Here is a 288,358-nt window from a genome sequence, read left to right as displayed (position 1 = left end):
CTGTTGCCAAGGGGGAGCGGGACACAGTACTACTACTCCTATCCTGTATATATGGGAACACAGTACTTGATTGCTGTAAATAATTTACAATAAAGATTGTTGTTATTTGATTCCCAACAAATAGTCTTTTGTCTGTGTTGGGATAGATTGTTGTCCTATATGCCTCTTTTGGTATTTCCATTGCGGTTTTGGTGTTAGGATCTATACAGGAATAGGGTCATCTGATTTTTGGTTGACAGAGCCAGTTTAAGGCTTATTCTTTATGTGTTGAGTTGTCGTTTTCAGTGGTACCATTTTGGTGCACTTTTTATAGAATTTTTAATTTTTTTTTAAATGGCAAAAAAGTGCCAATTTCGACTTTGGGCTCGATTTTCCGTTACGGGGTTAAACGCAGGGAAAAACCATTATCATATTTTGATTTTGATAGATGGGGAATTTTCGGACGCGGCGATACCTAATGTGTTTATTATTTTTACTGTTTATTTGAATTGTTAGGTTTTTTTATTATAATTTTTTTTTTTTTTTTTTTACTATTTTTCAGACTCCCTAGGGCAGTGATGGCTAACCTATGGCACTGGCACCTATGGCCCTTTCTGTGGGCACTCAGGCCATCACCAGAGATGACTCCAGGTATACTCCTGCAGTCCCAGACAGCCCAGGACTTGCTGTGCACAGAGCTATTTTAAAGTGACAGCTCAACCTGGGACTATTTTCTGCTTTATTGGTGTCCTCGGAGTACAACAAACACCAGAAAAGATAGATGCATATACTGGACCAATGTACAAATATGAATTTTATTAATCATATCAAGACAAGACAAAAAGTACAATAAAAACACTAAAAGGGTACAACAATAATATGTACCCAGCTCTCACGGGTCCAAGAATGACCCAAACCCCCCTGATTCAAAACTGTCCACCAATACAATATATTGGAGTATCAAAACTAGCACAGTAGAGTAAACAGATTCATGAAAACCTGTGGTGAACAAATATGTGTGAAGGTGTAAAACACCTGCCCTACTGATACAATACCCAGCTAAATCAACCGCATGAGAACGAGTGTTGAGGGTAATGAAGGTGGACAGAGAGCCAGGAGGGTGGAGAACCCCACGGGTATCGTCACTGCAGGGTGACTTCCTCAGGGGTCAGAGAAGGGAGTATAAATCACAAATTAAATTTCTGTGTTGGCACTTTGCGATAAATAAGCGGGTCTTTGTTGTAGTTTGGGCACTCGGTCTCTAAAAGGTTTGCCATCACTGCCCTAGGGTACTTTAACCCTAGGGTGTCTGTACGATCCTATCATATACTGCCATACTACATTATGGCAGTATATGGGGATTTTACTACTCATACATTACAATCTGCTGATAGTACATTGTAATGCATGGGTTAACCCGAAGTCTTTTTGAAGCCGCCACCACCTTTGCCGGCACCGATAGCGGGTGTTACCGGTAAGCCTTTGCTGCAAAATTACCGGTTATGGAGAGGGCTCGGCCCGCGTACTATTACGTCACGTCGGGAAGGGGTTAAAGAGTAACAGCAGTCATGTGAAACACAGGGCCTCGGCCCCCAGAGCTGCCATCACATGGCCCCCCTCCCCCGGAGCTGCCATCACAGAGCCCAAGCCCCCCCTCCCCCAGAGCTGCCATTAAAGGAAACCTACCACTTGAAGTGGCAGGTTTCCGATGGCAATACCGAGCACCAGCTCAGGGTGAGCTGGTGCCGGAGCTTATTTTAGTTAGTGTTTTAAACCGCGGTATCGCGGTTTAAAACACTTTTTAAACTTTATAGCCGGCGCAGGGAGGTACGCGCTCGGCGCTTACCATGCGCGTGGCTCTCATTCACTTCCTATGTAGCCGTACCTCCCTGCGGCGGCTATAAAGTTTAAAAAGTGTTTTAAACCGCGATACCGCGGTTTAAAACACTAACTAAAATAAGCTCCGGCACCAGCTCACCCTGAGCTGGTGCTCGGTATTGCCATCGGAAACCTGCCACTACAAGTGGTAGGTTTCCTTTAAAGGGCCCAGGCCCTAACTCCCCCAGAGGTGCCATCAAAGGGCCCCGGCCCCCTCTCCATCAGAGCAGCAATCAAAGCCCCCACCCCCAGAGCAGCCATCAAAGGATACACAGGGTGTTTGGAGTGACGGTGCAGAGGAACCAGAAAGTGTGCATGTTAGCATATGTGGGTAAACCTGATGCTACAAAAAAAGGAACAGTTAGCAGTTGCTAAAGTGCTATAACAGGTGCGTAAATCTATGCACTGGTTGGATGCTACCCCACTGAGACTGAGGAAAGTGAGGAGGTCACTGAATAACACTATATACAGTTAAGGGTTGAACAAAAATATCTGATAGAAAATGTAGGAACTGTACACATTTCTTTACAAATGCTCCGCATTTTAGGAGCTCAAAAGTAATTGGACAAATAAACATAACCCAAACAAAATATTTTTATTTTCAATATTTTGTTGCGAATCCTTTGAAGGCAATCACTGCCTTAAGTCTGGAACCCATGGACATCACCAAACGCTGGGTTTCCTCCTTCTTAATGCTTTGCCAGGCCTTTACAGTCGCAGCCTTCAGGTCTTGCTTGTTTGTGGGTCTTTCCGTCTTAAGTCTGGATTTGAGCAAGTGAAATGCATGCTTAATTGGGTTAACATCTGGTGACTGACTTGGCCATTGCAGAATGTTCCACTTTTTTGCACTCATGAACTCCTGGGTAGCTTTGGCTGTCTGCTTGGGGTCATTGTCCATCTGTACTATGAAGCGCCGTCCGATCAACTTTGCAGCATTTGGCTGAATCTGGGCTGAAAGTATATCCCGGTACACTTCAGAATTCATCCGGCTACTCTTGTCTGCTGTCATCAATAAACACAAGTGACCCAGTGCCATTGAAAGCCATGCATGCCCATGCCATCACGTTGCCCCCACCATGTTTTACAGAGGATGTGGTGTGCCTTGGATCATGTGCCGTTCCCTTTCTTCTCCAAACTTTTTTCTTCCCATCATTCTGGTACAGGTTGATCTTTGTCTCATCTGTCCATAGAATACTTTTCCAGAACTGAGCTGGCTTCTTGAGGTCTATTTTTGGAATTGGACTTCAGTTGATGTTGTGAACGGGTTCTTCTTCACCAAAGAAAGTATGCGGCGATCATCCACCACTGTTGTCATCCGTGGATGCCCAGGCCTTTTTGAGTTCCCAAGCTCACCAGTCAATTTCTTTTTTCTCAGAATGTACCCGACTGTTGATTTTGCTACTCCAAGCATGTCTGCTATCTCTCTGATGGATTTTATCTTTTTTTCAGCTTCAGGATGTTCTGCTTCACCTCAATTGAGAGTTCTTTTGACCGCATGTTGTCTGGTCACAGCAACAGCTTCCAAATGCAAAACCACACAACTGGAATAAACCCCAGACCTTTTAACTACTTCATTGATTGCAGGTTAACGAGGGAGACGCCTTCAGAGTTAATTGCAGCCCTTAGAGTCCATTGTCCAATTACTTTTGGTCCCTTGAAAAAGAGGAGGCTATGCATTACAGAGCTATGATTCCTAAACCCTTTCTCCGATTTGGATGTGGAAACTCTCATATTGCAGCTGGGAGTGTGCACTTTCAGCCCATATTATATATATAATTGTATTTCTGAACATGTTTTTGTAAACAGCTAAAATAACAAAACTTGTGTCATTGTCTAAATATTTCTGGCCCTAACTGTAGATGGAGCTGAAGGTGTATGTGAAATGGGGAGCTGTAGGTAATTTTGAGAAACAGTGGGGTAAATGGCTTGACTGTTCGGGGGTGGCCTCAGAGGAATTGCTTTGGAGCTGGATACGGTCCGACCAAGGGAATAACAGGGGCGTGAGTTGCGGTGTGTCTCCTAAAAATGAGCAGGTGAGGGTTGGAAGGAGATGGAAGCGTGCTGGAAGAGCTATAAGGATAGGTGCAATTGAGCAGATCGCAAGGGGAGGTAATGGGGGGGGGAGGGGTTTGAATGTGTTGCTTTGTTTCTAGTAAAATACTTGATTGTGATATGCGCATCAATAAAAAAAGCATTCAACAACATTTAAAGGAAACCTACCATAAGGCAAATAAATCCGCAGTTTCTCCAAAAAATCGATTTTTACACTAATCAAATTACCCCATTCGGCACACCAAGAAGCTCGGCGCTTGATCACGATGATAAGAATGCATGCGCCTTGCATATGTGAAACTGTTCCTCGCTCCCGAGAGGACGTCACCAAGCTCTCAGAAAGCACTGGTGCAGGTGCACTGTATCTTAATTTTGCACGGCCACAATACAAAGCGTATGGCCGTGTGTAATGAAGATACAGTGCGCATGCGCTAGTGCGCCAGAGGGAGGGTGGGGGGAACACTTTTACGAACGCATGGCACGCGCATTCTTATGGTCGTGACCAAGCGCCGAGCATCCTGGTGTGCCGAATGGGGTCATGTAAAAATAGATTTTCATTCATGCCATCAAAATCCATCATGATGAACCAGAAACACTTGCTTATAAGTCTAGTCACCATGACTGTGGTAATCTTCTTATATTTGTTATCCATGTCCTCCTTCCTTCTATAATCATCTTTTATGATTATGCTAATGAGCCTGAAGGGCTCTAGGGGAATTACCCCCTCTATTCTGTAGCTTCACAGCAATGGGGAGGGTCAAACAGTCTGTGAAGCTGCAACACAGAGGGGCTGAGGTAACCCCCCTATGGTGAGTGAGCTCAACACAAGATGTTTGAACAAGAGGTAAATATTTTTCTTTACATGAATTCACTAGATATACTTAATGGCCCACATATATCATTGTGTCCAGTTTTTTGTCAACGTTTGCATATAAAAAAGGGTGTCTTTTGAGCTTTCACATGCATTTCTTAACCACTGACCAGCACGTGACATAGTACTGTGTCATGCGTCGGCTGTGGGTGAATGGAGAGGGCTACCGGGCTGAGCCCTCTCCATAGCTGGTAAGTCTTTGCTGCATATTGCAGCAAACACTTATCGGTAACACCGGCGCCCGATTGCGAGTGTTAAACCATCCATCGCCAACGGCAAAGCTGTCAGCGGCTTCAAAAGGATTGTCGCTCCTGAGGGGGAGGGGGGTGCGATTGGTTGCCATGACAGAGGGAATACACGAGGCTGTCTCATTTTAAAAAGGACCTGTCACTTATAAAAAGGCTAACTAAAGTAAGTAGCTCCTAGATCTAGCCTATTTTTACCAGTGACAAACTGCTAGCTTTATTGGAACCCTCCGATAAAGCTAGTGGACAATGCCGTGTAGTGTAATGAATAAGGAGGAAAATCCGCCTACAGTCATGGCCATAAGTTTTGAGAATGATACTAATGTTAATTTTTACAAAGTCTACTGCATCAGGTTTTATAATGGCAATTTGCATATACTCCAGAATTTTATAAGAAGTGTTCAGCTTAACAGCAATTATTTGCGAAGTCAATATTTGCCTAGAAAATGTTTTCCCCAAAACACATTTCAACTTCATTGCAGGACTGCCTTTAAAGGAGCAGCTAACATCCTTTCAGTGATTGCTCCAGTAACACAGGTGTGGGTGTTGATGAGGACAGGGCTGGAGACCTAGCCTTTTCTTGGGGCCTGGAGGCAGCCGGGGCCCAGAATACCAGAGTGGCTGGCGGTTGCGGCCTGGGCACGCTAGTATCACGGTGCTTGGTATGGGGACCGGAGGGCTGTCCCACAGCCTGGCAGGTCTCCAGCGGGTGGTGTGTGCAAGAAATTGGATAACGGAGAGGCTGATGTACTGGTTCTCCCTGGGGCAACCCCTTAGTGACTGCAGTCCCTGGATGATAGGAGGCAACGCTGTACAAAAATAACTTACAGTTCTTTATTCTAACCAACAGCAGGCAACGTGCCAACTGATTTTGTACAGAGGCCAGATTGTTAGATAGTCTGGATTACTGGAGAGTGGTCATGGAGAGTGAACCTCAGGAGTTTGGTCACCAGCCTGCTTGCAGATGCAGACTGGGATGTAGCTAAGTGAGAGCTGAGGCCTGTAGTAAGAGCATGTGCTCTGAGAGCTGCTCCTCTTGTCAGAAGCTGGATCCTGAGAGAGAGCTTGTCATTTCCTGTCCAGGCAGGGCCGGCTCCGGGTTTCGGTAGGCCCCTGGGCGACAGTGCCTCAGTGGGCCCCTTTGCAGTGAACTCACGTGCCAGCATTAAAAATTCAAATACTAAAAAACTGTCTCCTGTTCCCCGAAATATTCCCCAGTTTATCATCCCAAACAGCCGTGTCATGGTCAGGTCAGTTTTGAGGTCATTTAACCAACAGGGCGAACATAAAAATGTGTGCCCCTCCACTCTGCCAAGTAATAAAACTGAAACTTCAACTTAGCTAGCAATACCAATGAGAGTATATAGGATGCCACAGTAACTGAACATGAATATTTCAAAATTCCAATATAACTTTATTAAATCGGCCATCAAAGAAACACACAGTTAAAAACACACACATAAAAACCACACAAGATGTGGCGGTGGTCACGAATAATGCAGTACATGTAAATACATCCAAAATTACAAACACCAATTTATACACAATGAGGCTATGACCAATAATATTACCCACCAGGGTGTAATGAGCAGCCAATAATTGTGAAATAGTAGGTCTGACCACCGCCACAACACCCCGACGCGCGTTTCGCCGTCGCTTCCTCTAGGGCATAACCTCATAATACACACCTGAGCTTCTGCGGAACCTCATAATACACACCTGAGCTGCTGCGGAACCTCATAATACACACCTGAGCTGCTGCGGAACCTCATAATACACACCTGAGCTGCTGCGGAACCTCATAATACACACCTGAGCTGCTGCGGAACCTCATAATACACACCTGAGCTTCTTCGGAACCTCCTAATACACACATGAGCTGCTGCGGAACCTCCGAATACACATCTGAGCTACTGTGTAACCTCATAATACACATCACTGCTTACACAGAACCCTCTCTGTTTCTCATGTACATTTGAGATGATTAATATCATTCATACATCCACACATGCAGCAAGACATATACAGTATACAGGCAGACAGAGACATGCATAAAGATAGACAAGCATGGATTCAAACACACACACACTGACAGACAGATACATGCAAACAGATACAGATACACATGCAGACAAACACATCATCACACATACCATACACTCACTATGTACACATCCATACATGTCTACATGTCACATACCATCACACAACCTGTGGTGTCTGCAGCAGCCCTCGCATCACACAGAGGAGTCTTCAGGCTTCTTCTCCTCCTCCTCCTCCTCTTCGTCCCGATCTCTGAGCTGCTGGATTTCAGCTTTACTGCAGCTCCGTGTGAAGAGGTGATAGGGGGGAGGTTAACCCATAATGTGCTGCACCACACAGGCAGCTCTGTAGTCTCTACCTGTGCTGTGTGTGCTTGTCCGAGTGGGGGAGGAATGGTGGAGGACACAGCTCAATCACAGAGTAAGGATTGTAAGTAAGGATTGAAGATGTTCACAGCGTGTGTGGGCCCCCGGCAGCTCTCTGGGCCCCGGCACTTGCCCAGGTATGCCGGGTGCTGGAGCCGGGCCTGTGTCCAGGGGTTTTGTTAATTCCTCTGGTCAGATGATGGCTCATTCTCCAATCACACTCCAGTTTACAAGCATGTAATTGGACAATAACAGTATGCAATAATATTAACCCTTTCTTATCTAGGCAGAATCTACCACTGCATAATTACCTCTAGATGTATTGAATGGTACAAGGGGCTTATTCGCAACCACTCCTCTGCCCATGCATTGGCAGGGGTGTTGCACATTAGTTAATGTAGCATTGATGGTAGTAATATTAAATTGCTCACAACACATTAATAGCAGAATCCTATTAACAGCTTCTATACCATTCCATGTAGGTTTACTACACCACTTTAAGCCTCAATTTGTTTAGATGTTAATGTGCAGATGAAACAGTTCTTGCATGCACATGTTAGGAATACAGACAGACAGATTGAGTGTCAGGACTTCACTTAGAAGAGTTAGTAAAGCTGTAAGTGCAGCTAAAACACACTTCTTGTTCCTGCATAAATTGTGCTGGAAAACTCAGCTTATACTCGAGTATATACGGTAAGTAATTTATTTGACAACCTAACTTTTGTATCTATAGTTTACCTTTTTATAATTCAATGTATTGTATTTTATAGGCTTACAACTATTCTTCAAGTTCATCCGAAGAACATAATGAATTTGGTAGTGAAAAAGTAGCTTCAATGCTTATAACTAGCCAGGTAAGATGCTTTGTCCTTTTGGTTCCTGACATAACCACACACGTCTTTCAGACAACATATACTTTCAAACATAGCTTGATGACACCTCCTTTGAAGGACTTTCGTTGGAGCTGTTGCACCCAGGGAAGCGGTCACTCACATCTGTAGCAGCACTACGATGACAGCATTGCAGCATAGAAATGGTATGGACTACATTTTATTAGACAAAGGCCCATGTGTTGAAAACCTGACACAAGAAGTATTAGTGGCTTAGAATAAATACATTTAATTTTTATCGTTCTGTAGGATTCTATCCCTTCCGATCTTGAGTTTGCTGCAACTATTGTAGTGTACATACTTTTTTAGAAGCTGATTTAGTTACTGGGGGATTTGTGGCTTGGTGTAGATTTTTGTATTGTAGGATGGTTGGCTACATAATAGAGATGGCTGGAAAAGTCATGGGGAGGTGTTGACCAATGCAATTCTAAGACTTTACTTTTACTTTACTTTTCTTTATAGAAAAAATTTGGCTGGGGTTAAAATTCTTAAACATGCAGTTCCGACTTGCATACAAATTCAACTTAAGAACAATCCTACAGAACCTATATTGTACGTAGCCTGGGGACTGTCTGTATATGTGTGTGTGTGTGTATATATATATATATATATATATATATATATATATATATATAATTAATAGATTTTGCAATTTTATGTAATAATATTTGTTAAATTTTGTAGGTTCTTTATGAAAAGGGCGTTCCGCCAGGCATTGAAGAAGTTGGGATTAGATCATTACAAGAATTAATTGACAGACTTTATTTTCTATAATGTTTTACAGCTTCTATCCATATTATCCTTTGTTGTTATTATTATAGATGAATAATATAATAGAAGAACTAGACATGAAATTATCTGGAAAACCATCAACATTGAGCTGCTTTCCAGTCAACCCCCAGATCAGTAAAAAATCCACAATATGTGATATTACATTATACAGAAGAGAACGATAGAACAAGCAGCACATCTTGGTGGTACTTGTAAAAATTGTGTTCAAATGCCAACTAATATAGAGTCGATTTGTTGCCAAGAGATAAACGATGTACATCCCTATTTAGAATACTTGACTTGCATCATTCAACATGATCTGCTGGAAAAGACCAGACACTACAACCATAAATGTCTGTTTAGCCGGTCAGTTTCTGTGTCCACCAACCCAAAAAATATTACAAAGGTAATGTAAAATAATAGTTTACAATGTACAATGCCATGACAAATGGTATAATAAAGAGTCCAGAAATTGCATTGCTTCTATGGACTCTTTATTATACCAACAAATGTGTCTATGTTCACATGCTGTCACACAAGTGCAAGAGACAATAATCAGAGCTTTATGATAATAACAACTCTTTCACCTGCATGTCTAGCACATCACCATGGACTGCTGTCAATCAATTGCATGTCAACAATGAATCTTTCCATAGCAAGACATCAAAAAGATCATGAAAAACTATATATAAATTGATTTAGAAAGTTTCTAGTAAAAATTGTATTACTTTTTCGTAATATTGATCCCTTTTTGGCAGATGTATTCGCAAAACAGCCTATAGAGCGTTTACTACTTGGATGCATGGTTATCTGGGTGTTGGTAACAGAAGACCAATCCCATCTTGTGTCGTCAAAAATGTGATAGATGCCTACCCTGATAATCAGTATGTAGAAAACCATTTAAAACCAAATGTTCATTGGTTCTACGTTTTTTGTTTGAAGAATGTTGAATATTACTCATAATTTAAAATTTTTTGGATTATTTATCTTATATGTTATTTAATATGTTTAATAAAAATTTATATTTTGAATAGTTTTACTTCTTATATTAACCTGCCCCTTTTTTTTTTAATTTCCATTTTTCACTCCCCACCTGCAAAAATCTATAACTTTTAAATTTTACATGTAAAGAGCTCTGTAGCGGCTTGTTTTCTGTGTAACAAATTACACTTCATAGTGATGGTATTGAATATTCCATGCCATGTACTAGGAAGCAGGAAAAAAATTCCAAATGTAGTGAAAATGCTGAAAAAACACATTTCAGTCGTTTTCTTGTGGGCTTGGATTTTACAGCTTTCATTGTGAACCCCAAATGACATTCTTTGGGTCGGTACGATCACAGGAATACCAAATTTGTGTAGGTTTTATAATGTTTTCATACATTTACAAAAATTAAAACCTCCTATACAAAAAAAATTGGTGGGGATTTTGCCATCTTCTGGCACTAATAACTTTTTCATACTTCGGTGTACAGAGCTGTGGTTGGTGTAATTTTTTGTGACTTTTTATAGAGTTTTCAATGCTATAATATTTAGGACTGTATGACCTTTTGATCACTTTTTATTGAATTTTTTATATTTTTCGAAATGGGAAACAAGTGCCATTTATGACTTTGGGCGCTATTTTCCGTTAAGGGATTTGACATAGTGAAAAACCATTATTATACAGGCAGTCCCCGGGTTACATACAAGATAGGGTCTGTAGGTTTGTTCTTAAGTTGAATTTGTATGTAAGTCGGAATTGTATATCCAGCCAGAACTCTTTTGGTCTATGACACCTGTGATAACTGTTACAGCTGATCATTGTAGCCTACGACTAAAGCACAATAAATTACCAATATCCAGTGGTCCATTTGTAACTAGGGGTCGTATGTAAGTCGAGTGTTCTTAAGTAGGGGACCGCCTGTATTTTGATCAGGCATTTTCGGATGTGGTGCTACCTAATGTGTTTATCATTTTTACTGCTTATTTATTTTTACATCCGTTCTAGTGAAAGTTGGGTGATTTGAATTTTTATGTTATGTTTTTTATGTTTTTTTTTACTTTTTTACATTTTTATTTTTAATATTTTTCAGACTCCTTAGGGTACTTTAACCCTAGGTTGTCTGATCGATGCTACCATACTACATTGTAATGAATGGGTTAAAATGAGTCCCGAGGATGTCAAGACAACGGATCGCCGCTCCCTGATGACATCACGGGGAGCGTTGATCCTCTGCAAGAGGGCGGCGCAGATGTTACCAGTAAGTCTTTGCTTCAATATGCCGCAGAGACGTACCGGCTATGCGAGGGCTCCGCCCGTGAGCCCTCTCCATGTACCTAAACCCGACACAGTAAGGGGTTAAAATGATTGCATAGTATGTAGTCTAAATTTCAGAGATTTGTGCTAGTGTTGTGCAGTTTCAATTGGAAGTTTATGCTATTTGTGTGCTACTTCATAGGTCACTATAATGGTACAGTCACATAGATTTCAAGAAAAATTAATTTTTTGACGTCTTGAATAGCCAAATTTGGAGGCAAAGTCGGAGTTCTTGAGGTCCATTCAGCAGATAATTTACCTTTCACAAGTCGTAACACATTTATGAATAATTCTTCCAAGACTTTTATATAAACATCCCTTACGAACCAATGTGATTTACCCATTGGTATAACCATGGTGGTTCTTTTTGTACCTTGTGGTTCTGATTTTTTTTTTTTTCAAATGGCACTACTGCCTGTGGCTGACCCACATTGTGGTTGTGTGTCAGAGCTGCCAGTTTGGTTTGCGCCTCCATCGAATCAATATCAAAGTAAATTTGTTTTGATCGGTATTTTAGCACAAGACTATGAAAGTTTTCCAGTGTGGCAATTATGAACAAGATGTGGGATTTCTTTTATCAACTTTTCTTGTTTCACAAGATTTTTTCAAGATTTTTGTGTGGTGTTAGTCCTTTTTTTAACCACAATAAATCACGATCATCCTCTTCCATAGAGTTATGACTGTATTTTTTTATGCAAATCACCTTCCCATTCGTGTGTGTTGGCAACATGGTGAAGCACAGAAAACCATTTCTCTTGTAACATTGTTGTATTTTGTTCACAATTCTGTACACACCACCAGAAATGTAGTATTATTTTATCAATCCAAGGCACTTATTCCTTCCACATTCTCAATTTGCTAGCTGCAGTGAGGTTTTTTTTTTTAGAGACTTGGCCTAGTGCCATATGTCAAATTGATGATTTATCCCTGGGTAATCGTCTTTCACTTTTTTGCGAATTCCAACATGGCAATCAGAAGCAAACATACGGATTAGGAACCCAGTATCAATGAGTCTATTGAGGCAAATCTCAAAGCCATTTTTCTCCATAGCCACAGACGATTTACATTGGGAACGTTGGACAACTTTGAAATCCAATATCTGACCAGTTGATGTATCAAGAATAGTGTAAATTGACCGTCTCCAGCAACCTTTCTTACCAATGGTGTCCTTATTAGTTTTTTTTCCCATGCAATATCGATGGCAGGAAATAAAAATTGGATTGATTCTTTATAGTAAGATGTACTAGATATTCCCACCAATCCAAATATGGGTCATTAGGAAGTCTGTGTAAAATAATAAGATCACTGGTAGCCTTTTTTCCAGATTTGCTAAGGCAATGGTTCACTACACAAGTTGGCATATTTCAGTAAGACATAAATAACCTAAAAAAAAAAAACAATGGAGAAAATATATGATGCAAATTCTATTGGGTTGTTCAGATTGGCGCGATACTGTCTAGCATATGAGTAGTAGTTGGATATGTCGCTGGTATCGAGGGGTGGGAACCTACGGCCGCCCTGCTTATTGGGTCCCTTACAAAAAGGGATCCAATTGTAGAAGTAATATAGATGTGATGCCTGCGCCAATATTGGGGAATATGTGTAGTTCACGGATAGTGATTGTGCCCAACATAAAGATGTATCAGTATGTCCAGATACTATTGTAATTTGCTATATACAGACTGGTAGTACTTTGTGCTTATCTAGCTAAAAAGGAAAAAACTATACCTGTATTTGGAGCATTCTGATTCAAGGCACGGTATCGGACTTTCAAAGTCGTGGAGTGCTGGTTGGTATCCTCGTGGGGTGTTGTTTCAGCCCAATGTTAAATCCACATACAGGTGTATGGTCCGACTTGAAGCTACTGTTAGCACAAAAAAGGTAGAGCCCCGGCCGGTGGCTGCTACCTGCGTGCACAGTTCTGTTTAGTTCCGGGTGGTGACGTCACCAAACTACGGTAGGCCTGATGGGACAAACTTCCAACGCGTTTCAGAGACGTATGCTGTCTCCTTCGTCAGGGAATCCGATTACTGTGCAAGTGATGTGCTTTATAGTTTTGGATCAAGTACGTATGTGGATCGTGAGTTGTTATATTAGTTGATTCTTAGGTTAATACACGGGTTATATATTAGTATGCCTCAAGCATTCATCTACTGCTTTATTGGTTAAAAAAGGAAGAAGGGGTTTATGGAATTCATTCTACTCAAAGATTTAGTTTTTAATTTTTAATATAGATACATCCAGATACTAGGCTACCTATAAGAATGTATGTGCATTAAATGTATGTAAAATAAAATAAAATCTATTTAAAAACGTTATTTTTAGCACAAAGTTTTTTGTTTTTTATTTATTTTATTCTTTTGTTTTTTTATTGTTTTTTATTATTATAATAAATAATCTTTATTTCCAAACAATAACGGGCAGAGATATTTTTAATGTTTCTGGTGCGATCTAAAAAACAATAAAAAAAAAAATAATAATAATAATAAAAAAATGAGGAATATATGTAGTGGTTGGGATATTTCCCTACATAAATCCAAAGAGTTCAATCTCTTTATTCAGTCCTGACGGGGCTAAAGTATCAAGCAGAAAAATCCACTTGCTTTCTGCCCGTGACATCTGTGCAATGTAGTTGCCGCCTCTCCAGTTGGGTTGGATCTTCTCTAATGCAAAGAAGTGTGATCCTTCGAATCTTCCTTGATGGAATAGTTTATAATGTTTTGATAAAGGGTGTTCTTCAACTCCTTTCCTGATGTTTCTTTTATGTTCATTAATCCGACATTTCAGGGGTCTTTTCGTCCGGCCTATATATAATTTTCCACATGGGCATTTAATGCAGTATATGACCCCCTTTGTGCCGCAGTTCATATAATTTTTAATTTTATAGACTTCCATCAAAAGGGAACCTTCAATGCATATACACTCAACGGCCACTTTATTAGGTACACCATGCTAGTAACGGGTTGGACTCCCTTTTGCCTTCAGAACTGCCTCAATTCTTTGTGGCATAGATTCAACAAGGTGCTGGAAGCATTCCTCAGAGATTTTGGTCCATATTGACATGATGGCATCACACAGTTGCCGCAGATTTGTCGGCTGCATATCCATGATGCGAATCTCCCGTTCCACCACATCCCAAAGATGTTCTATTGGATTGAGATCTGGTGACTGTGGAGGCCATTTGAGTACAGTGAACTCATTGTCATGTTCAAGAAACCAGTCTGAGATGATTCCAGCTTTATGACATGGCGCATTATCCTGCTGAAAGTAGCCATCAGATGTTGGGTACATTGTGGTCATAAAGGGATGGACATGGTCAGCAACAATACTCAGGTAGGCTGTGGCGTTGCAACGATGCTCAATTAGTGCCAAGAAAATATTCCCCACAACATGACACCACCACCACCACCAGCCTGAACCGTTGATACAAGGCAGGATGTATCCATGCTTTCATGTTGTTGACGCCAAATTCTGACCCTACCATCCAAATGTCGCAGCAGAAATCGAGACTCGTCAGACCAGGCAACGTTTTTCCAATCTTCTACTGTCCAATTTCGATGAGCTTGTGCAAATTTTAACCTCAGTTTCCTGTTCTTAGCTGAAAGGAGTGGCACCCGGTGTGGTCTTCTGCTGCTGTAGCCCATCTGCCTCAAAGTTCGACGTACTGTGCGTTCAGAGATGCTCTTCTGCCTACCTTGGTTGTAACGGGTGGCGATTTGAGTCACTGTTGCCTTTCTATCAGCTTGAACCAGTCTGCCCATTCTCCTCTGACCTCTGGCATCAACAAGGCATTTCCGCCCACAGAACTGCTGCTCACTGGATGTTTTTTCTTTTTCTGACCATTCTCTGTAAACCCTAGAGATGGTTGTGCGTGAAAATCCCAGTAGATCAGCAGTTTCTGAAATTCTCAGACCAGCCCTTCTGGCACCAACAACCATGCCACGTTCAAAGACCCTCAAATCACCTTTCTTCCCCATACTGTTGCTCGGTTTGAACTGCAGGAGATTGACTTGACCATGTCTACATGCCTAAATGCACTGAGTTGCCGCCATGTGATTGGCTGATTAGAAATTAAGTGTTAACGACAGGTGTACCTAATAAAGTGGCCGGTCAGTGTATATCATGTGATAACTTCACCCTCAAGCAGATCCTGGTGAAATGTTCACATGATATATATTATCCCTTGATTAATGACTGAATAAAGGTGACAATCAGGGTAAACCTAGCCTCCCTGCTGCTTGAGGCGAACTATAGAAAGCCTTAAAACCTTTTGGACTTCTTAATTCTTAATTTTGCCCTAATCTGACACCAATCACTTTTTCATAATTTGGTGTATAAACCTGTGTAAGGTGGTGTTTTTGCGGGACATGATGACCTTTTCACCAATTCCATTTTTTTGGATTGTACGGCCTTTTGGTCATGTTTTATACAAAATGGGGAAAAAAAGTGGCGTTTCAGACATTTGGCCACTATTTTCCCTAATGAGGTTCTATTTTGATATATCGGGACCTATGGGAAAGGATACCTAAGGATACCTAATTTTTATGATTTTATTTGTTTATTTTTATATCAGTTATAGGGAAAAGGAGTGAATTTGATTTTTTATTTTTTTTTTTACTTTGCTTTGGTTTTTGAAGCGTTTTTTGCGCAATTTTAAACACATTAAAAATGCATGCGTTTTTGAAACGCAACTGTTTTCGGTCAAACCCATCCGTTTTCGAAAATTGACAAGAATGATCAACAGCTGATGCACTTGGTTAAGTATAAAACATAGTCACCACAGAACTCTTCCTTGGTTGAATGTTTATCTTTGCATCCACTTGGTCCTCAGCAAGAAAGATTTGTTCGTTGTTTGCTTCAGGATTGTTTTTTGTTTCCAGAAGACTGACCATTACTTCTTTATATTATGGCAACCGACGGATCTGTACCCCGTGTTCCCAATCGATATTTGGGTGCAACTGTTGCAATCTTATTTGGAATGAGAAGAGGGCGTCAGCTAAAGGTATTTTCTATTTGTAACTTTCTTTTGTAAAAGTCATACATTTGTTACATAATTATTTGTTGGCACATAATAAAGTGTAAAACTATGTTTCATTCAAAAAGGGTGTACAAACAAATGTTTGTTTGTTTTTTTCAAGGTGATTGCTACTTTTACCTTGGAGTTTAACAATTGTTTTTGTGACTTCAAAGAAATGTTTAGGTAACCAGTACCTTTTGGAACACACTATTGGACTATTATATTTAGCTTAATTTTTATCAAAATTTTACCATCCAGGTTTTTTTTTTTTTAATGACACTAGCAGTTTGAAACTGGATTAATAAACATTTTGTGGTAAAACAAACAATGTACTTGTAAAATGTTTGTCTTTTTAACTTTGTTTTATTAACTTACAAAATTTGCTATGTAGTCTGATGCATGCTGTCCAGCATGCTGTAGTCTGATCAATGCTCACCAATGCATTATATTTTTTTTATTTTAAGCCAACATGAAAGCGTCATAGAACGTGCAGAACTTTATTATAACGTCTATTTTAGAAATGTGTTTTTACATTTGTTACACATCCCATTTTGCAATGTTTATATTCCCTGATTTATGTAGCAATGCTGGGGTTTTTTGTATATTTTTTTTTCAGGAAATTTCAGGAAAAAAAAGGGGTTGTTACATTTGGTTAGCAAAAAAATGAGTGACACTTATTTTCATTCTACTTTTCAAATTTGATAATTAATTAGAAATTTTCAAACTTTTGGAAACGTAAAAAAATGGATGTAAGTGTGTATTTAGAAAATCTTCACAAACAAAGCATATTTCACTGTAATTGATGGAAACACATCCCAATTTCTTTTTGTTTTTTAATTTAATAATAAAGTCTTATCTTTAATTATCATTAGCAAGGGGCAAATCTGTTTTGAGTTGGTCACACAGTCTATTAGTGTTGGTGCCATTATTTATTACGTTTATGGCAGAATCACATTTATTTTCTAAATGTTTTATTTTTTTTTAAAAAGTTAGCACACTGTAATGAATGGGTTAAAACGAAGAAGCCTGAGGCTGTCATGGCGACGGATTGACGCTCCCTGATGATGTCACGGGGAGTGATGATCCGTGGCAAGATGCCGGCTCCCATGCGCCGTCATCTTTTTGAAGCTGCCGGCAACAATTGCTGGGAAAACACCCACAAACAGTGCTTGCACCGATTGCGGGTGTTACCAGTAAGCCTTTGCTGCAATATGCAGCACGACTTACCGGCTATGGAGAGGGCTCAGCCCACGAGCCCTCTCCATGCAGCGGGACCCGGCTTAAAGAGGCCAGTTTCTAAAGGTATCCCGAAAAATTTATGCGAGAAGTGCGAGTCGGCGTTGAGCAATTTGATTACATTCTACAAATTTGTTGTTTGCACCTAACAAGGCAGGACACAGAAATGCGCAATGCAATATCCACTGAGGAGCGTTTATTTATAAACTTGAGTTAAATTGCACGTGACTTCATTTTTGAAAAATAACACAATATTATTAAATAAGTAGACAATTATACAGTTGTTTTTTTTTTTAAAGTTTTTGAAATTTTATTATAATATTTAATGTATATTGAAGATAAATATCAACATTTTAACCAGATCGAAATATTTGTTGTAAACTTTATAATTTACCCTTAAAAGTCTAGCAGATATATTTATATGCAAAATTTTTTAAAAGACTACTTTAGACTAATTTTCAAAAGAAGAAAAATAAGATTTTTTTAAAATTAAATATTTAATCTAATATAAGAAGCTGAATTTAATATTAACATCAAAAGTTTGTAAAATTAACGCATTGAAATCGGATTTAAAAAAATATTTTAAAAAAAAACACGACCAGGATGTAGCTATATGAGTGCTTGAAAAATCATAATAATACATCTAGCATGTTAATATTTCATTGTGGATAAATAAAAATCAATTTTTGAAAAAAAAATGCAACATACTTTACACCATCAGCACAAAATTCCTAAAAATGTAGTGTTCATCACTGTGTGGCGGTAGTTTCCCTCACAGTATGGCGGTAGTGTTCCACACTGTGTGGAGGTAGTGTTCCTCACTGTATGGCGGTAGTGTTCCTCACTGTATGGAGGTAGTGTTCCTCACTGTATGGAGGTAGTGTTCCTCACTGTATGGAGGTAGTGTTCCTCACTGTATGGAGGTAGTGTCCCTCACTGTGTGGGGGTAGTGTCCCTCACTGTATGGAGATAGTGTTCCTCACTGTATGGTGGTAGTGTTCCTCCCTGTATGGCGGGAGTGTCCCTCACTGTATGGAGGTAGTGTTCCTCACTGTATGGCGGTAGTGTTCCTCGCTGTATGGGGGTAGTGTTCCTCGCTGTATGGAGGTGGTGTTCCTCACTGTATGTTGGTAGTGTTCCTCACTGTATGTTGGTAGTGTTCCTCACTGTATGGAGGTAGTGTTCCTCACTGTATGGCGGTAGTGTTCCTCACTGTATGGGGGTAGTGTTCCTCACTGTATGTTGGTAGTGTTCCTCACTGTATGGGGGTAGTGTTCCTCACTGTATGGAGGTAGTGTTCCTCACTGTATGGGGGTAGTGTTCCTCACTGTGTGGAGGTAGTGTTCCTCGCTGTGTGGAGGTGGTGTTCCTCACTGTATGGGAATAGTGTTCCTCACTGTATGGGGGTAGTGTTCCTCACTGTATGGGGGTAGTGTTCCTCACTGTATGGGGGTAGTGTTCCTCACTGTATGGAGGTAGTGTTCCTCACTGTATGGGGGTAGTGTTCCTCACTGTATGGAGGTAGTGTTCCTCACTGTATGGAGGTAGTGTTCCTCGCTGTACGGGGGTAGTGTTCCTCACTGTATGGCGGTAGTGTTCCTCACTGTATTAGTGTTCCTCACTGTACGGGGGTAGTGTTCCTCACTGTATGTTGGTAGTGTTCCTCACTGTATGTTGGTAGTGTTCCTCACTGTATGGGGGTAGTGTCTCTCACTGTATGGTGGTAGTGTTCCTCACTGTATGGCGGTAGTGTTCCTCACTGTATGGCGGTAGTGTTCCTCACTGTATGGCGGTAGTGTCCCTCACTGTACGGGGGTAGTGTCCCTCACTGTATGGGGGTAGTATTGCTCACTGTATAGGGGTAGTGTTCCTCACTGGATGGCGGTAGTGTTCCTCACTTTATGGCGGTAGAGTTCAGCACTGTGTGACAGGTGTGTTATTAAGAGTGTGGAATTTTCCCTCTCTGTGGGATTTTGTCCATCACTTTATGGTGACACTGTTCCTCACTGTATTGTGTAACTGTTACTCACAATATGGAGTTAATGTTCTTTGCTGTATGGAGGTAGTAATTGTCACTGTCTTCTGTTTCAGTCTTAAACTTTATGTAAGAGTAGTTTTACCATTTATGGCGGTAGTCTCATCTTTTTTTTTGTTTTTTTTGGTGTTCATCGATGTATGGCGGTATTGTTATACACTATATGGTAGAAGTGGTCAACATTATATGTTGGTCAATATATGGTGTACTTGTGTTTTTTGTAAGGTTTATTGTAATGATGTTTGTAAAATTGTTTTACAGAATCAGTTAATTTTCGAGCAGGATTAGAAAACTCTGGAAGTGGAGATTTGACTGTCATGTATGGCCAAGTAGACACACTGTCACTTTGCAACAAATGTTTGCACTATTCATTGTAGTTTGCACACTCTGTATGTTAAAAGTTCACCATCTTTGCAGATGTTTAATTACATTTTTTTTTATTGCAATTAGGATGTGTGTGCATAATGTTCCAATACATAGCACTTATCTGTCTCATTATTTTGATTGATACACATTTGTAAGAGTTAGGCATATGTTGTTTGCTACAATTTGGATATACAATATATTGAATGCATATTCATCTACCATTAAAGTTAATATTTGTACATTGTTTGAAAATTAAAGCAAATATTTTAAGTGAATTTTCTTTTTTACTTTGTGCATTAGGTTTTTGGCTACCAGTGAATCGTTTGCATCACTACATCTGTATTTTCTTCGTGGCCGGACAACTATAGGCTTAATTGCTGCATGTACATTTGAAGTAATTTGGACTTGTTTGCAACCGATTTTTATGCCAACACCACCTGAGGCTCAATGGCTGCAGATTGCAAATGATTTTTTACACAATACCAATTTCCCTTACTGCTTGGGTGCCATAGATGGGAAACATGTACGTGTCATTCAGCTACCACATAGTGGCTCTCAATTTTTTAATTACAAAAAATTATTTTCTATTGCCCTAATGGCAAATGCAGATAGCAATTATAATTTTATTTGCATGGAAATTGGATCTTTTGGAAGTACTAATGACTCTAGAATTCTTGAAAGTAGTGCAATGTGGCAGCATATTATGGCCTAACACTCAAATCTTCCGCCACCTTCAGGTCTGTCATCTAATGCCGTGTTTATGCCACACGTGTTTGTAGCAGATGAGGCTTTTGGGTTATCACCCCATGTTCTACGACCTTATTGTCAGAGTGGGTTAACTAATCACAAACGCACATTCAACAATCGCTTGTCTAGAGCTAGTAGGGCTGTTGAATGTGCATTTGAAATTCTAAGTCCTTCGGACCAGTAGATAGTGTAGTCAAAGCCTGCTGTGTGTTACACAACTTGTCGGTAGGACCAACAATAGCGATCAAGAATTTTACAAGCTCAATCTGTTACTGTCACAAATACTCGCGAACAATTGTAATTTTTTAACGGGATGGCGAGTTCGTGATGAATATTGCAAATTCCTAAATACAGAAGAGGCTGCTCTTCCATGGATTCAAAATAATTTAACAATGAAGTCTTGCCTTTTTAAAAAAAAATTAAAATTAGTTTTTATTTTTTGTCAGAAATAATCTGGAAAAAAATCTGTGCTATATAGTTTTTTATAGATTTTTAAAATGTATTTTTGATATTTTATGTTTTTTGATCGGTTATTGTTGATATTGATATTGTTTCTGAGTGGTAAAATATTGTTTTCAAATAAACTTTTAACAGAAAAGTTTGTTTTATCGGTTAAATATTAAAAGTTCGTTGATTAAAAAAGTAAGGGAAAATTACTAAACAAAAACCCAACTTACAAGCAACTGGGGCATGGGAGGAAAATTTATATGGGGACGTAGTTTGGTTGCCTATACGCACACAAAAAGGGTAATAATGGTCTTGTGGACTCGTTTGCATATGGCGTCATCCTCTATATGATGAGTGTAGGAGATCAGCCATTATATGGCCAAGGCTCATTGGAGGGTTACTATTGGTCACTTCAGAAAGATGTCCCTGATTTTCACCCGGTAACATGCCCTCATGCCACTGATTTCATCCAAGGGGTGAGTAGTAAGATAACATGAAGAAGGATAACAGTGGGTGGATTATATAGAAATAATACATTATATAACATCTAATTATTTATTTCATTTTCCAGCCATTGTGCAAATCTCCATGTGATTGTATAGCAATGACATCGCCCTCCAGATCTCACCCGTTCTTTAACAATTTACTGGGATGACGTTGAGTCCGGCAAAGGCTGCCCACCACTCCAATGGGACTTTGTAAGTATCAGACACATCCAAAATGTGATGATTGTGGTTACATAAAGATACATTTTTTTCATTATTCAAAACTAAGAGATGATACTTAGATATTATTTGTTTGTCTTTTCTACAGGAATAAATGGCTGATAAAATCCAGCCCACTCGAGTAACTTCCAGGAAGAATCTAATTTATGGCTTCTCTACCGATTGTGACAAGTCTTCCACCACATAACATTTACATAGATTCAAGCATCAATAATCCAGGGATATATTCCATGTCCTCTCATACAAGGACATGCCAACCAAATGTCCTCAGAGGTTTTTTGCCTTCCTCTGGATCAACATAGCAAGCCATTATTAAATTAAAAGTGAAGAACTTCTTTTAACCATACTTGCTGTTTAACCATCAAGACAGCTCATCTATAAACATGGTGGCAATGACTTTACCTACCGATTGTGACAGAAGGAAGCTGAGGCTACTTCACTTATCGGATATGGACTTAAATGAGAAAGTGGATGCTACTTCATCTACCAAATATGGACTCAAAAAAGGACAAAAATCGAAGGGATGTAGGATCGTATAGACCTATATGTTTACTAAATTCAGATGTGAAGATATACGCCAAAGTGATTGCGAATGGACTCAAAACAGTGATTGCCTCATTGACTCACCCGGATGAGAACGGGTAGGAGGAGCACAAGCTACAATCTGCATTGGGTTTTCTTTGATATCCACCTGGGGTGTGGAGAAGGCCGCTCCATCCTGTAACTTGACGAGGTGAAGGCTTTTGACAGGGTGGAGTGACACTTCTTATAGCCCATTATGCAGATATTTGGATTCGGGACAGAATTTATAGGAGGGATTAGAGCAATGTACCAGTTAGGGTTAGGGTGAGCGGGAGTAACTCGCCCCCTTTTGTATTGATTAGGGGTACGCGGCAGGGATATCCCCTCTCCCCGCTTCTCTTCGCACTATATATTGAACCTTTGGCTATAAGGGTGAAAGACATGGAGGGTATCCGTGGGTGCAGGAGTGGCGGGGAGAGGGATAAGATATCCCTGTACGCAGATGACATTTTGTTTACTTTACAAGATTCAGAGAAAGTAATTCCTAGAGTGGTAAAAGAAGTGGAAGAATTTGAAAGACTCTCTGGGTTGTTACTAAATTGGGAGTGCGGTCCGTTCCCTTCTAGGACCTATGGATTATATTGATTAGAAGGTTTTTTGGGTTTTTTTGCCACAAGGGGAGGGAGGGTGGTAGGGGGGATAAAGGACAGGGGAAATAAGGGTTTGAGCATTTGACAGATTTTGTATGTTGTTGATTCTTGGGGATGAGGGGGTGGGGGAGTTGGGGGGTTCAATATGCTTTGGTGGTAAATTATGATGGTAAAGAGGTTTCTTAGATATTCATATCGGTGTAGAAATTCTGTACTGTCTTTTGTATATATTATGTCATAGATTGTAAATTTGTAAAAAAAAAGAAATATGGACTCATAGAAAGAAGCATCTACTACTTCAATCACCGGTCATGGACCAACTGGAGGAATCTGCTGTAGCAGCCATGACAGACACAAGTAAGGGTTCTTTCCTCTTCTTCATTTACCGGTCATGGACTGACAGAAGGTTGCATCAGCACCTTCACCCAACAGCTATGACAGACACAAGGAAAGTTTTAATACCCTCCACCTACCGGCCATTGACCGAAAGAAGGCAGCATTTGCTCCTTCTGCCAGCCATGTGCATACACTGTGATGGGGTTACTCCTATCCTTACCTGGGCCAAGAGTAGGATGCAGATGCTCCTTCGACTACTGGCCATAAGAGACTTAAAGGAAACCTACCACCACAGATCTATCTATTATGTTAGGTGCCTCTATTGTATGTGAGGATAGCCCTTTTAAGGGTAAATCCGCACCTCCCCTGTATCTTTTTCAAACTTCACACAGCACCCTTGTTATTTACCAAGGTGGCTACGTTAATTACGTCTCCTGATGAGCCTGAAGCAAGGCGAAACATGACATGTTGGGACTTCCACCTGATAACTCTATGAGATAACCAAACATGCCTAGCTACATAGTAAATCACTGTCTCAGCAAAACCGGGAAAAAAAGTCAATGGGAGGTCATTCTTCTACACTGTTTTCCAATTGACTTTTAACAAAAAGGCCAGACTTTTTGCAATATTGAGGCTGTAGTTGAAAAACTTTCCACTCTTGGAAACAAAACAAGTGCGCATTATGCTCCCTCCACTTTACTATGGAATTTTATTTAACAACTCCAAATGGCATAGAATTAAAACCAGGTGCAATTTTTCCACAAGTTCCACCAGGAGAGTAAGTTATTGAAGAAAGCCTTAAAAAAGATAAACGTTATAAGAGACCATCAGAGAAGACTACAGTGTTTTCTCCAGATCCAGTATCAACATCAAACTAAGACACGATATGACAACATTGGCGAATAATAATCCTATTGCTTCAGATTCTGTTGAAGAAATTGGGGTCGATATTACAAATCAAAACAAACGTAGTGTCGGGACTCAGACTGACTTCACGTTTTCAAATTCTGAAGCTAGACATAAAGCCGGTGAATTCTATGATGTATTACCTTGAAGCTGGCAGTGAGCGCAGCCCTTGACATTTAAGCGCAGCGGCTGTGCCAAGGGCGCTGCGCTCCTCACCCCCCCTCACAGCCCTCCAAGTCAGGCTGGCACCCGCTGCGCTCTGCCAGCTAAAGCTGGCAGTAAGCGCAGCCCTTTGTACCTTAGCGCAGCGGCTGTGCCGAGTGCCGCTGCGCTCCTCTCCTCCTCTCAGCCCTCTACTGCTGCAGTGAATGGAGGTCGGCATCAGGCGATTTATAGCTTAGCACAGCTAAGGACTCCTTTGCCCTACTTATGGTACCCTCCATAACAGAAGGAAAGTGAAGTTGGGCTGCGCTCTGTCAGTGAAAACTACTGGCAGTAAGTGCAGCCCATGACAACTGAAGGCAGCAGTATGCAGTGCCTGCTGACTGGACTATTCTGCCCCCAACAGGTATTGAGGACTTCACTGGATTACCATCATGGTGCCACAGATTTATGAAGAGATGTGGTCTTGCTATGCGCGCCAAAACTAGAATTGCTCAAAAAATGCCTAAAGAATACGAGTCTAAGATTGTGTCTTTTCACAAATTTGTACTTGATCAAAGGAAGAAAATGGGCTTTGAAGTAGGCCAGATTGGGAATATGGATGAAGTCCCTTTGACATTTGATGTTCCATCAAATAGAACTGTTGATGTGAAAGGTGCTAAAACTATCACCGTGAAAACTTCAGGACATGAGAAAACACGTTATACAGTTGTCTGGTACCAAACTGCCACCAATGCTGATATTCAAAAGAAAAAACATGCCAAAAGAGTTGATTCCACGAGGAGTCATTGTCCATGTTCACTAGAAAGGATGGATGGACGAAAATGGCATGAAAATATGGATAGAAAAAGTGTGGTGCAAACGTCCTGGAGGACTTTTGAAAAAACCTGCACTATTAGTGCTTGACCAATTTAGGGCACATATTATTGAAAACTCAAAAAAGAAATTTAAAGAAGAGAAGACTCATCTTGCCGTGATTCCTGGGGGGCTTACCAGCCAGCTGCAACCGCTGGACGTTTCTATCAACAAACCATTTAAAATTTTCATGCGAAAACAATGGAACAAATGGATGGCTGCTGGCAATCACCTGACACCTATAGGAAGAATGAAAAGGCCCACTATCACAGAAGTCTGTGAGTGCGTGAAATCAGCATGGCAATCAGTAAAGGATGAAACACTTGTGAAAAAAAATTGTCAAAATTGTCAAAAATTGTGGCATGAGCAATGCCTTGGATGGATCTGAAGATGGTATTCTATATGAAGAGAGTGAAAACAGTGAGATCAGTGATAGCAAGCAATTCAGCTTTCTACATTCAGAAAGCAGTGATGAAGATTTCTTTGGGTTCGCTGAAGACTAAAAGACTTCCCTAATTTATAGTTGTTCATGCTGGTCTTCATGTTTACATTGTTGAAATGTTGTTTCTTTATTCTGTTACTTTATTAAATATTTTAGCACACTATTTGGGGAAAAAACATTTTTTCTTATTTTTCCTCATCTAAAACCTAGGTGCGTCTTATAGTCGGAAAAATACGGACTATATAAAACCTCACCCATCGTGGCAGTCTCATAAGGTTGCTTTGCCAGCAAATATTGCCACCGTTCCAAAACCAATGCGAGAACAAGTGATTCGTGAACATGAAAGCCGTTTCTTAGGAGACCATAATAACTAAGTTGTGAACATTGCCCTGGTTTTTCCAAATGTTTTATCTGATCTTGTTCAGTATTTGTATTTAACTATAAAAAAAAAAAACATTAACTTCATGTATACATCACCACTTAAATATAAAGAACTTTATTATCCCAAAGGGAACTTAAAGGGGCGGATTTATCAAGCTGTCTGAAAGTCAGAATATTTCTAGTTGCCCATGGCAACCAATCGCAGCTCCCCTTTCCAACAGGACATTGACAGAAATAAAAACCCACAATTACACCCACATTACATTTCTAAAATCCTTAACCCCTTATCACCGACACTAGTTTTCAGCTCAATGACCAGACTCGATTTTTCAAATCTGACATGTCTCACGATAATTGGTTATAACTTCGGAACGCTTTAACATATCCTGATGATTTTGAGAATGTTTTCTCGTGACACATTGTACTTCATGTTAGTTATAAAATTTAAGTGATAAGTTTTGCGTTTCGTTCTGAAAAAAAGTGAAAATTTGGCAAAAGTTTGTAAAAATTCTTCATTTTCCAAGTTTGAAATGTTCTGGTTTCCAGACAGGAAGTAAAACTACCCAAAAAGTTTGATAATTAACATTTACAGAATATCTGCTTTATGTTGGGATGATATTTTATGCTTCCGGTCATTTTTCTAGGATGTTATGAGGTGCAGAACTTTAGGTGGGATTTTTCTTATTTTCATGAAAATTGCCAAAACTCACATTTTGAGGGACAACTCAGCTTTCAAGTGACTTTGAGAGGCCTAAATAATAGTAAAACCCCATAAATTACCCCACTATAGAAAGTTCACCCCTCAACATATGTAAAACAACTTCTATTAAGTCCATTAACCCTTTAAGTGTTTCACATGGGTTAAAAAATATGGACCTGCGATTTAGAAACTAGAATTTTTTTGGAAATACATTCATTTAGGCCAAAACTGACATTTTCAGAATAAATTAAGGCCCCTTCCACACTAGCGTTGCATTTCACGTCAGGGTGCAATGCGTGAAAAACTGACGTTTTTGGCTGCGTTTTTGTTCCATTTTTCCTTGGAGTAATTAGCGTTTTTGCATTTTTCACGCGCGTGTTGTTAGCGTTTTTTTTGCGTTTTCGGCGCATTTTTTCACGCGCGAGTCAATGGGAGACTCGAGCATTTTTCAAAGGGACCATGGTTTGGGATTAAAATGTGTTATTTAATTGAAAAATAATGTCTTCTGATAAGTTGCAAACATCTGCGATCTATTCTTCACTGTTCCCCGTGTATATTATCTCCCGACAAGTTAGCAGATGTGAAGAACAGTGAAGAATAGAATAAAAACAGTGAACACAGGATCATTTAAGAGAAAAACAAGAAGTGCAGAACACAGTGCAGAATAGATTACAGATGTTCGGCACATCTGCTTACTTGTCGGGAGATACGCGGGGAACGGTGCGCCCAAAATAGCATGTGAAGAACAATATGCAAATGTTTAAATACATCTGCAATGTGTTCTTCACACATATATATTGTTCTTCACATGCTATTTTGGGCGCACCGTTCCGCGCGTATCTCCCGACAAGTAAGCAGATGTGCCGAACATCTGTAATCTATTCTGCACTGTGTTCTGCACTGTGTTTTTCTCTTAAATGATCCTGTGTTCACTGTGTTCACTGTTTTTATTCTATTCTTCACTGTTCTTCATTGTGTTTTTTTAATTAAATGATCGTTCGCGAGCAGGGGAAATACTGTTATTCTGGTCACCTAGCAACCCTTACGTTTAAAACGCATTGCACTCGCATTGCACTTGTAATGATTGCGAGTGCAATGCGTTCTTGATGCATCTCCATAGACTTGAATGGGGCGTGAAAAACGCACGTGACTCGCAAAAGTAGAGCATGCTGCGATTTTGACGCGCGTGAAAACGAACGCAAGCACGCGCGTGAAAAACAACGCTAATGAAGAAAGACCCATTGAATACAATGGGACAGAGTGCAATGCAAGTTCTGCGCGTCAAATGCACGTGCAGAACTCGCGCGTGAAAAACGCCAGTGTGGAAGGGGCTTAAATGATGAAACGCACTGCAACGCTTGATGCCCAATTCCTCCCGAGTTTACTGATACCACATATGTGGTGGTAAACTGCTGTACGGGCGCACGGCCGAGTATAGAATGAATGGAGGCGCCCTTCACTGCGGATTTGTATTGTCACATTGTACGACCTATACATTTTTATTTTTTTTGGTAATGCGAACATATGAGGGCTTATTTTTTATGGGATGAGATACAATGTATAAATAATTTATTTTGGGAGTCTAAAGCTTATTCAGATTTTATTAACTATTTCAAGGGGGACACAAACAAAATCATCAATTTTTATTTTGGATTTTTAGCATTTTTTTCCCCCCGCTCACCGTAACGTAAAAATAATATTTTATCTTTATTCTCTGGTTCACTACGATTGCGGTGATACCTCATTTATATAGTTTTTCTTATTTTTGCTAAATTTTCCTGAGCAAAACCAATATTGGAGAAAATCGCATTGTTTTTACTATTGACAACTTTTCAGGGCCATAACTTCTGTATTTTTCTGTTGTCAGATCTGGTTGAGGGCTTATTTTTTGCGAAAACAGTTGTTCTTTTCAGTCGTATCATATTAGGTAACGTAACTTTTTTTGATCACTTTTTAGAACATTTTTTGTGATGGTGTTTGATGAAAAATTGTTTTTTTTTTTACGTAGTTCACCGAGCGGGTTCAATATTGATTTAGATTTATTGTACAGATTAATACGGACGCGGTGATACCAAATATGTACGTGTTTTTGTGTTTTATTTACTTTATTTGCATTTTATGTGGGGAGATTATGGGACTTTTATTTTATTTATTTATTTAATTATATTATAAAAAGATTTAATTTTTTTTTTTTACTTTATAACATTTTCTACTTCTTGGCTTGAATAAGCGATCATCCGATCGCTTATTCAAGCCTTTACACTGCAATACACTTGGCAGGAAGGCAGGACCCGGTGAGAAGAGGAGACGACAGCCCCGGGTCACTCGTCGGAACCCGGGGCAGCGGCAGGAGGGATCGGATCCCCCGGTAAGCACACCGGGGGGGTCCGATCCACGGGGGACACACTTACACGCCGCGGTCATGGTTGACCGCGGCGTGCAAGGGGTTAAACACCCGGGATCAGAGTTTTTCCGATCCCGGGTGTTAGTGCCGGGTCTGGGCTGTGATATCACAGCCCGGCACCAGTGAGACCCGGTGTCCCGAAAACTTCTTCTGATGCGCCGCCGTAGAAAGGCGTCGCATCAGAAGAAGTACCCTTAATGACCGCCGTAAAAACCCGATAGGGCGGTCATTAAGGGGTTAAAGCACAATCCTGACTTGGTCTATACTTCCTCACAGTATTTGACAGCTCGAGTGCAGCTGGTATGAGTGTTTTCTTAAACCACTGAAGTAAGCCATACATTGGGTGGTTAATATTATCTCAGTTTTTGTGTTTCTAAATATATGAAAAAAGAAATAAGATTTTGTTTCTTTGCAAAATAACTTAGGTTCAAATAGTAGCAATAGTGGTAATGTAGGTCATCCAGGGTATAACATTTGCTCAGGTCTGTAAAATGGTATATAGGACAACATGAGAGGAAACTGATTGCGGGTAAATGACCAGTGCAGCACATTCCTACGTAAACTACGCTCTATGGCTGCTCGCTTTGTCTAGGGTGCCTCGAGACCCTGTGTGGCCTATTGCACTCTCTCCAGAGGGGAGGGGAGGGGAGCGTGGGCCTCTCAGATTTTTGTCTTGAAGCCATAGTGTTTTTCTGGTGCAAGCTGGGCGGTCAATAGAGCAGCACTGTAGCCCCTGCCCCTTAGTGGGATAACTGCAGGCCCTTGGTCGGGCAGGTCACACCTCTCCCCTCTATAGAAGACTATTCTTAAGGTGTGGGATGGGGCCTTACGAAGGGGGCTGGTGTGCACATCTTCCTGATAGATCCTGTGACTACAGTGATTCCAATCAGACATTTAGTATCCACGTCAGGTCTTAAACCTGTGGGGAATATGATCCCGCAGGGACACAGGTGGCTCTTTATACAGCAAGTCAATAGTTTCAGTAGGTCTCTGGCTCCGCTGGCAGATCTATCAAGAGATTTGACCACCTTTGAATCATGGTATTTGAATAGCGCAGCCCATGCTCATTTGATATCTGTGGTGTATGGGTTGCTGCTTAGGAAGAGTTGTGGTAGTGGTCAGATTGTTTTCCAGGGCTCCTGGGATGTGGCCTGTCAGAAGGAATTCTTCGATGGGGAGTGGTCAAGAGCTATGGCCTTTACCCATAAAGCATCTATCTAATGTGAACTATAGGACCCCTGTAGTTCTCCACTGTTATTTCTCCTCTGTACCCAATAGTTTCTGGAGGTGTGGGACTGCTGAGGGGTCGATGCTTCACATCTGGTTGGAGTAACCAGGGATGCATACGCTCTGGAATGCCGTTTTTTCCCTCCACAACTGCCTAATGTTCTCCTCGAACCCCCTGTCAGCCCGACATTGCTCTCCTGTCCATGTTCCCTGGAGCATACAAAAAGGTGAAAAAAGGGCTTCTAAGGCACTTTGTCGTGTCAGTTAGGCAACTGGATGACTTCAGATTGGATGTGGCTTACAGGTTCTATCTCTGCTGGCTCATGTGGACATCTTTTAGGGACTTCCAGGAGTTTGCCACATGGGTCTCTGACGCATTAATACATGCGTCATGGGGGAGACATTGCCCCCATACCCCTCCCCCTCCTCCTTTTTTTTGTATGCGTGGGAGTCTGTATATTTTGTCTTGTGCATGTCGTTTTGGTTCTCTGTCTGGTCCTCCTTTTTTATTTTGAGCTAAATGTATTTTTATCAATGGATGATCTCCAGTAGCCGGGCCTGTGGCCTAGGCCTCATCCAGGTCTGGCAAATTATGAAGAGTGGCAAGACCTTCATGCTATAAAGTGTGAGCAATACTCCGGAGATGCATAGGTACTTGTTTTTACTGTTTTATCTGGTAGTCACATTCATTGTCTTGATTGTAAATGCTGTTATTATATTGCAATAAAAAAATTTTTTTTAACCAAAAGTGACCAGTGAAAGTATTATGGGAGTCTGGAGAGAGAATATAGGGGGGGAAGGGTGGTGGGAGGAAAGAGGAGGGGAGGGAGACACAAAAGCGGTTTAGAAGACAGACCTGTATTAAGTGGGCAAACAAATCCTGAACAAAATAACTTTATAACTTAGATTATAATAGAAATACTATAAATAACAACACCTGTGCAAATAGTACAACTTGAACTGATAAAGGGTTTGTCCGACAGTTATTAGATTCTTCGGGCAGGCTGGAGAGGTATTTAAAAAAAAAAAACAGCTATTTTCACCTCCTCCTCCACTGTTGTCATTTTCTTGTAGCTTTTGCATTTGCACCATTGAGTATTTTGCCTCACTCAAGTGTCCCCCATTAGTTGCGGACGTTCCTGTTCAGGACCCCACTGAGGGTCGTCCTGAAAACACCATGGATTGAGACGATTCTAACACCTTTGTTACCTACCACAGTGTTGGTAGTTATGGGCACACCTGCAGCAGCACCATCTGCCGAATCATCTTGTGAGCTTTCAGATTTACAAAAAATTGTGAATAAATCTGTTTAAATTAACATTTTTTTTTTTAGAAAAGTGCAAAAAGTGTAAACTTTTTAAGATAGTAACCTCTTGATTTTGTTCAAATTCTACATTAGATGTAGAACCACAGTAAGTCATCTAGTTTGTTGGCCTAAGACGATGAATAAAGAGAAGGGGTCAGGAACCTTTTTGGCTGAGAGAGCCATAAGCACCACATATGTTAAAATATCATTCTGCGAGAGACGTACAATATGTTTAAAAGGCCACTGACAGAACAATGGCTCCAGCAGTCATTAGTACAGCAAGGAGTGTTCCTCCCTGCTGTACTAAGCCACCACTGGACCAATACAATAGTAATTTGCTGTAAAAAAAAAATAATAATAATTTATATTCGAGGTTGCGATGCATGACATCTCGTCCACCACTCTGGCTTCTTCTTTTTAATGTGCATGACTGGAAGCTGGCACTCTTCCCACCTGATGAAGTCTCTATATTCTTTTTTTATAATATAATAACTTTTTAATGCTGTTGTTAACCAACAATTAAGTACTTTCTACCATTAATGTGACTTCTGGTGCTGCATGGATTTGCTGATGGCTTTGTAGTCTGATTCATACATGGTGAGGTTAAGCTTCATGCAAACATTGAGACTTCCATCAGTTAAACGTGGCCGTTAGTTTTAACGTGCTTTAGATGTAAGAAAGACTGCCCACATGCATAAGTAGAGACAAACATAGTCAGTACAGCAATACCCACAGCATACTGCAGTGTGTAGTATGTGACAGGAAGCGCGTTTCAAGTTTTGACAATCAGCTGGTCAGCATGTTGTTTCATTTCTGTCCACTTGTGTTTGCTCGCCAACTCTACTTGTTGTTGTGCAATTTTTTCCAAATCTTCATTAAGTGAATTAAATTTATTCACCCGCATGTCTGAGTCCTTCAGGTTTGCGGCTTGTAGCTCAAAATCTCTGACACAGACACCAAGGATGTAACTCAGGTCAGCGCTGTCCAGTGCACAGTCGTATGGTTGGGTGATGAATTAAAAAGACGAGTGTGCTCACAAAAATCTCCAAATCGCGCTTTGAATGATTGCAGAAAATTAGATGTGAAGCCAAAGATGTTGAGCAGGGTCATTTGCTGTGCATTCATCCTTAAACTCTCCCAGTTTTTCAAAGTGTAATAAACAACCTGTTTTAATGTCGGTGATGAACAGTTCTAGCTTATTTTCAAATGCAAACACAGCTTGTTGAAGCGATAAAACTGTATTTCCAATTCCTTGAGCTGCATCAGTTCAGTCATGTTCAGTCATGTCCACAAGATAATAGAACTTCAGGAGTCATTCAGTGTTGGATAACTCGGGATGCTTAACGTTTTTCATTTCAAGAAAAGTCTGTATTTCACTCAGACAAGCCGCGAAACCACTGAGCACCTTCCCTCTTGACAACCAACGCACATTGCTGTGTAGAAGCAGATCAGGATAATTATTCCTAACTTCATCCAGCAGTGTTTTAAACTGGCGATCAATTAAAGCCCATGAAACAATCAAGTTGACCACCGGAATGACAAGCTGCTCGCCAAACATTTGAGCACAAAGCGCCTCCTGATGTAGGATGCATTGAAAAACTTGGGCTGGCTCTCTTTTCATGTTCATGAGGAAGGGCTACAAATCCTTTATTTTTTAACCACCATGCATGGAGCACCATCAGTACACACTGAAATAAGTTTATCCATCGGTAGATTTTTAGCAAACTCTGTGAAAGACTGGAACATATCATCCCCTCTTGTTGTCCCTTTGAGTGGCAAATGGCAAGACTTTCCCCATGCAGTGAGTCACCGACGGCATAACTTACAATTACACTGAACTGAGATATATGGCTAGGACGATCAATACATCCTGTTGCCTGAGAAAAGCCACCACCTCTACCATCACCTTGGTGAAGGTTCTTGTGGCTGAGGATATGCCAATAGGGAGTGGACAAAACTGGAAGTGTAGTGTGGAACCCTTTGGAGACAGGACAGAAAACCTAGGAAAATGGGTGGATAGGGACATGATAGTATGTATCCTTCAAATCTATAGGGCACATTAATGCATTTTTTGTGAATTTTGTGAATTTGTGAATGTGTGTGGCTGATCTTATCGACTCCATCCAGAATTTGCTGTAGACAATAAAAAAAAATCGTTGAGGTGTTTCAGGTTGATGATCAGCCGGTTTGCTCCATTTGGTTTCTTCACCAAAAAAAGAGAAGAATAGAATCCTGATTTCTCTTGATCTCGTGGAAGAGGAGTAATTACACCAGATGACAATAAAGACGATATTTCTTGCCAAATTAGACTGAGACATAAGGGACATAGAAGAAGGGGGTGACATGTATTTTGTAGGAGGAAGTCTGATAAATTCGATTTTGTATCCCTGGAGTAACATATCTAGAACCCAGGGATTTGAAGTAATCTCTGTCCACTTTTCCCTGAATTTTAACAATCTTCCTCCAACCATGGCGTCATAGTTTTTTGCTTCTATTTGGATCTGTTGAAGTGGAGAAAAGAAACCCTCTCCCTTTACCTCCTTTCGGGTAGCTCCAGCGACCCCTTTTTACTTTGTCTTTATACATGTCCTTTTGATTCTTGAAGTCCCAGAATGGCAGTTTCTTAGGTGTTGGCTTTTCCGGAAAAACCCTTTCTTCTTATCCGATGCTCTCTCGATTCGGGCCCAAAAACGAATTCTCCTGAGAAAGGAAGCTTACACAATTTGGCTTTTGAGCGAATATCCCCACTCCACTGTTTCAACCACAGTGCTCTCCTTGTTGAGTTAGTGAGTGCCCCTTCTTTTGAAGAAAAACTAATTCCTTCTGCCACAGCATCTGCCAAGAAGGCTGTCGCTGATTTAAGTAATGGAACATTTTCCAGAATAGTTCTTGGTGTTCCTTCTTTAATATGAGATTTTAATTCATTCAGAAAATATAGCAAATTTCTTGTTACAGATTTTAGACTCAACATGGATGTCTCCCAAGCATTCCTCAATAGAGAATCAGATTTTCTGTCCATTGGATCCTTTAATTGTGCCGTGTCCTCAAAAGGAATATCAGGTTTTTTTTTACCATTTTTGTTACCTGTACATCCACGTTTTGGCAAGCGTCCCATAGTATCTTTTCCTGAAATTTTTGGATATAACTATCCTTTTTTCTGGTTCTCTCCACTCTTCTGAAACTAGCTCCTTTAAGTGTTGTTTAAAGGGAATACCCTCTGACGCTTCGCCTTCAGACCTCCAAATAATTACTCTTCCCTAGATTTGGGAGGAAGAGCGTCCTCTATCTCCAGGGTCTTTTTGATAGCTTTCAGAAGGTTGTCTAATTCTTCTAACTGAAACAGGTGTCTCGTATCAGAGGTTTTAACAGACTCCTGAGAGTCCGCTGGATCATCACCCTCTAATATCAAATATGACGGAGTCTGAGTCGTTCCCTTCATCTGATAATGAAGAATCTAGGTCTATTCTAGGCTTTTTACTTGGGGGAGCCCTAGATGTAACTGCGGCCACCTATGAAATCACTTTTTCCTCAATAAAGTTATCAATACAGGATTTGCACAACGGTTTTTTATAAGACTCGGGCATAGAGTTAAAACACATATTGAATTTTTTAGCTCTACTTTTTTTTGGGTCTTTAAGGCCTGCTTGCCTTATCCCCCTTATCCTCCTTGCCTTTTCCCCTAGACCCCTGGTCTTTTTTCTAAAAGGCAAGTATAGGATAATAAATGACCCCATACCTTTACACATAGTTAAACAATTCCTGCATAATAACCCCACTTACATAGACTGGAGGTTGCAGGAAGATCGGGTCTGCTTCATCAGCCATGTCAAGACCACGGAAGCACAGAGAAGGAACAGAGCATAAATCAACAGAGACCTTAGACCTAAGATCCACGTGACCTGCCCGCTTAAATTCCTTAACAAGGAGCCCATTCCCCATTGAAGTGGCTACCGCTCGTGTTCTGGCTCCTAGTGATGCATTGGGCCCTTTTCGGCGCCACTTGCGGTTGCGGCTGGAAGTAGTCATTCGACCTCGAGGACACGGGGAAATGCAGTTTCTTCGGCGGCTAGCAGAACGGACCAGATGACAGCGAACCCCAGCACGCGGTGATTTTGCTGTGGACAGCATGACCCGTAAGTTAACTTAGTCTCCCTCTCCCTGGAGGTGAGAGGGCACCTCTCTTGACCTGACCTCAGAAGGGACAGGAAGAACACTGGCGGGAGGATGCGGGGAGGGAACCTGTAACCTCTCTTCTTCCTGTCCCTGCAGAGGTCAAGGGGCATCCTCCAGGTGGCCCGTAATGGGGGACAAAGTGGAAAAAAAATCCAGTATCCCCTTGAACAGGGACTGCAGGAGGAGGCCTTGAGTCCAGTCTGGCTATTTCTGGGGTAACAGTCTTGGTGCCAACAGAGAGGACTCTGAGTGCCACCTGTGACATAGGACCATGACCTCTGCCATATGGGGTAGTTGTCACCTGCAGACACCTATAAATTAGGTAGTAGATATGGATGCCATCAATTTTTACATTGTGCTCATTCAGCACTAAGAAGTGGCACCTGGAAAAGATAGCCTACATGGCAAAACAGTAACTAATCAGAATGAGCTTAACCCCTTAAGGACGCAGGGTTTTTCGGCTCATTTTTCGCTCTCCAACTTCAAAAATCCATAAAACTTTTTCATTTTTACGTGTACAGACCTGTGTGAGGGCTTATTTTGTGCGTAACAAATTTTACTTTCCCGTAATGTTATTTATTTTAACATGCCGTGTACTGCGAATAAATAACATGCCTACTTTATTCTTTGGTTCGGTGCGATCGCGGTGATACCAAATTTATACAGGTTTTATTGTGTTTTAATACATTTTCAAAAATTAAACGAATGTGTACAAAAAAGAAAAAAATTTTTTTGCCATTTTCTGACGCTAATAACTTTTTCATACTTTGGTGCATGGAGATGTGTGAGGGGTAATTTTTTGCGAAATGAGGCAACGTTTTCAATGCTACCATTTTGAGGTCTGTGCGACATTTTGATCATTTTTTATTTCATTTTTTATGTTATGTAAAAAGGTGTAAAAGTCGCATTTCGGACATTTGGGCGCCATTTCCCGCCTCGGAGGTCACCGCCGCCCATAACCGTTTTTATATTTTGATAGATCGGGCATTTTGGGACGCGGCGATACCTAATATGTTTGTGATTTTTACTGTTTATTATGTTTTATATCAGTTCTAGGGAAAAGGGGGTGATTTGAATTTTTAATATTTTATTAATTTTTTTTATTTTTTAAACTTTTTTTTTCTTTTTTTTTCCACTATTTTTTAGACCATCTAGGGTACATTAACCCTAGATGGTCAGATCGCTCCTACCATATACTGCAATACTACAGTATTGCAATATATGGCATTTTTGCAGGTCATACATTACAATGAGCCACTGGCTCATTGTAACGAACCTGCAAAAGCCATGTAGCCTCGTGTCAAAAGAAGACCCGAGGCTACCATGGTAACCGATCGCGCAAAGTCACCGGCGGCGTTGAGAGGGTTAATAGCCGCGATCGGTGCAAGCACCGACCGCGGTTATTAGCGGTGGGGGTTTTGTGCAAAATGCAAAAACCCCCACCTTTGTATGAAGAGGACTCAGCCCGTGAGCCCTCTTCATACATCCCTTATACCTCTGCGCCGTAGAGCTACGGCGCAGAGCGTTAAGGGGTTAAAGGGATCTCTCATCTGACATTCTATGTCTGACAGAAACTTTGACAGACTTAAAACCCCAAGGGCCTATGAAAGTGGTGCACAGAAAAGGAAAAAGGCTGCAGCAAAAACAAAAAAGGGGAAGACTATTCTTGAAAAGCTGAGTAGTTATTTCAAAAGATTCAACTTCAGAAGTTTCTCAAAATAGTTTGACTGAGCTAGAGGGACAGACAAATGAAGGCAGGTTCAAACATGGTTAAATATATTTAAATTTTATGTGCTAATTTTAGTTTACAATTTAGTAAATATAAATTATTGTGTATGTATTGATTTTATCTTGCAACTGGGGCAGACACGGCACATGACCTTACAACTGATGAAGGGCAAATGCTGAATGTGACAGCTGAAGGAGGGGCAGAGCAGGGTCAAAAGTTGATGCAATAGCAAAAGCCAAGGAGGTACATGATGTTGGAGGGTCAAAAGGGAAAGATTACAAAATGTCCTCATTTCAGCCATGCAAGATGTAGGCCTTTGGCCCAAATAATGTTGCTCGGAATTCATAGACTTTTGGGCCACTGAAGGCTCCCAACGGCATCAACATTGCACATTTAAACTGTTGCAGAAGTCTGTTACACAAAGATGTAAAAAACAAAACAGATCTATGAATAGAAAATGCAGTAAACAACTTTTTATCCGAAAAAACAGAAATGGAGAAGCAGTTAACCGCTCCTGGCTCTGCTTCTCCACAAGCCAAGGAAAAGTTTATTGCTACTGTATGTGTGCAAACTAATAACACCACAAAAAGAAAACCTTTCTGGAGAAGGTTTTTGTGATTGGAAGCATGTCCGAATGACTGAGCATGAGATCTCCAAGTCTCATCTCAACTCGGAGACTGTTTAGCGCTCATTTGCTTCGGCATTCTCAAGATGCACTTGCATACTGGAGGCACGTTCTTATGCGTATTGTTAGTACTATTAAATTCCTGGCTGAAAGAGGTATTGCCCTTCGATGTGAAAATTAGCTATTGAACTCACCAAGAAATGGCAACTTTGTGGGCATTATGGAGCTTATAGCAGAGTTTTACCCATTTTTGTGATCTCACCTCAAAGAACATGCTCAAAAAGGAACAGGCATAACAAACTATTTATCCTCAACAATTGTATAGGAGATAGGTGAAACTAATGGGCCAGTGTGTTCAGCACACAATAATTTTACTCTGTTTCAGTTGACTCTACCCCAGACGATGCAAACATTGATTAGCTAACTATTGTTATACGTTACGATTGAAGAATCATCCCCCAAGCAAAGATTCCTAACCTTTCTTCCAAAGTGTGGCCATACAGGATCTGCTATAGGCAATGGATTGCTTACATTCTTAGAGCAGTATAAAGTAGAAATACAAGACTGCTGAAGACAGGCATATGACAATGCAGCGAACATATGTGGTAAATATAAAGGCATGCAAGCCTTTATTAAAGAGAAAAACAAGTCGGCAGAGTTGATACCATGCTGTGAGCACTCATTAAATCTTGTTGGTAAAGCAGCAGCTAATGCCTGCCCTAAAGCTGTTCATTATTTTCAGTTTGTGCAACAACTGTATGTTTTTTCACTGCATCTACACACCGCTACCAGATTTTGAAGACACATTTGAGTCAATCCAAAGCAAAATATAGTGTTCCTAAGTGAAACCAGGTGGGCTACAAAAGCTCTTGTTCATAGTTATCACAAAATAAAAGAAGCTCTTGATAAGAATGAAAAAGGGGCCCCTCAGGATTGACTAATCTGGGGGACACATGGCCGCACAGTCCCCCTTCTCGAAGTAAATTAGTAGCTAGTTGTTAGAGTAGTTTCAGTGTTATTTTGGTGTTGAATAAAGTTAGTTGTTAGAGGAATGGTTCAGTCTGACTCACCTTTTTAGGATTTAAACAGCTGTTTCTAGGTGGTGAGTTGCCAGAAGATGCCGAGCGTCAAGACAAGAAGAGCCATGGAAGAACTTGTCCAGAAGCTGTTGAAGAAAGCTGGATGAGCGACGGAGAAGAAATCCTGAGGAGCTGCTTGGAGTCCTTGGAGCGGAAGCGGCGGGAGGAAGAAGCGCAGTCTGGAAGCCAACCAACACCACGGGAGAAAGCGCTGGAAGATGATCGGCTCTGCTGCTGCGTCATCGATGAGGTATGCCTGTCAGCTGATGAAGATTGGGGTGCGCCGGAAGAAGAACCGCCGCTGCCCGCCGGGAAGGGTGTCGCGCTGCCATGCAAAAGAGCTTATGCTCCCCACTCTGCAGGGAAGGCAGCAGCTGCACTTGTACCTGGCGGCGAGTGGCGCGGGAAAACCTGTCCGCAAGAAGCCGAACATGAGGCGACGAGAGGATCCCGGGCGGCCGTGAATGCTAAGGAGGCGGAGCTCCCGGCGAAGAGGTGTAAGAAGCCACGGGTCCCGTATTCCCTCATCAGCACTGCAGCGGGTGAGTACAAATAAAAAGAATTCTACCCACGGTGAGCGTTATTGTTTCAGTATATATATTGTACGCGGTTTGTTCGGATTTTCTCCGGCAGTCAAAAACGGATCAAGCCAGGCGTGGCTGCGTTATTAAATTGGCAAGCATAGTTGACTCACCGTCAGGGCAGCCATCAGGAAATTCGGGGCCCCATACAGCAAAAGTGTCTGGGCCCCAACACACCCCAAAACCGAACAAGCCTCCTGCCCCCCGCAGTGACCTTTCACAAACAGGGTTTGAGGCCTGTTGCTACGACAAGGCACACTCTTCTGGTAGATTGCCAATAGGAGTCATACTTTTGGTCAAGTATATTTATTATAGTGCAAATATGGCATCAAAAACTAAAGCATGGTGAACAGTAAACATATAAAAGTGTTTAACAGACAACATATAACAAATATAACATTATAAAGTGCAATTGCTAGGGCCACCACTATCTTTTAATGTTTTAATAAAGAATTGTGTTAATTACCAGTGGGGGTGCTCCAGTGCACCTAAGGGCTCTTTACGTCACCCTGCCACCAGTCCTGAGGTAATCTGAAGTCCTGGTACCTGTGCCTGCTCAGCAACCTCTGTGAATCACTGCATAAGGGTCAGGACTTCATATTTCCTCAGAACCAATGGGAAGGAAAAGAAGGAGCGTTCATTGCATGCCCCAAGGAAACCTAAAGTCCCTGCACCTGCACACTGATTCACAGAGGCTGCTGAGCAGGCACAGGTATCGGGATTTCGGATCACTGCAGTCCGCAGGACTGGCCGCTGGGTGACATAAGGAGCCCTTAGGTGCACTGGAGCACTCCCACTGCTCCTAAGCTGGTAATTAACATAATTCTTTATAAAAGCATTAAAGGATAACCATAGAGGCCATTTTGATGGAACTTACAGTGCTGAAGTCAGGGTCATCAGGTGCATAGCATGATACCTTCAGGTACTATGCTGTGCACCTGGTGCTCGATTCCCTTTAAACAAGGGATATATATAAAGACAAAATACTCATGTACCACACTATAAAAATAACTTTATTAGATGCATGCATCTATAAGTGTGTAGTCACAAGAATGCCAATAAATAAGCATCAGCATTCATGGTCCTGACTGCATCACAAGGACTGCACTTCTCACATCATAACCCATATATGATGCAGGGAGCTCTGAGCACTTGGAGCTGCAGTGAACTGTAATGACATCGTTTGTCTTTACAGTGCACTGCCACTCCAAGCACTGTGGAATTCCTTGCATTATAACTGGCTTAGGGTGCAGTCCTTGTGACGCGGTCAGCAAGGACCATGTTCTACAAACTATACTCTGGCCTGAAGCCACATCAGCTAGATCTTGGCAAAGTAACCGCAAATTCAGATTCACGGAGCAATCAGTCTTCTTACTTTCAGATTTGCAAAATCTTTTATCAAATTCCGCTACCTGTTCAGAAAATGCTGAAAACTTTACTAACAATTAACATCCCTACAGACAGCTCACTGACACTGTGTGACTGACTACAGGATCTGGGAGTCATTAGTGGCATCTAGTACCTTATAGATGACAATCTCTTCCATCAGGAGGACTTTATTCCGGGTTCTCCAATCCATGACGTATCACTGCTGAATTCACGGCCGGATATCTTCAGCTCCGTGCAGCATCTCCACCCGGCGTCCCTAAAAATACCACAGTCACTTACAGTATAAAGTCTCCTGGATAACAACACTGCGCTCCTAAATAACCCTCACAACACAAGTGACCGCACGCTACCCCACATAGAACACATCCCCTCATTATTGATATGCTGCCCCCCCCCCCACAATGATTTATTTGATATGCTGCCCCCCACAAGGAATGAAATGATATGCTGCCCCCCCACAATGAATAAAATGATATGCCGCCCCCTCCCCCACAAGGAATGAAATGATATGCCGCCCCCCACAATAAATTAAATGATATGCCGCCCCCCACAATGAATTAATTGATATGCCGTCCCCCCCCACAATGGATTAAATGATATGCTGCCCCCCCACAATGGAATAAATGATATGCTGCCCCCCCACAATGGAATAAATATGCTGCCCCCCACAATGAATTAAATGATATGCCGCCCCCCCCACAATGGATTAAATAATATGCTGCCCCCCCCCACAATGGATTAAATAATATGCTGCCCCCCACAATGGATTAAATGATGTGCTGCCCCCCCACAATGGAATAAATGATATGCCGCCCCCCCCCCCCACAATGGATTAAATAATATGCTGCCCCCCCCCACAATGGATTAAATGATATGCTGCCCCCCACAATGAATTAAATGATATGCTGCCCCCCACAATGAATTAAATGATATGCTGCCCCCCCCACAATGAATTAAATGATATGCTGCCCCCCCCCCACAATGAATTAAATGATATGCTGCCCCCCCACAATGGAATAAATGATATGCTGCCCCCCCACAATGGAATAAATGATATGCTGCCCCCCCACAATGGAATAAATGATATGCTGCCCCCCCCCACAATAGAATAAATGATATGCTGCCCACCCCCTCAATGGAATAAAATGATGTGCTGCCCCCCCACAATGGAATAAATGATGTGCTGCCCCCCCACAAGGAATTAAATGATGTGCTGCCCCTCCACACTGAATTATTTAATATGCTGCCTCCTCCCCCACCATGAATTATATAATGTTCTGCCCCCATATTTTAATAAGCCCCCACCATGTTTTTACTGCTATTTGATTTAAAAAAAAAAAAAAACTCGTACTCACCTCAGGCTCCCACATCTTCTTTCTTCAGCCCGCGGCCAGGCAGGAAAGGGTGCGCGGCCGCGTGATGACGTCATTGCGCGGCCGCGCATCCTAATTCATGGAGCGATGTGGCCGGAAGACAACCCCGGCGCACATCGCTCCAGTAATAGTGCTCGAGCGGCCGTTTCCGGCCGCATCGAGCACTATACAGTGACGGGCAGGAGCTTCCGGTCCGGACGGACGGAGGTCCCTGCCCGTCTACCGTGGAGAGTGTCGGGGCCTGCCGGGGCCCCAGCAGGAGCATGAATATCGGCGCTATTGGAGCGCCAGGCCGGGGGCCCCCAACCAATAAATCCGGATCCGGGGGCCCGGCGCTAGCGCTCCAATAGCGCCAATGATGATCCGGCTCTGCTCATGGCAGATGCGGCCCTGCGGGCCCCCCCCTAGTGTCTTAGAGTCCGGGCCCCATAGGGCAGTACCAGTTGTACTGCCCTGTCGGCGGCCCTGCTCACCGTTATTTCCAGTTTCTAATATAAAGAGTTTGTTGGATATTAGGCCTAGGTTAGATAATAATTTATTTATTCATGCTGATGGGTCTTTGTTAACTTGTTTTCGGTTCAATACTGTTTTAAAAAAATGTTTGGATCAGCTAGGAATTAGAGAAAATAATTTTTCGGTGCATTCTTTCAGGATTGGAGCAGCAACTGAGGCAGCTTGTTTGAGTTTGGACGAGGGTATTATAAAAAATATTGGAAAATGGTCTTCTAACAGATTTATGACAGTGAATTATTGATTTCATTATTTATTAAATTATTTAATGGCAGCACAGTCCTCCCCCTTCTCAAAGTAAATTAGTAGCTAGTTGTTATAGAGTAGTTTTAGTGTTATTTTGGTGTTGAATAAAGTTAGCTGTTAGAGGAATGGTTCAGTCTGGCTCACCTATTTTAGCGATAACTTGGTACCTTCATTTTAGAAGTTTCTTAGTTTCTGGGCAGAAGAATGTAGGCATATTTGTGATTGGGGGAAGTCTCTAAGGCAAATAGGATTTAACCCCTTAACGCTCTACGGCGCAGAGGTATAAGGGATGTATGAAGAGGGCTCACGGGCTGAGTCCTCTTCATACAAAGGTGGGGGTTTTTGCATATTGCATAAAACCCCCACCGCTAATAACCGCGGTCTTATGTCTTCTCTAATTCCGTGCTGGGCGCCGCCATGTTTTTCTCCCAGGCGGCGCTTCGTATGACATCAGCAGCGGCACGTCATACTTGGCGCCGTCCGGGGGAGAACAATGGCAGCGCCCAACATGAAGTTAGAGAAGAAAGAAGACGGGCGCGGAAGCCAGAAGAGGACCCGTGCGGACATCGGGGGAGCAGCGCTGCACGTCAGGGCCACCGGAGGGTGAGTATATAAGTTTATTATCTTTTTTTAATGCTGTGCAAGCTGCATACTACTGGGGGCAGGCTGGGCTATGCTGTATACTACTGGGGGCAGTGCCGTATACTACTGGGGGCAGGGCTGTATACTACTGGGGGCAGGCTGGCTACATACTGGGGGGGGTCTGTGACCAATGCATTTCCCACCCTCGGCTTATACTTGAGTCAATAGGTTTTCCCAGTTTTTGATGGTAAAATTAGGGGTCTCGGCTTATACACGGGTCAGCTTATACTTGACTATATACGGTATATGTAAATAGACTTGATGTATGTGTATATGTAAATACAGTTATATATCACCTAATTTGGATGTTAACTGTATTTACAGTGTCTAATGAAGGTCATTTGTCTGACCCAAACGTCACGTTTGAAAGTTTGTATAGTAAAAAACTAAATTTGCAACACAAACAGTATAACTAGAGTTTAAAAATTTCCTATACTTGGGATTGGGACCCTCTCCAGAGCACCTGTACATTCTACTTGGTGTGTAGCAGAAGTTCTTCTTTTAATTGATGATACCCGTATTTCCGCTTGCACCTACAATATCATGCCACTAGGAACTTTCTCCAACAACTACGAAGAAACAGCTGATATTCTATAACAACCTACGATTTCAACAGAATTTCTCCATATTCCCACAAATGAATTTAAGACGAGGGATCTGAAACGAACATCGAAACAGGTACTGTATTCACAATTACACTGTGCTACTTTATCAGAATACCTCAAGGTGCAAAAAATACTGAGGGGACTAAGAGTCCCCCTGAGACCAATTTTTTTCAAGGACAACAAAGATTTCTGTTACAAATATGAGCAGATCTTGAATAAATGTTCATTGGATTTGATGACCCTAACTGTGGAATTTTACAAAATTACAACCCTTTAAGAAAAAGTCACAAGCATAGAATTCCAACTACAAACAACAATCTCCACAGAAGAATTTACCTTAGTACAAACAAAACTGAAATCCTCTCTTGATATGTTCAAAAAAAGAACAAGATACGAAGAAACGCCAAAAATTCTTTAGAGACGCCGAAGATTACTTGAACGATAGTGTCTACAAATGGCAGGACAACTTTCAACTGTACAATTCACGTCGAAGATTCAGATTACCTGCCACCTCTTCAGCCTCAAGTATGGAAGGGGATTACCAGGAACAACCCACCTCTCATTTTTTAGGTACAAACCAGGGATGCCCACCAAGAGGAAGACAAGGAGGGGCAAGAGGAACTACCCAAGACCAACCACCGACCAATGGCAACTTGATCCCAGGTAGGGACCCATCATCTATTTCTCACCAAATCCCAGATAGAGACTCGTCCCTTGTAGTTAACATTTCCTCTGTATCTCAAAGTCCTGCAGAACTTCTCCTCCTACAGATGGGTCTATTTGTCCATCCTACAAATATGACACATTTTCTCTTGATATGGATCTACAAAGATTCTATATGGATCTACAAAGATTCTATAGGAATCTAAGACTTAAAGCTCATTTCTCAGACTACAACCCTACTCACCTAATCAAACATATCCCATCAACCTACAGAATTTAGGCCTCAGAAATAAAAGCACATACATGCCTCCAAGGGTCGAAACTTTTATCTCACTCGTCCAAAGAGAAGTTACCCAATTTAGACATACCAATTTAGACAAGTTAGACATACCAATCAAATGCATACACTACACAACCTCTCCAGCACTGATAAAATAGCCCTATTCGACCTCATGAACAGAAAGGAAATTATCAAACCCACTGACAAAGGGGGCGCTATAGTTGTCCAGGATAGAAGTAACTACATTAAAGAAATGTTTTCCCAACTCAGTGACACGACTGTCTACAGTAGACTAGAAAGAAACCCCACCTAAAGGATTGCTAACACCATTCAGAAGGTATTGGATAAATCCAAAACTCTGGGCATCGTTGATGGGAATGTGCGTACCTTCTTAACTAAAACCATTCCCATAATTCCCGTTATCTACACATTACCTAAAATCCATAAAAACCTGACCAATCCCCCCGTTCGCCCTATTGTGGCTTCTTCAGACTCAATTCTTTCACCACTCTCCATCCTGTTAGAAAAGATTCTCACTCCGTTAGTTAAGACCACAAAATAATTTCTCTTAGACACATCTGAATTCCTGAAATTAATCCAAGATACCCACAGAGTACATCCAGACACCATTCCCGTTACCTTTGATGTCAACAGCTTATATACATCCATCAGACACGACTTAGGCATGGCAGCTGTTCACAAACTACTAACACTACACAAATACCCTCAACCTGAAATAGATTTTATCATAGACCTACTATGACTTGTACTTACGGAGAATTTCTTTATGTTTCAGGACAATTTCTATGTACAAAGGCAGGGGACTGCCATTGGCTCGAACATAGCATCCCCCCATATGTGAATACGTACATGTCTGATTTTGAAGAGTCTTCTATTCATTCAACATTCAAATTTGGAAAAGGTACATCGATGATGTATTCTGTATATTGGGGGGGGGGGGGGGGGCAGAAAGCTCTTTTTTAAATTTCCTACAATCTCCTAATTCTATCCGACCAGAACTCCAATTCACTATGACCTCAAGAAAATAAAATTTTTAGATACTGTAATCAACAAAAATGCCACTCTGTGGTCTGATCTATACACAAAATCTACAGACTAACTATTTATTACACTTTTCCAGCTACCATCCCGTATCAACGAAACTTTCATTACCTCTTTCAGTCGAGCGTATTGTTAGCAAAGCAGAACTCATCAATACCAGGTTAGAAATGGAAACTAAGTTCATCAATACTAGATTGGTACAAATCACGTCAATCACAGAACAAACAACCACACATTCCGTTCGTACATTCTTACCACCCGTTTGCATACAAAATTCAATCCATCAGGAAACATTGGCCCATCCTACACAAAGGACATCCATCTGTAGTTGAATTCCAGCAACCATTCCTTCCATGCTTCAAAAGACCCCCGAACCTAAAAGAAACAAGTGAGAGCAGACTTGGGTATCACCTCTAAATTATCGAGACAGTCCTTTCTACGAACCCCTAAAAAGGCTACTTTCCCGTGCTTACACTGTGCCCAAGTGACTCATTCACTCACCCATTGTCAGGGAAACGCTATCCGATACCTGCTATACAGAATATTGCGTCTACTTGATAAAATGCCCATGCGGCCTTGGCTATGTAGGTGAGACCACACAACAAATTTGGGATCGAATATCCAAACATAAATCTACTATCCGCCTTAGTAACGCATTGTCTTTCCAAATAAGACAAGGACGGCTTCTATAATCAACACAGCCCGTATTCCATTCTGCGCATGCTCCAATATGTGTTCCATTGGTGGAACACAAACATGAAGTCTCCAACCGGAAGTCACTGTCCGATACCGGAAGTTGGCTCCCTCCATTACGGCGATGGCCTTTTTAAACTCGCCAGATACACAGGGACAGCAGCTCTACTCCTTAGAGCGACTGAGACCGCTATTCACGCACCATTGCGCCACTCTTTACTACAAGCAAAACGCATCTTGATTTTCCCCACACAAACTGGTAAGCTGCCTCCTGACCTTTTTTCCTTTTCAGGTTATGCTAAATGGCCAGACCTAGCTGTTTATGTCTGCAGACTGCTATATCGACACAGCTGATATTCAGCACCAGATATACCGTTATGTGGAAAATGTGACTGAGATACCATGAATGTGATACAGTGTTGGAACTAAATCCACTTCATTTTCCAGAAGTTTATGAATTGTATATGCAACATTGATATAATCCGTATACCTTTGTTACGCCATACTGTTATTATAATGAACCACCTTCACCATGACCTTATTCTTTAACCCCCTCTACTCGAGATGATCTTTTTATATTAGCTTTGCAATACTGCATTGAGCTACTGTTTTTTGTATATATGTAAATAGACTTTTGATGTATGTGTATATATATACATATATATATCACCTAATTTGGATGTTAACTGTATTTACAGAGTCTGATGAAGGTCAATTGTCTAACTGAAGCATCATGTTTGAAAGTTTGTATAATAAAAATCAAAATTTGCAGCACAAACAGTGTGACTGGAGTTTACAAATTTCCTATACTTTAAGGGATTAGGTCCCTCTCCAGAGCACCTGTACATTCTACTCAACTTGGTGTGCAGCAGAAATCCTTCTTTCACAGTCACTGTAGCTCTGTCCGTTTAAATCCACTGGACTATGGAAAAACACCAGCCAGCCAATTGTCTCCTGGTGAAAAATTCTGAATTGACAGGTTTTGTACCTGTGATCGATAGAATTTATTCATCTCTTTCGGACAGGATATCAGCATATCAAGTGATAGTTAAAAGATTTGGTATAGTAAGTGAGCTTCTAATAGTTTCACAACTACAAATATCTTGTGCTGCACATCACTTGGGAATGAATTACAGAAATTTTGTAAAGCACACAAAATTGGATGAAAACCTCCCAATAGAACAGTGTATGTACGAGCTGCTACAAAAGGATCCTTTCAAAAGTACATTCCCAAATGTGGAAATTCTTTTGAGAATGTACACTCACCGGCCACTTTATTAGGTACACCTGTCCAACTGCTCGTTAACTCTTAATTTCTAATCAGCCAATCACATGGCGGCAACTCAGTGCATTTAGGCATGTAGACATGGTCAAGTCAATCTCCTGCAGTTCAAACCGAGCATCAGTAGAGGCAGGGGCGTCGCTAGGTCAAAAGATCCGGGGCTCGTGCCCCGGATCTTTTGACCGGAGCCCCGGATCTCCCCAGATCAGCTGGTCCCCGGTCCCGCTGTCTGGGGAGATTTTTTTCACTCTCATCTCTATCTGTGTCATCAGGACACAGATAGAGATGGATAGTGTAATGGTGCACGCAGGCTCGGACTGGCTTGCCGGGGTACCGGGAAATCCCTGGTGGGTCCTGGCACCTGTCACTGTGCTCCCGTTCTACCCCTGCTGTGGACTGTTTGGTGCTGTGCATCTTTATCCTGAGGATGTCACAGACTCCTGCACTGGCACTTGTATACTGCAGCTGCCGCCCGCCTGCTCCTCCCCCTCCCAGGCTCCCGCAGACCAGGAAGTGATAGAGATGCCGGGACGGAGCTTGTGGAGGAGGAGGTGAGCAGTGAATATGTAATGACCTGGTAATGACTGTGCTTGCAGCAGCTGCTGCTGCTTTGATTCTCCTCCTCTTCTGCTGCTGCCCTGTATACAGTGTGATGTACTGTATGTATTCATGTCTGCTCTGTGTATACTATAGGTGTATTGAGTGCTGTATTATGTATACTATGCGTGTTAATGTATATATAGGGTATGCATATTGTGTTTCCAGCATGTATTAAAGTGTATATAGTGTGTATATAGTGTGTCCGTGTGTATATAGTGTGTCCATGTGTGTATATAGTATGTCTATGTGTGTGTCCATGTGTGTATTTAGTATGTCCATGTGTGTGTCTATGTGTGTATATAGTGTGTTCAGCGTGTGTAGGGTATGCATATTGTGTTTCCAGCATGTATTAAAGTGTATATAGTGTGTCCAGTGTGTGTCCATGTGTGTATATAGTGTGTCCATGTGTGTATATAGTATGTCTATCAGTGTGTCCATGTGTGTATATAGTATGTCCATGTGTGTGTCCATGTGTGTATATAGTGTGTTCAGCGTGTGTCCATGTGTGTATATAGTGTGTCCATGTGTATATAGTGTGTCCAGTGTGTGTCCAGTATGTCCATGTATGTGTGTATATAGTATGTCCATGTATGTGTGTATATAGTATGTCCATGTATGTGTGTATATAGTGTGTCCAGCGTGTGTCCATGTGTATATAGTGTGTCCATGTGTATATATTGTGTCCAGCATGTGTCCATGTGTATATAGTGTCTTCATGTGTGTATATAGTATGTTCATGTGTGTTCATGTGTGTATATAGTGTGTCCATGTGTATATATTGTGTCCAGCATGTGTCCATGTGTATATAGTGTGTCCAATGTGTGTCCATGTGTGTATATAGTGTGTCCATGTGTATATAGTGTGTCCAATGTGTGTTCATGTGTGTATATAGTATGTCTATGTGTGTTCATGTGTGTATATAGTGTGTCCTGTAAACATTTATAGTAAATAGACTATGATATGTATATACATATGCTATATGTAGTTAGAGTGTTAGTGGCGTAACAATCAGGCCTCATGATAGAAGGGGCCTGCTACCTGCGGGTCCATTACGGGAAGATAACACAAATACAATTGATTATTAGAGTTCACGGGCAGATGCATGTCTGTGCGCTCTGGCCATGCACACTGTGTGACATTATACAGTATGCACTGGGAAAGCGCACACACATGTCTATACCCCTGCTACAGCATGGGACGCCACAAGGAGACTGTCAATGGACATTTTATTAGTGAGGGGAGGCCGCTGCTGGACATGTTATTAGTGAGGGGAGGCCGCTGCTGGAACATGTTATTAGTGAGGGGAGGCCGCTGCTGGGACATATTATTATTGAGGAGAGGCCGCTAGCTGGGACATGTTATTAGTGAGGGGAGGCCGCTTCTGGGACATGTTATTAGTGAGGGGAGGCCGCTGCTGGGACATGTTATTAGTGAGGGGAGGCCGCTGCTGGGACATGTTATTAGTGAGGGGATGCCGCTGCTGGGACATGTTATTAGTGAGGGGAGGCCGCTGCTGGGACATGTTATTAGTGAGGGGAGGCCGCTGCTGGGACATGTTATTAGTGAGGGGAGGCCGCTGCTGGGACATGTTATTAGTGAGGGGAGGCCACTGCTGGGACATGTTATTAGTGAGGGGGTGGCAGCGCAATTTTAGATATATGGGAGCCCCAATCCAAAGGTCACATTAGGGCTCACTGATGTCTTGTTATGCACTGTATAGTGTATAATTAACCCCTTCCCACTCAGGCCCTTTTTAGTTTTTGTGTTTTAATTTCTTTACTCCCCACCTTCAAAAACCAAAACCTTTTTTATTTTTCCATGTACAGAGCTGTGTGAGGGCTTGTTTTCTGTGTAACAAATTGCACGTCATAGTGACGGTATTTAATATGAAAAAAATTTGTAGTAAGTTAGATGGTATTTAATGAAAAAATGCATTTGTACCATTTTCTTGTGGGCTTGGATTTTACTGATTTCACTGAGCGCCCCAAATGATATGTCTACTTTATACTTTTTGAAAAAATTGTCGCATGCATGAGGCCTTGGTCTGCGTTCACATCATGGGGGAGATGTATCAAAAGTGTCTGAGAGCAGAAAATAGCTCTTTACAAAAGGAATCACAATATATGATTGGTTGACATACTAGTCGTTAAGGGAATTTTCGCAGCCTTATATTGTACATGCAATATTTCCTCTTAGCAGTAGGTGGGCCCCCAGAATCAACTTTACTGGTGGGCCCTAGGCCCCCAGTCCGACCCTGGGTGCACGGAGCCGTCAGGTCCCTGCAGCACTACACAGAGCAGGAGACGCGATAATTGTGACTACATCGCGTCTCCTGCTTCATGCAGCTCAATACAGCAGCCGGGAGCAGGAGACGCGATGTGATGACGTCACCGGCGATCGTCCTGCACAGAAGACAGGATAAGCAGGGAAGACAGAGGTGAGTATTAGGGATTTTTTTTGTTAATTAGTAAACCGTGTGGGCATTTCTTTATAAAGGGTATAACTGTGAACAGGGGGCATTATGTGGACTGAGGATATTACTTTATATGGTGACATTACTGTGAATAGGGGGCATTATTTGGACTGGGGGTATTACTTTATAAGCGGGCATTATTATGGACTGGGGACATTATGATGGACTGGGGGAATTACTATGGACTAGGAACATTACTTTATAAAGGGAGCATTTCTATATAAAGGGGGAATTACTGTGGACTGGGGGCTTTACTTTATTAGGGGGACATTTCTTTGTAGAGGGCATAATTGGACTGGGGAGGGCATTAATGTAGAGCGTGGGTAATACAGGGAATTACTGTGGGCATTATATGTTGACTGTGGGCAATAATCCGGGCATTACTGGGGAGTTTGGGGGCATCACTAAGGAATGTGGACTTATTTAGAGGGAAGGCACTTTTATGTAGGGGTTCCTTTCAGTGGGCAATGTTAGGACAGGAGCCACAGTCGGAGAAGAGGAATTATTAGGAAGGAGAATTGGGCAGGGGGACACAATTATGGGGCGTAAAGTATAGGGTCTTTGAGGGGGCATTCTTTAGTGTTAGGAGTCACAGTAAGAGGGAATTAGTTGGGTATACAGAGATTTAGTGAGTGGCATTATAGCACATAGTCAGGCCACGTTTATGTAACATTTATAGGGTGGGTGGCTCAACGGGTGTCATTATTAAGTACAAGTGATATGTATGGGAACATATACCAGGATATTAGACGGTTCATTATAAAATGTGGCTAATGTACAGTGTCTAAACGTGAATGTGGAGTTTAATGCTTGTTGGTCATTACTAAGTTTGGGAGCCAATATCAGGACAGTATACTGCCACAATGTCCCGCATTATAAATTGTGGGGGCCATACAGCTCAAGAATCGTAAAGAGGGCTTTTTATGGTGTAGGGCAGTGATGGCGAACCTTTTAGAGACCGAGTGCCCAAACTACAACAAAGACCCACTTATTTTTCGCAAAGTGCCAACACAAAAATTTAATTTGTGATTTATACTCGCTTCTCTGTCACAGTTTTCATTGATATCAGCCCCTGAGGACGCCAATATGGCAGAAAATAGTCCCAGGTAGAGCTGTCACATTAAAATACCTCTGTGCACAGCAAGTCCTGGGCTGTCTGGGACTGCAGGAAGATACCTGAAGTCATCTCTGGTGATGGCCTGAGTGCCCACAGAAAGGGCTCTGAGTGCCACCCCTGGCACCAGTGCCATAGGTTAGCCATCACTGGTGTAGGGCCTGGAATGGGGGTAATTTTACAGCGTGTCATACTAGGAAGCATTATTTGTATACTGGTGCTTATAAATACTGTTACAGAGTTTTAGGGGCAGCAGCAGGATGACACTGTGGGGGACCGACATGTAGGGACAAGAGGAAACTGAATAACATAAGATGGATATGCCAGGCCTGATGGAGAAGATAAAGAACAGGTACAATGTGAGGACATGTCACCCGCATTCAGTGAATGGAATAGGTAGGGATTTCGCCTGTGTTTCCTGTAACTGTATAGGTACAGTTATTGTTGGTGCAGGAACATGTAAGGGGGTTATGTACGGCAGTGGACACTTCAGTAAATTTTTACATATGCATTGGGGCCCGTGCCCGGATCTTTTGCTACCCTAGCAACGCCCCTGAGTAGAGGGAAGAAAGGTGATTTGAGTGCCTTTGAACCTGGCATGGTTGTTGGTGCCAGAAGGGCTGGTCTGAGTATTTCAGAAACTGCTGATCTACTGGGATTTTCACGCACAACCATCTCTAGGGTTTACAGAGAATGGTCCGAAAAAAAAAAAAAAAAACATCCAGTGAGCGGCAGTTCTGTGGGCGGAAATGCCTTGTTGATGCCAGAGGTCAGAGGAGAATGGGAAGACTGGTTCGAGCTGATAGAAAGGCAACAGTGACTCAAATCGCCACCCGTTACAACCAAGGTAGGCAGAAGAGCATCTCTGAATGCACAGTACGTCGAACTTTGAGGCAGATGGGCTACAGCAGCAGAAGACCACACCGGGTGCCACTCCTTTCAGCTAAGAACAGGAAACTGAGGCTACAATTAGCACAAGCTCATCGAAATTGGACAGTAGAAGATTGGAAAAACGTTGCCTGGTCTGAAGTCTCGATTTCTGCTGCAACATCCGGATGGTAGGGTCAGAATTTGGCGTCAACAACATGAAAGCATGGATCCATCCTGCCTTGTATCAACGGTTCAGGCTGGTGGTGGTGGTGTCATGGTGTGGGGAATATTTTCTTGGCACTCTTTGGGCCCCTTGGTACCAATTGAGCATCGTTGCAACCCCACAGCCTACCTGAGTATTGTTGCTGACCATGTCCATCCCTTTATGACCACAATGTACCCAACATCTGATGGCTACTTTCAGCCGGATAATGCGCCATGTCATAAAGCTGGAATCATCTCAGACTGGTTTCTTGAACATGACAATGAGTTCACTGTACTCAAATGGCCTCCACAGTCACCAGATCTCAATCCAATAGAGCATCTTTGGGATGTGGTGGAACGGGAGATTCACATCATGGATGTGCAGACGACAAATCTGCGCTGCGGCAACTGTGTGATGCCATCATGTCAATATGGACCAAAATCTCTGAGGAGCTTCCAGCACCTTGTTGAATCTATGCCATGAAGAATTGAGGCAGTTCTGAAGGCAAAAGGGGGTCCAACCCATTACTAGCATGGTGTACCTAATAAAGTGGCCGGTGAGTGTATATGGTCCTGATAGTAACTAATTGCAGTGGGGAGAGATCCTTTTCAAAAATGAAACTCATAAAAAAATGACTTTACAGCACAATGGGCCAGGAATGTTTATCCAACCTTTGTTTGCTGAGTATCGAACATGACATTCTTCGAGAATTGGACTTTACAGATATCATTGAAACATTTGCTGTCACAAAAGCAAGAAAAGTCCACCTCTAAGTTTGAGATACCGTTTTAAATGGTCAAAAAGGTTAGTAACTGTAATTATTTTCAGTTGTACAGTATGTCATGGCAAATTATGTGAGGTTTACCCTTTTATTTTATGTTACTTTTTTATAGTTTGGTTCAATAACATTATTGACTAATTGGTTTCTTTTGGAGTTATAAGAAAATTATTCTGTTCCTGACTAAATACATTTCTGTTTCAACTGGAAAAATTACACACTTGGTACTATGAGAAGAATCGTTTTTTTAAAAGTAAGTACAGCTGCAACATTGTTATCTTGTTCAAATTGGATTTTAATGGTTATTTAAAGTTATATTTTTCAAAATTTAACGCAGGCCTGAAAATCACAAATGTTATAAGGCGCACCATAAATAAATGCCTGCTAAAATGTCTAGGTTCATATATAAGGTGCACCTGATTATAAGGATGCATGACTAGCAGGTGGCAGACCTGTGCACAGTTCAAGGAAGCTGTTGTCTGTAAGTACGATTCATATATAAGGTGCACTGGACTATAAGAAAGTCCAGAAAATACGGCAACTATGCTGAGAATCATTTAGCTATATGTAAGTACAAATGCAAGCTACTATGTTTTATTTCTATTTATATCAATAATAATTCTTTTGTTTTTCTTTCTCTACTAATTTGTCTTATCTTTTTCAGTGAACATGTTTGAATTCACCCTAAAAGGCAATTGCATGGATATTGGATAGCATATAAAAAATCCTTCCATAAATCATCAATTTCTTTGTCTGTTGGGGGTAAGAAGAACATCAAAGATACATCTAAACATAATGCTGTGTATTATGTAAGAGAAGGTAGGGTTGCTCTCCTGACAGGTCAGTTTAATAGGAAATCCATATCACATGAAAGCATTGCTTCTAAACTAAACATGCTTTCATGTGCCTTCTGATATGGGATGAGGTTTTTTTTATTCTAATAGCTTAGTCTTTAAAGGACATCTACCACCAGGATGAAGGATTGTAAACCAAGTACACTGACATACTGGTGTGTTCCCCCTCTGGCAGGATCTGCTCTTCTTTAAGCTTCATATGCCCTTATTTTCAAGAAAAAAAGGCTTTAAAATTATACTAGGCTCCATTAACACCTATGGGACCCGGGGGCCCCTTGGTCTCATTTGCATAATTTTAAGCCTTTTTTTGTAAAAGCATAAGAAGCTAAGAGAAGAGCAGTTCCTGCCAGAGGGAGCGCACACCAGTATGTCAGTGTACATGGTGTGCAATCCTTCATCCTGGTGGTAGATGTACTTTAAGAAAACCATCTTTTAAAATTATGAACCTCAGGAGCTACTGGCTACATCACAGAAGCCCCTTGTGGGCTAATCATTTGCACCTCAATTCGGGCAGAAGATTGGCAGAAACGAGGTGTGAATAATTATTAGACAACAGAGTCAGCATAGACTCTTATTATATACCCAGGCACCCCTAAAGGTCATTTGCATAATATTAAAAGACATTGCTATTAGAAGCAAAAAGAAAAATGGATTCTGTTTCAGGAGGCACAGCTTTGTCAACTGCTCCTTTTTTTCTTCTTAGGTATAAAACAATACTTGAGATAAAGAATAATAAAATGCAATCAATCCCTGCTGCAGTGCTACCACTACTTCCTACTTAAATTTTCTCTTGTAAAGAGCTAATTACAATGCTAATTAAAAATGTCTAATGAACCTTAGAATGATTGTCTCAGTTGGGGGGCCTCCACCAGACTTTGCGCCCGGTGGCCCGCCAACCTTAGTCCGGCCCTGGATGCTCCTACATGCACAGGTGAGCTGAACATTGATTTTAATTGATTATGGTGTGCAGGTGTCATTGTGTTCCAGCAATGTTAGTGATTAGCACTCCTTGATGTCCAGAAGCAGCAATAGGTCGTTTTCAATTGAGTTAATTGATTCAATTAATGTGTAATTGACAGTGTCAATCTGTGAGAACTGACAGTTCTTCTGGGTACCCTCTGTGTTAGTCGGGCAGTTGCCATGTTGTTTTGGGCCTAATGGGGTACTTTCAGTGTATTTCTTTTGGGTGTGCACGCTTTTCTGGTGAAGGGTCTGTCCACTACTGTACTACGATAAAATATGCAAATTTTGACAGCATGTGATAACAATCGTGAAGAGTGCTAAAAGAAAAAGTTATTCCATTGAGTTCTCGAAAGGAATTGTGGAGGACTCTAACTGCTTTCTGTAAAGAGAAGATGTTGGATATCTGTTTGGTCTGAAAATGGCTACCAGATTACGATAATCTCTGTCAACAAGTAGACAACAGAAGTTCTAAGAAGCTCAAGTGTGGCAGGTCACCCACCATTATTTTCTGAGCTGGAAGATTTCATCTGTGAATTGGTTGCTGACAGAAGAGCAAGGGTTTTGGTTGTGGGTATGGCCCAGATTTAAGAGTTTGCCCTTGCTATGGTACGACAGTTTGAAATTAATAGCTTCCTTCAGCGGAGTGAACTGTCTTTAAGAAGATCGACAACACTGTCTAAGCTGGAAGATGCTGAAATTATTAAATGTACATTTGCATTCAAGTCCTTTATTAATGACATTGCCTTTTCTAAATACCATTTTTTAACATGATTGCTATGGATGAAATTGCAATGTTTATGGGCCAAGTATCTCAAATAACAATTGATCACTGGTTATGAAAGTGCACGGGTTACCTGTATTTAGCATTTCGTCTGGACGGTACTGGGGCACTAAGGAAGTGGGTCGATTTAATTTGAATTTTTCTCTTAGCCCCGGTTTCTGGCTATTCAATCTTCGGTATCGTCAGAGAGGAGGAGCTGCAGCACGAGTGGGGGTTTGTCAATATGCTAATCTTCTCTTTCCCCATCCAATCGGCGGCGGACATTGTCAGAGAACACTCTGCCTGCTGCTCGGCACATGGAACACAGCAAATCCACTTCCTATATATATATATAAATTATAATCTTTGTCAGTGCTTCAGTCATTACTGTTCTCAAATTATGATCATCACATTTTTTGAAAAATAAAGGTGTTATGTTGATATACATTGTACTCTAATTTGTATCTCCATTGCATGGCCGGCGCCAAAGTCCGGCATAACTGGACCAGAATGATGGGCCGCTCCGTGCTTGCTGCAGGATGCAGAGTGGCCAGCGTGCATCTTTGCACTGAAAACGCTATGCGACTGTGGGCAGAAGATCCGAATGAAGAGAAGAATAGGAGCATTGAACCTGAGGTGAGTATTTTTCTTCTTTCTTACTGGCCACTTTCATTATATAAATTTACAAGTGCAATATCCCTGCCAATGCAAGGCAGAGGAGTTGATGCGAATAAGCCCCTTATATGTGTGTCCCCCTGGTAGTGAATCTGATCAGCTCCCCTGCAGGACACTACACATATACTCAGGTAATTGTGCAGTGGTGGATTCTGCCTGGATAGGCAAGGGTTAAAGCAAGTTATGTTATCATCCAATGATGTTCCACTATTGTAAATGGAGTGTGATTGGAAAAGGAGACCACCTGAATAGGGAGGAACTAAACCTTTAGTCACGGGAGGAGTTAAGTCAGTTCAGACTCAGCTCTCCACAGGGAGAGAGTTCAAGAAACTTGAGCAGATCTCTCAGGCCCAGCTCTCACCACAGGAGAAGCTACTAGGCCTTAGCTCAGCAACTTCACCTAAAGTGACACTAAACCACAAACAGGACAAAGCTGCAGCTTCCAGGATTGGACACAGCTACATCCCAGCCTGCCCCTGCATCCAGGCTGGTGAGACCACTCCTGAGGTTCCTTCTCCAAGATCACTCCAGTACTGCATTTGTACAGAATGTTGCACAAGGAAAGCTGAATGTGGGGAATCTGCATATGGAGACACTTTGCATAATGAATCCATGTAATGAATCCATAAAGAGGCTGTGCATAATGAATACGTCTACAGGGCTCGTTCCCATGTGCAGAATGTTCTGTCTGTCCATTCATATTGCGAACCACGGAGTTTGAAGTTCCAACTCAATGTAAGAAATTTCAAATCAGGAACTATATCAATTGCAAGACGAAGGGAGTTATTTACATTTTGATATGCCCCTGTCGCAAGCTTTATGTAGGTCAAACGACCCAGGAACTCCGTAAAAGATGTCAACAACATTTGTCCACAATTCGTACGGCCCGATCTGATTTACAAAAGGGTAAGAAACTAACCTCAGTTGCTCTCCATTTTTTACAACAACATGGTGGTTGTTCACGGGGTCTACGATTTGTGGGCTTAGAGAAGGTTGTACTTAACAACAGAGGTGGAAACATCATCCCCCTTCTGTTACACAGTGAATCCAGATGGATCTATACATTGGACACGATTGCCCCTAGAGGGCTAAATGAAGAATTATTTTTTACTGGTCACTACAAAAGGTGAATATTAATTTCACAGTACAGAGTTTTTTTCATAGTTTTCTGACTTTTCCTTTTTCCTCCTTCCACTCCTATTAGACCACTCGGTGATAGTTATTAATCTACCTGTCACATTTATTCATCCATTATCACATTTTCTATGCTTAATTACCAAGCCAAAATTGGCCCATATCCGGAAAGATGAAAAGTAAAACATCACTTTTATTAGAGATATTAAAATAATTCAACAATAGTTCAAACTGAAGTGGCATAGACCACTAGGTGCAAGGGACTCAGGTGAATTAAGAACACAGTGTGATCAGAGTCACAGGCAGTGTCAAGCAGTCTATATTAAATACATAGGATATGGGACAGAAAAGAAGGTTCAAAGCCTATATGATTGGACTGCTACAAATACACTGTTGGTCAGATCTAGTAGACAGTCCTAGACAGCGCTGTCAGCTTTAGGGTAGCGCAGCTTGTAGTATGTACTGAAGCCCTAGGCCAGTGGTGGCAAACCTGTGGCACGGGTGCCAGAGGTGGCACTCGGAGACGTTTCTGTGGGCACTCAGGCCATCGCCCCAGGTGTTGACATAACTGCATTATCTTTGGAAGTCATCCTGCTGGACCCAGCATTCTTCCTGCACAGAGAGACCCTGGAAAGAAGCTACAATGAGAGTCTGAATTTGTCCTCCTTCCTTCAACTGTATTGGTGGCCTCAGGGGCCGATAGGATTGAAAGATGTGGAAGAACTGGTAGCAATAGGTTGCAGCTTAAAATGCCATGTTGGCACTTCACGGTAATTAAGTGGAATTTGGTTTGCAGCTTGGGCACTCTGTCTCTAAAAGGTTCGCCATCACTGCCCTAGGCTGAGTGGGCTCAAGTGTTGCCTCAGCTGCCCCAGCAGGGGCCGCTATAACAGTAAGCCTGTATTATTGTAGATACTGCATCTAACATCTGACCCTACAGACAGTAGGTTATAGGCGTGGATTATCTAATATAAATCTAAATGTCCCTATCTCGAGTAATCCAAATGAATGGTTGTTAGTGCTGACTGCACATGACTTTGCCACACTGCTAGTTAAAATTTGCAAACATTAGCCCCACGACATGTTTCACCAGTAGAACTGGCTTCATCAGGGGTTTAGCCCAACATCTCCAAATTTTTAAACTAATTTGAAGTACAATGTGTCACGAGAAAACAATATCAAAATCCCCTGGATATCTTATATCGTTCCAAAGCTATAAGCACTTATAGAGACACAGGGCAGATTTGAAAAATGGAGCCGCGTCCTAAAGGCCAAAAGAGGCTGAGTCCCATACGGGTTAAAGTGTCAAAAATGATATGCAAAACAATGAAAGCTGGAATACAAATGAGCAACAATTAGGCTCCTAGTAAGGGATGGTAATCAGATACCCATTGACATTGTTACAATATCTTAATGCATGAGAGCTAAAGAGAAAGTATTGCACGTACCCATGGTCAACGTTCCACCCCCGTCTGGTGTGAGGTCCCCGACGTGCGTTTCGGCGCAAGCCTTCGTCTGGGGGTGTTGTGTGGATAGCTACACTGGGGTTTTATAGCAGCCGTGGCCCATGGCCAACGCCCGCACACCTGTCCAGAATTCATGACCAAATCTGAAAGGCACTATCGGGCGCAAGCTGTCCAGGAGGGACACACCTCCAGCCTGTGTCCCGCCCAATGCATGTGACCCGACATGTGACGGTACGGTGGGACGCGTCATGTGGGCTGCGGATCAGGTGATCGGGGGGGTGTCTACTATATTTCAGGATCTGAGTGACAATTTCACTCCACCACCACATATATTTACTCTTGGCGTGACAATGGAATATTGTAGTACATGGGGTATTATTTCCAACCCTATAGGTAATTATTTCCTTTAATGTTTGAGAACACACATCAAGAGGACTTTTTCCTGCAGGTCTTCTAATGTCTTCTGTGTCCTACCACAGGCCTTTATGTTGGGGAAACTTGCCAGAGACTCCATCAGCGCATAAACTTTACCCCGATTAAAAATGAAAGGAAAGATCTCCCTGTAGCTGCACATTTCTCCAGAGAGGACCACACTATTGAAGATTTGCAGAGAGAAAGGAAAGGATGGGAGTATAAATTCATGCAGAGATTCAACACCTTACAAAGTGGTCTTAACATTGATGCAGCTTCATGACCTCTTATGTCTGACCTGGAGGCCACTAGCTCTCTTTTCTCGCCTCACAGGTTTTTAGTCTGTTTATTGCAGTCCTGTCGTAAATAAGATGTCCCTGTATTTATCAATCTGTTGTTTTAAAGTTTGTTTTAAAGAATATCCTTTGATGATCACTGCCTAATGTGTATAAAATGCTGTGAATTTTCAGGCATAACATTGTGTCTGACAAAGAGAACTGGTATTCTCAAAAGCTCACCATTAAATATACTCATTTAGCCTCAAAAAGGTATCGCCTGATTTCTTCATTCTTCTTCTGCTCTCAATGGCTAACACGGTACAAATTCTCCCCCCACCTTTTTGGTTCTAGTATTTTGGGTATTCACCTTAATTTGTTGTCAAAAGCAGAAAGGGGGCATACGACTGTGGAAATGCCACTGCAATAGCAGATCTGACCAAAATCCACTTTATTCAAAGTGAAAAGCGATCACACTTGGTGAAATGTTTTTCAGATGGGTTTATGAGTGGAAAAACAAAAAAATTACATGCTAAAAAAGATCTTGCTGACATTGTTTTGAATTTGCCACCTATATGAGCCCCAGGGCAGCATGGTTGAGTGCCCTCAATGTAAACACTGGTATCATTTCAAATGTGTTGGCAAGAGGATGGACATGAAATTTCAAAAATGAAATATTATTGTCCCGTTTGTCAAAAAGCATAAAATAATACGTAGATCAACATTTTTGGCTCAGTTCCTCCTGCCCTAATGCATTTTTATTGAAGTACTTATTCAAAGGGAACCTGTCATCAAAAAATGTCCTAATAAACTATTAACAGTATGTTAATAGCACCTGAGCAGCTTCTAGATCATGTTGGCCCAGTGTGGCGACGATACCCAGAAAACTACTTTGAAGTGAGATGTAAATTGGTTTTATACAGTCAAGGTGGCACAAATTTTTATCATGTTCCGAACCCCAGGAGGTCTGGTTATTGATGTCTCTGGATGCAAAGGCATCAGTTACAAGGCAGGGGATTTTCTGAGGAAGAAAGTGTTTGACTTCAGTTTTAAAATCTCCTTGACTTTTTACAACCAATTGACATCTCACTTCAAAGTACATTTTCTGGATGATTCCGCCACACTGGGCCATGAAAGAAACCTGATCTAAAAGGTGTTCAGCTGCTTTACAACATACTGGTAGTGGTTTATTAGGCCAATTTCTGATGACAGGATCCCTGTAAGTGCAGGCAGTCTCCAGATAAGTTCTTTAAGTTGGAACTGGTATACTTTATAATTGTAACTCCATGGAAAAAATTTTTGGTCCCTATGACAATTGGGACCCCCTTAGTGACCAAGCTTATTTACGCCTTGATGACCAAGGCCTATTTTTCAAAATCCACATATATCACTTTCTCCGGTTATAACTTTAAATTGCTCCAACTTATCCAAGTGTTTTTGAGTTTGTTTTTCCGTGACATTTTGTACTTCAACTTAGTGGAAATTTTGGTTGATATATTGTGAATTTATTTCTGAAGAAAAGGTGAATATGGTAAACATTTTGAAAAAATTTGCTATTTTTAAACTACAAAATGTTCTGTTTTTCAAACTGACAGTCTCACTACCCAAATTAGTTACTAACTAATATTTACCATATCTCAGGTTTGTGTTAGCATCATTTTAAAAGTGTCCTTTTGTTTTATTACAATGCTAGAAAGATCCCAAATCATACATAATAAATTATTTTAGGGACCATTTAATTTCTATAGCGGTTTTGGAAACCCCCACATATCACCCAGCTCTATTTACTTCACACCTCAAACTATTCAAAACAGCAGGTAGGAAGCTTGTTAACCCTTTATGTATTTTACCGAAATTCGTACAAAATGAAGGTTTGATTTGGAATTCCCTAATATTTATCATTAATATGTCCACCTAGCTGCAAAATGTACCCACATAAACTAAATAAAAGTAGAAAATGCATCTAGGAATATATTGGGCAGTTTTTTCTGATTAAGAGGACACCCCACATGTGGATGTAACCCAGTGTCAGGGAGCCATTGAGCTTTTGTAGGGCAGAATAGTTTTCAGAGCCCCTGAGGCCACGTTTACACATGGCATTTTGGTTGCATTTTGAAACACAATCCAAAGGCTCCACCTGCGATCACACATTGAGGTAAGATTGCTTTTCATTTGTGGTCAGTTAATGTGTTGGAAACACTATGTTACAAAAATATGTGATCATGAGTGCCTCAAAATGCCTCAGGTACCACAATTCTTTATCCCAGAGAATTTGTAAACTTTTTATCATGTGGTATAGGGGGCATATTAACCCCTTGCCACTGATGGGCTTTTTCCATTTTACTTTCTGTTTATCGCTCCCCACTTCAAAAATCAATAACTTTTTTATTTTTCATTGTACAGGGCTTGTTTTGTGCAAAACAAATTGTACTTCCTAGTGATGGTATTTTATATTCCATGCCATGTACTGGGAAGTGGAAATACAATTCAAAATCCTTTCAAATTGACAAGAAACCGCATCTGCGCCATTTTCTTGTGAGCTGTTTTTACCTCTTTCACTGTACATTCTAAATGGCATCTCTAATATATTCTTTGGTTCGGTACGATCACAGGGATACCAAATTCTTATAGGTTTGTAGATCCCGCGGTCACTGTTTTTAACAGGTTAACAGCCAGGTCTGAACGGAGTCCCGATCCGGACTGTTAGAGCAGGGTCATATGACAGCCGGGGCACTGCTTCTCCCTGAACGGGGGGGCCCGTGCAGAACTTAGGTTAGGCCGACAGAGAAACCCATTGGCCTAGCTTAAAGGGAACCGGTCACCAGGAGACCCATTTTTAGCACTCCCCCAGTCCCCACAGAGCATGTAAAACCTATTAAAAATAGGTTTTACAGAAAAAAAATGTTATATTGTACCTTTCATTAGCATGTGCTGTGTGACTAGGCACTAGGCAACATTTATTGGTCCAAGGGCCACGTTGTCATAATGCTCAACTTTAAGGGGTCGCATCAGTAATCAGCACCCAAGATGTACCAACTACAATATAGCACAAATACCACCCCAGTAATTATAAATGCCACCGCAGCAACCAAACACAATGTTCAGAGCAGACAACAACAGTACTGGAGACCCCAGAGCATAAAAATACTTTCTAGGCAATTCAGACCAATTTATACTAAAATGTTTGTGATGATCTAAGGCCGTTTTCACGCATGTTTTCTACGCGTGCTTTTGACGTGCAGAACTTGCATTGCACTCTGACCCATTGTAATCAATGGGTCTTTTCAGACTTTCATTTTTTTTAACGCGTGTTGAAATCTCGGCATGCTCTACTTTTGCAAGTCACGTACGTGAAAAACGCACCATACAAGTCTATGGAGATGCATAAAAAACGCATTGCACTCTGAGACACACGTAAGTCCAATGCGTTTTTTCACGCAGCAATTGCCATAGAAAAGATAGAGCTCAGTCCTGAGTCCTTTGAAATTGCATTGAAAACGTGTGTACAAAACTGAGACACTGAGCAAACTTAAGACCAAATTGTAAAACTTTGTCCAGGCTCCTCATTACACTACAAGCTACACTGTATGGGATACTTGGTGCGCTTAATGCAATGTGGTTCTGCAAAAAACCCATTCATTTCAGGAATTACTACAATGTGCAAGTTTTGTTGAGACCATAACGGAGCTCGCACATTCTCGTCTCAACCCTAGCAGCACGCACGTGTGTCTGTGTGTAAGATTGATTTGCGTAAACGACGTGTTACTATTCCCAAATCAAAGATGGCGGTCCTCGCTCTTCCGCCCAAACAGGAAGTGACGCAGCCCAATTCCACTGCTGTACTTGTGACAGCTGAAGTTTCCACACACAGGGAGAGCACATTATGGCTGAGCCCAACCCAGCAGAACAGATCCGGCAAGACTTTGCTCCCCCTCAAGTAGCGGTGGAAGATGCCGCGCGGGCCATGGAGGCGTTTGCCCGGGGCCACTATTCGGAGGGGCGCAGGGTGGTGCTGATCACCTCTGGGGGCACCAAGGTCCCGCTGGAATCCCGCACTGTGCGCTTCCTGGATAATTTCAGCAGTGGCCGCAGGGGGGCAGCATCGGCAGAGTACTTCCTGCAGGCCGGCTACGCGGTGATCTTCCTGCACAGACACCGCTCCATGTACCCGTACAGCCGGCGCTATGCTGCCACCAACTGGCTGGATGTCCTGCGGCTGCACTTACCCAGCGCACCCGGAGATGATGCGCCCAGAGTGGAGGCTGAGCAGAGCCAGCTGCCGGGGATTGTCCAGATCCTCCAGGACTATAAGAGCATGAAGGAGTCGGGCAGACTGCTGCCCATAGAGTTCAGTACACTGTCTGACTACCTGCACCTGCTGCTAGCCGCTGCCCAGGCACTCAGCCCTCTAGGTGTGTTATCATTATTACTGTTTTATTAGAAGGATTTAAAAACCGATGGTCCATTATCAGGGGGGTGCCATAAAAGAAGCTCTCCACTACTTCATTCCAGCGCTGTGGCTCCTGGTCCTCCTCCGATCACTGGTGCTAGGCAGAGGCCAGCAGCCAGGTATAGGGAATGTCACTAGTAGTGAGAGAAATAGAGAATCTTAAGGTCTATGGCACCTCTTATTATTCATATAAGTTGGTGAATTCTGGAAAATGCTCTTTCATTCGTATGGCAGCAATATATTATCGGTATGACTTTGGAGTGTGAATAAAACCAAAGCAAACACAGGAAAATCATCCAGATGTGGCCCTTATAAGATTGTCATACCCAGGATCCATCCTCGCTAAGCCCATCGCCCCACTTAGGTGAGATGCCATTCAGAAGAACTTGCCCCATGTTTAATGTCCATTATGGCCATGCAGAATACGAGGCTTTGAACTGGGTTTGAACTGCTAAACCTCTGAGGGCTTATTATGATGTGACACTGATGCACAAATAACTGAGCTGAGAATCTGACTAGTTTTATCCTAGTCCATAAAGAGAAACAGTTTCTCTAAGCAATTTTGAGTGTTCCTGGTGGGGTGCGAGTGGTCCCAGGGGTGACATTTTGGTACTGTCTGTACACTCTAATACCATAGAGATGAACCATCAAGATAATGAGCCATCAAGAACATCAATATAATGTTAGCTGTCACATGTATGTATCAGAACTAATATTATTTGTCTTCCTTCTCCCAGGATCCAGTGCTATGTTCTATCTGGCTGCCGCAGTATCGGACTTCTACATCCCAGCATCCGAGATTCCAGAACACAAGATTCAATCATCCAGTGGACCATTACAGGTGGTTAAAGGGGTTGACTGAAATCTTTTTTTTAAGCCACTTGTGTCTAATAATTAAAAAATTATAGAATACTTGAGTAACTACAGCATAACCAAGGCGGCAGCGGATGTGTACCACCAATGTGACCTCACTGCTGAGCCTCTGTATGCAGAGTTTTATGTAGGAAATTGGCCAGGAAAGATGGAATAAATGGAACTGTTGCATCTCCTTTTTTAGGTGTAAAGACGTGAATATACACTCACCTTTTCGGTTTGTGTTAAAGCCCCAACCACTTGTTATGCTTCTGATATAGTCTTTATCCAAGGGACAGCCTCCGGTTACCGGATCCCACAAAAGGAGTGTGTAATGTGGTATCCAAGAGAGGTTTGGAGCTGACACACTGCTCTGAAAAAATCCAGACTTCGCACTCCAATACGTGGAAAAAACTATAGACTTAAATTAAAAGTCTAAAATTTAAAATTAAATTAAATTTTAAATTAAAATTATGAAGTGCATATTAAGGATTTGAGACTCCTTTTGAGACCCGGACCGGGCTCATCATCGGTCAATGCCGTATGGGGTCTCAGAATAACAGGATACACTAGTATATGGCATTGACTGAAGAGCTCAAAACGAGTCTCATATCATATGTATGCACATATTTTTAACTTAGACTTTACAGATATTAAAAATATACACTTAAAATATAATTTTTTCCACGTACAGTTGTACCAAGTCTAAATTCAAAATGGAAAGGAAAAGGCGTGTGTGAACAAACAGCCAATCAAATCAAAATAGCAAATCTTAAAGGAAACCTACCACTGGGAAATGGTCATTCTGACCCACACTGACCTGCACATAAGGGGAGCTGAGCTGGTGCAGGCACATATTTTGGTTAAACATATAACAATACGGATGGATTATAACTATAGATTCTTATCTTTGCTAATAACCCACTCGGCACTTCTCTCTACGTCACAGCGCTTGGGCATAAGCATAATAGGGGAGGCATGCAGGGTGCCGTCCCCGCCTCCCTCCACCCTCCTTTCCTCGCTCCTGAGAGCCGGTGACGTCACCAAGCCCTCAGGAGCATTAGGGCATGCGCATCGCCGGCTCACATGGTGGTTGCGCGTGCTATCGCGAGAAGACCGCCGAAGTCTCATGGACAGCCCGCAGGGCGGCTGTGTGTAGTATTGCCTGATTCTCGTGCTATCGCGAGACTTCGGCAGTCTTCTTGCCAAAGTCTTGCGATAGAGCGAGACTTTGGCGATAGTAGGCACAGACACCATGTGAGCCGGCGATCCGCATGCCCTAATGCTCCTGAGGGCTCGGTGATGTCACCGGCTCTCAGGAGCGAAGAAGGGAGGGTGGAGGGAGGCGGGGACGGCACTCTGCATGCCTCTTCTATTATGCTCATGCCCAAGCGCTGTGACTTGGAGAGAAACGCTGAGGGGGTTATTAGCAAAGATAAGAATCTTTAGTTATAATCCATCCGTTTCTTTATATGTTTAACCAAAATATGTGCCTGCACCAGCTCAGCTCCACTTATGTGCAGGTCACTGTGGGTCAGAATGACCATTTCCAAGTGGAAGGTTTCCTTTAATTAATACTGAGTATTATAATGACAAACCATACAAACATTTAAAAGCAATTGAAAATAGCACATTCGGGTACTAAAAACCTCTTTACTGGGGTGTACTCAGTATGGTCACCCCAATGTTTTATATTTACTGTTTTGATTATATTGGCTGCTTGTTCACACACAGTAATCTATCTAATCTAATTGTTATCTGAGCTAAATGGCCAAATATCTCAGTATGTGCATAGATACACTGATACTTTAATAACTAAAGTTCTTTTTGCATTTCAGATCACAATGAAGATGGTTCCCAAAATGTTGTCTCCCTTAGTGAAGGACTGGGCTCCAAAAGCCTTTGTTGTTTCCTTTAAACTAGAAACTGATACAGAAATCCTGATTGACAAAGCGCGGAAAGCATTGTCGACCTACCGCCATCATGTTGTGGTGGCAAACATCCTGGATACGCGGAGGGCATTTGTGGTGGTTGTGACCGATACAGAAGAGTCAAAACTCTCTGTATCTGATGAAGAAGACCGCTCTGGGCTGGAGATAGAAGATAAGATTGTCAAGGATCTGACCTCACGCCACACACAGTTTATAACAAGGACTTAAGTCAATTAGCCATTCATCTTAGTGCAGTCACTCAATACTTTGCATAAATTGGGGTCCCTATATGGCGATTCCCAATTATGAGGGATATTGTTTGACGTGGATTATTTCCATCCTTGTAAAAGCGATAAGAGGGCATTACACAATAGCAGTGTTGCTAATTTGGGGTTGTCCTTTTTCCCCATGCATAAGTATTCAAAAAGATGACTCGGCAACAGCATCCTTAAAGGAGTTTTCTCACCATATTCATGTGATAAGTATCTAACTAATAGGGATCTGATCACAGGACCCTCAGCAGTTACTAGAATGGGGTCTACAAGTAGCTCCTAGTGCTTGCCAGTACTTTATTACTAGGGGGCTGGCAGAGAAGCTGGAATGCCCATAGGAATGAGAGTAGCACTGAGAGTGGGCTTTTATATGGTGCACTGAGGGGGGTACTTGTAGGCCTTTGTTCTCATTAGGGGGGGCTGTGATAAGGTAATTACTGTACCTTTTAATGTTGCCCAGCTTTATTGTATCATAGCCGTATACAAAGAAACAGCTACCTCATCATATTAGGGTAAAGTCACACGTTCAAGCTGTAGGATGTAGTTTTTGGATTCAAGACGAGAATCTGGCATTTATAGGTTGATGGGCATATTTGGTTTAAGCCTCCAAAACTGCATAGAAGAATGTGAACCGGGTCCTTATTCTCAGTGTATTGCAAAGGTTGATTTGTGCGTTGGGATGCGGAGCAATATGTGACAGCTCACTGCGGATCAAAAGTCTACAGTAGGAAGGCGTTTTTGCTACAATTGTACTGTATTTGGCGGAAAAATCTCTGCGTAATATGCAATATTATATGTAGATTACCTTTAGAGTTTTCATGCTCAGAGGTTTTTGCTGCAGCGAAACAGATTTTCTGGTAGGTTTTTTGAGCCAAAGGAAGAAGCAAAAAAGAATGGGAAATATAAGTATCTGCAGTTCTGTGGAATTAGAGTGGAGTTACTATGATGTACCCTTCTATGATATGGTGGAAGGGATTCTCCAGCTTCCTTTGAATATTTTATCCGTTAGTATGGGGCATTTGTGTAGTTTGATTATAAATAGAAAATGTGAATAGTTTCTGAACAATAACCAGCGGTTACATTGTCATAAGACACTTATTTATTAGTAGACTGTACTCATTTGAATACACTAATTGATTTATCTATATTTATCACTACATTGTAGTTACATTGATGAACGGTTACACATGATGTTAAAGGGGTTTTCCCACAAGTTGGGCACTATCCTGTGGATATGGCATAACTTGCCGATCAGTGGGGGTCTCAGTGGGGTTTCTCAGTGAGACCCCCCCCCCCCACCCACCAATCAGCAATTTAGAAACTATCCTGTGGATAGGGTCTAACTTGTTTTTTGGGAAAACCCCTTTAACACAGGGTTGATTAGGAAGGTATTAACCGCTTCACGACTTCCATACAAGTCCCAATTTGCACATACGCTGTGCAGATAGCTCCTGCTTTGATGTCTATACATGTGCTAACTCGAAATGGCAATGTCTTTTAAACCATGGCAACTAGAAACACAGTTCTGGTGTCATTTGTAGTAGCCACAGTGGTAGAAATAAAAGTTGTTACAAATGTGTTTATAAAAATAATTAAAAAACAGATCCGCCTCTAACTGTAATGGTGGATAAATCCTGTTCTGTGGAATCTAAAATGACAGCATTACAGTGTTTCCTGGTGCCACAGGTCAGAGAATATAACTGTTTATTTGTCCTGGATCAGCCTGTCAACTGAAGGCAGAATGTAGAAGGAGCGGCAGGGGAAACAGGTGACAGTTTGCCTCAGTACATGCACCAGTCTGTCTGGGGAAGGGTAACTGATTGATGCTGTTCATATTTTCTTACATATATTTTGGGAAAGATTTATTCATTTTTAACACTTATTTTTTAATTCCCAATATGATCAGAAAAATAACAAAACATTTTATTTGGCTGCTAAATTTATAAACAAAAATATACAGTATTTTTTGGAGTATAAGGCGCACCATCAAATGCCTGCTAAATGTCTAGGTTCATATATAAGGCGCACCGGATTATAAGGCGCACCTGATTACAATGTATGACTAGCAGGTGGCAGACCTGTGCACAGTTCAAGGCAGCTGTTTTCTGTCAGTACGGTTCATATATAAGGCGCACCTTTGATTTCTGAGAAAATCAAATAATTTTTTGTGGGCCTTATAGTCTGAAAAATGCGGTAATAAAACAAGGTTTGTATCATGGAACAAAAAAAGTTATATGTGAAGCTGTTCCAAATATGTCATCTTTTAAAGAGCAGAACAGAACTGCAAAATATGACCTGGACATTCAGGCACCAATGACCTTCGGTGATGAAAGGTTAGAAGAGGTTAGAAGATGCATGTCGTAGTCTGTGCTAGAAACAACTCAACGGGACACATTTACTAAGGACCATGCGCCAGTTTTCTGTTGGACTTTGCACGTTCTTTTAGGTGCAAACTGCTTGCACAGGTATTTAGGAAGTGCCTGCACCACAATTGTGTCGCACATGTGTAAACTACATGTGACCCAAATAAGGGGGTGTTCTGGTGCTCAGTTGGACCATGCGCCAGATTTAACATGCAAAGTCCTACAGAATTGTGTTGCACGCCCCAAGTTAAAGGTACAGGAAAAAAAAAAAAAAAGTTTGTGCTCTCTGTGGGGGCAGTACAGGGAGTGCCAGATTCATGAAGAGCGTGTGCCAGAAATCCTGAATCTGGTGCCCTCTGCGCACCATACAGGCAAACTGCATATAGTAAAGTTTACACTGTTAGTAAATGTGCCCCAACAAATGTAAACATATTCTATGTATATTGATTTTGATGAAATATAGCTGGAAGATTTTAAATGTTTTTTAATATGAGTGAATGCATATTAACGGCTTATCCATTGGTAAGTAGATTAATGTAAGATCAGTGAGATGTAACAGATAGTACAGAGAGGACCAGCCTATAAACCTGGAAGAAGGATCTGTCCACTCTGGTTGCAGGCTCGGCAGCCATTGGATGTAGTTGGTGGATCCGTTACTCGGCGGTGGTGTCAGGCCTATGTACCCCAAATTAATGACCTAAACCATAGATGGGCAATATATATATATATATATATATAATAAAAAGCCCTATAAATGATGCTGTTGTCTAGATTGAATCTCCCTGTTGTTGTACACATCTAGAAGCCAGTTCACGTCTTGGTTAGCTCTTCAGTTATTTTAAGACAAAACAAGGAGTGATCGAAAGCACAGAGAAGTAAAAAATATATCACAACTGTGCCACTCGCCTATTAATGGTCCAGCATTCTGAGGGCTACATGGTGCAGGGTTTCCTAGCTTATCGGTATGTGCCAATAAAGCTAGCTATTTAACACTGCTATTACTGGGGTAGTGCTAGGGGGCTGCTTACTTTAGTAAGTGCTCCTGGGGGGTTTAGGGTGACAGATCCTCTTTAAATTTCATGCAAATAATATTATTGCTGACATTTCAAACTAGAAATTGTAGGCTTGTAGCTTGGTCATATCCAGTACATCAGTTGTTAACTTGCACAAGACTTTGCTACAAACCAGCACAGACATGTAATATGGGCCCTAAACTTACCACTGTCCTACAGATATAGGGAGGAGGGCTTTCAGTCTTATGCTACTTATACAATGTGTTGACCTTTGAAAGGTCCTTTAAATTACCTTATAACGCAGCATTGAAACGAGCAATCATCATCTGTTTTTAGCCCAGGGTTTATGGCAGCCTTAATCCTCCCCTGCTACAGAGTGATGCCTAATGGAGAGCACTGTTTTATTAGAAGCTGCTATAGAGGTCCATTGGGTTTCGGGTGTATCACTGCTTCATTACAAGAACACATTGATGTATCCTCTCCCAGATGCTAGTTATACAGAGGTATTCTCCATCATCATTCTCTACAGTGGTCTATGTCCATTTCACCCCAATGACCGGCATCTGGACGGATTGTATGATGCTGCTTTTATGAATGGAGAATGTTCTATGAATATTTTCATGACCCCAGTCTTACTGCCCATAGGGAATAAAAATGCTCTGGCTTTCCTGCAGCTGCAATGTTATAATGCATCTGTGTAGACACGATAGCTTCCCAGTTTGGATGAATGATGCTACTTTTATACTATTTGCATGGTTCAGCTTTTATTATTGTGGATTTGTTTCTCTGTATCTGACATTGCACTGTATAACCAGAACTGTACATTGAATTCTATATTTCAATATATATTTCAGTGCTTGTGTCATGTTTTTATTTGTCCACATCTATTTGCGACACAAATAACATTACAGATCATATTGAATGGAGAACCCATGTCTCACCACCCACTTTAGGCTGGTATTGTGTTGAGGCTACGTTTCCAAACCGGCCAGCAACTTCCTGGTTTGATTGGCTTTCCCCAGACCGAGATTGAACAGAACAAGCAGGCCGACAAGAGCATAGGTGAATTAAAGGCCAACACGCCTAGATTTGCTTCCTGTGTGCTCGGACTAGCTTTTCATGACTAAACCTGACCAAAGGAAAATCTATCAATCCAGGCCTGGTCGCTGTAATGCTGCATTCACACATTGCGTCTAATGCATGCATTTAAAAACACATTGCAACAGCTGAAGAGAGATTTGCCTAACGCAAGTTTTGTAAGAGCAAATGTTAACCTCTGTTTAATTAGACAAATTTAACTCCAGCTGATGGAATGCGCTTGCGTTACCGTGACTTAACAGCACCCCAAAAGTAGCTCCACCTCTTTGCATGAAGTGTGTTATATTTACACTTTATTTATTATACAAATCTGAGGGGCTCCAGGCTCCAAAGGTGTTAATGGAGCATGGAGCCCATCAGGCTCATTTGCATACAGACTTTCATCCTGCTGGTAGACGTCGTTTAAATAATGCAAGACCTTGTTCACATGGTGCAGAATTGTGCCGAGTGCCCACCTAGGCAATGACACTAACACACTCAGCACTAAGTGACAAAATTAATTTTTTTTTTTTTTTTTTTTTTTTTATACTGAATTTTATTTGGATATCTTTATTGCACGGTAACATTTGTTTTACCTGGATGTGTAATACTATCTTTGTATGTAGAGGGAAATCTATACAGTTACAAATATAAATGTTTATTATACAAACTAACAATTCAGAAAAGTTATATTTTAAGCTTGATGCTCTTCTTAACTCCAGCGCGAATACCAGAGAGTTCCCCGGAGTAGCGGACCACTTCCGTGCGCACTTCACGTACCTGTTAAGAGCAAAATCAAAGTCAGAATAGAAAGAAAACCCAATATGAGGGCGAAGGCCCTTCATGAAAGATAGAAAGAAGGATCATAAATGTGATACTGGAAATCGGCACAATAGGGGAGATTTATAATGGCTTGGAAATAATCACAATTATTTCCCCCTTTACGTTAAACGTTAAAGGAACATGAAGGAAGGCGTGGCAATTGGAGTGGGCCAGGCTACAACAAGCAACTTTCAAAAGTTTAATATTTCTGGGCACAAGCTGCAGCAAGTGAAATTCCTGAGGCTGTGGAATATTTCTATGCAGGATCCTCTTTATGAATTATATGCAGGTTCTGCGTGTGTGGGATAAATCTCCCTCAATTTCTGTATATTATTAAAATGTGCTAACAAGATTACATGATATTGGTGAGGGTCTGACTGCTGGGACCCCAATTATCAGTAGAATGGGCCCCAAGCACCCTAGAGAATTGGAGTTCACCCCTAGGTGGAGTGGCAGATCATGCATGTGTCCTGCCACTCCATTCAATAGTCGAAAATGGTACAGCACTCCACTATCGCCAGCACTCACACAGTGAATGGAAATGTGCTACACTCTGCAATTTTTGCTCAACCTGTTGCTCTATCAATAAGTGACAACGAGATCCGACTTCTCTTGATCACTGGGGATCCCTTCAGTCGGAGCCTCACCACAGAATAGGGGAGAACATGCAAACTTGGTATAACCTCATCATGTATGATAAGAGGTCACACACAGTTCTGTGAAAAACCACCGTAGGATAGGAAAGAAGCCGAATATACAAATACACACCTGTCCCTTTCTGCGGATCTTGGCACGTCTGTATTTCTCTCTGTGCTTAACTCTTGGATTACGGTCAATCTTCTTTCTTTTTGGAGTAAGCCCTTTATTCTTAGCAATCTGCAATGTAAACAAGGTATAAGCGATTTATAGGATGTGTAATTTATTTTATTTATGTGCATTTCTATTATATGTGAAATCCAGTCAGAGTGATTATCTTATGTGTCATTCATACACGTGAGAAGATGACATTGGTTAAGTATTTTTGTGGGCAAAAAGGAAAGAGTATGATAGAGCAAAAACCCTTAGGCCAGATGCACACAACCGAGGTCAGTCTGTGAGAAACAGACCATGTGCTGATCGGATGTCACAGACTGACCACAGGACGGGACGCGAAGCATCAAAGTAATGCATGATGCAAGGAGTCTCCTCTTCAAAAGAGCAGCACTGAAATGTAATGATAACCACAGCATGTGAAAGAAGATCCCTTCCATCATATATAATTATATGTCCTTTAAACTGTGGGCAGTCTGCCAATGCACAATCCATTTTTCATAGACCCCCCACGGTTGTGTGTAGTCAACCCTTAGGACACTAATTACATTCCTGTTACCAGAAAAGGCAGATTTTTTTTATGATGATAATTTAGGATAGCCTTTTCTATTTATATTACCTGGTAAGTGATGCCTCTCTTTTCATTGGGATCCAATTCCTCAGAAGCCTCTTCACTACAAAAAAACAAATCCAAACCATTAGGGAGGAATTGAGTAAACCCACATTATATTATGTTCAGTAAGATTACATACGTTTTCTTCTCTGCTCCAAGTTTCTTCTTTTCTAACAAATTATTCTCCATCATTCTGTAGTAATTGAGAGCTGCTTCTTCATCCAGATCGCTGTCTTCATCAGCATCAACCGCAGGTCGCTGTGCAACACACAAAATAGTATTAATACACCTTTACTTTGCTTGACCAAACAAAGTTAACATAATTAATCCTTATAACACAAAGTGGCTAGAAATGGGATTGTCCCACTTGTCTGAGCCTATTATTCCTGACTAAAACCTCGGAGAAGGTCCTATTCTTGGCCATGTTTGAATTTATGGGGCTTGTGTTCCTATAGAAATTAATGGGCCCTTAACAAATTAGTGAGATGCCGATTAATGCTTACAAAGCACACAGGACCTCCCTTCCGTTGATTGCTTGAAGTCAAAGCAATTTGACGCACACTGATCCCTCAACAGCACTGGGGATAAGAGTCTATAATGTGACAAACCTCTTGCTATAGGGCAGTGATGGCAAACCTATAGCACAGGTTCCAGAGGCAGCACTCAGAGCCCTCTGTTTAGACAACCAGGTCATCTCGACCCAGCACAGAGATTGCTCAGCTGGAAGGGAGAATGAGACCATGGGGAGAGGGTCAAATTATTATTGAAGCTCCCACTTTATGCCAGGGATTGAAGTCGCTTGGAGGCCACGGAGGGAAGTTCTAATCAGAATCCAGATTTCTCCTCCTCCTTTGAACGGTATTGGTACCGGGGCAGTGAAGAAAGCAGTCATTTACCAGTAACTAGCTGCTTAAAGGGCACTTTGTGATAAATAAAAGGTGTGCCATCACTGCTAAAGGGGAACACTGCATTAAGGGCTTCATCATGTGTGTAATGTAGTACATGTCCACCTACAGGAAACTATACCTACTGTAATATACAGCACTATACAATTCCATAGTGTACACTGCTATTATACAATTTCAGGACTAATGACTTTTCACAAGACATAAGCCACATAAAGTATATTTACAGCTATGCCTATTTACCTTGACAGCAGCTTTTTTAGAGGGTTTAGGCTGATTGAATTGAACTTTTCCTTCAGAAAGTTTCTTCTGAGCATCTTCAGATAGCAGGAGACTAATTTCTGGAGCTAATCTGGCATCCACATCCGCCAACTTGTTTATCAGCTAAAAGTAACAAAGCAGACACATCAGCAAAGGTGGAACAGCTAAGACAGTGGTAATACAGAGGTTAAAGCAACTCACACTCCTATACACGAATAGTCTCTGAATGACGGGGTGGCCGGTGATGGGGATTCTCTTTGCCTTCAGCTGCAGGTAGTAACTAATATTTGTGCAATAACTAGAAGTAGATAAAAGTATAAAGAATTATCTTGATGAAAACTTCAACAACAATATAAAATATGCAATAGGAGTAAAAAGAAGAGAGTTCCTCATGATACTTACTTTAAATATAGCTGGTATTTACACTGCAGGTAGGCACTGCCCTATAAAATACAATTTAGCAAGATTGTCAAGGCAGTGATACTACAAAGCTGTTATAGATGTAAATCCAGCAGAACCCCTCCACCCAACTCAAGCAATGTCCGTGCAAACCATCAATGGAAAAAAAGGGCAACCATATTGGTATTCCAGAAATGAATAGTGCGGACATTAGTAAGCTTAGTTATATGAAAATTCTTTATTTTTACCATATAAGTTTACCATTATTACCTACACAATTGATTAGAAAAATTATAAACAGTGGGGAACATTTATCATTTCTCTAGAGTACAAGCCCCGAAATAATTGCAATACCTAGCGAACCACCAAGAATCGAGATTATTTTTCCCTTAAGCCACCACCACGTAAATGGGTTTGAAGGGTGGCACAGTCGCCGGAGTGCTCACTATAGCCTGCGACTGTTCAAGCCTGTATTGTACACCAGCACAGCCAGCCACCGGATACATCAGGAGACCGGCTCCAAGTTTTACCCCATTAAACATCTACAACCTCAGAAAATGAAATGTCCTTTCTAAAATTCCATCTTTTATGTATATTTGGACCCATTTACCTTAACGCAAATCAACCATTTAAAAAAACATGAAACCATCTAAGGATACTTACCTCTGCTCCTTTTCATTCTGATCCCAGCGCTGTCCTCCGTAATGCCCGACACACTGGGATTGTCTATAATAGAAAGTTATAAAAAGTAGCCCGGAGAGCGGGGACAAGATGTCCAGCGCTCTGAGCTGCTAATTATGCACATCCAGCGCAAGGGAGGTGTGCTGGAGTTTGCGCTGGACATCTTGTCCCCAATCCATGCTACTTTTTAGAACTTTATTTTCTAGGCAATACCGGTATGTCAAACTTAGCAGAAAACAATGCAGGGATAGGAATGAAGATAAGCTTATCCTTAGATTGTTTCTTTTTTTTTTTTTTTAAATGGTTCATTTCCTTTAAGAAAAAAAATCTCCTCTAAAGTCATGTGAAAATTAGCAGAAAAGAGTCAAATTTGCATGATACGAATCAAACTTAGAGACTGCAGACAAAGTGTCAACACAGATACCCATACATCAACTCATCTTTCACATCGTAATTAGGTCTGTGGCTCTGTCAGCTACAGAATAGGAGGTACAAGCAGATGAAAATACAGATGGGATCTAATCTTTATCTGCAGGTCACATTCCCAACTATGTCTAACTGCCCAGATATCTGCTTCAGAGAAACACAAGCCTAAAAGTATCCTAGGATTCTATCTTTAGTATGAGGTTTCTAGGTATTATAGAGACCACTCCCCTAGAGTCTTGAAAACACTCATCTTAGGCAATAAATGACTCTTCTTGCCTCATATGCACAGGACTTTAGAGGTGATATTTTTTCAGGTAAACAAGCAAAAAGAGGGAATTCTAGAAAGAAGATTTTATACCCTACCTGCTAGTAGTTTAGTGGGACCCAATGAGTGGATAAAGGATTCAAAGAATATTGGAAAAACAGATTTCATAGGAAGCTGCTAGGTAGCAACCGATGACTGAATTCCAAGCAAGATCTTATGGTCAGAGAACAGTCACCTGAACTTCCACTTTCAGTCTAGTTCTAGAAATCTGCCTCTTTTGACAGTAGAGACATGAAGGCACCGAAACCAACCAAATAAGATAAACATTTAAAACCTGTTTCTTAACAAATGTTATTATCACGTTAAAAGGCATCTACCACCAGGATGAAGGACTGTATATGAATGAGGCTGAGGGGCTCCAGGCTCCATAGATGTTAATGGACCCTGGAGCCCCTCAGGCCCATTTGCATAGTCCTTCATCCTGGTGGTAGATGCCCTTTAACCCCTTAAGGACGCAGGGTTTTTCGGCTGATTTCTCGCTCTCAAACTTCAAAAATCCATAACTTTTTAATTTTTACGTGTACAGACCTGTGTGAGGGCTTATTTTGTGCGTAATTTTACTTTCCCGTGATGTTATTTATTTTAACATGCCGTGTACTGCGAAGCTGAAAAAAAATTCCAAATGTGGAAATTTTTTTTTAAAAACCGCACGTTCTTGTGGGCTGTTTTTATGACTTTCACTCTTCGCTCCAAATAACATGCCTACTTTATTCTTTGGTTCGGTGCGATCGCGGTGATACCAAATTTATATAGGTTTTATTGCGTTTTAATACATTTTCAAAAATTAAACGAATGTGTACAAAAAAGAAAAAAAATTTTTGCCATCTTCTGACGCTAATAACTTTTTCATACTTTGGCGCACGGAGATGTGTGAGGGGTCATTTTTTGCAAAATGAGGCGACGTTTTCATTGCTACCATTTTGAGGTCTGTGCGACATTTTGATAATTTTTTATTTCATTTTTTATGTTATGTAAAAAGGTGTAAAAGTCGCATTTCGGACATTTGGCCGCCATTTCCCGCCTCGGAGGTCACCGCCGGCCGTAACCGTTTTTATATTTTGATAGATTGGGCATTTTGGGACGCGGCGATACCTAATGTGTCTGTGATTTTTACTGTTTATTATGTTTTATATCCGTTCTAGGGAAAGGAGGGGCGATTTGAACTTTTAATATTTTATTAATTTTTTTTATTTTTTAAACTTTTTTTTTTCACTATTTTTTAGACCATCTAGGGTACATTAACCCTAGATGGTCAGATCGCTCCTTCCATATACTGCAATACTACAGTATTGCAATATTTGGCATTTTTGCAGGTCATACATTACAATGAGCCACTGGCTCATTGTAACGAACCTGCATAAACCACAGAGCCGGATCATAGGGGGGGCTCGCGGTGCGAGCATGTGACGTCACCGCGGCGCGACTCACGGCGCGGGCTGTAGCAGGGCGCCGCCATCTTTGTTTACATCCGATCTCCACCCTAACAACGCGAGGGAGGATGAAGACAGCGCGCATCGTGGGAACGATGGAGGGTGAGTACAATTTTAGTATTATATCTAGAACTGTATATAGTTGTTATGGGGGGGGGGGGGTATTATATCTAGAACTGTATATGGTTATTATTGGGGGGGTTGTATATATTTATTATGTGGGGGGGGGTGTATAGCAATAATAGGAATCTGTATAAAGTTGTTATAGGGGGATTGTATATATTTATTATGGGGGTGTATATAGTTATTATAGGGGCACTGTATATAGCTGTTATAGGGGGTGTATATAGTTATTATAGGGGGGTGTATATAGTTATTATAGGGTGTACATAGTTATCATAGGGGTCTGTATATAGTTATTACAGGGAACTGTATATAGTTATTATAGGGGAACTGTATATAGTTATTATAGGGGGGGTGTATATAGTTATTACAGGGAACTGTATATAGTTATTATAGGGGGTGTATATAGTTATTATAGGGGGGTGTATATAGTTATTATAGGGGGGTGTATATAGCTGTTATAGGGGGTGTATATAGTTATTATAGGGGGGTGTATATAGTTATTATAGGGTGTACATAGTTATCATAGGGGTCTGTATATAGTTATTACAGGGAACTGTATATAGTTATTATAGGGGAACTGTATATAGTTATTATAGGGGGGGTGTATATAGTTATTACAGGGAACTGTATATAGTTATTATAGGGGGTGTATATAGTTATTATAGGGGGTGTATATAGTTATTATAGGGGGGTGTATATAGTTATTATAGGGGGGTGTATATAGTTGTTATAGGGGGGTGTATATAGTTATTATAGGGTGTACATAGTTATCATAGGGGTCTGTATATAGTTATTACAGGGAACTGTATATAGTTATTATAGGGGAACTGTATATAGTTATTATAGGGGGGTGTATATAGTTATAGGGGACTGTATATAGTTATAGGGGACTGTATATAGTTATTATAGCAGGACTGTATATTGTAATTGTTATACAGTTATTATAGGGGTGTATATAGTTATCATAGGGGCACTGTATATAGTTGTTATAGGGGGTGTATATAGTTATTATAGGGGGAATGTATATAGTGATTACTGGGAACTGTATATAGTGATTGCTGGGGGAGCTGTATATAGTGATTGCTGGGGGAGGTGTATATAGTGATTACTGGGGGAGCTGTATATAGTGATTGCTGGGGGAGCTGTATACAGTGATTGCTGGGGGAGCTGTATACAGTGATTGCTGGGGGAGCTGTATACAGTGATTGCTGGGGGAGCTGTATATAGTGATTGCTGGGGGAGCTGTATACAGTGATTGCTGGGGGAGCTGTATATAGTGATTGCTGGGGGAGCTGTATATAGTGATTACTGGGGGAGCTGTATATAGTGATTGCTGGGAGCTGTATATAGTGATTGCTGGGGGAGCTGTATACAGTGATTGCTGGGGGAGCTGTATACAGTGGTTGCTGGGGGAGCTGTATACAGTGGTTGCTGGGGGAGCTGTATACAGTGGTTGCTGGGGGAGCTGTATACAGTGGTTGCTGGGGGAGCTGTATACAGTGGTTGCTGGGGGAGCTGTATACAGTGGTTGCTGGGGGAGCTGTATACAGTGGTTGCTGGGGGAGCTGTATACAGTGGTTGCTGGGGGAGCTGTATACAGTGGTTGCTGGGGGAGCTGTATACAGTGATTGCTGGGGAGCTGTATACAGTGATTGCTGGGGGAGCTGTATATAGTGATTGCTGGGGGAGCTGTATATAGTGATTGCTGGGGGGAGCTGTATATAGTGATTGCTGGAGGAGCTGTATATAGTGATTGCTGGGGGAGCTGTATACAGTGATTGCTGGAGGAGCTGTATATAGTGATTGCTGGGGGAGCTGTATATAGTGATTGCTGGGGGAGCTGTATATAGTGATTGCTGGAGGAGCTGTATATAGTGATTGCTGGGGGAGCTGTATATAGTGATTGCTGGGGGAGCTGTATATAGTGATTGCTGGGGGCTGTATATAGTGATTGCTGGGGGAGCTGTATGTAGTGATTGCTGGGGGAGCTGTATTTAGTGATTGCTGGGGTAGCTGTGTATGGTGATTGCTGGGGAGCTGTATATAGTGATTGCTGGGGAGCTGTATATAGTGATTGCTGGGGGAGCTGTATACAGTGATTGCTGGGGGAGCTGTATATAGTGATTGCTGGGGAGCTGTATATAGTGATTGCTGGGGGAGCTGTATACAGTGATTGCTGGGGGAGCTGTATACAGTGATTGCTGGGGGAGCTGTATATAGTGATTGCTGGGGAACTGTATACAGTGGTTGCTGGGGGGAAGCTGTATATAGTGATTGCTGGGGGAGCTGTATATAGTGATTGCTGGGGGAGCTGTATATAGTGATTGCTGGGGAACTGTATACAGTGGTTGCTGGGGGGAAGCTGTATATAGTGATTGCTGGGGGAGCTGTATACAGTGATTACTGGGGAGGCTGTATATAGTTATTGCTGGGGGTCGGTATATAGCGATTGCTGTTCCCTGTCTGGACTACATTCAATGGGGGCCTCCACCATGTTTTGCGCCCAGGGGCCCCCACCAACCTTAATCCGGCCCTGATAAACCATGTAGCCTCGTGTCAAAAGAAGACCCGAGGCTACCATGGTAACCGATCGCCACCCCCCGGCGACTTTGCCGGCGGTGTTTAGAGGGTTAATAGCCGTGATCGGTGCAAGCACCGACCGCGGTTATTAGAGGTGGGGGTTTTGTGCAAAATGCAAAAACCCCCACCTCTGTATGAAGAGGACTCAGCCCGTGAGCCCTCTTCATACATCCCTTATACCTCTGCGCCGTAGAGCTACGGTGCAGAGCGTTAAGGGGTTAATTACTGATCTCATAGAATTACCTTTCCTTTAGGTATAATTCCATCTTTTACCATTTTCATTAAAGGTTCCAGTTCATTTTTCACTTCAGCCAACTATTGAAGAAAAAAAAAGATAAAGATAAGAGTAATGGACAACGAAGCCAGGATTATGATAATCTGATCAAGGTATTTGGTAGTCTAAAGGGCAGTGCTGTCCAACCTGATGCTCTCCGACTGAAACAAAGCTGACAGCCTACAATGCCAGTCTATTGTTCCTGGGAGTTGCAGTTGGGAAACAACTGGAGAGCTTCAGGTTGGAGGCAATTGTTTTAGGGCAACGCTACCTGGAAATAGAAGACCAAACTTATAGGTGACTCTAGAGACAGCAACAGGTAGTCCCAGTACCTTTTGCTTAAGATCTTGTATCAGCTCCATTAGTTCCGGAGATTCCTTCTTTAACAATTTCCTCTTTTCCTTATCAGACATCTTATTTAAGTCTTGGACAATCTTCTGATCAGATGCAGAGGGTGTTTCTTCACTAGGCTTTACTGCAAATTCCTACAAAGGGAGAAAAAAAGAAATAGGTGAAGTATACAATAATGTCAGAAAATATACAAAAATAATCGACAAGCAAACACCTGCACTTTACCAAGATGTCCCTAGCTGCTTACATATCATTTTCTGGATGCTAAAGTCCCTCGGGTATATAACAGTAATATAGTGAAACCCCAATGCAGTTTTGGGTAATGGAATCCATCAGGATCAACTTCAGGGTCCGATCATCCTGCATGCTGTACCATTCTTCCCATCAAATATTAACCACTTCTCGACTGTCATAGGGCTAGATACGTCAGATTTGCACATGCCCGTGCAGAAAGGACCCGTGATGTAATAGCACATCACGGGTCGGCTGCAGTTGCTTGGAGACTGTTCATGGGCTGAGCCCTCTCCATTGCCAGTATGTCTTTGCTGCAAATCGCAACAATGACTTACCGGTAACACCCACAATCGGTGCTAGTATCTTGTTGGAGACAACATCTGGGAGCGGCGATCGGTTGCCGTGACAGCCTTGGGTCTTCTGAAGACCAGAGGCTGTCTGGATTTAACCCATTCATTACTATGTGCTAATTGCACATTGTAATGTATGAGGATAAAAATCCCCATACTGTAGTATGGCAGTATATGATAGGATCAATCAGAGAACCTAGGGTTAATGTACCCTAGGGAGTCTGAAAAATAGTAAAAGTAAAAAGAAAAAAAAAGAATTATAATTAAAAAAAACCCTAAAAATTAAAATCACCCCACTTTCCCTAGAACGGATATAAATATAAATAAATACATCAGGTGTATCTCTCTGTGTCTGAAAATGCCCGATCTATAAAACTATAACAACGTTTATTCACTGCGTTTAACACTGTAATGGAAAATAGCGCCCGAAATTGAAAATGCCACTTTTTTGCCATTTTGAAAAATATAAAAAATTCTCTAAAAAGTGATTCGAAAGTCGTACAGCCCTAAAAATGGTAGCATTGAAAACTTAAAGGAAACCTACCACTTGAATTGGCAGGTTTAAGAAGAAAACACTTATTTTTGTTAGTGTTTTAAACCGCTGTATCGCGGTTTAAAACACTTTTTAAACTTTATAGCCGGCGCAGGGAGTTACGCGGTCAGCGTTTACCGTGCGCGCGGCTACATAGGAAGTGAAGGAGAGCCGCGCGCATGGTAAGCGCCGAGCGTGCACCTCCCTGCGCCGGCTATAAAGTTTAAAAAGTGTTTTAAACCGCAATACAGCTGTTTAAAACACTAACAAAAATAACCTCCGGCACCAGCTCACCTTGAGCTGGTGCTCGGTGTTTTCTTCTTAAACCTGCCACTTCAAGTGGTAGGTTTCCTTTAATCAGAAGTCGCAAAAACTGACACCACCCACAGCTCCTTATGAACACACACCTTATTTTAAAAAAAACTTTAAATTGGAAAAATAACAATAAAAGTTTATTTTTCACATTTGTAGTAAATTATTGGCAATTTAAAGTCTCACGTGTCATGGAAAAAATCTAAGTAAAAGTTGCAATGATTTGTAAAGCTTATCCAGAGATATGGTCATTTAAAGCAGTGCATAGCAGAACGCCAAAACTTTACCTGGACATTCAGGCACCATCAGTCATGAGGGGGTTAATGGATTTGCAACACTGGTGTGAACACAGGCTTCATTGGGAATAAATATAAAATTAAAACCACCATCTTACCTGAATAAAATCTAACCCATAATCTTCTTCGTTTAGGGCCTTTGCTAATCGCCTCTGAACATTCTGTGCCTCCTCCTCTTCGTCTTCAGCCGCGGCCTCCAGCTCTTCCTTAGTTTTTTTCACTTCTATTACAAAACATTGACACACATTATAGCTGCTCAAAAGAAAACTCCTCTCTAAACAACCTAGGCATTACATAATACTGATGTTCTTAAGCTACATAAAAAACTGTTCATTGTGTTTTTGATGCTAGAACACAAAAGTCCTAGTAGGCATACTAATAAAGGCTGTACTTACTTTTAGTTGATTCTCTGTAGTCTGTGTTATAAAAAATCTTTTTCCAATTTCCCCATGCCATGTCACTTGGAAGACCTGAATACAAGTAAATTATTAGGTTAGTGCATTATATGGACACTTAGACCCTGTTCACATCTTGTTATGAGTTTTTCATTGGAGGTATATGTTTGGAGGACTCCCACAGTATATCACTTGGAGAAGGCTGCAAATCCTCTTTATAGGCATAGTGTGGTATAGGTCACCTACTCTGCTCTGTAGCAAAATGTACAAAGAGCGTCTTCAATGTTCCTACTAAACGTATCCCCTTAAAAAGGGTATTCCCAAGAAGACAAGATTCTTAAATATACTAAGGATAATACAATAACACATTTTCTAATGCACTGTCATTAACAAAAATACAGCATTTCACAGATACAATTCCAACTTGTCTCTATCAGTTCTGGTGTCTTCTGACTATGTTTGGATTCTTCTCATGAATAGCTTCTCTTGTCTGCACAATGCAGTGCTCTCTGCCTCCTGCCCTCTCCCCCATACATTGCAAGATTAGCTCATAAAGAGGCACTTGTAGACTTCCTCTACTAGCTACAGAAAAGATAAGATCTTTATACAGGAGGAAGGCATAATTGTGTGTGTTATAGGCGAGTTATCAGAACTGAGAGTACTGCTGTGTTTTATATCCATCTCATGGATCTTATCATCTCTGATTCGTCTCATCTATCTTTTTCTGTGTGTCAGATGCTAGTTAAGTGTTCAGAAGCTAAGTAAAGTGCAGATAAACCCTGTACTATGATAATCTAAACACATTGTCAGCACACTATATCTCACAGAACAGAGGAATCATTGATTGTCTGCTTAGAGTCTCCACTCACACTCTGGAATTTTACACTGAACATCACTAAGTGATAAAACAGCAATAAAACTAAGTAAAATTGTTAAGTAACAGGTTAAAATGATCTTTATTGTGTAAACATCACTAGGGGGTTAAAATTTGAGTACTTTCTATCATGGGCAAACTCCTTTAACGTTTGGCTTTACCAAGGAAAGATGCTCTCCCATTATTAGGCTACATTCACACAACGATGTGCCCACCGTACTGTAGCACGGTGGGCACACGTCGGTGCCCGGAAGAGCGCTGCTCAGCCCCGCTCCTCTCCATAGCGCTATATCGCGCACGGCGCCGTATTACAGGGAAGGATAGGACATGTCCTTTCTTTCTCCCGGCTACGGAACGGTGCCCATTTCCGTCTATAGGGGACGTTTATATGTCCCACATACAGCCGTGTGAACATAGCCTTAATCTGTTATGGTTCCAAGACAAAAGCTCAAGTAATGTAACTGTCCACACACATAGCTATTATTAAGTGCTAGTCCAATTGTCTACAATTAGTACTACTTCTCAGAATGCAGCCCAAATTTAACCTTATCTCCTCTCCTGTTCGGGAAGAGATAACACAGAATAGTGATACAAAATCATGTATTGTGATGGATAAACCCAGTTCAGTTTCAGATTTGGTCCTGCATGTTTACCATCTTCCACACGGTCTTCTAAGTCACTGCCCATGGAAAGTTGATCATCCTCCTCCCCAATTTCCTCCATATTATGATCCTCCTCCCCTTCATCTTCTTCATCATCATCATCTTCATCGTCATCACCATCATCTTCATCCTCAATATCAAGAGGCATAACCTCATCCTGCAGATATGAGATAAGAGAACCCGTCAGGCAAAATAGCCCCCCTAAACTAAATATATAAACTGCCATTAGAGAGCATTCCCTCTATCCCTTCATTGTCCCTCTACATGCCTCTAAACCTAAGCAATGGGCGCTATATGCTGATGACATGTTATTATTTTTTAACAATGTGCAGGACTCCCTACCTCCATTTATGGCTCTCATGATAGAGTACGGAAAGTTCTCAGGTATTCAAATAAATTGGAACAAATCCGTGCTTTTACCCTTAGACCCTCTCCCTGGAAACTTCAGCACGGGTCAGCTACAGGTAGTATCCACATTCAAGTATCTGGGTATATGGATATCACCTAATCCCAAAGAGTATATAACCTTAAATATTCAACCAATGATGGCCAGGGCCCTGGAAAAGGTGGATGCGTGGTGTAAATTGCCATTGTCTGTAGTAGGGAGAGCAAACCTAACAAAAATGGTTTTGATGCCACAGTTTCTCTATTTATTACATAACTCACCAATATGGATCCCAATGACATACTTTTATCGCATACAAAGTATATATAGGTCTCTGATTTGGCGTAAGAAGGTGGCACGCATTAGGCTAGAAACGCTACAAAGGGCAAAAGATGAAGGAGGATTAGCAGTGCCTAATCCGTATTTGTACTTTTTGGCTGCCCAGCTACAACAGCTGAAGGGCTGGGGACAGCCGGATAGTATTATAGCAGTGGAGCGCCTTGTGTCCTACTGTAATGATGGAAGACCCCCTCTCTATCTGTTGGAAATAGGTGCCCAGACCCGACCCCCGGACATGCCCCCTACGGTAGCCTTAGTGGTAGAGGTATGGAGGAGAGCAAAGCTGATGCTTGGACTAGAGGGCTGCACAAAGATCACTCCTCTGTGGAGGAACCCACAACTCACTGAAATAAATAAACTAGAAGAGATCGGGATATGGGAAAATAAGGGGATTCATAGGGTGGAGCAAGTAGTATCCGAGGGAGTGGTGAGAAGCTTTGAGCAGCTACGGGAGGAACATCAACTGCCACATAACATGTTCTACAGATATCTCCAGTTAAGGCATGCCCTGGACACTCAAATGAAAAGTACCCCACTGACCATTAAAAACCATTTAGTTATTAACACTTTGATCTCCCCAGGAAATGGCAGGGGAATAATATCGCTTATATATAGACAACTGCTAGATGAATATCATAAGAAATTCCCGTTAACAATCCGGTCTAAATGGGAAGCCGATATTGGGCCCATAACAGACGAGCAATGGACCTCCATTCTGGCTTGGACACCAGATCTGTCTCCAAGCGAGAAACATAGACTCTCGCAGTTATTCCTATGCCACAGAACATATAAGACGCCAGCGTGGTTATGCAGAATTGGCATTAGGGGGGATGATTGTTGCCCAAGATGTGGTAGAGAGGGGGCACATCTGCTCCACATGATGTGGGAGTGTCCTGAACTGGGCACGTTCTGGAAGGCGGTACTGAGTCTTGTGAAAAAGGTATACGATGTGCAGATCCCTGCCACTCCTATGGTTTGCATTCTGGGCTGGGTAGATGAGGTAACAGATGAAAGGGGACCTAAACTGGGCATTGCCCGCATGTTATATCAAGCGAGAAAACTAATTGCGTACCACTGGATACAGGCTGCTCCTCCTACTAAACAGGAATTTATCACTAAAATGAATAAGATAATTAGGCTAGAGAAAGGGGTATACATTAAGAGAAAGGCTGAAAAGCGATTTGAGAAAATATGGTGGCCTTGGCTTGATTCACCGGGACTTCCATCAGTGCACCTGCGCAGAAACCCATTTCACACTTTGTAAGATATGGTTTCATTGCAAGAAGAAACTGGCTGTCATGAGCTTTATTGATGTGATTGTCATTGAGGGTCACGGATTTGATCTGCTTTTGTATATAAGGAGAACCCCAATACGCATTGTTTGATGTATAATGCAAATTATATGTGAATATGACCTTTTTTATGCTGTACGGTCTCTGGAGGGTGGGGGGGGGGGGGGTATCTGTTTTATGTTGACTGTTGTAAAATGAAAAAATGTTTAATAAAAAAGAGTGGATTAAAAAAAAAAACCTAAGCAATGAGGTCCTAAAGCTGTATGCAAATGACCTGTGAGAAGTCCAATGAGTCATTAGCATATTCAGGCTGTCCAGCTTATTCATGAGTGGGAGGTACAGCCACACCCCTATTGCTTGACTGACAGCCTGTATAATGATGTAATGTCTCTTCCATGTGCTTCCTGGTGGTGGCACCCCCTGCAGCCTGTGTGTGTACAGGAGAGATACAACAGCTCCAGGCAGCCATGTTATAGCAGCACAGGTCAGGTACTTGTGTAGCTGATGTCTGTGTCTCTCACATGTGTATAGCAGAACATGTCAGGTACTTGTGTAGCTGATGTCTGTGTCTCTGTGTATTAGGAGGATGCAGCATGTCAGCAGATGCAGCACACACACTACCAATGCTTTACTATACATTATACACACAGACATGAGCAGGGGGAGGAGAGGGGAGGGGCAACAGGGGTGACATAACTGCCTCTGACCATGTGACCAGACTCATTTACAGAATAAAGACAAGATGATTTTGTAATGATTAATGTATAAAATAACTAGATAAAGGCTGGGATGGATCCTTGTGAGCTGTTCCAACAGGTAGTGGTGACAGAAATAGTGACACAGACCTGATGACAGGTGTCCTTTAAGGAGAGGGGACAAATCCTCATAACTGTGCTTTGCGATAGCGGGTCATATCGTTGGGTATTTCTCTGTTCTTTGTTACCTCAAATTGCATATTACACGGTTTTTAAAATAAAAACAGGCACTGGAGCATCAGATGCCACAGTCATTGCACTTACCGCGCTGTCATACGGTTCTTCATCGCTGTCAAGCTCCACTCCTTTTGCCATCAAACTCTGAAGAAGAAATGTTTTTACATGAGAAAGTTAAGATGGCAAAGGAACCAACTACAACAATCCAGCAGAAAAAAAGTGGGGGAACTTTATAAAGATATCTAGGTGATATTGTGGTGCAAAAATCTAGAATGAAATTAGAGAAACTTACCTCAAACTTCTCCTCATGGTATTTATCGATTTCATCATTATAGTATTCTGAGGATAGCTGTAAGAAGAGGACAGACAGGTCATCCCTCTAATAACATGAAAATAAATTGTAGACCAAATATTACTTTGCAAATAAGAGGTCATGACCATTATTGAACAACAGCCCAATATACCTGAAAATGTCTGACTAATATTACTATGAACAATAGCTCTCCACAGCAACAATAGTCTTGTTTTTGGAGGTTGGGTGAACAACAAAAAGGTATTTTGGCATAGTTTTGTATTTGATTATGATGTACAGATAAAATAATCCAAACATTTCAAAGTGTGGGTTGTCAGCGAGTCTGTAATATGAAATATGTTTTTTTTTTAACCTAGGGTCCTCTGGTCCATGGAAACCCATTGGCACCCCAATAGCCCTGAAAGTGTAATCAATCCCTTTAATTGGCATCATTATTAGAGAGCGAGAACTCCCCATGATAAATCGGGAAGAGGGCATTCACCAACATTTTAAGTCTCTCATATTAATTGTTAATCTTGAAGAAAAGCCATTAATATCCTATCATCGTGGGGACGCCACCCCATCCTCCACACACACTGATCAGATATGGATTGTATATCCTGAGAACAGGCCATCAACAAACAATACTGGACAATGCTTTTTACATTTAGAGATTGCTTTGCATTTAAATATTTTAGTATTTATCTCAATATCATACACATATCATATACAGTATGCATCACCTCTTTAGACGACGGGACATCTGCTTTGGACAGCGATGGATCGTATACAAGTTTATCTTGTTTTATTTGTGGCTTAGGCTTCGCAATCCTGTAAGAATAAGATATTCTTGGTTATAACATATTATATATATTATATGTTTCCAGAGAAGCTAAGAGAAAAAGATAAAAGTCATCAGTTGCTGGGCTGTCAGGATTGTATAAGATTGTGCATGGACATGCTCCCAACTAGAAACACCCACTTGGCTAACTACTCATACATTTTCATATGGACAGAGCAAAGTCTTGCAACCCCAACTGACCCCAGCAGTTAATGCACCATATGACAAGCCTTAATATAATGGCCATCATTTAACTGTATAACAAATTTTAGTAATAAATAATAATCTTTATTCATATAACGCCATCAAATTCCATAGCATATGATAAAGCTTTTGTGTGCATGCAAATCTACGTTCTAAGCAGTCACATGGGCAGGGAACCCATAAATCTAGTCATGCTTTATCAAACCTCTGTTCTTGCTCTTAGAAAGGTATTTATAAATTGACAAATGGGTGCTACCAGTGGGGGATCCGTCCCAGTATAGATCGACATTGTCTGCTTGCTGTTGACTGTATATGGACATGCCTTTTTATAAAGGAAATGCTGACACCATGTTGTTATATATATATAGGAGAGTTTTTTTTACATGCTGGTGGCACATTGTAACAGATCTTTAAAAATGACAATGCATACAGACTCCAGGCTATAATGGATAGACTGTTGTTCCCCGATTACGTCATGGAAAGGAACAATCACAGCCAAAATGGCGGCGCCCATGTACTGCCGGCAACATGTAAAGAGTCTACACTCACGTTCAGGTGATACTGCAGTATGCAGCAAATACCCAGTCGGTATGGAGAGGGCTCAGCATGTGAGCCCTGTCCATAAACCCTTCACCACACACCAACATACTTTTACTGTTAAACAACACATTTAAACAATGTGTTGGTATTCAATGGTAGAACTAACCTAAACAGATTTACCCACAATGGAGAGATGTGAGTCTAGAGCATTTTAGTGTCCATGGGACGGTTCATAGTAGGTTATATTGTTCATACGGTTCAAAAAATGACACAGGTCCATCAAGTTCAACCATGGAAGGGATGGGATTGGATGAGGAACAGATTTAAGGGAAACAATTCTATATAAGGATCAATGTTATGTAGATGTAAAAAGGCTTCTAGACCCTTCTTGAAGCTCTCTGCTCTCTGTACTGTGACCAGTTTTCTCTAGGCAGAGACAGTGCCCCCTTGACTTTTGATATTATCTAACCTGGAACAACTTTTCACCATATTTTATGTATGGACCATTCATATATTTATATGAATTAATCATGTCTCCCCTTCGTCGTCTCTTTTCAAGACTAAATCTATCTAGCTGTTATTGGCTCTTCGCTGTAGCCTCTCCAGTTCCAGGGCATCCTTTTTATGCACTGGTGCCCAAAACTGAATAGTATGTTCCAGGTGAGGCAGAACCAATGCCTTGTACATCCCTATCCTGTGAGGCCATACTACTTTTGATACACAACAAAATCTTGCTGACTTTAGAGGCAGCTGATTGACATTGCATGCTGTTATTTTCTCTATGATCTACTGGTACACTCAGGTTTTTCTCAACAATAGACTCTCCCAGATATACTCCTCCTAAGGACATGTGTTGCATAGGGATTATTAGCCCCCAGGTGCATAACTTTACATTTATCCACATTAACTAGTCTGCACCAATTACACTTTGGATGGTGGATACGTCATTCGTGTCTTCCCTTATGTGTGGTTCATCAAAATCTATGATGGATAACCAACAATGTGGCAAATTGCATCACATAATGGACCATGGAGGCTCAATCCCCTAGTATTGTTTCTAGAGAAGAACAAAGAACGTCTCTGAGGTCACTGTGTTTGTGTAATGAAGATTTATACAATTTTCCAATATACTTTATGTATCTATTCCTCAGCATTTTATAGATCTCTGCGTGCTGTAATTCTATGGTAAGCTTCTTCCTTTACTCAAAGAGGACATTAATCTATCCCTGGGCACGAGAGGTCACCCAGGTGCGCCATGCAGTACTATCACAGACAGTTATCAGAGCTGTGTGTTATAAGGAGCTGTGCTCCTGTGTGACATCACATGACCAGGGACAGACTTCAGACCAACAACAGATCCTAAAAGAGATGGCTCTGCTGACAATTACACGTCCGATATGGATACATATCGCAGCACACTGTGTAACTGTATGAAACCACACGCAAAGCAAAACCCCGATTACCTCCGACGCTTCCCCATGCTTTCGTCTGTTTCAGCTTATGCTCCCATGTGCTTACAACATCCGGTCCGTTTAAAAATACATTCCCCCTAACAACAAAGGTGACGACTTTGGTTCCTATGAAGAAAACTAAGCTTGTGAAATATATGTCACGAATATAAACATGAAATTGATAATACACATCACACCCCTCTATCTCCTTCTCCCATCGGTGGGAATACAGTCCCCACACCATGAAATGACTTGTGTGTGTCTATAGCTGGGAGATATCTATGCTAAATTATTCTCATAGATTTATATTTATGTCTGTGTGTGTGGTATTCTGTATAGAGCTGTCACTTAAAGGTTGTTAAGTATTTTTATTATTACTATTTTGGTCTGGCGGAAGGTTTTAGTGGTGCACACAGTCGCGGGGAAGCTGTAACCATGACGACCAGCGCCCCCTCCTTTCTGGAGAGGAGGAGGAGGAGGAGGGAGAATCCCCTTACACTGGGCTGGACTCTGCGAGGATTTGTCCAGGACCCTGAGCGTTACCTGTTGATCTGTGTCTGGAGAAGAGACGGATCTGGCTGTCAGAGGGGTCGTCATCATGTGATCAGACGTGGAGGTGGGCACCAGGTAGGTAGCACTGGGGTCTCCGGATCACTGGGCTGTGGGGGGAATCAGGGCACCAGAGGATTTGTATGCAGAACTGTGGTGCTGAATGATGAAGCCTCTCCTTCTATTTATAGTTAATTTTCCCAGGGGCACCGGTGAGCCTTCAGCTTTGGGTTGTAGATGACTGTTGATTGTGGGGCAATTATCATCAACCCTTCACATCAGGACACAGGCTATCCTGTTCCTATGGACACAGGCACCCCTCTCCCACCGGGACGCAGGGGCCCCTCTCCCACCGGGACGCAGGCGCCCCTCTCCCACCGGGACGCAGGCGCCCCTCTCCCACCGGGACGCAGGCGCCCCTCTCCCACCGGGACGCAGGCGCCCCTCTCCCACCGGGACGCAGGCGCCCCTCTCCCACCGGGACGCAGGCGACCCTCTCCCACCGGGACGCAGGCGCCCCTCTCCCACCGGGACGCAGGCGACCCTCTCCCACCGGGACGCAGGCGCCCCTCTCCCACCAGGACGCAGGCGCCCCTCTCCCACCATCGCAGGCTACCCTTCCACATTACCAGTGCAGTTGACCCTTTTATTATTATTTATTTATAGAAACTAGAAATTAGTTTATTTCCATGGTTCTGCATTTAAAAAGGGGACACATACATAGTATAAACAGCACAGAGACACAAAACTAGATTGAAGTTGAACACGTGAAAGGAGGACTCTTTCTATGGAGGAATCACAATTGGAGATGAGCGCACCCGATGGTTAGCTTCAGGGTTGGCCGCTTGACTGGTTTGCCGGATTGGCGACCAAGCAGCCTGTCTGGCTAATTGACTCCCCTAGCAACTAGCCATGTCTATGATTGCCCAGAGGGAAAACACTGATGCACTGATCCAGGATTATATTTATTGCCTTAATAGAATTAGGAAAGTAACTTTTCCTCTAATTTGAATAATTGGTGTCCGTCCTTTCTTTGATATAACACTATAGAATTGTAGGTTGATGATCTTTTTCTTTTACCTTTTATAACTATGTAACTATGCCAATGTTTCCATTTGGGTCCATGGCCATCTGTACTTGACCCCATCAAGACAATGGGGGTCATTTTAATAATTTCTACTATAGGACCGTCCACCTGCGCATGACAGTCCACAGTAGGACACAAACGCTTCATGCCAGAGAACAATATTGCCCTACACTGAGGCACAACCTAGAGGGCAGGTGTCCTGGACATAATAGACATAGACTTTTTGTACATCGGATGACTTGACCCAGTGAGGTTATTTTGTGGTGTTGTCTAATTGAGTTTCTTGTGTATTCAGGATGCATCTTTGCAGCAGTATGGTGTGAATTGGATGTACAGAACAGGTGGTCCAGTGACTTCCAGACAAGACCTCCAGATGCCCACCCCCTTCTCATACGGCATGTTGTGGTGCTGCGCTCATACTGCATTTCCATCTTCTCAGTCCCAGTCATGGACTACAATGAGATGTGTTCCCTGTCTCCATACATTTCTCATGGACAGACCATGTGGTGAGGACATGACAACCGGGAGCTAACACTACAATGGATAAGGTAACACCGGCCATCTGTCGTATGTCTGCATTAAACATTCATTCTCGTTAGGTTGTGGTCTCCAGCCAGTCCCTCAGGTCATATTGTTCCAGTCACAAAATGAGTGTGTTGTAAAACCTCTTAATTTGCTAACAACAAAAAAGTGAAACTTTTAAAATATAGTCAAAGACTCACAGCATAGAAAAAAATGCAAAAGTCACACCGTATTATAGCTGGTGCAGGCGCAGCCTACCTCCACCTGTGTATAGCACAGTACATATCGCCTATGGTACGGTAATTCTAAACATTGTAGAGCCTTTACATTGCTGTAGTATGACATCACCAGACAGTGACATCACTCCTTCCTGTTCAAAGATATGATATCATTCTCCCACAGCCAGACATGAGGTCATGCTTTCCATTTCGGATGCCTTTGTAGTGAATATTTCCATGATATATTGTTTTGGTGAAAGCAAATCTCGGGGCGGAAGGTAGGACCCTTGAGTTGGTGTTAATGAAGAAATAGTTTATTTATAGTTTTTTTTTTTTTTTTTTCAAGGCACTGTGCCACCCTTGTCCTCTGGCTGCGTCTCATAACCGTAGTGAGGTGAAGGAGACCAGACACAAGCCATTGACAATAGTGGCCACATTGTAGAGGGGGAGTGGATCACTTTTACTAGTGTAGAATGATCCCATTATTTTACACTAGGGACCTGATTGTATTTGTCTAGTTCACACCCACATTCAGCAGGTTCCATTGCACATTCCGTTATTAATAGAGGAAAAAGTAGCGCAGTAGCCCCATTCTTTGGAGAAACACGTGCGCGATTGGAATGAGCACTTCCCTTTAGGAGTTTCCCTTGTGTTTAAAAATTTAAGTCAAACACCATGCGTGAACACAGTCATAGGCAGCATTCACACGTGTAAACGATGCAACGCGCATCAGCCAAGATTTATCAAAATAGTGCAATCTGTTCCCTCTGTACTAATGTGCAGAGTGTGCCAGATTATTGAATACTGGGGTTAGGGTTAGGGAATACATGGTCTCCATGAATCTGGTGACCCTTACACTGCTGTGGAAGGGTGCACCTTAAACATACTGGGGGTCATTTACTGGCCATTTAAGGGCCCGAATCGCGTTTTTACGTCGGGTTACCCAAATTTTACCGTTTTGCGCCGATTTTCCCTAAATTGCCCCGGGACTTTGGCGCACAGATTGTGGCGCATCGGCGCCGGCATGCACGGAAATTGGGGGTCGTGGCCGTCGTAAAACCCGTCGGATTAGGAGAAACCGCCGTATTTATTTTTTTTAAAAAGTGTCACTTGACACGCGCTTACCTGCAAGGCCAACGGCCTGGCTTGGTGAACTTCAGTGAACTCCGATGGAATTCAGCGCAGCAGCGACACCTGGTGGACATCGGGGGAACTACCTTAGTGAATCGGCGGAAGACCCAAATCCTCCACACAGAACACGCTGCTGGATCGCAAATGGACCGGGTAAGTAAATCTGCCCCACTGTGTGCGACACAAATCTGTCGAGTCGCTGTAATAAATGTGGAGTAAGGTGCAGAATTTTGTGTCACGGCGGACACAGTGCAACTGCGACACACAATAGGCGCAGGCACTTTTAAAAATACTTGTGCAATCAGTTTGCATGTTCTTTTCAGTGCAAGTCAGACAGAAAACTGGTGCAAACACTCCAATAAATGTAGGACAATGTTTGATGTTGAAATGCAAATGCAATAGGGTCAAGCCCCTGCCGATTCTCGTTGGATTGCATTTCTAAATACAATCAAGCTGGAATGCATGAACTACGCTTTCCATAGGATGCTGTCACACACGGCGCCCGCATTGTTTGAGAAGCACGTAGAGGTAGGCCTCGGCCCAATCGCATATGCATACAAATGTATTGTAAACATACTTGCGCATTTGCAATGTGTAAACATCATGTTAACACTGTGTTTACAGTATGCTTGTGTAAACACAAAGTTAACCCAATGGAAACTCGCTGTTAATACAATGTAAACACAATGCACCCTTCTATTGTAAAGTTTTCCACATATATCGGAGTGCATTTCTAGGCTGTCTAGTCTAAATGTATACAATCTGTTAACGTATTATATGCCAAGACAGTGTTGTTGAGTCTTTATAAATGTGGGCTACCGTCTTGGCCAGTTGACCACAAGCAAGTTCAGTCCAAGGAAAATACTCTGTGCACTGTAAGTATTTCCGGGACCAAACCTTGTCTGACTGGCCTGAATTCAGTATATCATGTGATGTGAGGTTCGGTCTGGGAGATTCCTCCAGTGCGGGAGCGCTTTTTTCTGATCGAACTCACTTGTGGGCATCTAGATTAATACAAAACTCGTTCTGTGTCCCCTGCATTTATCAGCCCAAACGTAGAACCGCTGAACTGAAAAAGCAAGTCCATTCAGTGGTTCTACGTTCGGTTGCTAAATCCTATTGGGGTAAACTCGCCCATGTACCACTGGCCTAACTCAGTAGAATACATCTTATATCAATTTAATAAAATATAGAAGTCAGCGTCTTACATTTTGATGAAATTTTGCGGCTGCACAGTAAAAAAAAGTGCCAATTTTTTTTGGATTATTTCAGTGATGGTAAATCTTCTAGTGGCTGAGTGCCTAGACCACAGCAGAAACCTCATTTATTTATCATAAAGTGCTGACACAGCAATTTAATCAGCAACATATTGCTCTCTACTCAAAGCTTTCAATCATATTAGCATCTTGAAGGCACCAATATACGTTAAAAGATGGAGGGAAAGTTCAGATTATCATTGAAGCTTCCCTCCAGTGTCCCCTTGAAAAGGGGCAGGAGCTTCAATGATAATTCAGCCCTGTCCACACGTCCTTGTTCCTCGTCTGCTCTGAAGCACATCATAGGACTGCAGGAGGGGGACCTTGAGTCACTCAACCTGTCTGACAAACTCTGTGCTGGGGTGACAGACTGGGTGCCCACATAGACGGCTCTGAGTGCCACCTCTTGCTTACAGTGTTAAAATGTAAAGAAAGATACCATCACGTATCTATACAAAAAGGTAGATGAGCTGGTAGGTTGATCCTGACATTCTCTCCCCAATAGTTAATTTTGCTAACCAATCAGTTCAATATAATTACATAAAAACCTTATTTTAGTAAGGTTACTCAGAGGCTACTGGGCACATCCCAGTAGCCTCTGATGATCATTTGGATAATACAAAAATAAGATTTCTATTTAATTATATTGAATTGATTGCAAAATATATTATTGGGGAGAGCATAAACATATACAACAGGAGAACAAGAGGAGGTAAGTATGAGGTTTTTTTTCTACAGCCCCCCTCCACCTATAATTTTTTCTCTTTAGTGACGCAGCCTGAAAAGGCTCTACTGACTGGGCATTTTTAGCAAATTTAAAGAGAACCCGTCATGCAAAATAACCCCCTAAACTAAATATATTTTCATAAACTGCCATTAGAGAGCATTGCCTCTATCCCTTCATTGTCCCTCTACATGCCTGTAAACCTAAGCAATGAGGTCCTAAAGCTGTATGCAAATGACCTGTGAAATGTCCAATGAAGCATTAGCATATTCAAGCTGTCCACTCTATTCATGAGTGGGAGGCACAGACACCCCCCCAGTGCATGACTGACAGGCTGTATAATGATGTGAGGCTGTATAATGATGTGCTTCCTGGTGCTGGTGGCCACGCCCCCTGCAGCCTGTGTGTGCATGTGTGTGTATAGAGAGATACAGCAGTTCCAGGCAGCCATGTTACAGCAGAACATGTTAGATTCATGTGTAGCTGATGTCTGTGTCTCTCACCTGTGTATTAGGAGGATGCAGCATGTCAGCAGATGCAGCACACACACTAGCAATACTTTACTATACATTACATACAGACATGAGCAGGGGGAGGAGAGGGGAGGGGTAACAGGGGTGACATTACTGCCTCTGACCATGTGACCAGCCTCACTTATATGATAAAGAATAGATGATTTTACTATGATTAATGTATGAAATAACTAGATAAAGGCTGTGATGGGATCTTTGTGAGCTGCTCCAACAGGTAGAGGTGACAGGACAAGTGACATAGACCTGATGACAGGTGTCCTTTAAGTACTCCAGTTACAGGGGTTAATGACCCCTGTGACTGCTGATGTTGATCAGAGCTGTAATGGGGACAGTGTTATAGTATATTCTTATACATAGGGGCAGTAATATGGTAGTTAATATTTTACACATAGGATGCTGTATTATAACCCTAAAAAAACCTAGCTCCTCTATCAGCAGTGGCAGCATTCCTTCCAGTGTCGTGTAAATTGACCTTTGGTCCCCTCTGTCAATACAGCCGAAATAGCTCAGTTGGGAGAGCGTTAGACTGAAGATCTAAAGGTCCCTGGTTCGATCCCGGGTTTCGGCAGTTACTTTTGCACTTGCAGTGATTTTGGTTTTAAATGTATAAAAAAAATTTGAAATAACATTTGTGCCAGTTCTGACATGGACCTGATACAAGGGCTACCCTTTGACTTGTATTAGTGCTAGTTAGTGATATTAACTATTGAGCTACTGCTGCAGTCCAGATCACTGCATTGTTATTAACTATTGAGCTATAGCTAAAGTCTGCCTATAAACACCAGCCTATAAATGATCAGAAACTGGTTAAATGGATCAGTGTGGGTAAGTTGTATCAGCCTTGTCTACACTGGACATAACGGCATAATATTTTTATCTGTGTTAAGTTTTAGGACTGTCCAACTTCAGCCAGTGGATATATAACTAACAATGTTTTCAGTCACTGACAGCAAGCCGTGGTCTTGAAAATGCAGAGAAAGAGAAACAATAAAGGTATAAAGGGGTATAAAGATTTAAAGGGAACCTGTCATCAGACCATACCCCTTTAAACTTTACCCCTCCCTCAGGTAGACTATGATATATCATTTGTAGAATAACTTATTTTATGTGAAATCTTATGTGTTTACCTATAGACAAAAGCTTCTCCATAGTCAGGCAAATATAACTCTTCTTATCCCATTTTCACATGAGATTAGTCAAGTTTAGAGGTTGCAGGGTTAGTGTTGCTTCAGAAGCCCCTATATTATGTTATATAGCACCTAGAAACCTGCTGCTGTCATATTAAATATAAGATCCTCATCTTTCAGATCCCATCATTCTTTTGGTTCTGTGAGCTACAAAACTGCATACAGACAGTTAAATAAAAGGTGGGAATTGGATCTTTACCTGCAGCTCACTTTTCTAACTCTATATTAAGATGCCTGTATCTCTGGTTCGGTAGCTCACAAAGCTATAAGCCTGATGTGATCTGAAAGATGAGATCCTTATTGTTAATATGATGTAAGAAGCATGTTTCTAGGTGCTATAGAACATAAGCTACTGAAGTGACACTACCCCAGCAACCACTAAAGTTGACTCATTTCATGTGAAAATGGGAAGAGAAGAGTCATATTTGCCGACTTTGGTTGATGTTTCACATAAAAGAGGGAATACAAGAAATGACATTTCATACCCTACCAGAGGGTACTAGTAGTTTAATGGGGTAAATATTAAGGGCAGGTTCCCTTTAAATGTCTCACTTGTTCACAGGAAAGGTGTTAGTGTCTGATCGGTAGGGGTCCTACTACAGGGATCATAACAATGGCTATGTTCTTTTCAAAGTCTGCTGAGTATCATAGAGAGTGAGTGTAGAGTATGAATGCATGCTCAAGCGCTCCAGTGCATCTGGTTACACAGGATCCCCACTGTCATCATTAGTTAGAATGAGAATGAGTAACAAGTTTTTGTATAAAAACTGTAAAAATATTTATAAAAAGCATCCAGAAAAACATCATGGGACTTGTAGTTCCAGAACAATAAGAAATCGCTGATGTTCTTGATATCTGTACAGACACCTCTTTTGTTTTGGGTGTTGTATTCCTTGTACATCACAGTTATTTCCTAAATTGGGAATGAAGTCTGTTCTTCCTAGGTAACTGCGTAATGGAAATCCAGCAGGAGCTTTATAGCGGACTATTCTGAGAGCGGTGAGCAGTGAGTGTTATACAGGACATCACGCAGGGTGACTAAGAGCAATATTGCAGAATTATCTGGACTTTTATAGTCGCTGTATAAGAAGAGTTCTGCAGGTCTGAATATAGGAATATATAACGATCATCAAGATCTCTACATGCAGTCAGTGAATAGAGACCTCTATATCCAGATTGTAAATATGTTACATATCCTTCCAGGTTGTGCCTCTGTGCATTTATATTTATATTCATCCAATCAGAATACACATGTATATATTGTGGTCAGGTAAAAAAAAATTGGCAGACCACTATTTCATGTATGTCCCTATTACAGAAAGCTTTCATTACTGACTTTCTATGGTTAGGCAAAAGACTATGGGGCTTATTTACTAAAACTACATTCAGACGATGTATGCCCGCCGCACCGTAGTACAGCGGGCATACATCGGCGCTTTGGAGAGGTGCAGGGGATGAGCGCTCTCTCATAGGCATATACAGCGCACAAAGTGTATGGGGGACGTATAACGTCCGTATATACGTTGGCCGTATATACATCCCCCATACATGTGTGTGAATGTAGCCTTCGGGTCGCGGTTCGCACTTTCGTCGGTTTGTTCACGGTTTTCGGGATTGGCGCAGCTTTGACAGGTATTTAAACAGGGGTTTGCTCTGGGATTGTGTTGCACGCGATCGGAGTGTGGCGCGGCAGCACTGGCTTTCATGCAACAGAAATCGGGGGTGGGCTGTCGGATGATCCGACTGATTCGGACTGAGTGCTGGATTTAATTTTCAAATTGTGTTGCAAGACATGCACTTACATGCACCGGGAAGAAGAAGGTGAACTCCGGCGGACCAGAGCGAGGAAGCGACACGTGCAGGATATTGGGTGCACGATCTTGGTGAATCGTGGCACAGTGCATTATACACGGACAATGCACTTTCTGTGAACTCCTCGGACTGGGTAAGTAAATGTGCCCCATTGTGTTGTTCCCATTGAATCGAAGTGCGACAGGACAAGCATTGACCATGTGAATACATCGTACAACCCCCACACTGTAGGTGATGGAAGTGCAGCAGACTTGCTGCAGGGGATGGCATGCTGTAGTTATAGTATACAGGCAGTATACATACAAAATAAGTTCCCAAGGGTTTGTTCTTAAGTTGAATTTGTATGTAAATAGAAACTGTATATTTTATTATAAGGATTATTGCCATAAGGATTATCAATAAAGCTTTATTACAGACACCTTATCATTGATCATTGCCGTCTGGGACTATAGTAAAGCATCCAGAGAGCTTCACCAGAGGTCACAGTGGGCAGAGGGGTCCGTCTTTAACTAGGGGTCGTCTGTAAGTCGGGTGTCCTTAAAGAGGACCTATCACCTATAAAAACGGCACTAGGAGCTGCTTACTAAAGTAAGCAGCTCCTAGTGCTAAAACAGACGCAGCAGTGTTACAATGCTAGCTTTTTCGGAAACCTTCCATAACCTGCTCTCAAAGCAGTCCGGTGTATTCATGAGACGGGGCGGTCCAAGGTGCTGCCTCTTCCCTGGACCACCCCGCCCACTCCATAGGCCAGTGGTGACTGCCCCTAACCCTGCCCCATCATAAATACGCAGGACCGCTTCCAGTACGGTCCAGCTTTTCTATTGTACGTTGCAGCAGTGTTAGTTAGCGTTATCTGAGGTTTCCGATAACACTAGCAGTGTAACACTGCTGCGTCTGTTGTGGCACTAGGAGCTGCTTACTTTAGTAATCAGCTCCTAGTGCCATTTTTATAGGTGACAGGTCCTCTTTAAGTAGAGGACCGCCAGTATATGTATATAGTGAGATAACAGAACAGTGAGAACTTTTTCCTGTCAATTGATGTAAATTTTGAAGAGTATTCTCTGCTAATGGCAATGAATATGTTATATGATTTACTAAAATTTAGATGCGTATCGGGGGTCCGCTCTCCATACAAAGGTACATCTACCCTCACTCCCCCGTGGACCATGATCACAGACCCCCCTGTAGATTTGCTGGAGCTCCTTCCAGTTATTTGCTTATCTCCTGCTTCCATGCTAACCTGAAAGGAAATTAGCAAAATAATGAACCCATTGACATTGATGGTAGCTTAACTGATTTAAATGGGAAAGAAATCTGGATGTCACTCCCATCATGCTTGGGGTGGAGCACAAATTGCAGATCCTTATAGAATGACAAATGGGATCCAGAGGAGAAACTCTTCCGTCTTGGTATTGGAGTAAACCTATTTCTACAAGGTGATTTCTAATGCTGAACACATCCATTGGGTGGAGGTAAAATGTACCTTAATTCTTTTAAGGTGTTGCTATTACTGTTGGATTTTTGTTGGGTCTTGTTAAGGGGGACTGTTGTGGGCTCTTTAAATCAGACTCTCTGTGGATGGCAGTGTAAAGGGGCACTCTATGAAGGGGGCACTATGTTATGGCTGGTATTCTGGCTGACCCTGTTAGGCTAACCCTAAGCCTGACTCTATAAATGGCCCACTCTTTGGCTGGAGATGTAAATGAGCTTAACCTCAAAGTGGGACACTGTAAGGCTTACTCTGCAGAAGATAGACTTACATGACACACTGCCATGGACTTATTGTGGTGGCTCTATATGGCTAGTTCTGTAGAGTAGCCACTGCAGGAAGAGACGCTCTTTACGGGGTTGTACTTGTAATTGTTGTAGAACATGGCCGGATGCCACAGTTTATATCGCTATAAGTATGTATCGCTCACTGGCTATGTTCTATATTACAGGTGCATGTTCAGTCGGAGGACATAGTTGATAAATTGAAGGAGAAGGGATTTAATCCAGGGACTTGTACAGAAGAGTACTTATGTTTCCTGTGGGATCTGTATCAGATAGCGGAGAGCAAGTTACAGGCCTCTACTAACAGTCTGGAGGAGCTAAAACTACAACAGGCCGAGGAGATGAAGGAGGTGAGAGCCGTGTAATCCATGCACAGACACTTAATGGATATCCCTGTAATGACTATGGCAGATAACAAGAGGGGTGAATCTCATAGCTACCAGTAGGAAAATGGCACATAAATGTTCCGGAATTATCCGTTTGAATGACTACAATGTGTGTTAACCCCTTATGTCCAGGTAGAGAACTATGTGGCTCACATCAGGAGCCTCACCGAGGAGAGGGAAGCGCTCACTACAGATTTTGAGAAGGAGAATATACAACTCAGGATTGAACTAGAAAAACTGCAGATTCAGCAAGGTAAGGACTGGACTGAATTATCATCCCAATGTGCAGAGATGTAATATGTCATCCTTGTTATTGGGGGACACAGAAGATCAGGAGTATAGTACTGCCGCTAGGAGGTAGGTGCTCGGCACCTGCTGTGTCCCTCCTGCAATCACTGAGCTAACCCAGTAACTTCAGACCCAGTTCTGCTCTGCTAATGTTTATGTTCTTTATTATTTTTCATTTTTATTGTTATATTTGCTCTCTTTTGCATTCAAAATTCAGTTAATAATCCATATGTTTTCTCACAAGGAAAAGAAGAGTTTACCAAGTTTTAGCAATATTAACCTAGCGTATCCTCTGATATTTCTTAGTATTTGTTTGGTCCGGCAGAACGTCTCTCTTCTGGGGCCTGGTGCTTTTGATTGGACTTTGACACAATGGATAGCACATATGAGTATATAGCGCCTCTAAGCATGAATCTGATACCATCACAGCCGAGCACTATGCTCACTCCACACGGGCTACTGAACTGTAGTGAGCACTTTCTGTCCCTAATTGTGTCAGACTTTACCAAGGCATGCGGAAAATACTCACAACATGATCTGTCAGATCCTTCTGACTATGGGGACTCTAAAGACCACATCATTCCTATTTTATTAACCTTGACTTTTTCCAGCCTCATTTTTCCCTGGAGCTCCACTTTGACATATCTTAATAAGTAGGATGATTCTGATTCTGTGATCTCAGTAACTCGTGCTCACTCCTGAACAAAGAACAAACCTCAGGACTGTCCTCTCTGGTTACCAGCCTAAGCAGTTAAGGTCACGGGACAAGAACCCCCTCCTACCCAGAAGTGTTAACCATTAGGCTTCCCAAAGCATTTCTCTATACCAAAGCACCTAGATGTCACATACCCAATCCTGGATAACTAAAAATCAAAAAATACTTCTCTTCCCCAGGTAGACCCATCAGTGTCCCTCCAAGCATACTAAGTTATCTGTGGGGGACACCACCTCCTTCCATGAAACCAGACAGGCTGTAAAAAAACATTTGCCAAAACTTTTTTTTTTCTGTTAGCTAAGCCCTGTCTCCATTTTTTGTTTATGTCCAGGTTGGTACTTTGTTCTCCCCCACAACCTGACTCTCTTACTCCTGGGACCCTTAAGCCTTCATGTACATCTTCCTGCCTCTTCCAGTCCCTCAAGTCAGAAGGCCTTCCAGTGGTCCCTATTACCCCATATTGTCATGCTCCCATGATCTCTTCATTTTTTACCATCAGATTTCGGCACATAGCTATTGAAACTTGCATATTCCAGTACATTTTCCATTTCCTTTATTTTTTGAAGAGGGCTTAGCCATGGACCTTAACCTTCAAACTTCTAGAGTCTAGTTTTGGCCATCCTATCATTTTTAGTTCAGTTTAAGGTATGTCTAATGCTGTCCTTACTTATTGCCATAAAGTTCCTGCCTGAGATCTTAACCTAATTTTTAATACCCCTTTGGAGCCCTTTTATTCTGGCTGATTTTTCTAATTGAAAAGTAAAACATCACTAGGGGGATTGAAATTTGAGAATTTTCTTTCATGTTCTTTCTTGTGAAAAATCTTCACGCTCTTTATGTCTTTTCAGACTCCCAGTTGAAAGAAGTGGAAGAGATGCTGGACCAAGAAGGCTTAATTGAGATTGCCCACAGCAGTCCCAGTGAACAGATCGCCTACCTACTGGTGGAAAGGGCCACCCTTCTGGAGAAACTGGAGCTTCTGGAACAAAAGATAGTCTCTCACTCAGAGAGCTCGAGTGATCAAAAACGACAGGTGCTCCCAGACTTCATAATGGAGAGAAAAATATAGTTGGTCAAACACCTTCTGTTACTGCAAAGGATCAAGCATGTTGGAATTCAGTATGCCCCATCCCTCTTTCTCCAGATAATATCTGTTTAGGGAGAATTAGGACACAAAGTTAGATATGGCTGAGTTTGCTCTTATATGTATAGGCCACCTTAATGCTACACATACAGATTTACATGAGTTTACTGTTTTCAGGATGAATTGGAACAAATTCATCGGACGTTAGAAGAGGAACTTTATCAGCAACGTGAAACTATGAGACGCACCAAGGAATCTCTAAACAAGGTATTGAGTCACATTACATACTGTATATGGGATTATGATCTGGTTGATTGTCTGTTATACGTGGAGCAAAAAGGACTTTTTTCAATAAAATACTCCATGATGTAATGTAGACCTATATATTTCATCAGTCAACCTCTCACATCCAGCCACAGCTGCCATTGGATAGGACAGCATAATAAATCTCATAGATGCCCATTGGTAGACTTTACAATCTATATGGTATCATTTACCAAGTGTATTTGCATTTGCCATTTGCATAGAAATGACCCAAATTCTGTATAAACCTCTTTTTCATCTAAAATTAATATTTTGACATATTTTTTCTAAAGGAGCCACTGTCCTCCATTCAGACGCCTTGGAAGAAGTTGTTTGGGACTCGTAAAAATGCTGAGAGTGTAGTATGTGCCCGTTCTGCTTCTTTTTTTATATTTTTAACATTTACTAATCAACCATTGCATCTTCTAACACAGCAATTCACTAACCCTGTTGTCAGTTTTTGGATTTTTTTTTGAATCTGAGAGATTCAGCCCTTATTCACATTTACATCATAAGATTTCGTTCTTCTGTTATCTCGCAGTGATAACTTATGCCATAAATGTTTTATTCCTGTTTCACTTTCAGGAGTCCGTGTCACTTGGGATTCACAGACAAACTGATAACGTGACACTGAGTGTGGGAGACTTTGCTTTTACACTATACCAGTAATCTGTATGGATCTGCAAAGTCATGACTGTACTTGTGGAGTCCTAACAATACAGAGAAAGGTGGCTGCAAAACAAATAGAAGATCTAGGGACATATAAGACTGTGGTGCCCCACTAAATCATCTATTACAATTTTTACTAAACAGACACCCTTTTACTTTTCCAGTCACTGGGGCACAGCCCGCTTGATAGTTAGTAGTACACATTTTTTGCCTATAAAAGAAAATCTACCACCAAAATCAAGCGTGATAAAGGAGAGATACTTACTACTAGTGCCAGGCACTGTGACTGTGGGAATCTTCTTATATTTGTTATCCATGGCCTCCTTCCTGCTAAAATCAACTTTTATAATTATGCTGATGAGTCTGGAAGGCTCTGGGGGTCTGCTTCAGAGACTGTTACACTGTATCCCTCTGGCTGCTGTAATTTTACACTAGTGAATTATAACACACAAGGGGGCGGGGAAGTGCTCTTGCACAGTGTACCTGCTTGTGAATCTGCAACACAGAGGGGCTCTGGTAAAGCCCCTTGAGCCGTTCTGTCTCATAAGCATCATTTTAAAATTTTATTTTAGAGGGAAGGAGGCCATGGATAACAAAATCGATAGTAATTTTTGCCTATGTCAGCTGTGCTACCCGGGGTCTCTTGTAGGCTACCTCCTTATCATTCTTTCATTGGATTGCACCAGTTTATCAAAACTGAGCCACTGCCTTTTACAGAATTGTTCTCATAACCAGCTATGACCACTCCAATGCTGCACAATACCTAATGCTTCTAGGAGAGATCAGCAAGCAATGCTTACATGGCTTTCACAATTTAAAGAGTTTGTCCACATTCAGCAAAAATGTATATTCTCTATTAGTATCCACTATACTTTCTCTTTCAATTCCTCATAGTTTTAAGGATCTCTACTTGCTGTCATTCTATGCTTACTTCTGGTGGATAGAAATCTCGTAGAAATCTGTCCATGGTCTTGTGATGGACAGGCAGGTACATGAGTCTTCAGTATCACAGCCGTTGCATATCCATCACATGACCATGGACCGGTTTCTACCCACTGTAAGTAAACTATGAAGCTTTCTATAGCATGACAGCAAGCCGAGATCTAGATTCCTTGAGGACAGGATACAGATATTGGATATCTATATCAATTATTTGCTGAAAGTGGACAACCCCTTTAAGTCTCTGCAAGGGTTAGCGTCTTTTAGGGCAAATTGGATTATTTGCAGATAATGGGATTTTTCTTTCTGCTACCAGCTTGGGTGTTCTGACCACTGGTATGTGTCACAGCTTTTAGAATAAGGATTTTTCTACAGATTAGGCCACTACAAACTGCTTTTACACGGTGTGTTCTAGGAACAGGGTTTTTTAGGCACTAAAAACGCATGTGTGCATTTGGTTGATTTTAATCCGTTTTACAGCTGCTTACACTTCCAGAGGTGAAGAAAAACAGATTCAAACCAACCAAACGCATTGTAAACGTACAAAAAACGCATGCGTTTTCAGTGCGTTTAAAAACGGTCCAAGAACGCACCGTGTGACAGCACCCTCACTCCTCCAACCCCCCATTCCTTACCAATGGCTGCTACTATTCTCCATCCACTATATGAAGCCCGTCCAACAAAATAATTTGGCACTGCATATATGAAGTGTTGCAGGCACTTTAAAAAAAAAAAAAAGCTTAACTTTTTAAACTTTTTCAAAAAAAGGTGGGTAAAGTAGGTGTGGCCTAAGATACATTGACATGCACAAAAAGGGCGCCAAGTTTTAAAGGCAATTGCAAAGCCAACTCATTGGCTTGGTTCTTACTGCTTACTCTTTCTCACAGATGGTCTCTCTACTTCAATTCTGGGAAAACACAAGGAGACAAGTCAGCCCCCCTTATCTTCTCTTACAATTAATAGGGATGTATGTTTACATTGGCAGAACCCAATGGCCCATTAACAGCTGAGCAATCTCACCTGGTATTTTGTGTGTTTCCCATGGACTAAAGTGATGAGCGATGTATATTTGTGGTCACTTCTCTGCATCTGTGTGGGTTGTAGAGGGAGAAAAACACATTAGCACATGAAAGAGATGCTGGAAAGATACGGTCTTTATGTGGGTATAAAGTGCTCTATTCTGATGAATTATTCATGCACTAAGCCTTTGATCTGATGGGGGACTCAGGTAAAAGTGCTGCATAGCTGGAGATCTGTATAATGTCATATGAAGTGTTTGAGGTCCTTCTATCTGTGGGATGAGAGGCAGCACTTACACGCAGGAGTTACATGACACATGTCTTTATATTGTGGGGTAGGTCTGCTGACATCTTAAGCTTTGCACTCAATTGTTCTATTCATTTACATCTTCAAAGTAGATCTTTTCAGGAGACGTTGTCAATGCGGTGTTGAAGGTCTCATCAAATATTTACTTTATCACTTAGAAAATACTATTCCAATCCGTTAAAGAAGTGATACTCGTCCCACTGATCTGCTGCCGCTAACACCTACACAATCCCTCACAATACATCATGTGACCAGCACAGCCAATCGCTGCCTGCCGTGGTGCCAACACGTTACTGCCAGAAGTGATTGGGTGCAGTCGGACATCAAGTATTGTGGGATTTTGTTTTGTTTTTTTTTGTTTTTGGTTGCATTTTTTTTTATCAATTCTGTTATTATTAAAATTTTTAACACAGTTTTAACACAATAAAGCATCCATTGTAGCGATACAATACAAAGTTCGTTGCACAGTATACACTGTTTATACATTACAATAGTAGCAAACAATACTTGGTTACATTTTTTTTAATCACATGGCTGGACAATCCCTCAAACACTTAGCGGTTGTCCGAGTTTTTTTTTTTTTTTTACTCTGACTCCCAAACACTGGATAGTGACATAATAAAGTCAACTTTCCATATTTTTTTTCTCCCCAGCACTGCAGTGTTGAACATCACACACTGGTCAGGGTCTCTGTTGTGCTGCAGCCATATGCAGGCGGAGAGGGGAGACGCCACATGCAGGCTGAGAGGGAGAAGGGAGACGCCGCATGCAGGGGGAGAGGGGATGCGCCGCATGCAGGGGGAGAGGGGACACGCCGCATGCAGGGGAGAGGGGACGCACCGTATGCAGGGGGAGAGGGGACGCGCCGCATGCAGGGGGAGAGGGGACGCGCCGCATGCAGGGGGAGAGGGGACGCGCCGCATGCAGGGGGAGAGGGGACGCACCGCATGCAGGGGAGAGGGGACGCACCGCATGCAGGGGAGAGGGGACGCACCGCATGCAGGGGGAGAGGGGACGCGCCGCATGCAGGGGAGAGGGGACACACCGCATGCAGACGGAGAAGGGCCGCATGCAGGCAGAGAGGGGGCGCGCCGCATACCAGCTGAGTGTATAGTACGTGATCAACTAGCTGCTGATGGGCTCCAGTGGGCACTTGCTATCCCCAGTAAATCTTAGGGTGGGAGCCATGTGGGATGTGCAGTGCTGGATGCCAGGAGAAAAGGAGGTAAGTATTGCATCAAGAATTTCGGCCTCAGATTAGAAATCTATTTTAAAACAACTAGACCTTTGAAACTATTTTTTTTTCTTTCAAAAATGAATAGAGCAGATACTGATAATAGTAAACTTTGTAATATACTCCATATCTCTGTGCTTTCTTCAGCTTCTTGCTCCTGAAGTGATCAGTGTATCTGAAAGCCTTTTTCCACTTCCACTTCAGACATATAAGGACAGGATCTTTACCTCATTCCATACCTAGAGAATATTTCCATTGAAGATTTATATCACGCGGGGAAAAGAAGGACACGGGGACATATTTCTTTGTTAAAGTATATTAAAAAGTTTACTATTCTCATCAGTGTTTATTTATACAATTGTTTTCGAATGTTTAGTTACACATTTACTCAGACAACCCCTTTAATTAGATGATGATGATAACAGCAGACATGACAGCCCCTGTAAGGTTGTTATACAACTGGTCAGTAGAGATGTGAGATAAATAGACGTGATAATAGTATTTTCTAATGTCTTTAGACTTTTGATGAAGAGCTTGATAAAGAAAGGAAAATGAGGACGAGTATGGAGAGAGATTTGACTGAAGCTGCCCAAAGGTTAAAAATGGCTCATGATGAGATCCGTAAGCTGACGGATGATTTACTTATCAAGAAAAAGGAACTGAATGAGCTAGGTAAGTCGTCATGCTAACATTTCTTATGGCTAACAAAGATTTTACCTCAATGGAGGTTTCTGATGTCAGCACACAAAGATTACCTTTTATATAATGTAAATATAAAACATTTTCTCAGTCTTCAGAATGAGTTCATTACAGTTTTCAAGATCTCTGCTTGCTGTTAATAATAAATTGGAACCTTTATTGTTTAATTGAGAATATCCATCCTGATCATTCGACTGAATTTGTTCAAACTTTTCAAAGGGATTCTGCTTACTCCTAAGTTACCCAAGACGTGAAACCAGCACTAGAGGTGTGGCTATACCAGCTGGTGCACTCATTTTCTATTGGATTTATTGTGGCAAGTGTTGGTGGTGGCCAGCTTCAGCGGGTGTACCAACATGGTTGGTCAGACTTCTTGTCAAAAATGTACAGACTCTTTTTTTTTTTTCTTAATTTAGCAGATGACTTGGAAATAGGAAAAAATGCCCCAGGAAAGCCCATGAAGTACTTTGGGAGCTGGTACACTATATAATATATAATCTCTTTACTACTAGTTACAGTAGTAGTGAGATTTTCATCAAGTGTCGTTTTTCTTATTGGGTTTCATGTGACAGTCCAGTAATCTGGTACTAGAATACAGGCGGTCCCCTACTTAAGAACACCCGACTTACAGACGACCCCTAGTTACAAACGGACCTCTGGATATTAGTAATTTACTGTACGTTATCCTTAGGCTACAATAAACAGCTGTAACAGTTATCACTGGTGTCTGTAATAAATCTTTAGTGTTAATCCTGCTTCTTATGACAACTCAACATTTTTAAAATCCAATTGTCACAGAGACCAAAAAAATTCTGGCTGGGGCTACAATGATAAAATATACAGTTCCGACTTACATACAAATTCAACTTAAGAACAAACCTACAGACCCTATCTTGTACGTAACCCTGTATAGGATGTACTGCCTGTATAGGACTATTGCTAATGCTCAGGTAATGTGCTGAGTTATATTGTCCTATGTATATTAAAGGTGTTATCAGTCTTCTGCACATCATTTAACTTTTTTCACACAGAACAAATTATGCAGAAGAAACAAGAAGACATTGATGCACTACAAGAAGAGCTTAAAGACCTCAGAGACAATGGTGAGATGAAAGGTTCTGCTAGAAACATTCAGTGGTGATATAACAGATCATGAGCTGCACATGGTTTAGCTCAGCCAAGTGTGTCCTCAACATACGTTCAGGCATCAGATTTTCTTCCCGGAGAACAGAAATTACACGAAATTCCATGTGCCTGACCTTCCCTCTCCTGACATATGACATGTGATTATGTCAGGGGGCAGCCTTTTCAAAATGGCAAGTTTGACCCATATCATCTACAGGTCTTATGTATAATAATAATATGTATGGCCTCTCTTACATCATGATAATGGGCTGTATAACATGATGTATAGAGTTTGACACTTTCTATTTGCTCTATACTGGTGACTTAAACAGGTTACTGTGATTGGGACTTCTGTCTAAAAGCTTACCTAAAAATCACTCTCAGGCCTCATACACACGAACATAAGAAAACGGCAGAATTTACATGTAGCAAACGGCCCCATTCATTACAATGAACAATACGGCCATCCATTATATTACATATATTTCATAGACGTGAAAAAATATAGAGCCTGTCCTATTTTCTCCAGTATTTCTATTCTGTACGCCCCATAGAAGTCTATGGGAACATATAACATACATGATGCATACATGCTGCATACGTTTGTGCACTGTAGTTGAGGTATTGAGGTATGAATGCAGCTTTACTCACCTTTATCAAATGTTGGTCAGAAATAGTCACTGATTATTATTAGCTGCTGTTCGCCATAAAAGAAAGAGTTTAAAAGAAGTGAGTTTAATTATAAACATTTGTGACCATCAGTATTGATGTATTTGATGGACAGTCTGAAAGGGAAGTAAAAGAACACCAGAGGGCGCCATAGTGTGCAATAGCTAAACAAAGGAGCGTTTCTTTTTCAATTATTCCAGTTTTAAACTTGTTGTACCGTTGTATAATGTAAAAGGAAAAGCATGTTTTTTAAAATATTTGTATATTTTACATTCACTGTTTTCTTTAGATTCCCTTGAACTGCAAAAAGCCAAAGAACATAATAGTCGCTTAGATAACGAGATTCTTGCCTTACGCCAACGAGTCAGATCACTGGATTCTGAAAGGAAAAAGCACATGGAGCAGGTGTGAAGATATAGTTATTTTTATCTTTTTGAGTTTCTGACATTAAATAATAATATAACTGGTCATAGTAAAGATAAACTGTAAAAAAAAGTAGCATAAAACTTACCTAATACGAAAAAAATGTCTAAAATAAAAAAATACTACAAAGGGAAATGTCATGACAACTTCAAATGGTTTTATCTCCTGAACCCTGGCACCTAAAAACACAATTCTGGTGTCATATTAGAACCTCCCCTTAAATATGATATATGGATTGTGTATGGATGCTTCACAGAACCAGAGATATCCACCCTTTGAATTCTACTAAAAAATTTAGATTTAGACCAGAGATTTTTTAATGATGTCGCTGTGATTTGGATTTTGAATATACATTTCTATTATTTTTACATTTGGCATCGTGCCCCATTCTTTCTATAACGTACCACAAGATCTTATTCTAACTGAACACTTTGTACAGTGATTTCTGTTTTCTATGTTTTCTCATGTTTCTTTTATGTTCACAGTGCGAAAAAAGTAACAGTGACTCAACAAACTCCAACCCCGCACCTTTAACCCTGCAGGACAATCTGGAGCTACATAAAAGGTAATGATATATATATAATGTATACTATATGTGCCTGTGCCTAAGGGCGCTAAGGTTAGACACCATCACTGGTTTATGGTATTAGAGCTGGGACATCTTTTCTGCACAAACACCTAAACTTCAGCAACCAAGGATAACGAGAACAAACAGATTTACATCAATGTGGATTCATATGTTTAAGGAAATAGATTTAGACAGGGTCTAGTGCAGTAACATAAGAAGATCTAATGATGTGCAGGTGAACATCTGTCCTTGCATTGGTATGTGACTCTTTCCTGTAGATCACGTATCCACAGAAATTGCATGTCTGTACTTGTAAGGATTCAGCAGGAGGGAAGGTGATGTTCCTGTACAGCTGCAAAGGGTGTATCTGGCATAGGGATAATAACTGATCATAAGCCTGTGTTCTCTGAGAAGGTCTGTTCTCTCATCCAGGTAAAAATGACATATTTTTTGAAGGAATAATTATATTCCCGGTTGTGCGGAGGAGCAACTAACTAGGGTTTTGTGCTCAAAAACCAAAACAGAAAAACAACTATTAAAGGAAACCTACCATTTAGAATGGCAGGGGTAAGCTGTAAGTACCGAGCACCAGCTCAGGGTGAGCTGGTGCCGGTACTTACTTTCGTTAGTGTTATAAACCGTGGTATCGCGGTTTTAACACTTTTTAAACTTTAGAGCAGAAGGGGCTTCGGTGCTGCGCGTGACCGTGCGCGGGCAACATCTCCGCTATTTCCTATGTAGGCGCGCGCACGATCGTGCGCACGCAGCGCCGAAGCCTCTGCTGCTCTAAAGTTTAAAAAGTGTTAAAACCGCGATACCGCGGTTTATAACACTAACGAAAGTAAGTACCGGCACCAGCTCACCCTGAGCTGGTGCTCGGTACTTACAGCTTACCCCTGCCATTCTAAATGGTAGGTTTCCTTTAAAATGTTAGCGCTCACTCCTAGCAATTTACAAGGAAAACAGTCTTCAGGTGCCGTCACACGTACCGCTAGCGCTGTGTTGTAGCATACGGGTACGATTGGCCCAATTGCAAATGCCTTTCTATGGAAACGTGAGCGATCACTAACCAGGACATGTGACTTCACCCCTTAAGCAGTCGTTCTCACCGCTTCAATTTCCACTCGAAAAACAATAATCCGGTACTTAACATCTGATATTACGGTACCACCGATGAGCCCAATTCACTCTCATTTCAGCCAAAAAACTTTTTGCAAATGTTTCAAGTACAGGTTAAAAAAAAAACATGATTTAACTACTCACAAAGAGGAATATACAAGTGTGCCCTATAAAACCACAAATCTTCCAGACGTGTCCGATTATTATTAAGATCCAGTGTGGGAGTATGAACACGAGAGTGAATTGACCTCAGCGGGGGTACCGGAATATTGGATTCTGAATACTGGATTATCAATATTTGAGTGCAAATACGATCTTTAGGAGAAAAATTCTTTTTTTTCTGATAAAAAACATGAGTGAGTGAGATTGACTGCTTTAAGACTGCATTCCTTGTAAATTGGTAGGAGTTAGCATTGACATTTTAGAATTCAACGTATTATTAAATATGATGCAATGTAGTCATAAACCTTGGAGTAGCATAACGGAGCAACAAGGAAGAACTAATATTTTAATTGTCTTTTAACTGCAGCGTGTGAACGCACACAACACTACAAGAGTAGTGCAGTGTATTATTCAAATGATCAGATGATTTGACGTGTTCAAGTCCCCATGTGGTACTAATTCACATTGTCTCGAAAACATTAAAAAGTAGAGAATTCAATTTAAAAAATATATTTTTAAAGCTGTAAAATAATTAATGTAAACATTTTTTATTTCCATGTCCATTAAAACCTAGCCTATATTTGCAGCATTTATATTTTGTTATCAGGAGCTCCTTTTCAGGAGAATAGTGTACACATTGTCAAATAGTTTCCATTAGTAAAACTGGCGTTTACCAAAAAAAGGATAAGTTAGATGAAAGTTTACCTTTCTGTATGCAAAGCCGTGTCCCATGGGAGTGGCCAGTGAGGAGTGGTCCCCGCCCCCACCATCGGGAAACCGCTGCGTCATGCATCAATTTCAAATTTTAAAAAACCTCCCATGTCCTCCATATCTCCCACCCATCTCCCCCGTTGCTTCCCCCCTCAGGGCATAATACATGTCTTCCCCACTCCTCCCATGTGACTTTGGACACAACTCTGCATACAGAAAGGTAAACTTTCATCTAAGTTTTTTTGGAAAAAGATAGTTTTACTGTGTGTGTACATTATTCCCTATGGGGAAGCCAAAAAAAGGCTCCTGATGACAGGTTCCCTCATATTTGTCACCTATGGGTGCTGTCACATGCAGTGCTTGCAGTGTAAGCGCCCGAGGGTGAGGCTCGGCTTTATTGCATCTGCATTAGTAGTAAACAATACAAAACACCAGACGCTTGTCACAGGAAACACGTATGTGATCAGCCCCGCCACCAGACGTTTCCATTGCTTTTCTAAACACATGTGACCGCACCATAACTTAACTGACCTCTGATATGGTGGAGAGGCTTTTAGTATTGGGATTGTACAACAGTGACAGAAGACAATGCTGAGTCATGTGACATATACATAAATTTTAAATGCAGCTGTTCTCCTGTGACCTATCATGCGCAGAGAGTAACTGTGTACATGTCAGGCTGCCATTGTACCATAACACTGGGTATGGCGTCAGGGTTACATGTAAGCGTAGATCTCAACACTCTTATGTTTCATATGCATTTACTGCCCACTCCTGGAGGAAGAGCAAGATGTCTGCACCTAAACAAATGCCGTTTCCATTGGGGTTAGGGTTTGGTGTATTTACTCCATGTTTCTCCTGCAAGGTGTAAACTTGACCTTGAGGAGCGAGAATGTCAGATTAAACAGCTGCAGCACAAGCTTCAGAAATTACAGAGCACTTACAATGACATCGAAGAGAGGAACGAGGAGCTGGAATCCATTTTGGGGGAGACTCAAAATCGTACCAAAGAACAAGTGGATTTGTTGCAGTGTGAAATAGCTGGCCTCCAGAGAACGGTGAGTATGTATCCTAGTGATGTATTCATGTGCGTTCACACATGGCGTTTACATTGCACTTTGAAATGCAGTAGATGAGATATGCCTGCTGTTGACAACCATAAATGTAATGTTAATATGTGTGTTAACATTATGTTGACGCATTGTGTTACCATCATGTTAACATAGCGTTTTGCAAACACAAATGTTAACGAGAGCTTTCACCAGCTGTTGGAAACGTCACATATGAACACAGCCGTATACTTTCACAGCTAATCCCAAAATGGCCCTTGGGTTTTCCCATCTTTGTGTTCTGTACATGGATGAGCCCTTTACGATGGAACCTTTCTGCATGCAGCCGACCGTCAGGACAATATAGTGTATCCCTGTAAAAATAGCGACTCAACCCCCCAATGGAAATGAATGGGAGATTTTATTTGAGAGTTTATTGGGAGGTAGTATGTACAGACCCTGAGACCTTATTCACACGTTGCATTCACAGATTCCTCTTGTAATCACCAATTGAAGTAACTTCGAGTTTGCATTGTGTTTCAAAACTCAACGCACAGACTCCTCCTGCGATCACCCATTGAAGTAAGATTGTGTTAGTAAACACGATACAATAGGTGATCGCGGGAGGAGTCTCTGCATTGCCTTTGTGATAGAAATGCCAAGTGTGAACACGACCTAAGGATAACTACTCGCATAGTGGTTCAGCATGGGGGACAAAAATGCTTAAAAATCCAATATGTGCTTTTTCATGTGGATGTATGTTCTGTGTACCACGTTTTTGATGTGGATTTGCATGCATTTTTTACTAAAACTGTTTTTCACCACTTTTTTTTTTCTGATATCATTTACAGGAAAATCTGCATGTAATCTGAATCAGTACAAAGTTTACTTGCAGATTTCTTGTAGACTTTCACAAGCCCATATACCGCCATGTTACAAAAAATGTACCTAAAAAACACTAAGCCAAAGCAGTAAAGTGACATTATGAATTTTTTTTTTTATGCATCACCCAACAATTTACGGGTTGAAAAAAAAAAAAAGCATCATCTTCATTATTTTTCTGCATGGAAAAAAAATGCACCTATTACGCTACGTGTGGAGTTCCCTATGTTCCTTAACTACTTGTCTTATGCTACATTCACACGACCATAGGGGGGCGATTGTATGGCCGAAAGCTACGTCCCCAGTAGGGTGGCAATGGGCAAAAGGAGCGATATGGTGCTGCACACGTGTGGCTCTGTACGCAGGGATAAGATAGGACATGTCCTATCTTTCCCCATGTTATGGTGCCAGACTTATCCATACGTTCGTGTGAGTGCAGCCTCAGACTGAGTCAGAAAGAAAGTCCTGCAGCTACATTGCTGTATTACAATGTATACTATATGGCCCATTGTTCACTGTCTCTTATATATTGCATGAATTCTGTACATGCCATTAGATGTGCACACTATCCTTGGATGAGCACAGCAGTAGTGTACTTCCTGAGCACGTCCACTAGATGGCACAGTATGCGGCCAGTGTTTCCAGCCTGATGGAGAATAGGTCCTCATTGTTGTCTGATTGTGGGGGACCTGTGACTGGAATGCAGTTGCCTGGAGACCACAAACACTAAAGTGCCATGAAACTTGTGACATTCTGTTTACTCCAGCAACAGGAAACACTTCCTCCCACGGGAAAGCTTCACTTCTTCAGGCCTGTCACCTGTCTACCATGAACGCTTTTTTTTCTGTTAGGAAATTGACATTCAACATGTGATCCGATTAAACATTTCATGGTGAGTCTTAAAAAGTTTTGGTCTAAATTTTCTTTCTTTTCCTACTCTTTTCTTTGGTCTGCTAGATTATGAATTTGGAAGCTGAGCTGACAGAGATGGCGGAGCAGCGGGAAATGAAGGAGGAGATGCTCGCTTTGGCGCAAAATGAAAGCGTGGACAGAAGAAAGATGTCAGAGTTACAGCAGGTCAGAGCTCGTGTAGGACACAGTCACATGTACAGGGGCTATGATGGTTATTCAATCAGTGGTCTGAGATGTGTATAGCCCCAGTAACATGGCAGGTGTCCATCTCAATTTATAGGAAGCCCCATAGATGGTGCAGGGTCTGTTCCCACTTCATACAAATAGAGTAATAAGTTATTATCAGCATAAAACAAATCCAAGTAAAGAAAATCTTTTTGCAGTAAATGCCGCGGATCGGTGGCACAGTACCGCCGCTGGGCCGCCATTGCCGTCTATGGGGACGTATATGCATGTACGTCCCCATGAACGGCCGTGTGAATGAGCCCCTGTGTGGAATTTCCTATACCAAAAGCAGATGACTTTGCAGAGAGCAGATGGATATTGGAGAGGTGGATCAGGTAGATACTGTGTTTCCCCCGAAAATAAGACAGTGGTGTTCTTGCCTTGCGTCCTCACATGCCTGAGCCTTCTGATATATCCGGGACGTGAGGGGTTCACTCGCGCACTATCCCCCCCCCTCCATTATCACATAGATAGATAGCAGTAAGATAGATATACCATATATTAAATAGATAATACAGACAGACAGATATCGGACAGGTAGATAGATGATAGATATTGGATCTAAAGATTCTTTATGGATAAATATGAAACTTATAGATATGAACTAGAGAGATAATTCTTACCAATAAGTATTAGCACATGGATAGTGTGACTGATCATCCTGACATATCTTATGGTGCAGTGTGTAGCCTGTAGGGTGGAGAAAGCACACCTGGGAATGACAAGGTTATAACATATACGTCGGATCCCAGGAGTTTTCTTGGCTTATAAACCTTCGGTGCAGGTGCCAGGCTCTACCACACACGTCGTTCTGACTTTCCCTGTGGGATAATGTGATATCTTTCACCACCGCACCTTCTTGTTAGTAACATGCAATGAAAGTGACGGTTTCACTGGAGGGCATGATAGGGCAGGATCAGGCGTAATCACAGCTCTATCATTATGCACATCCACCTGCGTTTCCCATTCCCCGGCACAACAGGGATTGCTTGGACAAATTGTGAATTGTGAGAGCCCCTCATGGCCGGCTAAGTGCATGTATTGTCCAGGGTCTGTGTATGTCATCAGCGGGCACTGTGATGGTGATCAATGAATTGTTCCTGGTAAGTCCTGATACTCACCTGGGTAGAAAAGAAAGCATTTCTTGTATGCAATGCACGAGTCTGCCACCAGGGGGATCATCATTGACTGTCATTTTCATATAACACTGTGTAAAATTGGTAAAATCAATGAGTGATCAGTTTATCTGCAGGAAAGAAGTGCTAGTATGTAGTTGTGAGCTTAATATTAACCCATTCAGGTCTGTCGATCCAGAAGGACCAGAAACGTGTCAGATGTGATTGTGAACTGCTCCTGATTCATGCTGGTTTTATGGCTTTCACTTTTATGCCTTCAATTTCACTGAAGGATGGAAGTGCGGACCATTTTACTGTTTCTAAAAGAGTATTTAAAGCCTTCAGGGTCAATTAGATACTTTACTATAAGTGCTGCATTTACAGTGCATTCATATAACGGCTATAAGTTATTGGGCTATTGATATGCTCATTGCAGCATTTTTTTTGTAAACAATGCAGGTTAATTTTTTTAATACGTAATTTGTGTTACACACATACTTTGTTGTTTTAGAATTTGTGAGCTCATGGTTTTAGAACACAAACAAAATCATATATTTTTTTCAATCTAAATCATCCATTGTTTGTGTTGTGCTAGGCCTAGTTAGCTGGGCAGCACCGTGGACATGGAGACAAACTATGGACACCTTTGTAGGACACCATTGACTAGGTAGCTTATTGCCCAGGCACCTTCCCCCAGGGTAGTTTCCTTAAGTAACTAGGAAAGTATGAATTTAACACGTGTCACTCTTCAGGAAGCTGTCAGGGTGCATGTGTACACTGGGACACAGCTAACGCTAGGACACCCATTATGTCAGGTCCAGGGTCGGCTCTAGGCTTCAGTAGGCCCCTGGGCGACAGAGCCTCAGTTGGTCCCTTTGCAGTGAACTCACATTAAAAATTCAGAAACTTAAACAGTCCCCTGTTCCCTAAAGTATTCACTATTTTATCATCCCAAACAGCCCCCCCATGGTTATTCTATAAACAGCCCCTTCATGGTTATTCTATATACAGCCCCCTCATGGTTATTCTATATACAGCCCCCTCATGGTTATTCTATATACAGCCCCCTCATGGTTATTCTATATACAGCCCCCTCATGGTTATTCTATATACAGCCCCCTCATGGTTATTCTATATACAGCCCACTCATAGTTATTCTATATACAGTGCCCCTGTGGTTATTTTATATGCAGCCCTCTAATGGTTATTTTATATAAAGACCCCTCATCCCCTATGGTTTCATTAGATACAGCCCCCCTCACCGCCATGGATTCCTTATGTATGCTTATGCTCTCTCTGTATGCTAACCCCCCCCCCCCCCCCCCATTCAGCTTAAAGGGGTTGACCAGGATTGAAAAATTTGGGGGATGTTAGTTATTGTGAAATAACTAATTGACCTATACTTACCTCTCTAGCTCAGGTTGTGGCTCCCGTTCCTGCCTCTTTTGTGTGTATACAGAGCCTGACATCCCCTTTAAATCCACCCCCTAATTATTCTTTTGCAGAGGTTTTAAGGACTGTCTCCACAATTCCGTGTACTTCAGTATAAGATACTATACGCTAGGATACCATAGCACAGTATATCCTTAATTACAGGAGCTGATGGTCTCCTCTTGATCTTTCCTTCGCTCCTACAGATTAGCATCTCTCTAGAGTCTATGGGATATTATGTAGATGGAAATATTGCTTTAAGGACCATTACTTTGTGATTATTAGGGCCATATCCAGCACATTCTTTATGGTTATCATAAATATAATTTAATTATGTAATTTTTTCTAAAATAGATTTGTTGTAATACATGAAAAACCTAATAAATGGGTTAAATGGAACCATATTAAATTAGAAACATAAGTCAGGACCCTTAGTCCATCCGCTTATGCCATCATTTTTTAATTATCCTTTATTAGGAGCTGGAGGCTTTAAAAACAAAGCTGAAGGAAGTGAACAAGGACTTCAGGAGCAAAGAACAAGAAAATCACAATTTACATGTAAAAAATGAGCAGCTGGGGAGAGAAAAACATCTGCAGGACAACAAGGTGATTCTACATTTAATGGTGAAGCCACAGGAAGGGGGGCCAAGAGCTTCTGCACATTCACAAGCGGCATGGCCCTGCAAGGAGGCGGATCTGCAGGGCTACTCGGGTTGTGGAGTAGCCTTAGCCCCAGGAGCTCACATAAAGAACTTAAATAGATTTTTTGGCACAAATTTCTGATTTGAAATTAATCATTTACGTCTATAATGCAATAAAGACAGCCAGTATCCATATTCCTTATTAGGACAAATGAATGTCATATAGAGAGGCTCATTGCCCAGGACCCCTTCCCCTATATGAGCCAGAACAAAGTCCTCCCATTCAGGAAGTCTCCAGCTGTCTCAGGACCAGGACTGGGCCAGGATGATGGCGAACAAGAAACCCAGCATTTCTAGACTCCTGAACAGTGTACCTACCTTATAGTAAAATGTGTTTGTCAGCTGCGCTGTTTAGGAAGTTTTATTATTGCTCCAACATATATGTTGACACCATCAGCTGAGATTATAGAATCCACCGGCCAGTATATAGGCATGAGAAGTAAATGCAGATTGTACCTTGTACTGATGTCCTGAATGGTTAGGGCTGGATATTCCTCTGAAGTTCGGTGGATTTGGGAGAGAGATTTGCTTGACTAGGCCATGGTGCGTCACATCCTCGTGTTCCCCAGCCAGAAGCAGCCCTGACCGGCGGCTAGCTCTGCCATAGTCTGCGGGCACCTTGTAGTGTTTGGCTCGATGGATGAGGGTACTTACATCATCATTATCTGTAATAATAATGTCTCTTTAGGTATCAGAGCTTCAAAGTCAATGTAAAAAGCTACAAATGCAAGTAAATGAACAGAAATCCTCAGGTGATGTGAAACAGATGTACCAGCAGTTACAGGACAAGATGAAGACCCTAGAAATGGAGAGAGAAGCTATGAGGTGATTATTTCTACTTTTCTATCTAGAGTTTCTGTGCCTTGCATCAAATTTATCAAGAGTTTTCAGACACTATTTAGACCTTTGTAGAACTTGTACAAAAATCAGTATGGCTGTACGGGCAAGGGGCATAGGCTAGAAGAATATGGGTGAGGTTCAAGTTGTGGCGCTATGCTCCAAACTTCAGAAATTTAGCCTGGCATTCATGTTCACCTGCTATGCCAAGGGGCTGTGTATGGACAACAGTACCTGTTCGTAAGAAGCTATGTATCCACAGCAGTACTTGTCCATAGGGGGCTATGCTCTCCATGATCAGAAACCTTATAAAGCACCCAGCTCATAAAGCCTGGCTGCTATATATCTTCTGCTATTGTATTGTCTATATTTTACAGCTCTGCACTTACCGAGCACAAGAAGAAGTGTGAAATTCTCCAAAGACAGTTCAATGAAGAAATGGAAGAAGTTAGGAGCCTGCGGGAAGAGAACCTGCAACTCAGACAAGAGGTGACGACCGCCCGACAGGATCTGCAGTCCAAAAGAGAAGAGAATTCACGACTTAGACAGGAACTTTCCAGATTGCAGGATCAAGTGTCCAAACCACCAAGTTCTGGAAACAAAGCAGAGGTGAATATCCTATACATAGCCTTCTGACCCACTATGTGCAATAGCCTGGATCACGGCCAGGTGATTGTATTTATGACCAGGACGTGACAATATAGGGTCCTTTATGAAGATTTGGTTGTCACAAAAATCGTGGAGAAAGGCTGTTGACAATCCCACCTACCCGGGGGCAGGTTTAGAGAAGAACAGAGGATGTGATGTCTCTCCTGTTATTCAATGTAATAATCACTCACTAGTACTTTGTTCTTTCAGACGCTATCTGGGGATTCCCTGATCCAGCAGCAATATGAGGAAATCCGTCAACTGCGCCAAGACCTTCACAGAGTACAAAACGTTTGCAGCTCTGCTGAGAAAGAACTGAGATATGAGCGGGACAAGAACCTGGATATTAAGAAGCAGCACATCCTTCTGCAGAAGGAGAACACAAAGGTAGAACTTTAATGAGTTTTAGTGCTCTGCCTAGTATTTTATATCACTCATATGATGTACGGTCATCGCTAATATAATACATGATCAAGCTCACCGTTCTGTGGAGGCAGGTCACGGTATGTGCTGAAGATCTTTCCCTCAGACCAGGGTCCACAACATGGAAAAGCGAACAAGGATACAGCAGCAAGTGGCAATTTTAGTAAAAAGCTTTTTATTCAACTTCATTCTTGTAGGATGTATGTTGCGTTAGTTCGCCTACACGTTTCAAACACAGAGTGCATTCTTATTTGGTCATACAATGACTAAACCATGGCGTACTTATAGGGAAAATATCCATAGTGTCCAGTGAGGAGTGTGTAGAATTATTAAGTGTTAGGTTTGGGTTTTATCAGTTACTCAAAGTAAATACAGGCAGTCCCCAGGTTACGTACAGGATTGGTTTTGTAGGTTTGTTCTTAAGTTGAATTTGTATGTAAGTTGGAACTGTATAGTTTATATTTTTAATCCCAGCCAAAAAATTTTTGGTCTCTGTGACAATTGGATTTTAAAATTGTTGGATTGTCATAAGAACCAGAATTAACAATAAAGCTCAATTGCGGACACATTTAGTAACTGTTACAGCTGTTTATTGCAGCCTAGGGCTAAAGTATAGTAAATTAATAACATATAGGGGTCGTCTGTAAGTCGGGTGTTCTTAAGTAGGGGACCGCCTGTATAGCCATACAATGCTCAAATAATTCTAGCATAGAGTGGATCAAATCTCAGCTCTATACATACAATAAGTCATATGTTCTGGTGGTCTCAAGCCGCAGGGGATCTTTAACATCACTGGTTGGCTCTGATCCCATTAAGAAATTATTACATGTTATAGATCATCTTTGTGACTGTGTGCCTAATGTTTAGGGTTTATGGATGATAAATTAGTGAGTGAGTGATTCTACAAATGAGCATGTAATCCTCCCCTCTGTCATCCTAGAAAACCTTATATATATATATATATCCATAGAAATTCTATCAGTTGCATGTGACATAACCTATTCATTGTTTTCCACCCACCCCCAGCTTACTGCAGAGCTGAATCAGGTTAAACAGAAGCTTTCCTCCATGACCGCAACTTGTACGGGACTCGAGGTTGATCTTGAGCAGCGACATCATGTGATGAAGGAGATGGAACTGGAGCTACTTAAGAGGAACCAAACCGCTAAAGCGCTGAGCAGCTGGCAGGAGAAGCTGGAACATGAGAGATGCCGAGCTGTAGAGGCAGAAAAAATGGTAAGATGGAGACACTAACAACAATATATTCTTCTCTAGGGACATTATTACCTTCCAGGTCAGTAGTGCAGCCCCATCCTGTGGATCATGTCACAGTCATATCAGTATGTTCGGCCTACATGAAGGGAAATTTCCTTGCCTAGTTTCCATATTTCTTTTTCATTTTAATAGGTGTTAGAACTAGAGCAACAATTGCGAGCAGCTCAGCACCAGGTAGTACTGCTAGAGACTCAGAATGCAGAAAGGCGCCAACTAGAGGAAGAACTGAAAAAGAAAAGAGAGAATGAAGCCAAGATAAGAGTGCAAATACAAGATGAACAGCTAAAGAGGTAACACATAGCAGCAATGACTGAAGCTAGTACTTGTTCACTTATTACTCTTGTTATGGTGATTGTATGTTATATGGTGTTATACTAGTCCACAAAAATAACCTTTTTATCTTTCCATCGATGTAATGCTCTTTTTTAACAGACAAATATGTCTTGATAGATGTTTTGTTTCAAATTTTAAGACATGCAAAAAAGTATATTTTTAAAAGGAGACCAATAGTATAAGGAAACGCTATTTGCCACTCCCTGTGGTGGTGTCCCCAGTGCTCTGCACTCTATGGGTGACACTTCAGGAAAAACTGTGAAACACTGCTCAGCCAATCACTTACTGAGATTAGTCACCGATCCAACAAGCGATAGACTTAGCGGCTGCTCTTCATGTTTCCTGTGGTGTAGGGAGACTCCAGTGGGGACCCATGAGTGGTGGTATCACAATGGTAGAATCATTTTTATACTGCAATGCTAATGGCACAAGTACAGTTTCTATGCATGTGTCTCCCACATTGTATATATGATCATCATGGTGAAGCACAATGCAATTACACAGTGGTGCAAAATCAGGTTAAAAAGGTTGTCCAGAGTTATCTTTAGTCCTCTTTGATGAGTTTGTCTTAATATAACTTTCAGTACACATACAGAAGGGTAAACATGACAAACTTGGCAATAATCTTGTCAATAAACTTGTCCCACTTTTGTGCATAGGAAAATTTTGGATCAAAATTTGGAAGAATTGCAGCTAGAGATCAAAGCCCTTCATGAAAAGGAAATTTCACTCACCCAGAATAACTGCGCTCTACAACTGAAACTTCATCAGCTGGAATCTGTAAGACAACACATGAACGACGAGAAGATGTCCACCGCTGCCGAGGTCAGGAACTTGGGATATTCCTATAGAAGTCTTAATGTGTGATACATCCATATATACTCCACTGCCTCCATACACAACATACACCTCTTTATTTAATGCATGAAGAATATTGATAGCATGAGGCTATTGAGGCCTGAGCAAAGGTACAGATAACACAACTGAAGTCATCTGAAGCATGTAATATACATTAGAGTTATGTGATATGACATGGAAAACACGGGCTGCAAGTCTGACATAATTTGATGTGTTTGTAGCGCACACACTTGGAGAATACGAATCAGAAACTTTTGGAAGAGCTGTCCCAAGTACAAGAGGAGAAGGAGCAGTTACACAAGGAATATGATAAACTATGCAAACAGCTGGATGACTATATCAGGTAAGATGGTAGGGAACGCATGTGAAGGAGAGCGGCTCGCAGGACTTCAGTCCCGGATCAGTTCTGCTCTTCCATCAAGACCTAGACCTAGCACTTCACTATGTATCAAAAAAGAGCAGAAAATTCCCAAACATGTGAAGTTGCATCCGTACAGCTGTTAATACATTAGCAGGGGAACTTGAGACCCCTATTAAAGGATAATTCATTTTATTTGAAATGCATATTATTTTTCATTATTTCTGTTCATTATTTTTCAACCAGGAAATATAATGAAAGACAGCTTCGGTATAAAGCCAAACTCAGCCAAGTAAAGGAGATTCACTTAAGTGAAGTAAACCAGAGGGACCTGCGTATTAAGCAGCTGGAGATGGAAGTCGCCTTCAATCGGAGCCAGGCAGAGAAGGTAGAACCTTTAGTGCACTGCCTTGTATGATTTTACACATACTTTGAGCCGCATGTTTGGGAATCGGATGTAGACTTACATTGCTATTATTTTGCCTTACAATTGCTGTATCTTGTTCAACTCAGGCAGTCATACCAGGAGGTGCTGTAGTTCCATACAGTTCCATATAGTTCCATTCACAACTAGAAGTGTCCTCTCGTCTGACACTCACATTGACCTCCAATCTCCGCTTATCTCTGGCATTGAGATACCACACAGATGATATGCACCCAGGGCAAATTATAGGGGATTATCTAAGCGTACATAAGTGTAAATGCTCCACAAACTACACTAAAGCGTAAACGCAAGGCTAACGCCATGTATGTGGAAATGCGACAAAAGCAAACACTACATAAGCGTAAATTAAATTCAAATGCCTCATAAACACTATGCAAACGCCATGTAAAACGCAAATGCGACATAAATGCGATGCCACCGCTAAGCAAACAGAAAGTAAATGCAAACCCCATGAAAACCTAAGTGTAAACGCAATGTAAACACCAGGTAACCACAACCGGTAGCAAAACACCACACAAGTGCCATGTCAACGAAAATGCCACCTACCCACAAATGTAAGGCAAACACCATGTAAATGTCATGTTTGCATAAATGTAATGTAGATACTTTTACATTATATTTTATTTTTGCATTAACATTACATTTGTGGTAACATCGCATTTGATTTCACAACTCATTTGCGATGTAAAAGGGATGTACAAGCAATGTGAGCGCAATTTCAAAACATTGTGATTATGTAAACGCAATGTCAACAGAATATTAACGGAATCTGTGTGAACACAGCCATTAGATGAACATATATTCATAATAGCTTCTCTGCCATTGCCTGACACTGATTGGACAGTATGAGAGAAGATTAGCATAACACACCCCTCCAGCCCCAACTCCTCCTCTCTGACCAAACACAGATTACAATGATCAGATACTGGGAATGATATCTCCGCAACCACGCGGGCTAGAAGGAAAATTCCAAGTGCCCCCTGAATCTGTGTAACAGCCCCTACATGATAGTGTGCTAATCTCCACATGTGTGATGTGGTGAAATGTCCTCTTTAAAAGGTTTCTGCACCACAGACTATATTTGTGCCTGGCTGTGTAAGCGGGTAAAGGACCACCACCCCTTCTCTGCATTATTAGCAAAAAAATAAAAAATCAAGCCTAAAGGACAAATCTGCCTTCTTTGTCACAGTATAAAGATGCTATGGACAGAGATCCTTATGTATTCCCATTTTCTCTTAGGAGCAGCAGTGGATCGGCAGGATCACCTCAGACAATGAACATCTAAATGAGGAGAAGAGACATTTGCTCGATAGGATCACAGAGTATGAAGCTTCAGAAAGGAATTACAAGTGGAAACTGCTGTCAGTACAGAACAGGTACTGATTTTTGTGCTGCAAGGGGAAAAAAACAATATTTTGTACCTTTATCCCTAAATAAGGCAACTGTCTGTCCTCTTTTCCCCAAACAGGAACACTGAGGTCTGATTTTTCCCTTTTCTACAACAAAAATTAAATAGAATTAGAAATACCATAAAGTGAACTTGTCATCGGTATTTGATATTTTCACTCATTAGCCTTTATAGTACTAATTCCTAATCTGCTTTTATAATAAACTTATCTGGCTGTCCCATTCCCTATGTCATCATTATCTCCTTACACCTCTCCCCTCCTAGATAGGAGAGCTGTGAGAAGATAATGATGATAACACAGAGACTCGGAAGCCACCCTGTCTAGATGCAGTATGCTGGCAGGGAGCAAGGTAAACTTTTATATACTTTTAAATGAGCGTGGAACCAGTAATGTTAATTATAAAAGAAAATTGGAAATTAATATTAAAATGATCATGGAAACCTGTCATTAGGTGAAAATGTGGGATCCTGATGACAAGTTCTCTTTAACATATAGGGAAATCTCTAGTGCAGCCCTTATGTCTGAGGCAAGGAAACAAATGATATACATAAGCCATTCATACACAATCTAAAATGTACCTAACAGATCAACAAATATTGCATAAGCCGTTAGTGTATTGTTTGTACGTGAGGCACCCCAAACCACATGCTAAACTTCTTCTGCTGCAGTGAGATTACTTCAATGGGGGAAGTACTGTGGGAGAAGATGGGGAGATAGTGTGACAGCCTATGAAGCTGCAGCACGGAGGCGTTCTGGTAACCCCCCCAGGAGCCTTTCAGACTAATTAGCATAATTGTAAAAGTTGATTTTGAAAAGAAGGTGGACATGGATAACAGATATAAGATTACCACGGTCACAGTGCTTGGAACTATGAGTAAGTGCCCTGGTTTATCATGATGGATTTTGATTGTAGATTTTCTTTAAGAAAGATGTAAAACTAGAGGGCACCTTTATCTCTTGTTGTCTTTATACAGAAAGTATATGTGTCTTTACTACAGGGCGGATATCTTAGATGAAGAAAACAGACAACTGCAGGAAAGTCTGCTCCAGCTTTATAACCAAGTGGCATCATTGGAGCGTGTATTAAAGAAACTGCAGTCACTCAATCTTGCTGTAAGTAAAATCTATAAAAAATGATCCTGTAAAAATCATCCAGTCACTGGATCTTCCTATAACCATCAATACAAGGGGGCTGTATTGTAAAACTGATTATGATTTTTCTCCTTTTGAGCCGTATGATACATTGATTTCCCTTTGTCTTTTTTTCATAGGATATTACAAAGGTAATGTCACCTGAGTGTCTGCTAAGGCCAGATGCAATATTAAATCACAGGTAAGGACAAACACAGATGTCATTGTCACTTTAGCCACTACTGTGTGCAACTAATTTATTACAACACAAGATGAAAGAACCAAAAACGGAAAGCGCTCCACCTGAACAGTTACTGGGAGTTCAGACCAACCTGGGGACGGCCTCATCTATTTCATTGTCAGACAGAGGTTGGCCTTGCAGATCCAGCCATGTTCTTCTGCGCCTCCTCTAACCTGCAAGCCCTCTCTTTATATGACTTGGTTTGGAGTGAAGGGAAGGGGTAGGGTACCATTGGGTGTTCTAACTAAAATACAGAGGAGGGCAATACGATTGTAGTTGAATGATGCTGTCGTAATAGTTTAAGTGGAAGCTCTGCTCATAGAGAATGGGGCAACATATTCTCCTCCAGTAAGAAGTAAGTACTAAAGCAGGGTCAGGGTCGTACAGCAGACATCCTCATCCCTATCATCAGTGACTGCTCTGCCATTAGATAAATCAAATAATTCAGATTTCCTTTTCAGTTCCTCGGAAATTGAACCAGAAAGTTCACCTGTGATGTCCAAAGTACCAGACACTACTGCGCTTGTACAATCCCCAGAAATCCCCATGACCCTGTCGCTATCGCACTCGGACACATTGGAGGTCGGGTATCTCAATGTCGCTTCTCCCGGAGTTCCAGTCGCTTCTCTAGAACCTTCTGTGACTCCAGAGCCTTGCACTGACAGTGCATGAACAGAGGGGACCAATAAGTTTGTAACCCTATTCTTACTAATGAGTGTTGTTAATGGGAGTGTTGATTCGCACCTTTTGGGCATAATCGTGATGGAATTAGGTGCCTTTCCTCTAGTATTCATTCTCGTGCTGCTACCTGTACAGTGACATGGATGACAGCAGTGACCCGCTGAAACTGCAGATGTTTGTATTTTTATATTAGTTTATTAAAACCTTTTTTTAAAATGCTTCGATGATCTGTGATTTCTTTTTTGCACTGAATGTGAGTTTTTATGATTTGATCTTCCTTGATTTAGAGGCTAAATCCAGACAGCACTTCCTCACTGAAAGTCCCCCTATCAGAGCACTTGCAGAATTGATGCCATGGATTTAACCCTCTCCCCCCAATGCCCTTTTTCATTTCCATTTTTTTTTGCCCTCCTTCTTTAAAAAAAACCCAAAACCATGACTGTTATTTTTCCATGTAAGGACGTGTTGTCTGTGTAATAAATTGTAGATTGTTCGTACTGATGGTATTTAATTTTCCATCGTGTGTACTGGGAAGTGGGGGAAAAAAATTCCGAACGCAGCGAAATTCACAGAAAAATTAAAACCTTTTGTATGAAAAAAAATGCTTTCATTTTGCCATCTACTGATACTCATACGTTTTTCATGCTTTGGTGTAGGGAGCTGTGGGAGGTTTTTTGCAGGGCAAGATGACATTTACATTGATACCATTTGAGGGACTGTACATCCTTTTAATCACTTCTTTAATTAAAGGGGAGGTGTCATTTGGACCGCAGTGAACAGCTTAAAAGCAGAGCCTACAAGAAAAGGTGCAAATGCGTCAGTTGTCGAATGTTTGCCAATTAAGGCCGCCTTATAGGTGTGTGGGGACTTATAGCCATTTATGCTCAAACATGACCTTCAGGACGCCTCATGACATGATGCAGGATAAAAATCAAACCAGTATATGGAAAAATAAAAAAGAAGAACGGAAGCTCAAAAAAGGCTGTCACAACATAATGGGGCACATTTACTAGGAAAGTCGGAAACTTCATTAAATGTCTGTGTATAATACTGGGTGCGACCGATTCATTAAAGGGAACCTACCACCACAGGTAGATCGGGTGGTAGGTGGATCAACAGGACGTGAGGATAGCCCTTTTAAGGGCTAATCCTCACGTCCCCGCACTTTTTTAGTAACTTTTATCAAACTTTTATGCTAATTTTACTATGCGCGCCCTCGTCCGACGATCCTGCAGTCTGCGCATGCGCAGAACAGCAGGCCCGCGCCTGTGCAGCCCCGGCTTCGGAGCAGTGACCGCGCAGGCACGGGCCTGCTGTTCGGCGCAGACTGCAGAATCGTCAGACGAGTAGGAGATGGTGAGTAGATGGTGAGTGGGAGGAGAAAAGAGGCTACCGGGGCGCGGAGTAGCTGCGCCATGTAACTTCAGATGTGGCTACTCCACGCCCCAGTAGCCGCATAATAAAATTTGCATAAAAGTCTAATAAAAGTTGCTAAAAAAGTGCGGGGACGTGAGGATTAGCCCTTAAAAGGGCTATCCTCGCGTCCCATTGATCCACCTACCACCCAATCTACCTTTATAGGAAATTTATGAATCTGTCCTTTCCCTGCACTGGCCCGACACAGTTCACCAACTTGTGGTGGACCTTTAACATAGGGCGTGCGACAGACTTTGCATGTTAAAAACTGAGCGCCGGAACGCCCCCTAATTTGTGTGGCATGGTGTCTAGAGCAGCTGTGCCACAAAAGGGTTGCGTGTGACATAATAGTGGCGCAGACACTTCTTAAAGTCCATCAGAAAACTGGCGCAAAGCCTTTAGTAATTGTGCCCCAATATCTATCCTCTCATCAGAAATACTTCGACAGAGCCACAGTCCCACTTAACTCAATGTCAAATTTGACATACAGCCGAAATAGCTCAGTTGGGAGAGCGTTAGACTGAAGATCTAAAGGTCCCTGGTTCGATCCCGGGTTTCGGCAGTTTTTTTTTTAAATTGGTTAAAATGTATTGAAAGTCATAATATAGGCAGCATTTATACTGGAATTTACAGTGAGTATGTCATGTATTTCTGAGGAATCTTGGCGTTTACTTTTTGGGAACCCCTCCTATCTGGGTGCACACATGTTGCCCCATGCATATGATGTCCCGTTCTCTGCAGTCTTCCATTGGATGAGGGGGGCTATTCTTGGTGCTCATCACTTAATGTGCGCCCCCTTTCTGAACACTCACTACCTGGCGCCTTGTGCCGAGGACACCCGCATGCCCCACCGGTGACGGGATGGTGTTCTTTGGATGAGGAGTGTATATAGTAATATCCCGTTGGATGTATGCAGGACATGGGACATCACAGGAGGCCCTGAATTCGGTCAGATAACTAGGCTGAGGGGTAACGTTTACCAGGGTAAGTATAATGGGTGACCCTAGTAGGGATTGCTGTTTCTCTGGTTAACTTTCTTGTTTGGGCACAACCATGTTAATGAAGCATGAAATCACATAGTGCAGGGGACGTAAACACTAAGCCAACTAGTAATAATCTGTGCAATGAGGAGGAGACTTGTGGAGATAGACATCCACATCATTTATACGTCGGCTATATTTTAGTTATAGTTGTCTCCCTCGCTCTGACGGAAGTCTCCATTACTTCTAAATGAATCTAAGGCAAAAATTCAGTTAAAAGACAGCGCCACCTACTGCTCACAATTGTACATGCATGCTTAATTTTCACATTTTAATTCAACAGAATTTTTAAAATTTTGAGAACCTATTAGTGTAGGATCACTCCTGGGAATATTTTTTGGAACCAAGGCAAAAGGCAAGAAATTACTTTACAAAAAGAAAACAATTGGCAGCGGTGGGATTCGAACCCACGCCTCCAGAGAGACTGGAGCCTAAATCCAGCGCCTTAGACCGCTCGGCCACGCTACCTTATGAAGGTAACTGTGAAGTCATAGTCATGGGAACTAAAATTTGCACGTGTTGGACTATGTTCACAGAGCTGAAAAGTTCACAAATAGACTGTGATATAGGTTGTGTTTTTTAAAGGGCTGAGCCTTAAAGTACAAACTGGCTGCGTCCTTGAGGGGTTAATGTACAGAGGACATATATGCACTGATAACTCGCTGTTAGGACAAGACCCTCAAATCTCTCCAGAACCCCACTATAAACGGGGCATGTTTGGATGTGACTCCATGTCAGACTCTCTCACTGCTTGTGCATAGTATGTTGAGAAAATTGTAGAAGTACCGTATTACCCAGGAAAAATAAAAAATCTGATGTAAATACTTTTGTGTAAAAACTACAAGGCCGCGGTCACACGTACCGCTAGGCGTCCGTTCATAACGCGACGCTAGCGCACAGGGGGCGCATAGCATGTGATCAGCTTATCAATCGCATGCGTTTCCCTGGAAACGCATGTGAGTTCGGGCCGAGGACCACCCCCTGTCCGCTAGTGTCGCGTTATGAACGGACGCTTTGCGGTACGTGTGACCTTGGCCCAAAAGTGCTTAAGGAATGATACCTTTATTGGCTAACCAGAAACATGATATTTGGTGCAAGCTTTCAGGGCACACAGGCCCCTTCTTCAGGCATGGATACAAATGAAGCACCGAGAGATAAACACAACATTTGAGGGATGTTACAACAAGATAATTAGTACATATGGTGAGAATCCATTAAGATAAGGTGGGGTGGCCTAGCATGGCAGGGGTCTGGAGTTAGTCTCTTGTGGGGTTTGAAGTGAGTTAAAGGAAACCTACCACTTGTAGTGGCAGGTTTCTGATGGAAATACCGGGCACCAGCTACCTACCTACCTGCGCCGGCTATAAAGTTTAAAAAGTGTTTTAAACCGCGATACCGCGGTTTAAAACACTAACTAAAATAAGCTCCGGCACCAGCTCACCCTGAGCTGGTGCTCGGTTTTGCCATCGGAAACCTGCCACTTCAAGTGGTAGACCCGAGGCTGTCTGGATTTAACCCAATCATTACTATTTGCTAATTGCACATTGTAATGAATGAGGAAAATCCCCATGTACTGCCATACTGCAGTATATGATAGGATCAATCAGACAACCTAGGGTTAAAGTACCCTAGGGAGTCTCAAAACTAAACTAAAAATTCAAATCACCCCCCTTTCCCTTGAACTGATACAAATAAACAGTAAAAATCATAAACACATCAGGTATCGCCGCGTCTGAAAATGCCCGATCTATCAAAATATAATAACATTTTTTCACCGCGTTTAACCCTGTAATGGAAAATAGCGTCCAAATTTGTAAATGGCACTTTTTGGCCATTTTGAAAAACATAAAAAATTCAATAAAAAGTGATAAGAAGGTCATACAGCTCTAAAAATGATAGCATTGAACACTTCATCAGAAGTTTCATAAAATGGCACCACCCACAGCTCTGTAGACCAAAGTAAGAAAAAGTTATTAGCGCCAGAATTTGGCAAAATCTGAAAAATAAATTTTGTACAGGAGGTTTTAATTTTTGTATGTATGAAAACTTTAAAAAACCTATACAAATATGGTATCCCCGTGATCGCAACGACCCAAAGATAAATCAGACCTGTCATTTGTGGTGCACAGTGAAAGACGTAAAATCCAAGCCCACAAGAAAACGTTGCAAATACGTTTTTTTTTACCAATTTCACTGCATTTGGAATTATTTTCCCCCTTCCCAGTACACGGCATGGAATAATAAATAGCATCACTATGAAGTGCAGTTTGTAACGCAGAAAACACACAGCCACACAGCTCTTGATGTGTAAAAAAAAAAAGTTATGGATTTTTGATTGTGGGGAGTGAAAAATAGAAATGAAAAAACAAAAAAGGGCCAGTCCTTGAGGGGTTAAATTCTTCCTGCTGTGGCCTGGTCTAGAAAAGTGTTTCCCCACAGGTGTACCCATCCCCCGCTTATGGTGTGTCTGTGAGAATTCACCCTGCTCTGAAGTTTTTGTTGAGTCTCCCCAATGTATATGTAATATTTGCGACACCTCATGCACATTATCATGTACATTGCTTGTGCATGACATCTATAGGAAGGCCGGAGTGTGTCGGTAAAGATGTCATAGCCAGTGCTCAGCCGCATGCTACTGCTGATTAACCCCTCCTATGCTCTCTCACACAGCCGAAATAGCTCAGTTGGGAGAGCGTTAGACTGAAGATCTAAAGGTCCCTGGTTCGATCCCGGGTTTCGGCAGTTTTTTAAATTGGCTAAAACATAATAAAATTTAATTGTAGATAACATAATAAAAATATATATAAGTCAAAATGTATGCAGCATTTCTACTAGAATTTACAGTGAGCATTCAAACCCCTTAAGTGTTTTATCGCTCAGTTCTCCAAGATGGTTCTCCAAGATGTCCTACTTTGTGTCTCTGCCAGGTCTGCCGTCTGCTCCACATCTTGCCAGCTTGTTCTTTCTTCACATTTTTCGGCTTCATGGGCTTCTTCAACACATCGTCTCGGACCGAGGGGTCCAGTTTGTTTCCAGGTTCTGGTGTTCCTTGTGCAACCAGCTTCAAGTCAACTGGACTCCTTTTCTGCCTATCATCCGCAGACTAACGGACAAGGGAAAGGGCTGCTATATACGGCACTTTGTCTCTGCTCATCAGGACGATTGGTCTACCCTCGGGCAGACTTTTCATATAATTCCTTGGACTATGAATCTGCCGGTGCTACTCCCTTCATTGTTGTCTTTGGACGACATCCACGCCCAACTCTTCCTCTGACAGTACCTTCTGATGTCCCTGCAGTTGAAGAATTGGTTCAAGACCTCAGATCCATGTGGGAGCAAACACGGCAGTCTCTACTTCGGGCATCCGCCCGCACCAAAACCCAGGCCGACAAGAGACGCAGGTCTTCTCCAGTCTTCTACCTGGGTGATAAAATGTGGCTGTCTTCAAGATACGTCCGGCTGAAGATTCCCAGCTACAAGCTTTGTCCTCACTATCTGGGTCCTTTTGAGGTGCTGAAACACATCAACCTCGTGGCCTATAACCTGCGCCTTTCACCCATCAAGCGCACACCGAACTCCTTCCGTGTCTCCTCTTTGAAGCCTTTCATCCTGAACCGCTTCTCCCGGCAAGTACCACCTCCAACTCCTGAGGCGGACTCCTCTGTTGTCTATGAAGTGAAAGAGGTCCTGGGTATGAAGTCAGTCAGAGGGAAACGGTTCTTTCTTATTGACTGAAAGGGGTTCGGGCTGGAGGAAAGGTGTTGGGAGCCAGAGGACAACATTATGGGTCGTAGTGTTTTTCAGAGGTTCATTCACGCCAAGAAGAGGGGGAGGACGAAAGGGGGGGGGGGTACTGTCACGGGTGCCCCTGGGACCTCTGTCTCGGGTCACAGATTCACCCTTGGCCCTCTGTGCCACTCACCTCACCGGGCTCCAGCGGAGTCTCCCGCAGCTCCTCGCACGCATCCCTGCCACCTAGGGTATGCGCGCTCTGTTAAATTTAAAGATCCAGCACACCGATAATTGGTGCTGGCCAGCTGCCTTTCCTGCTAAATTCCCAGCCCCTTCCTCTGTTCCCTGCTGGATCTTTGTGCCTCCTAGCCTTAGATAAAGCTTTCCTGATGCCCAGTGCAATTATCCTGATTTCCCGCTGTGACCTCAATTCCGTTCCTGACCTCGCTCCTGTACTGCCTGTCCTGATCTTCTGTTATGTCCCCAACTCTGATCCTGTGCTGCCTGTCTCAACCTACTGCTTCTCCCTGACCACGCTTCTGCCTCACGATTCTGTACTTTGCCTTGGCCCCCACCTGACACAGAGTCAGCTTAATGTTAATGTCTTTCTGATTAAGTTGATGAATGAAATTATCCAGGGCTTCTTATGTGCCTTTCTATATAAAGACTATATCATCGATATATCTTTTCCAGATTAATATCGACTTGGTGAATTCATTCAGATCTCCTCCAAATACTGGCTCCTTTAATTTTGGATGTTTTCTTTAGAATCCTATAATAGGACCTTGTCCTCTGCCTTTTCCATATCTTCCCTTATCATCCACATTCCCATCCAGTATTATGTGTTTCTGTCATTATCCAATAAAATCAGATACATATATAGAAGAGATCTTGCCGATACCATCATGATTAATACCTATATTTATACATGGTTCAATGCTATCATAAAGAGTGATGTTTCACTCTAGATCTTTCATGCATATTTTCGAAACAAATATCCATGTTGGATACAATTCTTACAAACACATTTGATTGGTTTATCCACCTGTCAATCACCCAGACAGTAATAAAACGCCCGCTCATCGGGCTGCCTGCGCCCCAGAAGAAGCCGAGTCACTTGGCGAAAGGCAGCACAGGGACTTAGTTACTAGACATCCAAGTCAGATAGCATAGCCTCTCACAGTATTGTTGTTATCGTGATAATTATTCATAATAGTGCAAATATCTTTTTGCTCTTGTCTGCAGACATGTACTTGGCAGCGTTCTCACACTCACAGCCAGTGGGACACTATAGCCACCATCACCTGCAGAGAGGCGTGATGTGTGTCAGCTCACACCGACAGTAACCGCATGCCAGCTGATATCTCAGCCATCGATAGGCAGGTGGCAAAGTAGTGTCATGATCATTTCCTTAATAATATTCTTGCAATACATGTACATATCTGGGTCAGATCTGCATTCAGTATAAGAATTGCAATACTATTAGAACACAAAAACGGTGTGCCAGATACAAAAACACATTTGTGCAGTAGAGATCATTACCTACCCTGTGATGTGACATTGTTATTTTAGGAGTATATTAAATTGGGGACACACTCCTATCATAAATCTACACCTGGAATAAGGGTAGACTGGATGTCTTATGTTTATTTGCCAATAACCCTTAAAGAAGCTTAAAGTGTACAAGACAAAACACAATAATTTTTAAATATTAAATAAAAGTTATTTTTAGACACACCCACTTTTCCTAATAGATTCAAGCCATGACAGATCTAAGTATCCCCCCGCTCTCCAACGCTGCAATTCTGCATTTGGTAGTGCACGCCGTGTGTAGTGCACACATGTGCGGAGGAGGTAGAAGTGCACGCCGTGTGCGGAGGAGGTAGTAGTGCATGCCATGTGCGGAGGAGGTAGTAGTGCAATCCGTATGCAGAGGATGTAGTAATGCACGCCGTGTGCGGAGGAGGTAGTAGTGCACGCCGTGTGCGGAGGAGATATTAGTGCACGCCGTGTGCGGAGGAGGTAGTAGTGCACGCCGTGTGCGGAGGAGGTAGTAGTGCACGCCGTGTGCGGAGGAGGTAGTAGTGCACGCCGTGTGCGGAGGAGGTAGTAGTGCACGCCGTGTGCGGAGGAGGTAGTAGCGCACGCCGTGTGCGGAGGAGGTAGTAGTGCACCCCGTGTGCGGAGGAGATACTAGTGCACCCCGTGTGCGGAGGAGATACTAGTGCACCCCGTGTGCGGAGGAGATACTAGTGCACCCCGTGTGCGGAGGAGGTAGTAGTGCACGCCATGTGCGGAGGAGGTAGTAGTGCACGCCGTGTGCGGAGGAGGTAGTAGTGCACGCCATGTGCGGAGGAGGTAGTAGTGCACGCCGTGTGCGGAGGAGGTAGTAGTGCACGCCGTGTGCAGAGGAGGTAGTGCACGCCGTGTGCGGAGGAGGTAGTAGTGCACGCCATGTGCGGAGGAGGTAGTAGTGCACCCCGAGTGCGGAGGAGGTAGTAGTGCACGCCATGTGCGGAGGAGGTAGTAGTGCACGCCGTGTGCGGAGGAGGTAGTAGTGCACGCCATGTGCGGAGGAGGTAGTAGTGCATGCCATGTGTGGAGGAGGTAGTAGTGCACGCCATGTGCGGAGCAGGTAGTAGTGCACGTCGTGTGCGGAGGAGGTAGTGCACGTCGTGTGCGGAGGAGGTAGTAGTACACCCCGTGTGTGGAAGATGTAGTAGTGCACCCTGTGTGTGGAAGATGTAGTAGTGCACGCCGTGTGTGGAGGAGGTAGTAGTGCACGCCGTGTGTGGAGGAGGTAGTAGTGCACGCCGTGTGTGGAGGAGGTAGTAGTGCACGCAGTGTGCAGAGGAGGTCACGCCACATGTGCCACCACCCTCAGTGTACAAACTGGCTGCGTCCTTAAGGGGTTAATGCACAGAGGACATATATGCACTGATAACTCGCTCTTAAAAACTCCCCAGGACCCCACTATAAACAGGGGCAATCTATGGTGCCAGATACAGTGACATGTCTGGATGTAACTTCATGTCAGACTTTCTCATTGCTTGTGCATGACATCTATAGGAAGGCCGGAGTGTGTGGGTAAAGGTGTCATAGCCAGTGCTCAGCCGCATGCTACTGCTGATTAACCCCTCCTGCGCTCTCTCACACAGCCGAAATAGCTCAGTTGGGAGAGCGTTAGACTGAAGATCTAAAGGTCCCTGGTTCGATCCCGGGTTTCGGCAGTTTTTTAAGTTGGCTGAAACATTAAAAATTAATTGTAGATAACATAGTAAGAATATATATGTCAAAATAAATGCAGCATTTCTACTAGAATTTACAGTTTGTATTTAACATGTAAAGACAGTCTTTTTTCGCTCATTTCTTGCTCTCCCCCTTCAAATATCCATAACGTTTTCTGTTCAATAAACTTTATTAAAAGTAATTAGTGTCAACATACATAGACTTGTCATTGAGTCACAGTAAGATTTCAGTATATAAGCTTTCAAGGCATATACACACATAACTTTGCTTGTCCAGTATTACATTCGCAATACAAAATGAATTCCGCACTTCTCAAGACGATAGTTATACCTAGATAATACTTGTCTCCTTTAGTGCAATGAGCAAGGAAACTGGAGAGAAAGTCTATGTTACTAAACATTATTAACAACTCGAACCACACTAAACACTTACGACGTGGGGAACCATAGGAAAACACATAGCGGTATACAGAGGGGAAGGGGGTATAGATAGGGAGGGGAAAACACACCGGGAAAGAGGGAATGGTAAGAAGAAAAGGGAAAATTTCTCACTCAGGCCATGCATCCTCCACCTGCTTCTATCCAAGTGGCAAATTCTGCCGAACTGCGGAAGTCGATCCATGGGGACCAGACTCTGGTGTATTTTTCCATCTGAGAGTCCGCCAGTCCCTCCACGGCTCTCATCTCCTCCATTCTCATAATATGATTTAAGGCTTCCGCCCACTGGGCCCTTGAGGGACTTGCACTTGATTTCCATAGTCTGGGAATAATCTGTCGAGTGGCGGCAATGCAGTGTCTCAGAAAGCCTTTCTTTATCACAGAGATAGAGCCAGGGATCATAGATAATAGCCCGATCTCTGGGATCGGTACAACCGAGTCCGACCATAATTTATTGTAAAGTGCAAAGACCGCCTCCCACAGACCACTCACCCCAGGGCAAGACCACCAGATATGTAACATGGAACCACGTTCCCTGGCACATCTCCAACATACATCAGACACCTCCGGGAACATCTTATGCAGCCTCTCCGGAGTTCGGTACCATCTGGCGACGATTTTAAAGTTAGTCTCCTGTATTTGTGACGAGACAGAGAGTTTGTGAGTTAAGACAGACGCCTTATCCCAATCCTCTTCAGTAAATGTTTTGTTCAGCGCCTGTTCCCAAGCTTGTCTGTATGGGACTGGCGTATTTTTAGTCCTCTCTCTCACCAGCCACCCATAGACCATAGATATTAGATGCCTAGGAGGTTCTTTATTCGTAAAAATTTGTTCTATGAATGTTAGTTCCCTTTTAAGGGATTGTGTGTGCCCCAGGGATTGTAGGAAGCTGCTCAATTGATTAGCCATAAACCATCTGCTGCCTCTCATTTCAGCGGGGAACCACCCTTCCAGAGAATGTATGTCGCGGCCTTTTAGTGCGTGTCGTACTTGTACTACCCCGTTTAACGGTAGACCGAATATTTCAGGGTTCATATCTCGTAGGGGACACCTAGCATCTAAAAATATTGGAGACATGGGGCCCGGGATGGATGTCAGTTTATGTCATTTCCTCATTCTGTCCCAACTGCCTAGCAGTATCCTATATAGGGGTGTGCAGGGAGAAGATGTGTCACGGTCTATCGGGGAAAGCCAGAGGGATGCCATCAGAGGCGGCAAGTTCAAAGAAGCCTCCAGCGTCACCCAAAGCTTGGAAGAGGAATTCAAGGCTGCGTCTATTATGCAAGTCAGCATAGAGGCCTCATGGTATAGACCCAAGTCCGGCAAGCCCGCCCCTCCCATCTCTTTAGGCCTAGTAAGTAAAGTGTGGGCCATCCGAGGTCTAGAGGAATCCCATATAAAACCCGAGATCCCCCTTTTAAGTCTAATAAGGAAGGAAGGGGCTATTTGGAGGGGTATAGTTTGGAAGAAATAGAGTATTTTCGGCAGGATATCCATTTTAATTACACTAATCCTTCCGAACCATGAGAGCGGAAGGCGCTTCCAGGCAAGGAGCTCCTTCTCTAGTGACCCCAGAAGGGGCTGATAGTTAACCTGAAAGAGGCAAGATAAATCCGTCGGGATTTTTATCCCCAGATACGTGATGACTTTTTCGGCCCATCGAAAGGGGAACTCCTTCTTAATATCTCCCACCACATTGTCAGGCAGGTTTACGTTGAGCAGTTCGGACTTCGTGAGGTTTACTTTAAAGTTAGAAAGTTCAGAAAAGATTTTAAACTCAGCCATTACTGACGGAAGCGTTGTGCGTGGTTGGGTGATAAATAATAATAAATCATCCGCGAATATGGCCATTTTATGACGGAGTCCTCCCAACTTAAGGCCCTTGATAGATTTATTAGTTCTAATGGCGTTTGCCAATGATTCCATCACTAAGATGTAGAGCAGTGGTGATAAGGGGCACCCCTGGCGGGTTCCGTTGCTTATGGCAAACGGAGTAGTAAGATCCCCATTCACCCTGACCATCGCCGTCGGGTTCTGGTATAGGGCCATTATACGAGCTAGCATGAGGGGGCCAAGACCTATCTGCCTGAGTGTCTGTTCCATGAAGTTCCAACTTACTCTGTCAAATGCCTTTTCGGCATCAACAGAGAGCAGGCACATGGGGATCTTCTGCCTTTGGGCAGCGTTCATCAATGACACTGTTTTGATAGTATTGTCCCTGGCTTCTCTGCCTGGGACAAACCCCACCTGCTCCTTATGTATAAGACCTGGAATTAATGTTTGCAGGCGTTGCGCCAATAATTTAGAGTATATTTTAATATCTATGTTTATGAGAGAGATGGGTCTGAAATTGGCACACAGGGTGGCATCCTTCCCGGGTTTTGGAATCACAGATATATGCGCCATTAGGGATTGCTTTGGGAAAATAGCCCCCTTAGCTATCGCATTGTAGGAGGAGAGGAGGGGTTCAATTATATCCATTTTCAGCGTTTTGTAGAAGCGCGGAGAAAAGCCGTCCGGTCCCGGACTCTTTCCCACTTTCAATTCCTTAATCACCTGAGCAAGTTCCTCAGATGTGAACTCATCTTCCAAACCCTGAGCCAACTGCTGTGATATACGTTTTGGGGCATATTTGGACAAGTATGCATCTATGGCCTCCCTTTTGTCCGCATCTTCCTGCATTGGTAAATTATATAGGGATTCATAAAATTTCCTAAATTCCTCCAAAATTCCAGACGGGTTGAAAATCGTGCCATTAGTTGGCGAATTAATAGACATAACCCTTGAAGATAGGAGTCTGGGATGCAGGGCCCTAGATAACCACTTGCCACATTTGTTGCCATACTCAAAGAAGCCAAATTTTAGGCGATCCCTTGCGCATAAGGTTTTCTGGTCCAATATTTGCAAGATTTGTTGCCTAACTGAGGATAATTCTGCTCTCAGAGCATCAGACCTCTGACCTTTATTTGCAGACTCCAGAGAAGCCAGAGTAGCTAGTAGGGATCTAAGTTTGGACGCATTTTGCCGCTTAATTCTAGCCCCGTGTGACATAAAAATTCTGCGAAGTTCGCATTTTAGCCCCTCCCACATGAGCGGAGCATTATTGTAATCAATAGGGTTGCCATTCTTAAAACGCTCTATAGCCTCCTTGACCTCAGCCGAGCACAGGGCATCTTTTAATAGATGATCGTTAAGCCGCCAGGAGAATGTCTTCCTCCTTTGAGGATAAGGTCTTATAGCACCCATTACCGGCGCGTGGTCAGACCAGATTATGGAATCGATAGAGCAAGTAGGGCTGAGATCAAGGAGGGAATGAGAGATCAGGAGTGTATCAATACGGCTATACGTGTTATGCACACTAGAGTAGTGACTATAGTCCCTTTGTGTCGGGTGCAGTATCCTCCAGAGATCCACTAAATTTAGTTTAGCTAACTCCTGCCTTAGTCTACGGGTGGCTGCAAATGAGATTGAGGACTTACCTTCAGATGTGTCAAGGTCTGGATCAAGTGGTACGTTCAAATCGCCGCCAAGAATGATGTCCGAGCCTCCAGCAAAGCCCGCCAAATCTTCCAGGAGATGGATACCGTATGCAATTTGTCCTACATTAGGGAAGTAGACATTAGCCAGAGTATAAATAGAGCCTGCGACAGAAATTTTTAGGAAGAGAAATCTGCCTTCCTGATCCACCCTGGAATCCAAGATCTGCGGAGAGAAGGAGGAGTGAAATGCCACAGAGACCCCTTTGGACTTCTGTACTGGGTTTGGTGCATGGAACCAAGTATTATAAAATTTATTGCGACACGAGGGTACACAGGAGGTCTTAAAATGAGTTTCTTGAAACATGACTATTTGCACACGTTTTTTATGGAATCCATAAAGGATTTGCCCTCTTTTTCCTGGGCTATTCAGGCCCCTAGCATTAAATGTGGCGAAAGATAAATTAGTCATTCTAAGCTAACGGTAGGGTCGCCTGTACACGGCCTAAGCAAGAGAAAGATAGACTAATAATTAAAAGGGGGGGATAGGAAGACAGGGACTAGATGTTACTTACAAGACGAACAAAGACAGACCGGGGTTTCACAAATAATATAACTACCAACAAATAAGAACTTCTGGATTCCCTGGTTCCCAGTCAATAGACCAGGTGTTAGACCAGGGTAACTCGTATTCTATACTATGCTAACCCTACTTGGGAACTTAGGCAAAAACTTTTGACGGTCGTGCATTAGCACCGGACCCTATGAAAAAAAAAAGAACACACGGCCTCTCAGGCCAGATATAAAGGCAGCAGGCATTTGTTTCAGCAAATCCAAGTTTGCATTTTAAACCATCTCCCTATTAGCGATACAACCAGGGATATCTACAAAAGCGTTAAGCTAACAATATTTCTCTAGAACTTCAACTACATGCTTAGCTCAAGGTTTCAGGGTTGACCCGCAAAGGTAGCACTTCTGGATCTCTTGGAGTCTCGCTGTTGTTTCGGCGGGACCTTGTTCCATTGTTCCCTTGGAGGGGACACCGGCAAAGAGGCCGGACGCGGCCAGTCTGGCAGGGACACCATCGGGAGTTCAAAAGTTCCTAGGAAACCAGGCAAATCTCCTAGACGTCTGAAAGATGCACTCTTCCCATCCTTTTTGGCCAGCAGTTGAAATGGATATCCCCATCTATATAAGATGTCGCGATCTCTTAGCAATTGCAGTAAAGGCTTGAGAGCTTTTCTGAGGAATAGCGTACGTCGAGCAAGATCTGGCAAGATCAGTAGAGGCGAGTCCCCATGTTGCAGTCCACCAGAGTCCCTGGCATGTTGTAAGATTCGTTCTTTATCCTTATAAAAATGAATACGGCAGATGACATCTCGTACACGTTTAGGATCTGAGGACCGCGGGCCAAGAGTACGGTGGATCCTATCTATTTCGATCTTTTTGTTAGGAGGCATTTGTAGCAAATTGCCAAAGAATTTTTGGGCCCAATTCTCCAGCTGTGATGGCAAGATCTCTTCCGAGAGGCCCCTTATTCTCAAATTATTTCGTCTATGACGATTTTCTATATCATCAAGATGGTCCATGATATCTGCAATTTGAGACGAATGTTGTGCAATAACCTCTTTATGAGAATGAATAACGTCACGCAGACCTTCCTGATGTTCCTCCAATTCTAGGACCCTGTGCCCCACGTGCTTAATCTCCGATTTAATATCCTCCATATCCTTCTTATGTGAGGCCTCCATCTTTCCTGTAGATCTTCTCTGGTAGGGAGCGCCATTATGTGTGACTTCCAGTCCCACTCATCATGCGTGGACCGTGGTGGTGTGGATGTCTCCTGCCATAATCCCATGCCGCCAGCAGCAAGGGAATTGAGCGGGGAAACGGGGCTATGAGCTGAAGCCCAGCAAGGAGAAGCCCCCAATGAGGCAGACTGAGCCCCAGGGCTTGATTGAGAGAGCCCATGCTGGTTCTTTTGAGAGGTGTTGATATGGGCACCTGTTATCCCTCCTGCAACAGTTGGAGAAGGGGGGGTTGCATTTACTTGCTGGGGACTGTAATGTCCAGGGGAGCTCCCTGGTGACCTGTCAGGCCTCCTCTCTTCTGGCAGAGCTGCCATGTCGGCCCACGTGGCGTGTTCACGGTGAGCTGGGGCCTCCACCATCACGGCCCGATCCCCTGTGCCTACCTTGGCCGGGGCAGACTGCGCTGCCTCCCTCTGTGCGCCCTTCTCCTTTCCTCCTTCCCTCGGCACTGTGGCTGTAGCTGTTGCGGCTGCTGGCTGTGACAGCTTCCTGCTCTCCTGCGGAGCTGGGGCAGTAGCGCTGGAGTTTTCTGTGCCGGCGGCCATCTTGGCTGTTGCGTGCTTGCTGGTGACAGAGCCGACCGGCTCAAAGAATGTGGCCACGCTCCCACTTTCCTTTCGGGATCGGGATCTCCCGGCGCTCCTGCCTCCCCTGCCCACCATCATGTCACCGGTCAGTGTCTTTGGATGCCTGCTGCTCTATTTCTGCGGGTCTCGGAGCGGAGCACTGCAGTTGAGCGTCCTATCCCGCCATTAGCTAGCCACGCCCCCCATCCATAACGTTTTAAATGTTCTGTGTACAGAGCGAAAGAAACTTTTGAATACTGTTACTTATCAAATCCATTCTGAGATTGTTTTTCCCCACATGTTGTACTTCATTTAAGTGATAAAGTTTGGCTGCTAAGTTTTGCGTTTAGATTTACCACCTAAATAAGTTGCTGAATAACATTTCCCATAAGTCTACTTTAAATTTTCATCATTTTTGAAATGTCTCGATAATTTATTTTGATGTCGCGCGGCTTACAAATAGAATATTGATTTTCCGTATTTTCAGAATTTACCATTTTGGGGATAATTACAGTTTTGAATGAAATTTTAAATATTTAGCATTAAAACCACCCACATAATCAACCCATTTTCAAATGTTCACCCCCTCAAACTATCAGAAACAGCTTTCAGGAAGATTGTTAACCTCTTCATAGTAATTGAACCTTCATAGTAATTGAATCAAAATGAAGGTGAAATTTAGAATGGTCAAATTGTGCCGGTTATACGTTCATTTAGCCCTAAAATTTACAGATTTCCAAAAGATAAAAAGAGAAACCCCATTTGTTATACAATTTCTCTCGAGTACAGAGACCCCCCACATGTGCACGTTACTTGTTTTATGGGTGCACAGAGAGGCGCAGAAGGGAAGGAGCGCCCTGCAGCTGCCAGGATTTTACCGTATTTTCCGGACTATAAGGCGCACTTAAAAGCCTTGGATTTCCTTGGAAATCCAAAGTGCGCCTTATAGTCTGGTGCGCCCTATATGAGGGCAGCGGACCCTACTTACATAGGTCCCCGCTACCGGAGACAGCAGATCTCCAGCGGGAACTGCAGACCACGCGGCACGAACAACTTCTGCCGCGTGGTCTGCAGTTCCCGCTGGAGATCTGCTGTCTCCGGTAGCGGGGACCTATGTAAGTATGGTCCGCTGCCCTCCTCCACCTCCCCCTCACCTTCCCCACTCACCTTCCCTGCGTCGCCGCGTCTCTTCTCGGCGTCGCGTCCCGTCTGGTCTCCGCCACGCCCCCGACCCTGCGCCTTATAGTCCGATGCGCCTTATATATGGAATTATTACATATATAAGGCGCATCGGACTGTTGCGCCTTATATTCCGGTGCGCCTAATGGCCCGGAAAATACGGTAGTTTACTCATTGGCCCCTTTTGTAGGCTATAAAATTTTAGCTTTTTCAGGGCCACGTGATGGCATTTTTTTTTTGCGGGACGAGATGCTTTTTCCAGTGTTACCATTTTGGGGTTGGTATCCCCTATTGTTGAAAATTTATGAACTTTTTTTGAAGTCAGGAGTAGAAAAGTATTGAGTCTGTACTGGATTTTTCACTTTTTTTTTTGCTGTTCACCATATAGCCTAATAATAATGATGAAGTCACCGTGAGTGACGGAACACTTGGTAGCGTATTTGCCCTGATTGCATTGTTGTCAGCTCTTCACTCTTTAGCCATGACTGCTTCAGACCGTGATTTTGGTATTTGCATGGGAAACATTCTATCTTGGCTATTTTGAGTGCATGATTTTGGTTTACATTGTCATTGCATTGTTGCATATTGTGCATTGATTGTTTACATACCATGTACCTAGACTTATGTGCTATATTCATTGTTGAGCTCACACCTTTTGCATTGGTGCAATCAGGGTTTAAGTGTTGGTGAATATATTAAACTCACCGCACAGAGTTTCTAGTGTCATTGTTACACTTTTTAATTGATTTTATATTGTTTGTCTGGTCTTTTGCAACTATAGCAATAAAGTATTTATTTTTCAATTTATATTTGTTTGGGTTCTTATGGTACATCTTTCTTGGGAATAATTTATCTTTATTCTACGGGTCAGTACGATTACAGGGATACCAGACTTGAATATTTTTTCTTATGTTTTACTAAATTTGCCAAATAAAAACCTAATGTGGGGAAAAATCTATCATTTTTCCATCGCCGTCTTCCAAGTGGAATAACATTTTTACTTTTTTGGCTACAGAGCGGGTTAATGGCTTGTTTTTTTGCGGAAAATTTTGTACTTTGCAACAGTATCACTCTGGAGTACATATGTTTTGTTGATCACTTTTTATTGCATTTTTTGTGGGATTAAATAGGTAAAAAATCATAATTTTTGGCGGATTTTTAAAGATTTTTTTTATCGGCATTCATCGTACGGGTTCAATAATTATTTAATTTTATTCTATGGGTTGTTATGGACATGGTGATACTATATATGTGGGGTTTATGTTATGACTTAGACTTTTTTTTTAGCGTTATATGTCTCTTTAAATGTTATGGGGCTTATGGACATTTATTGATTTATTACTTTTAAACTTTTTTTTTTAACATTTATACCATGAACAAGCAATCATCTGATTGCAATAGCAATGATCGGCGCCCCCCCCTGAAAACGGCTCGGGGGTGGGGGTGGGGAGCGATTGTGGGCCCAAAAGCAAGTTGAGCGTGGCATTTACGGGTTAAACACCCGTGATCGGAGCCCACTCTGACCGCGGGTGTTACCCTGGGATGTAAAATGGTGTAAAAGTGGTGTTTTGTACATTTTAAGCGTTATTTTCCCTTATGGGGTTCAGCTGGCAATAACTGTTTTTATATTTTGATGGATCGGGCATTTTGAGACGCGCCAATACTGGTGAATGTTTTCGTGATTTTTACTGTTTATTACGTTTCATATCAGTTCTAGTTTTTTTAAATTTTTTATTATTTTTTAATCTTTTTAAACTTGTTCATTTTAACTATTTCTTAGTCCCTCTTGGGTACATTAACCCTAGATGGTCCAATCCAACTATATACTGCAATACTACTGTATTGAAGTATTTGGCATGTATGCACAGTATTCATTACAATGAGCCACTGGTTCACATGTAGCCTTTTACATAAAACGTGACCTGCCGGCAGTTTTTGAGGCTGCCTGTGGCCACCCTTCCCCTGAAGATTTCCATGATATCAGAGGGGCTGTCATTTGTGCTCATAATGAATGTGCGCCCCCTTCCTGAATCCTCTCTACCTGGTGGCGTGTTCGAAGGAAAATCCGCATACCCCTCCAGTGACACGAAACATCAAAGGAACCCCTGAGAGCAGCCACATAACAAATGGCTCTTCAGGGCAAAGTTTACCAGGGTGATTAACCCCTACCTAGTCCTATCACACAGCCGAAATAGCTCAGTTGGGAGAGCGTTAGACTGAAGATCTAAAGGTCCCTGGTTCGATCCCGGGTTTCGGCAGATTTTTTTTTTTACCATACTTTGTTCTTCTCCTGGTTTTTAAATTATACATAAAGTCAAATCATTGTACTTTGGACAATTCTGCAACTTACATATGTTATATGCAGTCTTGAAACTGAAGAAAAATTTGCCATGTACATTACTCATAAATACTGGATATAACTGTAGCAGACTACAGTTATGGGAACTATTCCCCATCTAAGGGTATTATCAAGAGAGTTTAGTTTGTGACAGCAAGTAGCAATCACGAAAACCAGGACTGTGTAACCGAACCTCTGACTCCTCAATTTCAACTTTGACTCATAAATGCTTGTGATAAATGCAGACATTCCTTCCAATGCCTTATTCCTTTAATCTATAGTAGAGGAGCTTCACTCCTGAGCATGTACATAAACCGCAGCACATATTCATCTTATGTGAATGGGGGATCCGTGGTGCACAAGCCGCAGCAATAGGCCACATGCAGGCTGTCAGGCCATGAGTTGTGGAAGTCCAATGAGCACTTCCATAACTGATGTGCAACTTTACAATTGCAGCTTGGACCACTGCCCTGGAGGGCAAGAGTTAACATATCTATTGTCTATAAACAATGATATGCTGTGTTCTTATTGTAAGGAAAGGTGGAAGCTGATTGGAGAGTGCTGCCACCTCACTAGGGGAGCATAAAAAACACCTTTTGGGCGGAGCACATGGTCAGTCAGAGACTCATATTGATGTCCTGCAGAGTCAGTCTACGCAGAGGCAGAGGAGAGGAGAGTGCAGCAACTGCCTGTGCTGCAGAAGCTAGTGTCACACTATCAGGAAGCAGTGCCTGACATCTTTGGCAAATCAGGAGACTAAGTCCAAATGCAGAGGTCCACTGTCTGGACTCAGCTCCATCTTACCCAGCCCAGCCTGAAGTTATTACCAAGCTGGGAATAACCCTTCATGCAGACCAGCTATCTACTGCCACTTTCCAGCCTGCTGAACCGGCTGCTGATGTTAGGCCATTGCCTGCTGTTGAAGTTCAAATAAAGAAATGTGGGTTGAGTTGCACAACGTGCCTCCGTGTGATCCCTGGATCCGGCTGCTTCACCATCACAGGCTCCCCATCTTCCAACACCCAGGGATCCCTATATACACCTCTGGGGTTGCCCCAGGGAGAAACCTCTTTCATCAGCCTCTCCCTCCATTTTTCTTGCACACACCACCTGCTGGACACCTGCCAAACTGTATGCCCGTCCTCCGGTCCCAATACCAAACACCGTGACCATAGCATGCCCAAGGCCGCATAAGCCAGCCACTCCGGTATTCTGGCCCCCGGCTGTCTAGAACCACCAAAGAAAGGCAAGGCCACGGTGGGGGATGTTTCAGATGTAACATAACATATGGAAATGTTTATTGGTGCAGGAGGCCAGGTAGGGGTGAGTGCAGCTGAGAAGTCCTAACTGCTCTCAGGTCCTCTCCTGCTGCTCCGTGTCCCGACTCCTGATTGTATGTGTTGATGTCAGGACCCAGAGCAGAGCACCCTCAGGAGAGGACCCAGGAGTGGTAAGTACTTGTTAGCTGTACTACACTGCTCCCAAGTCCTCTCTTTGCTGCATAAACAGCAGGACACAGAGTAGCACATGGAGGAGAGAAGAAGTTGCAGTGTGGTGCAGGAAGAGGTTGAAGAGCGAGGAAAGGAGAGGATTTTTTTTACTCAGTGTTAAAGTTCAGCTTGGGTCAGCTGCCCTAGAACTTCTTCCTACATACCTCTGAGGAGGTTACGTGCCAACTGAGGTGCTTAAGGCTGGTGCCACACGCTAAATTAACACAAAACACCGGCGGCTCGTTCCCAATCGCAGGCGTTTCCATAGAAACGCCGATGCGATCGGGCCGCGGCCCGCCCAGGTGGGCACGGCTTTGTCTGCGTTTGCAAGCGCAGACAAAGCGCTACGTGTGGCACCAGCCTAAGAAGAGGACATGGATAAGCTGTTTATAAAGCAGGAGTGTCCTACCACTCCAAGATGGTGGGGCCCACTCCTGCTGTTTACTTATAGGGGCCCTGGGACATGTGCCTTGGGTGCCCTCCCTATAGTCCAACCCTGTAGGGATTGAACTGCCACAAGATGCTTGTCTTCACCCCTGGCTTTTAGGAATTATTGCAACTGTGACCACCATGTGCCATTGACAGTGATTGCCAAAGTAAGCCCCAGGCACCACAGCCCCAGTCATCAATTGATGGATTTTTCATGATTAATATTAAAGGGATGAACCCGCCATCATTTACTTCTAGAAAAGCTAAAATAAGCCGCCCCCTAGAGGATGCAGCAAGCACGGCACATATTACTTCGTACTAACTGGATGCGTCACTGTTGGCGGCCTCTAAAGTCGAGCGTGTAGTAAGGAAAGGTCACAGAGAAAACAATAGAGCTGCTGTAAGCCCACTCCCCGACTCCGACCAGCAGCATACCACGTGCTTCTCGCCGCAGAAAATGACGCATGCGTAGAACAAGCTCGGCGCTCCACGGGAAGTGACGTCATGTTCTGTTTCCTTTCCGGTCTGTGCCCGAGTTAGAAATGGCGGTGCCGGCTTCTAACACCAACAATCCCATCGTGTTCTTCGATATCAGTATCGGGGGGCAGGTAATCCACAGGGCACGCAGTGCAGACCCTGTGCTGTGTGGAGGGGATAGAGGCAGAGCGGTGCTCTATGTGGCGCCATAGTGGTCCATGCTGTGTACACCGGGTCCATGTGCTGAGATCTGTTGTATAAAGGCAGAATATTCAGTCTGAGGATCATAGCAAAGACTGGAAGGACGGGGCCTTCATTCACATAACTAGGAGTGTGGAGTATGTGGGAGAAGGACTACAAGTACCAGCATAGGTGTAGTAAGAAATGACAGATTTGGAGTGACATAACTAAAGTGAATTTGCCCAATTTCGGGAAATTTGTATATGAACATGAAATGGTATAAAACATGAAAATGATCATTACTTACTTTTTATATGCAAGTATGCAGCGTTGATGTCCCGTACATCCTCTATGGGGCCGGTATAAGACCTGCCATGGCTGCTGAATCATGTACGTGATGCTATCACCGCAGGACCATTGCAGAAGAAGCAAAATGTGAATTTCTTAGATAAGGAATGGTTATTTTATAGTTTTCTACAATTGTATGTTCTTTCCAAATGTTACTAAAATCCCTGACAATCCCTTTAACTTTATGAAGATGCAAAGTTTTTATGCAGCAGTTCAGCCAACAAACAGAGATTCCTTGCATCATATTTCTCTGCAAGGATTCTCTGCCATTTGTGCAGTCTGTGGGATCGGACCATTGTACGGGTCTGTTAAGTAAAGACACAGTCACATTCACTTTTATTACTTGCTGGGAAGAGCGTGCTATGTCTTGATCTTTTGTTGAGTGTCCAAAGCTGAACTAGCCCCGTAATGTAGAGAAGAAATGAAAGACAATGAACGATAGAGTCTGGCAATCAGTAGTCTAGCAAGCTGGGTTCAAGATTTCTGAGTTCCCCAATGTGAACTGCCCTTAGGGTGAAGACACATGTGGCGTTTTTAGGCCGTTTTTGGTCCGTTTTTAGTTAGTGTGTTTTCAGATCCTTGAAAACGCATGCGTTTTTGTCCATTTTTCCGAATTTGCGCAATTAAAAATGGACAAAAAGGGATGCGTTTTCAAAAAACGGATGCACTGAAAACTAAAAACGGCCTAAAAACGCGACGTGTGTCTTCACCCTTAGTCATCCTATCCACACCCCTGGAGATGGGCCACATAGTTGTGCATCCCTATCACAGCTTCTATACTCATCCATAGTTATATCTGGACCTGAAAGAGTTGTAAATACTAGATTTACTGCACCTCACAATCATACCAGATAGTTGCCATCTTTTTGCAATAACACTAGTCCATTGTCCTTAACATTTTCCCATAAAACATGTCAGATGGATGTGCAAGAAGTGACTGATTAGTCAGCCTCAGGGTACACTCACACATGGCGTTGCAACAGCTGAAGAGAGATTTGTGTGTGTTAACAGTTACTTTTTGTAAACTCAAATGTTAACAACAATTTAATCTCTTCAGCTGTTGCATTGTGTTTTGAAACACACACATTAAACTCCACATGTGAATGCACCCTCTGAACACCCATGAACATAAACTTGTGGTCCACTCATCTCTACTGATCATACTCGTTGACTGTATACCCTATTGCAGTGATGGCGAACCTTTTAGAGACCGAGTGCCCAAGCTACAACCAAGACCCACTTATTTATCGCCAAGTGCCAACACAGAAATTTTATTTGTGATTTATACTCCCTGCTCTGTCACTTTCATTCATACCAGCACCTGAGGACTCTAATTAAGCAGAAAATAGAAGAAAGTTGGATGATTATTGTAGCTTCCCTCCAGTGTCCCATAAACAGGAAGAGTTGTCAGGGCTGGAGCAGGAGCTACAATGATAATCCAGATCTGTCCACACCTTCCCACTCCTCCAGTAGTCCCAGGTAGCGCTGTCACTTTATAATAGCTCTGTCCTGGGCTGTCTGTAACTTCAGGAAGATACCTGGAGTCATCTCTGGTGATGGCCTGAGTGCCCACTCAAAGGGCTCCGAGTGCCACCTCTGGCACCCGTGCCATAGGTTCGCCATCACTGCCCTATTGGGTCAATTCCTTTGAAAGGAATCTGAAAGAGCACCTTTTACCACATTCAAAATGCCTTATAGCCTTATGCCTTATAGAACTTTGTATGTTTTACATTAACCAATATAGTTTTTATACCCTGGTTACTTTCCTGTATTGCATGAGCCTGATATAGTCTCCTATGGAAACCATTGGGCCTAATTTGAAATAACACCCTTACTTGACCCAGATTTAAATTTTTTTTGAGCTAGTATCTTAAAACATTGCAAAGTAAAATGTCTTTTGTGTTGTCATATTGTATTTTGTTTTATTTTAGGAAGTCGGACGAATGAAGGTGGAGCTTTTTGCAGATGTTGTGCCAAAAACAGCTGAAAATTTTAGGTAATGCATCCCCTTTTTCTAGATTATTTGATAATCACTTAAAGGGGTTGTCCGAGACCGTAAAACAATAAACATTGGTGGGCAGGGGGGAAGTGCTTAACAAAATAAACATGTACTCTCACCCTCTCAGCGTCCCGAGCTGCCGTCACTGACCCATGTCCTATGTAAACAAACGGCCACGGAAGCTACACTGAGTTCAGCGTGGGAACTCGGGAGGGACCGCAGAGGTGAGTACATGTTTATTATTTTTAAGCAGCCAACACCTTGCCATCAATGTTTTTTGTTTTACGGTCAACCCCTTTTCAGCTTTGTTCAGAAAAAAAAAAACAGAAAACCTTCCCTCTCTTGCAGAATCATTAGTTTTACAGGAGACAATGGACACATGTTCTGGTTAGATCCTCTAATTTTTCAGAGCTGCCAAATATTAATGACAACGCTGCTGTTCGTTCATCAGACACTGAGTCCTTGTGTCATAATTTACTGTGATGCAGGGACTCCTGTCCGCGGGACTAAAATCGGTCTGTGGGATCCGTTTTCATGTATGATTCTGTTTGTTTGGAGGAGGCCTTATAAAGTGTGGTACATAGGCTTCATCTAGCAGCACAAAAACGGCTACATTTAGCGCTGCTTGTTCGTATATCATTTTCTCTGGATTTATAGCTAGCAAGACAAATACGGACAGGAGACCCCTTACGTAGTAACACTTAGTGACTTCCCATACTTGTAAGGTTTCCTTCTGGTATACATAAGTCAACTTAGCCTTATGCAGTAATATGAAAGCTAATAATTACACTTATAGCTTAATAATATAAATCCCTGAGTCTTATTTTATTGATGGTGATCCTTTCACAGAAGTAATTTCTTGCCGTTTCTTTTTCAGACAGTTCTGCACCGGAGAGTTCAGGTCTGTATTTGGAGTGTAGTGGCAACTAATGTCCATGTGGATTGTCATGTATCACTAGAAGTGTGGAAGATATGTCTGGTGTCCATAGCTCTTCACCATTTGCTTCTTATATGCAGCTTTGCCAAACTTTTGTCTGCTAGTGGAAGGGGGCAACAACTTCCAATCTATCTGACAAACCAACCTCTTGCTGTTGAACACCGTACGTTTAACCCCTTAACGGCTGCCGTATCGTCTTTTTACGGCGACCATTAAGGTTTTGCTTTTCTACAGCGCCACGTCAGAGGAATATTGCAGGACATTGGGTCCTGCTGGGACTGGACTATGTTATCACAACCCAGACCGCCACAAACACCCAGTTTTTAACACATTGGGCAGCACAGACAAACATAGACCACCTTCCCTGGCTAAGTGATTGCAGGGGGAGCGCAATCAGCACCCTGCAACTGTAATTGCATGGTGACAACGGTTGCACTGCAGTTTGAGGTCCAGTGAAGGAACCTAGCACTGGCTGCGATAAACATTTTATTAGCCCAGGCTACAGGTCTGTTAGGAGAGATCTAACGCACTTCACTACATAACTACACCTGTACCAATCCAGGTTACAAAACTATATACTAGTGTTTATAGCATATAACAAAAAAATTTACATTAATTGAAATTTAAAAATTTATGAACCCCAAATGCGACCCCCCCCCAAAAAAAAAAAAAAAATTAAAAATTCATTATACAAAGAACATCATTTAAAAAGAAAAAACCCTAGATTTGGTATCCCTGTATGCACATTGACCCAGAGATGAAAGCTATGTTATTTAGGTTTGACAATATAGGCAGAATATTTTTTTTTCTTTTAAAATAAATAGATATAAATAGGAACAGACAAGTAGCCTACTCTCATATATATTTATTGTACCTATAGGAATAACATGCATCTTCTTTGTTAAATATACTCCACTGAAAGAGTTAAAGTTCACCAGCTTAACACCCCCCCCCCCCCAATACAGCATTAGTGATCGAAAAATATAAACGTTATAGCTTGTCGAAGGAATTGACAGAAAAAAAATAAAACCATTAAAATGCCCTGGGCATTAACGTGGAAAGCAGTTTTGGAGACGAGGAGTTAAAGGGATGTCTAGCGGTGTCATATTTATAACATTAGTAGCTAGATCCATATGGTGTTAAATGTATAACTTTGTTGTCTTGCAGAAAAGATGGAGTTCCCATTGGATTTAAGGGAAGCACTTTTCACAGGTAGCAGTCCATAATTTTTTTTTCTGCACCTCATGTCTGTTTGATTTGCCATCTTCACAGAAATGACCTCAGTAAATATTGTCTATTCATTTTCTTTATGGGGTATCAATTGGGTCTACTGGTAAACTAGGGTATAATGGCACCTTACTATACTGTATCACATGCTTGTTATAGTCTTATGAAGGACAACTACGATGTGCAGGATACTAGGCGGTGTTTGCATTCTCACTCCAGGACTTTGCTTATTAGCATCATTCACCAGCTTTAGGGGGCGTTCAGGGGGTTATGATCTAGATGCATAATTTGTGGTCAGCTCACAACCCTGATAGACTACTAATAGACAGTGATGTCATCAGGTCCCCTCCTCCTTTTGAGCGACATATGCGCTTGGCGAGACTGGGGGGATGTATGCAATACTCTGCATCCTCTCCCCATAGCCTTATATTCCTTTCGCTAAGCACAAACGTCTGTCAGCAGGAGGCGGCAGAACGGAAAAACCTAACTTGCTGCATGTTTCAATGCTGCTTTTTTTTTTTTCTTTGGCGGATCCGATGTGTAGTGGTCAGATGGAGGAAAGAACTATACCTCTGTCTGCCACTGTCTGTCAATGTCATTGTATACACTACTGCTCAGTTTGGGGTCACTTAGAAATGTCCTTATTTTTTTTGAAAGAGCACATTTTCTTTCAATGAAGCTAACATTAAATGAATTATAAATACACTTGATGCATTGTTAATGTGGTAAATGACTGTTCTAGCTGCAAACGTCTACTTTTTAATGCAATATCTGCATGGGTGTATATAGGCCCATTTCCAACAACCACCTCTCCAGTGGCTTAACCCATTCACGCTCCGCCTGGTATGTGTACAGCCATTGTAATGTATATTGTGCAAAAATGCCAAATACTGCAATACAGTAGTATTGATCAGACTAGCTAGGGTTAAAAACCTAAGTTCATATCTCCTCCCTAGAATTGATATTAAACATAATAAACAGTAAAAGTCACAGACACAATAGGTATTTCCGCGTCTCAAAATGCCTGATCTATCAAAATATAAAAACGGCTATTGCCGACGGTGAACCACGTAACGCAAAATAGTGTCTGAAATGCGACACTACATGACATAAAAAGTGATCAAAATGTTGCACAGTCCTCAAAATGGTAGCAATGAAAATGTCAACTCATTTCGCAAAAAATGACACCTCGCGCAGCTCCGTACACAAGTATGAAAAAATTATTAGCGTCAGAAGATGGCGAAAATTTTGTTTCTTTTTCGTACACATTCATTTCATTTTTGAAAATGTATTAAAACACAAAACTTTTATATAAGTTTGGTATCACCGTGATCGGACCAAACCAAAGAATAAAGCAGAGGTGTTATTTGGAGCACAGAGTGAAAGTCGTAAAAACTGAGCCCACAAGAATGTGTCCCAAACACGTTTTTTCCCCCCACATTTGGAATTTTTTTCTAGCTTTCCAGCACACGGCATGGAATAATAAATAACGCCACTTAGAAGTAAAATTTGTTACACACAAAATAAGCCCTCACACAGCTCTGTACACGGAGAAATGAAAAAGTTATGGATTTTTGATGGTGGAGAACTAGAAATGTGCGAAAAAAAACCCTGCTTCCTCTGTGTAAGAAGCCTAATGGATGTTTAGAAAACTCTTGTTCAAGTATGATAGCACAGCTGAAAACGGTGTGGCTGGTTATAGAAGCTATTAAACTGATATTACTTTGAGCTGGTTGAGAATATGGAACATCACATTTGTTTGTTTTATGAAACAATGGCCAGAAAAAAAGAATGTTAGTGTAAAACTCCACAGCCAATTCTTATTATTGGAAATTCCATGCGACAAATTGCCAGGAAATCTGAAGATTTTCTAAAACGGTGCGTACTACTACCCTCAGAGGAGAACAAACAGGCTCTAACCAGAGTAGAAAGAGAAGTGGAGGCCCCGCTGCACAACTAAGCAACAAGACAAGTACATTAAATTCTCTACTTTGAGAAACCAACCTCCATTGGCAGCTTCATTAAATAGTACCCCCCAAAGCCAGTGACAAGCCATATCTGAGACTGACTAATAAAAGGAAAAGATTAATATGGGCAAAGAACACAGACATTGGACAGGAAGATTGTCCATAACAAACACAGAAGAACATTTGTGAGACGCAGAACAACTGGAAGATGTCTGAACCCATCTGACAAGCATGGTGGATGTCGTGATGGTCTGCAGTTGCTTAGTGCTGGTAAAGTGGGAGATTTGTAAGAAGTCAAAGGGATTTTGAATAAGGAAGGCTATCACTCCATTTGGCAACGCCATGCAATACCCTGTGGACAGCGCTTGATTGGAGCCAAGTTCTTCCTGCAACAGGACAACGACCAAGCACACCTCCAAATAATTTAGGGAAGAAGCAGCAGCTGGTATTCTATCTGTAATGGAGGGGCTAGCCGAGTCACCAGATCTCAGCCCCATTGAGCTGCTGTGGGAGCAGCTTGACTGTATGATACACGAAAATCGAGCCAATGCAACTTTCGCTGCAATGCTGGAATTACAGCAAAGGGAACATTCTTTGATGAAAACAAAGTTTGAAGGAGAAAATTATTTCAAATGAAAAAAAATATCTATTTCAAACCTTGTCAATGTCTGGATTATATTTTCTATTCATTTTGCAACTCATGTGAAAAATAAGTGTGCGTTTTAATGGAAAACCCGAAAGTTTTTTTTGGGTGACCTTAAACTTTTGAGCGGTAGTGTACTCTGAGCCTATACATACAACGTAATGTGAATATAGCCTCACTTACGTTTATTTTAATCTAGAGGTTCCCTTGTAGGTACAGTCCTCCCTCTACAGCAGTAAACAGTTTGTCTTTTACCTGGAGAGTTCCTAAAATGGAAGAGGGGGGTGTCTCATTTTGGAGAAGAAATAAGATTTATTCTGTCTATATACTTTGAAATCCTAGGAATCCAAAATGTAGTGTGAAGTTTTTGTTATTTTTAGACAGGATAACAAATCTCCCCAGTTATTGCTTCTATAAAGAACCTATCACTGAGTTTCTTAGTTGTGAAGCTGTTGATTTGTGACTTTCTGTTCTGTGTTTTCACTTACTTTTCTCCTTCTATTCCTCCCTGTAGGGTAATAAAAGACTTCATGATCCAAGGAGGAGACTTTGTTAACGTGAGTTTTCTGTGTTTTCATTGCAGTATTGCATAGTTATTTTGTTGTGGTGTAGAATATAAGACCCAAAAGGGAACAAAAGGCGGCACCCCCTAACAAGCTGTCAGCTAGCGTCCATTCTCAGCCTCCCTATGCACATACATACTGACCTGGATATGTTTCGCATGTATGTGTTAGTGGGAACAGTCCTGTGACACATTACTATGGTTCGTCCTTGGAAAGCTGACGTCTGCTAGATTGCAAACATCTAGTTCAGAGGAAGTGCGTCCTAGTGATATGACAGATGAAGTAACATATCATGTAGGGACTCCTTGTATCATATATCGCTATGATCCAATAACTGTGGCCACCAGCCTAAGCCATTATGTGCAGTTTCATTAAGAGAATGAAAGAATTAGCCATTGCCTGTTATATAGCAGTCTCATAGCTCTCATTTGCTTACCGTATTTTTTGGACTATAAGACGCACTTTTTAGCAAGAAAAAAATCTTGCTTAAATGTGCCTGCGTTTTATAGAGCGAAGGTCAGCAGGATGTGGCGCTGAGCTGTGTGTGGCGCTGAATTAATGATGCTGAGCTGTGTGTATATGAATGATGCTGAGCTGTGTGTGTCTGTGTGTGTGTACAAATGATGCAGAGCTGTGTGTGTGTGCTTTAGTGCGACCAACAGGGATATTTTAGTTGGTGTAAAATATATTTTTATATACTTTTTTTGGAAGCCTAAATCTGGGGTGCGTCCTATAGTAAGAAGCGTCTTATAGTCTGAAAAATATGGTGTATGCTAATGAATTTGGTCAGCTGGTCCTTCTTGAATCTGCATAATTGGCCAGAAACTAATTAGATATGCATGGGCTCTTGAGGCCCCATTAATACAGGGGGAGATTTATAATCCGGCGATGCTTGTGCGCCGGCTTATGATGAAATCACCTCCAGATACCTCGAGATACTCCGGCCTTTTTGATGTATCTGCCGGCCTGGCTGTGCATTGTATATTTTTACCTGGTCTAGGAGTATTCAGTATCCTGCGAACTTTCACTTGTGAAGCAAGGGCCCAGCCGTGGGGCAGGAATGACCCGCTCTGTCCCACTCCCGGCCACACACCCTTTTATGACCCCACACACCCACTTGGCATGGAGATGGCGTAAAGGGGGAAATGATCACAATTGCTGGCGGTTCACTAGCAATTGTGCTTATTTCAGGTCTTCTATGGCATTTTTCTGGAGTAGAAGCCCTGAAAAATTTCCCCTACAGTGTTTAAAGCATTTTAAACACAATTGAATTGTGTTTACATTGTGTTTACATAGACACAGTGTAAATTAAATTTAATGTTAATGTGGTGTTAATGCATTGTAAATGAAACTCAAATGCTGTGTGAATGCGGGCTAAAAAAAAGAACCTTTCAGGAGATTTCTGCTGCCTTGTCTGGGCACTGCATATAAAAAGGTAAAGAAGATGAGCTCGGCAAAATATTGGTCTATAGGTTTTGGAACATACATCATGCCAGGACTCCTATGAGAGACTGTGGGAGTCATGATTACCCTGCCCACATACTGATTGACAACCTGTGTCTACACTGATATCGGGAGAGCAGTCAATTACTGTTGGGGGGGGGGGGAGAATCAGGACTCGCAGACCCCCATAGGAGTCCTGGCTGGATTTACTCTTCTCCATATCCTAATATAAACCTGTATATCCCAGAGCTGATCCCCCTCTATCATATTTACCTCACACAGATTTGCTGACTGTTCCCACTTATATGTTGACGTAAATTTCACATAAAGCTGCGATCATTCAAACATTCTGAAACATCACATTGCCATCACATTGATCTAATGATTTCAATGCAGGGTGACGGCACAGGGGTGGCAAGTATTTACAGAGGACCATTTGCAGATGAGAACTTCAAGCTCAAGCACTCGGCACCTGGCCTACTCTCCATGGTATGTGATGTATCCGTATGAGCCTGGCGACTTGTACGTGGTGTCGCTGCTGATATTCTTATTATAAGAAAAGTTATTGCTCAATCTCCTAGGATTGAGAATTGGACCTCTGGATCGTTCGGGGTACCGTTCTTGTGATTCTGTGAATAGGGGAAAACAAAACTCAGTACAACCCTTTTTAAAGCTAGGAGGATGCGTTTACAGGCGGTCATCGACTTAAGAACACTCGACTTACATATGAGCCCTAGTTACAAATGGACCTCTGGATGTGGGTAATTTACTGTACTTTAATCCCAGGCTACAATAAACAGCTATAATAGCCATCAGAGGTGTCTGCAATTTAAAGGAAACCTACCATTTCAAATGGTAGGTTTAAGCTGTAAACACCGAGCACCAGCTCAGGGTGAGCTGGTGCCGGTGCTTAGTTTCGTTAGTGTTAAAACCGCGGTAACGCGGTTTTAACACTTTTTAAACTTTATAGCATAAACTGCTTCGGCGCTGCGTGCGCACGATCGTGCGCGCGCAACGCCTGCGGCATTTCCTATGTAGGCGCGCGCACGGTCGCGCGCAGCGCCGAAGCAGTTTATGCTATAAAGTTTAAAAAGTGTTAAAACCGCGTTACCGCGGTTTTAACACTAACGAAACTAAGCACCGGCACCAGCTCACCCTGAGCTGGTGCTCGGTGTTTACAGCTTAAACCTACCATTTTGAAATGGTAGGTTTCCTTTAAGCTTTATTAATAATCCTGGTTTTTATGACAACCCAAAACTTTTAAAATCCAATTGTCACAGAGACCAAAAAAAATGTTGTCCGTAGTTAGAATTATAAAATATACAGTTCTGACTTGCATACAAATTCAACGTAAGAACAAACCTAAAGAACCAATCCTGTATGTAACCCGGGGACTGCCTGTATACTTCATTCTTTCCACAACTGCATAAAACACCAAAAGAGGGCCCCTATATAGAATGTGAACCACCCTCCAAACTCCAGGACTAACAGAAACCAAAAAGGGGTATTCCTGCTGGCTCTCCCCCTGCCTGCCTCCGTGCCGTCTACATTATGCCTCTGGGTAAGTGTGGCCGTTCTTCTGACTTTGCTCTCTGACTTGAGGCATAGGCACCGGATGGTACCTCCGGTTGTATACACAGTTATTACGACATATAGGTCCACTGCCCTACATTATAGTCCTACTTTTTGGACACTATAGATTTTTTGATACTTCTTCTGGCACAACTTTTTGGGGGCAAATACAGGGTGAAGGGGAGCCATAGGTTCTCTGTGTCTGTCCCATTTCCACCTGGGACATTGTCTTGTTCCCCCTATTTCTGACTTTCAGGAATCCCTCCTGAAAGTAATCTTTTAATTGTTTCATTCTATTTTGTATGTGACATTTTTGAATAAAGTGTATTTGTTTGCCATAACTAGAAGCTCTCTTGTTTTTTGGTTTCCACAACTGCAGTAGCTTTGTACAGACTATAGAGTAGACCCAGCACATCTTTCAGATGTGCGCTGCAGTCTCTTGACTGCTTCCCAAGCGCTAGTGTTTTTCTCTTTGATTTCTATTTGTGGCATCCTGATTAAACATTTCATTTCCTTCGTACCCTCCATGTCAGAAGGACAGATAGGCAGACTGGCTCAAGCCTGGAGACAAAGAGGGTTATTTTGGCTGACAGCAGGGGACCCTTTTTTGTCCCTAGACCACCTGCTGGGTACAAGGAAAGCAATCAGGCCCTGTTGTCAGGTATCCATATACACTGTGTGCCAGTGCTGGGGTCTCGCATACAGCTGCCCGCATTTCGTTACACTCGGCAGCATTTACCACACTACTACTACCCAAAGCCTTTCTTCATTCCTTTGGCTTCTTGTAATAGTCTGCTCTCTGTTATCACTCATTTTAGGTTTGGGGAGCGGTTTACTGTAATGTGCTTTAATGGACTGGAATGCCTGTGAAATACCTGCACACACGATCTGGCAGATCCAGTTTTTAGAAGATCTACAAATATTTGCATATGTGTGCCTTTTACTAGTAACTGCGTGTAGTACAGTTTTTATAAGGGTTAGTGCCCCTTTAACATCAGCTCACATCTCTGCAGTGAATGTACATATAAACATGCTTTGTGTTTTCCTCCGCAGGCCAACAGCGGCCCCGGAACGAACGGCTGCCAATTTTTTATCACTTGCTCGAAGTGTGATTGGCTGGATGGGAAGCATGTGGTTTTTGGTGAGTGTTGGCTTACACAATAGCCCAGACCACACAAACACATTCTCCTAAGATCTGTAACAAAGGCTTGGCTTGTAAGGCAGATCCTACAATCCAGCTGTTGTAGTCCCATCACTGAGATGTGCAGAGGCTTCATATGGCATCAAGATTATGGATGAATTTGTATTTATTAGGTCCCCCCCTTCTTTCTTTTCCTCCTGTTATTTGCAGAACCTGACCTCAATCACATGCCTGAGCGCAGATCTGATTTCCTTATACCACTCACTTTGACCTTCATCCACATTATAACTCCATAAACGTGTGTCCTAGGCTCACCTGACCATGCACATTTAAAGGGGTTGACCATGTGATAACAATATTCCCTAAAATGCATACTGTGGTGTAAACTATGTAGCCTCATAGCTTCTCTGTCCTCATAGGAAGCAAGATGGATGTAGTCTAGTCACTTAGTCTTGTTTTAGCTGTCCCAGCGGCATCATCTTCTGTCCAGGGGCTGGACTGGTTCAGCTACTCTTCAGTGTCTGTGCAAAAAAGGATGCAGCTTGGGACAGCCCAGAAATGAGTCAGGTTATGGACACCAACTTATTGAATCCCATACATAGCTCACAGACAGGGGGCATTCTGACTGGGACCAGAAGCTTAGATCAGAGCTTGTTTGAAGGGGTTCAGTGATTGAAAAACTTGACTGCTTTCTTCCAGAAATAGCGCCACACCAGACAATGGTTTGTGCTGATATTGCAGCAGTATGAAAGGAAGGGAACTCTGTTGCAATAACAAGCACTACCTATGTTTTTTTTTTAACTACTGGACAACTCCTTTAAAGATTATTTTCCTGGATCATGCAGTTTAGGGACCCACTAGAAATATTATGAAGCCGCCATCTCCTTGAATTTGCTTTGGTGCATTTTGACTGGTGTGGGACTTCACAGACCAAAACGCTGAAGATTCCCCATCTTATAGTCAGTACAGTGATGCAGGGATTCCATGCATCATTTATACAGTGCCTTGCGAAAGTATTCAGCCCCTCAAACTTTTCTACCTTTTGCTACATTTCAGGCTTTAAACATAGATATAAAATTGTAATTTTTGGTGAAGAATCATTAACAAGTGGACCCGATTATGAAGTGGAACAGAATGTATTGGCTATTTTAAACTTTTGGAAAATAAATATTTAACTGAAAAGTGGGTTTGCAATATTAGTCATCCGCCCTTAAGTTTATACTTTGTAGCTCCACCTTTTGCTGCGATTACAGCTGCACGTCGCTTGGGGTATCAGGTCTCTATCAGTTTTACAAATTGAGAGACTGAAATTCTTGCCCATTCTTCCATGGGAAAACAGCTGGAACTCCGTGAGGTTGGATGAAGCGTTTGTGATCAGCAGTTTTCTGCTCTTTCCACAGATTCTCCAGTGGATTCAGGTCTGGACTGTGAGTTTGTTTGAGAACCTTCCATTGTAGATTTTGCTTTATGTTTGGGATCATTGTCTTGTTCGAGTATAAATCTCCGTCACAGTCTCAGGTCTTTTGCAGACTCCAACAGGTGTCTTCCAGAATGCTCCTGTATTTGGTTTCATCCATCCTCCCATCAATTTTAACCATCTTCCATGTCCCTGCTGAAGATAAGCCCAAAACATGATGGTGCCCCCACCATGTGTGACAGTGGGGATGGGATGTTTAGGGTGATGCACTGCATTTCTTTTCCAATAAATATATAGTTTGGCATTGTAGCCAAAAAGCTTGATTTTGGTTTTATCAAAATGCAATAGCGCCTTCTTCCACATGTTTGGTGTCTGGTGGCTTGTGGTCAACTTTAAACAAGACTTTTTATGGATATCTTTGAGAAATGTCTCTTCTTGCTACTCTCCCATAAAAGCCAAATATGTGCAGTGTACGACTGATTGTTGTCCTATGGACAGACACTGTACTGTAGATCTCTGCAGTTCATAGAGAGTGATCATGGGCCTCTTGGCTGCATCTCTAATCACTCTTTGTTTGAGATGAAAGTTTAGAGGGACAGCCGGGTCTTGGTAGATTTGCAGTGGTCTGATACTCCTTCCATTTCTATATGATCGCTTGCACAGGGCTCCTTGGAATGTTTAAAGTTTGTGAAATATTTTTGTATCCAAATCCAGATTGAAACTTCTCCACAACAGTCCCGGACCTGCATGGTGTGTTCCTTGCTCTTCATGATGCAGAACCCTGAGACTATCACAGAACAGGTGTAATATGGAGACTTGGTTACACACAGGTGGATTATATTTATCATCATCAGTCATTTAGGACAACATTGCATCATTGAGAGTGCTGTCACACGTCGCGTTTACTGCATGCGTTTAAAAACGCATTGCTACAGCTGAAGGGATATTTCCCTAATTAAACAGCTGTTAACGCTTGCATTTACAAAACGCATGCGTTAACATCGCGGTTAACGCATGCGTTAACAATGTGTTAACAACCGCATGCGTTAACTGCGATGTTAACGCATGCGTTAACAATGCGTTAACGCTTGCGTTTTGTAAACACAAGCGTTAACAGCTGCTTAATTAGGGAAATACCCCTTCAGCTGTAGCAATGCGTTTTTAAACGCATGCAGTAAACGCGACGTGTGACAGCACCCTCAGTGCAGTCACATCTCGCATTTAACGCATGAATTGTAAATGCAAGTGTTAACAGCTGTTTAATAAGGCAGATCTCTCTTCAGCTGTTGCAATGCGTTTTTCATGCAATAAACGTGACGTGTGAATGTACCCTTAAGGTGCGTTCAAACTTTCAGATTTTCAGATGCAGTTTTTGATGTGCAAACCAGGAGTAGAGTTAAAAAAAAAAAAAAAAAAGAGGAGGAGCAGCTTCTCTCCATGCTATGATCTCATCTATTATAATCCTCACCTGCTTTTGGCTTCAAAAACTGCATCGGAAAAACTGAACTTGTGAACAGAGATCCTCACTGAACTTCCGAAGTGAGTTTGCTGCACTGAAAGTAAAGGGGCCGAATAATATCGCACACCCCACTTTATAGTTTTTTGGGTTTTTTTTACAAAAGTTTCAAATATCCAATACATTTTCGTTACACTTCACAATTGTGTCCCACTTCTTCACCAAAAAAATAGCAATTTTACATTTTTATGTTTGAAGCTTGAAATGTGGCAAAAGGTAGAAAAGTTCAATGGGGCCGAATACTGTCGCAAGGCACTGTAACTATGACGCTTGGACTCCTGAGCATTATTTGGTCTGATAAATTCGGCCATCATAAGGTCCAGGTTTCACAGAATAAGTGCTTCATGTGAATAAACTCTCAATCGCCCCAGTCCTGCCAAAATTAGCTTAATTAATTAACATCCTTTCAACAAATTCAATGCTAAAATAACTAGCCTGTAGGGCTGGAAGGTGCTGTCATGTGTAATTATGGAAAATGTAGGTTCCCAGTTAAGTGGTCACGTGATATGAGGAGCTGATGGGAGGGGCCGGCCAAGCAGACACACCCTCTGACACCAGGTAATATAAAACATAGTTGATTTATTTGGATGTGAAGGAAACTATTTTTAGCAAAAAGAAAGGTGTCATTTATTTAATATGGGTTTATGGGAACCTGTCACCAGTTGTATTTTTTGAAAATGCATCGGCAGGTTCCCTTTAAAGACAGATTTTCAAATAACCTTTTAATTTTGTTTTCATATCTTATTTTCATCTTCAGGTAAAGTCATCGATGGACTTCTAGTCATGAGAAAGATTGAGGTGATTTCCTATTTCCTGTTTTGATCTTTATAAAGTTCAGTTTATGAATGAAGAAATCATTTACTACCTGGTGCTGGGTGTGACCATAGACTTTAGCATGCCGGGCGTGTGGGAAACAGTAAGAGATAAGGAATAGATTACACGCCAATAATGTGATGTTTGTGAGGTCTTGAAAACTGCATTCTCCACCCAGAAACATTGAGGGGAGGCTAAAATAGTGACTGATGTGGAATATACAGCATAACAAAGCCATCTCTGTCATAGTCTCCAGCTGTGCTGCACTGGTTACTAAAGGAGTGACTGTGTTCTCAGAAATCATTGCTCATGCCATTGAGGCATCTGCATGTGTCAGGATGGTGGGAAAGGTAATTTGATTAATATTATACCCAAAGATTATGACAGTACCTCCTTTAAAGGGTCAAGCAGTTGAATTATGGGACAAGGCATTTTGTCTGAGCTTAGAACTATTAAGAATACATGCACACTCAGTTGAGCGTGCATGCGTACAGGGAGGTCAAAATGAGTTTACTCCCACCAATCAAGCTTATAAGAATTGCTTATTTAAAAAAAAAAAAAAAAAAAAAAAGGCTTATTACCTGAATGTTGTATCTGACAGTTTTTTATTCACACAGACATTCCTAGAAGTAAAAAGTATTTCAAGAGTCCTTGGTTCAGAAAGTAAATTGTTGCCCATAATCACCTGTTAGTTTCTTTTTTTTTTTTTTTCCGTTTCTCTTACTATTGGCACAAATAATTAAGCAGATGCTTATGAGGGCTTTCTTATTTTCTGTACAGTTAAAGGGGTTATCCATGTTTTAAAAAATACTGAGGGCAGTGCTGGGGCGGGCAATTTAAACATGTACTCACCTCATCCGGCGCTGCCGATGTCCCGCGGCCTGTCTTTTCTGTGCGCCGGTTTCATCACAAGGGCGCACAGGGAGCTTCCGGGCGGCTGGAAGCTCCCATCCGACACCATCTCCCAGCGCTTACAACGCTGGGAGATAGGGACGGATGGGAGGACCCGGCCACATCGCGGACCGGAAGCTCCCCGTGCGCGGCTTCCGTGCGCCTGTAAACAAACAGGGGCACGGATCGAAGGGATGGTGCTGATGGTTATAGGAATATACTTAATTATACAAATCTGTTCCTGTGTCCTTCTTCTTCCCCTGCCTTTCCTCTTTATTTAAGCAGTTTGTGTAAATCAGTTTTCTGTCCTGTATCCAGTGACAGCTGAGAGTTAAAGGAGCTCAATAAAGTTAACTCTTTAAAAATATGAAAATATCCAGGGACTGTATGTAGAGAGATGAATCATTAAAGGGGTCGGACGCTTTACTTCCTATATTTTGTAATGTTTGTGTGTAAATGTGGGTGATATTGGGTAACTTAACAATATACATCTATTAAATGTTTTTCACTGTAAAGACCCCTGGTGCAGAAATGTCTTTTACCTTTATGTCTTTCAATATTTTACAAGTTGCCATTCCTGTCCATGAAATGTAAGCAAATCCTAACTGTCAGGTCATGTGATCCTAACTGTCCATGACCACTGTCCCTTCCAGGACCTTGAGCTTGTATTCATCAAGGTCCTGGAAGGTTGAACCCGTGACTTTACTTTGCATTTCAGGAAGGAGCTGCAGAACTATTAATAAATGTATACAGGTAAATTACCCAATATCCTCCCACTCAAATTTACACACACCTTAAAAAATACATGAGATATAGTGGCTGTCTACTTTTAAGGAAAAAATTCTCTAGATATGGAAACAGTTAACCATTAGTCGTCATCTGTCTGAAGTGGACGGACCTCAGCAGGGTTAGACTGCTCACTACATGAGGAAGAAGACAAAGGCACAGTGCTTTACTTAATGAAAATATTACAAAGTCTAATATTACTCCCCACAAATTTATTTACCATATAAATACTTTGCTCAGCGGCACTAGACTTTATACCCCTGAGGAAGTCACACTTGAGGCGGAACGCGTGGGGCGCTGCTTCTCCTCCATACATACACTTGGTGATATCAACTTTTTCTATACTCTATATTGCTGTGTTATATATACCTTGGAATTGGGTATCACTTATTGATTTCAGGACACATGTGGCATCACATTTTCCTAGGATTACATATGCACAGTTAGTCATTGTTCACTCTATTTTTCATTTGTATAGACGCCAAGTGTGGGTCCACCATGATCTGAAGGAGGTTGATTGCACAGTGCATGTTATTTTCATGCACTGCTTCTAGCACAATGTTTTATGTGCTGATTTTAAATGTTTTTAAATGTTAGTGCTCAGTGTAGTTAATAAAAATTTCTATACTTTTTTATTAATTGTTTCATAGCCATTTTTTGTGCACATCCTATCTTTTCTCCTGTTTTTTTGTTATATAAATTCTTTGGGATGCGTGGCACTAAGAGTCGCCTAAACTAAATTCACAAAGTCTATTATCATGGGCTCTATTCATTTCTGGAAAAAAAGGAATGTTCTCATTTTGCACCTTTTATAACACATCCACAGAAGTCCTGACCACCGTCTCACAACCAATGACAATGGGGACTTGTTCATTTATCTCTAGCAGAGTTACAAAAAAGTAGCAGAGACTACCTGTGGATATGTTATAAATGTGTGTTGTAAGAGAACACCTGTAAAGGGAACCTGCCACATTTAACATATGCCATGAAAATCTCAATTTTTCTGCCAGTTTGTAGAGTTTTCTGCAGGGGTATGCATGCCTGGCCCACTGCATTTAGTAGAGTTTCCTCCAGAAAACCAGCAGAGACTATAGCAGAAATCTCTGCCAGGTCCCACCCGATGCAGACAGCGCCCGCATCTGCTAGGTGGATGGAGCCTCTTAGATCCAGTATGTGCAGCATGTTATAAAGCAGGAGGAGCTGAGCAATTTGTTTAATAAAGTTCTGTGTAAAAAAGATGGAGTAGAATAAGTGGTGTTGAACAGAAAAGATTTTAGAAAAATGTTGTACATGAAGATAATTGATGTCGGCAGTCAATGTACTGTAGGCGTTGGTGTCACCAAATCATCATGTTGGGAAACATGTATAGGGCACCTGTCATTTGGCTTGGATCCACCTCCGTCCTCGATGTGAACCTGGCTCTGAGAGTGACTGATATAGCGTAAATGATGGCACTCATGGGTACCAACTCCCCTGCCTCCTTCTTACATGATGACCAGTTTCCAGCTACAGATTATGGCACACGTTCACCAGGGAGGCTGGCATGGCGCACTCTTTCATCATCTTCTATTTGTAGCAATCTGTTTATACAGACATTATTCAGGAAGTTTCCATTTTACAATGTTTTGTGCCTTTTAATATAATATATAATATGTGGTATGTACTCGTATGTTTTTCATTCATTCAGATTTTTGACAGATGCAGTGTTGTGACCCAAAGTAACTCCTACAACTTTTCATCCAGATTTCCAGCTATAGGAAGTAATAACATATTGTGACTTAAAGGGGTTGGCCACTTCACCTTGTGTTTTTGTAATGTGTAGGGGCAGCATATTGGGTAGTTTAATGTACATCTATTAAAAGTTCTGCACCGTTTTCATGAAATGTAAAGTCAAGCCAGTACATAAAATGGCCACAGTTAAAGGGTCATGTGATCTCTAACCGTCCAGGACCACCGCACTTCCAGGACCTTAAAGAAAATCTAGCACATGGATGCAATATTGTACACCCAGCAAACTTGTGTCCTCTAAAAAATTATCCGTTCTTCTCTTTTTTTTTTTTTTTTTTTGGCCTAGCTTTGGAGAAAATAGTTTTCTAAAAAAAATGCAAATGAGCCTTTGGGGACCCTACCTTTGCTACAGAAGCCCCCTAAGGCTTAGTGTGTGGTGAGCTGACCAGCTCCCTGTCTGCGGAGGGGGGTGGGAGGAGGTGGGCAGTATAGTCTCACAAAGGTGTGCATAATTAGCAGAAGGTGGAGCCTGAAGGAGCTTTTGTGTCATAGACATGAGCCACAGAGGCTCATTTTCATAATTTTAAGACTATTTTTTTTTTTTCCAAACTTAGGCCATTAGATGATGATATAGGAAAAACGGATCCTGTTTTAGGGGACTTGTAAAATTCACTTTACTTTTAGCGGTTCAGAACTATTAATAGATGCATATTGGTAAATTACCTAATATCCTGTCCCTACACTTACACATTACAATATAAACATAAGGTAAAGTGGCCAACGCCTTTAACAAATTGTTATTGTTGTTCATTGTGGAGATGTGGCTTTTACCTGATTGTAACAGTGCCCCCTGCTGTTCATAACCTATAAGTCTGTGCATGTCCATGTAGTGAAACCCTGAGATCTCCATGCGCTGTACGAGTCTAAATCATTGCATCCTTCATCAAGGATGTATTCAGTGATTCTTGTTGGAGGGAAAGTCGATTGTGTGAAGCAGTGATTATAGTGGTGAATAAGCCACATAAAGGGTAGCTTGAGCCTGAGAGTAATGTCCTGACTCCAAACAGATAACACCTCACCACTCCCTGCTGTTCCAATCCTGCACAGTCCTTCTTATCTGTCCCTGATAAGGAGGAGATAAGATATACCATGCAGTACTTAAAGGGGGTTTCTAGTCCTATATTCATTATTGATACTGATGACCTATCCTTACGTATATTATTTTAAGGTAGGTTATTGTGTTTACATCTGGATTTCAGGACCTATACAGTGGACAGGTCCTACTGCTCCCATCTCCGTCCACTATTTAGGTTCTGGTTACCGGTTAGGGTTTGTCACACAATGCTAACATGGGCTTTACACACACAAGTTGATTTTAGAAGGCAGGAGGCCATGGATAACAAATATAATATTTCCACAGTTGCTGCACCTGGATCGCTGGTTTATCATACTTTTATTATGATGGTAGATTTCATTGGATTAGAGACTATTTGGTGAAAACCGACCCAAAAAAGTAGCACATTTTTGTGCAATTAAGTATTTCCTACGCCAAGAGGGGGATGGTAGTGGATATTACGCCTAAATTTGTGACTTTTGGAGAAGTCACACTTTGTAAATATGTCTACCACATCACATCAAGGGGATTCACTTATAAATCTGATGCATGTTGAAGTGAAAAGTGTAACAGGTTGGGGGGGTTGTCTCAACTGACGATTTGCAACTTTTTTTTTTTTAATTTGAGAGACAATTTTGTACGTCATATAACTGATGTTACTACAATGACGAATACCTCCCAGTGTCTCTTCTCCTGCTATTGTTTTGTTGATGTCTAGCAGAGATGTTGGAGATGAAGTCATGGCATTGCTGACATGCCCAGTGTAGGAGGAGGAATATATTACACTACATTGTTACAATGCAGCAAGCATCATAGTATTTGTAGTAGGATTCTAGCGCTCCGCCATCACATGTACTGCCACCTTAATGCACTCACAACACACATGGGCAGCTCTTACATGGAGGAGCAGAAAAAACAATAATTAAAAAACCTTGAATATATATGCGACACTTTTACCAAGACACTGAAAATTGATTTTAAGTCCCCTTTAATAAAAATCCTGCTACGTAACAACGTGACACACATTTTCACAAATAAAAAATCCTTGCCCGCAGACCTGTGGTTATCACATGTTAGTCACTACCTGTTGGTGCCTTGGGAAGGAGATAATTACATCTGAGCTAATAAAATTAGGGAAATCACAGCTATTGTCCTCAGTTTGACACAGGAAATGGGCTTTTGACCTCAGATTAAGATGTGAAAAAAAAAATCTGTGAAGTGGGATGATTGGGGCTGTGATGTAATCTGATGCTACTTTGGTGTGTGACGTTACTACTTACTATGAATTTTATTGCAATCCATAATCATAATGATGTGAGAATTTTTGGGGGGAGTTAAAGCATTGAAAAAATGGCAACTGTTTGTACAACTTTGTACAAAGACAATGTGACACTTTTTGTGATGTAGTTAAAGTTGCTGTTTTACAGGGTCCTTATGGCATATGGTTCTACATGTGAGCCTCCTCACCTATTGGGTGTATGTATGTGTATACCTTGACCCAGAGGTCGCATTAACGCCTCACCACGCGTCATAGACGCGTGATGAGGCGCCATTACCCCCCAAAATAATTGCCATGCGTAAAGATACGCTTGGCAATTATTCCGTGTAGCGCGCAGGCTGAGCGGCCCGGCGCGCACTGTATAGGAGGGGAATGACAAGAGCGATCGCAGCGCGCGCCGGGCCGCTCAGCAGGATGTGGAGATGTGAGGGCCGACCCCGCGATGCTGCTGCTCCAGGTCTCAATGCCTGCAGCAGCGGCCAGCGGTCATGTGATCCCGGCGGGACCTGAGAGAAGTGCCGGGTGAGTGTGAGCCGCGGCCGGGGGTACACTGCACTCTGTGTATGCGCTGGGTGAGTGTGTGCTGCGTGTGTCTGCCATGTGCTGTGAGTGTGTGCTGTGCGAGTGAGTGAGTGAATGCTGTGTGAGTGTGTGTAATGCGCTGTGTGGTGTGTGTGTGTGTGGTGAGTGTGTGCCATGCGCTGTGTGGTGTGAGTGTGTGTGGTGAGTGTGTGCCATGCGCTGTGTGTGTGTGTGGTGAGTGTGTGCCATGCGCTGTGTGTGTGGTGAGTGTGTGCCATGCGCTGTGTGGTGTGAGTGTGTGCCATGCGCTGTGTGTGTGGTGAGTGTGTGCCATGTGCTGTGTGTGTGGTGAGTGTGTGCTCAGCGCTGTGTGTGTGTGTGGTGAGTGTGTGCTCAGCGCTGTGTGTGTGTGTGGTGAGTGTGTGCCATGCGCTGTGTGTGTGGTGAGTGTGTGCCATGTGCTGTGTGTGTGGTGAGTGTGTGCTCAGCGCTGTGTGTGTGTGTGGTGAGTGTGTGCCATGCGCTGTGTGTGTGGTGAGTGTGTGCCATGCGCTGTGTGTGTGGTGAGTGTGTGCTCAGCGCTGTGTGTGTGTGTGGTGAGTGTGTGCCATGCGCTGTGTGTGTGGTGAGTGTGTGCCATGCGCTGTGTGTGTGGTGAGTGTGTGCCATGCGCTGTGTGTGTGGTGAGTGTGTGCCATGCGCTGTGTGTGTGGTGAGTGTGTGCCATGCGCTGTGTGTGTGGTGAGTGTGTGCCATGCGCTGTGTGTGTGGTGAGTGTGTGCCATGCGCTGTGTGTGTGGTGAGTGTGTGCCATGCGCTGTGTGTGTGGTGAGTGTGTGCCATGCGCTGTGTGTGTGGTGAGTGTGTGCCATGCGCTGTGTGTGTGGTGAGTGTGTGCCATGCGCTGTGTGTGTGGTGAGTGTGTGCCATGCGCTGTGTGTGTGGTGAGTGTGTGCCATGCGCTGTGTGTGTGGTGAGTGTGTGCCATGCGCTGTGTGTGTGGTGAGTGTGTGCCATGCGCTGTGTGTGTGGTGAGTGTGTGCCATGCGCTGTGTGTGTGGTGAGTGTGTGCCATGCGCTGTGTGTGTGGTGAGTGTGTGCCATGCGCTGTGTGTGTGGTGAGTGTGTGCCATGCGCTGTGTGTGTGGTGAGTGTGTGCCATGCGCTGTGTGTGGTGAGTGTGTGCCATGCGCTGTGTGTGTGGTGAGTGTGTGCCATGCGCTGTGTGTGTGGTGAGTGTGTGCCATGCGCTGTGTGTGTGGTGAGTGTGTGCCATGCGCTGTGTGTGTGGTGAGTGTGTGCCATGCGCTGTGTGTGTGGTGAGTGTGTGCCATGCGCTGTGTGTGTGGTGAGTGTGTGCCATGCGCTGTGTGTGTGGTGAGTGTGTGCCATGCGCTGTGTGTGTGGTGAGTGTGTGCCATGCGCTGTGTGTGTGGTGAGTGTGTGCCATGCGCTGTGTTTGTGGTGAGTGTGTGCCATGCGCTGTGTGTGTGGTGAGTGTGTGCCATGCGCTGTGTGTGTGGTGAGTGTGTGCCATGCGCTGTGTGTGTGGTGAGTGTGTGCCATGCGCTGTGTGTGTGGTGAGTGTGTGCCATGCGCTGTGTGTGTGGTGAGTGTGTGCCATGCGCTGTGTGAGTGTGTACCGTGCACTGTGAGTGTGTACCTTATGGTGTGTGTGTGCTGTGCGAGGGAAGGAGGGAGAGTGCGCTGTGCGAGGGAAGGAGGGAGTGTGCGCTGTGCGAGGGAAGGAGGGAGTGTGCGCTGTGCGAGGGAAGGAGGGAGTGTGCGCTGTGCGAGGGAAGGAGGGAGTGTGCGCTGTGCGAGGGAAGGAGGGAGTGTGCGCTGTGCGAGGGAAGGAGGGAGTGTGCGCTGTGCGAGGGAAGGAGGGAGTGTGCGCTGTGCGAGGGAAGGAGGGAGTGTGCGCTGTGCGAGGGAAGGAGGGAGTGTGCGCTGAGGGAGTGTGCGCTGTGGGAGGGAGGGAGTGAGTGTGCGCTGTGGGAGGGAGGGAGTGAGTGTGCGCTGTGGGAGGGAGGGAGTGAGTGTGCGCTGTGCGAGGGAGGGAGGGAGTGCGCTGTGCGAGGGAGGGAGTGAGTGCGCTGTGCGAGGGAGGGAGTGAGTGTGCGCTGTGCGAGGGAGGGAGTGAGTGTGCGCTGTGCGAGGGAGGGAGTGAGTGTGCGCTGTGCGAGGGTGTGTGTGTGCGAGTGTGTGTGTATTGTGCGTGGTGAGCAGACAGATGATTTTTTTTTTTTTTTTTATAAATAGCGTCTATTAACATTATATACGGCTATTATATATTATTTAGTTATATGTATTACCGAAATTTTCATACTCCTCCTCGACTAAAAATACTCCTCAAAAATAGTAAGAGGAGTATTTTTACCCTTTGGGAAAAATGTTAGTGCGACCTCTGCCTTGACCTATATATTGTGACTTGATAGAATAGTTGTATAGTTTTCAATAAGTCTCTAAGAGCCCCAAAAATAGTCAAGGCTGCCAACTCCTCTCCCTACCCCAAGATATGAGCCGGGAAACCACCATTCACAAGAGCGTTATGGTTCCCACATTTATCAGGTACCGTATATACTTGATGCACTGCTGCTGGAGCACAGGAAGTGAGAAGAGGACCTGCAGGGGGTGAGTACTGAGTACTGAGTTTATTTTTTTTATATACTGGGGGCTGGCTATATACATGGGGTGGGCTGTGTACAGTGAGCTGGCTGGCTGTATAGGGGGGTGGGGCGGTTGAATACTGGGGAATAACTGGCTTGAAGGCTATAAACTGACCTGAGGCTGTGACCAATGCATTTCCCACCCTAGGCTTATACTCAAGTCAATAGGTTTCCCCAGTTTTTTTGTGTTAAAATTAGGTACCTCTGCAAAATATTTGAGTATATATGGTATTTATGACGAATGTATTCACTATTTTGAATTTCATAACTATTTTAAAACATGTTGTGTTACTTTATGCAATTCATGAAAATTGTGGCAGAAAAGTTTTATGAAAGGTGTGGTACCAAGTTTAATTGTTATCCCCTATCCACAGAATGGGGATAGGAATCTTATCAGTGGTGGTTGGATTGCTGGGACCCCCACAATCTCAAACGGTTGTCCAATTTTCACTAATTAATGGTGCAGCAGGTAGCGCATTTGTGTGACAGCCGTCAGTATCACCCATTAACCGTCCAAAACAGTGTTGTGCTCAGTAATTTCCAACTATCCCCGAATGTTGAATGGAGTGTCAGGACACCTACCACTCTAAGTAGGGGATAACAATCAAACTTGGTATAACCCCTATAAGAAACCATAACAGGTTCAAGCCAAATGTGGTGTATGCTGCATCATTCACATAGTGCACCAGGTTGGAATAGAAATGTATAGAAAAGATAAGATAATCTGCTCACTCCATTCCTTTGCAGCTACAGGCAGCCTCTGAACAGAGTAAGAGCGAGCCAGGATCAGTATTGGTCCATGATAGAGAGGGAACTCCAGCAAAATGACTACAAAAGTAGGAAAAATATTTAAAAACGTTTATTTCATCGAGGTTAAAAACATCCAGAACCATGGTAGTAAATCTGATCAATATAAAGATGTACTTCCATGGTATCTGGATGTTTTAAACCTTGATGAAATAGATATTTTTTCTATTTTTCCTACTTTACTGGAGTTCTCTCACTATCTTGGAATAGATGTATATGTCCTCGGCATGTTGCACTTCTTTTCCACTTTGACATGCTGTGGGTCCATTTCTTCTGCAGCATGTACATGAGATTAGCTCTCTCCTTTGCTGTAGCTGTCAACGCTATACAGTGGTGGAAGATCTGTAGCTTGTCTTTTCCATGTAGACATATGCTTCACCCAGTGTGATTGGAAGTTCGGTACATGACCTGATACTTTGTCTTTTTCACAGAATGTGCCTACTGGTCCCAACAATAAACCCAAACTGCCCGTGGTTATAGCGCAGTGCGGAGAGATGTAATTACAGGTGAGATGTGTATATGATCTGAAGGTATCTAGAAATATTGAGACTTTTTAGTCTGTGCCAGTTTTATCAAGGCTTGTCCACCACTTTTCTGGCTTAATGTCCCTGAAATCGTAGCAGTTTCTGGCCGAGCACTGCACTCGTCTATGTCCGTCCGCACCAAAGATATGAACAGAGCAGAGCATTACTGGGACCCCCACCAATCAGCAAGTTGGGCCCTATCCTGTGGATTATCCATGTTCTGTTGCATAGCCCATGGCTACACCTGAAAAACCACCTATTTAGGATCACCTACAACACGCAATAACTGTAGGGCTCTCCTCCCTCACCTTGAGTCTCCTTCTGCCCTCCCGTATAGATTGAGCCCTCATAGTAGGGTCCTCCTCCCACTTGTTTCCTGATCACCTGTAGTTTTTGTATTTGTACTTGCATTTGTTCTTGTCGTAATGCATGTGAACCCCCTTTCTAATTGTATGTCCCCATAGAATTTTTGATGGTCTATAAATTAATAATACAATTTACTATTTCATCTTTTCAGTTTTTCAGATGTCTTTTTCCGGCTGGTGTTTTGCACAGCAGATCAAGAGGCTCGACTTGTATTTATATGTGTAATACAGCTACATGGAGGAAGCTTCCCATAATTTTCTGAACATGAAGGAGATGGCCTGTCTTAGGGGCTATGTTCTTGTGAAATAATGGACTTTACAAACATCCATTAACTGTGACCACATTTTTTTTTATTATTTTTTTTCTTGGTAAAATCTGATATATTTTGTATATCTTTTTCTAATTAAAGGAAAAAAAGGTTGATCTGATTTGTACTGTCTGGACCTGGTTGACTTTGATGAACCTAAATAATTCCATACTGGATAACTTCCTGCAAAAGCACAGTGGAACAGCCACCATTTATAGCGGCAGGGTAAAACTATACAAATAATCCTTGGGTACAGCCCCCACTGATATAAAAGAGACCCTGACAATGTGCTTATGTCTCCATATTACAGGGTTGCTACACAATTATACCATGTTCTTATCATGTTCAACCTCCTCTAGTGGTTTTCCCACAATAAACACTTATACAACACTTGATCTATGTCTGTGGAGGTCTGGGACCATCTCTTTATCAGTGCTTGTACTCCTGAAAATGGACGTATAAGTTGAGATTTAGTTTAAATTCCTGCCACAGAAAGAAGAATTCTGACTTCTCCACCCTCTTTGCGGGTTGGGCTGGGGAGGGGGCATTTCCGGGCCATGGGCATTGCCTATAGCCTGTGACTGTTCAGGTAATGGCTATGGCACAATTCTACGCCTGGTTACCTGGCGTAGAAGTGCTCTGTTGGCGCAGAGCTTTGCTGCCACCTTTGGGATTTATCAGGATCCTCCGGAGCTTTGTGATGGGTCCAGTGAGTGCCGGGGGCCCAATCATTCAATTGCGCACTTAGCACCAGCATATGTTAATTGTTTCCCAAAGTGTGATCACATTTGTTCCTTTCTATGGTTTCTGTGTACGGCAGCGTTGATAACATCTTCTAATGATTAGTCTTTACTTTATCATCTAGAAATACTTAAAATAAATAAAATGGTCCGAAAAATGTTCTAGTTAAAACTGATAGACAGTGCAACCCTACCTACAATCAAATGTGTGTTTTCTTTGTGTGTGACTGTTTGCAGATGGACAGTCCGCTCAAACAAAAGATCATGGAAATCACTGCCATGTCTACCAGCCCATGAATTTGTCCTGTGCTAACCATCAAATCAAAAAGAATAGCACATGGGCAAAACATTGACCTGTTGTATGTAGCCTAATACCTAATTGTGTCAGGTGTGCAAGAGTGTCCCTTAACACAAGTAATAAATGCAGCTCGATAGTCCCAGAAATCCTAACCTTGTTGATTTCTTACATATATTATGCCGCGAGTGCAGCATCTTGTCATTTGCAACATGACTGGATTCATTGAATAATGGCTTATAATGAAGGAAGGAGGGCTATAAAATGTGTTGCCACTAAAGTCTATGTGTATCTTTAGTTTCTTTCATCTTTATTTTGTCCAAAGAGATGTTTCTTGCTTTGATGGAGGTATCTTGGAATCTTAACACTGGCAACAGATATGTCCCCTCCCAAATGAACGCTCAATGTCGGTTTCTACAGTAATTTTTGCATTGTGTTTATTGATGAGTGCTTATAGATAGTATATAATATTGATAGCTGTGTGCACGAATCCCCTGGCAAAGGATGATGACGTTCGCTGATAAAGCTGTTTTTGCATCTAGCTGCTGAAAGGATGATCATGAGGGTCCGAATAGCCGTAAATAACTAACTCATTTATCATCTCAAGTTCACTTTGCCTGTGGAGTCTGCAGAGTGCGCCAGAGTAAAATTGGAGCACAGTCTTCAGGAATCTGGCACCCCCCTGCACTGCTTGGGAAGTGTGCACCAACTGGCGCAACAGCCGCGACACAAAACTGGCGCAAACACTTTACTAATACATGTGCAAGCAGTTTGCACGTTGCTTTCAGTGCAAAGTCAGTCAGAAATCTGGTGCAAACGCTTTAAGAAATGTGGGCCAATCTGTCAGTATCTTGATGCAATAAATTCATGTTTGGAGCCATAACATAAGCCTCCATATGCACCCTCATAGAGGTGAGGAGAGTTCCTGCAAGAAGTTGGTGCTATCCCCCTTTTCTATTGTACAGGCAGTCCCCGGGTTATGTACAAGATAGGTTCCATAGATTTGTTCTTAAGTTGAATTTGTATGCAAGTCGGAACTGTGTAGTTCATTATTGTAACCCCAGCAGATTTTTGGTGTCTGACAAATTGGATTTTAAAAATGTTGGGTTGTCATAAGAACCAGAATTAACAAGCTTATTTGGAGACACCTTTTATAACTCCTACAGGTGATTATTATAGCCTAGGGCTAAAGTGCAGTGAATTACCAACATCCAGGGGCCCGTTTGTAACTAGGAGTCGTCTGTATAACATTTTGCCCTCCTATAATGTAAATGGATGTTACTTTTCTGATAACTTGTATGTAACATCACAGAAACAATGTATGAAAGGTATTTATGATACTTTAGCTCTTAGGTGCCATCTCTATACTCCAGGGACAATACCGGTTTGGCAACATAGAGGTGCGGGGGTGCTGTCTTTTCATGTAAGAGGCGGGTGATGATTCATACTCCATCATCAGTGCCCATCCTTATCTGTGCTGATCTTTCACTGAGCCCCAGTCATGCCCAAACACTAGAAAACAAAAATACACATAGCATTGTTGTCTAATCTGTACCCATCCAATGCGGGCGGGATAACAAGTCATGGGCAGTTTTTACTCTAGTTCCTTAGATTGAGGGTCTATTGGGCACATACATTTCGGCCAGTCATGGCTGGTTTCTTGTCTCACATGAGTTTCCTTTACCTTCTATTGTCTGAGCATAAAGGTGTCAAGAGCATTTACAAAGAAGTAAGGCAGAAACCCTTTCTTCTACCACTTGGCAGCAGCATTTGCATCTGGTATATATGTTGTGTGACCGTATTCATGTCTAGAAGTTGTCTATTCAGAGTTGTTGCATTTGTGTTTTTAGGTGTGTGCATAATAATATAAACCATAATAAGGACAGTTTTTTGTCTTGACCCCCCCCCCCTTTCTTTTTCTATTTGTGATCTGAACGCATTTACATTTGAAGTAAACTGAATGTGTAAATGTTCCATGTCATTTACAACTTTATCTTTTTTTGTTGTCTGGAGTTTATACCTAAATACTCAGGACGCAGGGGGAAGCAAAGGGTCTTCTTACCTGGCCCCATACTGAGTGCCCTATGGACAGTGCAGGAAGTCAGTCACCGGTGTTTTCTTTCATTTTCATTGAGCAATTACTGGGACGGTCATACATATGATTGTTCACACGAGAACATAGCCTTATAGCAGTTTAAGACAATCATGGCCAGTCCATGAATGTTGGACCGACCACATTGCTGGGGATGGGACATCATTGTTATATCATGAATCAGGACGTTGCAAATCACAGACCTGCCCTAATCAACTGAAACTGTCCTTTGATTATCTGGGGTAGGGTTGCGGTTTTGGGATTGTTTTACAGATTTCACACTTGATACCACTTTAGATCTGGAACATAAACTCTTGTTTTTGCGGACCACCAATAAACACCAAGAATATCTTTGCCGCATCCCATAATTAACTGTGTGGACCCAGTATACCACATATCCGTATCAGGTTTAGACTGATGCATATAACCAGCTTTCCACCAGGTTGTAATTCTATGTATATATTCATGGTCACCTCTATAGACCTCTCATTATAATCTGTATAGAGCATGCATACAATAGTCACTTCTCCACAGGATCCTCCACCTGTGTTACGCCAAGAGATGCCTACATGGTTTCATATGCCCCCTACCGTGAGGGGAAAATGTCTCTGTACAAAGGGCCTGATAGCTGATTGCAGGTGTTCTTAGGACCCCAAAGATTTATTTAGGGTACACAGAGTAAGGCTGCATTCACAAGAATGTATGGGGGACCTATACACGGTCACAAATACGCCCCCATAGTTGTCTATGGCACCCGGGCTTGGTACGGTGAGCATGTTCTATCTTTGGCCGAAAGAACGGCTGTGCGGCTCTATTTTCTATGGAGAGGGGAGGGGTGAACAGTGCTCACCTCTCCTGCACTCCAGTGCAGCAGACGTGCCCGGCCGGCCGTATCCAAGTATCCATTCCGTGTGAATGCAACCTAGTGCACACAGCTGTACTAAGTGTAATACTTTTTTTTAATGGATCTGTGCCCACGGCCATTAGTAAAGAGCCTCTTGCATGCGTGTGCATTTTCCAGGTAACAAGAAGCAGTCTGTGTTCAGTTGCTTGCAGCCTGTCTGATATATTGAGCACCACTCATGCCGCCGATGGCCATGGAAGGTGACTGTCCCCACGGTAAAGACTGGCTGGTATAGGACCTACCTGAGATAGTTAGCTCATAGCCACAGCCTTTTTTAATGGATCACTCAGACTATGGTTCATGGAGACGCATGCAAATCTGATGCAAGACAGATTTAAATCAGACAAGAGAAAACAAAAGTCAATCAGTTTTGCATGTCTGATACGGTCGTGTACAGGGAGCCTCAGTACAGCTTTTTTTGTTGCTGTTTATATTTTGCGTCCTTGTGCTAGACATATGTACAGCAGACTCCACGTAGACGCAGCACAGACGTGTATTGTAAAGAGATGGATCTGTACATGTCTGATACGGTCGTGTACAGGGAGCCTCAGTACAGCTTTTTTTGTTGCTGTTTATATTTTGCGTCCTTGTGCTAGACGTGTGTACGGCAGACTCCACGTAGATACAGCACAGACGTGTATTGTAAAGAGAGGGATCTTTACATGTCTGATGTTACACAAAGACCTATGGTCGGTGTGGAAGAATTCACAGCATGCATTACTTATGGCCATTTAAATCTATAGGGACATCATCCGTATGCAGTCCATTTTTCACGGATCCGTTGCTAGGAGACACTGGAAAGAAAGGAGCTGCCAAACTGGGAAGTCCTGGAAGAGGAGTGCTGACCTGCTGTACACACACGGACACCACACGCATGAAACATGTGCACAATGCGCTGAGCCCTGTTCACACCTGAACATTGAGAAGACGTGAAATGTTATATTTCCAGCCTGTATACACACATGTACACCCTGCATACAGCACCATAGTAATGAATGAGGCTGGACATAACATATCAGCAGTGACTGGTGTGCGCGCCAGTGTCCACCTTATTGTGTCTGAGGCGGGAATAGGCTGGGAATATGAGGTTGTATACTGAATGTATTGTGTTTCCGCTATAAACTGTATATTGCGGGGTGCAGAGGTGCGCCCGGCACGTTGTCACCTCCCCTCCCCCTCCATAGCGCTGTGTGTTAGTATTCAGAGCAGCTATGGTGCCGTCTGAGGCCACGGTCGAGACTAATCCCACCAATCCAGTGATTGACACCTCCCTCATCCAATGGCGAACATCCGCGGAAATCTGAAGCCAATCACAATACACGGATGCTAGATGGACACTCCCTTCTTCCTATCAGCAAGAGTGCTCTGGACTGACGAGTCCCTCGACCAATGGCAGCGCTTGTAGGGCGGGCAGTCTGCGATGATTAACCCGTCTGTAACGTCATTTCAGGCAGTTCGATCGGTAGCGGGAGCGGAGAGCGGACAGCAGGGAGCTCGAAGGCAGCAGCCCCCCACCGCCGGCCTAAGTTACCATCAACACCCGGGGTCAAAGTAAACAGCGAGCCACCGCCGGCCCGAGTCACCACCTCTGAAGGGAACCACAACCATTACAACACCATGAGCAGCGACGTCGAAACTCAACAGCAGCAGCAGCCAGCCGCCTTGGAAAGCAAGTCAAGCCCGGAACCGGCGGCCACTGTGGGGGAGAAGAAGGTCATCGGTGAGTAGTGTGGTGGAGAAATGGCGTGGGTCGGCGCCGGAGGGGTTAAGGCGCGGCGGTTGGTGCAGTCGGTTCCACCATCTCATGTGAAGGGGCTGCCACGCGTTGTGAGTGGCGGCACCCCCTCCCTCCTCCCCCTCCTCCTGGCTCATCCTCACGGCCGTGACGTAATCGCTTCCTGGGGCCCTCAAAATGTCCGCTGTCTGCGTGCGGCCTAGTCGGCCCCTTGTCGGAAGCTTTCTGTGTGCGGCGCCGCCCGCACCGCTTTCCTCCCTCTAGTGTGGGGCAATCCTCCGTGTGGCGGGCCCCGGCCGCCATTGTCTGTGTGCTCCAGACCCAGTAGGGGGAGCCGGCTAGTGGTTTGGCCCAGCTCCAGCCACGTGGTGTGGGAGTACTGCTTTCTAGTGAAGACTGTGCTGCTCCCTGACCTCCAGGCCTGGCATCACCTCCCTGCTTACCCCAGTCCCCGGGTGCTTCATAATGTGCCGATCACCTTTTATATAAACGTATGATCCTAGAGATATCCATTATTTATCACAATCTTTCATTTACTCATTCCTTAGTGTATAGTCACATCTAGTAATTGGCTATAAGCAAATATGCTAATAGTTGTGCAAAAATTTACATAATGTTTAGCAAGGATTTTTAATTTTTTTTCTGGCTTGGTGCAGATTTCCTTTTAAAGTCAAGTAAAATAGGTTCACACCTGTGTTTGGCACCTTCCAGTTTAAAAGTGCATTTCCTTTCTCCAAAATAAGTGGCTTTCACGTCTGTTGTGCTTCACTTAAGCAGCTTTTAATGGAAAGTTCATTGTCCGGTGTGAACCAGGCCTTACATGTAATGGTCACTGCTGTTTTACTCCCATTAACTCCAATGTTTGGTTATGGTAGACTTTGGCCTATCTGATAAGTTGCTTCTAAATCAAACATCTGATCACTTTTTTTTTTTTTTTTCTTTGGCAGCAACCAAGGTTTTGGGTACCGTCAAATGGTTTAACGTGCGTAATGGATATGGCTTCATTAACAGGTGAGTGCAGGGTTGGCTCTGGCAGATCTTGTTATGTTTATTGAAATCAATACTTTGTAACCTTCATGTGACTATGTGGTGTCCAGTTTACCTTGGGTAAAGGTCTTCAACACTGGCCATGGGTCTGAATGTGTTCCTGTGGTGACAAAATGGTCCTGTGAATGACAGCTGTAAGTGCTGTGAATGGTGAAGTGGGTTATGAAGTCACGGCATTGTCTCTGGCCTGTATTCTCATATTACATCAAGTGCTATGTCCGTGCAGTCATCCCAATGAGTCAATGTAAGCAGGTGTCTTGTATTTAATCATTTAATGCAGAATTTTACTAAAGTCTCTTTTCCTTTGTTTCCTGTAGGAATGACACCAAGGAAGATGTGTTTGTACACCAGGTGAGTAGCTTGTGCTGTACTATCCTTCAGCTTAGTACAGTGTATTTTAGATTCACATCTACCCTTGTAGCTCTATTAAAGAACTTGTAAAATGTAATCCATTGCACTGATGGATGCATTGGGTCTCTACCATTGACACTTGGCTTCCTACGTACCACCATTATGTCATTTGATTTGGCTTGTATGACTGAATATAATGGAGACTCCAAATAAGAACCGGGCCAACAAAGAATGCACATGTGGTTGTCTATGTGCCAGCTTTATCAAACATGGGGATTCCGACTTTTATAAGATCTTATAACTTGTTAGGAAAGTGGCTGGTCTGTAGGAGTTCTTCACTAAATTCTATTTTATATGGTTTGGTTTCATTAGGTCTATTTACCAGCAATTATATTACTTACTCCCTGGGCTGGACAGATTAAATTGTGTGATGCATCCACTGCAGTCTGCCACAATCTTTATTTTGTAATGTCTTCTAGTAGTGTAGATTTGTACTTTGTTAGCCATAGTGTAGAAATCGGGCAATACCTTTGAGACTAAATGTATTTGATCTTGAGGTTTCCAGAATACTAGTTCTCTTCAGCAGACAGAAAATTCCCAGCCCTTTATACACACTGGGCAGTAATCATCAAAGGAAAGTAAAACTTTAAAACGGAATATATACACATCTTATTTACAAGATGGTAATAAACAGAGCTTTAAGAGCTCTGCCTGTATCCTTCTATGGGATGTCTGAACATTCCCATTTCATGTCTTTGTGGAGGAAAATTGATTTTTAGCCCCAGGTATTGTAATGGCTTCATGAATTTAACATGTATATATTTTTTTTTTCCAGACTGCCATTAAGAAGAACAATCCAAGGAAGTATCTTCGCAGTGTGGGAGATGGGGAGACCGTAGAGTTTGATGTAGTGGAGGGAGAGAAGGGTGCGGAGGCAGCAAATGTAACTGGTCCTGGTGGTGTTCCAGTCCAAGGCAGCAAATATGCAGCAGATCGCAACCATTATAGGCGCTATCCACGTCGCAGGGGTCCTCCACGTAATTACCAGCAAAACTACCAAAACAGTGAAAGTGGAGACAAACCTGAAGGAAATGAGAACGTGGTAGAAGGAGAGGGTGCTGACCAACAACGCCCTTACCGGAGGCGTCGTTATCCTCCATACTATCTGAGAAGACCATATGGGCGCAGACCACAGTATTCCAATGCCCCAGTACAAGGTGAACCAGTCGAGGTAAGCATAAAGTTGTCCATTTACTGTGTGTCTCTGTTTTAGTTTACAAACCTATATTATAACTTGCAATTTTAAATTTTTCTAGGGAGAAGTCCAGGGTGCAGGCGAGCAAGGCCGACCAGTGAGGCAGAACATGTACAGAGGATTCAGACCACGATTCCGCAGGTAAGTTGGTACAGTGGAATTTTTGGCTTGTGTATTAACATCTGGTTAAAGGAAACCTACCACTTAGAATGGTAGGGGTAAGCTGTAAGTACCAAGCACCAGCTCAGGGTGAGCTGGTGCCGGTACTTTCGTTAGTGTTATAAACCGCAGTTTTTAAGGCGCTGCATGTGCACGATCGTGCGCGCCTCCATAGGAAATAGCGGAGATGTCGCGCACAGCGCTGAAGCCCATTCTGTTCTAAAGTTTAAAAAGTGTTAAAACCGCAATACCGCAGTTTATAACACTAACGAAAGTAAGTACCGGCACCAGCTCACCCTGAGCTGGTGCTCGGTACATACAGCTTACCCCTACCATTCTAAATGGTAGGTTTCCTTTAAAAGTTCAGTAGGTTGTTCTACTAGATTCCTATTCTGTATATACACCTACAGGACAGGCTTACAGATTAGAACAGCTCTCTGGATTAGATTAAGCAGTCAAATAACTTCTATTTAAGCTTCCATAACTCCATGCTTTTGGTTTAAAATGTGTTATGTGCACCTTTACAGGGGACCACCTCGTCAGAGACAACCAAGAGAAGATGGAAATGAAGAAGATAAAGAAAATCAGGGGGATGGAACCCAGAGCCAGCAGCCCCCTCAACGTCGGTATCGCCGTAACTTTAACTACAGACGCAGACGCCCAGAAAACCCTAAACCACAAGATGGTAAAGAGACCAAGGCAGCCGAAACATCAGCAGAAAACACGTCCGCTCCCGAGGCTGAGCAGGGCGGGGCTGAGTAAATACCGGCTTACCACCTCTACCACCATCCGGGTTAGTGTCCAAGCCAGAGCACTACTTGTAATTGCACAAAACAATCTTTATTTTCTAGTTTTTGTTTCTATCAGAAGGGATTTTTTTCTATTTGTTTGCACATTTTGAAAAAAAAAATTATAAAACACATGTTAAGAGCCTTGTTTTTTCCTTGCAGTTTTGTCATCATAAAAAAAAGTCAAGATTGAAATTCCAGCAATAAGAAATTGAACAAAGAAATTGGAACTGAAGACCTTAAGTGCTTGCTTTTTGCTGTTGACCAGATAATATATCATCCTGCATGGTTTCTTGCAGTGATGTTTTTATTTTTTATCTAAGATCTCCTTTTGGGAATGACAAGTTTTTTAAAAACATATTTTTTCGCAATCTTACCTGCAAAGGTTTTTAAATTGTTTCTTATCTGGTCAAACAAAGATTTTTAAGAACCTCATTTTTAATTTGTAATAAACGTACACCTGATTTTTTTCAGTCAACAAATTGCAAGCATCTATTAATAAAGGTCTCAAAGTATCTTTTGTGTGGGTGTTTTATGGTCTGGATGTTAAAACATGATAGTCCATGTGGCTGATGGGATGAATGGGAGAGCAGGTGTTTGTATACATTCCCTAGTTTAGCCTCAGAAGGAACTAATTTTCTCAACCTACTTGTTACATTGCATCTCATTGCAGAGCACCCATGATATTTGCAGTATAACATCAATCATCTGAATACAAAAGCCATTCTAGCTGCAAGGTGGTGACAGATTTGTTCTTTTTAGGGAGCTTGTCTGGGAATGCAAAATATTTATACATTTTTGTATTCCTGGACAACCTCTTTAATTTCCTTTTGAGCAATGTAGCTGCAGTATATCAAAAAGGATTTGTCTAAGCTGATGGTAGGTTGGGTGGTTGGTGCATCTATAGGACATGAGGCTAGCCCTTTTAAGGGCTAATACTCGCATCCCTGCAATCTTTGAATATGCAGGTTAATGGGGCAATGAGTAGCCAGTAGCCTCTTTATGAAATCTGCATATTGGGCAAATAAAAGTTGTTAGATTGCAGGGACATGAGGATTGGCCCTTAAAAGGGCAATGCTCTGTCCTATAGATTAACCTTTTTTTAGGTACATCTATGGTGGTAGGCATCCTTTAAAGGACATCCCCCTCTTATAGAGCATTTTCAGTATCCAAAGTTTGAAGCCTTTGGTTGGTTATAAAGCTCATTTACACAAACTCACTTTGTGCAGGGCATTTATCATGCCTTCTACTGCACTATTCTGACACTGGGCAGAAGATTACAGCTACATCCCACAGCAGGCTGGATTTGGCATGTAACTCATTCAGGTTTACAATCACACGCTGGCTATACCCAGGGTGTGGTCACAGGTTCCGCTAGCATTGCGTTCATAATGCAATGCTGGCTTATGGGGAACGAACCTTGGCCTGAACTTTTTTTTTTTTAGTAAATGTGTTCAATTGGTAACTAGAACTCTGCATCTTGTTTAACCCCTTAAGGACGCAGCCTGTTTGCAGGTTAAGGCTCGCAACTTTTTTTGGAAATTTGACCAGTGTCTCTTCCTGTGGTAATAACTTTTCAACGCTTTAAGATATCTCTGTGATTTTGAGATTGTTTTCTCGTGAGACATTGTAGTTTATGTTAGTAGTGTCATTTCAGTGATCCGTTCCTTTTTTGGGGGGTAAAAATTCAAAAATTTAGGAAAAATTTGAAAAAAATGACTATTTTCAAAGTTTCAAATGTTATAATTTTTAGACAAAAAGTGATACCACAAATTTTTTTTGATAGAAACCTTTTGCCATTGGTCTTCTTTTTATATCCATAATTTGTTTTACGTTTCCATTATTTTTATGGATGTGAGAAGGTTTGAAGTTTTAGTAGCAACTTCTCAGATTTTCTTGAAATTTGAAAAATGCGAACTTTTTGGTGATCAATTCAGTTTGGAAGTGCTCTATAAAGGCTTATGTACTATATACCCCCACAAGTAACACCATTTTATGAACCTAACATCTCAACCTATTCAAATCAGCATTTAAGAAGTCTGTTAACCCTTTAATTATTTTTCCGGAAGCATATGAAAATGGAGTGGAAATTTTGAAATTTCAATTTTTGATTTCAATCTTTCCAATTTAGCCCTAAAACGGATACATTCAGAAGGAATTTGAGGTAAATATATATTCCTAATTTCTTGCCCTGCTTCTTCCGAGTACGGCAATACCAGACATGTGGATGTCAGCTGCTGTTTCCCCGCACATCGATGTCCAGAACAGAGTTAGCGATACCAGGAATTTGGAAGGCCAATTTGGCTGCAAATATTTTGTGGTGCCACAGTGTAATTGAAGAGCCCCTGAAGTAAAAGTACAATAGAAAACCCCCAAAAATGTCACCATTTCGGAAACTAGACCCCTCAAAGAATTTATCGGTGGTTGTGGTGAGCATTTTAACCCCCGACACGCTGGTCAAAATTGAATGCAAAGTAAATGGTGCAGAGTAAAAATTGTGTTTTTATCTCAAAAATGTCATTTTAGTGCCTCATATACTGTGCCCAACCCATGCCACTTTAGACAAACACCCCAAAAATCATTCTGCGGGTTGTCCCGAGTACAGCAATACCACACATGTGCCAATAATTTACAGACTGGGCACACAGAAGGGATGAAAACGGAAGGAGTGAAATTTTGATTTTCCAGCTCCGTTTTCACATGTTTGGATTTGGAGTGCCATGTCATGTTGGCAGGGCCCGTGAGGTGCCAGTGCAATAGAAACCCCCAATAAATGATACCATTACGGAAACTAGACCCCTCAAAGAATTTATCGGTGGTTGTGGTGAGCATTTTAACCCCCGACACGCTGGTCAAAATTAAATGCAAAGTAAATGGTGCAGAGTAAAAATTGCGTTTTTATCTCAAAAATGTCATTTTAGTGCGTCATATATTGTGCCCAACCCATGCCACTTTAGACAAACACCCCAAAAATCATTCTGTGGGTTGTCCCGAGTACAGCAATACCACACATGTGCCAATAATTTACAGGCTGGGCACACGGCAGGGGTCAGGAATAAAGAAGCACAATTTAGGTTTTCAAGCTTCGTTTTCACTAGATTGGTAATGGGGGGTACCCCCGAGGTACCAGTACAATAGAAACCCCCAAGTAGTGAACCTATTTTGGAAAGGGCACCCCTCAAAGAATGTATGTAGGCTTGTATGAGCATTTTAACCCCCAACACGCTGGCCAAAATTGAGTGCAAAGTGAATGGTGCAGAGTAAAAATTGTGTTTTTATCTCAAAAATGTCATTTTAGTGCCTCATGTACTGTGCCCAACCCATGCCACTTTAGACAAACACCCCAAAAATCATTCTGCGGGTTGTCCCGAGTACAGCAATACCACACATGTGCCAATAACTTACAGGCTGGGCACACGGCAGGGGTCAGGAATAAAGAAGCACAATTTAGGTTTTCAAGCTTCGTTTTCACTAGATTGGTAATGGGGGGTACCCCCGAGGTACCAGTACAATAGAAACCCCCAAGTAGTGAACCCATTTTGGAAAGGGCACCCCTCAAAGAATGTATGTAGGTTTGTATGAGCATTTTAACCACTAAGGTGCTGGCTCAAATGTAATACAAAGTGAGTAGTGCAGAGAAACAATTGTATTGCAATTTATCAAATATGCCATTGAAGTGACAAAAGTATTTTGCCCAACTCATGCCACTTTAGACAAACACCCCAAAAATCATTCTGCGGGTTACCCCGGTTAGGGCAATACCCCATAGGAGGCAATAACCTGTAGGATGGAGACACGGCAGGGCTCAAAAGGGAATAACTTGTTGGAGCACAGACATTGTACTTTTTTTTTTTCTTTTTGGCATCATGAAAGATTTGTAGATGGCAATAGGGGCCAGTACAGTAGAAACCCCTAAGAACTGACCCTATTTTGGAAACTACACCCCTCCATGAATTAATCTAGGGGTATAGTTAGCATTTTAACCCCACAGGTGGACCCCTGAAAAAGTGCATAATGGATAGTGCATAGTAAAAAATATCCATTATGTCATTTTGTGCCCAGCTGCTGCCACGGGAGACAAACACCCTAAAAATCATGATGCATGTTTTCCCGGGTAAAGCATACGGGATAGTAATCTACAGGCTGGGCACATGGCAGGGCTTAGAAGGGAAGATGCGGCATGCGGCATGATGTATAAGCTGTGCGTCAGGGTAACAACAGGGTACTCTAAAAATCCAGGGATGTATGATAAATTCGGAAGCAATCTTTCATACATAACCCTGGTTTTTCTGGGCATGTCTCACAGTGATGAATGGTGTCCTTCCTAATGCCATTTTTGTAGCACACCCTGCACCTCTTTTGTGACCTTCCCTTGCTGGCTGATTGGGGAACTACTCCTGGAAAGTGCTGCCCTGGTACAATACGTGATGTGGCCTCACTTCCAGATGTGCTAGCACTCTCCCCTTCCTGGTCTCCAAAAAGAAAGTACTTTATTACCACCTCTTGAAATTCCAGGAAAGTTCCCCTCTGGCCGGCATATCGATGCAGCACATAAGCATTATACAATGCCATCTGCATGATGTGCACGGCCAGCTTCTTGTACCACACCCTCGACTTCCGCATGGCATTGTACGGCTGAAGCACCTGGTCAGACAAGTCCACCCCTCCCATGTATTTGTTATAATCTAAAATACAGTCTGGCTTGGGGGCTTCTGCACTGGCACCTCGTACTGGGACAGGGGTGGTGGTGTGCTCATGTATTGTGGTTAATACAAGGACCTCTCTCTTGTCCTTGTACTTAACACACAGTACAGAGTCGCTGCATAGTGCCCTGCTTTCGTGCCTTTTAAGTTTTTGCCCAAGCAGCGACTTAGGGAGACCTCTCTGATTTCTGCGTACAGTGCCGCATGCCGCAGTATTTCTGGAAGTGAGGCACTTGAACAGGGTGGTGCTGGTGTAGAAATTGTCCAGGTAGATGTGGTAGCCCTGGTCCAGCAGTGGGTGCACTAAATCCCACACTATCTTCCCTGTAACACCCAGGAAGGGGGGGCATTCTGGGGGCACTATAGTGGAGTCCTTCCCTTCATATACCCTGAACTTGTATGTGTACCCTGATGAACTTTCGCACAGCTTATACATCTTCACACCATACCTTGCCCTCTTATTGGGCAGGTACTGGCGGAATTGAAGTCTCCCTTTGAATTGTACCAGGGACTCGTCTATGCTCACATGTTTGGCGGGAGTATATGCCTGGGCAAACTTGGCACTAAAATGATCTAATATGGGCCTGACCTTAAATAACCGATCATAACTGGGGTCACCTCTGGGTGGGCACTGTGTGTTGTCAGTGTAGTGCAAAAACTTATGGATGGCTTCAAAGCGCATCCTGCGAAAAGAAAAGGAGGAAAATGAACAGAAAACAGGAGTGGGAAAGAGGCACGAGAATCACGACACAAAGACATTTTCATTGGACTATATAATGTATTTATTCACATGCTTGTACACATTTCCAATGACAGAAAATGGAGATATCTGCCTTAATTTCTCAATAAAAAAGGTTTTAAAAAAAAAAAAAAAAGCGCATCCTGCTCATTGCCATGCGGAACATGGGGGTGTGGTACAGTATGTCTGTGCTCCAGTAGTCCCTGATTGAAGGCTTCTTTACTATCCCCATAAGGAGTATTATGCCCCAATACTTGTGCATCTCTGCTGCAGTGACAGGGGTCCACCTGTAGGGTTGTGCATAAAAGGACGTGGGGTTTTGGGCAATATGTTGTGCAGCGTAGAGATTTGTCTGAAATATAATAATATTCAGCAGCGCCTCATCAAAAAAAAACTTTAAAAAGTCCACAGGTCTGAGCCCTGTCGTGTCAAAGTTAATTCCAGCATGGCCCGTAAAGTCAGGGACCTGAGGGGTATAATTATCTGGGGCTACCCATGTGGGGTCAGTGGAAGCCCCAGACGCTTCTCCTGCAGAAGTCCCAGGCACTTCTCCTGCAGAAGTCCCAGGCACTTCTCCTGCAGAAGTCCCAGGCACTTCTCCTGCAGAAGTCCCAGGCACTTCTCCTGCAGAAGTCCCAGGCACTTCTCCTGCAGAAGTCCCTGGAACCCTACGGCGCCTTCTTGGGGGTCCTTCCAGGTCACTAGAAGATGAGCAGGAGGATGATGATAAGTAAAAGGGACCATCATCCCCACTAGCTGACTCGGTGTCAGAGGCAAGCATGTTATATGCCTCCAACACGGTGTACGTCTTCTGAGACATTGCACACAAAAAAAATAGAGAACTAGAAAAATTAGATAATGTGCACCAAACTACACGGATAAACCGTCTAGCAGGCACACAAAAAAAAAAAAATATAATGCACACCAAACTACACGGACAAGCCGCACAGATGGCACACACAAAAAATAATGTGCACTAAACTACACGGACAAGCCGCACAGATAGCACACAAAAAAAAAAAGAGAATGCACACCAAACCACACGGACAAGCCGCACAGATGGCACACAAAAAATAATGCGCACTAAACTACACGGACAAGCCGCACAGATAGCACACAAAAAAAATAATGTGCACTAAACTACACGGACAAGCCGCACAGATAGCACACAAAAAAAAAAAGAGAATGCACACCAAACCACACGGACAAGCCGCACAGATGGCACACAAAAAATAATGCGCACTAAACTACACGGACAAGCCGCACAGATAGCACACAAAAAAAATAATGTGCACTAAACTACACGGACAAGCCGCACAGATAGCACACAAAAAAAAAAAGAGAATGCACACCAAACCACACGGACAAGCCGCACAGATGGCACACAAAAAATAATGTGCACTAAACTACACGGACAAGCCGCACAGATAGCACACAAAAAAAAAAGAGAATGCACACCAAACCACACGGACAAGCCGCACAGATGGCACACAAAAAATAATGCGCACTAAACTACACGGACAAGCCGCACAGATAGCACACAAAAAAAATAATGTGCACTAAACTACACGGACAAGCCGCACAGATAGCACACAAAAAAAAAAAGAGAATGCACACCAAACCACACGGACAAGCCGCACAGATGGCACACACAAAAAATAATGCGCACTAAACTACACGGACAAGCCGCACAGATAGCACACAAAAAAAATAATGCGCACTAAACTACACGGACAAGCCGCACAGATAGCACACAAAAAAAAAGAGAATGCACACCAAACCACACGGACCAGCCGCACAGATGGCACACACAAAAAGTAGCTACGTACGGGTACACCTACGGCGCTCTGGAAAAAAATATTACCAGGCACCGAAAAAAAACCTATGTGCACCGCGCAAAAAGGCGCTACAAATGCACCTAGCTTGCCCTAAGACAAACTAACTACCGCTAAGACTGCTAAAGATTCTGTGCAGCGCTATTCACACGGCGCACTGAAAAGTGCGTCCAGTGCAGAACAACGCTAACACAGCGCACTGAAAAGTGCGTTTGGGTTCAGAAGGGACAGACAGGGAAAAACGCAAGACACGTGGGATCACACAAGGCGATCACACAGGGAACACACAGGACACAGGAAAAAACAGATAGGATGGGAATTTGTAGGGAACAATAGGGATCAGATAAGGATCAGAACACTATTTATAGTGTAAAAGTGTATTTTGGTGCACACAGTAACGCTCTTTCCTCTCTCCAGCGATACCAAACCAAAATGGTGCCGCTGGAGGAAGAGGAAAGGGCTAAAAGCACGTTTTTCAGCCCAAAATCGCTGTAATTGGCCAGTCAGGTTTGACTGGCCAATCACGGCGATCGGCGGGCGGGACCGATTTGATTGGTCGGGTGACGGAGACAGGAACTCCTCCTGCCTCTGTCACCCAATTCTCGTCCCGATGTCACCACGTCGCGAGACGTGGTGACAATTCTAAAATCCTATGCGCTCGCGCCGTAGCTGTACTGCGCTGAGCGCTAATCGTCGGAAGCTGCGCAGTACAGCTACGGCGCGGAGCGCTAAGGTGTTAAAAGCCTAACAATAATGCCTTGGATACCACATATAAGATTGGGCCAAGGCCTGCCCGTGTTATGAACACAATGCTAGCAGAACTTGTGACTGGAGCCTCTTTGGAACTACCCACCACCACATACTTAAACCAGGATGTTGCCAAAAACATCTCTTTGGTTTTTAGAGTGATATTGTGGGGGGTCAACCTGTTAATCTACTAAGATATCAAGATTGGAGTACATCATATTTTTAAAAAAAGCAATTCAATAAAGTGATCAAAAGGCTGTACAGTTCTAAAAATTGAAAACTTCAGTCTCAAAGACACCACCAACAGCTCCTCACTCATCAGTATACAAGCAACAAAACAGTTGAAATAGTGGTCAGTTTGAGAAAAAAGTGGATATTAATTCAGGATAAGTACTAAGTTTAGCCATGAGAGTGATACAGTGCGATCTGATGTTTCAGACCTATTACGGTACTCAGTCTGTGGTCAGATCACACTATCATTCTCATGGCTGTACACTTTTAGTGGTTCTTATCCTGAATAAAGAATATCCACACTTTTACTTAAACTGTGAGTTCTGGTCCAACTCTTTTGTTATGTACGATGTTTGTAGGTAACTTGCCGGATCTTAATAATACTTCAATAGTAATGAATGTGGCAGCCAGGAAGGACTAGGGATTACCTGATGTGCTCCTGGGCAAATCTTACTTTATCCACAGCATGTTCTATACACATTAGTGTAAGGTTTACCCGACCTCTGTTATGTCAGTACCCAAATCATTGCAGCACCACAGAATAAACCAGATGGAATTGTCTTAAACTCCACCATCATCGAAACCCAGAACATGAATGTTGGGCATGTGCTTTCTTGTTAGCTACTACAGGTTCAAGCACATGGCTGTGAATCGGTGTGTGACTGTTTGCATCCCTTCCAGTTTGGTGCAGTACAGGTTTCTTGTTCCTGACATCACAGCTGTCAATGCTAGAGCACTTAATAGGCACCATTCTGTTTCTGATCTCCTAGGCCAGTCATGGCGAACCTTTTAGCAGCCGAGTGCCCAAACTGCAAGCCAAAACCCCCTTATTTATCACAAGGTAATATGACTGAAAGCAGCATCTTTTAAGTTGCTTGGAACTGCAGGAAGATTCTTTGAGTCCTGTCTTGTGTGCTGGGGAGATGGCCCGGGTGCCCACAGAAAGAGCTCGGAGTGCCACCGGTTTGCCACCACTGTCCTAGGCCCTGCATGATAAAGGTGCTATATTTGTCTCTGTTGTGGGACCTGCATATAGCTGTCGGTGCACATGAGCCTCTAATGCTGAGTGTTGTGTACATCACATAACCGCAATCCATGCATATTGTGCAAAAAAAGTCCCAGTCATGTCTTATTAACCTCTTAACGCTCAGCGTCCGATATATCGGACGCTGAGCTCAGTGACTTAGCGCTCAGCGTCCGATATATCGGTCGCTGAGCCGATGCCGGTTCAGCTCAAGATTTGAGCCGAACCGGCATCGGGAAACACGGGGTGCCGGCTGTGACTGATAGCCGGCACCCCAGTGTAACACCCGCGATCGGAGTTGTCTCTGATCGCGGGTGATTAACCCGTTAAATGCCGCGGTCATCGTGACCGCGGCATCTAACATGCATCTGGGGTGTCTTTCCCCCTCGATCGGCACCGATCATTGCTACGGTATCACTGGGGTCCGATCTGGACCCCAGTGTTACCTGCAGGAACTGCCGGTAAGATGGCGTCTGTGACGTCATCTTACTGGCAGAGTGCCACCCTATGCAAGTGCATAGGCTGACACTGATAATGCCATGCAATACATAAGTATTGCAGGGTATTATTATGAACAAGCAATCAGATGATTGCTTGTTCATATCCCATGGTGGAAAAAGTAAAAAAAAAAATTATAAGTAATAAATCACCAAAAGCCCCAAAACATATAAAGAGTCATATAACTAAAAAAAAAGTGTAAATCATAACACAAACCCCACATATATAGTATCACTGCGTCCGTAACAACCCGTAGAATAAAAATAAATAATTATTGAACCCGCGCGATGAACGCCGTAAAAGAAAACTGTTATAAACCCTCCAAAAATTATGATTTTTACCTATTCAATCCCACAAAAAATGCTATAAAAAGTGATCAAAAAAACATATGTACTCTAGAATGATACTGGTGCAAAGTACAACGTGTCCCGCAAAAAACAAGCCATCAACCAGCTCCGTAGCCAAAAACGTAACAAAGTTATGCCACTTGGAAGATGGCAATACAAAAATGATAGATTTTTCCCCACAATAGGGTTTTATTTTACAAATTTAGTAAGACGCAAGAAAATATATTCGTGTCTGGTATCCCCGTTATCGTATCGACCCATAGAATGAAGATAATATGATTATTAGTCTATACGGTGAACACCACAAAAAAAAAGTAAAAAAACCAGTAGAGAATTGATGCTTTTCTACTCCTGCTCTCAAAAAGAAGTTCCTAAATTTTCAACAATAGGTGATACCAACCCCAAAATGGTAACATTGGAAAAAGCATCTCGTCCCGCAAAAAAAATGCCGTCACATGGCCCTAATAGCGCAAAAGCGAAAATTTTATAGCCTTCAAAAGAGGCCAATGAGGAAAGTAAAATCCTGGCAGCTGCAGGGCGCTCCTTCCCTTCTGCGCCTCACTGTGTGCCCATAAAACAAGTAACGGCCACATGTGGGGGGTCTCTGTACTCGGGAGAAATTGTAGAACAAATTGTATGGTGGGTTTTGTATTTTTATCTTTTGGAAATGTGTAAATTTTTGGGCTAAATGAACGTATAACCGGCACAATTTGACTTCTAAATTTCGCCTCCATTTTGATGTAATTACTATGAAGATCTCAAGGGGTTAACAATCTTAGTAAAATCTGTTTCTGATAGCTTGAGGGGTGCAGATTTGAAATTGGGTTGGTTATATAGGGGGTTTTGATGCTAAATATGTAAATTTTCATTCAAAACTGTATTTATCCCCAAAATAGTCAATTCTGAAAATCCGGAAAAGCGCTATTCGATTTGTAAGCCGCGTGACATCAAAATAAATTATCCAGACATTTCAAAAATGGTGAAAATGTAAAGTAGACAAATGGGAAATGTTATTCAGCTATTTACTTAGGTGGTAAATCTATCTGCCTGAAAACGCAATGATTTCAAATTTCAAAAATGGCTAATTTTTCAGAAAATTCATCATATTTTCTTTTTTTTGTAAATAAACGCAAAACTTATCTGCCAAAATTTACCACCAAAATGAAGTACAACATGTGGGGAAAAAACAATCTCAGAATCGTTTTGATAAGTAACGGTGTTCAAAAGTTATAACCATATAAAGCGACGCAAGTCCGAATCCAAAAAATGGGACTGAGCCTTAAGCTACAAAATGGCTGCGTCCTTAAGGGGTTAAAGGAAACCTACCACATGATATGGTAGGTGTAAGATGGAAATACCGAGCACCAGCTCAGGGTGAGCTGGTGCCAGAGCTTACTTTTGTTAGTGTCGTAAACCGCTGCATCGGCGCACGGTGGTACGTGCCTACATAGGAAGTGACGGAGAGCAGCGTGCTTGGTGCGCCGAGTGCGTACCACCATGTGCCTAAGTGTTTTAAACCTCGATGCAGCGGTTTAGGACACTAACAAAAGTAAGCTCTGGCACTAGCTCACCCCGAGCTGGTGCTCGGTATTTCCATCTTACACCTACCATATCATGTGGTAGGTTTCCTTTAAGCATTGCATCCTGTAGAAGTGATTTTAAGCGAGTGTCAGGTCCAGAACGAAATACTAGTGCTCAGAGATCGCATTAACGCCTCACCACGCGTCCTGGACGTGTGATGAGGCGCCATTACTCCCCACGCATAAAAATACGCTTGGCAATTATTCCCCTGTAGCGCGCAGGCTGAGTGGTTCGCCGCGCTGCAATCCTGCAACTGTTTCCCTCCTTTGCAGAATTGCAGCGTGCGCTCAGCCTGCGCTCCTGTAGTCACCCCTTAGCAGCGTGGCCTGACCATTACTGCAGACCAGGGAGTAGCTAGAAAGATTGGCACTGGGCTGGCAGATGAGGAGGCTGGCACAGTGCTGCTAGCAATGGCGTAACTACTGCGGTAGCAGACGTAGCAGCTGCTACGGGGCCCCGTCTCTCAGAGGGCCCGGATCCGACCTGCCACACGAACTATAGAATCGACGATGTGTCTGCACAGCACATGTTTCATGCTGCAGAACTTTATGCTGAGCTGCTGCTCAGTGTAGAAATGCTGAGAGGAGGAGGGCAGCGGCAGGAGACACTTCAGGTAACATCCTGTCCTGTCACCCGGCTGCATTCTTATCTATGTGGCCTGCAGACCCCCGGTCCTGGGAGCAGGTCTGGGGCCCGGGGCTGCTGCTGAGCTGTGAGCAGTATGGCACATGTAGAGCAGGATATAGTGACAACCACTACCTGCCTTATACTTCCGCCCCTCTGACTGGACAATGTCTCCTGGGATGTAAACAGCTCCAGTGCCTGTGACAAGATCACTGGACGCTGCTCCCAGGGAATACAAGTGAAAGTGTGCAGGGGATGTAAATGTATATGATATTTGTATGTATGAGTGTATGATGTATATAAATCAGTGTATGTGTGTGTATGAGTGTTTAATGTATTTATAAGTATCTAATGTGTGTGTATGAGTGTGTAATGTATTTATAAGTATCTAATGTGTGTGTATGAGTGTGTAATGTATTTATAAGTATCTAATGTGTGTATGATTGTATAATGTGTATAATAAGTGTGTGATGTGTGTTTAATGAGTGTATAATGTATGTATGAGTATATAATGAGTGTATAATGTATGTATGAGTATATAATGAGTGTATAATGTATGTATGAGTATATAATGAGTGTATAATGTATATATGAGTATATAATGAGTGTAATGTATATATGAGTATATAATGAATGTATAATGTAGATATGAGTATGTAATGTGTGTATAATGTATATATGAGTATATAATGTGTATATAGGAGCGTATAATGTATATATTGTATATAATGTGTGTGTATCAGTGTAAAATGTATGTAATGAGTGTATAATGTATATTTGAGTATATCATGTGTATATATGAGTTTATTCATTGTGTGTATGATATTTATATGAGTGTATAATGTGTATATAAGAGTGAATAATCTATATATGAGTGTATGAGTATACATGTTTATATATGAGCCTATAATTGTATGTGTATATGATTTTATACATGTTTATATATTAGTGTATTTTGCACGTATAAATGTGTGTATACATGTATATATGAGTTTAAAAATGTATACAACTCATATTATAATGTATATTATTATACGCACATAATGTATATAACTGAGTGAATGTGTGTGTATATATGAGTTTAAAATGTATTTGTATCAGCGCATAACTGTAGGTGTATAAGGGTTATACATATGTGTATATGTACATAAACATGTATATGAAGGTATCTGTACAAATATGCAAATAAATAAAAAAATATATTATACATAAATGCGACATACTCTGCCAAAACCTTGAAATACATTTAAAGTCAAGTTAAATGGAGTTTTCCAGTTGCAGGATATTATCAGCCTCTCTGTAGCACAGGTTAGTAATGAGGATGTGACCCTGCAGTTACGGTTAAGCACCACTACACAATGGGCAGCGCTGTTTACTTCTGCCTCTGCACTATGTGTAGTAAAGCTGCTGGAGGCTGCTCTCCTCTGATCAGCGCTGGTGCCAGGTGTCCATCTCTCATAAATAATCTATCCTACTGAAAGGCTGCAATATTTTGTGACTGTAAAATGTAACTTCAAATGTATTTTAAAAGGAACCTGTCAATAGGATTTCACATATCATGTTAATGGCAGCTGCTGTGGGTCCCATTATATACAACAAAAACATGTATTTGAATATATCTGCTTGTTTGAAAAGGTATCTATCTCTAAACAACTTCTGGAGCCCGAGTCATGTGTTCAGGTGTTTCATGGTGACTCCACGACTCCTGCTGCTTGAATGACTTGGGCCCCAGAAGCTGAACAGAGATAAGTATCATTTCTAAATGAGATTTCTCAAAAATAATCTTTAAAAAATACATACCGTATTTGTTTAGTGTATAACGGGACCTGCAGCAGCCATTAACCTGATAACTGAAACCCTGCTGACAGGTTCCCTTTAAGGTTATGCAGCACCATATTACATAAAGGTTTATATCTTGGGGGCCCCATTCTGAAGTCTGCTATGGGGTCCTGGCTTTCCTAGTTACGCCTCTGGCTGCTAGTCAGCGCCATAAGTTAGAATTGTGTGAAGGGAGGACCGCACCCTCTCCTTTTGTTGTGGTGCTGGGCCATGTAGCAGGGCTCCCGTTACATCCTCATGGCCTGCTGCTTCTGGGGGTCCCGATCACTCAAAGCAGGGGGAGAAACAGGCTCCCCTTCTCTGCCCCCCGGTATGTCCCTTCTATATGGTACTGGACAAAGTGTAAAGTCATGAGTCAGCAGACACTGAACACAAGTCACACTGTGCGGCTTCTGCTCCTCCTATAACAATAGAGCTTATCTATAGGGTTAGGTTGTGGTTGTTTCCCCACATCAGGCACGATGAGGCACATTTTACTTACCTGTCCGAGGAGTTCACAGTGCGTTGTCCATGTATAATTCCCTGTGACACGATTCACTAAGATCGTGCGCCTGATATCCTGCATGTGTCGCTTCCCCGCTCAGGTCCGACAGAGTTCACCTTCTTCCTGGTGCATGTAAGTGCATTGTCTTGTGACACAATTTGAAAGCTAAATCCAGGGCTCAATCCAGATCGTCTGATTTCTGTCGCAGCTGCGCCAAAATCTGATCGCGTGCAACACAATCCCCTGTAAAATACCTGTCCCAGTGGCACAAATCCCAAAAATGTCTGAAACCCCTACAAAAGTGTGTTTGCAGACCCTTAGTAAATAAGCCCCAATGTGTAACTGCATTAGAAGCGCCATTACTCCCCAAAATAAGTGCCAAGCGTAAAAAGTACGCTTGGCATTTATCCCCTGTATTGCGCATAGGCTGAGCGGTCCGTCTCCGATCTGGAGGATCAAAAGCCGCTGCTCCCTGTGTGCCATCATCATCGTTGCGCTGCTCTCCCTGGCTCTGGATCCCATGGAGCTTCAGGTGGTGATCCTGATCCTGAACTGTGACAGGGTCCAATATAATCAGTACCCGGGCACAGCAGCCCTGTATACAATGCTCATACTGAGCGCTGAGGAGGTGAGAGACGAGCAGGGAGGTTGTTATGTGCATCTTCTCTGCATGTTCTTATACACCAGTCTCATCTGGGGGTTTGGTACATCATGCCTAGTCCACTCTGTACGTTGAAAAAAAAGGGGGGTGAGCCCCTTTATTTAATGCACCACTTAGGGTGGCATAAGGTGGTGCATTCTTGGTGTGCTTTTATAAGTTTTGCATGTTTACCATGTGTTTGGCTGGTTTGAATCCGTTTTTCTACATTTGTGGAAGTTTAAGCAGCTGTGAAAATGTTTATACAGGATTCAAACCAGCCAAACGCATGGTAAACCTGCAAAAACGCACCAAGAACTGTCCAAGGACGCACAATGTGACTGACAGCAACCTTAAAATTACTGCATAAAGCAGTTTTGTAACAGTTTTTTTTTCTTATAAATAGACGTCTATATATGGCTAGGAGTTATTCATTTGTATACTCCTCATTGGCTAAAAATACTCCTCAAAAATTGAAAGGGATTACCCTTCTGGAAAAATATTAGTGCGACCTATGCTAGTGCTGCATGGGGTAGAAAAAATTGTGTGTGGAGATGTATGCACAAAATGTGAAAACACACTTATCTGTATGGCTTTCAGCTTTTGGCACCAGGTATGGAGGGTCTTTATGCACAGAATAGTCGTCTTTCGCTGAATGGATGTGGAGACAGGTGCTCCGTGTACTGGTTGGGACTGAGACAAATATGTAAGGCTAGTATACACTCACCGGCCACTTTATTAGGTACACCTGTCCAACTGCTCGTTAATTTCTAATCAGCCAATCACATGGCGGCAACTCAGTGCATTTAGGCATGTAGACATGGTCAAGACAATCTCCTGCAGTTCAAACCGAACATCAGTATGGGGAAGAAAGGTGATTTGGGTGCCTTTGAACGTGGCATGGTTGTTGGTGCCAGAAGGGCTGGTCTGAGTATTTCAGAAACTGCTGATCTACTGGGATTTTCACACACAACCATCTCTAGGGTTTACAGAGAATGGTCCGAAAAAGAAAAAACATCCAGTGAGCGGCAGTTCTGTGGGCGGAAATGCCTTGTTGATGCCAGAGGTCAGAGGAGAATGGGCAGACTGGTTCGAGCTGATAGAAAGGCAACAGTGAATCAAATCACTACCTGTTACAACCAAGGTAGGCAGAAGAGCATCTCTGAATGCACAGTACGTCGAACTTTGAGGCAGATGGGCTACAGCAGCAGAAGACCACACCGGGTGCCACTCCTTTCAGCTAAGAACAGGAAACTGAGGCTACAATTTGCACAAGCTCATCGAAATTGGACAGTAGAAGATTGGAAAAACGTTGCCTGGTCTGATGAGTCTCGATTTCTGCTGCGACATTCGGATGGTAGGGTCAGAATTTGGCATCAACAACATGAAAGCATGGATCCATCCTGCCTTGTATCAACGGTTCAGGCTGGTGGTGGTGGTGTCATGGTGTGGGGAATATTTTCTTGGCACTCTTTGGGCCCCTTGGTACCAATTGAGCATCGTTGCAACGCCACAGCCTACCTGAGTATTGTTGCTGACCATGTCCATCCCTTTATGACCACAATGTTCCCAACATCTGATGGCTACTTTCAGCAGGATAATGCGCCATGTCATAAAGCTGGAATCATCTCAGACTGGTTTCTTGAACATGACAATGAGTTCACTGTACTCAAATGGCCTCCACAGTCACCAGATCTCAATCCAATAGAGCATCTTTGGGATGTGGTGGAACGGGAGATCCGCATCATGGATGTGCAGCCGACAAATCTGCGGCAACAGTGTGATGCCATCATGTCAATATGGACCAAAATCTCTGAGGAATGCTTCCAGCACCTCGTTGTATCTATGCCACGAAGAATTGAGGCAGTTCTGAAGGCAAAAGGGGGTCCAACCCGTTACTAGCATGGTGTACCTAATAAAGTGGCTGGTGAGTGTACAGTGTATACTTCTCCCAGGTAGAAACTGTTGTATCCAGTAAAGGTAACTCCTTATCTTTATCTAATGGCAGGCAGATTTACTAGGTATATACCAGAATCCTCCCCAGCTAAGAGAAATTTGGTTTGTGCCCTAGAAACTGCTAAATCTACTTTTATTTTTCCAAGAATATCTGTGTACACTTGTAACGTCTAGAGCATGTTCTGTTTTATCCTGATCCCAAATCCCTGCTTACGTCCTGAAAGAAGATAATCACATTATACCTATGTGCTGCACGGAGACTTGTATAGTAACATTGTATTAGCACCAGCATGGCAGGGGAAAGGCTTTCTAAGAGAGGCAATGTTGGACACAAAGCAATGAGCTAAGGATTGTTCAGGATTTACAGTGAATCTACACCTAGTAGTTAAACCTCATTCAGACTATCCCATAATGTGGGAATGGAACAAACCTGTATATCCTGCTCCTATGGTAGAGAGTGATAGTTCTGAGATCTGTAGACCCCACTCATCTTATATTTATGATTACCTATTAGTGGAAGTAATAACGCAGTGCAATGAATTTCTGCATCTCATTGAAAAGAGGCAATGGTCATTAGTATCACTGCAGTTATGTCTGTTTTCTGTCTCACAATTGTTGCATTTGCACCAAATTAGTGACTCTGGCAAATTCTCCCCCCTTACTTCACTTTTTACTTCAGACAACTTACTCCAGGTTTCTCGTGTGAATCCAGATCTGATAGACTGATACTGTGACTATTCAAAAAAGTAGCAAATTTCTCTCCTGGAACTGTTTGACTTTTGTGCAACTTTCTAGATGTTGCAAATCCGCCGCAGATATTTACGCCTGATGTGGCACATTTATTAAGCCTTCTAAACCACTATGATACATCTTATGTGCAAAAGACATCTAAAGACCTTATAAAACACTCTAAAAAACAGTAAGATTCTGCCTAATCATAACCTGCCCCCACAGTCCCCAGCCACTTCCACGATGGGGGTGTGCTAAGAATACACCCTCGTGTTATGTCTTGATGAGACATCCTCATTACATATTCTCACTTTGCAGACACTTTCCACAGGTTTGCCAGGGAGTGGATGCTTTTTGGGACGTTGTCTTGGAGACGTGAGGAGAGTGGATGCTATTTTGGGCCTGACACCCTACTGTCCCTTCCACGTCTGACAAATCTACCATGTATCTTGAGGATGAGACAAGTATTGCCATTATTGTGGGATGAGACTGTCACAGACTTGTTGACCTCTGTGCTGCTGGTGTGGGTTTACCAAGATCCTATTAGTATTGTGCTCAGATTGCTTTACAGTCGGTCTCGTGCATGTGTCCAGCAGATGGTGACAGTCTTGCTGTATTTGTTTCTCCCATGGGATCCTCAAGGTGGCATTGTTTCTCCAGACACAGATGTAAACACATTGCAAAGTACCAGTCCAAATATAGGAGCCGGTGTCCAGACAGATGTAGTGGAAAGACACCTTATAAACTATGTATTATATATCATTATGTACTATTAAGTAAACCGCCATAACAAGTAAGAAATAGTCTGAAAATGTCCCCTCTCACACCTCCCAACCCGACTGCTCTTTCATTCTTACCAATTTTCATGTCCTTCTCCTTTTCACTGCCCTAAGAAAAATATCCGCTAGAGTGTGAAATGGTACTGTTATATGAGGAAAGTATTCAGACCCCTTTAAATGTTTCACTCTTTGCTTCAGTAATATAAATTTTTTGCTCATCAATCTACACTCTGCACCCCATCGTGACAGAACAAACTAAAATGTAGATATTTTTTCACATTTATTAAACAAGAGAAACTGAAATTTTACATGGTCATAAGTATTCAGCCCCTTTGCTCAGTATTGAGTAGAAGCAGTCTTTTAGCTAGCACAGCCAGGAGTCTTCTTGGGAATGATGCCAAGGGTTCTCTCACCTGGACTTGGGCATCTTCTGCCTCTTCCTTGCAGATCCTCACCAGTTCCCTCAGGTTGGGTGGTGAACATTGGTGGAAGCCATTTTCCAGTCTCTCCAGAGATGCTCAGTTGGGTTTAGGTCAGGGATCTGGCTGGGCCAGTCAGGAATGGTCACAGTGTTGTTCTGAAGCATTTGCTGTGTTATTTTAGCAGTGTGCTTAGGGTCATTGTCTTGTTGAAAGGTGAACCTTTAGTCTGAGGACCAGAGCACTCTGGGAGAGGTTTTCATCCAGGATATCTCTGTACTTGGCCGCATTCATCTTTCCTTCAATTACAACCAGTCAGCCTGTCCTTCCCCCATAGCATGATGCTGCCACCACCATGTTTCATTGTTGGAATTGTATTTGGCAGGTGATGAGCAGCGCCTGGTTTTCTACACACAAACCACAAAGTTCAATTTTCATCTCATCAGACCAGAGAATCTTATTTCTAATAGTCTGGGAGTCATTCATGTGTTTTTCTTTTGCAAACTGTATGCAGCTTTCATATGTCTTGTACTGAGGAGAGGCTTCCGTCAGCACACTCTGTCATAAAGCCCCGACTGTTAGAGGCTGCAGTAATAGGTGACTTTGTGCAACTTTCTCCCATCTCCATACTGCATCTTTGGAGCTCAGCCACTGTGATCTTGGGGTTCCTCTCTCAAAGAGGCTCTTCTCCCACAATTGCTTAGTTTGGGTGGACGGCCAGGTCGAGGAAGAGTTGGTCGTCCCGAACGTCTTCCATTTAAGATTTATAGAGGCCACTGTGCTCCTAGGAACCCTGAATTCTGCAGAAATTCTTTGTAACCTTGGCCAGATGTGTGCTTTGCCTGTGGACACAGGTTTTACAGCTTGCACTCTACAATCCAAATAACACCTCTATTTTATTCATTGGGTCGGTACGATCACTAGTGTACCAAATACAGCAGCAGGTAATGAAAACCTCTTGTGCAAAAAGAATATTAATTTTGCCCTATTCTGACACTAATAACTTTATCATACTTTGTCATACAGACCTTTATAAGGTGTCATTTTTGCATTACATGATGTCACCATTGCTAACATTTAGGGGACTGTATGACCTTCTGTTCACTTTTTAGAACATTTTTTGCCATTGCAAAATGGCACAAAAGTGGCGTTTTGGACATTTGGGTACTATTTTCCATTACGGGGTTCACCCCAAGGAAAACCCGTTTTTACATGTTGATAGATAGGGATTTGTGGGATGTGACGAAACCTAACATGTTTATGGTTTTCTTGTTTATTTTATCAGTTCTTGGGCAGCGGGTGATTTGAACATTAAGTTATTATTTTTTCACTTTTTTAACTCATTTTTAGACCCCCAAGGGTACTTTAACCCTTGGGATCTTATCATTCCTTCCATGTACTGCAGTACTACAGTATTGCAGCATATGGAGAATTTGATAGCAATCTATCACACTGTGAGTCCGGCATTGTGTTATAGATCCTGACCAATGATACATCCTGGAGTCTCATACAGAATCCAGACTGCCATGGGAACAGATCGTCACTCCACGATAACGACACGCTGGGAGCCTCCGACTAAAGATGGCGGTGCCAAATCTTCGCCGTCAGCAGGTAAATAGTTAGTACACGCAATCGGTGTCAGCACCAGTTATTTGTGTCAGCGGTGGGTGTTGGCTGCGTAATGCAGCTAACACTGACCATGTATGAAGAGGGTTCAGCCCGTGAGCCCTCTTCATACATGCTTAACGACATTAGGACGTACTTTAAAGTCCTGATGCGTTAAGGGGTTAATGAGTAAAAAATAAAAGAACTTTTTTGATCTTACCAATTGACTACAGCAAAACAAAGAGAGAAAAGTGTAACTTTCTGTACCCACTGTAGGGGTTTTAATTAGTGACCTCAACAGCCAGAAGAGCAGTCATCTGTGACATCAGCATATTTACATCACACAAATATGTCATGTATATAAAATACTACAACACCTCCTTGCATTAGTCAAAACATAAGATTATATACATTGATGATAAGGGATCATCAGTGACAGTGGAAGGTGCTAGTAACTCATGTCCAGCGCACGTATACATTAGTAATTAGCACCTTACCATCACATATTTTGAGATGAAAATTAAGACATGGTACAAAATACGTGACCTGTAGATGGTTCTAACTTCACCTTTGTCTTAGCCCCATGCTCTGGTTCTGAGTCTTTCATAAACCACCACTACTAGAGTACATTGCGTCCCAGGAAACGCTTTAAAAACAAATCCACACAAAGCCATGTGTGAGCGTAGCCTAAGGGTGCGGTCACATGGTGCGTTCTTGGTCCATTCTTGCTGCATTTATAAACACGCTGAAAAGGCGTGCGTTTTTGCATGTTAACGTGCGTCTGGCTGGTTTTAATCTGTTTTCCTTCATTTGTGAAAATGGTATCACAGGATTCAAACTCGGCCTTAGACACTTAATTTACTTGGAAATCACTTTCCGTGCAGACCTCTGCCGCACAGAGCAGCCAAGCACAGCATGAAGTCCCTAATGCTGAACTTTAGTTTCCAGCTTTGCGCTCTGTTATTCATCAGAGGGTTTTTCCCCTTGGATGGACACGGTCGGCGAGTGGCCTACAATGGGGAGTACAACGGTGGAGGTCCTGAGTCTTGTCCTAGGGCTCGTCTCCTTTGTATCTTTTATTGTGTGCAGTACTACAGACTGCTGGAGGGTAAGAAGTCTCTCTTTGTATACAGATGACTGGTGATGTACAAAGACGGAAGGTTGTGGATTATTAAGATTATTAAATTTGTATATGGTTGGTATTAGAGTAATGGGGGGGGGGGGGGTGAATTATTTTTAATAATGACACTCAGGCCCAAATTGTGTTCTTAGAAGTCGTAGACTAGGCTGTCAGTGAGCATGTTAATCTATCCATCCTTCGCAAGTGTGCATAAGGTGCTGATAAGTACTCCACAGAGCCACGTGATCTTCTTGTAGTACAACTTATGGCATGTACGTATTAAGGTCTGAAAAACAAAAGTTGCATGTTCTCCATTTGCAGCAGAAATTCGCTTCCATTGTCAATCTGCATGTCACCAAAATCAGTACACCAAATGTAAGGACAATCTACACCCAGCTCTCGGAACATATATACAGGCAGTCCCCGGGTTATGTACAAGATAGGTTCTGTAGGTTTGTTCTTAAGTCGAATTTGTATGTAAGTCAGAACTGTATATTTTATAATTGTAGCTCTGTGACAATTAGATTTAAAAATGTTGGGTTGTCATAAGAACCAGGATTAACACTAAAGCTTCATTGCAGACACCACTGATAACTGTTATAGCTGATTATTGTAGCCTAGGACTAAAGTACAATAAATTACCAATATCCAGTGGTCCGTTTGTAACTAGGGGTCGTATGTAAGTCGGTTGTTTTTAACTAGGGGACCGCCTGTATTAGGTCTGTTTCACATTATTCCGGGATCACGGAGCCTGAAAAGTGCTGTGCCAGGGACTGATCACTCTCCTGGGGACTGAGCTCTGTGGATAATATTGATATATGATGCTCTTGTTTCCCCGATATGTAGCAGAGCCGACAGTAAAGTGGAATCATATATCAATACTATGCACAGATTCCGCTCCCCAGTATAGTAATCAGTCCTCACATCCGTGAAAATGGCCTTAGAGTAATTTTGAAAAAGCAAGAAGTTATGCATTGAATATATTCATGATACTTTGTACCCAGTAGCATATGAAACACTTGGAAATTTTCATATTGAAAACCAGCCATGCAGTTTCATGAATATTGAAATCTGAAAATTCTTTCCATTGATAACTGAAGGATTTTGATTGCAATAGCGTCATGAAATATGGAATTATGCATCATGTGGCATTACCCTATAGGAAGTCCTTCTTCTGCATTCACCTGCTCTCAGGGATGGGTCTTTCTGGACCTTATTTAGGGGGGATATTAGAACCTCATTTAACCCTGCAGAACAATAAAGGTTGTATTGTATTAGAATTGAATACGTTTATATTACGCTACACAAATAGGGCTTTAAATGACAGTTTAATGTTCCTTACTTTTACATTGTACAGTATGTTACTTAATGCACATTGTATCATGTGACTACAGTTTGTAAATTATACAATTTTTTATATCCAGGTTTAGCAGGTGTATATATGTAGATTGCCTAAACAACCCACCGCCATTCATGTGTTTTAGCACTGCCAAGGGTTTGTCCAGTCTTCATGGCACCCATTGAACTTAGTGGACATCTGAGCAGTACACTGACAAATTGAATGAGGACACACGTTGACCCCTTACTACTATGGTCCTTCCGTTTGGTGCAGTGTTTTATACTATTATTTGCACCTATATGGCTTTCTCCAGACTTACTATTATGTCTGAGCTTTGATCCCGCTGTAACAATCAGTTAGCACAGAATATACTCAGTACCAGGAATGACAATTCTCATTAGTGCAGTGTAAATGTCAGATTTCCCACTGAGAAATAATCTCACATCTGAACTCTATTCAGTTTACAGAACATTGTTAACCCATTGGGAGCCATAAATGTAATTACACGCAGGCACATTTTACATCTCTGTATCTTCTTTGGGAGAATATTTGCTGATCAGTCATTGTCTGTCATTAACTTCAGCATTAGCAAAATTGCAATGCTTATATCTAAAATGAGATACAAAACAACTGACTGCATCAATATCACCCCCAACACCCCATCAATATCACCCCAACATCCACATGTTTTCTGCAGCTAATCAATAAGCCTACAGTTTTGTGCCTTATGTAGAACAGCCATTGGCTGCAAAGGTTACATGGGATATACAGGATGGACCAGAGTGCTGGCACTGGATTGGTGAGAGTTAATGCGGTTTCATTAATTATTTTATGCCTTTTCCCTTTTTGTTTATCCATTATTGTCGTATCTGAGACAACTTCTCTGAAATCACTTGAGCCAACGCAGCTGTGCCAAAATCCAATCACGTGTGATCACCTGTCCAAGCTGTGCAATCCCCGAAAACAATGAACAGTCCGACGAAACTGCGACCCCCGACCCTTAGTAAATAATTCCCATAGTGTAAAGGTAAAAAAACTGAAACAAGCAAAATGTCAGTTCACCACTCTTCCAATTCTTATTTTATAGGTACTGGAGTCCTGTGCATTAAGCAGATTAGTCCCTCTATCATAATTAGTTTTTCTCAATTTTTATTTTTGCAGAATTTTAAATAAAATGTCAACATATTGTGCAAAAATTCATGCACTGGAAACCTCTGATTCCAGCTGATCTCATCCAGCGCTGTAATCTACAGACTGTTCAAGGAAATCTATCATCAGAAATGATAAACCAGCGTTACCTATTTGTACATCTAAGCACTGGACACTGAGATTCGGACACTGGGCTTATTTACTAAGGGTTCGTGGCCGCACTTTTCTTAGATTTTCCAAAGTTTTCGCTGTGACAGGTACTTAACAGGGGATTGAATTGCACCCGATGGGATTTTTGCGCAGCTGCGGCGGCTTCCATGCGGCAAATCGGGGACCGTGTCGCATGATCCAACTGATTTGAACTGAGCGCAGGATTTAACATTCAAATTGTGTCGCAAGATCATGCACTTACATGCACCAGGAAGAAGAAGAATGTGAACTCCAACGGACCTGAGTGGGGAAGCGACACATGCAGGATATCGGGTGCACGATCTTAGTGCCCGGGGGGGGGGGGGGGATAGACGCACCCATAGATGGCATATGCGGCAGATATATACGTCCCCCATAGACGGCAATCGGCGCACGCCATCCTACGGGAGCCGTACGGTGAAGCACAAGTGCGGCACCGTACTGCTCCGTACCCGGGAAAAAGATAGAACATGGGCAGCAACAGATGACATTATCGGAGCCAGCCATGGATGGGATGGGCCTGGCGCAGATAGGATGGGCAGGGTGGGCGGTCGCAGTTGGAGAATTCGGGCCCCTATGCCATGTGGCTACAGCTGTTATGCCTCTGCTGACATATGACTGGACCCATGGGCTGTGAGCCCCGGACCATTGCCGGGCCCAGTCGCGGTCGCACCTGCTGCGACCTCGATCGTTACACTACTGGCTACTAAAGAGGTTGGTCACTAGTCTCAAACTTATCTATAGGCCACCGCAGTCTATGGATCACATGACTCCGGGGGGCAGGTTTCCATTCATTACTGTCTGCATATCCCCTCCATCATACCACTCCCTTGTGAGGGGTGCCACAGGTAGTTCTCAGTCCTGCTGTGTGAGGGTCATGTTACTGCAAACTCCAAACTATTTAATGGATGAATGGATAAACCCTTTAATAGGGTAAAATGTGGTGACATAGTCCCATTAACTACAGCACTCAGATCCAAGACTCAGAATGTATTCACATAATGAGGCACATTTACTTACCCCGTCCCCAGAGTTCACCTAAAGTGCATTGTCCGACGATAATGCACTGTACGGCAATTAACTAAGATCGTGCTTGGGCTTGGGACACAATTTTAAAGTAAAATTCCGCGCTCAGTCCGAATCAGTTGGATCGTCAGACAGCTTACCTCCAAATTTGTGTCGCATGGAAGCCAGCGCAGGTGCACCATAAAAGGATCACGTGCGCCAAAATCCCAGTGCACACACTAGTTAAATACCTGTGCAAGCTGTGTAATCCCCGAAGAAGGCACACAGTCCGACGAAAGTGAGCAGCTCGACCCTTAGTAAATGAGCCCCAATGTATCAGTGTTTCTTTAACTATTCATTTTGTCGCTGTTCTTATTCACAGTTAAGCTGGTTCTCTTTCACTCTTCTATTTTCTGTAATGAAACAGTTTTGCACATATTCTATGTACAGACTTGGAGATACGCCCGAAAACATTAAACTTTGGTATTATTGAAAACATCAGTGCGGTTGCTAAGAAAAGAGGAATAGATCAGTATGTAATCTGGCTCATGTGCCAGGGATCACACTTACTCCCATGCTGCTGTCATTTTATATATGTGGAGGAGGGTGGCATTAGTGTTTTATTCTGCTTTAGTGTCGTGTATGTGATGTAATGTATGTTAGTCATCTATTTGCACCCTCTGTTTCACCTTTCAGAATTTTCCAACAGCGCAACAAGAAATTGTATTGGTGCAACATAGCACACAATACATTTAGATGTAACATAGCAATAAAAATCAAAACAAAAAAACTTGTCACACAACAAAGTAATTGAGACGAGTGACGTGGGAAGGGGAGTGGGAGAGAAGAGATAGGGAGGGGTGATCACCGCTCAAAACTTTATTGAGGGACAACACAATAGGAGAAGATGGGAAAGATGGGGTTCAGTTCTCTTCTTCTTCATCTGTATGCTGACTATCACAGATGTTATACTCTGAAAGCAGCCTGAGAACCAGTCTGGGACAGTCCCACCGTTCCAAGTTAGGCGTTCCCTGGCATACCGGATGGTGTCCGATGAGTGTTTTCTTGTTGCTGATTGGCTGATCACAAGATCTGTTTTTTTCTGAGGACAGGAACATAATGTGGAAGTCTTAGAGGACCTCCAAACAGTCCCCCTATACATTGTATGTATCTATAAGGGTATGGACCCACATATATACATGTACACGTAGACATGTTATGTACCACTCATATAAGACATTATTTTTAATGATCACACTGATATTTGCTACATATGTATGTAGACGTTATAAATTCAATACAAATATATACACCTCTATCGCAGCATATTTCATAGCAGTTTAAGGTGCTGCTCTTTTCTATGTCCACATTCCAGGGTATTGAACTCCGTCCTGTGGCCAAAGGCTCAGCTGGCCTCATGCTAGATGAAGCACAGTCCACATGGTGTCTTGTTCTGTTTTCAGAAAGCCAGTACTATCAATAATTCATTATAATTAGTTACATACATTGCATTGGGTCCACAGCTTCATCCCTGAGACCAGCTTTTCAGTGACAAGGGAGATTTCTGATTATTTAGTCAAATAAGTAAGATTATTTCAACCTAATATAACAGATTTTACAGACATGCATTATTGTTTGTGCCATTAACTGTGTAACCGTATAGCTGTCTTATGAGCCCCCACAACGCACCACTTTGTGGTGACAGGACTAAGCAGACAGATGGATGACATACACTTTCTAAATTCATTTAATTGACTAATGTTTATGTCTCCATAGTCACTAAAACAAAATGCAATTTGTAATTTAGCAAGATGCAAAGGATCCTCACTCCTCGGTAGGGTTGAGCTTGCGGTGCCGAGGCCTGTGGAGTGAGTGCATCTATGATAACATGGCCAATATGTGGACCTGTGACATTCCTATCTCCTACCTCAGCGAACACTCAGGTGAGACCAAAAAATGTCATGCTCAGAACAAATATGATCCCAACTCAATGTTTAGTCCTTGCTTTTATTACCCCTACAGTGGTGCTGGTGGCTACCCGTGCCTTGGTGGTTGTAAATGGCATCCTGAGCATTTCTGCTACACCAGTCCTCATCCTGGGAATGAAGTGCACCAACATTGTCCACAAGGGAGGCGACCACAAAACATGGTTCTGTAGAGCTGCAAGCATAATGCTGCTTCTAGGTGGTATGTTCCCATTAGCGTATAAAACACATAGTCCAAGAACAAAAGAACATAGTCCATAAGAACAAAAAAGCACAGTGGCATATACCTCTTGCAAAGGGGATGGTGTGCTGAGCTTAAAGGGCCCGGCCCAGACCTATATTAGTCAAACCAAGAAATAAGAACCAAATAAAATAGGTGATACTTTATTCCATGTGCAATGTTTCAGTGTAGCACCTGTATCACCTGTTATGATACTTATTTGGATCTGGAGTGCTGCCTTACTTTCTTCTTCATCTATCTATCTATCTAGAAAATAGATAGCCCGAGGCAGCGCAGTGTTACAAACCAATGAGGTTGGGTGCAGGTCTGCAGTTTTTCAGGCATAAACCTCTTTTGAATAGTAAGAGAAAATCAGGCAGCTCTCATATATTTCAGTGTAGGTTCAGATTTATTTTAAAGTGGCAATGGTTTGGTGTAATTCGGCTTCCTCACAGCCTAAGGAAGGCATGTTACATCGAAACGTTGCCCCTTTGAAATAAATTTGTGAATGTTGCCTGCTTTTCCGTTACTATCTACTTACTATCTATGCCATAAATACATAGTTGCTTTCTCTTTACACCAGGTATTTCTGGAGGAGTTGCAGTTTTTTGGTATGCTATTGATACGGCCCTAAAATACAGAACAGAGGTGAGTTGTTACTGTGTTTGCATCACTAATGGAAGTGCATAACACTGTGCATTAGGTGGGTTTTGTTATCTAAAACTTACTTAAAGAACCAGATTTGCACAGCAGCTTATTACCATAAAGCTTTATTAAATATACACTAAGAATTCATACAGAAATTAAAATGTACAAAACAGACATTGACACACTGGGAGGTGACCAGCTAACACTGGAATGGAGATAAAAACATCAAGGAGGCATAGATGATAATGGAAGATAAATAGAATCGATCTAAAGTGCCAACATAAACATTGTGATACTTAATGGAATCATGTGTAACAGTTACCTGGGCACTAGGGATATACAGCCTCCAAGTTGGATGAACACCCCCTGTTATCTGTAGCTGTAGTTTGAGAGGGAGAATGAGTAGGATGTGACATCACCCGCTAGTTTTTGCCTGCCTGTCAGTGGATGCTGAAAAGTAGGTTTTATCAAGTCAATTTCCATACGATTGGCTTAGATTAATGGGGCGCTTTGACTCACCAATAGATGTCAGCTCTCTGTTTCTTGACCCCTCATTCAAAACATATTCTGGGCCCTCTATCATATCTTTTCTAATTTATAGTCAGTGTGAAGTAGTGTACGGGTTATTGTGACTCCCATACTCACTGGGCTTTTATGCAGCTGCCCAGGATGCACCAATGGTATATCCAAATTTGATTCAGATCCTTTAAGTAATATCACCATATAAAGTGTGGCTTCATGACACAAGGAATCAATTTCTAAACTGCATGACATATACAGTGATTATCAGATACATAACATGTGCTGTATTTATCTTCTTACAGGTAGTTCTGGCAGTCCCTGGGATTACATATGAACTTGGATATTCCTACTGGTTTGCTGCCGCCTCAGCCGGATGCGCCAGTATTCCAGCTTTGGTTATTATTTGTTTAAACTGTAGAACCAAGACCGAGGCCGTGACAACAACCGACACTGAGAACACATGTAGGAACCGCATCAAACCCATGACCTATCTATAGCTATGTGCCTAGTCCATAAAATGTATGTAAAGAGGGTGAGAACTATAGAATTTTACTGTACTGCCAAGTGTCAATATTATCAGTTGTGTCATTAGCTATAACATATATAACTTCTGAGTGTTCTTTATATGAAATAAACCTTGACTAGAATTGTGCCCTCCTGTCTCCTGAAGATCACAAAATGGAGTTGGTTACTTCATAGATGAGAGATAATTTTTAGACCTCTGTATTCTTCTACCTATGGCTTTATTAAGAATTTAATATGTAACTAAATCAGAATTATTTTACCAATTAATAGAGCAGGTGCTAATAGTAAATTTTGTAATATACTTCATGTAGTAAAGCAGCTTCTTTTTTTTTTCTTCTTCAAATCTGAAAGCCTTCTGAGGTCTGTCCACTGGATACAGGACAGAAAGCTGATTTAGACTAACTGCTTAAATAAAGAAGAAAGGCAGAGGAAAAAGGACACAGAAAGAGATTCATTTTAAAAAGTACATTACAAAGTGTTCTTTTATCATATGCTCTAATTATTTATGCAATGTTTTCAAATGTTTAGTTACACTACATTACGTGACATTACGATCAAATCAGAATACACAGTGTCCCATACCTTTATTTGCAGGATGGAAATACCTTTAAAATATGGCATATCAATTATGAAAGTCGCATCTTTGAAGTCCATAAACAGAGCAGATGAATATACAAAATTTGGGATGACAGGAACAAATTTGGAGTCTATGAGAAGACAATGACTCCAGATTAGCGACTAATTACCATGCTGTGAAGAAATGGACATATTTGTAATTGCAGCTGTCCTCCTGCTGGGAGCTCTCATGCTGTATCTGGCAGATTTCGGGCGTGCTCCATAAACAGGAGATTAAGTAACAATTAGCGAGCACGCTCAAGTTTTTTTTATAGCTTTATTATGCTGAATAATGCAATCATTCAGATCAAAGTATCAGTATATTTTACACCACATCTCCCTAATTCAAGCTGAATGGAAAATTCGAGTCAGTGCCGTCCCTGGATGTGGCTTATGCCAAGTGTATTATCTAGGTGACCTGACGAATGACCCTATTGTCAATGGAGTATCTTGTAGCCACTATGCCCACTAATAACCACTAAATGAAATGATAATGATAATTGTGGCCAATACAAGAGAGATCCCAACTTAGATGAGTTAATGAGATGTGACCTACCAGGACCTTCCACAATGTTAAAGAATTATCGTATTTTTCGAACTTTAAGTGGCACAAAAAATCCTTTGATTTTCTCAGAAATTAAAGGTGTGCCCTATAGTCCAGTGCACTTTATATATGAACCGTACTTACAGACAACACGTACTGTATAACGTTTAAGTGTTTAAGAGCTCCGCACCAGCAATATCCTGCACCAGCCCACACTGTACACCGGGCACAATACCTCACACTGGCAGGTCCGGCAGTACCACCAGCGCCATAGTGCTGACACGCAGCAATACTCATCGGCACCCTGAGTAAGCCATGTTACCTCTACACCTGCCAGCCCTGTAACAGGGGGAAGAGAGGGAGCCACAGGGAACCGGACTAACACCCTGCCCGAGGAGGGAAAGAGAAGGGCCAGAGGGAGACAGCTTAACCCCTGCAGCATCACCCTTGCAACATTAACCCCTAACAACCCCTAAGGTGCGCCTTATAGTCCGAAAAATAGAGTACAAAAGACATCAGCTGTCATGCAGCAATTGGGAACCACAGAAGAAGAAACTTTCTGTAATCTTAAAGGGAATAACACAGCTTTTACCCCTACTAAACTATAAGCGCCACCAGGTCCGTATGAATATGAGGAGGCTGGAAGAGCGACATCACTTCTCATACCCCTATGTTGTGATGTATAGTATGTAGAACCAGGCTTGTGGTTCTGGGAGCTAAAAAAAACCCCAGGAGCAGGGCCAGATTAAGGGTCTCAGGGGTATGGAGCACTTCATTTAGGATGGGGCCCCCCCAGCTCTGCAGCCAATGCGGGGCCCCCTCCCACAACAATATAAGTAAAAAGATACCACATAGTTACACCGTTTAAAAGCTCTAGAGATAGTAGAAACAAAAAAATACTCCCGCCATACTATTATAAAATAATGATACCACAATACTGTTACCAATTAAAACTACCATAAGACCAGTATTCCAAACAATAGCGCCGCTATTTATAAATGATCCCTCCAAAATGCAGCATCACTACAACATAAAGAAAATACCAACAACCTGATAATGTGCACAAACTCTATACACAGACCAGTATTACCAATAATTTACCACATATAAACTCCAGTTACTGATGATCTTTACTGCCGTATTGTTATTATACAAACACCACCGAGCACAGAATAATATCACTAATGATACCTCTATACAAGGCCCAAATAATAACATTACATCATGATTATCACCACTACATAGTGACTGAATAATACTGCAATACTAAATGATAACCTACACACAGACCAGTATGTACCAGCATATAGTAACTATATAGTAGTATATACCAGTCCTGCACAGAGGCCGCAGTGTCATCCAATGACTTACAGGTGACGTCCCCGATGTTGTCTCTTCCCTTCTTTCTGATCTTCCAGGAGACTTCTTCCATCTGTGACTCATCTGTGCAGGTTTATAAAACAAGCATGGTTGACATCATCCTATATACTCCTCACACCACAACTGACCACACTGTGCACCCATAATGCTATAGAAAGGGTTCCCCATGGAGCTTCATTAGGTAGGTCTCTCCCTTAGAAATGTATTAGGCAGGGCTCTCATTTAATAAATCATTAGTTAATACACACATACACACAGTGAGTGCACTCGGGCCTTAATACACACACACAGTGATGTCACAGCACAGGGGGTTAATACACACACACACAGTGATGTCACAGCACAGGGGGTTAATACACACACACAGTGATGTCACAGCACAGGGGGTTGATACACTATCACAGTTATGTCACAGCACAGAGGGTTAACACACACAGTGATGTCACAGAACAGGGGGCAAATACACAAAGTGAGTTCACAGCACCAACGTTATCAACAAGAGAATGCATAACAATTACTGATGATAATAACCCCACACCCCATTGCTGGCTCTCTATGGACACTAGGAATATAACAGGACATGTACAGTACAAGCTGAGAGCTGTCTAACACTAATCTGTGAATACAATACTGCAGAAGTGGTTTCTAGTACCTCACAGGTGACATGTTTTCTCCTTCAGGGCCAGAGTCAACGTAACTTTTGGCTGAAGAATTTTGCAGCTCCCGGCAGCACATGCCCCACACTGTGCAACTAAAAATACCACAGTTACTCACAGTATAATGGCACCTGGATAACAGAAAAATGCCCCCCCCAAATATACCCCATAATAAAACCACTCTGTGGCCCCTGCATAGATCAAAGAACACAATGCAACCCCCAATATATTACTATACTACAGCCCTTGAATAAATAATACTGTACCCCTAATTATATATGTTGCCACCCAATTAATGACTTAATTTTTATTGCCCCATAAATGAATTAATTTACCTATTTATAGCCCTCTCTAATATACTGGGGTGCCCCATGCATTTTAGATGCTGGTCACCTCAAGTAATTATTTATTATATGGCCCCCCATTTACTTAATGTACTGCCCCCATCAATGAATTATCTAATATACTGCCCCCTCACCTTGTGAACTATTTTATATACTGGGCCTCACCCCTAATACATTTCATATACTGGCCCCCACAAGCAATGAATTATTTAATACACTGGGCTCCTCTGTAAATTATTTTATATACTGCCCCCCATTAATTATTTAATATACTGGGCCCCCCAATGAATTGTACACACATTTGGGACATTTTCTTGTTGGCTCAATTTTACGGCTTTCCATGTGAACTTGAAATAACACTTCAGTCTTTGGTTCAGTACAATCACAGGGAAACTACATTTATACAGGTCTTATAGTGTTTTAATACATTTTAAAAAAATGAAAACCTCATTACCAACAAAAAAAATGTGTTTTGCCATCTACTGATGCTAATGACTTTTTCATTCTTCGGTGCACGGAACTGTGAGGTGTCATTTTTTGCGGGATGAGCAGACGTTTTCTTTGCTACCATTGTTACTGTGTGGGACACTGTTCAAGACTGTACAACCTTTTGGTCAATTTTTGTTAAATTTTTTATATAGGCAGTCCCCGGGTTACATACAAGATAGGGTCTGTAGGTTTGTTCTTAAGTTGAATTTGTATGTAAGTCGGAACTGTATATTTTATCATTGTAACCCCAGTGAAAAATTTTTTTGGTCTCTGTGACAATTGGATTTTAAAAATGTTGGATTATCATAAGAACCAGGATTAACAATAAAGCTTCATTACAGACACCTGTGATAACTGTTACAGCTGATTATTGTAGCATAAGGCTATAGTACAGTAATTACCAATATCCAGAGGTCCTTTTGCAACTAGGGGTCGTCTGTAAGTCAGGTGTTCTTAAGTATGTTGCAAAATAGTGAAAAAGTGGCATTTCGTTATGGGGTTCAACATCGTGAATAACCATTATTATATTTTGATAGATCAGACATTTTAGAATGAGGTGATAGCTAATACGTTTATGATTTTACTTGTTTACTTTTATATGAGTTCTAGGTTTTATTTTTTTCCCCTTTTTTATATTTATTTTTTCAACTTTTCAGACCCACTAGGGTACTTTAATAAATTATTTGATATGCTGCCATCCCACAATGAATTATATGATATGCTGCCCCCCCAATTAATTATTTCATATGCTGCCCCCCCACGAGAAATTATGATATGGTGCCCCCCCACATTTAATTATTTCATATGCTGCCCCCCCCACAATGAATTATTTCATATGCTGCCCCCCCAATGAATTATTTCATATGCTGCCCCCCCCACAATGAATTATTTCATATGCTGCCCCCCACACGGAATTATATGATATGCTGCCCCCCACACAATGAATTATATGATATGCTGCCCCCCACACAATGAATTATATGATATGCTGCCCCCCACACAATGAATTATATGATATGCTGCCCCCCCCACTTGGAATTATATGATATGCTGCCCCCCACACAATGAATTATTTCATATGCTGCCCCCCACACAATGAATTATATGATATGCTGCCCCCCCCCACTTGGAATTATATGATATGCTGCCCCCCACACAATGAATTATATGATATGCTGCCCCCCCCCCACTTGGAATTATATGATATGCTGCCCCCCACACAATGAATTATATGATATGCTGCCCCCCCAATGAATTATATGATATGCTGCCCCCCACACAATGAATTATATGATATGCTGCCCCCCACACACAATTAATTATATCATATACTGCCCCCCCACAATGAATTATATGATATGCTTCCCCCCACACAATGAATTATATGATATGCTGCCCCCCACACAATGAATTATATGATATGCTGCCCCCCACAATGAATTATATGATATGCTGCCCCCCCACAATGAATTATTTCATATGCTGCCCCCCACACAATGAATTATTTCATATGCTGCCCCCCACACAATGACTTATTTCATGTGCTGCCCCCCCATGAATTATTTCATATGCTGCCCCCACACAATGAATTATATGATATGCTGCCCCCCACACAATGAATTATATGATATGCTGCCCCCCCCACAATGAATTATTTCATATGCTGCCCCCCACACAATGAATTATATGATATGCTGCCCCCCACACAATGAATTATATGATATGCTGCCCCCCCCACAATGAATTATTTCATATGCTGCCCCCCACACAATGAATTATATGATATGCTGCCCCCCACACAATGAATTATATGATATGCTGCCCCCCACACAATGAATTATATGATATGCTGCCCCCCCCACAATGAATTATTTCATATGCTGCCCCCCACACAATGAATTATATGATATGCTGCCCCCCACACAATGAATTATATGATATGCTGCCCCCCACACAATGAATTATTTCATATGCTGCCCCCCACACAATGAATTATATGATATGCTGCCCCCCACACAATGAATTATATGATATGCTGCCCCCCCATGAATTATTTCATATGCTGCCCCCCACACAATGAATTATATGATATGCTGCCCCCCCCCCCCACTTGGAATTATATGATATGCTGCCCCCCACACAATGAATTATATGATATGCTGCCCCCCCCAATGAATTATATGATATGCTGCCCCCCACACAATGAATTATATGATATGCTGCCCCCCCCACACAATGAATTATATGATATGCTGCCCCCCACACAATGAATTATATGATATGCTGCCCCCCACACACAATTAATTATATCATATACTGCCCCCCCACAATGAATTATATGATATGCTGCCCCCCACACAATGAATTATATGATATGCTGCCCCCCACACAATGAATTATATGATATGCTGCCCCCCCACAATGAATTATATGATATGCTGCCCCCCACAATGAATTATTTCATATGCTGCCCCCCACACAATGAATTATTTCATATGCTGCCCCCCACACAATGAATTATTTCATATGCTGCCCCCACACAATGAATTATATGATATGCTGCCCCCCACACAATGAATTATATGATATGCTGCCCCCCCCCAATGAATTATTTCATATGCTGCCCCCCACACAATGAATTATATGATATGCTGCCCCCCACACAATGAATTATTTCATATGCTGCCCCCCACACAATGAATTATATGATATGCTGCCCCCCACACAATGAATTATATGATATGCTGCCCCCCCATGAATTATTTCATATGCTGCCCCCCACACAATGAATTATATGATATGCTGCCCCCCACACAATGAATTATTTCATATGCTGCCCCCCACACAATGAATTATATGATATGCTGCCCCCCCCCACTTGGAATTATATGATATGCTGCCCCCCACACAATGAATTATATGATATGCTGCCCCCCCCCAATGAATTATATGATATGCTGCCCCCCACACAATGAATTATATGATATGCTGCCCCCCCCACACAATGAATTATATGATATGCTGCCCCCCACACAATGAATTATATGATATGCTGCCCCCCACACACAATTAATTATATCATATACTGCCCCCCCACAATGAATTATATGATATGCTGCCCCCCACACAATGAATTATATGATATGCTGCCCCCCACACAATGAATTATATGATATGCTGCCCCCCCACAATGAATTATTTCATATGCTGCCCCCCACACAATGAATTATTTCATATGCTGCCCCCCACACAATGAATTATTTCATATGCTGCCCCCCCATGAATTATTTCATATGCTGCCCCCACACAATGAATTATATGATATGCTGCCCCCCACACAATGAATTATATGATATGCTGCCCCCCCCACAATGAATTATTTCATATGCTGCCCCCCACACAATGAATTATATGACATGCTGCCCCCCACACAATGAATTATATGATATGCTGCCCCCCACACAATGAATTATTTCATATGCTGCCCCCCACACAATGAATTATATGATATGCTGCCCCCCACACAATGAATTATATGATATGCTGCCCCCCCCATGAATTATTTCATATGCTGCCCACACAATGAATTATATGATATGCTGCCCCCCCCCCACTTGGAATTATATGATATGCTGCCCCCCCACTTGGAATTATATGATATGCTGCCCCCCCACAAGCAATTATTTGATATGCTGCCCCCCACAAGGAATTATATGATATCCTCCCCGTAATTAATTATATTATATGCTGCCCCCCACAATAAATAATTCATGTTCTGCCCGCCGATCCCCCCTCCCCACCAATGAGTGATTTTATACAATAAGCCCCCACCATGTTTTTACTGCTGTTTGATTAAAAAAAAAACAACAACCTCATACTCACCTCGGGTCCCGCGTCTTCTTTCTTCTTGCCGCGTCCGGGCAGGAAGGGGTGCGCGGCCGCGTGATGACGTCATCGCGCGGCCGCGCAGCCTAGTTCCTGGAGCAATGTGCGCCGGGGTTGTCTTCCGGCCACATCGCTCCAGTGATAGTGCTCGAGCGGCCGAAAACGGCCGCATCGAGCACTATACAGGGACGGGCAGGAGCTTCCGGTCCGGACGGATGGAGGCCCCTGCCCGACTGCTGAAGAGAGGGTCGTGGCCCGCCTGGGCCCCAGCAGGAGCATGAACATCGGCGCTATTGGAGCGCCAGGCCGGGGGCCCCCAACCAATGAAACCGGATCCGGGGGCCCGGCGCTAGCGCTCCAATAGCGCCAATGATGATCCGGCTCTGCCCAGGAGATACGGGCAGTTGAATGACATATTGGAGGATGGATTGTAAATACTGGTGTGCGCCCCTCTGGCAGGATCTCTTTTAGCTTTGCATGCCCTTGTTTTTAAGGCAAAAAAAGGCTTTCAAAAATTATGCAAATTAGCCTGAGGGGCTCCAGGCTTCATTAACATCAATGAGCATATTTTTAAAAACCCAGGGCATAAGAAGCTAAAAGAAGAGTGGATCCTGCCAGGGGGGACAAACACCAGTAGGTCAGTGTACTTGGTTTACATTCCTTCATCTTGGTGGTAGATGTCCTTTAACTGCCTGTATTTCCATTTCTACAGCTCAGAGAACCATAAGCCTGATTTGCTTGAGGAAATTCATATCTTTAATAATTAAAAACATGAATAAAATATTTACTAATTAAAAGCATGATTCTAGGTATGGGGCCCCAAATAGGGTCATTCAAAGTGAGACATTCCATTCGGTCTCTTAAAGTGACTCATCTCAGGAAAAAAATATATTTGTACACATGTTACAATCACACACATTTATACATTCAAATACACAGGGGTGAACCTAGCCTTTCTGCTGCCTGAGGAGAGCTAAAGAATATATATATATGGAGTGGGGATATATATAATATATCAAGGAGTGTCATATTGGTTTAATATGAAAATAAAGCGATGCAAAATACATAGAGTGTGCCACCATGTACTATATAATAAACACAACAAGCTACCACAGAGAACAAAATACATACAACAATCCGCCATATAATATAAAATCAATACAGCGTATTGCACAGCGTACAATATATCATAAAATACATCTGCCGTCCTGCATGTAATATATAATAGATCCAGTGTGCCACCATATACCATATAATACATACAGCGTGCTGGCATGCAATATAAGATACATTCAGTGTGCCACCATGTAAAATATACTATATGGCGGTACGTTTTATATATTATATACTATATGGCGGTATGCTCTATGTATTATATACTATATGGCGGTATGCTCTATGTATTATATACTATATGGTGGTATGCTGTATGCATTATAAACTATATGGCCGGCACGCTGTATGTATTTTATATTACATGGCGACACACTGTATGCATTATATACTATATGGCGGTACGCTGTGTGTATTATATACTATATGGCGTTATGCTGTATGTATTGTATACTATATGGCGGTATGCTGTATGCATTATATACTACATGGCGGCATGCTGTTTGCATTATATACTATATGGCGACATGCTGTAAGTATTATATACTATATGGCGACACACTGCATACATTATATACTATATGGTGACACGCTGTATGCATTATATACTATATGGCAGCACGCTGTGTGAATTTTATATTACATGGCGACACACTGTATGCATTATACATTATATGGCGACACGCTGTATGCATTATATACTATATGGTGGTATGCTGTATGTATTATATACTATATTGCGGCACGCTGTGTGTATTTTATATTACATGGCGACACACTGTATGCATTATATACTATATGGTGGTATGCTGTATGCATTATATACTATATGGCAGCACGCTGTGTGTATTTTATATTACATGGAGACACACTATGCATTATATACCATATGGCGACACGCTGTATGCATTATATACTATATTGCGGCATGCTGTATGTATTATATACTATATAGCAGAATGCTGTGTGTATTTTATATTACATGGCGTCACATGGTATGCATTATATACTATATGGCGGCACACTGTGTGTATTTTATATTAAATACAGTGTGCCGCCATGTAATACAAAATACACACAACATGCCGCCATATAGTGTACAATACATACAGCGTGCTGCATATACCATACAATACATACAGTGTGCTGCCATATACCATACAATACATACAGTGTATGTATATATATATATATATATATACACACAGTTATAAATGTACACATATATACAGCATATATGCAGCATGTACACTCATATAGCATGCATATACACACACACTCACCACACACATACGGGCCACAACTCGCTTCATGGTCGGTGCACCCCTGCACATACACACATGTATATACTTATATACAAACATAATGTTTTTCATTCATGTACTTCATTTTATATTCTCGTAGACACATACATACCATATATACCCGAGTATAAGGCGACCCGAGTATAAGCCGAGACCCCTAATTTTACCACCAAAACCAGGGAAAACCTATTGACTCATGTATAAGCAGAGAGTGGGAAATGCATTGGTCACAGCGTCCCCAGTACATTACCAGCAAGCACCCTGTAGTATATACCCTGCCAGCCCCCTGTAGTATATAGCTGGCCAGCCACCTGTAGTATATAGCCAGCTCCTGTAATATATAGCCTGCCCGTAAAAAAAAAATAAACTGAGTACTCACCTTTCCGACGGCTCTGGCTGCTCCTCTTCTATCTTCATGTGTGCGGGCGCTGGCTCCAGGTCCGCAACAGCTTTGTGGGCAGCGCCTCTTCTTTCTTCATGCCATCTCCATGCGCATGGGCTGGCCGGTGAACAACTGTTGTTTTTTTATATACCCAAGCATAAGCAAAGTATACATTAAAATACATTAAAACTCAAACATTTATGTACTGTATATACTTGAGTATAAGTCGATCCGAGATTAAGCCGAGACATAAAAAACTGGAAAAACCTATTGACTTGATTATAAGCCAAGGGTGGTAAATGCATTGGTCACAGCCTCCCAGTATATAGCCTGCCAGCCCCTGTAGTAAATAGCCAGCCCCTGTCCCCCAGTATATAGCCTGCCATCCCCTGTAGTATATAGCCTTCCAGACCCTTTAGTATATAGCCAGCTCCAGTAGTATATAGCCTGCCAGCGCCTGTAGTGTATGGCCTGTCAGTCCCCTGTAGAATATAGCCTTCCAGCCCCTATAGTATATAGCCTTCCAGCCCCTGTAGTATATAGCCAGACAGCCATTCTAGTATATAGCCTGTCAGTCCCCTGTAGTATATAGCCTGCCAGCCCCTGTAGTATATAGCCTGCCAGCCCCTCTAGCCTTGTGCCATTCAGATGAGGGTACATGGGACCTACATCATTGGCGGCAACTTTTTTGAGATCAACACCAATCCTTATAATTTAACAATGATGAGTCTCCAAAACTGCTTAGAGACCTGGCCTGGGCTCCACTTGATGCATTGAATTAAAAATAAATTATGAGGATGAATAATTACCAATGTAAATTCCATTTACTAGAGTTTCCCTTTAACTTAAGCAAGGATTTCGGGAATGATTCGCTTTCTTCTAATTTACTGAGGGAATCTGTTTATATGACGCGTCCGATCATGTAAGAGGAGCAGTGGAATAGTTATTGGTTCGGTTTCTGAGCTCATTAAGAAGCCGCTTTTTTAGTGCCCCCACAAGCAAAGTGTTTGTGCCATGTATCCATCCTTACTGCCGATAATAGTCTCAGAGAGTAACAGCCGATGGTGTGGGGGGATGGTTTCAGTCTAGCACTTAATTTTTTTAACGAACCTTTGTGTGCAGATAATGGACCATCTTCCTGTCAGGAAACGGCTGCCTGTGCTCCAGGATGATGCTCGGATGGATCTCTAGATAATATAATTGTTATCTGATGCTCATATCTACTAATTGGCGCTATACACACATGTGCACCCACAGCCTGCTGAGGAAGAGTCATCACATGGACGCTGCCTTGTCATCATGGCCGATGTCCTTGTGTTTGATGTGGCTTCTGATTACAAGTGAGAGTAGTGTGACAGTGATTGTGGCTACACAAACATGCGGCTGCCTGACAACTCATTTGATCAGTAATATTGCCGGTTGTATATTTTAGAGGTGATTAAGCATAGTCTAATCTGGGGTATGACGCACGTGGAGAACTGGGCAAAACATAGCGGAGATAACGCTATATCACAACCTCAGGGTAATACGTGTAAGTGGAATAAGTATGTGACCCCTCTATTATTCCCCCTGGAATGTATAAATAACTTTATAAAAATAATAATAATCTTTATTTATATAGCGCCATCGAATTCCATAGTGCTTTACTGTATGAATAGGGATTCTTCTTGTCAGTAAGCTACGTCCCGTAGACTCTGACCCTTCAACACTGATCATACAGTATTGGGAGTCCCCAACCCATTGGTTCATATATTTTGAATGGGAATAACTGATGTTGCATTCTTAAGGATAGAAGTATACAGAACGTAGGTTTAAGTGCTGTTTCTACAGCATGGCCACTTGGCTTTCAATGGCAACAGGACAGGTGAGGAGCATTCACTCCTCCTCCCTTCTCCACATGTCCATGTGCTTAGCCTGGGATCCGGTCTGGGGCAAGAGCATGACCATGTGCAAGGAGCAGGGGCATAACTTGAGGGTGTGCAGAGGTTGCGATCGCACCCGGGCCCAAGAGGTTATGGTGTCACTTACTTTCCCATATGAGAAGTCTATTACTATAAACCATACATAATAGTCCAAACTTTTGGGAAGTATGCTTAGTAGATCGGTGGCAGATTGCAGTCTCCATTGTTTGGCCAGTCAGATAGGTGTTCCATTATTAGGTATTATTTACACAAGAACAGACTGTGACTACCTATGGGAGGTTAAACTTCCCCACTGGTATCTGCCAGGTCTATCTACAACATTTCTCTGTAGTTTAATGAAGAATCATATGCACAATGAAATATCATCCACAATTTATTCTGATGCGTAACAAAGTTTCAAGACGTCTTCATCACATAGGGTATAATGAACTTTCTTCTGAAAAAGTCTCTTTAGAAGACAAGAATACAAAGAAGAGATGTTTCCATTGTCCACACTTGTACAGCTGGTACTAAGCAGGTACTGGATGCAACAATGTGCACTGGCATAGTCATAATAGAGATAGGTCACACTCTGCAGTCCATGGCGTACATCTTCCCCGTGGCAGTTCTTCCATATTTGTATACAGATCTTTGGTTCCTGGAGGATGATCCCATATCTAATGAAATAAAAACATGTACATATCAACATCTGAGGAGTCTATCTAATGGAAAATCACAGCAAAGTTTTGATCTAACAGGCCTTGCAAATACGAGCATTGCCTATTGCCACTGGAGAGTAGCTTACCGCAGTGTGTTATAACATCTATTTCTCCCTACAAATGAAAGAACTACTAATGGGAAGGAGATGACTTTGTTAACGTTAATCTGCAAAATTCAGGAACCATTAGTCTGATGTGGTTTTGTAACTGGAATATTTCTGAACTTGTGATATAAACTTAGTGATATTTAAAAAGTACACGTAACATTTCCCATGCAGTAAACATTTTAAAAAAATTATATATAGTAAAAAACCTCTGAATATGTAAAGACAGCACGTGAGAACTATAGATGCCAGAAAGCAGCCAGTGGATCCAGCCATTCCCAACCAACAAGACCATCCAAATTCATAGTGAATTCCCAAAAACACATTCTGTAACACCAGGGTGGCTCTCTCCACATAGACATCCACTGCGTACCACACCGATCCAACCATTCCTGGAATACCTGCCAAACATAATAGGCAAAAATAGTTGTGTTGGGAAAACAAAGTTGATCTGAATCTTCAGTAAGAAATGCAGTACATAAAAAGGCAAAACCTTGGCTGTTCATACTTATGGACCATGGTAAACAAGATCACATTGAATCCCTGTCTTATTCTATATGTATCAGGCACCTTTCAGACAAATGTATGCTACGTCCGGGCTTGGACCCAGGCATAGCATACTGCCAGCTGGAGAAGGGGAGGGGTGAGCGCTCCTCACCCCTCCCCTCTCCATAGGGAGCCATACAGCCAGGCTGTGTGTACAGAGGAAGATACAGAATGCTCTATCTCTCTACCGCCTACAGTACAGTGGGCAATACAGCCATTGTCCGTATTGCCCATTAAAGGGAATATGGCTGTATGCTACCCGTACTGAAGAGGTATAGTACGGGTAGCACACAGGCTGAAAAATCAGTTAGTCTAAAAAGAGCCTTAAGAGAAGACCCAACTCATTGGAAACACTAAGAGTACGACCAACGATGTAGGGAATCGTTGAGACAATGAAGACACCTTAAGACACACCAAGAAGACAGAACATTTTGGTACAATACAACTATTTGCTTGTTGCAGACATAAGGTACATTAATTAAAACACATATATATATATATATATATATATATATATATATATCTATCTCATAGAAAGAAAAAATCCCTTACCACCGATTCCAAATATGAATCCAGCCATGTAACACATACGCAGCTTAATATGAGGTTCTTCCTTCAGAACATTTACAGTATCCATTCCAAGCACCAATATAATTAGTGCAAAGCTGGCCAGGATGTCAGCGGTGATCATGAGGGCTCGGGCGAGGACTATCTTCACTAGGGAAAATAGTAAAGTGCAATCAAATATTGGACTGTGATCATACTCATAGCTGCTGATAGAATTCATCTAAGGACCTATATGATGTTCAATCAAATTACTTCTTATGACTACCACCAAATTGTAATACACCCAGGTGCTACTGGGAAGATTTCAGTTAGGGCTACTTATGATGGTGTTGTCTAATTGAACCCTGCTTTATACCCCGTACACCCTTTTGTGTAATGGAATACCCTGATCACCATCTCTAGAAGTAGTCTTCATTTAGTGTCAACTAACCCAGGGAGGTCAAGAGACAATGGCGTGTTAAGAGGAAAAGTTGAAATCAGTATGAGGTAAGAGGGGTAACAAGAACTCGGGACTGATGTAGGTGGTGGGGCATGACTCAACTTATTACCCACTGTGCTGTCCTCTCAAATCTGTCCCTAGTCATAAATTAGACCTGATTTTGCTCTTTATTTGAAGAATTTGATGAGTATTATAATGTTACAGACTACGGTCAGTGCTCACGTGGATGTTCTGCCAATATGGTGTCATACTGGTCACATGTTTTGACTCCATCTTGAGTATTGGTCACACATTCCCACCACAGTCCTCTGCATTTTTGACTGACCTGAAACAAAAAGTTTGATTTGCTTTTAGTCTAAATATATAACAGGCGGTTTAGAGATCTCTGTCAGAAAGTTATACATTATGCATTTTAACAACGCAACCTCCAGATTTGTGACTCAAAATGCAAAGGTTTGCGGAGGAACATTTTATTTATCCTATTCACATGTTTGTTGAGGTTTAGAACCCTATCAGAATTAATTGCATTTGGAATTTGTTAATATTGAGGAGATGTTTTCTTACATAGACCAGCTGTCCTGTCTAGTAATCTCATTGAGATCAGCCACTGCCAACCTAAATGGGTATTCATGCAGAAGAATGCACATATGTGAACGGACCAGATATGGGTGGCAGATGTCTCACTAATAGTAATGGTCAAAAAGCCCTGCCTATATACAGACCATTTGTTATCTCCCCCATTTCTGCAGCTTATCCTCATTATCAATGAAAGAACTTGATTAAAGTTCTGCTAAAGGGTCAGTCACATAGACCAGTCCCCTTCAACTGTTCCCTTATCTAATATATAAAGCTGGATGTATGCGTGTGTATGTATGTATGTCCGCTAAAGGAATCTGCACCGTCAGATTTACAATCACCAAATTTTACACAGCCACTCTCTGTGACACAGGGAACGTCATAGACTAGGTTTGGGGCTGAAATTTTAATCCTTCTCTTTCCAATTTACACTTATTAACCACCATATACAGGAGCCATTGTCTGCTGCTGTTGCTGTGGCAGTTAGAAGCTGAGCCGTGATTGGTTTCTGTTTTGCCACAGGTCATTAATATGAGCTCTGGGCTTTGATTGGTTACTATAGGCAATGAGTATAAGACTTCTTATGTGTGAGGTTATATGGGTAGGGATACAGACATAGTGGGAGATTTATCAGAAACTGTTCCAGTTGCCAATGGAAAGCAATCAGAGTGTCACGGGGGGTCCCGCGACCCATGCCTCCCATACCAGCGCCCCATACCTCTCCCCGCTCCCGAGTCCTGGCCTCGCTCCGTGTGCGCACGTCCCCGTGTCTTAGGGCGCACGCGCGGCAGCATTAGAGAATTTAAAGGGCCAGCGCGCCATTAATTGGCGCTGACCATTTCCCATGAGGCTGTTTATATCTGCCTCTCCCATCTCACCCTGCCAGATCTTTGTGCCTCACAGCCTAAGAGAAAGCTCTTCCTGCGTTCCAGTATCTCCTGCGTTCCAGTGTCTCCTGCATTCCAGTGTCTCCTGCGTTCCTGTCTCTCCTACGTTCCTGAGTCCATCCGTGTTCCTGTGTTACCTGACCTCCTCTGTGTTCCCGTGTTCCTCCGTGCTGCTGTCCTGTGTTCCCGTACCCCTCTGCCTGGACCTCCTATTGCTGACCCCGGATTGGACTCTGACGATGCATCTTTGCCGCCTGCCCTGACCCTGTGCCTGGACTGTGACCTCGAGATTTACTGCTGTTTCTGTACCTCAACCTTGGCCGCCACTGCAGACAAGTCACGCCTGAGGAACGACCTGGTGGTACCACGCCGCAGCTTGTCTAACCCGCTTTGCGGCGGGCTCTGGTGAAAACCGGGTACCACTTAGACTCCGGTCCCAGGTAGTGGCTTGAGTCATCGTCTGCAGTGGCCCAGAGGATCCACAACCCGCAAGCCTGACACAGAGATCAGCTGTAATTTTATAAACAGCTGTTTATAAATTTAGCTCTGATTGGTTGCCATAGACAACTAGAACAGTTCTGCTCTCAGACACTTCTGATAAATCTCCACATCGACAAAGTCACTGTCAGAGACAGAGACGGTTAGAGAAAATGGGAGTCAGAGACAGAGATAGTCAGAGACAGACAGATACAGTCAGAGACAGACAGAGATAGTCAGAGACAGACAGTGACAAAGACAATCATAAAAAAACGGAGTCAGAGACAGACAGTGATAGTCAGAGACAGACAAAGACAGTCAGAGACCGACAGAAAAAGTGAGAGACAAACAGAGACAATCAGAGTAAATCGGAGTCAGAGACAAATGGGCTGGAGGGTAGGTCACTGGTTGTACCACCCTATGTGTAAAAATGGAACGTCAGAAAGGCGCTGGTCCTCAGGGGTAAAAGGTTTCCTTTTATTCAGAGATATTTTGGACAACACGTTTCGCACTACAACGAGTGCTTCAGAGACAGTCAGGGACAGAGACAGTGCAGCAGAGACAGTCAGGGACAGAGACCATCAGAACCAGAGACCATCAGAACCAGAGACCATCAGAGACAGAGATGGTCAGAGACTGTCACTGATAGAGATGGTCAGTAACAGAGACAGTCAGAGACAGATAGACACAGATAGTGACAGAAACAAAGACAGTCAGAGACACACAGACAATAACGGACAGAGACCATCACTGACAGAGAGAGTAAGTAACAGAGACAGTCGGAGACAGACAGAGACACTAAGAGTCAATCTGAGACAGAAACGGTCAGAGACAGGGACAATCAGAGACAGCAGAGACAGTCAGGGACAGAGACCATCAGAACCAGAGACCATCAGAGACAGAGATGGTCAGAGACTGTCACTGATAGAGATGGTCAGTAACAGAGACAGTCAGAGACAGATAGACACAGATAGTGACAGAAACAAAGACAGTCAGAGACACACAGACAATAACGGACAGAGACCATCACTGACAGAGAGAGTAAGTAACAGAGACAGTCGGAGACAGACAGAGACACTAAGAGACAATCTGAGACAGAAACGGTCAGAGACAGGGACAATCAGAGACAGCAGAGACAGTCAGGGACAGAGACCATCAGAAACAGAGGCCATCAGCGACAGAGATGATCAGAGTCACTGATAGAGATAGTCAGTAACAGTGACAGTCAGAGACAGATAGACACAGATAGTGACAGAAACAGAGACAGTCAGAGACACAGAGAAAATAACGGTCAGAGACAGTCAGAGACAGCAGAGACAGAGATGGGCAGATTTTGTCACTGATAGAGACAGTCAGTAAGAGAGACAGACAGAGACAGAAACAGAGACAGACGGAGACAGAGACAGCTCATATACAGAGAGACAAACAGACACAGTGAGAGACACTCAGAAACAGAAACAGACAGAAACAGTCAGCAACAGAGACAGAAAGACACTCAGTCAGAGAGGGAGATAGATACATATAAAATATTTCTTGTTAACCTATTCTATTTTGTTATAGCAATGAGCAGTTATTTACTACCCTGTGCACCGCTGGGAGCTACAGCTAGTGCTATGTAAAATAAATGTTTTCATATTTTAACAGAAATGCAACGAACATTAAAAGCTGTGAGTCTTTCAGGCAATAGAATATAGTGGCCACAATGGTCTGGATGTTGATTTAAACAATGGATTGAATATGATCTACTAGTTCACAGTATTTTTTTTAATAGTCATTACTGAAAGAAACCAGAGTTCACCCCATTTAACTACTCATGTCCTCAGGAAGGGTATAAAATGTCCTCTAAAGTAATGTGGAAATGACCCAAAAAGAGTCATATTTACATGCAATGAGTCAAGGTTAGAGGCTGTAGCGGGAGTATCACTCCAAATGACCCTATCTTCATGTTCTATAATTCTGTATAAGTCTTTAACTGCCTGTATCTCTGGTTCTGTAATGCTGATGTGATCTGAAAGATGAGATTCTTGTCTTTCATATGGCACCAAGTGACACCACCCCTGCAGCCTCTAAACGTGAATCATCTCAGTCAACTATAACTTTATAAAGATATTGTAGCCAATTTTTTTTTATAAAAATGCAACTGGTTTTATATGTCCTTGTTTTGTCAAAAATATATATTGAAGGATTACTGATTTCTACAGTTGTAACCAATATGTATTTGGTTCCTTGGCTTCCAATTGGTATCACTAGTGTACTCATGCTATATAGCTTAGATTTTTGATGTCATATGACTTTTAAAGTTCACTAAGATCTTTCATTTTATTTTACGTGTCCTCAATTTTGTGTAGTGAAATTACCATTTAGTATTCTATTGCCTTGATCTGGAAAGAAAAATATCCTCAATGACATAAATCAGTCCCATAGTAACTTAAGAGAACAATGCAAGTGCACAGGAAATGGCATGCCTGTCACGTAGAATACAGCTTAATGGAGCGGTATAAGATAATGAGGATTTCCAATAGACGGAACTGTCTGAATTTTATCTTAAGTCTGGAAAACTATAGCAAAGATAGTGAGAGCTGTGAGCTGTGATTTATGATGTCGTAAAAAACGCTGCCAAGAAAGTACATCATTACACTAGTTGTCCTCAAAGTGCCATTCTGTTATGATGGTATTGCCAGGAATAGGGAAATCATTTTTGTGACTTGACATTTTGTGCTGACTGAACCAAAACATAGATACAAAGACGGTACTTTCAGGAATAGTTGCTTTGACATCAATATTAGGTTGTATTTACTTTCAGTGACAACTATGGCAATTTTGCAGCTATATCTTTTTATTGTATTCATGTAAAAATATCTTATCAGAGAGCATTAAGACATTTGTTTGTAAAAGTCATTAAGCTCCAAAGTTGGACACAACAGCACCATGTATGTCTGGTGGGACACATTCCCATCTGTAGACAGAACTGTTTTGACGTGGTTGCATCTCTTCAGTACAGTGTAGGGAACTGGTTTGGCTAAGTGAGAGGCTTTTGTCTAGGCTCAAGGAGTAAGACATTGCCAATTAAAGGCAGACTTGCAAGGCAGACTTACAGAGACATTGCCAATTAAGTCTGCCTTGCAGGTGGCAGCGTCTCCGTAAGGAGAACTCTTACCCCCCTACCCTGTACAGAAGGTCAAGTAGACATCATAGCTACATTTCCTTCATCTGGGACAATTTAGTGTATATACTCTGGCCATGCAGAATTACTTGTTGGTGTCCTCCTTGGCACCCAGCACCTGGGAAAACAAGGAGCATACAGGCACTCCTTTCTTTTTAGTAGAAGACAGACAACTTGCAGGTCAATCACTTGCCATTATGGCCTATCTTCTACCGCTTTATTTACAAGTAACCTTCTTACTGCCCTGTGTTGTGAGCAGGAGGATGCCTTCATGACCTTTGAGATGACACAATTTTAGTTTACTTACCTCCAAGCTGTCGTCTGCATTTACCATCCAGCAGTCAGTCCAAGTGGCCACCACCAAAAACACGGTTGACACAAGAGCCAAGCACAGAGCCATGAACTGTAGCACCACGGTCAATCTTAAGTCTGGAGGACTCCAAAACAGAAACAACTCTTTACACTTGAAGGAAAAGTTGTACATCTTATAATAATACATTAAACGGAAAGTATAAATGCCTCTTTAGGAACTAATAATAATAGAAACTCACCCATAGCATACATGTAATAATGTAGACTATATTAATAATGGAGACCCCAAAGCATAGCATAATACTTGATACCCCCCGAGCAGGCATATAAAACAGGAGACCCCCCTCCCTGACATGACTGTAATGACCAGGGGCATCGCTAGGCCAAAGGAGCATGACACTTGTACCGCTGTCTGGCATCTCCCCCCACTCTCACCCCTGTCTGTTGTTCCTGGCACTGATAGAGGTGAGTACTGCAGTGGAGAAAGGAGCTGTAATCTCTGTCCTTCACTACAGGTGTCGTCATTGCACTGCAACTCCAGTTTCAAGCAGCTGACTACAGTGCAGGGCAGGGACAGATTAAGGGTGGTAGGGGCCCCTGGCCGCTCCGGGCCTATTGCAGAGCAGGGATCGTACTGTTCCCTTGCTCTGCCATAGAGACCCAAGGCTCAGACCCAAACAGATAGTGGCCGATTCGAGCGGCCATGCGAACCTCCCGAATTGCACCCCAGGTGACCCCCCCCTATAATCCGAACATGGTGCTGGGAGCGGAAGACGCGGTATAATGATGGCACCGCTTCTTATCCCACACACTGGCTAGAGGAGGAGGAAGGCAGCTGAGTATTTTTTTTAGCACAATAAAGGGATTTAAGTATAAAGGACATACCATGCTGGGGAGGCCCTGTGGCGAAAATCCATTGCACAGGGGGATATTATATACTAGGGGCTGTGAGGGACATTATATACTGGGAGCTGTGGGGGACATTATATACTGGGGACTTTGGGGACATTATATACTGTGGGCTGTGGGGGGCATTATATACGGGGGCTGTGTGGAGAATTACTTACTGGAGGTTGTGATGAGCACTACTAAGGGCTTTGAGGATGTTACTTCCTGGTGATACTTATTTAGTGTGGGAGAATTAATCAGTGTGTGTGTGTGTGGGGGGGGGGCATTATTTAGTACGTGTATTATTAGCTGGCTCCTTTCACTGCACATGGTTAGAAAGTGGCCACAATTGGGCATTGAAAGGCATAATTCAGTGTAGGGTCACATTGAAGGAGTATTAGCCCACTTGATGTGGAACTGTCCCAGGCTACGCTGATACTGCAAGATGTTATAAACCTGATTAATCAGACCAAGAAACGTATCGCCCTCCATTGGAAAGAGTCTCACAAGTCTCAGAATTTTTTACCAGGGCCAATCTCTTAATATTGCTGGATAAATTTGTTTATTATAAGCGAAATTCACTTAAAAAATTTGAAGCCCATGGCTTGATGCCCCAGGTCTAGCTCCTCTGACCATCACTAGAGATAGATTACTTCAAGTTAATACAGGTTAACCACCACCATTATGACCATCAATGATTTTCTGACAATAGTATCTAATGCTAAACCAAACTGTTTCTGGATCTGAGTACTATGGACACTTGCCTTTTGTGGACACCTGAAATCATCTCATACCCAGAATCTAGAATTGTCCTATGTAATAACTTAACACCACTAAAAATTATCTCATCAATAACTAAGATTTTCTCTTACAAATGACCTGGGACTCCCAGACCTATCCTAGAAAATTACCCACATGACTTGACCCATAATCCAAGGAACTCTCCCTATAATCTATCCAAAATTTCCTAGAAGTTTTGTCACAGTACCTCAAGTGTTTTAGAACATTTTTAAATAAAAACTTGAACATTTTAGAACTGTTCTCAGTAACAACCTCAATGAGCTATAATTCCAAGACACATTCTCATTATTTACCAAAAACAGCCCTTTAATTGGCCCAAGACTTTTAGAGGTTTCCGTAATTAATGGCCCCAAGCTCTTGTAACCTTGTGACCAAAGACCCTGAGAAATGTTACCCAGAAATCCTGTAGATTTATTTTCAATAATGGTACAAGAGTCTTCTGAATAATTATCACTTGATGGTTTTCTGAATACATGAATTTTGTCATTCACAATGGTTTATGATAGAAAAATGATCATATTGTTCCTTAGTTGGGATTTTACTGAGAGGATTGTTTGTTTCAATGTAATTAAATCATGCTCTGTTTCTGTCATTGCTACTCAGTTGACTGGAGAGAGTCCAAAGATGCACATATTCATAGACTGTGACTTCTAATGTTATCACTGTGCTTTCATTTTGTAGCCAGCATATTATGTAGCAAGTGTCAAAGAGCTTCATTGGCCTTGGATGAAACCAAATGAGCAATTGAGGGAGATAGGTTTTAGGTATATGTATAAAAAAATAAATGGTGACATAGTGGCATAAACATTATTGGTGTAGATGTCACACCCAGGCCTGGTTCCTGGTGGTGCCATTCGACCATCTATCAATAGTTAAAATATCACATGGGATGTAGGTTTTATTGGGGTCTAAAGCATATCTAAATTTTCAACACATGTTGCAGAAAGCAGTAGGCCAATTTATGTACATGGGGAGTTGTACTGTTTATGTAGCTTGTTGTCTTCATATTCCTATATTCTTGCTATAATCTGCAATAACTTACTCCTCCTGTTCCCTTTTCATAAATTTCTATTTAATCTAACACCTCAGTAAGATTCTGTTCTTCTTAGCATGACACAATTCAGGGGAGGCGGGAGGATAAGTGCCAGAGTAAGTGGAAAAAGAATCACTTTACTCTGATAAGAAACATTTCAAAGTTTCTTTTATTCACATATTCTATTGATTTTTGCAAAGTTTGATAAAAAGTTTATAACACTTAAAAGTTGCCCTTGTTTCCGGCTATGCTCATTCCTGCAAGATTGTCCCCAAAATTAAAAGGGCAGGGTTCATACAAATCAGGGGAGATGTTGCATATGTTCCATCATTTGGTTTTAAAGTATGGACGGCATAAATCCAGCAGACATTGAAGATATAGGGGCACATTTACTTACCCGGTCCAGTCGCGATCCAGCGGCGCGTTCTCCGACGCTGATTCGGGTTCTGCCGGGATTCACTAAGGTTGTGTGCCCGATGTTCACTAGGTGTTGCTGCTGCGCTGAAGTCCGCCGTAATTCACCTTCTTCGTCTCGGTGTATGTGAGTGCTATTTTTGCAACACATTTTTTTTTTTTAAATTCCGCGCTTTTTTCCGAATCCGTCTGGTTTTCCGACGGCCACGACCCCCGATTTCTGTTGCGTGAAAGCCGGCACCGATGCCCCACAATACGTTCACGTGCACCAAAATCCCGGGGCAATGCGGCGCGAATCGGAAAAAATTCGGGAAACCCGGCGGAAAAACGTGACCCATAGTAAATGTGACCCATAGAGTATGGGCATAAACTTAGATCTTTAATGTTTTCACTGCAAATGGTTGAATTGTTGAAAAAACTATTTGAATAAATGCTTCAAATGTTTAATTTCTTGAGACCCTGTCATAATAAGAGACTTATGGACTATTGACGTCTGTGAGTCTACTACATATACATACAACATGCAACTGCAATAAAACTGCATCAAATATCTGTGATAGTAGATGGGCTGTCCTGGTGACTGTGAGGGCATTTTCAAATTTTTGGCACAGTACTGAGGCTCCTGGTATCTGCCGACAACAGCAGGGATTTTGTACTTTGTACTCTCTGATACTCTTATAACACCATCATTGCTCACATGATGTAAAGTAAAGGAAAAGATCCCTAGAATTCCCATTATACAAGACAAGGTTCATTAAAGGTTCTTTGAATGATCAACCAAATAAATTAACAATAATGGTAATAACAAACTACTACCGGTAGCAGAGAATAGTCAAAAGTCAAAGGATAAAAAATCTAACAAATGTAAAATAACAAATGTTGTTTGGATTCGGAGCATCTTCTGTTTCTCTGGGGACGGATTTTAATCACTATAATGATTAAAATTCAGAGACATTTTCCTTGCACAGAAACAAAAGAATGGAAATGAGCTAAAATCCCAAGGTAACTTTTGTAATTTGCATATTTTAGCTCTTCCGCCGCACTTTCATGCTAATTACCCCAAATCAGTTTCTATTAATCTTAGCCTAATGCTCATTCTCGGTTACAAAAATATTTCATACAAATACCCCCTTTGGTAAGATTCTGTCTTGTCTGTACTTGGTGAAAATATATAATTTATATACATTTATACATATATATAATATTTCTACCTGATCACATGTACAATAAGCTAGAAACAACAGACTGAGTTCAGATGTAGTTTTATGATTATTTGTAGCATGTTAATCTAGATAGATAAAAGAAAGAATACAGAATTATATATAATATACTGATCAGGCATCAGATGGGGTGGGGTGTGTGCACAAAACATATGAGTTGTGTAAGTTTACCTCCACTTTCTGCTCCCAGGACTCATGGCTGTTGTTCCATGCGGGTGACAATATCCGAATCCTTTCACCTTGCAGGAGTTACAGACCTGTAGTAGTTTACTTTGTTTCAAAAAGTGAAGTGATCAAAAGCGTAAAACGAAGTGATCTGTTCAAGCCAGTCAAGGCTCCAAGTCAACTTCCAGTATTGGAAAGAGCGAGAAAGTGTAGCATTGGAAGGGTGGAAGGCAATATCCTTGTTGGACTGTTTTAAAACTTTCCAAGTCATGTCAGATGTGCCTTGCATTCTTCAGTGTGATTTCTGCAGTCATTAGCATGGTAATGGGGTGGAAACTGTGTGCAGTATCCAGGAAATTATGGGTGAGCACCTGTAAATTCAGCGGTTACTGCGGGACAACGTGTGATGGAATACAACGGTCCCAGAAGGAATAAGTTTGCACCAGTTAAGGTACAAGATGCAAATTGTTCATATTAAAGAACATTTCATCAATGAGCTTCTCAGATCCTAAGTCATTGTGGCCTTTGTTGGTAAAGTTCTTTATGCTGTGAACTTTAGCAATTCTTTTTTGATTCTGCTATTGTAAATATAAAAAAGTGATATGAGACTTAAAAGATGCCATAAATGATTGATTTGCGGTGGATAATCACCCAAGAGCCCTTCTAACAAAAAGGAATTGCCCTTGCACAGCAGAAACTACACTTCATGTAACTATTTCACTGATGGTTTCTACTATTTAATTTATGCTCCTTAGTCCATTGTGTGAAAGCTGCAAGGGTAATGACTTTATAGATCCTAAACCAAAAAAACGTTTCTACAACCAAATGTTAGTATAAATAATATGCAACCACCTAAAACAAAACAATATATTACCAAAATTAGGATATTACACCAAATGCTAAATTTTCTATTAACTTCAAATGAGATTGTAAAAGGAAACGAGATTAAACAGGTAACAGAGATTGTAACATTTGGCATTCAGATGTCCCCTGGTCATGGAATACCTAGATATTGCTTTCCCTGTTACAATCTCATACTTATTTTTTAATATATGTACACAGTATGCAGATCTCACTACATTTTCTGCTCAGCTTTTTGATGAGAAAACACAAAGCATCATGGGAACTGTGGGCAGCTTATAATTGATTCAACTTTAGAGCAAAGGCAGGAAGAGGGTAGTCTCCGACCTCTTCACTGCTGCTGAGGAAGAAGTCTGGAAAGAGAAAGGTGAGCAGGACAATCTGGGTATCGTTTTGTTTGTTTTGAAAGGGTGAATCGGTGATAAAAATTCTTTAATTCTTTTAATTCTTTTGGAAGCAGCAAATATGTGGGTCATTTTTCACACTGCTTTTGCATTTGGACCTTAATTTATGTTAAATAAAAAAATAACATGCTGGAATGTGTTGTGTTATTCATCTGAGGTTATATTTACCTAATTTCAAGAGGGTGCACATAAAAAATATCTCTCAACTCTGTACAAACAGTATACATAACAGAAACACGTTACTGGCTCCTAGAGTTAGTAATACTCCAGTCGCTGAGAAACAGCTGCGGTGTTGTTTTCTAACATAATACTTTCTGTAAAAATAGGAAAGGGTGAATCGCGTGGGAGTGGGGAACATTAATGAATGTTCAATAGTTAAAGCCAGGATCAAGGGCTTTCATTTCCATGTAAAGATCTGACCATCACTGCTGTGAACAGTCACTTGGTTCATCTTTATTGTACCAATTATTATAGTTAATGTTATTCTGTGGAAAGGGGATAACAATCTGATTGAAGATTTCCCGAAAACACGGATCCCGCTCTGTAATTAGATTAAACAGCTGGTTGAACATGTGACCTGCTGCTCCATTCAATACAATGGGAGAGCAGTAAGAAATCGCTGCGCATTCTTCTCCTTTAGTGGTGTGCTCTGCAACCTCCGATGATACCATACCTGGTCGGGACAAGGTATCTTGGTGCCCTAGGCGGACAAAAGAAAAAAATATCACCTACCCCAGTGTTCCACCATCAACAAACTCTTTCCTCAACTCTAACCCTCACCCTTGCAATCCAACAATAATATTTCCTCCTATGTTTCAATCCCCCTCCCCCCCCAAAAAAATTCTGTGTCAAAGATTCAACGCCATCCATTTTCATCCCACTTATTTATGCCCAATGCCTTCATACATAAACCCATCATTTATCTTATGACATTGCACACAGTTTGCATTGTCTATTGCGCTATACAGTACAGGTAATACAAGTAACATTGGCTGTAGTATAGGTGAGATTTGCAGCATGTTACATTTTTTTGTCTGGATGAGGTTTTGAAAATCTTATCCATATCTGTTTTACTGCAGCAAATATCAGTAATAATCATAATAATAATATATTCAGAGAAGTAACACTAAGTAAGGCCCCATGTGCATTAGCACATATGATGGCTGTGCACACACTGCAGCCAGCTCACGGTCGCCCTTGACTAGCATTATGCATGGTCACGTTGCAGTGAGTACACTGTGGGGGAGATTTATTAGAAGTGTCTGAGGTAATATTTTTTAGTTGCCCATAGAAACCAATTAGAGCTTATCTTTAGTTTTGTAAACAGCTATGGGAAAATGAAAGATGAGCTCTGATTGGTTGCCATGTTGCCAGTTCTGCCCTCAGACACTTTTGATAAGTGTCTCCCCCTATACTCTGACTGCACTCTGACCAAGCCATGCAGCGACCAGGCTCCTATATGGCCCATGTGCTTCATAAAGACTGCAAGCTACCATGAATTGTGGTGTGTATGAAGCACAAGTTTGTGTGCACTTTGGCTAATAGTGCAAAAACTTAAAGGGCTAGGGCAGTGATGGCGAACCTATGGCACGGGTGCCAGAGGTGGCACTCAGAGCCTTTGCTGTGGGCACTCAGGCCATCAGCCTAGGACAGAGTTCACCAAACAGGTTAAAATCCATTGACTGTTTAAAACTGCTTGAAAAGTGAGAAGGTGTTGAAAGAAGTGCATTATCTTTGGAGGTCCTCCTGCTGGACCCACCATTCTTTCTAAACAGAGAGACCCTGGAGAGAAGCTACAATGATAGACTGAATTTGCCCACTTTATTTCAACTGTATTGGTGACCTCAAGGGGCCGAAACAACTAAAGTAGTGGAAGAACAGGTAGCAATAAGTTACTGCTTAAAATGGCAGATTGGCACATCGGGTTAAGTAAGTGGGTTTTGGTTGTAGTTTGGGCACTCAGTCTCACATCACTGGGCTAGGGGATAATGGTATGATTGTGGGGGGCTCAGCTGTTGATGTCCCTCACCTGTAAGGGGAAGGCCATGCCACTAGAACATTGTTTTACAAAATTACAAAAGTATATCAACATAAAACTTTTATTTTGCTAACATGATGATCATAATTAGAGAACAGCAATGACTGTAGCACAGTAAGAAGTGTGCAGGCCTTTGCTTTTAATGACTTCAGCCCATCTACAGCGCGAGAAGATGGCAAATTGAAGAATCTTTTTTTTTTTGTACAGGAGGTTTTAAAGGAAACCTACCACTTGTAGTGGCAGGTTTCTGATGGAAATACCTGGCACCAGCTCAGGGTGAGCTGGTGCCGGAGCTTATTTTCGTCAGTGTTTTAAACCACGGTATCGCGGTTTAAAACACTTTTTAAACTGTATAGCCGGCGCAGGCAGGTACGCGCTCGGCGCTTACCATGCGCGCGGCTCTCATTCACTTCCTATGTAGCCGCGTGCACGGTAAGCGCCGAGCGCGTACCTGCCTGCGCCGGCTATAAAGTTTAAAAAGTGTTTTAAACCGCGATACCGCGGTTTAAAACACTAACGAAAATAAGCTCTGGCACCAGCTCACCCTGAGCTGGTGCCCGGTATTTCCATCAGAAACCTGCCACTACAAGTGGTAGGTTTCCTTTAATTTTTGTAAATGCATGAAAACATTGTAAAACCTATATAAATATGGTATCTCCGTGATAGTACCGACCTAAATAATGAAGTAGATATGTCATTTATGGCGCTCAGTGAAAACTGTAAAATCCAAGCCCACAAGAAATTGTTGCAAATGCGTTTTTTTTCATAATTTTCACTGCATTCAGAATTTTCCGTAAATGTTTGACTTTGCAGAAAGTAATAAAATGCTTTAAAAATGATCTCTCTCAATCTCAATCATCTTGGTAAATTTAATTGACCTAAAACGGTGATTTCATGTCAGAGAGTTAGAAAAACATGCATATGTGTCTTCATGTAGTGTATGCCAAACAAATAAATATTTACCAGCAATGAATATAATTCACACATAAATATGTATCAGCAGTTAATAATTGCATATAAATACACCAGCAATAAATGTAGTACTAGGACTACAGATGCAATCATCACTGCGCAAATTAGGTTGTAGTGGTGTCCTTCTCCCTCTGTGCTGGCCTTGTCTGTCCTGGTCTTTGTTCTAGATGACTCCTCACAAGTGAAAATCCTTTTCCATCAAGTAGAGATCATAATTACTAATTCTCCAAACCTTGACTGCATAATTTACCACCCTTGTGATTCCCAGTGGTCAGTACTTTTCTGGGTAGGCTTTCCACCGCCCACCACCAACAGGTTGTGGAGAAAATAAGGAGTGCACTATGCAATCCCATTAGTCGCAACTTGCACATGACAGCTGATATGTGGACAAGTAACCATGAGCCAAACCTTACAGTAATTGAAACTTTTAACACAAACTTTTTTGAAAACCAAAAACCTTTTGGAGAAAAATATTTTAAAGAAACATTTTTTAGAAAAATAGAAATTTTGTGTAAAACAAAATTATTTGGAAAAACATAAACTTTTTGGAAAACACTTTTTTGGCATTAGAGAGGAAGCCCCCGGTGTTTCCAATTGCATCTTTATGACAAGGAGAGAAAGGGCCAGATTTTTCCCTTTGCGTCAGTTTTGGTAGTGCCACTAGTGACGATTAATGGGGGACCACCCTGCTGGATCCACGCTATAAAGATTAAATAATATCCTTGAATCCACCACTGGAGCTCATGATGGAAAAATGAGGCAAGTGGTGAAGTTCCCATCTGAAATTGAGGTCTCAGTAGAGGTTACAGATGACTATGCTCCCTTCCTGGAGATTACAGACACCACATGCATCATTCATTATAGTTTATCTGAAAATGTTGGTGTGCTAAGTCATCACCTGTTTTCTTTGATGGATTATGTAGAGAGTGTAGAGAAATATGTAAGCTGCACCATTGATGCACCTTTGATTTACTGAAAAACTCTAACCATAAACTCATCGCTCAGGAAATTTTGCTGACCTGGGAAAACAAGAAGCAGGATGGGGCAGTTTGCCCGAATCTTAAAACAGCATTTTTACAGTCAAGCACAGATTAATATATTAGCGTATGCTATTCACTGACAATAGTACCTTTATAATCCAGGTATTACTGGATGCTATTCACAGACAACAGCACTTTTATGATCTACGTATTAGTGCACTCTATTCACAGATAACACCACTTATATGATCTACATATTAGTGTGCGTTATTTACTGACAACAGCACCATTACAATCAAGGTATTACTGGATCCTATTCATGGACAACAGCACTTTTATGATCCTTATTTTAGCTTCCGCTGTTTACTGACAATAGCACCTTTTCAAACAAGGTATTACCGGATACTTCACAGATAACAGCACTTTTATGATCTATGTATTAGTGCGCGCTATTCACGGATAATACCGCTTATATGATCTACATAATAGTGTGTATTATTTACTGACAACAGCACCATTACAATCAAGTTATTACTGGACACTATTCTTGCACAAGAGCACATTTATGATTTACATAATAGGAATTAATATTGTTGTCTGGTCTTTCCTTAAAAGACATCTACCTTCAGAATAGCTGAAGGTAAATGTTTATACCTCCCCTTCCTATGCCGAGATCCAGTAATCTTGTTTTAGTAAGTCTAAGCAGGTCACCATTTCAGAGAAAAAAGCTTTTAAAAATATGTAAATGAGCCAGAGGTGCTCTAACAAGCGCCTCTTGGCTCCTCCAATTAGTAATTATGCATGTCTCCTGTCCTGGCTGGCTCCGCCCACACAGCAGTCAGTAACGTCACACCGGCTCTTCATCTGCAATTCTCACTATGTGCAATCATAGCAGGGTGTATAGATGCAATGCTATGATCGATCATAGCGCGAGAACTGCGGAGGGAGAGCCAGTGACGTCATCGGCTCTTTGCCTGCTGTGTGGACTTATATCTAACAAGAAACTGATGTCAGTTCTAATGGCTGACAAGGATCTATTTCACTGAGGCTGGTGAAAGAGGTCTCCCAGTCTTTCAGGGTTGTGTCATACCAGGTGGTCCCTTTAATGATAAAAACTAGAATTCCCCCAAATGTCTTTTTATGTATGAGATATTTAGGGGCATTAATTAAGACTGGAGTTTTAAAAGCCAGTTAACATCTTCCCTGGTGGGGCTACGATGCTTCTGAGTAAATACAGTTGCAGTCTCTACCAAGTCCGACCTGTTTATATTGATCTGGCAGAAATTTGTGTCATAGTCTCCACCGGTTATCTGGCGGAGACTATAATAAATCCAGCCGGTCGGACGTTTATGCCTGACCACCACCCACCCCGTTTCCTGTCATCCCCAAAGTGTTGGGCAAGTCGGAGAAGGGGGAGATTTATGTGCCAGAAAGGTGAACTGAATCTCCTCCATTGTTCCTTGTCATACAATTGACATTCTGAGCTATAAGAACACATCTCTATTTTATTTATTAATTGACAAAAAGTTAAATTCACAGCAAAACATAGTAAATGTTCTTCAGAATTCATCCTATATCCAATATGTACAATTCCATATGAAAAATATAACTGGTTGTTAGACTGTTATTTTATAACAAGTTGACTTTCTCAGTGGACAATGCAGTCCGCTTTTAGTTTGTTAGTAATACAATGAGAAATTAAGTATGACTGAAACTCACAAGAAGAATGTTTTTGTGCGACTTTACATAGACATCCCTAAAAAAATAATAAAAGCCCTTGAGAACAACATGTTATATTTTATAATAAAGGCAGTGCTGGTTATACTTCAGGAAATACAAGTTTATGGCTAGTGAGATCTACTCTGATGACTAAAATGCAAGGCCTCACACATTTACATTATGTAACATGACCTGTAGGATGTAGAGACTTGGAGTGGAGTATATGGGATACTACTAGGAGTAGGAGTTTAAACCACCTACAAAGAGAAGGCCTTATTGGACACCATTGCAAACATAGCACGTTAGACTTGAATCGATTTAAAGGGGTATTCTCTTGTTTAATATTTATGACATATCCACAAGATATGTCATAAATACAGGATATAATCAGGTCCCATTTCTGGGACCTGCAACTTTTTAAAAAATAGTGGCTGCTGCCAGGATGACAGGAGAGTTCTCTGCGCATGCGCGGCCACCATCCATTCATGTCTTTAGCATATCCTATATGCGCCCATGAGCATGTATATTGTTTCGCCGCTCCCATAGACTTGAATGGAGAGTAGCCACACATGTGTGATAAACCCTACATTCGGATGTGGAAGCTTGTCTCCTCTGAAAACAAAAGTATCTGTTATAATATTTAACACATCTCCAACACCATCTGACAGGGGAAGGTCAGCACACACCAAAACACATTACAAAATAGAGGTTTATAGGCGACTAGAGGGATGGAGATTCATTGAGCAATAAGGCTTTATAGGTCACAAACACGGACTGAGGTATGTAGGACGCTAAAGCAGGTCAAAGAGGTTTATACGACACAATAAGCATCTGGGTTATATAGGACAAAGGGAGAAGGGTTTATAGTTTCCTTTTTTACCCTACTGGAGGAAGTGGTTTACCACAACCACAGACTGTAGGTAATAGGACACTGTAGGGAGTAACGTGTAAGGGACGCTGATTTATATTACAGCTGAGGCACTGGTAATAACAAGGGTTTGTAGAACATCTATGAATTAGGAATTGGAGTTCAGAATATAGAATCAGAATGGGAAGCATTAATTATAGGATACATATAGGGCAGGGGTCACGGTCAGCGGGCAATAGTTAGGAGGAGTGTTCAAAGGACTCGATTGAAGAGTCAGGTTTATATTACACATCTATCCAGGAGTAGGGTTAGGACACAACTAGTAGCATTTATAGGACACCACTATGAAGTAGGTATTAAGGGACACAAGTGGGGGAAATGTTTATCGGACACCATTGGCTCTCTATAGAAGTTTCTTCTATAACAAAAGATCTGCCACAATGTCTTTAGAAAGATAGTCTTTCAATAAAGTAACAGTCTTTTTGTTGGAGGAAATAATCCTTGTTCCTTTTCGGTGATCTTCTATTTTTTCCTTTCCAAAACAGATTGAACATGGATTTCATGGTGGAATTTTCACATTAACTTGTCTCTTCTTTTTTCTTTAAGGGAACTTTTGTAATTCTAGATAAAAGAATGATTGAATTACAAAATGAAATTATGGCTGTTTTATTAGTAAATTAATTATAGATTTGGTGAATTGCGTCTCTTAGTGTTTGCTGTATCACTGTTATTAATTCATATTTCATGTAATTTGGACTTTGTTGGTGCCACTGTTGACAGGTGCATTCTATATTACTGGTAACTACATTTACAAGTTATTAAAGAGGTTTTCCCAGCTTAGATATTGAATTAGAATTATTTTTAATTTCCCATGGGGCCTTCTTTACATGGAAATGAGGAATTATTCGATGTAACTTGTCAAGTTGTTACACATAGAACATCCGAACTAAGTAAATGAACACATATGACAAATTCAGAGACAGTTCTCTGTAAATTCATTGTTAATAATCCCAAAATGTACATTTCTTAGTGCACAGCCCACCATAATAAACCAAATACAATTGGTTATACTGTTTCATTCACAAGCTTCAAATACTTTGGAGGTTTAGAAACTAGGACATTTTTCAGGACTTTCAATGCAAATGTCAAATTGCAGCGTTAAATTATAGGCATATAGGGGGTTATTTATAATACAAGATGAGAGCTTATGAGGGCCCCACCGCTGCTCCGTTGCAGCCAAATTCATCAAGAGGTTCTGACCACTTGATGTGTCCGTTGGGGTCCTGCTCAGCATTTATCTCTACGCCAGGCCCTGTCTGGCTTAGTATTAAACGCAGCTGGCAAATTTTCACATAAATTTGCCAGCTTCAGCGAGAGCAACTGGAACGCTCCCCGCTGTCCCACTTCCTGATGGCCATCCCCACCCCCCAGCCAACCACAGCCACCTTCATACCCCTCCACCCCTTGCGTGGAGAGAGCGGAAAGGGGTGAAAAATTATTCATGTCTTCTACGCCATTGGCACGGCGCAGAAGCCCTGATAAAAAAAACCCATAGTCTCATTGCTGGGAATCTTTGTAGCTCCCCATAAGGTCACCATACACATGAGATACATTTTGTTAGGATATTCTATCTAATGTCTATCAGTTTGCTGAAAGTGCAAGGAAAAAAATATTGGGCATGTTGGATTTGAGTATGCCCAATCCTTTGACTGACTTATTCCACTCTTCCTTTTATAAAGAAGTATACCTTTTTTTGTGCTTGCTTGGATTAGAAAATCCTGGCTGCTGACCAAAAATAGCACTTCATCTAACTATTGGTTGTCAGGTATATTGGTGCTTTATGCCATATGTTTTCTAAAAACTGGACAACTCCTTTAATGTCCCCTTTGGATGTAGTAAGGGGGCTGTTGTATGCAATGTTATTATGGCATCTAATATGTATTATATTATGTAGTATACCAGCAATTGGAGTCAATGGATATGGAGGTCATTCTTACAGATATTTTGTTGTGATAAAAAATAATTGATGTATTATTGTGTTGCAATTTATTTACAAAATTAGAGAATAAAACACAATTAAAAACACAAGACAACAAAAAACATAAGTAATAAGTGTAGTATCAATGTGCAGAGCGGAGATGAGAACACCTGTAGGCGCCGTTGACTAGGATGGATTGGAAGGGGCTGGGTGTTACACATACTCTCTGGTTGTTGCTGATGGTTGGGATTGTCTATAATATTGTTGTCCTCTCCCCTCTTCATTGGGGCATGAACAGCAGAGAAAGGATCCTCCTAGCATGGTGAGACTGGCTGCAGCCCAACCCACGAACAATGCGGAGCCAAACTCATACCTGCAACACAAGAATTGGTTATAATAAGGATGTTGGAGGGTCATGAAAATGATATTCATCTTCTGGTCCCTTCAAAACCTGCTCCATCAAAAATACAAATAAAACCCTTTAAAAGAGATGGGCCGTGATGTCAGACACATTACCATGACAAGAGAATTTTAGTCATTGGTTAACTAATGTATCCCCTGCCATCTTTGCCCTCTGTAATTGAAAAAGTGGGAAGATTGTACAGAAATTTACATAACTGGGAACATAAAAATTGATTATTACAAGGATGTTGGAGGCTTGTGGAGATGATTTTCGTCTTATGGTAAGAACATGGTGAAAAGGTAAGTAAACTGTACAAGTCAGGGCAATGCTGCCCATACATAACTCTTTCTCTATATAACAATGGCTTCTATGTTTAATCGCTCTGGCAATAGCCCTATGGTGGTGCCAAACATTACGAGCCTCTTGTATTATACCGTACTATGACCATGCACTCACTAGACATTACCCATTGTGATACTTAAAAATAGAGTGTTCCTTTAGGTTACATGTATAAAGTTTTCGTGGATTCAGACCACCGCCCAGTATGTATGGAGGGTTCTCGGCTTTCCCGCAACAGCAGATGTTGGGGCAAAAAGATCAGGCAATCGTTTTGTTATTAGGGAAATTAGTTGCTGCAGCAAGTCGTGTCTGGAGTTATATTTTTATTCTCTGTCCATAGGAAACACATACATGCTTAACCCAGCTAGTACTGACAGCCTAAATCTAGCTCCTGCTTTTAGTTGTAGCCTCTTTATTTTACAGTTTCAGTTATTTTTTAACATGCTAAATTTTGCCTTACTGCTATATTACAGTAGACGATACCCCTCCCCCACCCTATTTCCTTTCCGAACTATAATTTTAAAATATGGACACATTCCAAGAACCTTGTAAATGTTCCCGTCGTCCAATACTTGGCAGCACATTTGCTGTCTATTGCCGTGAATGACACAAACTTTTAGAAAGGAATAAGAATGCGAGACTTGGTATAAATTATTTTGTAGAACGAAGGCGTGAGATTGGTTTTTGGCGTTTGACCAACGGCCATAAATGCAAGTTGCAATTACATTACAGTCAGATGATGATGGTGCTTAAAGGTTACTCCACATTTCTCCACACTGTACCTGATTCATCATGTCGGATATTGTGCCAATAGACCCTAGATAGCCGTCTCATAAACCTCCGACTACAGATACATGTTTGATTCAGCAGAAAGAGGAGAGTAACTTGACTTTAATTAGGTTCTTAGATTATAATCCATGAATAATCCGAGAATTCACAAATCATAGCTAATTGGCTAAGAAGAATGACATAATTACATTTTGCACGTGACAGCTGCGGCCAGATATTGAATGGTGGGGGAGTGCACGATATAAATGACATCAGAGGGGAGTGATATGAATAAAGGTATGCATATGTAGTTTTTCTTATTTTTGACAAAACCTGCTCCATCCAAATAATGAAAAAAAAACCTTTAATACAGATGAGCTATAGAGCTGTTTAGTTATTGGTAAAGTCAAGGCCAATATACGTCCTGCTGTCTTTGCCATCCTTAATTGGAAAAGTGAGACAATAGTACCGAAATTGAGACAACCAGGGCGTATGGTAAGAAGAACATGTCACTGCTCAGTTGCAATAGAGACAATATTTCTCCCACATCTGTAATATATAATGTAAGCAAAAAAATAGACCACTAGTAGCAAAGATATTTAGCTTCTACAATATTCTGACCCAGACTATGAATTACCAGGGAGTGGCATCTCCTCTTACACCTACCATATCAGTATTTATCAATGATGTCTCATTTCTACTTACCGTGCATTAACCGGAGTATTTGGGTTAAAGAAGTCATGTGTGACTTGAGTGGCGTACCAAGAGACGGCTATTAATGTCAGCAGACCTGACAACACAAGAAAACAAGAGCAAATGTCACATCAATGTCCAGATCAATAGAGTACACAGTGTTTGGGTCATCCCAAAATTGCATCAACTATTACATTCATCAAGTTAAGGATCCATAGTTCAGGAGTCTGCTAGAAATCATAAGTAGGAGAGACAAGGCCCCGTAGCAGTCTTCATAGCAGGGGAAGTAGTAGTGCTGACTGTGTGTGTTATAGCTGAGATATAGTAGAGCTGACAGAGTGTGTTATAGGTAAGTTAGCAGAGTGTCATTGTGTGTTATATACATCTCATGGATCTCATCATCTCTTATCTCTCATATCTATTTTTGTGTGGCAGATACTAGTAAATGTTCAGAAGCTAAATGAAAGTGTAGATAAACCCTGGCCCCTTATAATCACATTGTCAGCACACAGGGATCATAATGTGTCTGCTTAGAGAGTTACTGAGTTTTAGGAGCTAAACATAATTAAAACTGTAAAGTAAAATAGTAAAATAAGGGGGTTAAATTTGATCTATATTGTGTAAACATCACTAGGGGGTTATAATTTAAGAACTTTCTTTCATGAGTAAACCCCTTTAACCTTATTAGAGGTACTAACTCAGCTTCACATTTGGAGCTGCTGATTTGTGCATGAAACTGGACATTTTGGCTAACTTTGGTGGTTAGTTTGAAACCTATGACTGGATTATTTTATTATGCCGGTGCTATTAGGTTAATTTAATTATAAGCTAAAATTATTTTGAATAAATGTATCAATCTTACATAATTATGGCCATTTATCTCCAATTAATGCTTTCTCCTATATACATATATAAGTTAATGGAGCGGTATCAGTATTTTTAGAATCCTATTACACATGATTCTTCCTATCCACATTATACATATAAACATTGTGTATATATATATATATATATATATATATATATATATATATATACACGTAATATATATAATATTTTCTTTCTATGTCTTACCTGCAAGCAGGAAGAGGACACCGCCCGATACTGCAATTCTGCTCTTTGTGACAGGATTATTGTCACCCACTTTAGTGCATTTCATTCCAACAACACTGATAATAATTCCAATGAATCCTAGCAGCATGGCCACCACCATGAGAGCCCGCGTCGCCTGGATGTGAACTGCAGGATAAGTACAGACATATACATGAACTTATATAATAACATTTTGAAGGCAAAATGAAAAACAAGATCTTTTGGTTTATTTAATGATATGATTTTCAGAATGAAGGTTAATGAATGAATAGCAATGAGCCTGTGGGGCACTAATAGAATCACAAATGCCTTGGGTTATCAACCTCTATGTTCAGAACAACAAAGCAAATCCCACATTTGACTACAAAAGGCACAAAATGAGCCATTGTCAAAATACTACACAACCTGCTGTCTGTGCCTTTGATGGCCACCCATCCTTTGTATCCAGATCCATTTTCCATGTGTCTAACATTTCTAGTAGCATAACTCAAAGTATCACTACTGGCCTATGAGTTATGAGTTGTGGTCTATGCATATTCTGTTTGGCTTGTATGAGACTTTGTCTCTTCATATTTAATGAAATCAACCACTTACAAAATATGCCTACAAATACTGACCTCCGCTCCTCTTCATCTTGTTCCCGACACTGCCCTTCGCTAGTCTTGACACGCCAAGATTTTGACACGCTGGGAGAGGGGGGCGTGCATAATTAGCAGCCCGAAGCGCCAGATATCTTCTCCCCGTACTCTGTGCTGCTAATTATAAGTTTCTTTCATAGGTGATCCCGGGGTGCCAAGACTAATGACAGAGAGCGACAGGATCAAGATGAAGAGGAGCGGAGGGGAGGGGAGTATTTGTAGTTTTGTTTTTTTTTAAAGTGGTTGATTTCCTTTAAGTGTATAGGTCTGATGGTTCTTCTTCACATAAATGGTAAAAGGCTTTTTTTAGAAAATGAATTGTGCAAGATATGTTATTTGTAGTGTCTGAGCCTGAATGTGACAGAGAGAGCAAAATACAGGGCGGATGACTACAGCCTTGTAGTCATGAAAAGAAGAGCATCTATTAGGCAAAACAGTAGTAAAGAATCTTCAAGCGTGCAGGATATAGCACCTATGCATGTGACAGAGAGCAAATGACACTTAGTATGTCCAAGGATTATCCTGTAGTGATGGAGAATGACAGATTATCATTTGTTCAACACAATGAACCCCTGTTCTGAAAATGCAGGGTGCAGAAAACAACAATGGGGATTCCAGCTCATGTGACTTTACAAATTTCCCACATGATATATATCACCAGCCAATAGGTTTAGAGTGATTCTGGAATTTTTATTTTTGTGCAGCCTATCCATTGTTATATGTGGTGTATTGATAGCACAATACAGAAGTATATCCAGAGGTTACTTTTCAGTGGTACATTTAATAAAATGTACCAATTATACTGTAAATTGAATAAGATAGCACCACACCTATAGACCATCTGTTTATGCTTTTATTGCTCAGGCCCATTGACTTTGGTGAAGCTGAGCTGCACGACCACGTAGCCCACCAAATGACAATAACATGGAAATTCCCATGATGGTTAGTGTAAAGGTTTGGCAGGATGGAAAATTGTGTATTTATATTACTAAGTATTGTTTGTCCATCTTTCCAGGTAATTTTCCACTAGTTGCTGAACATTACTAAATCTTAATTGGTTTTCAAGCTGCTATAAGTGACAAATAAACCATAAATTGGTGCCAATTACAACAAGTATCATTTCAAGAAAACTATATTTTCACTTATTTGTCTCCTGGGACAAATGTAAAAATAGTTATTAATCTCTTATTAATGCAGCAAACTGCTCAACAGTTAAAGAAGTGAAGGCAATGGAGACCACTATGGCCATTACCTGGGCGCAGCGTCCCCGTAATTGCTTGATACTTCTGAAAAACAGGAACTGGAGCAGGTTATTTATTTTTCTTTCGTTGGCCTAGAAAACACCTTTCATAGAATTCTGCTGATCAGAGCATCTTGATTCAATGCTACTGATGCAATTGAGTGGGAGCCTGCTATTCCAATAAATAGGAGCTGATTTCTGTTTAGTAATCGAATTCGTCCGCCCCCCTGGCCAACCATCTGGAGGCCCCCTGGTCAATCATAACCGTGGCCGCCAATCCAGCAATATGTCTGGACATTGGGTCCGCTCATCTCTATTAGTAACCTATAATATCTCCTACTTTGATAATCCTGGGCATAATATAGGGTCACAGTTTTGCCTCTAGTGTTTGGATTTTGCATTACTTATTATAATGCATATTAATTTCTAATTGATTGTGACAACTAAAAACTCTATTTGGATCAGTTTCGGAAGACGGTTGAAATGCCCCTATGATAAAATTACTGATTAATATCTATCAAGCTAATTAATATGCCATAGATAAACCTTTTAGCCACATCACGAACATCTAATATTGTGGAGTGCCACCAATAAAGCTTTGACCTACTTGGCATGGACTACTTATTAACGACTGCATAGTTGAGAACACTCACATTTGAACATTTGACATATCAGATTCAAGAACTAACTTTTCACTTATTACTAACATACAGGGGGTCATTTACTAAGGGCCCTAATAGCGTTTTTACGTCAGATTACCCGAATTTTTGGGCCGTTTTGCGCCGAATTCCGCCGGGTTTTTGGCACACGCTATCGGATTGTGGCGCATCGGCGCTGGCATGCACGCGACAGAAATTTGGGGCGTGGCCGTCGGAAAACCTGTCGGATTCTGAGAAAACGCTGTATTTTTTAAAAAAATGTGTCACATGACACGCACTTACCTGCACCCGGCCTAGCTTGGTAAACTTCAGTGCACTCTGACAGACTTCAGCGCAGCAGCGACACCTGGTGGACATGGGGGGAACTACCTTAGTGAATCGCCGGAAGACACGAATCTGCGTCGGAGAACCCGCGACCAGGTAAGTAAATCTGCCCCACAGTATCCTACTTTTTCAGGGGTGTGTTTGTCCTGAGAAATGGTTGGTTGGTGGTTGTGGTTTTTCAACCTAAACACCTTATATAGCTAATTCTATTTAAGTTACAACCAGCTTTATACCCCAGAACTGCATTTACAAGTGTGCAAGGGTGTCCCTAAGATCTTAGCTATAATAATGTAGTGGGACACTTTCCAGAATACAAATTACAAAATCAGCAGGAAATTCTGGGAGATTTCAGCTTTGAAGCTTTAAAGGGAACCTGTCAGCAAAACATTACAAAATAAACCTCTACCAGTATGCTGTCAAGAAGGTAACACCCTCCAGATTATTGATTCTGTCCTGACCCAGTGTGGTGGCATCATCCACTTTGAGGTAAAATATATAAAGCAATGAAGGTGGTGAGCTCAGAACTGAAGTCAAGCCCCGCCCACCTCAAAACGCCCCCTCTTCTATGATTGACATCATGCACTAGATCTCAGGACAGATACCTCTGGAAGCAGAGATGTCAATTAGAGCAAAGCGGGTTTGGAAGGTCTGACATCAGTGTTGATACAACAAAATGTTATCTTATTTTAAAAGACATCTACCACCAGGAAACAAGGCTGTATGCAAATGAGCCTGAAGGGCTCCAGGCTCCATTTATACTTATGAAGCCTAGAGCCCCTCAGGCTTATTTGCATACAGTCCTTCATCCTGGTGGTAGATGCCCTTCAAAGTAGATTCTCTGTATAATGTCACCAGGCTGGCTCATGAAAGAAAGATAATCACAGAAAATAATTAAAGCCCCATTGCTGTCCCTGCAGAGTGTCCCTTAGTCAATCCAAGGTAACCATTGTCTCCATCCCAACAAAGGAAGGTGTCTGCTAGGTCTTGGAAAGCAGCCTTTATCAATTATACTTCACTTGTATCCTTATTCTGCTGTGCTTCCAATAAAACTCCGCATGTACTCCTTGACTATAAAAGAAGTCCTTTACCAAAATTCTGAACTGCCTGTCCTGATCTTCAACCTGATTTTTGAATACACAAAAACTTCTCCTGCCCTGACATCACCCTGTTCCTGAACATTCCCTGCTTGGTACTCTGATGTGTTTCACCAGCATCTCTTGACCCGTACATTATAGATGTCTGCAAGAGTGGAATCAGCTCTTGAGTAGTCCATAATTATGTCCAATGTTAGTCCAATGTTACAAAGTTACTTAACTTGGAGTAATGAAACTCTCCATAAATTAAAAATAAACACCTATAAAAGGGTTGGCCACTTGTTTTACCTCATGTTTTTTGTAATGTGTGTGTAAATGTGGGGGGCAGTATATTAGGTAATTTATAATATAAATAAACTTTCCTGATATGCAAAGTGAGGCCTCCTTTCTTTTATGTATAATCAATGCCTCCTGTCTTTTACCTCATCAGCCAGATATTCCTGACCATAAAATGGTCATGTGATCTCTAACTGTCCATGAGCAATCGGCCTGCCACTTGATCTTATATTCATGAATACTATCAAAAGGTCCTGGCAAGACATTTGCCCTTTATGACATGACCCTTTATCTGCGGCCATTTTATGGACAGGAATATCTGGCTTATGAGGTAAAAGACAGGAGGTTTCACTTTACATATCAGTAAAGCAGAGCAGTAAAAATCTTAAAAAAATCGAATAAAAAGTATTTGATCCAAAAAAAAAAAAAAAAGCGGAGTGGAAATTTTAATGTATATTGATAAATTACCTAATATCCTGCCCCCACAGATACAGTACACACACCTTAAAAAAATGAGGTAAAGGGGGGCAACCCATTTAAAGGCAGAATCAAGATGAAAAAACTTAGCAAGACTCCTGCTAGGTCTGTGCAGTTTCAAGCAAAAGTTAGCATTATTACTATTTTATACGGAGGACAAAAGCACACTAGGACCTCCCGAATGGTTCAACGAGTAATATCTAATGTCACATGCTACAGTTATCGTTGGAGTTCAGGGCGATATCACTGCCTGTGAAAATATTTCAAGAATTTGCAAATTTTTATGGGATATAATTAAATTTTAATTAATTACAAAGGACTTGTCAACATCACAGCAAAGTATTAAATAAGAACTGGTCTATGAAATACATTCCAGATCTGAAATAATCTCCTTGTTTTCCTACATCTCCTATTAAGAGACGCTTAGGTTTTCTTGTTGGGATTTTAAAGCACTGAGAGAACAGGCTAATCTAATATAGAGGGTTCCAAGACTGCAACAAAGAAGAATGATTGACATGAAAGGATTTTAAGATATGGGAATGTAACATGGGATTTAACGAGTAAATATGGCGTAATTGGTCTGTAAAAGGCGTATTGTTCAGCTTCTCATTAGGGAGTGTCAGTCAAAATTGTAACAAAAACATAGAATGAAAAACAGAAATAAATTCTGACTATATCTACAAAATGTGAATTTCACTTTTAAAAACATAGTAATTAGAAATACCTGGAATCAGGCATTGGTTGTGGAGGGTGGCCTTCAACCGTCATTGTGCTTTACCACTAGTACCCAACAGGACAAAGGTTTTGGCAAACTTGTAAAGATGTATAAGTGGTGTTGTACAAGGTCACATGTAGAGGTCACGGGGGGGGGGGCACAGAAATCAAATGCAGCTTCTTTTTGGTTATATTTATGACTTGTGGGTTTAAAAGTTTGTCCATGATTATAGAAAAACTGTTTTACAGTGTTTTTGTTTTGTTAATCCTAGATAACCAAATTCATTCTTTCTTTACAAGCTCTGTGCAGCGCTGCGTAATCTGTGCGCTATATAAATAAAGGAATTAATATTATTAACATATTATCAACATAGTAGGACTAATACTTCTTCATGGGAAAAGTTTGCATCATTTTACCAAACCTATTAATTGACTAGTAGGCGACTCAGACCATTCTTATCAAAGTCATGAGGTCATGGGGTGAATAAGTGCATAGAATAATCCGGGAAAGGGTGGGGATTATTATAAAAAGAAAGAGTTAAGACTCGGGTGGGAACCTTTTCTGGGATATGATTAGGAAACATACATTAACATGTGTTTATTGATGACCCCGATAGCCCCTATGGTTATCATCCACCATATTAGAGAACAAGAAGTGGACTTCTTTAAGGTAGGACCCTATACACAAACAGAGCTGTCACTTGTGATTTTGGGGAACAATATACAAGGTATAGAACACCCATTTTGAGGATAAATTACAACAATTCTTAAGAATAACAACATTTTAGCTTTGTTCTTCATTCAAACCATACCAATTGATATTCTGACAAGGAAGAAATCATTTCCTACAAGGAAAATATTGTTGGGGTTTGCTTGATAGTGAGTTAAAGTTATCTCTCACTCATGCAGTAATGACAATGACTACAATGGGCATTAATATCATGTACAGCTAAAGTATTAGTTCAAGCATCAAACCTCCATGTACATTAACAGGAAAGCGCTGAACAAACAAGATAAGGAGAGTGCTGCTGATTGTCCATCATGGTCTATGAAGTTGTGTAATGTAGATGAGGACAATGCGAGGCTCTATAGAGTTATGTGTTACATGTGTTTGGTTTTTGCAGTGGTTTGGTTAAAGGGGTTATCCATTCAATAAAATAATTGAAAGACTCAGAATGAGGTACAAAAAAATAGGAATATTCCATGAACGTGTGACATGAGGAGCGTTTGCTACTTAAAGGACATCTACCACCAGGATGAAAGATTGTAAACCAGGCACACTGACATACTGGTATGCACCCCCTCTGACAGGATCTGCTCTTCTTTTAGCTCTTATGCTCTTTTTAAAAAAAAATGTAAATGAACCTGAGGGGCTCCAGGCTCTATTAACACCTAGCCTAAAGCCCCTCAGGCTTATTTGCATAATTGTAAAAGCCTTTTTTTTTTAGAAACCAGGGCATAAGAAGCTAAAAGAAGAGTGTATCCTGCCAGAGGGGACACACACCAGTATGTCAGTGTGCCTAGTTTACAATCCTTCATCTTGGTGGTAGCTGTGCTTTAAATCTTTGTATCGATATAAAGCCTGTGCAGTCTGTTCAGTTCCAAAAGGGCCCAAAGGGGATAGAGGACTCACTTTGGGTACAGGTAGTTTAAAATCATATATGTAAAGTTGGCAATTTTGCTATTAAAAAAATAATGGATGTCATATATAGCCCCTCCGGGGGTTCCTGGTAGAAATAGGCCCTTGTTTATAAACAGGGCCCCATAGGTAACATCGTTTGCAGGACCAGCTTTGGATCTGGCACCACAAGAAAAGCCCCTCACTCTTTAATCTGGTATATTTATGAATAAGCTTTTGGTTCTCCCTTCTAAAAGGTACTGGACCAAGCTAGCTTGTCACTGTAGATTCTCATTGGTTTACCCCCACACCTATGAATGCCCATAATGAAAAATGAGTAATTTCTTCTAGTTCTACATTTGATAAGTTTGACCCTTATTAAAGATTACTTTTTGTTATTTAATCATTTACCACATTTCCCTCCATGATGTTTTCTTTCTGTAAACATACTTAAAATTTTAATAAAAACTGTTGGGAAAAATGTCATACTCACCAATCACTGACATTTCCATTACAATGCTGCCTGGTCATCTGGCATCCCTTACTCTCTCTACTGCAGAGATGACATCTAACAGGAACATATGCCCAATGTGGTGGATGGAGTGGGTCACTAATGTACAGCTAATGACTGCACAGACCTATTGACTACCGGCATAGCAATGACCGGTAGCACTAGTGAGCAGGGAAAGAGCTGAAGGGGACATTATCAATGAAGGTCCCAAATTACAGTCCAATTGTGATCATAATATACTGACATATCCTTATTAATTATTAAATAGGTTGTTTTACTCTGGACTTGTAAATCAGTGAACTGGTAATCTGGATCGCTGTGGTCATTCAGAAATTTACAAATAGAAGTTGTGACTGCCCTATATATACCATAATCAAGGGATTTTTAACCATTGTCCAGTCAAAAATCTTGAAATTGTAGTATTTAATAGTTTACATACATTTATCACCTTTCTATAAAAGAAGTGATAAATATACGATCAACCCGTTGGACCACTACCGATCACAGGTGGGGTTCCTATGTCCCTGCTGGAAAGGAGATGGTCCATGTGTGTCAACAATCGCTCGAAGTCTTAAGGACTGACTGAGATATCTGAGCGCTGTACTTGACTTTCTCCTTCGGTCTAATGGAGCTTAAATGATAAGCTTCATTATTGATGTTTCAGTCAAAGTCGATACCCATGTTCTCATGATCACAGTGCTGGGTCCAACAGATTTTGGCCACACAGTTACCCAACAACTTTTTGTACTTATTTTTTATCTCTATTTTATTTTTAAAAACAAATAAACTATTAATACCATCAATAAACTGTTACAGTAACATGCCATTGGCATTACCAGATTCTCAATACATATAAGTCTGACTCGAGCTAATTAGGTTGGAATGTTAAACTCTTCTTTGTCCTTGGATTTCTCCATGAGCAGCGCTGTAAAGCTTATGCATGAATTATAAATACATGAGACTTTTTACATTTATTCTCAGCTTCAAACCTAATTAAATAAATGAAAAATGAATTATCACCATAATAATGAATTCAATATGAATCCATTTATTACAGAATTGATATTATTACCCTTGTTATAATTTAATTTCTTTTGACACATTAAATGTACAGTATGTATTTACATGTATGAAGCTAAATTTGTTATATGAAATAAATATAAATTAATAGATTTGAACAAGTTAATTAGTATCAAATAGCAAGTGATGACCTGTGACAAGTGGCCGTGTCACACAGACACATGGAAATGGCATTTCATTTTATTGAATGTAATCTTCTTTATTTTACATGATTACATCACATTTTAAAGAGTATCCATTTATCAAATTAGAAATAAGGACATCATATAAGTGATATTGCTAACCATTTATACTAAGGGTTGTGTTAATATATAACAAAAGTAACACATGTATAACATTTTATAAATCTCTGCAGGAGGTAAAAGAAATAGAAGCAAACACGTTTTTGAAATATTAAAATTTTAAAGATATGCAGCACCCATATGTTTCACAGTCCTTCTAAATATATTTCCCCCAGCCCAAGTGAGTGGCTTGTTGAAAAATCTGCAATAAAAACCAACACCAGGGACACATGGACTAAACACAAAAAATAAATGATGTATTAATTCAAATGTTGTGTCATTTCTTAAACCCCTGAAATTTTTGGGGTTCTCACTTTACATACCTTCCAGGGAGAGAAGAGAATCATAGACTTTGCACTGCACCTGTCCAGTACTTTGTGAAGCACATGACATCCATAGGCCTTCATATAGTCCCACTGCTGTGATGATGGCATCTCCGGCATAGGACGATTGCTTCCACTGAGGTAATGCTGTGGTTGAGATGATTCCAATCCATCCTCCCAGAGCCAGAAAGTAGCCAAGGAGCTGGATTCCTGAATTAGCCATGACTTTGCCAATAAAGTTCAATTATTAAAAGTAAAATGGAAGACAGTCCCTTTAATCTGCAGTTATGGATCCGCAGAGATGGTGGTGGTTATAGTGACAAATCTCAGAACAGTCCCTTTGCCTGCAGTTTGGCAGATGGAATATGATGCCTTTCAGTAGCAATTCATGACAGTGCTCTTCCCAGATGACACGTGGATGGGACAATCGCGTGTCCAGAACTTCATGTTTACACTTGGCTGAGTCTGTAAGACACTTAGGGGACAAAGTTGTAATAAGAAGATAAAAAAATACATGCACTAATGTCTTGAAGCAGCTCACAGAATGCAAGGAGGCTGGTCCTCAGATTAATGGAATTCATAGGAACACCCACAGAGGAAAAGGCAGAAGGCATGGAATTTAGGATTAACACTTTGTAAACTGGAGAGGTACATTGTAATCACATTGTATGACCACTTGTAATTATTATCTGTAACTATGAACAATACAATGGAGTTTATTTCTGACAACGCTCAGGATGTATAACAATGTGCACACAAGGAGTCAATACCTGCTTGACTGTTTTCACTGCTTTATCCATGGTTAATTTTAATTTCAGCGTCATTCAGACAGAACTGTGAACTATAGTCCATTTACAGTTCGTATAGGGAATCCCAGGTAGTCTAAGGCACATAAGACACTCCTCCTGTTGTTAGGTCCCATTATTGGTTCACAATGCTCTGTTTTCTGTCTCCCTGTCCTCTCTCCCTATTTCCACTTATTGGTGTAGTATCACAGGTTTACCATGAATTCACTGTATGAAGGGCTAAAGTGATTATTATATACAGACACAGTGTCGGACTGGCCTACCAGAGCATCGGAGAATCCTCCCATGGGCCCCAGGTTCTAACACTTTATAATGGGCCCCAAATATCTTCATGATGTGAATGGAGTAATCACTGGATATTATGATCTATTTTATATAGAATGATTCCGATATTATAGATTATTAGATCTTTTGAATGATACATCCTACATGATATGATTTTTTATGGTATTTTATGGTTGAAGGGTGTGCCCTCAAGATCACCACCTCTGGTAGGCCCAACACATGCCAGTCCGACACTGTACAGACAGGACGGACTTGACCATAATAATGCAACCTGAACAATTGTGTAGGCTCCTGAAGATCATGGAGGGCCGGTGTTGGTATGAAAGGTCTTTAGTTGGTTGGGGAGCTTGGGAGAAGCGGGATGGCACAGAGTATAGCCCTATAGTATACAGTGACCAGGTGTCATATGGCACTATTTCTAATAGATGTTCATTTGCGGTTCATGTAAACTGGTATCAGGCCTGAAGTTTTCTGTATATATTAGGCATAATTCAATGAATGATTGTATTTTAGTTATAAAAATGTGAATGTAATGCCTGTAATTTGATTAATCTATAACTAACTTTTGGCATCAGCCCTTAATGGGAACCCGTCACCCGGGACCTCATTTTCGCTAAAGGCAGGATCCAAAAGCCCTTTACACAGGCATTACAAAGATGCATTTGTCCCTTCTATGAGCAGTTTCATTTAATTATAATTGTGTATGTTAACTCATCTGCCTCCCTGCAAGAATCCTGTGCTGAGTCCCAGGGGGTGGCTTTGGTTTTGATGCTTTTCAAATCTAAACACTAGTCTTGTGCTACTCAATCCCTTCTCCCGTTATCCACTCCCCTCACCTCTCAGCCCCCTCCTTTCTGCCCATTTACAACCATTTCCCACCCTATTAATGTCAGCTCACCTCAGCAAGCAATTGTCGTGGGTGAGCTCTGTCCCTGAGTAAATGAAGGAGCAGGAAGGAGGAGTTGTGAGTAAGGAGGGGGTTGAGAGGTGAGGAGTGTAGATGAGGGAAGAGGTATTGAGCAGCATGAGACAAAACAAGATAAATGTTTAGATTTGAAATGCATCCAAACCAAATCTCCCCTCCCCAGGCCTCAGCACAGGATTCTGGCAGGGAGTCTGGTAAGTTAAAATACACAATTTTAATGAACTGGAAATGCTCAGAGAAGGAATGCAGGTGTAGTAGGCTTTTGGAACCTGTCTTTAGGGAAGATAAGGTCCCTTGTGACAGGTTGCCTTTAAGCCCTTTAGATGACACAGTCAGTAACTACAGTTCCATCTGAGTGGTTGGCATAAAACTCCCTCATAATAGTTAATCCTGTTGATCCACGTGATCATGGGGTACCGATGGGTTTCATTGGAAGTAAGGTGCCTAATAAACAATGCTGTGGCTATATAACTATTTGACTTTGTTTAAAAGGGTTGGACACTTATACCAAAATTTAACAGGGAAAGTATAAGACCTTTATAGGGTCATCTATATCATACTTAAAGAAGAACTGTAAAATCAATTTGGGACCCTAAACCACCTAGACATCTGTATAGTAACCTGGACGTGAGTCCAATGAGGCATATTGGACACACCTGAGATATTGCAGTGGCACCTTGTTTAGCTCTGCGAGAAGTGAAGCTGGGAAAGGATCCTAGTTTTAGCGTACATGCGCAGTACCTACATCGCTTGCGCAGTTAAGCCAGTATGCACTACGCCAGCTTTATTAGTCACACGAGCCAGGCGAGGGGGCTGTTGCTGTTGTTTTCTACCAAGAACCATGGGTCATATGATCCCCTGGCAGCAGTGTTTATACATGGTAAACCTTGGTATTGTTAAAAATGCATATAAGTCACATAAATAGGGAAGGCATTTTTATTCTTGCTTTTAGTGCAGTTGCAGTTTTTTCAGGTAAAACATTTATTTAACACATGTGACCTAAGAAATTAAATCAAGGTTAAAAACCATGAGAATAGTACATATCATAGTATACCCATAGACAGGGTCAGCTCCAGGTTTCAGTAGGCCCCTGGGTGACAGAGCCTCAGTGGGCCCCTTTGCAGTGAATTCACATGGCGGCATTAAAAATTCAGAAACTAAAAGTCTCCAGTTCCCTCATTTATCATACCAAACAGCCCCCTCATGGTTATTTTATATAAGCCCCTCGCTCCCCCTATGAATTCATTAGATACAGCCCCCATGGATTCCTTATGTACAGGCTCGTGTGGGCCCGCCCAGCAGCTCTGGGTCGGCACTTGCACAGGTATACCTAGTGCAAGCACCGGTCCCGCCAGTAGACCAGGGACATATTGGCCATAATAGTTGGGGTATTTATAGTTGCAGCAGATTAACCTGAGGGCGCATTTACACAACCGTTGCACGACCGTTGGGGGATGTATGTGCTGCCGCCGTATATACGTCCCCCATAGGCCAGCAATGGGTGCACGGAGCGGTACGGTGCAGCACACGTGCAGCATCGTATCGTTCCATAAGCAAGGAAAAGATAGGGCATGCCGTGTATCAATATGTAGAGGGGCAGGGGAGAGCAGTGCTCACCCCCTCCTCCTCTCCCGTGCGCCGACGTGTGCCCGCACATGTTTGTGTGAATTTAGCCTAAATCCTATTCACATTCTGCTAAATAAAAAGTATTGGAAAGTGGTTTCAGAGTGCAGAATTCCGGTTGTGCCTTCGCAAAATCACAGTTTAGAGATACAATTTCGGACTGTTTTGTGTCATGGTTGCATTTACTGTAGAGTGACATTTTGCATTATATCTGTGTTAGAGTCTGTAGGTTACTTGTGGTTTGCCTCTTATAATAGCTGCACCTACACTTCATACAATAGATAATTCCAATGCACCCCTGCAACTAGAGGTAAACTGTGAGCATAACCGCGGTCTGTAATGCACATGAAATAATACGCTTAGGGCTGATAAATATGTCCATATGTAAGGTCTCACCATGACACTGCTGCATGCTCGGTGTGACCCCAGGGCTTCTACAGCAGAGATTGCATTGTCTTCCCTCTCCAGTTCAGTGGGTTAATGGACATGTGTGTGGGTCCAAACTCAATCACGTCAGGATTTTGTAACAAAGCCATTCATTGAGAAGGATTTATTGAGGAGTGTGTGTCGCAGAATGAAATCACATCCATATAATCATAGAGCCGTGCTGCCGAGAAACAAAGTTTAGACCACGTGAACATATAAGACCCATTGTGTGATCCTGCATCAGGGAGACACCATTAATTCAGTTTTATATGTAACATTTACGAAAAAAAAAGTTTTGTTTCTGTTATTTCTTTTAGACTACAAATTCCTTAATACCAATTCAGATTATTTTTGGAGTACTTCAGTGTTGAAGGGCCATGGACCAATAAAGTATAGGTTGTTCTCTCCAAAGTCTAGTATTACATCACAGTACTATGAGCATATCAAAGCTTGTACCTATGTCTACGTAGAGTCTACAGTAGCTTCTGGCATTGCTTCTATAAAATGTAAACCTTTGATACAAATTTCAAGATGGAAGTCATATTACACTTTATAGGATTTTTTTTATAGGACCTCATAGAAGAGTACATAATAGTCTAGACTTGTCACCCAGGTCAGTGGGTTCTGGTGTTTCATCTCATGTACCCTTGCCATGAGCATTAGAACAAATCCTTATTCTGTTCTTAGCTCATGGAACTGAAGAGAATGGGAGTAGCTGCTGTAAGAGTAAGCGCTGGGGCCAAAGTGGATGCATGTATACAGGATACATTATTATGTATTTAGAAAACTGATGGTAAGGGGTAGCTTGAGGCTCTTTAGGCCCAATGCAAATCTATAATGTGTGGTTTACAGTACTGATAATATGCAAATAAGTTTTACAGGATGGGACAAGGAAAACCATGCCTCTTTTGTCTACCTTGTAAGGCAGCTCCCTTACCATCAGTCATGACTTTCAGGAAGCCTAATGACATGATGCGGGATTAAAACCAGAAGAAACAGATTCCCAACTGTAGATAACACAGTTTCATTGTGGTTGCATCTTTTCAGTACAGTATAAGGAACTGGTTTAGCTGCGTGAGAGGCTTTGGACTAGGGTCAGACAGAAACAGTTCTTCTTACAGAGATTTAGCCAATCAAGCCATATGGAGACTTATAGCCATTGACTTATAGGCATAGTCAGCCCTAATTGGCAAAGTCACCATAAGGAGAACGCTTCCTTCCCAATGAGCTATCTTATAAGGCTCCTGGGCTTGGGGCAAGCATTCCCCTCTGCATCCGTTAATTTATACTCCTGTGTAAAGAGTATGTTTTCATTGAAAATATATGTTAAGAAGTCTTACAAATGTAAACGATATCAGGTATTGAACCCCTTAAATGTTATTTGTACCTATTTTTTCGGCTAAAAATCCAGAAGATTTCTGTCTATGCATTCATAGTCTTTAGTAACTCCTCCATCCAGGAGGATTAATATCACCATGGGGAACCCCAGCCTAGATGGACCTTCAGGCTCTCACATGTTCCCAGCAGGGACCAGGTCGTTTGTGCTTCAATAGTTCTAGTATCACAGTTTGCTAGGTTCCAGCTGGTGAACATGACAGAATTTACATTCCACGTCTGTATTGTGAGAAAGGACCAGTCAAGCAAAAACTCAAGTGACCATAATTACCAGGAGACTACATGGCTGAACAGTTCAGATCCTTCAGATATTCATGTATGAGCTTGATGCAGTCAACACGTCTCTAAATGTTGAACCATAAGATTGCAGATAAAGACTTCAACCTATTGGTATATATCCTTAATGTTACAAACAAGTGACGGGGTTAAAGAAAAAGTAAACTTTGTTTCTTAGAACACCCCCCTGTATGTTTTTACTAATAATAATTCAATCTAGTGATGTATTAACCCAGCCCAGGGCTATGACTTCTCCACCTGCTCTGTGACAAAGCAAGTCTGGAATGGTCAATGAGTTTATAATGATAAATCTACAGGCATTAGAGAGGTGAGGCCAATGTGCTCATTACCAGTAAAAACAAGTTTCATTAATGGTGTAAGAGAATCAGAAATTGCAACGTCTGGAATGTATCACAACCAAAAAATAGACTGGACATGATTAATTGCACTGCATGTATATAAACAGGGTCGGATTAAAGGAGGGGCTCATGGGGCTCGAGCCCCAGGGCCCCCACCACTTTCACTTTGGGGGGGCCCAGGGAGCTCAGCTGAGTCGCTGACTGTCTTTGTTGGAAGGGCCCCCACCAGTTTGCGCCCAGGGGCCCCCACCACCCTTAATCTGGCCCTGTATATAAAGTATTGTGGAATCCATTGACACCACTCGATTAGTAAATATATTAGTTAGTTAGTTTCTAGTGATGAAATTGACAACATTTACATACATAACAATAGTATACCTCTCAACCAGGACAACATTTTCAGCTCAAGTAGTCCCGTAACTTGACTTGCCCCTAATCCCATCCCAAGTGGGCCTGTGAAATATATTCCCCCCCTAAGTGGCCCAGATTCAGTATAGTGTCCTCTTCCTTTGCCTCCCACCCTGTATTATAATAATAATACAGGCGGTCCCCTACTTAAGGACACCCGACTTACAGACAACCCTTAGTTACAGACAGACCCCTCTGCCCACTGTGACATCTGGTGAAACTCTCTGGAAGCTTTACAATAGTCCCAGGCTGCAATGATCAGCTGTAAAGTGTCAGTAATGAAGCTTTATTGATAATCATTGGTCCATTTACAGCAAAAAAATTTGTCTGGATCTAGAATTATAAAATATACAGTTTCGGCTTACATACAAATTCAACTTAAAGGAAACCTACAACTTCAAAATGGTCATTTTGACCTCAAAATACCTTTACCTTGGGGTATGTAAGCTGATGCTGGAGGTGTCTTGTGAAGGCAGATAAATGCGCAGTTTAGCCCCAAAAAATTTTCACTAATCAAATGACCCCATTCGGTACACCAGGACACTCGGCGCTTGGTCATGATCATCATAACGCACGCGCCTTGCGTGTGTGAAACTGCTCCCCCCAGCCTCCATCCTTCACTCCCGCACTTGGTCACGATCATGATAATGCACGCGCCTTGCGTGTGTGAAACTGCTTGCCCCACCCTCCTTCCCTCACTCCCGAGAGCTGGTGAAACACCGAGCTCTCGGAAAGCACTGGCGCATGCGCACTGTATCTTAATGTCGCACAGCCGTCCGTTTTGTATTGCGTCCGTGCAAAATGAATATACAGTGCGCACGCGCCAGTGCTTTCCGAGAGCTCAGTGACGTCACCGGTTCTCGGGGGCGAGGGTGGGAGGAAACCAGAGGACCCGAAGTAAACACAAGCAAACATTGAGAGAACATACAAACTCTTTGCAGATGTTGACCCTGGGACTTGAACCCAGGACCCCAGCGCTGCAAGGCTGCAGTGCTTACCACTTCAATTCTTCACAGCAGTCTTCTCCTCTTCTGTCTTCCCTGCTGCTGCTATGCATTGATCTCAAGTCACAAAGCGTGATGACATAATCACATCACGCTGCCAGCCTCTTCCACGCACAGCAGCAGTACAGGTTCAACGGTTACAGTTCCTACATACCTCCTACCACTCGGGAAGAAGGGACAGACCCAGAGATCCTGGACTGTCCCACTCAATCCAGGATACTTACACATTATTTACATAATAATGCATGAGAGAAAGCTCTTTTCCCTGGGGGCCTTCTGGATATACAGAAGAGGCAGAGTAAGCAAAGTTGCAATATAAAGGAAGAGGATACAGGAAATCTATTGTTCCACTAATGGTGGTTATAGGCGATCAAGCCTTTTTATCATTGTCAGTGTAGATAATTTAGAGATCTGTAGCAGAACATATGTAAATAGTTAAAGTCATGAATCCCAGATTTCCAACATATCCTCCAAATAATAAAATAAGAACAACATATTTTACCTCTTTTTTTTATATACCACTTTGAAAATGAAATTAATCTTTAACTTGCCGTGACAATCCTAATCTTTCATGGTACATGACCATGTCAGCTGAATTGCCATGACAACCTGCTTCTCTGAATCCAGAGAATTCCCAGGAATAATTGGTCCATCTCTTACTACTAATGGGATGACATGCATACAGGCAGTCCCTAAAGCAAACAACATTGTACGTCTCACAGTTGCTTTTCTTCTGTGATATTGTTACAATGCAGATAAATACCCTGAAATCATTGTTTTCTGCGTCGATGAACTGAACGTCGTTGACAGACAAAGCTGATATAATGCCATATATAATCACATGGTTATCTAGACATTCAATGCAATGAGGGGACATACAAAGGGATATGGAGTGCAGGGTAGTGCTAAAGAGGAGGAATGGGGGTACAGAGGTAGCAGTTACAACAAGGCCCTGGAGCCGGAGGGGATTCAAAGTCTCCTCTATCATGTCTACCACTTTTTGGGATGGCAAATGAGGGACAATAGACGCGATCTGGGACATATCTCAAAATCCAGAACTGTTCTGCTCAATCCAGTATGTATTGTGGCTAGCTCACAGCTCCTATAGATATCTATTGTGCATGCTCATGGGCTTCACCACACCGGTACTGTGTTGGGTTGCCACACCACGATTTATAGAGCAGGTATTATTCTTGCTTATGGAGAAAAGAAAAAATCCTTCAGCACCAGCATGAGATGAGTTGCAGTAAAAAACTTTTTTTTATTAAAGATCCATTAAATCCATTAAAATGTCTATAAAGATGCAGGAAAAAACATGAGATAATGTGTACACAAACAAATAAAAGGTTACACGTTTCGGACCATGCTGTAGCAGTCCTTACCCATACCTAAGTATTATTCTATTCTATTATTCTTATTTTCCTGCCTGTGTGCCCCTAATTATCCCTATTGCAGTATAGGACATTAAAAACAAGTACCAAATCACAAAATAATGGAAATAATTTATAGTAAACTATGGCCCTAATTTATCACTCAATACACTGCACTGTTCTTCAACCAAAAGTAAAGTTTTGAGTGTGTAATGTTTTAGACCACACAATTGACTTTTGAAAAGTGGATAGGAAAGTGGCCATGGTTGTTCTCTATACAAAAGTTTTATCAATGGGACTTTTTGAAAACTTGTAACTTTTAATGAGAAAGGGAAGCCTTTCTCAGGGAAGCCGTGGGCATTATTTTTATTATTTGGGGGATCCCAGCATCCAACTCGCATCACAGTCGTATTATGCACTGGCTGGTGAGAATCCATAACTGAGCTCAGCATGTCAGTTCAGTTCTGGTTGTCAGTGTTCAGGTCGGATGTTGCAGTCAGTACACACAGTGTGATGCATGACACTTGCTCGTGTGTAAGGGACCTTAGGTTTGCAGGGTGTTGGCAATAGCCCTGTTAAGCTAATTCTAAAAATATCTGGTTTCTAGTCACCCAATACCTGAAACATATGTAAAAATGTGTACTATTGTATGCAAGCTCTTTTGGCTAAGAAAATAGAAGTAAGGTGTGACTTGAGAATGTGTAACTTCGGAGGTCATCATTTAGTAGTCACCTCACATACAACAACGTGCTGGAACAATGTTCATGTGTTCCTACAAAGGATATGGACAGCAACATGAACCTTGTAAGTAATAAACTACAGTTTGTCACTGTCCCAGTGCAATGATAAATGAGCAGAAGAGACAATAAATTCACATGGAGGAGAGAAAACAAGCAATATTAATATCATATCTGTGTAGACAGATCATTCACATAGAAATGGAAGGAAAAATTAGAAGTGGAGATTGTAGAAGTGCAAATAGATAAAGGTAACAATAAGAGGACAACCCAAAGTGATTTTGCCTTTGACAAGTCCACCATGATCAACGGGAGACAACCTGGCTGCTCATGTCTAATATGGGACATGCAGTAGTTTTACTCCACTTACTAATTTTACCCCACTTACTTTGGTTCTTATCATCAGTTTTGGATTATAATATGGCTGGTTTGGGCATTAGCCTGGGCCACACAAACCACCCACCAAATTTTATACTCACAAGGACCTTCACCCATGAAATCCTCGCACATCTGTTCCAGCTCTCAATACACATGTACAAAAAAACAATTTCAGGACCTTTGAAGGTCCTTCATAGGTCCTGAAACCACATATTGAAAGCAGGCAGAAAGGACACATCCTCCATTCCCCAAGAAGCTTGATTCTAGTACCATCTGTAGGAAGTAATTTCTTGACTTTTAGGGCCAAATATTCATACAGTCCAGGGCCCATGGCAGTCTTATTCCGCCCCTGGTTATAACCCTTACTTCTTCTCTTTTTTCTTCCTATTCTGCTTTTTAATTTGATGCCTATGCTAAATTTTGTCTTGCTACCAAAATAGGCAGAACGTCACTGAGGTGTTAGATCACAAAGCTGCATCATAGAAGTAATGGTAGGGGCAATGAGTCACAGCAGCTATTTCTCCATCCACCAACAAAGAGAACATTACAATATCACAGATGGTGGTTATTCTGAGCAGAAATATTAGAAAATTAAGATAGCAGGTTACAAAATGACCAGGAACAGTGTTATTATTCCTCATGTGCACACATTGGAGTATTTCTGCAAAGTTTGTTAAAAGGTGAGGTATATTTTTAATTGAGACAGTGTTGTAGCAGTCAGAGAGAAACACAAGGAACCAGATTTCCCAATTTATTCAACATAAGAATGTTTTCATTTTACAGCTAAGTCTGCATTACACAAAGCTGACATAGGGAATTATCAGACTGGAGAAGGACGGGATTCCCTGGGTTGCATTCATCCTTATAGTAGAGCCATTGCATACACGGATTTACAATTATACTAAGTTACATTGTGTACGTAAAAACAAGTCGGATAACAAGGATCCACTTTAAAATAGACAGACTAGCTGGCGATGCCATTTCATGTATCACAGGCTGCAGACCTTGAATAAAAGCAAAGCAGATAATAAAGTACTGGCTGTTATTAAGGTGGACATGATTGGAAGTAATTAGTCATATAGTGATTTATACAGTATCCTATGAGTTAGGCCATGTTCAAATCTCGTTTTTGTCAGCATATATGCTAGCAAAGCTCCCGGCATATATGCTCCATTCTGCTCCCTCTTGCTGAGTGATGTATATGCACAGCTGAGGCCTTTGGAACCTATGAAGGACTGATGCAATGTACTGCATCCATCTCTGGCCTCCACTGACTATATACACAACTCAGCAGGGGGGAGGTCCCCAGTGATGTCGCTGTCCATATATCTGTCTGTATTACGTCATTCAGTTCAATTCACTACCCTGCTTCTTATCATCAGAAACTGTAACTGACATTTACACACCATAGTAAAAAACTGCAGAAAATGGCTTTTTTTCCAGTGCAACTTTCCTGCTCTGCGCCTGCACACCAGCATACTTCCCTTTCGTAACAGAGAAAGAGGGATATAAGAGAACAGTTTTTGCCGTAAGGCTTGCCTATATAATTTCATCCTTTAGTGTCCTCCTTCTCACCCTCACATCGTGTCCCCCCAGCTCCCTGTCTGATATAGTGCCCTTTGCTGACCCTCTTATTGCACCGCCCTCTTACTGTGCGCCCCTCAGCAGCTACCCCACATTTAGTGTGCCCCAAGCAGATTGCCCTCATATTTTGCCCTGAAAGTTTGCAGGTTATAGTGCTAGTGCCTCTTCATGGGGGTGGGGGGCAGAGTCAACATTATACGCTGGCACACAGAGTCCCCAGGTGTGCATCAGATTTTTCACTCTGCATGTGGATGGGATTTGTGAAAGGCATTTTTGGGACACAAATTGCTTAGAATAATCTGTACATACATTGATTATCTTGAGCAATTTAGCTCTACAAATGCTGCAGGTTCCCAGGCCATTTTCATGGTGCACGTGACATGTTTACTATGGGGTTTCCGCCTTTTTTTGTAGTGTTTTTTCCGCCCTTTCTCCTTTCCGACCCATTTATTAGTGGTCAGCGCCTGAAAAAATTTGATTTTCTGCATCTTCCAACACAGCTCTAAAAAAAGGGTGGAAACTCCGACAAAATTAAAATCTGTCCTTCTTATTTTTTGGCCACTGAAAAGAGAGTAAACCATAAGAAAAATGGTCTAGCAGAATAGAAACTGGCGCTTGGGACAGAAATATTAAATACGTATTTCATTACGGACAGCTTGCTATGTCTTTCCATCCTGCATTTTTTGACGTGCACACTGCTTAGTGGCCAGATGAAGGCGTATACATTGGGAGCTTTCCCGACATATACTCTTAGGGGGATATTTATCATATGATATAAACGCTGCTGCAATTTAATGCGGGTAGGCGCGCAGTGTGTATTCTACGCCACATGTGAAAAGCAAGTGGCCGGCACAGGGACAGTAACTTTAACATATCCAGGGAGTTTTGAGATTGTTTTTTCGTCACTCATTGTACATTGTATTAGTGAAAAAATTTGGATGATAATTTGTCAAATATTTATCAAAAATTTTGAAAGATTCTCCATTTTCAAAGTTCTAAATTTTCTACTTTTCAGGCAGGTAGTGATACCACACAAATTAATTCATAACTAACGTTTCCCAAATCTCTGTTAAACATTGGCATGATTTTTTAGGCATCCACTTATTTTTCTGGAATGTTATGAGGCTTAGAATTAGAGGCACCGGCTAAGCTTTCAAATGACTCAGAGGTCTAAATAATAGTAAAACTCCACAGATTACCCCATTATGGAAACTACACCCCCAACATATGAAAAACCCCTTTCAAGAAGTTTCTTAACCCTTAGGGCTTTTTTTATAGGGGTTAAAATAAAATGGAAGTGCCTTTGGAAGAATGCATTCATTTTGGCCCAAAAACTAAATTACAAGAAGTTCAACAAAGTTTGCTACCCAATTTCTTCTGAGTTTGCTGGTATCTCATTTATGCTAATAAAATGCTTTTACCAGGCAGGCATAGAATGGAAGGAGCGCCATTCAGAGCAGATTTGCATTGTCAAATTGTAAGGGCTATAATTTTTTTTAATGTGGATATATGGGGGCTTATTTTCTGCCGGATGAGATGCACTTTGCATCATTTTGGGGCATCTATAGCTAATTGATGAGACTTTATTAACTCCTTGTTTGTAGAAATGAAACGCATTAATTTTTGTTAATATTTTTAATCTTTTTTGGGGTTTATGTTATTTTTATTCTATGGGTCACCACGCTTTTGGCAATACCTTATTTATATTAGATTTCTTATTTATTCCCAAATTTGGAGAGAATCTTATTCATTTTACATCACCATCTTTTATTTTTCACCTGACAACTCTGGTTAAGGGCTTATTTTTTTGCGAGAAGACTTGATCTTTTTAGCAGTCTTTTTTGGATCCTGTAGCATTTTTTTTACAAGGGGTATTCTGGGAATATATATATATATGGATATATATATATATATATATATAACATGGATGTGGCGATACCAAATATCAGTTTTTTTGTGCATTTGTGATTTTATATTTTATTAGGTTTTTATATGAGAATGTATCATTTGCGGGACTTTAACTTTATTTTATTTAAATGTTTTTCAAGTGTAAATGAAGACCACAGTCATGCTTCTGGCTTCTGGCTCCGCCTCCTCTTGGCTCATCTGATTGAGGGAAGTAGCTTTCCGTCCAAGAGCGTGTAGGGGTTAAAGGACATCTACCATCAGATCCCCCAGTCTTTTTCTGCAGGATGTTGCTGTTCCCGAATATGACAAAAAGCACAAACAAGAAGTAAGTTAGGGGTGTCTACCATCAGTAAATGGTAGATGTCCTTTAATATAGGTGTTTAAATTGAGCTCAAAAAGAGGTACCAAGAAGTGGATCCCTCCATGGTGCCAAAATTTCCTTAGTAGTACAGGTGTTGCCTTCTTGAGCTAACCACTTTAAGATCAATAATATCAAGGCCAAGTCTTAAAGGCTAGGTCTTTGAATGGCCCAAGCAAACATAGACATGGATTTCTGCAACCTTGTCCTTTTGGTCCTAGGGGACCACTGAATGGGGGAAGCGGATCTTCTGTTTGTTGCAGGTTTCAAAAACCAGAAGTAGTGGAGCAACGCAATGTCCATTGCTGTAACATATCCGGGAAATACAGGAAATATTCAGTCTGTATTTAATGGATAATAAATGACCATAAGGAACCAATTTAAAGCCTATGTAATAACATACAAAGAATATACTATTGGCATTACTCCGTGGTCATGTTCTTTGTTGTGCTTCCACTAGAATTTATTTTATATAATTCATCTTCATGCTTCACCCTCCACATGTTCCCTGTCGTGTGCTGTACTTAATACTTCTTGCCATTGCCCACACCTTAGCTCATACATGATATTTGCTTTGAATGTCGTATAGTTTGACTTTCTGTACATAAAAAGAAGACATACATGTAGCTGACAAGCATTCTTAACATTCTTATGTTAACACCAAGAAAAGGAACACAGCCGCTGTTCTTAGCCTTGTACTTCATGCAAATCTTTGTTAACAATGGTCACATTAAATGGAAATTTTCACTCTCCAACGCAGTGTAGGAGGACTAAGAGAGTGCGACGTGCCAGAATATTTACACAAGCTCCTCTGGAAACAATGTGCTCACTATTAGCTAATGTTTTGCATCTCTTATCAGTGAGATGTAACAACATTGTAATACTTTTATAATGTGGGCTCTTTACTTGGAGTATTTGTTCAGTTTGTAAACCAAACTTTTTATCAGTGGTTATTTAGACTGGTGCATTGGTTATTCAAAAGAAACATTTCTATAAGCGAGAGGATAACATTTTAGATCAAATTTTCCTCCCTTGCCTAGCAACAGGCAATAATCAGCCATCGGTGACTACTCCTGATCTCCATTTAAAGACAACACTGTCACTTATCTACAGAACAGTAACTACAGTATTTATGTGATCGAAGAAAAATAGATGGCTGACATTCCTCCAGCAAAATGTCGCCTCTTCACAGTGTGGAGGAACTGGAATCCTTGAATCTGATATAGTTCTCCTTAAAGGGGGTTTCCAGGAATCACGGAAAACCCCATCAGAGCAGTGACAAAAGAATGAAACTGTACTTACCCTGCTCTGGCTCCAAGTCCCAGTGTTGCAACAGTCTTCTGGTCTTTGGTCCTGATGATGGAAAAACGGGATGTCACTTGTGATAATGAGGAAGTGATGTCCTGTGACCTCCAGCACTTCTGACCAAGGCATCAATGACAAAGACTACCACAACTCTGGAAACATGAGCCAGTTGTTTGTCCCTTTCCCAGCCCCAATAAAGATAAAGATTTTGCTATAATACAGTTAATTGTGGAATAAGTAATCTGCTGCACAACGCCTTTACCTGTCTATATATCCTCTGTATATGCATCTTGAATAAAGTTGCCAACCTGTGAATGAAACTCTGCTTGTACAGGCGGTCCCCTACTTAAGGACACCCGACTTACAGACAACCCATAGTTATATACAGACCCCTCTAACCAATGTTGAAGCACTCTGGGTTCTTTACTATAGTCCCAGACTGCAATGATCAGCTGTAAAGTGTCTGTAATGAAGAAGCTTTATGGATAATCCTTGGTCCCATTACAGCAAAAAATGTTTAAACTCCTATTGCACTGGGGCCAAATTTTTTTTTTCGGATCTACAATTATAAAATATACAGTTTGCAGTTAGAAAATTCCATGTCAATTCATTTCTGAGGTTTTCCTGTCAAAGACAATGATTACTATGGTCACTAAAAGTGAAAACAAGAAACATCATTCTATGGGGCAGATGTATTATCGTATCTGCAACATAAAAGTTTCGGGAACTCAAGTTTTTTTTTGGCGCATAATTGTTGCAGATCATTTATAATGAGTTGGCGCCAGAAAGAATAATTGTTTCCATCTTTTTTGTGGCGCAAGTAGGCATGGCCTATATTTTCCACATCATCCGCCACATTTATGTGGAGTTTGTTGGGACTTTCAGGCGCTAATTTTGGCGCACAACAGACCAGGAAAAAAATTGTTTGACAGCAAAATTTAAAAAAACCGAGCAGTCCATGTAAGATTTGGTGCACATCTCATTTGTGTCGGTATTTTTATGGTGCCCGACTGATTAGTTCCGTCTGTGCATTAATTACTTACAGCCGTGTGCTACTTCAATACCTCAATACCTATGCTTTCCGTAGTCTGATTTTAGATGCCGACTGTCGAGGTTGCGACAGAATTGGTAAATCCCCCCCTATATGTTATGTGAGGAGAAAAATGTTTTTCTCCTAACTCCCTGTTTTATTTCAATTTGCTAAAAGACTGTTTTTGGCCACTACGGGAGGAACTATATTCTAGGGTTAGAATCCTACTCCCAGCACCTGGCCAGTCAGCTCCGGACATTGGTTTGTTGTTCATCAGGAAGGGCAGTATATCTTTTTGAAGTTTGATTCTTATTCTCTACCAGGGGCGTAACTACATCGGTAGCAGCCATAGCAGCAAAAGCAAAACGAAGATGAAAAATGATCCAGTGAAGATAATTTGTTCATCTCTACCCACCCCTGTATCTAGACATAGAGGTACCGGGTGTGATAAATATGGGTTATTTAGAGTCTATGTATAATCCTCACTATTAGGATAATTCACTTAAAACAACATAAGAAGAAAAAGGGAGGAAGGGAAAAGAGAAGGAAATTGTGAAAGACACTTGTTTGGTTTTAATTATTGAAACATTTACTCCCACATCTTCACCCGACCTGAAGCTGAGAAAACTTATTTCCTGGCAGTTCCTTCTTATTATTGTAGAGTGTGAGGTGAAGTATACAGGAGCACTTACAGATGACATTTTCCACTTCCACAAGTGCTCCTTGCCGCTCCACTAATCCGGTTGCAGTTGGAATTCTTTCTCAAGCTCCCAACATTTCTGAGTTATCCATGAGCCTTGCACTGCCCCCAGCTAAGGGTCGACTTTGTCCCACCAGTAAAATTCTCCTGGAAGCCCACTGTGGTACGTTTCCCAAAACACAGCCAACAGGTATTTCTTTCAGTTATCCCATGCATCTACAGTATAGAAAATGGGAAATGTACTAAATAGTAATATTATGGGGGGGCGTGGCCTGACGCGCGATGTGAGCGGCCGCATGTAAGAGCGCTCCCGACTCACCATCCTGATTATATCCTGCCCGGGTCATATACAGCGGTCCCGAACATCCTAGGACCGGCAGGCAGGAGATTATCACCATGCCGAGCCGACCAAAGAATAAGGGAGGTGAGGAGCGGGACAGTGCGCCAGCCACGCCAGCCAAGCCACATGGCGCCGCTGCCGCGGACCAGCTTCAAGCGGTGGCAGCGCGCCTAGAAAAATATGCCAGGACGGTGCATACTCCATCTAGCACGTCCTCGGCCTCCTCTGATGGAGCTCAGCCGCAGATGACCACCAGATTTTTTTAAAATCTATTCGTTTATTTATTTATGTAAGTATTGATTTTAATACCAGTTGATTTTACCAATAAAATCGCCTATTTTTCGACACAATTCTCTGCCTCTTTGGGTTGTTACTTGTGCGCCCCGGTAAAGCTCATCTTTTCCTCTGTATTTGTACCTACTTTACCGGCACCGTTTCGGTGACCGGTAGTTTTGAGCTTTGGGAGCTGCCTTCTAAACACCCTAGAGACTAGTGTCTTGCTGCTCTTCTACATTGGACTACTATCGCAGTCCTACTCCTGAACCCTGGACCTACACCATCTGCTATCTACATTAGACCCCTGTGTGGGCTCCTATGTGCATCAAAACCAAGTGGCAATAAGGTGAGCATATCATCTATCAAATACTCCTTTCAGACTGGTCCAAACGTTATCATCCGAGGCGCCGTCCCCTACGTGCCTTTTTTCCTGTCTTTTCTTCAGACCACCAGTGCGGCAGGAGCAGGAACATCCACCACAGCCAGCACTGCAGGAGCAGGTATGAAGGGGAGAGGAGCTGCAGCAGCCGCCATCTTGACTGAGGGTCCCTCACTGCAGGATATATTTGAGGTAGTCACATAGAGTGGGGCTGCTATAAGTGCCTTGGTCACCCAGATTGGTGGACTATCTGAAGATGTGAGCCATATTAGGCATGATTTACGGAAAGTTAATGAAAGAGTGCGTGAGGTGGAGGACCGAGGGGGAGTCCTGGAAGATAAGATACCGCCAATGCATCGTGATATGAGCAGAGTGGTGAATAAGCTTGCTAATTTACAGTCCAAAGCAGATGATTTGGAAAATCGCTTGCGGAGAAATAATCTGCGTTTGATTGGAATACCTGAAAAAGTGGAGGGGCAGCGACCTGCTGAGTTCTTAGAGGAGTGGTTTGTTACCCAGTTTGGCAAAGATACCCTGACCCCTCTATTTGCTATTGAGGGAGCTCATCGGGGGCCCGGCCCGTGCACCTCCTGTTGGTGCCCCTCCGCGGCCGCTTATTCTCCGGCTCCTCCATTATCGGGATAGTGGATTTATGTTTATACCTAATTTTATATGGTGGGTCCGTATACTGTATAATCACCGGTGACGAATGTGAGGGCAAATGGAGGGGTATCGGAACAATTTCATCTACAGAGAGGTACAAGACAGGGGTGCCCCTTATCCACTCTTTTATTTGCCCTAGCCATGAAGCCTCTGGCTTGCATGATACGACAACATCCAAGTATAAAAGGGTTCAAATACGGGGAGGGGGGGGAGAAAGGGTGGCGTTATATGCGGACGATGTCCTATTATTTTTGACTGAGGCCCAGACTACGGTGCCAGTGGTAATGGAGGTGTTGGAGCACTTTGGGGGATTCTCTGGCATAAGGATTAATTGGCTGAAATCGGCATTGCTGCCTTTGTCTAGAAATTACCCGGTACAGATACAAGAGGGAGTAATCCCTGTAGTGGAAGAATTTAGATATTTGGGTATCTGAGTCACCAGGACAACCTCCGACTATGTCGAACTAAACCTAGTGCTCATATTAAGAGAGGCACGTTCCAGGATCCAGGTGTGGAATAAGCTACCTATTTCGGCACTAGGGCGGGAAAACTTAATAAAGATGACATTAATGGCACAATTTTTATATATTTTACACAATGCTCCGATATGGATACCGAAGTTCTGGTTTAGGAAGATCCATGGCCTGTTTAGGGACTTAGTATAGAAGCAAGGAGTGCCTAGAATAAAACTAGAAAAACTACAATTGCCTAAGTGTAAAGTGGGACTGGCGGTTCCAGATGCATGGGCGTATTATATAGCTGCTCAATGTCAGCATTTTGGAGCATGGGAGAGATCGGGGGAAGAGTCTTGGTGCCCAGTGGTAGTAAGGCATTTGGGGATACGCTGGAACCAGTGGCTGCCCTAGAAGCGGGAAAGCTGGGAAATAAGGGAAATTGATATCCAACACTAACCCTAATGCAGAAAATATGGAAGGTTTACAAGCAGATAACGGGGATGGGATTCTGGACTAAATACACCCCATTATGGAATAAAACACATTTGGGGGAGGTGTATATGTTGGAAAATAGTCAAAGTTGGAAACAGAGGGGGGTACGGTATTTACAACAATTATATGATGAGCCTAATCTTAAATCATTTGATCAGTTGGTGGAGGAATTCCAGATCTATGTTCTATCAGTACCTGCAGCTGCGCCACAGCTTACACACGCAATTTGAATCTGAGGAGGTCAGATTTTCATCATTGGGAGTTATGACAGGAGTAGTGCAAGCACAGAATATGAGGAGCCTTATTTCATTGCTGTATAGCACAATACTAGATAAACTGTTGGGTGACCAAATGAATACAACGTGTAGGAAATGGGACCTTGAGATAGGAGAACTACCAGATGATAAATAGGAGGAGATTCTGGAGTTTACGAGTAAATTGTCCCTGAATGTAGCGCAAAGGCGTTCCCAATTATTCCTATTACATAGGGCATATAGGACCCCGGTGGTCTTGCATAAGATGCGATGTGTTACCCACGATGTCGGGCTGAGGGGGCTGATATATTACACATGTTCTGGACTTGCCCGAGGTTAAAAGGGTTATGGAATAAGGCTCTGCGCTTAATACAGGAGGTGTTTGGAGTTCAGATTCAGCAGGATCCCAAAATCTGGGTGTTAGGGTATGTGGGGGGGATAGATGTCACTAGGGCAGAACAAATGGCTGTGGCAAAATTGCTGTACCAGGTACGAAGGACCATTGCGAGGCATTGGTTAGATGCAGACCCGCCGAAAATGTCGGAAATTAAAAGATCATTAAATAATACAATTAAGATGGAGTTGGGGGTATACCTGAAGATAAATGCACAAGAAATTTGAGAAGCAGTGGAATAAATGGCTTGAGTGTCCAGGTATAGAGGCAGAAGATTTGATACATAGGTGGCGGAGGGTCCGTCCCGAAGGATGGCCAGAATTATGAGGGAAGAGGAGATAGGTGCTGGAAAAGATGACTCTGTGGACACTGGAACAAGAAGCAATCTCTGGGGATCGTGAAACAGCCAGACCTAAGGGGAGGGGGAGTTGGGGGGGGGGGGAATGTTTGTATTGTATAATGTTTGAAATTGATTGTACACTGACGTGTTTACGATTTCTGTATGTTAATACTGTGAAGTCTATATGCTGTAATAAAAGTTACGTGATTTTAAAAAAAATGTATGTTTATGGCAGGGTTATTTAATCAGGGTTTATTTAATCATTTAGCAGAAACAGTCACTACACAAAATCAGACTGAAAGCAACTGAATTTCAACAATAAAGCCTAATCCCCGAGTATCTATGTATGAATCATACAGGGTTCATCCACAGTGTATATGGGAATGTGGTGACTATGTACCATAAACATACGTGTTGATCACTTTATACATGAAGTCACTCCGGTGGATGAGGATTGTTAAGTATTAACCCAGAAAAGTCCCCTTCATCCCATTCACTACCTATGTAACTGCTGAAGATAGCAGAGTATAGGCCATCTCTGCTAGTGGGATAGAAAATGAGAATAGCAGAACAGCACATGCTCCATCCGCCTCCATTCATTACTGATAATGGACACCCATTCCTGATTAGCTAACAATCTACTACTCTGTGGATCTGGTTGTTATCCTGCAGTCTTACTTTCTCATAAAATGATTTTCTCTAAAATGTCTTTAGAATGATGTCCTGCTAGACAGGAGCAGATATCCGATTACACATAAGTCTATGGAGAGGATAGGGATAAGGCAATCACATTGGTTAGGTTATCTGGAATTTATAGCAGAGCCTGCTGAAGGGCAGAATCCAGACATTCATGGGGTATGTGAGCCTAGCTTCCAACTGTACTGCATTTAGCAGGACAGCCACGTTTTCTCACCGAGGTCCCGCCTTCGCGGGCTGCGCCACCTCCCCCCGTTTCCATGAACTACATCTGCAGAGCAGCCAAGGAATTGAGACCAGGAAGGGATCAGCTTCCTGCAGCCTCTATACATGTCTGCTTGTCTTTTTGTGGAGGTAGCTCTTTCCCTAGGCTGGTCCTGCTCACCTCCTCCGAGTCAGTTCAGAGCCATGGCATCAGAAGAGGAAGCAGCACTGCTGCGGCAAAATGAGGGAAAGGTAAGTAACAAAGTATTTTTTGTTGTTTACTACAGTTATGAAGGAGATGGAGGACAGGAGGCCACAGTATGAGGAGGATGGAGGACAGGAGGCCACAGTATGAGGAGGATGGAGGACAGGAGGCCACAGTATGAGAAGGATGGAGGACAGGAGGCCACAGTATGAGCAGGATAGAGGGCAGGAGGCCACAGTATGAGCAAGATAGAGGGCAGGAGGCCACAGTATGAGGAGGATAGAGGGCAGGAGGCCACAGTATGAGGAGGATAGAGGGCAGGAGGCCACAGTATGAGGAGGATGGAGGACAGGAGGCCACACTATGAGGAGGATGGAGGACAGGAGGCCACACTATGAGGAGGATGGAGGACAGGAGGCCATAGAATGAGGAGGATGGAGGGCAGGAGGCCACAGTATGAGGAGGATGGAGGGCAGGAGGCCACAGTATGAGGAGGATGGAGGACAGGAGGCCACAGTATGAGGAGGATGGAGGACAGGAGGTCAAAGTATGAGGAGGATGGAGGACAGGAGGCCACACTATGAGGAGGATGGAGGACAGGAGGCCACAGTATGAGGAGGATAGAGGGCAGGAGGTCACAGAATGAGGAGGATGGAGGGCAGGAGGCCACAGTATGAGGAGGATGGAGGGCAGGAGGCCACAGTATAAGGAGGATGGAGGACAGGAGGCCACAGTATGAGGAGGATGGAGGATAGGAGGCCACAGTATGAGGAGGATGGAGGACAGGAGGCCACAGTATGAGGAGGATGGAGGGCAGGAGGCCACAGTATGAGGAGGATGG

General features: G+C 42.0%; 8 protein-coding genes and 1 non-coding gene across 13 annotated transcripts; 5 read left to right on the top strand and 4 right to left on the bottom strand.

Moving 5' to 3' along the window:
• The first annotated feature begins 65,177 nt into the window (after positions 1–65,177).
• Positions 65,178–71,540, top strand: PPCS (phosphopantothenoylcysteine synthetase). The gene is made up of 3 exons (XM_072156123.1): positions 65,178–65,778; positions 66,554–66,657; positions 68,507–71,540. The coding sequence occupies exons 1-3, from the start codon at positions 65,250–65,252 to the stop codon at positions 68,825–68,827; spliced, it is 954 nt and encodes a 317-aa protein (XP_072012224.1). The 5' UTR covers positions 65,178–65,249; the 3' UTR covers positions 68,828–71,540.
• Positions 71,541–72,590: 1,050 nt separating this feature from the next.
• UTP3 (UTP3 small subunit processome component) lies at positions 72,591–93,376 on the bottom strand. Its single transcript, XM_072156122.1, has 16 exons — positions 93,271–93,376; positions 90,966–91,053; positions 90,223–90,279; positions 90,018–90,074; positions 86,974–87,139; positions 85,447–85,521; positions 85,150–85,274; positions 83,309–83,461; positions 82,946–83,017; positions 77,138–77,178; positions 76,937–77,033; positions 76,718–76,858; positions 75,709–75,827; positions 75,576–75,630; positions 74,915–75,022; positions 72,591–74,104 (listed from the first exon to the last, which is right to left on the bottom strand). The coding sequence occupies exons 1-16, from the start codon at positions 93,285–93,287 to the stop codon at positions 74,012–74,014; spliced, it is 1,464 nt and encodes a 487-aa protein (XP_072012223.1). The 5' UTR covers positions 93,288–93,376; the 3' UTR covers positions 72,591–74,011.
• A 329-nt stretch (positions 93,377–93,705) lies between these two features.
• CCDC30 (coiled-coil domain containing 30) lies at positions 93,706–131,642 on the top strand. Of its 2 annotated transcripts, XM_072156120.1 has the most exons (26): positions 93,706–93,885; positions 95,190–95,442; positions 104,218–104,400; positions 104,569–104,689; positions 106,288–106,472; positions 106,701–106,790; positions 107,120–107,188; positions 111,513–111,666; positions 112,725–112,796; positions 113,777–113,892; positions 114,396–114,475; positions 117,336–117,528; positions 119,359–119,478; positions 122,562–122,690; positions 123,474–123,610; positions 124,000–124,231; positions 124,481–124,657; positions 125,720–125,929; positions 126,101–126,258; positions 126,961–127,126; positions 127,381–127,502; positions 127,764–127,905; positions 129,202–129,338; positions 130,370–130,484; positions 130,643–130,704; positions 131,205–131,642. In XM_072156120.1, exons 2-26 carry the CDS (start codon positions 95,434–95,436, stop codon positions 131,413–131,415), a joined length of 3,390 nt encoding a protein of 1,129 aa, XP_072012221.1. In that variant the 5' UTR covers positions 93,706–93,885; positions 95,190–95,433; the 3' UTR covers positions 131,416–131,642. The 2 variants fall into 2 exon arrangements, with proteins under 2 accessions (XP_072012221.1, XP_072012222.1); XM_072156121.1 differs by lacking the exon at positions 107,120–107,188.
• Positions 131,643–134,266: 2,624 nt separating this feature from the next.
• Positions 134,267–134,348, bottom strand: TRNAL-UAG (transfer RNA leucine (anticodon UAG)). Its single transcript has one exon. It is a non-coding gene; the product is annotated as a tRNA-Leu (tRNA).
• An 18,701-nt stretch (positions 134,349–153,049) lies between these two features.
• On the top strand, positions 153,050–179,944 carry PPIH (peptidylprolyl isomerase H). 2 transcript variants are annotated; one of them, XM_072156118.1, is made up of 10 exons: positions 153,050–153,195; positions 155,524–155,588; positions 156,469–156,492; positions 157,696–157,740; positions 160,880–160,922; positions 162,768–162,860; positions 164,997–165,084; positions 168,775–168,815; positions 179,058–179,132; positions 179,668–179,944. In XM_072156118.1, exons 1-9 carry the CDS (start codon positions 153,130–153,132, stop codon positions 179,124–179,126), a joined length of 534 nt encoding a protein of 177 aa, XP_072012219.1. In that variant the 5' UTR covers positions 153,050–153,129; the 3' UTR covers positions 179,127–179,132; positions 179,668–179,944. The 2 variants fall into 2 exon arrangements, with proteins under 2 accessions (XP_072012219.1, XP_072012220.1); XM_072156119.1 differs by lacking the exon at positions 153,050–153,195 and adding an exon at positions 153,227–153,436.
• Positions 179,945–185,288: 5,344 nt separating this feature from the next.
• Positions 185,289–189,704, top strand: YBX1 (Y-box binding protein 1). The gene is made up of 7 exons (XM_072156117.1): positions 185,289–185,574; positions 186,537–186,600; positions 186,954–186,987; positions 187,823–188,218; positions 188,304–188,383; positions 188,929–189,194; positions 189,352–189,704. The coding sequence occupies exons 1-6, from the start codon at positions 185,472–185,474 to the stop codon at positions 189,161–189,163; spliced, it is 912 nt and encodes a 303-aa protein (XP_072012218.1). The 5' UTR covers positions 185,289–185,471; the 3' UTR covers positions 189,164–189,194; positions 189,352–189,704.
• Positions 189,705–210,070: 20,366 nt separating this feature from the next.
• On the top strand, positions 210,071–218,881 carry LOC140135082 (claudin-16-like). Its single transcript, XM_072156116.1, has 5 exons — positions 210,071–211,074; positions 216,576–216,711; positions 216,791–216,955; positions 217,557–217,621; positions 218,446–218,881. Exons 1-5 carry the CDS (start codon positions 210,955–210,957, stop codon positions 218,638–218,640), a joined length of 681 nt encoding a protein of 226 aa, XP_072012217.1. The 5' UTR covers positions 210,071–210,954; the 3' UTR covers positions 218,641–218,881.
• Positions 218,882–231,673: 12,792 nt separating this feature from the next.
• On the bottom strand, positions 231,674–243,816 carry LOC140065690 (claudin-16-like). Of its 2 annotated transcripts, none has more exons than XM_072113266.1 (6): positions 243,599–243,816; positions 239,067–239,196; positions 233,879–233,981; positions 233,203–233,367; positions 232,314–232,505; positions 231,674–231,958 (listed from the first exon to the last, which is right to left on the bottom strand). In XM_072113266.1, exons 1-6 carry the CDS (start codon positions 243,622–243,624, stop codon positions 231,867–231,869), a joined length of 708 nt encoding a protein of 235 aa, XP_071969367.1. In that variant the 5' UTR covers positions 243,625–243,816; the 3' UTR covers positions 231,674–231,866. The 2 variants fall into 2 exon arrangements, with proteins under 2 accessions (XP_071969367.1, XP_071969368.1); XM_072113267.1 differs by having other exon boundaries at positions 239,067–239,188.
• Positions 243,817–250,332: 6,516 nt separating this feature from the next.
• Positions 250,333–266,495, bottom strand: CLDN19 (claudin 19). Of its 2 annotated transcripts, none has more exons than XM_072156115.1 (5): positions 265,943–266,495; positions 256,690–256,854; positions 255,628–255,712; positions 253,583–253,785; positions 250,333–252,055 (listed from the first exon to the last, which is right to left on the bottom strand). In XM_072156115.1, exons 1-4 carry the CDS (start codon positions 266,163–266,165, stop codon positions 253,626–253,628), a joined length of 633 nt encoding a protein of 210 aa, XP_072012216.1. In that variant the 5' UTR covers positions 266,166–266,495; the 3' UTR covers positions 250,333–252,055; positions 253,583–253,625. The 2 variants fall into 2 exon arrangements, with proteins under 2 accessions (XP_072012216.1, XP_072012215.1); XM_072156114.1 differs by having other exon boundaries at positions 253,636–253,785.
• Between the last annotated feature and the right edge of the window lie 21,863 nt (positions 266,496–288,358).

The sequence above is a fragment of the Engystomops pustulosus genome, chromosome 6 (genome assembly GCF_040894005.1).
Source record: "Engystomops pustulosus chromosome 6, aEngPut4.maternal, whole genome shotgun sequence".
Classification (NCBI taxonomy): Eukaryota; Metazoa; Chordata; class Amphibia; order Anura; family Leptodactylidae; genus Engystomops; species Engystomops pustulosus.
The sequence above is the reverse complement of the archived record's forward strand: the minus strand, read 5'-3'. Positions and strand labels throughout refer to the sequence as shown.

Coding starts and splice junctions, on each gene's coding strand:
- PPCS (XM_072156123.1), top strand. CDS start 65,250: ATGGCTGAGCCCAACCCAGCAGAACAGATCCGGCAAGACTTTGCTCCC. Junction 65,779..66,553: donor CCAGGCACTCAGCCCTCTAG/GTGTGTTATCAT, acceptor TCCTTCTCCCAG/GATCCAGTGCTATGTTCTAT. Junction 66,658..68,506: donor CATCCAGTGGACCATTACAG/GTGGTTAAAGGG, acceptor TTTGCATTTCAG/ATCACAATGAAGATGGTTCC.
- UTP3 (XM_072156122.1), bottom strand. Junction 90,075..90,222: donor ACCATGAGGAGAAGTTTGAG/GTAAGTTTCTCT, acceptor TTTCTTCTTCAG/AGTTTGATGGCAAAAGGAGT. Junction 75,023..75,575: donor AGAGAGGCATCACTTACCAG/GTAATATAAATA, acceptor TTTACATTGCAG/ATTGCTAAGAATAAAGGGCT.
- CCDC30 (XM_072156120.1), top strand. Junction 106,791..107,119: donor CCAAGGAATCTCTAAACAAG/GTATTGAGTCAC, acceptor TTTTTTCTAAAG/GAGCCACTGTCCTCCATTCA. Junction 127,906..129,201: donor ATCGGAGCCAGGCAGAGAAG/GTAGAACCTTTA, acceptor ATTTTCTCTTAG/GAGCAGCAGTGGATCGGCAG.
- PPIH (XM_072156118.1), top strand. CDS start 153,130: ATGGCGGTGCCGGCTTCTAACACCAACAATCCCATCGTGTTCTTCGAT. Junction 153,196..155,523: donor ATATCAGTATCGGGGGGCAG/GTAATCCACAGG, acceptor GTTTTATTTTAG/GAAGTCGGACGAATGAAGGT. Junction 157,741..160,879: donor AAGGGAAGCACTTTTCACAG/GTAGCAGTCCAT, acceptor TCCTCCCTGTAG/GGTAATAAAAGACTTCATGA.
- YBX1 (XM_072156117.1), top strand. CDS start 185,472: ATGAGCAGCGACGTCGAAACTCAACAGCAGCAGCAGCCAGCCGCCTTG. Junction 185,575..186,536: donor GGGGGAGAAGAAGGTCATCG/GTGAGTAGTGTG, acceptor TTTCTTTGGCAG/CAACCAAGGTTTTGGGTACC. Junction 188,219..188,303: donor TACAAGGTGAACCAGTCGAG/GTAAGCATAAAG, acceptor AAATTTTTCTAG/GGAGAAGTCCAGGGTGCAGG.
- LOC140135082 (XM_072156116.1), top strand. CDS start 210,955: ATGGACACGGTCGGCGAGTGGCCTACAATGGGGAGTACAACGGTGGAG. Junction 211,075..216,575: donor GTACTACAGACTGCTGGAGG/GTAAGAAGTCTC, acceptor TTTGTAATTTAG/CAAGATGCAAAGGATCCTCA. Junction 216,712..216,790: donor CTACCTCAGCGAACACTCAG/GTGAGACCAAAA, acceptor TTACCCCTACAG/TGGTGCTGGTGGCTACCCGT.
- LOC140065690 (XM_072113266.1), bottom strand. CDS start 243,624: ATGAGTCCTGGGAGCAGAAAGTGGAG. Junction 232,506..233,202: donor ATTCATATTTGGAATCGGTG/GTAAGGGATTTT, acceptor TATGTTTGGCAG/GTATTCCAGGAATGGTTGGA. Junction 231,959..232,313: donor CTGTCTTTACATATTCAGAG/GTTTTTTACTAT, acceptor TTATTTCATTAG/ATATGGGATCATCCTCCAGG.
- CLDN19 (XM_072156114.1), bottom strand. CDS start 266,165: ATGGCTAATTCAGGAATCCAGCTCCTTGGCTACTTTCTGGCTCTGGGA. Junction 255,713..256,689: donor TGTCCTCTTCCTGCTTGCAG/GTAAGACATAGA, acceptor TTGTGTTGTCAG/GTCTGCTGACATTAATAGCC. Junction 252,056..253,635: donor CCATCAGCAACAACCAGAGA/GTATGTGTAACA, acceptor TCTTTTATCTAG/AATTACAAAAGTTCCCTTAA.